This window comes from Nomascus leucogenys, chromosome 9 (genome assembly GCF_006542625.1).
Source record: "Nomascus leucogenys isolate Asia chromosome 9, Asia_NLE_v1, whole genome shotgun sequence".
Taxonomy (NCBI): Eukaryota; Metazoa; Chordata; class Mammalia; order Primates; family Hylobatidae; genus Nomascus; species Nomascus leucogenys.
The window spans coordinates 99,828,011-100,058,034 of NC_044389.1; the positions used below are offsets into that span (position 1 = coordinate 99,828,011).

At 44.9% G+C, this 230,024-nt stretch overlaps 1 protein-coding gene across 1 annotated transcript; it reads left to right on the forward strand.

Moving 5' to 3' along the window:
* Positions 1–42,959: 42,959 nt before the first annotated feature.
* Positions 42,960–203,184, forward strand: FAM171A1 (family with sequence similarity 171 member A1). The gene is made up of 8 exons (XM_003257677.2): positions 42,960–43,275; positions 130,058–130,285; positions 137,654–137,746; positions 159,477–159,635; positions 165,521–165,697; positions 193,646–193,762; positions 198,707–198,821; positions 200,226–203,184. The coding sequence occupies exons 1-8, from the start codon at positions 43,179–43,181 to the stop codon at positions 201,910–201,912; spliced, it is 2,673 nt and encodes an 890-aa protein (XP_003257725.2). The 5' UTR covers positions 42,960–43,178; the 3' UTR covers positions 201,913–203,184.
* Positions 203,185–230,024: the final 26,840 nt, after the last annotated feature.

The following is a 230,024-nucleotide window of genomic DNA, read 5'->3' on the forward strand; positions in this document are numbered from 1 at the left end:
CCCTACTCCATGGAAATAAATAGCATGAGATAAGCATTCTCCCTAAATAAGTAATATAGACACCAAGGAGCATTTTTTTCTATCTGATCCCCAAGTGGAAAGCTCAGTGAAGTTTTTTAGTGCATGCCTTAGGTTGTCTAGAAATTCCTGAAGACTTTATCCAAAATTCTTCTGGTTGTGAAAAACCTACACAAAAGCAAATATATTCAGATTTTTATTTTAGAAAAAAACATGTTTGGAGAGAGAGCACAAAGAAAAACTAAGCAAATTGATCAGAAAAGGAATTATAGAAAGTAATAATGACTGAGTTGAATTATGAAGAATAAAATAAGTATTCAAAATCCCATCGTGGGAAACAGAAGGGTAGCCGGTAAACTTGGGCAATTCATGACTTTTTACTGCTTTATGCTTCTTAGCGACACAGTGAGAGTGGATTAGATGTTCTCCAAGATTTCTTCTAACTCTAGTAGTCCCTGTTCCTGAATTGGTTAGTAAATCCCCTAGATTTCTATGAACTGTGTGTTTCTTTCTTTCTTTCTTTCTTTCTTTCTTTTTTTTTTTGGTGGAGGACGGAGTCTTGCTCTGTTGCCCAGGCTGGAGTGTAACAGTGCCATCTCAGCTCACTGCAACCTCCACCTCCTGGGTTCAAGTGATTCTTCTGCCTCAGCCTCCCAAGTAGCTGGGATTACAGGCATTTGCCACCATGCCCGGCTAATTTTTGTATTGTTAGTAGAGATGGGGTTTCACCATGTTGGCCAGGCTGGTCTCGAACTCCTGACCTCAGGTGATCTGCCTGCCTCGGCCTCCCAAAGTGCTGGGATTACAGGCTTGAGCCACCGCACCCAGCCTGAGGACCATGTTATGGACTGAATTATGTTCCCCCACAATTCATATGTTGGAGCCCTAATCCCCAGTACCTCAAAACACGACTATAGTTGGGGATAGGGCCTTGAAACAGATAACTGAGTTGAAATGAGGCTGTTAGGCTGAGCCCTAGACTAATCTAACTGGTGTCCTTATAAGAAAAGGAGATAAGGACTCAGAGACACCAGGGTTGCATGTGTAACCTTGTGAAGAGGCAGAAAGAAGGTTGTCATTTGAAACTCGAGAGAGAGGAGCCTCAAAGGACCCCAACCCTGTAGGCACCTTGATCTTGGACTTCTAACCTCCGGAAACGTGAGAAAATCAATTTCTGTTGTTTAAGTCACCCAGTCTGCCACATTTTGTTTACACAACTCTAGCAAACTAATATGATGAGAAATATGAAATTAAACCTAATTAAACCAGGCCACCTTGATGCTGGTCTTAGCAGAGTGGCACAAAGAAAAGGAACATATACAACTTCAAAGAGATTAGAAAAGTGAGATGAGTGTTTACTAAACATCCCAGTAGGAGGCAGCAAAGGAGAAATTGCATTATACCACACAGTCTTCCTTTAAAAATCTCTTAATTCATTTCTTACCTTAAAGTCCCACTTCTCATGGCACCTGCTTACCATTTGTCGTAGTCTTTTCCTTCTTCCCTCAAAATACAAAATGAAAAGCCCCTTGAAACTCCTCTTCTTCTAAGAGATTTTTTTTTTTTTTGATCAAGATGGAGTCTTGCTTTGTCACCCAGGCTGGAGTGCAGTGGCATGATCTTGGCTTGAGTGATTCTCATGCCTCAGCCTCCAGAGTAGGTGGGACTGCAGGCACATGCCACCGTGCCCAACTAATTTTTTTGGATTTTTAGTAGAGATGGGGTTTCGCCATGTTGGCCAGGGTGGTCTGGAACTCCTGACCTCAAGCAATCCTCCCGCCTTGGCTTCCCAAAGTGCTGGGATTTCAGGCGTGAGCCACCACACCTGGGCTCTATGCACTTTCTTATAACATCTAAAGTCAAAATTCTCTAGACATCTTCCAATCCTCTATGCCCATCTTCCGTCAGTACTACAAAAACCCACTAGTAAACCCAAGTAGCCCTTAGGTCCTTTCTCCTTAAAAGCCAAGAAAGAGTGGAGAATTTCCAATACATTTTGACAAAATCAAAGCTATTATCTTAGCTTTAATTGTCTCATTTAGAACAACTCAATATTGTTGGGAAAGTGAAAAATTTAAGAAACCAGGTTTGGAGGGATGGTTGTGTAAATTGCCAAAACAATAATTTTGTATTTTTGCTGTGTTATTTAATCTGCTTTTTTTTAAATTCACAAATTACCATTTGTTTGAGTGAATCAAAATAGCTTTTTTTATTTCACATAGAAAGAGTTTAAAGTAAATATTGAATCACTCCGCAGCAAAACTGAGGCAACATTATGTTTTGTAATTAAATGATTCAATGAAATAAATAAGTTTATTGGTTTAAGAAGAAAACCCATAACTCATTGGTTTAAGAAGAAAACCAATTTAGGGAATAACAGGAGATTCCTATAATGAAAATGGTGTTTTGAGGAGCATGAAGCATTCTCATGAGTCACTAGAGATGTTAAATGCTTTACAGTTTTCCAGACACAAAGTCTAGGTCAGACCGTATACACTTTCTTAGCACTTAGATGCCAAAAACAAGATAATCAGCAGTTAGTTCTCTGCCAGCTGGAATGAGAAATTAATCTAATATTAACAGGTAATTGTACTTATAATAGGCTCGCCAATGAAAATAAAGACGGTTTACATAAGGAGAGCCGAGAAAACAAAAGGATCTATTCAAGAGTAATCAGCAAGAGTTTGAGCATCTATGGAAACTACTAGCCAAGTATAAATGATACTTTCCATTTCAGGGAAATATATATATATCTCAATGATTATTCATGAAAACATGAAGCCAGGCAGCTGTTAAATATTCTATTTTATAGAGGATCACATGAGGGGAATTCCAGTTAGAACCTAGCCAAGAGACAAGTAATACCTGGTCTTAGCTGTTCAAGTGTTTTACGTCATCACAAGAATAATAGGGGATAAAAGAAAGAGGAAGATTTTGTACCTATAAAAGACAAAGTAAAACCTGGAGAGCTTAGTGATCCTGTGTATAGCATTCTAAACTCTTTAAACTTTGTTTAAGCAAGAATCCTGCCAATTACCAGTGAAGTAGGGGCTTGGGTGGGCATAGAGGGAAATCTAAATCCACATCACCAGTCCTCCAGACTACTTAAGAACAGCGATGTCATGTTATTTGTCCTCACAGATTTACCCTAGTAGGCCTTTAAAATGTATTTGTTTAATTAAATTACATTAAATCCAATGGTATGTACCAAGGCTAATATTTCGTATAGAAAAAGACAGAAGTTTGTTGTTGTTGTTGTTGTTGTTGAGATGAAGTCTCCCTCTGTCACCCAGGCTGGAGTGCAGTGGCGTGATCTCGGCTTACTGCAACTGCAACCTCCACCTCCCAGGTTCAAGCAGTTCTCCTGCCTCAGCCTCCCGAGTAGCTGGGATTACAGGCACTCGCCACCATGCCCAGCTAATTTTTTTATTTTTCGTAGAGATAGAGTTTCACCATGTTGGCCAGGCTGGTCTCAAACTCCTGACCTCAGGTGATCCGCCCACCTCAGCCTCCCAAAGTGCTGGGATTACAGGCACGAGCCACTGCACCTGACAGAACTTAAATAAATAAATAAATAAATAAATAAATAAATAAATAAATAACAGACACTGGGGACTCCAAAATGGCAGAAGTCAGGAAGAAGGTGAGGGTTACAAAAATTACTGGTTGAGTACAAGATTCACTTTTTGGGTGATGGGTACACTAGAAGCCCAAACCTCAGCATTATGCAATATACCTATATGACAAACATACACATGTACACCCTGAATCTAAAATACATAAATAAATAAAACCCAATACCAGCGATGGAATAACAATGAGCACACAAAGTAGGCTAAGTATATGCGCCATGTCTCTGCCCAATAGAAACTTTAAAACAGATATTCTGGGATCAACAAAAATGTAAAGGACAAATAGAAGAATATCAAGAACCATGCTGATTTGTTTGAGTTCTGTTGTAGATTCTAAATATCAGTCCTTTGTCAGATGTATAGATTGTGAACATTTTCTCCCACTCCGTGGGTTGTCTGTTTACTCTGCTGACTGTTCCTTTTGCCATGCAAAAGCTCTTTAGTTTAATTAGGCCCCAGCGATTTATCTTTGTTTTTATTACATTTGTTTCTGGGTTTTTGGTTATGAAATCCTTGCGTAAGCCAATGTCTAGAAGGGTTTTTCCAATGTTATCTTCTAGAGTTTTTATAGTTTCAGGTCTTAGGTTTACGCCTTTAATCCATCTTGAGGTGAGAGTTTCATTCTCCTACATGTGGCTTGCCAATTATCCCAGCATCATTTGTTGAAAAGAACTTCCTTTCCCCACTTCATGTTTTTGTTCACTTTGTCAAAGATCAGTTGGCTGTAAGTATTTGGGTTTATTTCTGGGTTATCTATTCCGTTCCATTGGTCTATGTGCCTAGTATATACATCAACATAGGATCCAAGTATTGCGCATAATCAAACCTCTGTACATATTTATTGAGTAAATAATAATAATGAAGACCAGATGTAGAGGCTCACTTTGAGAGGCCAAGGTAGGAGGATGTCTGAGGCCAGGAGTTTGAGACCAGCCTGGGTATCATAGTAATACTATGATACCCAGTGAGATTCTATCTCTACCAAAAAAAAAAAAAATTAGCCAGACATGGTGGTGCACCCCTGTAGTCCCAGCTACTCAGGAGACTGAGGCAGGAGAATCACCTGAGCCCAGGAGGTCGAGGCTATGGTGAGCCGTGATCCCACCACTGCACTCCCACCTGGGCAACAGAGCAAGACCCTGTCTCAATAATAATCGTAATCACAAATTAGTCAATTCAGACTTGAGTTAATGGACTTCGGGAGCACAATACTATTAAAAATTGATTTTTGGGTGGGCGCGGTGGCTCACGCCTATAATCCCAGCACTTTGGGAGGCCGAGGTGGGTGGATCACAAGGTCAGGAGTTCAAGACCAGCCTGGCCAAGATGGTGAAACCCCATCTCTACTAAAAATACAGAACAGTTAGCCAGGCATGGTGGCAGCTGCCTGTAGCCCTAGCTACTTGGGAGGCTGAGGCAGGGGAATCGCTTGAACCTGGGACACGGAGGTTGCAGTGAGCCAAGGTCATGCCACTGCGCTCCAGCCTGGCAATACAGCAAGACTCCATCTCAAAAAAAAAATGATTTTTTAACCTAAAAGATTTTTTTGTCATATTCTATGTCGTTTCCCACATATACCCCTAAAGCCTGCAGTATAAATAGTATAAGATGGAAATGGCATCATCTCATGCACTGAAAAAACAACTACCGCCACCTCTTCTTTGTCCTTTTCATATCTAATCACAGATTGGTAAAATTGAAGCTGGAAGGGAACCCATAGATATTTGGTTAAACCTTCATTGGACAGACGTGGAAGTTGTCATCCCAAGAGATCAAGCAGCTTCCCAGAGAGCTCACTGGCCCCAGATCCCAGACTTGGAGCCATGCGTTCTAATGTCCATGTCAGGATGTTTCCTTGGCCTCTTGTTCCTAGCCTGCTGCCTTTTTCCTTCCCAAGCACTCTCCTACATCTCCTTCTAAGGTGGCTTCATCTGGGCCCTTGTCATCATCCGAGGTCATAGCAGATCCTACCTTTCTGGCTCATAAGCACTGATGCCATTTCACTCAGGCAATTTCAACAAGCCTCGTTGCTGTTTGTATAGAACAGCAGCAATTGCCAGGCTCTCTAGCCCAGTCTGCCATCCAGCATCCACTCTACCTATATCGCACACGTGCAGACACACACATGCACACAGCCACTCTGTCCATGGCTTCCACCCTGCCATCCCCACCACCTGGGGACTCTGGGTGAATCCACTGGCTCTTCTTCACTTCCTCATCTGCTTTACACTTTCTAACCCAGCTTCCTCCCTCGTTTATTTCCCCACTTCTTAGGGCAGTATGCTAAAAAGTCCATGGTGCCCATAATCATGCAAACATCAGAACTTTAAAAAAAATCCAAGAAATAGGACTTCAGTTTCTGGAACTATAGTGTAGATAAGATAGCCCGAAACCTTCACACTAAATGTACTAGATAAAATATAAAAATCACCCTTTTTTACATGCATGCATATATGAACTTACACAATAGTGAGGTTGTAAGTTTTCTGAGGCCAGAATACAAGTTCATTTAGGGTAACTGGAACACAGAAGCCAACTGTTACCTTGGGGCACCCACTGATGCCAGGTGACCCAGAGCAGAGAAGATGAGCAGCAAAGCCAGGAGCTTCAGAGGGCAGAAGTCGGATCACAGGGCACAGATGCTACAGCTTCAGAGAAAGCATCAAGGAGAGAAAAGTCCTTGTCCTATGGAAGTGTGACTATGACTACAAGTAGTGAGAGTGGCACCCATCATCACTGCGTCCCCAGGAAGCCCTGGGACATAGATTCACTCTGGAAAACCACAAGCCAGGAATTTTCTCCTGAAAAGACATCAGCAGAAGCAGGCATAATTGCTCCCTGGAGGACTGAACCCTCAACCCGTTTTGACACTCAGGAAACCACAATCTGAGATTTTATTTTAAAAACAGGTTACCTCACTAGAATGGATTGGGTCTTCCATGTGGCCTGAACCATGGTAGGCCTCCTTTGGCCATAACTAACCACCCCAGATACCCTGGGAAAACACAGAAACCAGAGACAACTAGACTCCGAACTGGAGTGAATTTTCTTAATTCCTTGATTTCTAGACTTGCCAGTGGCAACTCATTTTACATTAAGTGGCTATCTATTGGAGACCCCACAATTCTGACATCCACACATGGATCCACTTACAATCAGCATTTTAAAAATCACATGACATCTTTAGTATGTCTCTCTTTTTTTTAAATTTTTGTGGGTACATAGTAGGTGTATGTATCTATGGGGTACATAAAATATCTTGGTACAAGCAGGTAAGTGTAATAATCACACCATGAAAAATGGGTTATCTAACCCCTCAAGCATTTATGCTTTGTGTTGCAAACAACCCAGTACTCTTAGTTATTTTTAAATGTACAATTATCATTGACTGTAGTTCCCTCATTGTGCTATCAAATGCTAGGTCTTATTCATTCTTTCTAACTATATATTTTTTGTACCCATTCACCATCCCCACTTCATTCCCAGCCTCTGGTAACCATCCCTCTATTCTCTATCTCCATGAGTTCAACTGTTTTGCTTTTAGATCCCACAAATAAGTGGGAACATGTGATGTTTGTCTTTCTGTACCTGGTTTATTTGACTTAACATGATCACCTCCAGTTCCACCCATGTTGTTGCAGATGACAGAAACTCAGTCTTTTTTATGGCTGAATAGTACTCCGTTGTGTATATGTACCACGTTTTCTTTATCCATTCATCTGTTGATGGACACTTAGATTGCTTCCAGATCTTGGCTATTGTGAGCAGTGCTGCAACAAATATGGGAGGGCAGCTATCTCTCTAATACACTGATTTACTTTTTTTTTTCAGTATATACCCAGCAGGCAGTGGGATGGCTACATTGTATGGTATCTCTGTTTTCAGTTTTTTGAGGAACCTCCAAACTGTTCTCTGTAATGGTTGTACTAATTTATACTCCCAGCAATAGTGTATGAGAGTTCCTTTTTCTCCACATCTTCACCAGCGTTTGTTATTGCCTGACTTGGATAAAAGCCACTTTAACTGGGTTGAGATGATACCTCATTGTAGTTTTGATTTGCATTTCTCTGATAATCAGTGATGTTGAGCACTTTTACATATGCCTGTTTGCCATTTGTATGTCTTCCTTTATCTATTAAGACCTTTTGCCCATTTTTAATGGGATTATTAGATTTTTTTCTATACCATTGTTTGAGCTCTCCATATGTTCTGGTTATTAATCCTTTGTCAGAGAGGTAGTCTGCAAATATTTTCTCCCATTCTGTGGGTTGTATCTTCATTTTGTTGACTGTTTTCTTCACTGTGCAGAATATTTTTAACTTGATGTGATCCCATTTGTCCATTTTTTACTTTGGTTGCCTGTACTTGTCAGGTATTACTCAAGACATTTTTGCCCAAGCCAGTCGCCTAGAGGGTTTCTCCAATGTTTTGTTGTAGGTGTTTCACAGACTGAAGTCTTAGAGTTACGTCTTTAATCCTTTTTTTTTATTTTTGTGTACAGTGAGAGATAGGGGTCTAGTTTCATTCTTCTGCATGTGGATATTCAGTTTTCCCAGCACCATTTATTGAAGAGACTGTCTTTTCCCCAGTGTATGTTCTTGGCACCTTTGTCAAAAATGAATTCACTGTAGGTGTATGGATTTGTTTCTGGGTTCTCTAATCTGTTCCGTTGGTCTGTGTGTCTGTTTTTATGTTAATACCATGCTGTTTTGGTTACTGTAGCTCTGTAGCATAATTCAAAGTCAGGTAATGTGATTCTTTCAGTTTTGTTCTTTTTGCTCAGGTTAGCTTTGGCTATTCTGGGTCTTTTGTAGTTCCAAATAAATTTGAGGATTGTTTTTCCTATTTCTATGAAGAATGTCATAGGTATTTTGAGACGAATCACAGTGAATCTGTAGATTGCTTTGGGTAGTATGCACATTTTAACAATATTCATTCTTCCAATTCATCTACATGGAATATCTTTCCATTTTTTGTGTCCTTTTCAATTTTTTTCATCAGTATGTTAGATCTTTCACTTCATTTGTTAATTCCTAGATATTTAATTGTTTTGTGGCTATTGTAAATGGGATAACTTTTAAAATTTTTCACATTGTTCACTGTTGGCATATAGAAATGCTACTGGTTTTTTGATGTTGATTTTGTATACTGCAACTTTACTGTGTGTGTTTTTCAGTTCTAATAGTTTGTTGGTGGAGTCTTTAGTTTTTTCCAAGTATATAATCATATCATCTACAAACAAGGATAATTTGACTTATTCTTTTCCAGTTTGGATGCCCTTTATTTCTTTTTCTTGTCTGATTGCTATAGCTAGGACTTCCAGAGCTCTGTTGAGTAACAGTGGTGAATGTTGGCATCCTTATCTTGTTCCAGATATTAGAGGAAAGGCTTTCAGTTTTCCCCCGTTCATTATGATACTAGCTAAGGGTCTGTTGTATATGGCTTTTATTATGTTGAGGCATGTTCCTTCTCTTCCCAGTGTTTTGAGGGGTTTTATCATCAAGAGATGTTGAGCTTTATCAAATGTTTTTTTGACATCAATTGAAATGATCATATGGTTTTGGCCTTCATTCCACTGATACGATGTATCACATTGATTGATTTGCGTATGTTGAAGCATTCTTGCATCCCAGGGATAAATCCCACTTGGTTTCCAAGAATGATCTTTTCAATGTATCATTGAATTCAGTTTGCTAGTATTTTGTGAAGAATTTTTGCATTAATATTCATCAGAGATATTTACCTGTGGGTTTTTTTTTGATGTGTCTTTGTATGGTTTTGGTATTAGGGTAATACAGGCCTTGTAGAATGAGTTTGGAAATATTCCCTCTTCCTGTATTTTTTGTAACTGTTTGAATAGGATTGGTATTAGTTCTTTAAATGTTTGGTAAAATTCAGCAGTGAGGCCAGGCGCAGTGGCTCACACCTGTAATCCCAGCACTTTGGGAGGCCAAGGCAGGCAGATCACAAGGTCAGGAGATCGAGACCATCCTGGCTAACACAGTGAAACCCATCTCTACTAAAAATACAAAAAATTAGCCGGGCTTGGTGGCGGGTGCCTGTAGTCCTAGCTACTCGGGAGGCTGAAGCAGGAGAATGGCGTGAACCAGGGAGGCGGAGCTTACAGTGAGCCGAGATCATGCCACCGCACTCCAGCCTGGACAAGAGAGCAAGAGTCCGTCTCAAAAAAAAAAAAAAAAAAAATTCAGCAGTGAAGCCATCAGGTTCTGGCCTTTTCTTTACTGGTATACTTTTTATTATGGCTTCAATCTTGTTACTTATTATTGGTCTGTTCAGGGTTTGGATTTCTTTATGGTTCAATCTTAATAGGTTGTATGTGCCTAGGAATTTATCCATTTCTTCTAGATTTTTGAATTTATTGGCATATAGCTGTTCATATTAACCATTAATGATCCTTTGAATTTCTGTGGTGTTAGTTGTAGCATATCCTTTTTCATTTTTGATTTTATCTATTTGAGTCTTTTCTCTTTTTTCTTAGTCTGGCTAAAGATTTGTCAATTTTATTTATCTTTTCAAAAAACCAACTCATTTCATTGATGTTTTGTATTGTTTTCTTCATTTCAAATTCATTTGTTTCTGCTCTGATCTTTGCTATTTCTTATCTTCTATTAGTTTTGAGTTTGGTTTCCTCTTGCTTTTCTAGTTCTTTAAGAGGCAGCATGAGGTTATTTATTTAAAGTTTTTCTTCTTTTTTGATGTAGGCACTTCTAGCTACAAATTTCCCTCTTAGTACTGCTTTTGCCCTGTCCCATAGGTTTTGGTATGTTGTGTTTCCATTATCATTTGTTTCAAGAAATTTTTCAGTTTTCTTTTTAACCTCTTCATTGGCCCACTAGTCATTCATGGGCATATTGTTTAATTTCTATGCATTTTTATAGTTTCCAAAAACTCCTCTTGTTATTGATTTCTAGTTTTATCTCATTGTGGTCAGAGTAGATGCTTGATATTATTTCAATTTTTTTGAATGTTTTAAGACTTGTTTTGTAACCTAACGTATGGTCTATCCTTGAGAATGATCTATTTGCTAAGGAGAACAATGCGTAATCTGCTGCCATTGGATAAAACGTTCTGTAAATATCTATTAGGTCCATTTGTTCTATAGTGCAGATTAAGCCCAATGTTTCTTTGTTGATTTTCTGTCTGGGACATCTGTCGAATGCTGAAAGTGGGGTGTTGAAGTCTCCAGTTATTATTGTATGAGGGCCTATCTCTCTTTTTAGCTCTAATATATGCTTTATACACCTGGGTGCTCCAGTGTTGTGTATATACGTGTTTACATTTGTTATATCCTCTTGCTGAATTGACTCCTTTGTCATTGCATAATGACTTTCTTTGCCTCTTCTTACAGTTTTTGTCTTGAAATCTATTTTGTCTATCTAAGTATAGCCACTACTGCTCTTTTTTGGTTTCCATTGGCATGGAATATCTTTTTCCATCCCTTTATTTTCAGTCTACATGTATCTTTAAAGGTGAAGTGTATTTCTCATAGGCAACAGATCATTGGATCTTTTTTTTGTCCATTCAGCTACTCTGTGTCTTTTGATTGGAGAGGTTAGTCCATTTACATTAACTGTTATTATTGATAAACAGGAACGTATTCCTGCCTTTTTTGTTGTTGTTTTCTGGTTGTTTTGCAATCTTCTTTTCCTTCTTTCCTTTCTTCATGTCTTCCTTTTAGTGAAGGTGATTTTCTCTGGTGGTATGCTTTAATGTCTTCCTTTTTATTTTGTGTGTATCCATTGTACATTTTTCAATTTGAGGTTATCATGAGGCTTGCTAGTAGTATCTTATGACCCATTATTTTGAATTGATAACAACACTGATTGCATAAACAAACGTGCAAAAAGAAATCTAAAAAAACTCTATACTTTGTCTCTTCACTTTTTAACTTTCTGTTGTTTCTCATCATGTCTTATTGTACTGTCTGTGTCTTGAAAAGTTGTTGCAGTATTTTTTTTTTATTGGTTCATCATTTAGTCTTTCTACTTCAGTCATAAGTAGTTTACACACCACAATTACAGTGTTATACTATTCTGTGTTTTTCTGTGTGCTTACTATTACCAGTGAGTTTTGCAGCTTCAGGTGATTTCTTTTTGCTCATTAACTTCATTTTCTTTTTTTTTTTCTTTTTTAAGTTGTATTTTAGGTTCACAGTTACATGTGCAGGTTTGTTGTATAGGTAGACTGGTGTCATAGGAATTTCTTGTACAGATTATTTCATCACCCAGGTACGAAGTGTAGTACCCAATAGTTACTTTTTCTGATCCTCTCTCTCCTCCCATCCTTTATCCTCAAGTGGGCCCCAGTGTCTGTTGTTCCCCTCTTTGTGTCCATGTGTTCTCATCATTTAGCTCCTGCTTATAAGTGAGAACGTGCAGTGTTTGGTTTTCTATTCTTATATTAGCTTGCTAAGGATGAGGGCCTCCAGCTCCATCCGTGTTCCTGCAAAAGACATGATCTTGTTCTCTTTTATGGCTGCATAGTATTCCATGCTGTCTACGTACTTTTTCTTTATCTAGTCTAACTCATTTTCTTTCAGACTGACGAAATCCCTTTAGCACTTCTGGTAGGACAGGTCTGATGTTGATGAAATCCTTCAGCTTTTGTTTGTCTGGGAAGGTCTTTATTTCTCCTTCAGGCTTAAAGGATATTTTCACCAGACATACTATTCTAGGGTAAAGATTTATTCTAGGGTAAATATTTATTCCTTCAGTGCTTTAAATATGTCATGCCAGTGTCTCCTGACCTGTAAGGTTTTCACTTAAAAGCCTGCTGCCAGACATATTGGAGCTCCATTGTATGCTATCTGTTTCTTTTCTTGTGCTGCTTTTTAGGATCCTTTCTTTATCCTTGACCTTTGGGAGTTTGATTATTAAATGCCTTAAAGTAGTCTTCTTTGGGTTAAATCTGCTTGGTGTTCTATAACCTTCTTGTACTTGAATGTTGATATCTTCTTCTAGGTTTGAGAAGTTCTCTGTTATTGTCCCTTTAAATGAAGTTTCTACCACTATCTCTTTCTCTACCTCCTCTTTACAGCCAATAACTCTTAGATTTGCCCTTTTGAGGCTATTTTCTAGATCCTGTAGGTGTGCCTCATAAGTTTTTATTCTTTTTGCTTTTGTCTCCCCTGACTGTGTATTTTCAAATAGCCTGTCTTCAAGCTTACCAATTCTTTTGTCTGCTTGCTCAGTTCTGCTATTAAGAGACTCTGATGCATTTTTGAACTCTAGAATGGCTACTTGATTCTTTATTTCAATCTCTCAAGTTTATCTGATAGAATTCTGAATTCCTTCTCTTCGTTATTTTGTTTTTCTTTGAGTTTTCTCAAAACAGCTATTTTGAATTCTCTGTCTGAAAGGTCATATATCTCTGCTTCTCCAGGTTTGGTCCCTGGTGCCTTGTTTAGTTCATTTGGTGAGGTCATGTTTTCTTGGATGGTGTTGATGTTTTTAGATGTTCATCAGTGTCTGGGCATTGAAGACTTAGGTATTTATTGTAGTCTTCACAGTCTGAGCCTGTTTGTGCCTGTCCTTCTTGGGAAGGCTTTCCAGGTATTTGAAGGGACACTGTGGGTTTTGCAGACTTGTAGAGGTACTGCCTCGGTGGTCTTGGATAAGATCTCGAAGAGTCCTCTGGATTGCCACGCAGGGACTCTTATTCTTTTCTTTTTTTTGTTTATTATTATTATTTTTTGAGACAGAGTCTCGCTCTGTTGCCCAAGCTGGAGTGCATTGGCGTGATCTCGGCTCACTGCAAGCCCCGCCTCCAGGGTTCACCCCATTCTCCTGCCTCAGCTTCCCGAGTAGCTGGGACTATAGGTGCCTGCCACTATGCCCAGCTAATTTTATTTGTAATTTTAGTAGCGACAGGGTTTCACCATGTTAGCCGGGATGGTATCGATCTCCTGACCTCATGATCCACCTGCCTCGGCCTCCCAAAGTGCTGAGATTGCAGGCATGAGCCACCGCGACCAGCCTATTCTTTTCTCTTATTTTCACCCAAACTAATGGAGTCTCTCTGTGCTGAGCTACTTGGAAATGGGAGGGTGGCGATGCAAACACCCCTGTAGCCACCACCACTGGGACTGTCCTGGGTCACACCTGAAGCCACCACAGCATCGAGCCTTGCCCCACGGCCCTTCCCTTCAGGGTGGCAAGTTTCCCCAGGCCTCAGGCATGTCCAGAGATTCTGTCTGGGAGCCAGGGATTGCAGTCAGAAACCTTAGCAATTTACCTGATGTTCTATTCTACTGTGGCAAAGCTGGCACTCAAGCCACAGTACAAAGTCCTTCCTGCACTTTCCTCTCCTTTCCACAGGTAGAGGAGCCTCTCCTACAGCCACCACCACTGCCAGTCCACAGGGGGTTCTTCCAGGCCACTGTTAATGCTCACTTAAAGCCCGAGGGCTCTTCTGTCAGCTTGTGGTGAATGCTGCCAGGCCTGGGACTCACTCTTCAGGGAAGGGGGCTCCCTTCTGGCCCAGGGGATGTGCAGAAATGCTGTCCAAGAGTCTAGGCCTGGTCTGGGGGAACTTCAAGAGCCTGCTTGTTGCTCTACTCCACTGTGTCTGAGGGGGTACCTAGCATGCAAGACAAAGTCCCCTTTACTTTTGCCTCTGCTTTTCTCAAACAGAAGTAGTTTTTCAACATAGCCGTCATGGCTAGTGATATACTGGGTCTCACCTGAAGCCAGCAAGTCTCAGAGGCTCACCAAGGCCCTCGATGCAGTGCCTGGGTATCATTGCTGGCTATTAAGGGCCCAAGGTCTCATTCATCAGCAGATAATGAATGCTGCCAGGACTGAGTCCTTCCCTTCAAGGCAACTCGTTCCCTTTTGGCCTAGGGTGTGTCTGGAAATGTTGTCTGGGAGCTAGGGCCCGGAATGGGGGCCTCACAACTCTGACCAGTGCCCTATCCTACTGTGGCTGAGCTGGTATCCAAAATGCAAGACAAAGTCCTCTTCACTCTTCACTCTCCTCTCCTTAAGCAGAAGAAAGGAGTCACTTTAGTTGCTGTGAGCTGTACTGCCTGGGGATGGGGGAGGGATAGCACAAGCACTCCCTTAAGCTATGCCAGCTGATGTCTCCCTAGGACATGTACCACCGTAGTTCACTGGCTCTAGGCCAGGCTAGCACTAGGGGTTGCCTTAAGAATTGCAGGCCTTGCATCATAGACTGCCATTCAAGTTTACCTACGACCCCAGAGCACTTCAGCCCAGGGCAGCAAAGCTTGCAGAGAAACTCAAGTTCCAACCACTGGGATGGGCAATTCCCTTCTGGCTCGGGCTGGTCCAAATGCTCCTTCTGTGCGCAGGTGCTGGCTGAGCCTAACATGACTTTATTCTCCTCTGTGTCAGGACAGCACTGGGTTCAATGTAAAGTCCTCCAGTTGCTTCACTCTCCCTACCCAAAGTACACAGATTCTCTGTGCAGTGTGGCCACTGCCAGGGGATGAGGGAGCAGGGGCATTGGTGATTGAAGACTGTGTCTCCTGCCCTCCTCAATGCCCCTTTTAGCAATATGAAGTTAAAACCAGGTACTGTGATTGCTCACCTGATTTTTTGTTCTTGAGATGGTGCTTTCCTGTGTGCAGATAATTGTCAAAATTTGGTGTTCCAGCGTGGTTGGGCTGCAGGGATGGACAGTATAAGCTTCTGTTCCTCCATCTTGATCCTCCCCTCAGTATGTCTCTCATTTTAAATGTGTACTCCTCTGTGTGTGTGTGTGTGTGTGTGTGTGTGTTTGTGTGTGTGTATGAGAGAGAGAGACTCCCTTTTGCTAAAAAGAGAGAAGCCAAGGAAAGCAGGTGGCATACTCTGTCCCTATTTCTTTTATATTTTCCTGGAAACCCGAAGTGGGAAAAAAAAAATTTATTTTTTTGCTATATGGTTATGATTTTGTTATTTTAGACTAGTGATTTTGAACTTTTCTTTCTTTTTTTTTTTTTTTTTTTTGAGTTTGAGTCTTCCTCTGTCACCCAGGCTAGAGTGCAGTGGCAGGATCTTGGCTCACTGCAACCTCCGCCTCCCAGGTTCTCCTGCCTCAGCCTCCTGAGTAGCTGGGACTACAGGTGCACACTACTACGCCAAACTAATTTTTTGTATTTTTAGTAGAGATGGGGTTTCACCGTGTTAGCCAGAATGGTCTCAATCTCCTGACCCTGTGATCCGCCCACCTCGACTTCCCAACGTGCTGGGATTACAGGTGTGAGCCACCATGCCCGGCCTCTTTCTATCTTTTTCTCCTTTCACTCTGTAAACTGTTATAAGCAGATCTAGGATAGTGATTTGGAATTCAGTGGCATTTCCCCACAAAAGGCCTTGACAGGGACACTTATGATGAGTTTATTGGGCTCCATATGAGTTGATGACAATGATGGGTACTTGGTGACAGCCCATTTGTTGATGCTTGTGGGTTGGGGAGGGTCATTATCTTAGTGAAATGGAACAAGAGGACAAGAGAGACCGAGCTCAACTGCTCGCTCCACATTTCGTCAAGTTTCAACTGATCCAGTATTAAGTGTCAACTGTACTTTCATGAACAAGAAAACAAAGTGCATAATCTTGAATAGCAAATTATAGATAATTAGCTGATAAACATTCCCTATATAGCATAGGATTTTTAAAAGAACAACATATTACTGTGTCTTCTGACTACAAGAGATACATGCTCACTGTAGAAATTTTAGGAAATATAGAAAAAAATATAAAGGAAAAAATCAGTGACTTCAGTTGCATAGAATGGGCTTGATTAATCCTTGCCTCCTGACAGACATGCTCATCATTGGTCTAGCATGGCCTATTTATATTTATTTTATTATTATTATTATTATTTCGAGATAGTCTCATTCTGTCACCCAGGCTAGAGTGCAGTGGCACGATCTTGGCTCACTACAACCTCCGCTTCCCAGGTTCAAGCGACTCTCCTGCCTCAGCCACCCAAGTAGCTGGGGTTACAGGCCACTGCCACCATGCCTGGCTAATGTTTTAGTAGAGACGGGGTTTCACCATGTTAGCTGGGATGGTTTCTATCTCCTGACCTCGTGATCTGCCCGCCTCGGCCTCCCAAAGTGCTGGGATTACAGGCATGAGCCACCGTGCCTGGCTTTATTTTATAATTTTTAATAATGTCATAATCACTTGGGAACACACCACCCAAAGCAAGAGCCAGGACCCCAACCATAGCCTATGTGGTCCTCTCCCGTCTCATTTTTCTGCCTCCTCTCAGCTGAGATGACTATCATCCTTAATTCAGGAACTATCATTACTTTGCTTTTCTTTGTATTTTTTGCCTTTACATATATATATATTTGGCTACCCACACACACACACACGTGTGTATATATACATCTGTACATATATATGTATTTATACACACACATTGTGATGGTTAATTTTATGTGTCAACTTGATTGGGCCACAGGGCGCCCAGATACTTGATGAAATGTTTTTCCATGTGCTTTTGTGAAGGCGTTTTTCGATGAGATTAACATTTAAATTGATGGACTCTGAGTAAAGCGGATTGCCTCCATAATGTGGGTGGACCTCATCCAGTTGGCTGAAGGCCTGAATAGAACAAAAAGATGGGCCTCCTCTGAGCTAGAGGGAATTCTCCAGCATTCGGCCTTTGGACTTCCTCTACAGCATGCGCTCTTCCTGGCTCTACAGCCGCCTGCCATTGAACTTGATCCACAGCATTGGCTGTCCTGGGTCTCCAACCCTGCAGATTTGGGACTTGCCAGCCTTCATGATCATGTGAGCTAATTCCTTGTAATAAATATCTTTTTATAGTTATATAAAATATGTTATTTTATATTATTATATTTATACGCACATTTTATTCTATTTCTCTAGAGAACTCTAGCACAAATATCTACTTGTGTTTTTTAATGTTCAATGTGAAAAGCGAATTCATACTAAACCCAATCTTTTTAAACTTAGTTTTTCACTTAATATATTACTAAAATGTAGCCGTAGTGTTACACGTCATTTTAGTAGTTCATTTTGACTACTTTGTGATATTACACTGTGTGGATATTCATCCATTCTCCTGTCATTGGGCACTTGGGTTGATTCCAGCTTTTTTGCTATGAAAATAATTTTTTAATTAAAAAGAATATTAAAATATCTTAACTCCTACCTCTCAGAGATGGTTTCTACTAGCATTTTGGAAGGTATTTTTTTAAGACCTTTGCTATATTAATTTTTTATACAGTTAGGATTCTATTTTGTAAATATTGATATGTAATGTCAAATTGCTTACCCAAAAAGTTGACCCAACTTTTATGCCTGAGGTCATGGGATAAAAGGGTATATTTGCTGAGGCCCCACCCATAAAGGGCTACCTTTATTTTAAATCTATGACAAGTTGATAAGCAAACAAAGGCAATCATTGTTTTTTAATCTGCATTACGTTGATTACCTGTTAAGTAAACATTGTTCCCATGCTACTTTAATTTCTCCTAAACAATAGGAACTATAAAGAAAAAGCTGTCAGTTTTTTTATACCATTATCAGTGTTTGTGAGGTGTTTATATACCCTACAATTACGTTTAAAACTGGGTTGGTTTGTTTGAATCAATTTCATGAACGTCGTAGGTCAGCTCAGCATTTTAATGTCAATGATCAGAAATAATTGGCCTAATTATGGAATCCCAAATCACCATCAAGTCTGTGAAAAGAATTAGCTGTAGAAACGCTTTGGTTTTATTTATTTATTTATTTATTTATTTATTTATTTATTTATTTATTTTTAATAGGTTTTTTCCAACAGGCTCTATCTTCCAGGCTGGAGTACAGTGGCACGATCACAACTCACTGCAGCCTCAACCTCCTGGGTTCAAGTGATACTCCTGCCTCAGCCACCCAAGTTGCTGGGACCACAGGCATGTGCCACCATACCTGGCTAATTTTTTTTATGTTTTGTAGAGATGGGGTCTCACCATGTTGCCCAGGCTGGTCTTGAACTCCTGGCCTTAAGCAGTCCTCTCGCCTCAGCCTCCCAAAGTGCTGGGATCATAAGCGTGGGCCACCATGTCTGGCCCCCTTTGTTTTTAAACATGTGTCAACCAAACTCATCTAGAAACTGGAAATTTTATTTCGCCATTAATGCAAACATTTCAGAAATTTTGCTAAATAAAGGGTAAATATAAACTAACCAAAAATTACTTATCCTCACCATCAAGAGGTAGCCACGTGAACTTATTTTCATATTTCCTTCTATTCTCTTCTAAGCATTTTTACATAGTCAAAATGTTAGCTAGTCAAAATGTCTGGGACTTGGAGGCGACAAAGGCACAGAAACCAGCTCTCACAGTAGGAGATTGTAAAGCGGCCCTATTTTCATCACATTAAAATTGTAACACGAGCATTTTCTCAAGTTATTAAAAGTTCCTAAGAAAGATTGTTTTAATAGGCACAAAATAATCCATGGTATGGATGTGCATGATTCTCTTGGTCATTTCCATTTTGTTGACATTCATTTTATTTCAAGTTGGTTGATTTGTTTGGACCATTAAACATGACGATTGCTTAAGCTCACGAGTTTGAGACCAGCCTGGCGTGGTGGCACATGCCTGTAGTCCCAGCTCCCTGGGAGGCTGAGGTAGGAGGATCGTTTGAGCCCAGGAGGTAGAACTTGCAGTGAACCAAGATCGTGCTACTGCACTCCAGCCTGGGTGATAGAGCAAGACTGTCTCAAAAAAATTTTTTTTAAAAAGAGAAATTCTACCCACTAGCTCTTCTCTAAGTTTGATGCTATTTGCAAACATGCAAACATGTTTGGTGAGGTAGTGACAGTCTAAAGCATTGCTCCATGTTTCTCTTCAGGACTGGTAAATTCAGTAAAAGTTATGCTCATCAGCAGCACATCTCTTTGGCTCTGTCTTAGGCGCTGCTGCCCTTCAAGCTGCATGAAATAACTCACAGTTATAAGAGCCAGAAAGCAATAGACTGTACTATGAACAGAAGAAAAGGCAGAGCATGGGGGAGGAGAGCCAGGCATGAATCCACCTTCTTCCCCTGCATTGTCCACGCAGAATGCACATCCGAGTAGACCTGCCCTGTGGGAGCAGCCTGCAGTCATCCCAAACCCTGCCTGGGATCCAGCGAGTTTGCTCAATGTATGAAGTAAACAGTAAGAAGCCCACTCAGACCACAGGCCCAAACACAGAAGAAAAGCTTACAAATTTATCCCATTTGATTCCTGTGTGTATTCTTAATTTCAGAACCCAGAGGAGAGAATGAAGAGAATTGTATGATTAGTTGAGTTTTTCATCCTCATTCTTGGAAATAACTCAGAACTGTAAGCACCAGAGAGCAATAGACTGTACTGTGAACAGAAGAAAAGGCAGAGCGTTGGGGAGGAGAGCCAGTGAGTGAGTTAGTCCTTCAGGAAGGTTGTCTTTTGGCACATTCTTCTGGCTTTCCTGGACACAGCAAAAAGAAATTCCTTCATGGCAATTCTGTCCCTTTCCCCTTCTCTCCTCCTCCCCCACATGCACGGAGAACTTCTCAAAATTCTGCCTTGATGATTTCTCCCTGGGAGAACAAATGTCAGTTTTCCTAATGTATTTATATATTATGATTTTTTTAAATGAATAAAATTTAACCAAACTGTTCTGGCCATTGCTGACCTGCTGCAAAAGTGTTTTAGTTCTTGAAATCATTACAGTTTATCTCATAATCAAGATAAAGCAGTTTGTTTTATTTTTATTATCAATATTGCTATTAGAAGAAGAGGATGTATATGGCACGGAATACTATGCAGCCGTAAAAAAGAACGAGTTCATGTCCTTTGCAGGGACATGGATGAAGCTGGAAGCCATTATTCTCAGCAAACTGGAACAAAATTCTATGCTTTGGGTCTGTTAATAGAAAAGTTAAGAACCACACACACACAAAAAAAGAAGCAGAAGAAGAGGATGAAGAAAAAGAAGAAAGAAATTAAGTGCACCCTTGCTTCTAATACTGGAGACTAACTGGTGGCAAACAGACCCCTACGTCGTATGTCAGGGGTAGAATGCGCTTAGGAGTTTGAGCCTGTTCACAGGCAGGAGCCATAGTGGAGGACACAAGGCAAATTCTGGGACCTTGGTTTTTCACTGCAGGACAAGCATGGCACTAGGCCACCCTGGCTGCTACTCTGTTCTTACCACTCATTAAGATGAGGTGCTGGCCAGGCACAGTGGCTCATGCCTGTAATCCCAACACTTTGGGAGGCCAAGGCAGGCAGATTGCTTGAGGTCAGGAGTTCAAGACCAGCCTGTCCAACATGGAGAAACCCCGTCTCTACTAAAAATACAAAAATTAGCAGGGCATGGTGGCGTGTGCCCATGATCCCAGCTACTCAGGAGGCTGAAGCGGGAGAATCACTTGAACCTAGGAGGTGAGGTTGCAGTGAGCCAAGATCGTGCCGCTGAACTCCAGCCTGGGCAACAGAGCGAGACTCCATCTCAAAAAGGAAAAAAAAAAAACAAAAAACGATGAGGTGCTTACCTGCATCCCAATGGCTACCTGCTGCCACTTGACCCCTATAATCTCTACTGGAGAATCCCATTCTTCACCAGCGTCTCCTGTCAGCACGATCTTTAAGAAGACAGCCGACCACTGAGCTTCACAGAAATGCCAAGACCACCCTCAGCACTGCGTTCCTTGCTGTTTTGTTGAATAGGGTGTCCTTCAGGCTCTCCCATGCAACATAGTTCTCTGGTGCAGTTTCCATGAAGAAACACCAGCCTTTACTAGAGAGGAACAGGCCACTTCTGCAAAGTCGGAGGGTTCAGGGACATATGGGGACCCAAGATTTTCAGGGACATCAATCCAGATGCTCATATCCTATACTTCAGGGTTCCATTCTTCCACTAGGTGACACAACAATGATTCCACTCAACTAGAATTTGAGACTGCCACCAGGTCACTTTGGGTTTCTCATGTCTCTGAATCATCCAGAAAAGAAGGGGGTTACTGTTCTGGCTGGGGTGATCCATTCTCATTTCCAAGGATAATTGAGTTGCTGTTACACAATAGAGGGAAGGAAGGGACTGTCTGGAACACAGGCGATCCCTTAGGGTGTTTCTGAGTGCCAACACATCCTGTGATCAAAGTCTATTGAAAATTGTAACGACTCAGTTCAGGTAGGACTGCTAATGGGTCAGACCTTTTAGAAATGAAGGCTTGGGTCATTTATTCTACCAGGCAAAGAACCATGACCGGCTGAGGTGTTTGCTGAGGGTAAAGGAAATATGGAATGGGTAGTGGAAGAAGGTAGCTATCAATACCAGCTATGACCAGTTGCAGAAATGATGTCTATAATTGTTATGAGTATTTCTTCCTTATTTTGGCATGCATTTTTTTGTTTTGTTTTGTTTGTTTTGGTTTTGGTTTTGTTTTTTGAGACAGTTTCACTCTTGTCGCCCGGGCTGCAGTAAAATGGCGTGGCCTCAGCTCGATGCAACTTCCGCCTTCTGGGTTCAAGCGATTCTCCTGCCTCAACCTCCCGAGTAGCTGGGATTACAGGCATGCGCCACCATGCCCGACTAATTTTGTAGTTTTAGTAGAGACAGGGTTTCACCACGTTGGCCAGGCTGGTCTCAAACTCCTGACCTCAGATGATCCGCCTGCATCAGCCTCACAATGTGCTGGGATTATAGGCGTGAGTCACCGTGCCCAGCCGCATATGTTTATATTCAAATATTTCATGTTCTTCCTTCTCTCTTACCATCTAATATAAGGTGTATTAATAATAGGTAACTTTATATCATAGTGTTTAAGATGCAAGATATCAAAGCAGAAGAGTGAACATCACTCAACAACTTGGCATCGTCTTCTGGGGAAAGGGTTCGTATGTTTTTGGTTCTATGCAGGATGATTGTATCATGTGAGGCAGAAGTATGAGCTTGTCATTGTTTTTGTTTAGAGATTAAGTATGGCTTGAGGAAATGTTTATGGGTGTCAAGCTGACAAAGGGTGGATAGTGAGTTTCAGGGGTCCGTTTGGCCAGGTTATAGTCCCGTTAGTCAATCACTGAGCTAGGTATTGCTGTGAAGGTATTTTGCAGATGGGATTATAAGTCCATATCAGTTAACTCTAACTTAGGGAGATTATCCTTGATAATTTGGGGAGCCTGATTCACTCGGTTAAAAGGCTATAAGAGCAGAACTGAGGTTTCCCTAAAGATAAAGAAAGTCTGGGCCGGGCACGGTGGCTCACGCCGGTAATCCCGGCACTTTGGGAGGCCGAGGCGGGCGGATGACGAGGTCAGGATCGAGACCATCTGGCTAACACGGTGAAACCCCGTCTCTAATAAAAATACAAAAAATTAGCCAGGCGTGGTAGCTGCGCCTGTAGTCCCAGCTACTCGGGAGGCTGAGGCAGGAGAATGGTGTGAACTCGGGAGGCAGAGCTTGCAGTGAGCCGAGATAGCGCCACTGCACTCCAGCCTGGGCAACAGAGTGAGACTCAGTCTCAAAAAAAAAAAAAAAAAAATTAAGTCTGCCTCTGGACAGGCTGCTCCACATGGTGGCCTGCATTGTGGATTCAGCACTCCCTGGATGGCAGACTGAGGTGGAAATAAGAAGACAGACAATGCACTGGGGAGTGTTGTAGGGCTTAACAGCTACTCAGAAGGGCAAGACTGGGCAGGAAGTGTGAATCTACCAGACTCATGTTATACTCCTCAGCCTCTCAAACGAAGTGAGTTGTTGAAGAGAATTTATCTATCTATCTATCTATCTATCTATCTATCTATCTATCTATCTATCTGTCGAGACAGGGTCTTGCTGTGTCACCCAGGCTGGAGTGCAGTGGCACAATTGATCTTGGCTCACTACAGCCTCGACCTCCCAGGCTCAAGCAATCCTCCCACTCCAGCCTCCCAAGTAGCTGGAACTACAGGCATGCATCACCACACCTGGCTAATTTTTGTTTGTTTGTTTAGTTTTGTTGTTGTTGTTGTTGTTTTTTGTTTTTTTTTTTTTTTTTTTTTTGAGACGGAGTCTCGCTCTGTCGCCCAGGCTGGAGTGCAGTGGCGCCATCTCAGCTCACTGCAAGCTCCGCCTCCCAGGTTCACGCCATTCTCCTGCCTCAGCCTCTCCGAGTAGCTGGGACTACAGGCACCCGCCACCACACCCGGCTAATATTTGTATTTTTAGTAGAGACGGGGTTTCACCGTGGTCTCGATCTCCTGACCTCGTGATCCGCCCGCCTTGGCCTCCCAAAGTGCTTGATGTTGTTGTTGTGTTGTAGAAACAAGATCTAACCATGTTTCCCAGGCTTGTCTTGAACTCCTGAGCTCAAGCAATCCTCCCACCTAGGCCTCCCAAAGTGCTGGGATTACAGGCATGAGCCACCACACTTGGCGCTGTTGCAGAGAATTTACTTTGAGGTTGTGGCAAGTAGGTGCTTGCAAAGAATCAAATAAATCAGGCAAAAGAAGAAATGAAATAGGATACCTAAATAAGTTTGAGATGATTTAGGATGACTACATTTCTGTACACAGACTCCTATTCTCCCTTTAGAATATAATTCTCGGGGACAGTATTACCTCCAAGAGGGGTAAAGTGGTTCCTGAGGAGCAAAAAAATCATACTGTTTTTATGCATAAAGCAGATGTACACATAGTACATAAGCAGATCTACAGTACATCTGTGAGGCCAGGCACGGTGGCTTATGCCTAAAATCCCAGCACTTTGGGAGACAGAGGTGGGTAGATCACCTGAGGTCAGGAGTTCAAGACCAGCCTGACCAACATGGTGAAACCCCATCTCTACTAAAAATACAAAAAAATTAGCCAGGCGTAGTGGCGCATGCCTGTAATCCCAGCTACTCCAGAGGCTGAGGCATGAGAATCACTTGAACCCGGGAGGCAGAGGTTGCAGTGAGCTGAGGTGGCACCACTGCACTCCAGCCTGAACAACAGAGCAAGACTCTGTCTCAAAAAATAAATAAATAAATTTTTAAAGAAATGGGGTCTTGCTCTGTTGCCCAGGCTGGAATGCAGTGGCTATTCACAGGTGCAGTCATGGTGCACAGCAGACCTAAACTGCTAGGCTCAAACGATCCTCCTGTCTCAGCCTCCTGGGTAGCTGGGACTATAGCCGTGTGCTATGGCACCTGGCTTCCCATTTTCCAGAAATGAGGAAACTGAGTCGGAAAGAGAAAGGAAGCTTGCAAAAGTCATACAAAGGAGGCAGGGCCTCTGGCTCCAGTTCTCCCATAGAAGCTGAGAAGAGAGAACCTCTTGTAGTAGAACAACCCAATTTGGTGTTGTCATCACCTCCTCGAAAAATAATTCTCCAGGTGCGGTGGCTCACGCCTGTAATCCTAGCACTTTGGGAGGCCAAGGCAGGTGGATCACTTGAGGTTAGGAGTTTGAGACCAGCCTGGCCAACATGGTGAAACACTGTCTCTACTAAAAATACAAAAAAAAATTAGCCAGGCATGATGATGGGCACCTGTAATCGCAGCTACTCAGAAGGCTGAGGCAGGAGAATTGCTTGAACCTGGGAGGCGGAGGTTGCAGTGAGCTGAGATCACACCACTGCACTCCGGCCTGGGCGACAAGAGAGAAACTCTATCTCAAAATAAATAAATAAATAATAAGTAATTCACGTACAACCAGTTCCACTTTGGCTACTATGCTGCTTTGGCTGGGGAATGTTTAAACTTAAATTTCTCATTTCAATTTTACTTACGTGGTTATTTGAATTACTGCAACCCTAAAACTTGCGTAAATATTCTTATTTTTTCTTTTATTGTTTTCATTCGCTCTCTCTCTCTGATACTGGGTAGCCCAGGCTCAAGTGCAGTGGTGCCATCTCAACTCGCTGCAGCGTCAACTTCCTGGACTCAAGTGATCCTCTGGCCTCAGCCTCCCGAGTAGCTGAGACTACAGGCACATGCCACCATGCCCAGCCAATGTTGTTTATTTTTTGTAGAGATGAGGTCTCATTATGTTTCTTAGGCTGCCCTCAAACCCCTGGGTTCAAGTGATCCTCCCGCCTCAGCCTCCCAAAATGCTGGGATTACAGGAATGAGCCACTGTGCCTGGCCATTCTCTTATCATAACTCAATATCTATCTGCATGTTTACTTTTATGAATAAATGTAGCTGCTTCTTGGTCAACCATAGAACACTAGATTTCTTTTTCCTCCTAAATGGCTGCAGTTCCTGTCAGATTCTTACCAGCTAACCCGCATCTTTCTACTTTTTTTTTTTTTTTAGAGACAGGATCTCATTCTGTTGCCCAGGCTGGAGTACAGTGGTGCAATCATAGCTTGCTGCAGCCTCAAACTCTTGGGCTCAAGGGATTCTCCCCCTGAGCCTCCCAAAGTGCTGGGATTACAGGCATGAGCCACTGTGCCTTGTCTCTTTCTAAATTTCTGATGCAGCAATAGATAAATGCACCATGTGTTACGGTGGTAAAATCTCATTCTGCCCTTCTCTCTCTTCAGATTTTCCTTAAGCCTCCTTGTCTTTATAATTACCTGCCTTCCAGCTCTCAGGACTTCAGCACAAGGGGTTACTTTAGAGACAAGTTTGAAAATTACAGGAAAGATTTTGTTTTTATCCCTTTCCCTCGCTTAACATTGACCAACTTAGCATGAGGCATTTTCCCACGGTTTATTCCTCAGAAGCGGGACCCCGCAGTCCCTTGTGGGGCTCTGTCTGTGGCTGTTCCTCTCTGCCTTCCTCTCTGGCTTCTCTTCTCCTGTCAAAGGGACAGATGGTGCACTCAATGGGGGAGGAATGGAGCAGATGTGAGCAGCTATCTTCAGGTTGTGGGGGAGAGGCACAAGGCCTGTCCCCAGGGAAGGCAGGGTGTACCCTGCTCCTGCCTCCCGGCAGCTTCACTTTTAGCACAGGGGAGTCTTGGTCTTCCTACAAATGCCATTCCATGTGTGGAATTTTCCAGACTTGTGGAAAGACGATTCCCTTCTCGTTTCACGCTCGTCTTGCCTGCAGTGACCTTCGTGAGATTCTGTATTTTGGAGAAGGGCATTGGATCTCTGTAAAATCATGTCGAAATCATCTGTCCACTTTTTCTTTGTGGAGACAGTCTTGCTCTGGTCACCCAGGCTGGAGTGAAGTGGCACAATTACAGCTCACCTTGCTGCAGCCTCATCCTCCCAGGCTCAAGAGATCCTCCCACCTCACCCTCCCAAGTAGCTGGGACCACAGGCATGTGCCACCACTCCCAGCTAATGTTAGTATTTTTTGTAGAGATGGGGTCTCACTATGTTGCCCAGGTTGGTTTTGAACTCCTGGGCTCAAGCTATCCACCTGCCTCAGCCTCTCAAACTGCTGGGATTACAGGCCTGAGCCACTGCAGCTTCTGTCCACTCTTATACTGAGTCTTTTTAAGCAAATCCAAATCCCAGGACTATTTAAATCATTGGAATGGAGTGCATTTTCTTTTTGGTTTCTTAATGAGTTGTCTTTAACTTCAACACTAAGACGACTTCACTTTCTAATCCTTCATCCATATTCCCCTCTCCTCCCTCCACCCATCTTCTTTCTCCATATAATATCCTTCACTGCATTTATTTTTTTCAGTCTTCAAAGCTCTTTGAAATGTGTTATCTAGTCACCAAAAGCTATTTGGGGAAACCTACCCACAAATCTCGGTGTCACATTGTAACCATAAACTTTGCCGTTTCACATCATAAACTCTGTAGCTAACTGATCTGCACAAACACGATTTTCTATTCCCTTCCCTTCCCACCAGGTGGGGGCCTGAAACCACCCTCCACCCACCACCCGCCACTGGGGATTAAGTCTGTGACTTTGCTTTTTCTTCTCTGCCAAACACTCAGTCCTTGCTATCGAGCCTCCTATTCTTCTCGAGTTCCTGGTTCTTTACAGATTAGCCCTTCCTTCCTCAGTAATAGAAGCTTTGGAGACAGGAAAAATAGCAGCTTCCTGTTCTGCCTGTTTATTATGTTTAATTAACTCCTCTATGGTGATCTCTATTTTTATTGGCCAGGATTAACGTTCATAGTTGAAAACTTAGTTTTCAGTGAAGGTTGGATTCTAGAATATTTACCATATTAGGTCTGGCTTTTGTGATTTACCCCACAAAATAAAGACTCATTTCTGCGACTCACAAGGCAGCTCACAAGTGGCAGTGTATTGTGAAGTCGGGTGCAAAAAACATTAAGGTTCCCACTATGGGAGTGAAAGGGCAGATCGGTCACTGACGGGGTCTGGGACGGATGTGTGTAAGTGTGAGAAGCAAAAAGGGAAAACTACGCTAGGCAGGTTAAGTTTCACACCATGTTAAAATGTAGACTCTAGGCTGGGCATGCTGGTTTACGCCTGTAATTCTAGCGCTTTGGGAAGCCAAGGCCAGAGGATTGCTTAAGCCCAGGAGTTCGAGACCAGCCTGGGCAACATGGTGAAAGCCTGGCTCTATTTTTTAAAAAATGCAAAGATTAGTTGGATGTGGTGGTGCACACCTGTAGTCCCAGCTATTTGGGAGGCTGATGCTGGAGGATCACTTGTCGGTGAGCAGTGATCACGGCACTGCACTCCAGCCTGGGTGACAGACTGAGACCCTGACTCAAAAAAAAAAAAAAATGTAGAGTCTAATGCATAAGAATCTTTAGGCTTTTGGGACTGTCTTCACCTGGTGGGGGGTAAGAGTGAAAGAAGTGAGCGGCCACCACATTCTGAGTTGCTGGTTTTCCTGCTGTGTGTTTCATGTGCTTATTTACATGGGAAATATGCTCAAAGTGCCTCACAGAAAGTCTAGTCTTCTGGAAAGTTCTTCTTTACCACATGATCTCAGCTAACTACAGCCTCAACTTCCTGGACTCAAGGGATCCTCCCACCTCAGCCTCCTGAGTCGCTGAGCCTATGGGCATGTGCCATCATGCCCAGCTAATTTTGTTTATTTTCTGTAGAGACGAGGTCTCACTATGTTGCCCAGGCTGGTCTCAAACCCCTGGGTTCAAGCGATCCTCCCGCCTCAGACTCCCAGAGTGCTGGGAGTACAGGAATGAGCCACAGCACCTGGCTGTTCTCTTATCATAACTCAGTATCTATTTGCATCTTCACTTTTATGCATGAATGCAGATTCTCCTTGCCTGTGGCAATGGTAACAGCCACAGTCCGTGGGCAGTGGGAAGTTCAGTAGATGCCACCTCATCCTGCAAGCCTCGCCGAGAACTAGCAAGCTGTGGGCGCCCCCACCTCTGTTCTCCAACTGCATGACCACATTCTTTCTGTTGTAAATAGGAAAAGCCCAATGCCAAATTGCTTAAGGAAAAACAAAGTTGTTTATTGGCTCACGACATGAAAATCCAAGGGAGAACTAGCTTCAGATCCTGGCTGGGTTCAGGGGTTCACCTCTCTTTCACCATCTTCTTCTGCTTTCCTCTATTTGCAGTCCATTGCTTATATTCTTACCTCATGGTGGCAAGAGGGCTGCCAGCACCTGGCCAGCTTTTATCCTCTCCTCTCATCAATTCCAGTTGGAAAAGCCTGCCACCCTCTTAAGAGTTTCCAAAAAAAAAAAAGACTCTGGAATTGAGTCTGACTTTGACTGAATCATACTCCCATGCCTGAAATGTGCCTGGAGACAGAGGTGTGCATGCTAATTGGCCAGACCTGGATCACATGCCCACCCTTAGAGCCAGCCCTAAGCCACCTGGGCTGGGAGGAAAGCAAAGGTGGATGCTTTAGGGAAATATGGGTTCCATTACCAAATCAAAAGGAATTGGATGCTGTGCAAGCAAAACAATAAATGTACACCATACCCAAACCACAACTGCAGCTGCCCTATAGAGTAGAAGTTGAACAGTTTGTTCTGACATACGCAGATTTGTTTCAGAACTTCCAAGACAGATTTGAAATTCAATTCACCCAGTTAAAGTTTCTCCCATCCTCCCTCCTGAGTGGCTAGCCCCATTTCTGCCTGTTTGTGACTCATGTATAACTTCTCCTCTCCAAGTACTATTTCCATCTCTCCCAGATTTTAAAATATTTTGTACTTATGCAAACTTTAGGGGAAAAAAGCTAGGCCATAAATGTATTTGTGGCATGGGTGTGAATGTTTCGGGAGCAAAGGTTAATGGTAATGATTTGGAAGTTCATAGTTAAGACACACTGTAGTTGGGTAAGGTGCGGTGGCTCACGCCCGTAATCCCAGCATTTTGGGAGGCCAGTGCAAGTGGATCACGAGGTCAGGAGATCGAGGCCATCCTGGCAAACACGGTGAAACCCTGTCTCTACTAAAAATACAAAAAATTAGCGAGATGTGGTGGCAGGTGCCTGTAGTCCCAGCTACTTGGGAGGCTGAGGCAGGAGAATGGCGTGAACCCAGGAGGCGGAGCTTGCAGTGAGCCGAGACTGCGCCACTGCACTCCAGCCTGGGTGACAGAGTGAGACACCATCTCAAAAAAAAACGACACACTGTAGCAATCACATTCAAGATTCTGTCATTCCCAAGTACCTGCTCTAGACTTCAGGTCTTAGTCAAGGCTTCACATAAAGTTTCAAGGACAGCAAGAAAATTAAATGCTTTATTTTTCCCCCTATATTCCAGCTTTAATTTGTAACACATTTTGGGTAATGATATTTATAAAAGAACCAATTCCAGATTACATTTCACTCTTTGTGGCCTTGCTAAGGGGGCAATCATTCTCATGTATTAACAACTTAGCTATTTTGGAAGATCGTGGATTTGTACATACATTAACATTGAAGACTCTCAACTGTAGTGCTAATGTCTTTGTCCCTCCTGACTTTTGTGCTAGCCCTCAGCCTGCACTTTGCCAAAAAATAAAAAACAGGCCAGGCACGGTGGCTCACGCCTGTAATCCCAACACTTTTGGAGGCTGAAGTGGGCCGATAGCCTGAGGTCAGGAGTTCGAGACCAGCCTGGCCAACTTGGTGAAACCCCGTCACTACTAAAAATACAAAAATTAGCTGGACGTGGTGGCGGGAGCCTGTAATCCCAGCTACTCGCGAGCCTTAGGCAGGAGAATCGCTTGAACCCAGGAGGTGGAGGTTGAAGTGAGCCGAGATTGCACCACTGCACTCCAGCCTGGGCAATAGACTGCGAGACTCTGTCTCAAAAAAATAAAAAGCCTGGCTATTCTTTCAGCCCTGCTCTTACCTGGGGCTCCCCCTTCACAGGCCCAGGAGAGGAGCTCGGAGACTACTGATTTCCACCCTCCTGATTTCCACCCTCCTGCAGTCAAGGAGGCATCAATTTCCTTCACTCCTGGCACCCAGGAGTTTCAGGAATAATAGCTTAGAAATCATACTTTTTTTTTTTTTTAGAGAGAGAGTCTCACTCTGTCGCCCCGGCTGGAGTGCAGTGGCGCAGTCTCGGCTCACTGCAAGCTCCGCCTCCTGGGTTCAAGCAATTCTCCTGCCTCAGCCTCTAGAGTAGCTGGGACTACAGGCACAGGCCACCACATCTGGCTAAATTTTTTGTACTTTTAGTAGAGACAGGGTTTCATCATTTTGATCAGGCTGGTCTCAAACTCCTGACCTCAACTGATCTGCCTGCCTTAGCCTCCCGAAGTGTTGGGCTTACAGGCGTGAGCCACCATGCCCGGCCAGGAATGATACATTTTTATGCTCCTGTTTGATGCTCTCCTATCGAGTTCCTGGGAGTCAGCTGTTGGTTGGTAGAAAGTGAGAACCCGAGCTTTTCCATCTGACTTATACCCCATTCCCTTCTTTTTCAGGGACCTCTGCGTTCAGACTACATTCCCCTAGGTCCTTCTCTTCTGTCATCCTTGCCAGGACAAACCATTGTCTTCAGGGAAATATACCCTGGACCACTTCCCATAGATCTGCCAACACCCTCACCCCAGGGAAGGTCAGACTCTTGGGAAGAGGGGCTGGGTAGATGGAGTGAAGGAGGCATTGCCTATGTCTTACAGAGTGGTGAATCAAAAATATTTATTCAAAAGAAAATACCTTTAATTGCACAAAATGTTGCTGTTATATAATACTTTTCTTTAAATATAGTAGAAAGAATTATCCCTGAATAAGATCATATGTGCACCAACATCTACTTTTTCCACGTGACAATTAACATTTGGTCTGAATTGTTTCTTATCAACGAAGTCTATTTATGCCAGCCAATACGTATGTCAGTGGCATTACTGAAAGTCAACTTTGGACCAGGCACAGTGGCTCACGCCTGTAATCCCAGTACTTTGGGAGGCCGAGCCTGGGTGGATGACTTGAGTTCAGGAGTTTGAGATCAGCCTGGCCAATAGGGTGAAACCCCATCTCTACTAAAAATACAAAAAATTAGCCAGGCCCCTGGTGGCACGTGCCTGTAATCCCAGCTACTTGGGAGGCCGAGGAGGGAGAATCGCTGGAACCCCCGAGGCGGAGGTTGCAGTGAGCCAAGATCGCACCAGTGCAATCCAGCCTGGGAGACAGAGCAAAACTCCATCAAAAAGAAAAAAAAAGAAAAAGACAGTAAACTTTGGGCAGGGCATTGTTGAGATCTTGAGGAAGCCATAGAGATGGAGTAAAAGATGGTCCCTTTATGAGGTTGGCAGTAGGGAAGAAAGGACCCTGTTGTGTAAGAGATACCAAAGTCATATTTTCAGATACACTGTTTTGAGTTTATTATTATTTAAAATTGGGGTTTCACTCTGTCACCCAGGCTGGAGTGCAGTGGTACGATCATAGCTTACTGCAGCCTTGAACTCCTGGACTCCAGTGATCCTCCTGCCTCAGCCTCCTGGGTAGCTGGGAATACAGGCACACACCACCACATCTGGCTAAGTTTTTAAATTTTTCATAGAGACACGTCTCGCTATGTTGCCTAGGCTGGTCTCAAACTCTGACCTCAAGGGATCCTCCTGCCTTGGACTCTCAAAGTGCTGGGATTATAGGAATGAGCACCTGGTTCTTTTGAGTTTATTTTAAATGACTGAGGGATGCCCGCTGTTAAGGAGAAGGTTGTAGAGAGTTATTGCATACGCAAACCTTTACGCTAAATACTGATGTCAGAACCCAAGAACAGTGTACTTTTAGAGGTCAAATTTCATACAAACATTCCTAGATAGCAGTGCTGGATGTTATGGTTTTTGAGCATTACAGACAGACTGCCTGCATTTTAGGCAATGTGGACCCCGCCTCAGTTTAGAATCTGGCTAGATATCTTTTCTATACGTGGTCTAACCTATATGTATAAAGCAGTTATTTCCAACAAGTGGCAACCCGTAATGACACTAACTGTACAAAGCAGTTAATGCACGGAATGGGCCTTACCTGTCAGAGATCACAGAGAGCTATGGAGGTCACAGCACAGGTGTGACTTGAAGGATGAGAAGGAATGGGGAAGGCAGACCAGGAAGAAGGGGGACATCGGCAAAGACCCCAAAGTGGGAAAACTCAAGGTCAATTCGGGGCTCAAGATGTGCTGCCTGCTTATCTGAAGTGGCGTCTCTGGGATGAGCTCAGACTAAAGAGGGTCTTGGGTTACCTTCTTAAACTTTGGGCCCATAATGAGGACTCAAATACTTGCTGGGTTGTTAATTAATCCAGTGTAGCAGAGATATATATTTTTTTAGAAGAGTCTCACTCTCTCACCCAGGCTGGAGTGCAGTGGCACAATCTCCACTCAGTGAAACCTCAATCTCCCAGGCTCAAGTGATCCTCCCGCCTCAGCCTCCTGAGTGGCTGGGACCACAGACATGCACCACCATGCCCAGGTAATTTTTGCAATTTTTGTAGAGATGGGGTCTGTCCGTGTTGCCCAGGCTTGTCTTGAGCTCAGAGGCATGTGTAGATTACCTGGAAGGAAATATTCCTTCGAGGTCAGACATGATTTTCCACTTTGGCTGAAGCTACTGAGCATCTACTCTGTGCCAAATGTTTTTTCTGGGTGCTGGGAATATGGCAGAGAGTGAGACAAAAGCCCTGCCCTCATGGAGCTGATGTTTTAGTACAGGTCGGGGAAGCAGACTGGAAGAAGCTGAATAAACAAGTGAACAATGAAGAGCATCTTAGACAGTGAGATTGTTAGGAAGACCACAGAGTGATATCATATAACCGGGAGGAGGGTTACTTTAGATACGGTGGCCAGGAGGATTTTTTTTTTTTTTTTTTTTTTGAGACAGAATCACACTCTGTCATCCATGCTGGAGTTCAGTGGTGCGATCATAGCTTACTGCAGCGTCAAACTCCTGGGCTCAAGGGATCCTCCCACCTTAGCCTCCCAAGTAACTGGGACCACAGGCGCAAGATACTGTGTCTGGCTAGTTAAAACAATTTTTTTTTTTTTTTTTTTTTTTTGTAGAGAGGAGGTCTCACTTTGTTTCCCAGGCTATTCTTGAACTCCTGGGGTCAAGTGATCCTCCTTCCCGTCTCCCAAATTTTACAAAAGTGACATGATCAAACTAAAGGTCTGAAGGACTATTGGACTCATAAGTACCCCTACCACTACACACAAGGGCCCAAGAGGACCTTTAGTGCCAGAGCACACCTTTGTTGTCGGGTCTGGAGGTACGTCCTTTAGGGCAAATGCTAAAAGAGCCTGTTCCTCCCTTCTGCAAAGGTAGCCAGTATCACCCAGACTAGCTGAGCGATCTTTGGCGCTCCATCATCCTGCTCTAATTTTCCACTATCTTACCTGAGAAATGGTGGGAATGGGCCAGTTCCTTCAAATTCTTTTGAGTTCTAGCATTCTGGGATTCCATGATTCCTATCATTGCCTTTCATGTTCAGAAATGCAGGAAAGTCCAGGCTCAGTGGCTCACACCTGTAATCCCAGCACTTCGGGAGGCCGAGGTGGGCGGATCACCTGAGGTCAGGAGTTTGGGACAAGCCTGGCCAGCATTGTGAAACGCTGTCTCTACTAAAAATACAAAAATTAGCTGGGCATGGTGGCGCATGCCTGTAATCCCACATGCTCGGGAGGCTGGGGCAGGGAAATCGCTTAAACCCAGGAAGTGGAGGTTTCAGTGAGCCGAGATCGTGCCATTGCACTCCAGCCTGGGTGACAAGCATAAGACTCTGTTTCAAAAAAACAAAAACAAGAAAGAAAAGAAAAGCAAGAAAGATACTAGAGCCATCGTAAAGGGACCACGGGGTATCTGTAGTTGTCTTGGTACCTAGAACTGGGGTGATAGACAAGATGGAATATGCAGCCACTAGACTCGGAGGCTCTGGGGAGATATGAGCTGGCATTCAGAATCGGTGCCTGCTTCTTCCCTGTGCCATGCTGTGCTCCAGACGTTGGATTTTTTTCCCCCTTAATGACATTTCCAGACTTCCTCACAGCTAGGCTTCTGGGTGGGAGTCAGGTTCTGCCAAGTGGATGCTCTTGGTAGAGACTTGGAAAGCAAGGAGAGACAAGACTGTCTCCCTGCTGCAGGATGTGCTGGGCTTTTCTGCAGGGGTAGCTTCCCTGTGTCTAGTCACTGGCAGGGAGGGTGTCAGGAGCCTGGCTTCCTGATCCCTGGCCTCAGCAAGAGTGCAGGCTCCTAAATGAAACCTCTGCAGGCCAGGCGCCCTGGCTCACGCCTGTAATCCCAGCACTTTGGGAGGCCAAGGTGGGCGGATCACTTGCAGCCAGGAGTTCGAGACCAGCTTGGGAAACATAGTGAAACCCCATCTCTACTAAAAATGCCAAAAAATTAGCCAGCCATGGTGGCATGCACCTGTAGTCCCAGCTACTCAGGAAGCTGAAGCAAGAGAATCACTTGAATCGGGGAGGCAGAGGCTGCAGTGAGCCAAGATCACACCACTGGACTCCAGCTTGGGTAACAGAGTGAGACTTCGTCTCGGAAAAAAAAAAAGAAAAAAAAACCTCTGAAGCACAACCCAGCTTCCCAGCCTTCCTGACTGGGGCACAGGAGCAGCACCCCAGGATCCCAGGAGAGGGGGCTGTTCTGGAAGATTTTCCTAGAGCCCCTCCTCTGTCCCCTTCACAGATTTTTGTAAGGACCTAATTCCCTGTAGAATGTGTAAGAAGCTAGAGAGGTTTCTCTTTCCGTCACACGAGCCCTTACTGATGGAGGTGCTAACCTATGTTCAGAAAAAGCAAAATCTCTTTCAGACTGTGGTGATTAAGTTTTAAATGTACTAGCCAGGCATGGTGGCTCACATCTGTAATCCAAGAACATTTGAAGGCTGAGGCAGGAGGATCACTTGAGCCCAGAAGTTTGAGACCAGCCCGGGCAACATAGTAAGACCCCACTCTACAAAAAATTTAAAAAATTTAGCCAGGCATGGTGGAGTAGTCCCAGCAACTGCAGAGGCTAAGGTGGGAGGATTGCTTGAGCCCAGGAGTTCAAGGCTGCGGTGAGCTATGATTGCACCACTGCACCCCAACCTGGGCAACAAAGCAAGACCCCATCTCAAAAAAAAAAAAAAAAAAAAGGTACTACTTACATCTTTATTTCCAAATCAGTAGAAGACTCACAGTTCCCAGGAATTGCAGCTCCGTACATGAAGGACCTCTGCTTACCCCAAGACTCTCAGGAATACAATTGTCCTTCAGCAAAAGTATAAATAGGCTTCAGATATATTTAGATTGGTACTATTTGCCCTACATTCAAACACATTACTGGGCAGAGGAGTTAACAACCAGTATTTATAACATTAAACGAGAAATGCCACTGACTTACAAATAAACATTCGAGACAGAAAATCCATTTGTAAAACCGAGGACTCAAATTTGTACATAAAGCCAGAACTTTCAAGGATTATAAGGGACTGATTATTTTTCTCTCCTCTTTCTTTTTTGAAGAAAACCATTGGTTTTCACCTTGTGCTTCCCAACAGGAAAGTAGGAAGTCTGGGCCGATTTTTATTATTATTTTGTTGTTGTTTTGTCTCCTTTTTGGCTTACTTTCTGAAGATTTTATTAACAGAAGAATACAATTATAAAATATTAACTGACATTTTTATGAAACTTTAAAATATGTACCAATGAAGTTCCTCTTGTCCACTAAAGTCTCAGTCTAAAGAAAAGATTGTAGGCCAGGTCTGGCAGTTCACACCTCTAATCCCAGCATTTTGGGAGGCCAAGGAAGGAGGATTGCTTGAGGCCACTAGTTCAAGTCCAGCCTAGGCAAAATAGCAAGACTCTCATGTCTACAGATTTTTTTTTTAATTAGCTGGGTGTGGTGGTATACACCTATAGTCCCAGTTACTTGGGAGGCTGAAGTGGGAGGATCGCTTGAGCCCAGGAGTTTGAGGTTCTAGTGAGCTATGATTATACCACTGCACTCCAGCCTAGGTGACAGAGTAAGACCCTGTCTCAAAAAACAGGCGAGGGGGAAGCTAGTAGAAAATGACACCAGCAGCGAAAGCACTCCTGGTTAAGACTCATTTTATACACAAATGGCTCTCCTAGGGCCATATGTATTCAAAGTAAATGCATCTAAACCTATTGTATAATTTGCCCAGAAAAATCATCTCTTCACCCCCATTTCCATTTTTATGGGGACTCCAATGGAGGATTCTCTTTGTTTAGTATTAAACAGGACTAGGATATTAAGAGAAAGGTTCTGACAGTAGGCAGCTTTGAGTCAAAAGCATTATAATTAAACAGAAGAAATGAAAAGAAAGGAAAAGAAAAAAAGAAAGTACCATGCAAAGATCGAACTTGAAAATTGATCAGAGATCAGCGGAATTTCTGAAACCTTCCCCCTGGTTCAGGTATGGTCAGCCACACAACAAAAGTTCAACTGATGCTAATTACCTTCTCCATTTTCTCCATTATCTTCCTCTCTTTTCCCTAACTCTTTTTTCTATGGAAAAAAAAAAAAACGGAAAGAAAAACAAAAAAAACCCTTTCTATTCTCTGCCTTGCTTCATGTCCCTTTGTGCATTTCTGAAGGTAGATGCAGTAGTCACAGATAGACATTTTCCAGCAAGAACATGGACGCTTACTGTCTTGCCTTGCACTTTTTGTCTATATGACAGTAAATTCAGTGGGTTAACTGGCTGGGCATGGTGGCTCACACCTGTAATCCCAGCACTTTGGGAGGCCGCAATGGGTGGATCACTTGAGGTCAGGAGTTCGAGACCAGCCTGACCAACATGGTGAAACCCTAGCTCTACTAAAATTACAAAAAATTAGCCAGGCGTGGTGGCACGTGCCTGTAATCCCAGTTACTTAGGAGACTGAGCAGGAAAACCGCTTGAGCCCAGGAAACAGAGATTGCGATGAGCCGAGATTGTGCCACTGCACTCCAGCCTGGGTGACAGAACAAGACGCCGTCTCAAAAAATAAAATAAAAAATAAATTTAAAAAATTCAATGGGTCAGCAAAGAATAGGGCTGGAAACTTCTACTTGCTCTAATGGAATGGGCTTGCCAAAAGAGCATATTGGTTTAAAATGAATTGCTGAGCAACTGAATTCTCCATTAGCCACTAGCCTCTGAATACTCTTTCCAAAAGCCAAACCTATTGATCAACTGCCTGGGATGTGTCCCAGACTCCTTGAGTTATTAGAGGATGCACAAAGTAGAACTCTAAGACAGGGGATCTGAAATCACAGGACCAAATGGCATAATCTGAAATTCAATCCTGCAGGCTGATGTACACTCTCAGCATCTCCCAAATAATTCAGAATTATTTCCTGAATAAGATGCCTCTCCTGGGACGGGCACTGTGGCTTACGCCTGTAATCCTAGCACTTTGGGAGGCTGAGGTGGGTGGATCACTTGAAGTCAGGAGTTCGAGACCAGCTTGGCCAACATGGGGAAACCCCATCTCTACTAAAAATACGTAAAAATTAGCTGGGTGTGGTGCTGCACGCCTGTAATCCCAGCTACTAGGAAGGCTGAGGCAGGAGAATCTCTTGAACCTGGGAGGTGGAGGTTGCAGTGAGCCGAGATCACGGCACTGCACTTCAGCCTGGGTGACAGAGCGAGACTCAGCCTCAAAAAAAAAAAAAAAAAAGCCTCTCCTGGCTGAAAACCTGTACGCGAGAAGGGAGGTTGTAGGAAAAAAAACGAAAGATGGTTTTGAAAGAAAGAGCTTGTTGGAAAGTCACAGAGATTGAAATATGAGGGCTGAACCACACAGAGGAAAAAGAGGAGGGTTCCGGATCACTTATACACATCAGTCCCTTGACAGTAATTTTGTTACCTTATTTTTTGGTTTGTTTTTTCTTTTTTATATAGATGCGGATAGCTTCAAAAAAAAAATGCTGGGCTGTTAACAATTTGTGTCTGTGGCTACATTCTATCTAACTTAAAAAGTGCCAGCAAACAGAAGTAGCAATGACCATGACATACTTCCTGACCTGTCCAATCTCATAAAATTCTGTTGTTTACTGGAAGCTTCTCACTCAGGGGCAGACTAGGGGGCAGGGGCTGGGGGAAGAAAGGGAAGAAGGAAGAACAATACCTCTCCAAGAAAACCCAGACAATTAAAATTCCACCACGGGGCTGGACGCAGTGGCTCATGTCTGTAATCCCAGCACTTTGGGAGGCCAAGGCGGGCAGATCACCTGAGGTTGGGAGTTCAAGACCAGCCTGACTAACATGAAGAAACCTCATCTCTACTAAAAATACAAAATTAGCTGGGCGTGGTGGGGCATGCTTGTAATCCCAGCTACTCAGGAGGCTGACGCAGGAGAATCGTTTGAACCCGGGATGCGGAGGTTGCAGTGAGCTGAGATTGCGCCATTGTGCTCCAGCCTGGGCAAAAAGAGTGAAACTCTGTCTCAAAAAAAAAAAAAAAAAAAAAAAATCCACTACATGGGACCAACATCAGGAAAGATTCCAATAGAATAAGTAATCTTGGGCTAAGAAACCTTGACACAGAGCCCCTGAAATGAAGGTCTCTGGAAAATTCAGACAGGAAAAGTTCTGTATATGGCATGACTTTTTTTCTTTTTCTTTTTCTTTTTTTGGCACAGGCCTGGAAAATTGAAATCAAATGCTGCACAGTCAAGCAACTTCTAAGCAATTTCAAGTAAGTACAGTCATAATTCATCTCTAGTCAAACAATGTGAGATTTTAGTAAGAGCAACAGGAAAAGTTCTAGAGGGAAAGAACACTTCTAACTTCCATTGTTCTGCAAATACTCCTCCACAAGTAATTTTTTCCCCTGAGTTACTGAGTGGGTGTCTGATGATCACGATCGGAACATGAGAAAAGGTAAAACATATTTTTTATTCCTGTAAAGGATGTATGATTATTTAATTCTTACATAATTCTGGCTACATGATATGCAAGTATGTTAGTTTGAGTGATGTAGCAGAATCTGTGTTCCTTACAGCCTCCCACCCAGGTAACTGGAAAATACCCGGGTGATAATACTTTCTGGGGCCCCGGCCCTGTTTTTGGCTTTGAGACTGGCCTGCAGAATGTACTGTGCAAATTGTTTAACCTCTTTCTGTTTCACAAGCACATCTGCAAAATGGGATGGCAGCGGTGTTTCTGAAACTGTTTAGATAAGACTCAGTGTTGCTATGAGGGTACATAAACTTCTCCTAAAGTTCCAATTCGTCCTGGAAAGTATTGTTATACACGATAACAACCACCTCCATCAGACCTGAGCATCTCGCAGGGGTGTGCAAGGGAGGGAATACAGTCATGGGTTCTTCGTTTCTATTTTTGGTTGAGCCAGTAAAGCCCCTTCCTCATCCCTCTTTTCCACTTATCACTAGAGATGGAAACTAAAAATGATGGCTTTAGGCTGCTAAAAGTCTAAAACAAAACAGAACAACAACAACAAAATAAGGCAGGTTGGACAAGCTTGATACAGTTAAGATTGTGAACCCAACTTGATTCAGTTTAAGATTTCTTCCACCCTGAAACGTTCTGGACTCTATACTAAGATCACAAACACCAGTGTTTTGAGTGAGCAATAAGACTTAGAAAAATGGCATAGAATGGGATTTTTTTTCTATTTTAAATATTTCTATCTGAAATAATTATAGACTCATAAAAAGTTACAAAAATAGTACAGAGAGGTCACATATACCCTTCCCCCAGCTTCCCCCAATTGTAACATCTTATATAACTGTAGTACACTGTCAACACCAGGAAATGAACACTGGCACCATAGTATTCACTAGATTTGCACCTCACTGGGATTAGAGCAGGTTGTTCAAACAATTTGGACACTCCTAGAGGTAATTTGAATCATTTGCATAAAATTTATTCTCAGAAGTAAAATGGTATAGGGGATTTACACTTATCAGATCTTTGTATTTTGGGCAAGTTGTTTAATGGCACCAAGCCTCGGTTTGTTCATCTGTGAAATGGAAACAATGATACCTACCAAATAAGTCGTTATGAGGAAATAGCTCCAGTTCAGTGAGTGCCATATATTAGGAACTTTGATGCCATATATTAGGCTTTGATGCAGGAGTCAGAAGAAGGAGGGAATCCAGCAGTCCCTATTTCTTTCTGCCTTCCTGACTACCTGCCACCCCGTGCAGTTGCGTGATTTGCGCAAATTGCAGCATTGGTCCTAAGGGTGACTATAAAACCCATATGGGCTTCTGTACGTCCTAGTTTTTCTCATGTCTCACAGTCATTTGTCTTTTATAAGCCAACTGGGCAAGTGCCATCCTTCATTCTTTTTTTGGTATGGTGCCTGCCATGTCTAAATGTTCAATTAATGAAATTACAGTAATAACCCTCCTTCTGGCCTGGTGTTCTGGAAGCAGTGTGGAGTGGATTTTCCTAGGTCTGGAGTGGATTTTCCTAAGTCTCCAGTGGAAGTTGGAAGGTCACCACAGTGCTAGTTGGAAGAGAAGGTGGAGAGGGACAGGTGGACATGAAGGTAGTGTGGAAGGCATACAGACAGGAGTGGGTTGAGAGAAAGAAAAGTTGAGGTTGGAATGGAGGGGGTCCCTAGGCTCAAGGAAAGTCTAGAGGTTTGGTTTGGTTTTGTGTGTGGTTTTTTTGGTGGTTTGATTTTTTGATTTTTTTTTTTTTTTTTTTGAGACGGGGTCTCAGTCGGTCATCTAGGCTAGAGTGCAGTGGCACGATCTTGGCTCACTGCAACCTCCCTACTCCCAGGTTCAAGTGATCCTCCCACCTCAGCCTCCTGAGTAGTTGGGACCACAGGCATGGGCCACCATGCCTGGTTAATTTTCTGTATTTTTGGTAGAGAGAGGGTTTCACCATGTTGCCCCAGCTGGTCTCTTAACTCCTGAACTTAGGCCATCCACCTGCCTCAGCCTCCCAAAGTGTTGGGATTATAGGCATGAACCATCACATCCAGCCAAGTCTGGAGGTTTTTGTGAAGAGTTTAAATTTTGGGGTCAGACTGACTGTTTTATTAGAATTTTGGCTCTGCCACTGACCAGGTATGCACTTTTGGACAAATTCCTTAACCCTCCTTAGCCCCTTTTCTCATCTGTGAATGGGCATAATGCTAACTACCTCTTAGATCATGTATTGTAAAGATGGACAAAGAGTCTCTGCTTGACCGAACTACAGTCAGGCTCCGGAACCTTCTTCTAGGCCCAGTTGTGCCCTTCCTTGTAAAATCTGCTTTCAGGAAGAACCCTGGTAAGTCAGTTTACCAAGAACCTTCCACCCTGGATATCTGATCAGCTTCCCCATCCACCCTGTCCTGCCCAGCCCTGCCAGGGGATGTCTGACTTTCAAGAATCCTGTTAGAACCCTCCTTCCCCCTGATGTTTCCTCTTATAATTTTTCATTCCCTGCCTCCCACCCTGGTCCTCGGTTATAAATCCCCACTTGTTGCTGCTGTATTCAGAGTTGAACCCAACCTTTCTCCCCCACTGCAGAATTCCACGGTAGGGCCTGTACCTATTGCGATGGTTCCAAAGAGGGTCTTCTTTGCTGTGCTTTCACACGTGTCATGGAATAATCTTTTTTCTTTAATAGGACAGAAATTTTTAAAGCACCTAGGGCCTCAAAAGATGTGCATTTCCTCCCCACCCTAACCCCTAGAACCATCCAAGTACCATTCCACCTGAAGCTGTCCACCCGCCAACACGTAGGTACTGCAGGCCTACTGCAGTCTAGACTGGCTTAGGGAGTGTTCTTGCGGATCTTTAACACTGGGTGTGAAATCTACGTTGGGGGGACACAACTAGATTAGGATGGCAGCCGGTAGGAGGGGGGGTCACACCCGGATACAATGTCTCCTGCGGCCCGTCGGGTGACTTGGTGTGATGAAAAGGGCTCCGCCCTGAAAGGCAGGTCTGGCTCTTCTGCGGGGCTGCGGGGATGGGGCGCGCCGGGGCCGTGCCGCCGGGCGGGGGCTCCCTCAGCGCGGCAGCCGCCAGGTGGCACCACGGGCCCGGGGCCTGGGCGCGGGCAGCGGCGGCGGCGGCGGCGGGCGGGGCAGGAAGGGGTTAAGGAGCTGGCGGAGCAGCAGCCGCCGCCGCCGCGGCTCTTCGGGGAAACCCGGCGCGGGGCGCGGGAGGGAGCGGCCGGGGCGGCGGGGCCGGGCCAATCGGGCGGCGGGCCCGGCGCGCGGAGCCAGCGACATGGAGGGGGGCGCGGCGCCCGGCCGCCCGTGACGCGCCGCCGCCCGGCCCGCTCTCGGCGAGCCCGAGCCGCCGCCGGCCCCGCGGCGGAGATGAGCAGGTCCGCGGCGCTGCTGCTGTGCCTGCTGGGCTGCCACGTCTGGAAGGCGGTGACCAAGACGCTGCGGGAGCCCGGCGCCGGAGCCCAAGGTCGGTGGGCGGCGGCGGGGCTGGGGGCTTTGTGTCGCGCCGGGCCTGGCGCGGAGGCGGCGGCGGCGGCGGGAGGGTCCCGGGCCGCGTGGTGGCGACGCAGCCCGAGCCGCATCGGGAGCCTCCGGGCCTGCAGCACCCGCAACGCGCTCCCGAGGGGGCGGCGCGGGCCGGGGACGTGGGGGTGACCCGGGCGGAGGCTTCGGGGGCCGGGGATCGGGGGCTGGGTCGGGCAGGGGCGCGGGCAGCTCCAGCTGCTGTGGCCGCTGCGGCGGGGGCTCCTTTTATGCCGCGCCTCGGACACGCGGCTCTGTCTCCCATGCCGCCGCGGACAGAGGGGCCGCCCAGGGCGCGCCGCCCGGTCGCGCTCCCGGCTCCCCACGCCGGGCTCCGGTCTGGGAAGCCCCAGCTCCTGGGCTGCGCTGGGGCCTTTTGTTGTGGCGGGAGGGGGCGGCTGACGCCCCGGGGTGCCCCCTGTGTCCCGGGACCCCGAGGTCCGCGGCCACTGCCCGCCACCAGCCACTAGCCTGCCGCAGTTTGGGAAAGTTTGGGGGGTTCTCTCCCCCTGCCTATCTGACGTCTCTTCCAGACCATAAGGGATTTATTTGCTCAGCGGCCCAGGAATCTTCTCTGGAAGGGGTGAAAGAATTGAACTGGGAGGCCCTCATCGCTCACCAAAAAAAAAAAAAAAAAAAAAAAAAATCCTTTCCAGGTCTGTTTGTCGCCAGCTCGTGCCTTTTGTCTCGTCTTTGGCCTCCACAAATCTGCTTTCCAGCCCTGGGAGTAACGTGGTCGCCTCTGAGAATGGCCACGAGCCTGTCTTTTGTTTTTAAAATCAGCGTTTTTTGAGGGGAGTCCCCCACACCCACCCTGAAGCTTGCTTGGCACATTTTTGTGGGGACAGCGTCGAGGGCTCCTCTGTTGCTGGCGTTTTCAAAAGGGCCACTGAGGCCCGCAGATGAGCCTCTGCATTCACCCAGGGCACCGCTGCCTGGACTCTTGCTGGGGGCTCAGGTCTCTGCGAGGGAGCTCCCTGCAGCCCTGCAGAACCCCGGGATTCCGAGCCCGAGGCCTGTCCCCTCAGAAGGGTGTGTGTCCTGCAAAGTCGGCTCTGCAGGCCAAAGAAACGAGGAGTGCTGCATCCGAGGGTCTCCTTGCTGGAACCCCCTTTCCTCGGCTAACCCGCTCAGGGTGCCTGGGAGCAGAGACGCCCGGGCTTCCACCACGATGTTGCTACGGGGAGGAAGGGCTCTGCCAACAGTCTGTTGGGTTGAGTTTGTTGCCTACATGTTGAGTTGAAGGTTTTCATATTCTGGTACTTGCAGTATCATTTCCTGGTATATCTCAAATGCATTGCTGCTTCTATGGCCATGGTAGAATATGACCGTTATGAATTGTGTATAATTTTAGTAATGCCTATCATGGAAGAGCGGACAGCTACAAAATACAAAAAGACCTATATATCTCTTCGTGTAGGAAACGAATGTTTAGGACATTAGATCATCAGTGTTGCATTGTAGCTTCTTTTATTAATACCCTACTGCTTTTTTGAATCGGCTATTTTAGAGAATGATATTTGCACTTCAGCAAGGCCGTTAATTTTAAAGAGCAAGTTGAATTTTTCGTTTTGCACTTGAAATACCAATATATGGAAATATTAAATTCATGCATTTCTGAAATAGAGAAAGGAAGACATGTCTTCTATATATATAGATATTCAATATCTATATATATAACAGGTTTAGGTCTAAGACCACGTTTTTAGCAGCTCTTGCTGCTAAAAGTCCGCCTCTCAGGAATGGAATATTAGGCGAAATGGGAGGGAAATGGTCAACATGAGAAGAGGTTTCTGCCATGGCTAGCAGTGGCTTAGTTTAGGGTATGGTTGGAGTGGGAGATCAAGTATCTTGGCATAGTTTACCCCTTGGATTACTTCCTTTGTTGTTATCTACTGTAAGGATGGCTTTTTAAAGCCTTGAGCCCAGGAGCTCTTTTAGAAATCAGGTCTCACTACCTGGCATCTGGATTTTGAGCTAGCAGCATTTTTAAGGGGATGGACAACTTCTCCTTTGACATTAGAAGGTCAGTCCCAACTCACTGAGTTCTTCAAAGCACCTTAACGTTCACTTGCTATAGTATGACGTAGTTTTAAAATTCATGTGTTCTCTGCTCTCCTGGATCATGTACACGATGAAGACAAATGCCACATGTGATTTCACTTTGCATATCCCACAGTGGGTTGTAGGTTGTTATGCATACAGTTGGTGCTCAGATGGTGCTGAATAGGTAAGCATCAGCCATAGCTAATACCTACACCATAACGCCACCTTTAATCATCATCATTGGCTTGCATTTTAAGAAGAAAAGTTCAATGTTTACCTTCCCCAAAAGCTAATTTGTAAGAATTTTGCTTTTGTGTAGAATCGGTTGTTTGAATCATTCTTTGAACAAGCATTGCACATACATATTACGCACCAACAGGATTTGGGAATTACTTTAGTAAAACTGCTTAGAGACCTCAAACAGACGGAAATCATATACTGTAGTAGTCCAGCTAGATTGCTAGAACTAAATGACACCTTTTTGATTAAATGAGTCTTTATGTCATCTAATGAAACTAGCATCTGCAAAATTTCTTGGCATTACTTTGCTTTGTATATATTCAAGATAAAATTGGAGGTTTGGCTTCAGACTCTCTTCCCGTAGCTGCTTCGAATCGACAAAGTGATTTCCAATGCCACAGTCAGTTGTCACAGTGAGGGTTGGCTTTGTTCATCATGAATTTGAACTAGCTCTAGACTATGACTATTTTTATTAAGTGTTTCCTCTCAGTTGCTCTGGAGCATTTATAGTATCGAATCTATTTTCTGGAAATTTTTCAAAAACCATTGTTCAAAAGCATTGAACCATTTTGATTTTCTTCACCTCTTTTACAAAACTGTAATGAGGCTGGGTTCAGTAGAGAGGGCTGTCGTAGAAGAGCAGTAAGCTGTGCAGATGTAGTCTTTAGGGATGTGGTTTTGAAGCCCAGCACTCTTACTTATGCGCCAAATGCGCCAAAAGGAAGGTCAGAGCTAGGTTAAGAACTTCATGCTCAGACATCTTATTGGATGATGTTTATTTTGTCGCTGGATATCTAGCAGGTGTTTGAGGCAAACCCAGTGCTGACAGTGCGAGGTGTTTTGTGACGATGCGCTAGCTTTTTGCTCATCTCAGAAAAGCTGCAATCTGTTATAATATTTGAGGCGAATGATTGGCTCTCTCTCTTCTCTAAGAGATCTATTCTTTGCCAAACTCAAACTTCAGTTATTAGAACACTGGGGTCTGTTGAAAGACCACGAAGCCATGTAAGGTATCAGGAGGATCATCCAACAAGCCTAACTTATGCTGACATTGTATTGAGAGCATGACTTCTAAATAAAATTCATGGGCTCACATCCTGGGAAACCGCAGGAGCTGGACTCACAGAGGCCGCTGGGCTTCCTTGCAAGCCAGGTGTGAGGGCTTTATGCAGGAGCAACAGTAACGTCTAGGGAATTTCTGAAAAAGTCTTTGAAATGACTTCATGAATTATTTTTGTATCTTATTTGTACTTGTCTATAATACTTTGTAACTTACAGGTTGTTACCTTAACATCCAAACCAAAAGAAGGAAAATAGTGCATGCATTTCTAAACAAATAGCTTTCAAGTATTAATACTTTCTCAGTTTTTTTGTTTGTTTAATTTTTTTTTTTTTTTTTTTTTTTTTTTTTTTTTTTTGAGACAGAGTCTTGTTCTGTTGCCCAGGCTGGGGTGCAGTGGTGCGATCTCAGCTCACTGCAAGCTCCGCCTCCTGGGTTCATACCATTCTCCTGCCTCAGCCTCCCGAGTAGCTGGGACTACAGGTGCCCACCACCACGCCCGGCTATTTTTTTTTTTATTTTTAGTTTCACTGTGTTAGCCAGAATGGTCTCGATCTCCTGACCTTGTGATCCACCCGCCTTGGCCTCCGAAAGTGCTGGGATTACAGGCATGAGCCACTGTGCCCGGCCACTTTCTCAGTTTTAATCAATTCTTTATTTTAACCAAATTACAGACATCTCAGTAAATCTAACTGTGCATCTTTATTATTGCTGGCAAATACTAATTTGGAATTTTTAGTAAATATTAATTTCCTACTTTTAATAAACACTACTTACCAAGAAAACATATGGAAATAAGCTGAATAGACAGCAGGTATGTATAATGCTGTATCATGAATAAAAAGGTGAATAAAGCGTATTTCAGAGATTTAGAGAGAGGAGTTTGTCCTGTGATGACAAATACCTTGTGTACTTTTTGTGAAACATGTTTAGTGGAAATTATACATATCAGTAATGCTGTTATAGTTTGATCAAGTTGTAGAGAAGATTTTGCACAAATCGTTTTCACTTAATATCACCAAATATGACTTTAGGACTCATAAAGACAACAGTTCTAGCTAAATTATTATACTCCAGGAAACACAGAACTGAATATATTTTAAATGTATTTTAGAAATCAAGTTTCAGGCCAGGCACAGTAGCTTGTGCCTGTAATCCCAGCACTTTGGGAAGCTGAGGTGGGTGGATCACTTGAGGTCAGGAGTTCAAGACCAGCCTGGCCAACATGGTGAACCCTCATCTCTACTAAAGATACAAAGCGTAGCCAAGCGTGGTAGCGGGCGGCTGTAATCCCAGCTACTCGGGAGGCTGAGGCAGGACAATTGCGTGAACTCGGGAGGCAGAGGTTGTAGTGAGTGGAGATCGCACCACTGCACTCCAGCCTGGGCAACAGAATGAAACTCTATCTCAAATAAATAAATAAGTGAAATTACATTTCAGTACTCGACCAATGAATTGTATGAAATAACTGTTCTTTAAAAAGAAATTCTACAGCGTAACCCAATAGCATACCCTGAATTAAGAAAACCATTATTTAAAAAATAAATCTAACTTGTAAATAGGCAAAATTTGAGGCAACTAACCACTTTAGAAAGGGCTTCAGGATAAGTTCCCCTAAACAGCTGAGTTAGCATGTGTAAGATGACTCCACCTTCTCTGATCAAGCCTCTTGTTTCATCCGCCAGCTCCTCTTACTTTTAGATTCAAGTCCGTCTGCAAACATTTGCTCATCTTTCTTTCTGTCTGTCTGTCTGCATTTCTCTCTCTCTCTCTTTTTTTTTTTTTTTTTTTTTTTTTGACAGAGTCTCACTGTGTCCCCCAGCCTGGAGTGCAGTGGTGCAATCTCGGCTCACTGCAACCTCTGCCTCCCAGGTTGAAACGATTCTCCTGCCTCGGCCTCCCTAGTAGCTGGGGTTACAGGTGCATGCTACCACACCTGGCTAATTTTTGCATTTTAGTAGAGTTGGGGTTTCACCATGTTGGCCAGGCTGGTCTTGAACTCCTGACCTCAGACAGTCCGCCCACCTAGGCCTCCCACAGTACTGGGATTACAGGTGGGAGCCACCATGCCTAGTCCTTTTCTTTCTTTCATTTACCCTTTTCAGAACTTATTAATCTTTGCAAATTCTGGGAATTAAGCCCCTCTGGATGGATGACTCAGGCTTTCGCATCTTTAGTTGATGTCATAGCTCCATCTCTTTATGTCCAGCAAACTGGTAGACACCTCCACTTCAGCACTCCAGGTTTACCTCAAACTCTTTTTCCTTCCTTCTGCAGCCCAGCATTCCTGCTTCTCTGTTAACCAGACTCGAAATCTAAGTGTCTGCTTACGTCCCTTCCCTCCCTTAAAATCCGTGCAGTAGGAATCTCATAGACAAACTTATATAGCAAATGTTAGTGCCAGAAGGATCTTGGGGATCAAGTTGATCTTCCTTGTTCTGGAGATGAGGAAACCCAGGCCAGGTGACCTAAGGTAATTTGGCCCACTGGCCATGCAGACATCGTGGTAGTAGAATAATGGCCCCCAGAATGTTCATATTCTGATCCCTGGAACCTGTATGTGACTTTACGTGGCTAAAGACTTTGGCCAAGTGATTCTGTTAAGGATCTTGAGATGGGAAGATTAGCCTGAATTATCATCCAGCTGGGCCCATTGTAATCAATCACAAGAGGGAAGCAGGAAGGTCAAAGTCAGAGGAGATGTGCTAATAGAAGCAACAGGTCCAAGTCAGGGAGAGACTGAAGATGCTACACAGATAGCTTTGCAGATAGAGAAAGGGGCCAGGAGCCAAGGAATGCAGGTGGCTTCTAGAAGCCAGAAAGGGCAAGGAAGCCAATTTTACCCTAGAGCCTCCAGAAGGAATGCAGGCTTGCTGACATCTTGGCTTTAGCCCAGTGAAACTGATTTTGGACTTCCGACCTCCAGAACTGTAAGATTTTAAGTGTGTGTTGCTTCCAACCACTGAGTTGTTTGATAATTTGTTATGGCAGCAATAGGAAACTAACACAGACCCTAACCCCTAAGAACTGTGAATCGAGATTTGCACACACAAGACGGTGGTGCAGCATGGACTGCTTTTTGGAACCGAGCTACTGAAGTTACATTTGGAAAAACGCATGGAGTTCTTGCATCAATTTACCAAAATTCCACCAAACTGGAGCCATGACAAGGATCCTTGGGGACAACCTCAAGGACACCCACCATCACCAGAATAACTGTTTTCCTTCCAGATGAGGAAGGAATCGTGGGCTATGGCTTTTCTGATGTTCAGGTCCATTGAGTGTGCTGTGTTCCTTCCAGAGCTGGGATTCACACCTGTAGGGGGAACATGTAGCCTCTGAAACCCCTGCCAAAAGCCACTTTCAGAAGTCTTGCTGGCTTTTCGGCTGTGCTCTAATTTTTGTTGGAACATATCTATTAGTAACCAAATGAAGTAAAAGAAAGCTGGGATGGGATGTCACCTTAGTCCCTTCTGCGTTTATGTAATGAAATGTTAGTTAGGGACCGCCCCCCCCCCACCCTCCACCCACCCGACTTGAATGGCCTCCCAGTTGTCCTCCCCAGGGCTCAGCATGGCCCCTCTGAGATTTCTCCGCCTCTCTCAGGCAAATGCACCCCACCAGCTCTAGGGCCCAGGGCCATTTGAACAATCCGGGAAGCCCCCATGCTGATGAGGGAGGAGCACTGTGGAAACACCTGACAAGCCTTGCCACTGCATCTGTTGGGGAATAGAGGAAGGGAGGAGTTGCTTGCTCTCCTGCAATTTCCATCTCATTTGGGAGCAAAAGAATCCAGTTCAGTGGGCCCCAGAGAGGGGAGACAGGTGACATTTGGGCAGGGTCTCGAACAGAAGCTGAAGGGGTCACTGATGGCTTGGTGGAGTCATACGGGACTCCATCCAACCTCATGTCTAAGGGAAGGAGAAGTGTGATGAAGTGTCCTGCCATCAGTCTCCTGCCAAGGAACTGAACTGAAAGCTGCAGAGAAGCTTGAACCTTCTCGATTTCTGGGCTTTGGCCAAAAAGTAGATAAATAATGGAGGAAGGGAGTGAATCACTCAGTTATTTTAAGGCCAATAACCTTGCCACAGGTTAAGGTAGCATCCTTGTTTCTCTCTCATAGCTTAGACATAGTATTCATTCATTTCTTCTGATTTCCACTCCATGTCTACCTTAGCCCTCTTGGGTCCTTGCTAAAGACAGCATTGTCTTCATCTCAGTTTTAATTTGTTCTTTCAACTCAAAACTCTCTTCCATGTTGTCTGTCTTCAAGCACCATTTAATTCACGTTCCTGTCCTGCAGAATAATGCGAAGTATGTCCCTTTTGCCCAAAGCGTGAAGCCTGGATGACTAAGCCCGGCCTTTACGACCTCCACACCTGTCTTTGAATGCCTTTCCCACTGTCTCCTGCTCTTCCCAGTTCAAATCGTCTCCTCTAGAACATTTCCTTTATCCTCCTTTCCATGGTTGCTATACACCCTCACTTCCTTCATCTGTAGCTGACCTCTTTTCTGCTCTTGAAATCAAGTTCCTAAATCTTAGCGTCTGCTGTATGAAGACAGTGTGCTAAATACTTGTTGGACAAAAAGAGGTGGTCTGTCGGGGAGGGGGCATTATATTTTTTGCATAAGCTTGATTATTTTGCAATTCTCACCTCGGAAGGTTTACAATCCTTTTGGAAAATAAGTGGAAAAATAAATGCCTAAAGTGAGAAGGACATCTAGATGGTAGTTTTTATGTAATTAGGCATGAGTCTCTTGATTCAGATGAAACCCACTATTGTATGACTAAAAACAAGTTCAGCTACTGGTTGTTGGTAATGTTTTTGTTTTTATTTTTGTTTTTGAGACAGAGTCTCGCTCTGTCGCCCAGGCTGGAGTGCAGTGGCGACCTTTCAGCTCACTGCAACCTCTGCCTCCTGGGTTCAAGAGATTCTCCTGCCTCAGCCTCCCTAGTAGCTGGGATTATAGGCATATGCCACGACGCCTGGCTAATTTTTGTGTTTTTAGTAGAGATGGGGTTTCACCCCATCTCGGATTTAGTAGAGACGGGCCAGCCTGGTCTCAAACTCCTGACCTCAGGTGACCCACCCACCTCAGCCTCCCAAAGTGCTGGGATTATAGGTGTGAGCCACCACAGTGGCCAGTAATGTTGACTTCTAGATATTTCAAGGAGTTACGCACAGTGGGACACAGAAGTCTTGTTTCAAGGAGCATAAGTGTGCATTCAATCACTCAGGGTTCCTAAAAGTTGCAAATTAAGTAGAAGAGGCCCTAGTTGATCAGATATTTAAAGTAGCTACAGCACAGACTGGACAATACTGGTGCTTTAGTGATTTTCATCGTCACTGGGAATTTCTGAATAATAACGATGGAAGAATTAGGTCAAGCTGTTTTATATTCCTTAAACTGGATGGGAAGATAAGATGATCAAATGTGGATTTCATCTGTTCATCCATATTTTGAACTCCTACTTTTATATGAAATATATAAGGACACTCAAATGTGAGAACTAGCAAGATCTTTTGGAATTTGGGGAAGTAGCAGTTAGCTTAGGGAAAGATACCTTGGAAGTGAGAATTGAGTTTACCAGAGATTGTTTTATCATTTTGTTTGTCTTGTTTTAATCTGTACTCCCACAAGGATAGAGAGGCATACATTTAATGAGAAAAGTCTCAGCTAGTTCCAAGTCAGATAAACACTTTTATTTTCTTAGATGTACTATCTTGAGCTCAGAATTTGAATAGGAAAATGATTGAATTTGTATTGGGGGAAAGAGTTTTAACGTCATTTTGGCAGAGCTGAATGAAGAGCGCTGAACACTTTTATTAAAGTTGTCCCGAATCCATAAAGTAAGTCCTATCCGTAAGATTTATGATTTTTTTTTTTTTTTTGAGACAGAGTCTTGCTCTGTCACCCAGGCTGGAGTGCAGTGGCATGATCTCGGCTCACTGCAACCTCTGCCTCCTGAGTTCAAGCGATTCTCTTGCCTCACCCTCCCGAGTAGCTGGGACTACAGGTGCACACCACCTCACCTGGCTAGTTTTTGTATTTTTTGTAGAGACAGGGTTTTACCATGTTCGCCAGGCTGGTCTCGAACTTCTGACCTCAGGTGATCCACCCACCTCAGCCTCCCAAAGTACCGGGATTACAGGCATGAGTTGCTACGCATGGCAAGACTTCTGATTTCAAGAACAGCCATTAGTAGCCCAGTCTCAATGAATGACGTTCACTCTCTTCCTTTTTATTCTGACATTATTTGAGTGTGGTTGTGGTGTGGTTTCCTTGCACCACAATTATGGCTTAAATCTCTTCCCTCACAGAGGAGTCAATAAGAAGTGTATTCCAAGGGAGATGTATATTAACAGAGAGAATTAAAGCATGTGTACTTTGTATCTTAACATTTTAAGTAACATTTGCTATTATCTTAGTTGTTTAATTATTAATAATTTATTCTTTATAATTAATCATATTTTATTAATGATTAGGTGAGGACATTGATTATAATTTCTTATAAAAGAAAAGTAAGGTGAGGGCTTGCAAAAGTTAGATTCAAATTTAGATCAAAAAAATAATAACCCTCTGTAGGCAGTAACTATGGCAGTAACAAAGTTGCAGCATAGAATGGGTTAATTTTATTTTAATCCATGGGAAAAAGACTTAGCTCTTTTAGGTGACTGTAACATTAATCCAGTAAAAAGTTGAAAGTGTGGCTTGGCTACCAGAACCGCCAGAGTGATGTTGGACTGCCTTGATGAAGGCGTGATTTCTAGAAAGCAGATTGGGGCATAATCTTACTGTATCATGAGCTGATCTGACCATACTCAGATGATTGTGGTTGACCCTAGATGCCAGACACATTCAAAGGAGAGCTTGAAATCAGGTCTCCTGGTGTTGTATGCTTTGCTTATCCATGTGATACTGTTACCCATTCATGATGTTTGCTGGTGTTGGGCTGGACTGGCACTCCTCTGTGCCCACCTATCCCTGTGACAGAAACCACATTGTCCCTGGTCATGACAAGCTCAGCCCTAGAATAGCTAAACTGAGCTAATCAGAAGGAGGAAATCCTAAAGGGGTAGCCTCAAAGTCTTGTTTGTGAAAGATGGTTCAATTCCAGAGAGTATTTGATCGAGAGGGAAAAAAGGGAAACATGTTAGGGAACTTCTGATATTTTCATTGCATTAGTTTTCCATTGCTACCTTAACAAACTGCCACAAATGGAGCAATTTAGCCACCGATTATTGTCTCATTATTTACATGGGTCAGAAGCTTGGGTATAGACAGCATGGTTCAGCCAAGTCTCTGGTTGGGGTCTCACAAGGTCAAAAGCAAAGCATCAGGGCCGGGTGTGGTGGCTCACACCTGCAATCTCAAAACTTTGGGAAGCCAAGGTGGGGACATTGCTTGAGCCCAGGCATTTAAGACTACCCTGTGCAATATAGCAGGACTTCATCTCAACAAATAATAAAAAAAATTAGCCAGGCATGATGGTACACTGTGGTCCCAGCTACTCAAGAGACTGAGGTGGGAGGATCGCTTGAGCCTGGGAGGTTGAAGCTGCAGTGAGCCATGATCACATAACTGCACTCCAACCTGAGCAACAGAACAAGACCTTGTCTCAAAACAAACAAACAAACAAACAAACAATCAGCTGGGCCATGTTCCTTTTTGGAGGCTCTGGAGAAGAATTCATTACCAAACTCAACCAAGTTGTTAGAATTCAGTTCCTTGCCAATTCAGGACCGAGTCCCTCTTGCTTTGTTGTCTTGGCCAGAAGCCTTTCTGACCTCCGTGAGGCCACCTGCATTCCTTGTCACCTTGCCCCTTCCATTGCCAAGCCAGCAAGAGTGCATCCAGGGCTCCTGCATGTCCAGTTGCTCTGACTTACCCATCTGTGATGTCTCTCTGGCTACGGCTGGAGAAAGTTCCCTGCTTTTAGGGCCTCATTCAGGATAATCTCTTTATCTTGAAATCCATAGCCCTAATGACCTCTGCAGTCCCTTTTTAACACAACGTATTGGCAGGTTCCAGGGATGAGGGCGTGGATGTCTTTGGAGGGCTCGTTCTGCCTGCCTAGCTAAAATGTCGAGGATGGATCATGACCCTCTGTCCAATGGCCCATTTCTCTGCCCTTGAGGATGTTGAGAAGGAGCAAAAAGACTGCTGAGGGTGTCCTCTCAGGTTCTGGACAAGTGACTTCCCTGTCCCTTCCCTCCCTGAGACTTTAGAACCCACCATGGACACACATTGCAAGGAAAACAGGCAGCTTCTGCAATCCTGAAAGCTGTATTTAAAGTGGTGCTGTTTTTGTATGTTGACTTTAAGACCCCGGGAGTGAAGTTTGTTTAGATAACTGTGATTTATTAAATTCTTGGAATTGTCAATATTGATTTGTCTGCTGTACTTAATGTTAAATTGATACAATAGAGATAGGCAGTCTCAGCCTCATTCACCTGGACACGTAAAACTAACAATGACGATTAGCAAAATGTGCTGGGTGCTTCTTACATGCCAGACAGTATGCAAAGGAGCTTGACAGATCATCTTATTTAATCTTCATATCAATCGCATGCAGCATAAATATGATCCTCCCTTTATAGAAGAGGACTGTGAGGTGCAAAGAAGTTAAACGACTTTCCCAAAGTTGCACATTAATTGGAAGAGTCTACTGTTATGTAGGAGACAGCCTGGACTTGACCCCTCAACTGTGCTGCTTTATGACTTAGAGGATTACATTATAATTTCACACAACGTTGGTCCTCATAGCATTTTACCAATGTAAATAAGGGGCTTTTCATGGGCCTGGTAATTTTCATGAACAAAGACAAAAACACCCCATGTGTGGTTCCTGTTTGCCCTTGAACCATGAAAAGCAACCTTGAGCATCTTTGTTGAGGGAAGCTTGGTACTTGATACTGCATGGGATCCAGATGTGTGGAAGAGATAAGAAGCTCCCACAAATAACTCTCATGAGCTCTTAGGGAGGTCAAATAGAACAGAGTGGGATTTGGGTTTACACCCAGGTAGGATTGAGGGAATCTTCTGGCTTGTGTGTTCAGAGCGCATTAATATTTGGCAAACTGTTTATATAAAAAGAGAAACATGTTTGAACCCAGCAACTGGTGAGTTGGGGAAGGGAAGGATGAGGTTACATGTAAAACATTCAGGTATGATTGGATTCATAAAGCATAATGAGATGGCTTTTTTCTCCTTTTGGCATAGAGTGAGGGCTTTCTTTGCTCTAAGTGTGAAATATCAGTATTTATTTGGTATTTGAACTTGTAAAAGTTTAATATTTTTCTTTCTTTTAAAAAAAGCTTCTAGACAGGCACAGTGGCTCACGGCTGTAATCCTAACACTTTGGGAAGCCAAGGCAGGAGGATTGCTTGAGCCCAGGAGTTCAAGACCAGCCTGGAAAACATAGGGAGACCTCGTCTCTACACAAAATTTAAAAATTATCTGGGCATGGTGGCAGGCACCCGTGGTCCCAGCTTCTTGGGAGGCTGAGGTGACAATACCGCTCAAGCCCAGGCATTGGAGACTGCAGTGAGCCACGATCGTGTCAGTGTACTCCAGCCTGGGTGACAGAGCAAGACCTTGTCTCAAAAAATAAAAAGCTTTCTACTTCCTCTTTGCTTATACAAAGACTCAGAAAACTAATTTTAAACCGACAGATAGTATTATGGGACTGTAATAGGTTTTTATTTTTCAGTTTATCTCACAAAAATGTTAGTCATACAAAGAAATGGAAAAAATTTTGCAGTGGATACCCATACACATCCCTTAGGCTCTATAATTAACATTTTATTATACTTGCCTTATTACCTACTCATTTATTCATCCTTCTATCCATCCATTAATCATACTCTGCATTTTAAAGTATGTCTCAGGTATCAGTGCCCTTGCCCCTAAATAAATACTTCAGCATGTATCTCATTAATTAATGTTCCATATTTACTTAATGCTTATTTTTCCTCTTAGGGAAATTTACATACCAGGAAATTCACAAATATTAAGTGCTAACCTAGGCATACACATGCGCAGCTCAAAAGCCTATCAAGGTGCCGAATATTTCCATCATTCCAGAAGGGTCCCTCATTCCCTTCCTAGTAAATCCCTGCCTCTACTCTTCAGGGCAACCACTGTTCTGATTATTTTCTACTGCAGATTAGTCTTCTGTCATTTTTAGAACTTCATATAAATTGACAGTATGTACTCTGGTACTCTGGTTTATTTTATTTACCGTGGGTTTTTTGAGATCCATCCATTTGTTCTTGCTTTGTTTGTTTGTTTGTTTATTTATTTGTTTATTTTGAGACAGAGTCTCGCTCTGTCACCCAGGCTGGAGTGCAATGGTGTGATCTCGGCTCACTGCAAGCTCCACCTCCCGGGTTCACGCCATTCTCCTGCTTCAGCCTCCCAAGTATCTGGGATTACAGGGATTACAGGCGCCCGCCACCATGCCTGGCTAATATTTTTTGTGTTTTTTAGTAGAGACAGGGTTTCCCCACGCTGGCCAGGCTGGTCTCGAACTCCTGACCTCAGGTGATCCACCCGCCTCAGCTTCCCAAAGTGCTGGGATTACAGGCATGAGCCACCGTGCCCGGCCTTTTTGTGTTTGTTTGTTTTTGTTTTTTGAGACAGCCTCACTCTGTTGCCCAGGCTGGAGGGCAGTGGCGTGATCTCTGCTCACTGCAACCTCTGCCTTCTAGGTTCAAGCGATTCTCCTGCCTCAGCCTCCCGAGTAGTTGGGATTACAGGTAGCCACCACCACACCTGGCCAATTTTTGTATTTTCAGTAGAGACAGGGTTTCACCATGTTTGCCAGGCTGGTCTCCAGCTCCTGACCTCAGGGGATCCACCCTCCTCGGCCCCCCAGAGTGCTGGGATTACATACGTGAGCTACCACGCCAGGCCCAGATTCATCCATTTATCCCGTATCATTCAGTACTGATACCACTGTATCAGTAGTAGTTTGTTTCTTTTTATTGCTGAATAACGTTCTTCTGTATTAATATTCCACAGTTTACCCTTTCTTCCATTGCTGGGCGCTCAAGTTATTTCTAGTGTTTGGCTGTTCTATCTGTAGTTGCTGTAAACAGTTGTGACAATTCTTCCATGGACATATTTTTCATTTCTCTCCAGAACATACCTAGGAGTGCCATTGCTAGATCATAGGGTAGGTGACTGTTTCCTTTCATAAGAAACTGCTAGACTTTTTCCCAAATTGGTTGTATCTTTCTATACTCCCCTTGAAAATATATGAGAAATTTTCTCTTGCTTCTCTTTCTCATAAACATAAGGTATTGTTAGTTCTTTAAATTTTAGCCATTTTGAGGGCAGATTTATATATATATATATATGTATGTATTTATATATGAATTGATTTTTTAAATATAGCACATTTCCAGCTATAAATGACTTGACTTTTTTAATGTGGAAGCATTGTTAGAAACCAAAGTTGAGGTTTCACTGTGATGTTTATGTTTATTTCAATAATGTCTTAATCCAAACTTGTGTTTTTCTTTATTAGCCCATCAGATGATCAAATTATCTCAATGAATATCCTATCTGATTATGTAGAACTGCTTTATCACACACCTACCAGCTAAGCTATGGTGTGGGTAGGTCTGTGTGCATGTGTATTTATATAGGGAGGCATGTGTATACATGCGTGTGTGTGTGTGTGTGTGTGTGTGTGTGTGTGTCTGGGTAAAGAAGGAATAGGAGAGAGAGGAAGTAAAAACGCTTCTGGAGTTTAATATTTGCATGCCACAGGTATAGAGCTGGAGGTGATATGGGACTGTTTTGATGCCTGTTCCCTCTTGATTTATTTATTTTTTGAGACCGAGTCTCACTCTGTCACCCAGGCTGAAGTGCAGTGGCACGATCTTGGCTCACTGCAACCTCCACCTCCTGAATTCAAGCGATTCTCCTGCCTCAGTCTCTTGAGTAGCTGGGACTACAGGTGCACACCACCATGCCCGGCTAATTTTTGTGTTTTTAGTAGAGAGAGGGTTTCACCAAGTTGGCCAGGCTGGTTTCAAACTCTTGACCTCAGGTGATCCACCTGCCTCAGCCTCCCAAAGTGCTGGGATTATAGGCGTGAGCCACCACGCCTGGAAGGAAACCCACATACATTTGCCGTTTGGAAGGTGCAACTGTTGATATACAAACAAGAGCCAGGGCTGGCCTTGGTGGCTGATGCCTGTAGTCCCAACACCTTGGGAGGCTGAAGTGGGCGAATCACTTGAGCCCAGGAGTTCCAGACCAGCCTGGGCAACATAGTGAGACCCCGTCTTTACAAAAAATACAAAAATTAGCTGGGCGTGGTGGCACACACCTGTACTCAGGAGGCTGAGGCAGGAGAATTGCTTGAGCCTGGAAGGTCTAGGCTGCAGTGAGCCATGATTCTGCCACTGCACTCCAGCCTGGGTGTCAGAGCAAGACCCTGTTGCAAACAAACAAACAAAACTAGCATATCTTAATCCCTAAGCAGCTTCTAGATGTTACTTGAGACACTTCATTAACTCTTTTGAGTCATTAATGTATTGAGTCATTTCTTCAAAGTATTCTCATAACTTTTAAAGGTTAAGTTCTAAGCATATCTATCTATTCCAGAAGTCAGAAAATTTGAATCAGCATTGAGCATATCAGGAGATGGTCTACTGGGAAAATTGAAATGCCTCCAGATTGAAGAAGCTGCCCTACAGGTCTCTCATTTATAAAGTTAGACAGTATAGGATTATTTCCTTATTTCCTCTGCTTGTACCATTCACCTATTGTCTGTTGACAAGTCTTAGTGAACGTATCATTATTCCATGAGCAGTACCTGTTGTACAACGAAAGTTCATGATGTCAAAGCAATTCTGAGGCCCATGGTGCTGGGTCAGCGGGAGCTGCAGCCCAGCCTATTTCTTCTCTTTGTGTGAAGTGCTGTTGGAGAAAGGACTTACAGATCAGACTTGGTGCTTCCCCGGGCCTGGCTCCCCAGGCCTCTTCCTGAGACTTGAAGGGAGACATTGCCAAGTTCATTGCCTTGAAAGCTCCACTGTCCACCACTTTTTTTTTGAGACAGCGTCTCGCTCTGTCACCCAGGCTGGAGTGTAGTGGCGTGATCTCGGTGCACTGCAACCTCTGCTTCCCGGGTTCAAGCAATTCTCCTGGCTCAGCCTGCTGAGTAGCTGAGACTACAGGCACGTGCCACCACGCTTGGCTAATTTTTATATTTTTAGTGGAGGCGGGGTTTCACCATGTTGGCCAGGCTGGTCTCAAACTCCCGACCTCAGGTGGTCCGCCCATCTCAGCCTCCTTAAGTGCTGGGATTACAGGTGTGAGCCACCATGCCTGGCCTGCCCACCTCTTTTTATGCAGAGCTCCAGGAGCCGCTTCAGAGGTGGGGAGGGACCTGGAGTGCAAGCATGGCGAGAGTTTTGGGCCACCAGATGTGACTTGGTTGCACTCTAATCACTGGCTCAGCAGGCACACGCCTAGGCTGTCCATGTCCCAGAAGGGACTTTGGAAGGACAATGCCTGGTGTTGATGACATTCATTTTGAGTTGCCGTGTGATCGTGTTAAAGTAAGCTTACTTTGCATTTGGCATTTCAGATGAGCGTGCATGCCCATGGGCTGATTCAATGGAGCTGAGCTGTTTTCAGGGTCCATGTTTGGGATTAGGGCAGAACGGAGTGTAAGAGTCAGGTCCCTCCCTTTGCTTCAGGTTCCTCCCTTTCTTCCCTCTTGTTTTTTCTCTCCTGTAGCCTTTCCTGAGTTTTATTGTGTTTCTGAGCCACCTGCATTGTAGGAGCTGTACCATGCAGAGAACAGTGGCACCTGGTACTCTTCCCTTGCTGTCTACACTGCTGCCTTTTTCCTGGAGGTATTTTCCCATGCCCTTTGTCCAGCTTCTTTGGACTCTGCATGGAGACAGAATTAGTAGTGTAAATAGCCCTTCTGTTGTTTATCTTCAAATAGAGATTTTATAAAAAGAGACGATGTTTTCTGAACTTAGAACATTTTCTTGCTTCAGTGCTTATGAGATAATGTTGATGAGTGCTCATGAGATAAGTTCATTGGTCTGATTCCTCAGTGTAGAGCCATACGTCTCTTTAGGGTTTCATGTGACAGGAAGTCATATTCTGGGGATTGCCAATCTATCATTATGTCAATATTTATGGTATTATGAAAATCTGTGATTATTCTGAGTTAGGAAAACACAACAGTATTAGAAAAATGTATGTGTGTTATTCCAAGTATTGTGATACAAAAAAGTCAATATCTGCTTCCAAAGGATGGCGTCAAACTATTGGTGTTTAATGGCATTTAATGATTCACAGTATTCCCTTCTCATCAGAGGTTGGAGGTGATTGGTTTTTAGATGCCTCCTTTAGAACAGGGTTTTTCACTTCTCACCCTCTTCTCTTTGTTACCTACCATCTGCTGGACATGTTTTTGAATGTGCGATAAGGCATATGGTTAAGGAATAGAAAAGTTAATGCAAGTGGAAGACACAGTGGCTGCAGTCTGGTCAAGTTTGTAGTCCATCTGCCGGAGCACAGAGCGCCCTTTTAAAATGTGACTTTGGTATCCAGGCCCTGCATCTACCAATTGTCCAAATATTGCTGGTAGCAAAATTAAGTCTCTCCTCCCCCAGTGACTTCATTTGCACACAGCACATATGCTCAGTGCATAGTTTTATGGATACATTTGCTTCCCTTTACTCTAAACCTAAAGATTACATGGTGAAATTAAACTCCGAGAATGAGCCTTTTAGCCCATTCACCTCTTGGCAAAGCGAACCATTCAAGTGGCTTTTAACACACAATTTGTATTCTCTTTAGAACTGATTCTTGTGCTGTAACTTGCGTTTTTAGTTGGATTTGAAATAGACAAAAGACTTCCATTGTGTGCTTTCCCCACAACTTTTTGAAACAATTTTCTTCACCTACTTGAACCTCATTTGCCTTTATTTAAAACTTAAAATCACTGCCTGTACTGTTAGAATGTTTCTTTCTGTGTCTTGATGGAAATCTGTTAGATACCACATTAAATATTAAATTTAGGCATTCTAAATCAATACATGTTAAAGTGCTTCATAAATGCCAAGTAAACATGAGGGAGGAGCTACTAGCTTTTGGACCCTGGGTATTATTTATGTGCACTCATTAGACAACATTTTATTAATGGGGTGAGGCCCATTCCTGTTTCACATTCTTATTTCTGAACTTGGACTTCTTAGAGTCCATGAGAGAATGGACTAATAATACCCGAAGTTAGATACTTGTCAACCCTTTCCTTCTGTTTTTTAATTTTTATTTTAATTTAATTAGTTTATTTATTTTGAGTCAGGGTCCTATTCTCTTGCCCAGGCTGGAGTGCAGTGGCGTGATTTCGGCTCATTGCAACCTCCACCTCCCAGGTTCAAACAATTCTCCTGCCTCAGCCTCCCGAGTAGATGGGACTACAGGTGTGCACCACCACACCCAGCTGATTTTTTTTTTTTGTATTTTTAATAGTGATGGAGTTTCACCATGTTGCCCGGTATGGTCTTGAACTCCTAAGCTCAGGCGATCCACCCACCTTGGCCTCCCAAAGTGCTGGGATTACAGGCATGAGCCACCGCACCTGGCCAATTTTTGTATTTTTTGTGGAGACGAAGTTTTGCCATGTTGTTCAGGCTGGTCTTGAACTCCCAGGCTCAAGGGATCCACCTGCCTTGGCCCTCAAAGTGTTGAGATTACAAGCATCAGCCACCACACCTGGCCTTAAATTTATTTTTAGTTTTTGTGGGAACATAGCTGTTTTGTGGCTGATGAGCCAGTCTGCATCCATCCACCCATCCATCCATCCATCCATCCATGCATCCATGCATCCATGCGTGCATCCATCCATCCATCCATCCATCCATTCATGCATCCATCCCTCCATGCATCCATCCATCCTGTCTGTCCATCCATCCATCCATCCATCCATCCATCCATCCATCCATGCATCCATCCATCCATGCATCCATCCATCCTGTCTGTCCATCCATCCATCCATCCATCCATCCATCCATCATCCCTACTTTCCTTACCTTTCACCACCAAAATGCTGTCATTATTATAGATTTGCATGGTCGTTTATAGATTTTCAAGTGCTTTCAGATCCATTCTCTATTTTGCTCATCATCATCCTGAGAGGTATTCAGGAGAGATATGATTCTTTTTTTAGACCAAGAAAAGGTGTTCAAAGTCATTTGGCTGATGCAGCGTGGAGGTGTTCATCCCACACGCGACCTCTTCCTCTCTCCTCTCAGCTCATCTCTCTTGGGGGCTTACTCACCCACACTCGGGTTCAGTAATGATTCCTGCGCAGGGACTCTTCAGTCCAGGGCCACCCAGTTCCTGGGCTCACAAAGCATAGTTCACATATTCATAATGAAGTGAGCACAGACAGTCATTCTTCTGATCTGAGCAAAGATACAAAGAATTAAGACCCAGTCCTTGCTTTTCAGGGGCTCGAGTTCCTATGGAGGAAGCAAAGATAATAAAGAAAAAGAGAAAGAGTGAAGCAGTCTAGGTGTGAGAAAAGCATGTCAGGGGACAGAGGAGGCAATGAGAAAGGGGCATTCAAGGGGGGCTTCCCAGGGAAGTGACTTTTGAGCTGGAGTCTGAGGGCTAAGAATTAATCATGTAGAGAAGGGTGGCCAGGCATGGTGGCTCACACCTGTAATCTCAGCACTTTAGGAGGCCGAAGCAGGCAGATCACTCGAGGTCAGAAGTTTGAGACCAGCCTGCTTAACACAGTGAAACAGTGTCTCTATTAAAAATACAAAAATCAGCTGGGCATGGTGGTACACACCTGTAATTCCAGCCACTGGGGAGGCTGAGGCGGGAGTGTCGCTCGAACCTGGGAGGCAGATGTTGCAGTGAGCCGAGGTGGCACCACTGCACTCCAGCCTGGGTGACAGAGGATGTCTCAAAAAAAAAAAAAAAAAAAAAAGAGAATTGGCTGGGCCCAGTGGCTCATGCCTGTAATCCCAGCACTTGGGGAAGCTGAGGCAGGCAGATCATGAGGTCAAGAGATCGAGACCATCCTGGCTAACACAGTGAAACCCCGTCTCTACTAAAAATACAAAAAATTAGCTTGGCGTGGTGGCACGCACCTGTAGTCCCAGCTACTGGGGAGGCTGAGGCAGGAGAATCGTATGAACCCAGGAGGCAGGCGGAGGTTGCAGTGAGCTGAGATCACACTACTGCACTCCAGCCTGGGTGACAGAGTGAGATTCCGTCTCAAAAAAAATAAATAAATAAAAATAAATATAAAATTAATCATGTAGAGAAGGAGATGAAGTGCTTTCAAGACCACGTGCCATCCATGTGGATTGTAGCTTTTGGATGGGACAAGGGAGTAAAGACATCAGCCACAACCAAGATGCCTAAGTTTATGAATTATTTGAAAAAGAGCATCCTCTTTTTTTATTTGTTTGTTTGTTGGCAAAATTATCAGTGGGTTGCTGAGCTTTTGCTAGTAAACTCAGGTCTCATACAACGGGGGCATCATGTGTAGGGGTGTTACTCTAATTCTGTGAACCGGGTGCCATGTCTGATCTATCTCCCTCTCACAGATTATTATCATTCTTCTTCACCCATTTATTCTGCTTGGTTGGTTCATCTTCAACCAGATATTCCAACATCAAAGTGCCTGGCTTTTCCAGCATGAATTTTCCTCCAGCCCACCTATTCTGCTAATCTCATGTGATTTGTTTAGAACACCCTTAGTTGTCTTTGTGGCTGATCTCTTTTACTTTCTTTCCTCGTTCTTGTTGTTGCCTTTTCAGTTTACTAAAGAGTGTCCACATCACAGCAACCAAAAGGGCACAGAAAGTTCCACCGCTTTCAAGAGAATTTCAGCAGGGGCAGAAAGAGATTATAAACATTGTTGAGTGAAGCCATTTATACCCAGATCGGTGCCACATTTACCTTTCCAAGTCCTAAAAGTGTTCAGGATAGGGAAGCTGATGCCGAACATCTTTATGGTGGCATAGGAGTGATTTACTTCCTGGTTGGAAAAGCCCTTTAGTGGTCCTCATGAGGGCTACCCTGGAGGAGCCATCTCAGTGTGGCTAGTGGCCTCTTAGCAATCAAGAATGACTTGGAGCTTCCTTTAATATTCTGGCCTTTACAGGAATTGAAAGGGAAGGAGCAGAGTGTTGTGGGAGAGCCTGTGTTTAAGTGATATTCATCGATTCACTGATTCATGGATATTTATTGAACCCCTCCTACTCGAGTTACATGCATGGCCCTCGCCCTTCCTGAGTTCACAGTTTATTGCATGCAGTTAACTACTCAGTAAGCAAAATTGCTGTTCCAGGTAGACAGATGTGCACTTAGCCTTGTTGTAGAACACCTGTCTGCAGGTGTGTACCTCTAGCCGTGTTCTGTATTTTCTAGGGCGCCTTTCTGTGTAGTTCTAATTACATGCCGTTTTTCTGGATAATGATCTAAGGGACTTCCTAGCTTGCTGTGAAAACACAGGTTTGCTAACAAGTTAACGACTGTTGTGAAAAAAGAAAAAACTCTATAATTGGATATAAATCGAATGTGAAAAATGTTTTCCATTTCCTTTCTCCCGATTCATGTAAATAGTTTAAAGTTGATACAATTTGAGATGATAGCATGAAGCCAGACTACTTTTAAAAATTAAGAGTTATGAATAAAACAAAGGAAAACAGCTCTGTTGCTTTAGAGAAAAGGTCAATAAAATGAAAGTGTGATAAAATGAAATGGAGTACAGTGAAAGTCACTTCCTGCAGCTGCTGCCCGTTCTCCTGATGGGTTTTTGGAATGGGGCAGCAATTCACTCAGCCAGCTTCTCTCCCTGCTCTACTGCGTCACGAAGCATGGAGGGGAATCAGCTGGGGATCTTGTTAAATGCGTATTCAAATTCAGAGTCCCGTGTGGCCCCTGAGAGGCTGTACTGTTAACAAGCTCTTCCTTGAGGCTGCTGCTGCTGGTTGGTGGGCCACACTCTAAGTAGCAGGGCTGCACATCCGGGCTTGATGGTTAGGAACAGAGAGGGGCAGAGCCAGGATGCCGTCGTAGACCCTGGTGACTGCAAGGGGTCCCAGTTACACTGCAGTCAGTTCTGCCCACAGGTAAACAAGCCACTCCTCTTCCCTTAGACTTTTAACGTCTCAATTTAAGAAAGCTACCTCAAGGCCGGGCATGGGGGCTCACACCTGTAATCCCAGCACTTTGGGAGGCTGAGGTGGGAGGATCACTTGAGCCCAGGAGTTCAAGACCAGCCTGGGCAGGATGGTGACACCCTGTCTACACATTAAACCAAAAAAAAAGGCCACCTAGAAAATGTCATTCTCGGCCAGGCACAGTGGCTCATGCCTGTAATCCCAGCACTTTGGGAGGCTGAGGCAGGTGGATCACCTCAGGTCAGGAGTTCGAGATGAGCCTGGCCAACATGGTGAAACCCCATCTCTACTAAAAATACAAAAAATTAGCCGGGCATGGTGGCAGGCGCTTGTAATCCCAGCTACTCGGGAGGCTGAGCCAGGAGACTCACTTGAACCCAGAAAGTAGTGATTGCAGTGAGCTGAGTTCGTGCCATTGCACTCCAGCCTGGGTGACAGAGCGAGACCCTGTCTCAAAAAAAAAAAAAAAAAAAAAAGAAAGAAAGAAAGAAAATGTCGTTCTTATTTTATTGAAAACCTAGCTTCAAGAGAGGTGGTGGATTTAGTACGTCAAGCATTGGGGTAGAACGCAAATCACGTGGAAGGAATTCTGCAGCTTTTTTTTGAGATGGAGTCTCGCTCTGTTGCCCAGGCTGGAGTGCAGTGGTGCGATGTCGGCTCACTGCAACATCTGCCTCCTGGATTCAAGTGATTCTCCTGCCTCAGCCTCCAAGTAGCTGGGACTAGAGGTGTACACCACCACGCCCAGCTAATTTTTGTATTTTTAGTAGAGACAGGATTTCACCATGTTGGCCAGGATGGTCTCCATCTCTTGACCTTGTCATCCACTCGCCTCGGCCTCCCAAAGTGCTGGCATTACAGGCATGAGCCACTGCGCCTGGCCAAATTCTGCCGCTTTTTCTAGGTAAATACTTGGTGACTCCATTCATAACAATAAAAATACTTTATTGCATACTTATTGTATGCATAAGAAACTCTCAGTAGGTCTTACCGATGCTGTTTGTGGACTTTAGGCTTGGCTATCTTTCGTCTGCTTTTAGGTCACCTCCAGTCAGACTGCATCGATTTCCCACCCAGTGAAAACTGCTTCAGGGAGCAACAGAAATACTGCTGTTGTCCTAGGTCCAGTTTGCGCTTCATGTTGAACCACCCTTTTATGCTTTTTCTTTTTAAGTGGAGTTCCACTGTTATCAGCTATAAAGCTTGCACATTTTTATGAGTTTCTGTTCGTGTGATCTTTTAGTATTGTGCAAATGGCATCTTGAATAAGTCTTTTATGAGTGCTCTTTGGGGCATTTAAAGAAATAATAGTTGACTATTGTTGCTCAGAGCTGCAGAATGCCTGATTTTCCCATTCTTTTAAAAAATTGTTTAACGAATGGCTAGGTCTTCCTGAGATCTCTTTTACTACAGTTGACATAGCAAAAAGCCGTGTTTTTTGCACCACGCCCAGATAGCACCAGCGGCCGGCTCTGCCAGCTACCCCTCTCTCTGTGTCTTTTGTCCCTCTGTAGAAAGTGGCTCAGGCACTGCCGAAGCGATGGAATTCTCCAGTGGCTTTTTAGTAATTTATCTCCCTGGAGATTCTCGGCTGCTTGCAGAATCTCAGAAGACTCTGGAGGATCACTTAAATGGCTATCCTTGTGAGCACTTGTCTTCCTAGTTCACAGGGCTTTGATTTTTGTTCTGTGTCTTTAAATGAATTAAGTGGAGTTGGGTGTCCTGGACCCATACGTCTTGAAACACTCATTTCCACGCCTTCTGTATTAGAAGAGTCACTCAGCCAGATAAGAGGCTGGACATCAGGAGTGGGCTGTAGTCCAGATGGACCTCGGCTTGTTTCTGCTACAGGGCATCTGGATCTCCTGGATGGAATACCAGGGAAAGGAAGTTGAGAAAAAGGATCTGTGAGTTCTTGCTCAGAGCATTTGAGCTTTCATTCGGGAGCTGTATAATCATTTTCCTGCCTGTGGCTCCATCTTTTCATTTTATACAGATCCTGAGGCCTCTCCCACCATAAGAACATACCTGTGGGCTGGGCATAGTGACTCACACCTGTAATCCCAATACTTTTAGGAGTCCAGGTGGGAGGATTGCTTAAAGCCAGGAGTTCAAGACCAGCCTGGGCAACATAGGGAAACTCAGTGTCTACAAAAATTAAAAATAAATTAACCAGGCATGGTGATGCACACCAGTAGTCCCAGCTCCTTGGGAAGCTGAGGCAGGAGAATCACTTGAGCCTAGGAGATGGAGGCTGCAGTAAGCTGAGATCATTGCACTGCAGCCTAGGTGACAAGACAACCCTGTCTCTAAACAAACAAATAAAAAATACCTGTGAAACAGCCCCACTTTGATGTGAGAGCCCCTCCACCTGTCCCTTCATTCCATTGCCAGAAAAGCTGCTGTCTCTACAATCTTTCCCCTTGCTTAAGGGGAACTCATGCCTTAGCCCTCTGCTGTCTGTCCCTTCCCTATCACATCACAGTAACCCGTTTCTCCAGATCCAGTGGACGTTTCTGGGTCTGCTCTCCTCATACACTGGAGCCTCCATCACCCCAGGAGTCGGCCCTGCTGTCCGAGGCAGGGGCCTCTCTAGGCTTTCCTCATGCAGCTGGTCTGTCATTTCTTAGTCTCTTTTGCACCCCTGCTCTCCTCAGCTTTCTAGAGCCCAGAAACCCATATATTTTCTCATGGGCACCCTGCCCTTTGTTTGAGGAAGACGTGGCCTAGGATCCCAGGCCTGACCTCTCTGGAGCATCCTTTCTGCACCAGGGCTTCAGTTCCCAGCCCCCTCCTGGATGGATGCCCAAGGCTATCCCCCGTCCAGACCTCTCCCCTGACCGCCGGCCTGTGCAGTGGCTGTTGTCTGGATGTCCTCACTGATGACATACATCCTCACTCCCCCGCCACCCTGCCTTTATACAGGTCGCTCCTCTAGGGTGCTTTTGCTTAATGGAGTCATTTTCGTTCTTCCTAAAGCATCAGGTGTTGTCCCCTTTGGGTGTCATCCCCTCTGGTTCTCCCATCCCAGGTCTGTGTGCTTAGCTTTGCTATTTAATCAGAAAATATTTATGGAACGGCACAGTGATCCAAGCCCTGTTCTAGGCGCTGAGGGTCCGGACACTTCCCGCCCCGGATTGCAATTTCTGGTGCACATCTTCATGTCTGTCTCTCCTTAGGGCCAGAACTGCCACTCACTCATCTGGTCCTGCGCAGTGTTTTCTGAAAAAGTCAATGTGATTGTACCAATTTGCTTCCTTCTCTTCTCTCCCTAAGTTCTACTGTGCGTCTTCCCCTCACCTCCCACAGGAGCAAAAAATAGGAAGTGGAACTTCATAGTTACAAGATTAAACAGATCAAATTTCATCATCATTTCTGGCTTCTACAGATAGCTGAAGTTTTGTGCGTGTATGACGCAAGGTGTGAGTTGAATGCTTCCTTTGTTCCATCGATTTGCCCAGCTGCATTTCCTTTCTGCTGTGTCCTTTGTTCAGGGCTGAAGAACTCCACTCTGAAAAGTAACTGTGAGACGAATATTCTGCTTATTCTTAGGTGGCCCCTGTGCCTATGAATATCAAAGCATTTTGTTGGGAAACAAACATGAGATTTGCAAATGTTTTTATCCTGTAATACTGTCATCCTTTTCCACTGAGACAAAGTAACAAAGTCTGAAACACAGGACAACATAGCTAGACAATTTATTTTGGGGCTGTTATCCCTAGGGTTGCCAGTTATAATACAGGACACCAATTGTATTTGCATTTCAGATAAGCAACAAATAAAATTTTAATATAAAGATATTCCAAATTTGGTATGAGACATATTTACACAAAATTATTTGTTCATCATCTGAAATTTGAATGTACCTGGGCATCCTTTTTTTGTTGTTGGAAGCAGTGTTGCTCTGTCACCTAGGCTGGAGTGCAACGGCGCAGTTTTGGTCACTGCAGCCTTGACCTGGGCTCAAGCGATCCTCCCACCTTGTCCTCCCAAGTAGCTGGGACTGGAACTACAGGAGTGCACCAGCACGCCTGAATAATTTTGTTTATTTTTTGTAGAGACTAGGTCTGGCTATGTTGCCCAGGCTGGTCTCAAACTCCTGGGCTCAAATATAGCCACCCTTATAACCGGCAGAAGACAGTTGCTGGGATTAACAGTTTTTCCCTCTCAATTTTCAATCCTGGTGATGTTTCAGACAGAAAGCCTACTCTTTGGTGGAAGCTCCTGTTTTTGCCAATTTAAATCTCAGCACTTTTAGCAAACTTCTCAACCCTAAACTTTTTAGTAGGATCAGTGAGAAGGCAGTGCTTTTTCATTGCACCTCTTTAAAGATGAAGGTCTGACACTAATTGTCACAAAGTCATACAGTTGCAGAGATGAGATCACAAATGACAACCCAGTCCTCCATCCCTGAGGTTTCTTGCCTGTTATAGAAATGGAAGTTGTCTGATCTTTAAATGTGTTCAGTGTAGTTCAGCAATAATTTATTGAACATTCCATTTGTTAGGCAGAGCAGGGGAAACAGTGCCCACTTTTGAGACTGTCTTAGGAACAAAAACATTCCTTTTGGGGCCCAAGCCTGGGACATTATCATTACCTGAGGAGCATTTTATTTTGTTTTTAGAGATGGATCTCGCTCTCTCGCCCAGGCTGGAGGGCCCAGGTTCAGTTCCCAGCCCCCTCCTGGATGGATGCCCAAGGCTGTCCCCCGTCCAGACCTCTCTCCTGACCGCCGGCCTGTGCAGTGGCTGTTGTCTGGATGTCCTCACTGATGACATATATCCTCACTCCCCCGCCACCCTGCTTTTATACAGGTCACTCCTCTAGGGTGCTTTTGCTTAATGGAGTCATTTTCATTCTTCCTAAACTATCAGGTGTTGTCCCCTTCAGGTGTTGTCCCCTCTGGTTCTTCCATCCCAGGTCTGTGTGCTTAGCTTTGCTATTTAATCAGAAAATATTTATGGAACAGCACAGTGATCCAAGCCCTGTTCTAGGCACTGAGGGTCCAGACACTTCCCGCCCTGGATTGCAATAGCCAGTGCATGTCTTCATATCTGTCTCTCCTTAGGACCAGAACTGCCACTCACTCATCTGATCCTGCAGTGGTGCAATCATAGCTCACTATAGCCTCGAACTCCTGGGCTCAAGCGATCCTCCCACCTCAGCCTCCTCTGTAACTGAAACTACAGGCACATGCTACTGCACTCAGCTAGTTTTTAAATTTTTATTTTTTTTAAGTGATGGGGTCTTGCTGTGTTGTCCAGGCTCTGGGGAGCATTTTAAAGCAACATGATGCCCATGACTCACCCAAGATTCTGAGCAGTTGGTCTGGTGGGGCCTGCCCACAGGTAATTATTTCAGGTCTCCTCCAGTGATTGTAGTATTCAGCCAGGGTGGGGACCCACTCGGCTGCAGCCTCTTGCGCTGTCTTGAAATGTTCTCCCAGTGCCAATGTGGGGTGTGCATGGTGAGGACAGAACCTTTGCTCACGGGTTAAACACATAGCAGGTTTCACCCTGGGCCATGACTCCAAGGTTGGTCTTCTAGGTACTTTCAGCAGGGTCCCAAATGATCAAAAATCCATGTAGGCACTGACTGCATTGTAAAATCATTGATAAATGTGCCTGGGGAGGGTCTGGCTTGTCATCTAGAGTGCCTCGAATCTGAATTAAAATTCATGTCTATTTTCTGTTTGTCACTAATCTTTTGTGCTGTGCAGTTTGTTGATGTAACTTTGGTGGTGGTAACCTGGGCTAGTGAAAATGATGCATGTGAAACTGAATCAACTTAGATTTAAGCACTGGCTGACAGAAGCCTGTTGCAGCAACACCCATTTTGTGTTTTTTTGAGACGGAGCCTCTGTTTGTTTGAGACAGAGGCTCACTCTGTCACCCAGGCTGGAGTGCAGTGGTGCAATCTTGGCTCATTTCAACCTCTGCCTCCCAGGTTCAAGCAATCCTTCCTCCTCAGCCTCCCAAGTAGCTGAGACTACAGGCGCGCTACCACACCCAGCTAATTTTTGTATTTTTAGTATAGACAGGGTTTCACCATATTGGCCAGGCTGGTCTCGAGCTCCCGACTGCAAGCGATCTGCCTGCCTTGGCTTCCCAAAGTGCTGGGTTTACAGGCGTGAGCCACCACACCCGGCCAGCAACACCTGTTAACAGTTACATAACAACTGGTAGCACTAGGCTGCTAATGAGACCCTCTCCCAGTCAGGGTGTGCCACCCAATTAGGTTAACAAATCCTTCCTGTTGATAAAAGTTGAGAAACACTCTCAGGATGGCTTGGCCCATAGATTGCTTAGGGTTTGTAGCCCCGATTTCATGATGTCAGTCAAAGTAGCATAAAGACCTTCTGCATCCAGGTCCTGGGTTGCTAGTTAAAGACGTGGATTCCTGGGTCCTGCTGCAGAGCTAGTGGATCAGGAGCTCTGGAATCCAGTAATAAACTCTGGGATTCTGATGCTGGGATCAAGGGTTATCTGAGCAACATTCGGGCCATGAGAGACTGCCATCGTAGCCCTGTGTTTGCCCGGGGTCAGATAGGGAAGGAAGCCAACCTTCATGAGCAAATGAACATGCAACCTGCGAGTCTCCCTCTGTCTGGGCAGTGGTGTCCCACCTCTTTGTCTTTTCAGAAGGGTCCCTTTTCCCTCGTGATGTGCCAGGGTATATTAAGAGCGTCCTCAGAAGTCCCAGGTTTCCCTGCAGGCTTATCTCCAGCTCTGCGTACTCGCTGATAACTTTGGCACAGCTGGTCTTGTTCCTGTGCTGGGATGGTATCACTTTTCCCTCTCTGATACTTTCTTCCTGTTGCTTTGAAGGCAGATTGAATTAATTAATTTGTTTTTACCATCAGCAAAGTCTTCCACGTTAAACTCTTAAATAATTCCATGGATCTGATCAGAAATCTTCATTAATGCGTAGTAGAGCTAAACATACAACAGTGGCTATTGCCAGCAATTGCGAGGAGGAAAAAAACTCTCGAATAAAGTTTTAAAGATCTATATTATGAAACCTCTATTTTATACTTTGCTCATTTGGATTTTGTAGTGATTTAGACAGAGTGGCTTCTAAAGTGTACCCTTCAGTCCAGTGAAAATAAGATTTGTTGTACAAATTAGTATAAACCAGCAGTTCTCAAATATGAATTTTTATAAGCTAAGCAGAGGTGTTTTGATAGTAAAAATGGAATTTAGAGGGAGCTGTCCCAATTTGTCCTGGGAAACATTACAGTTTAAAGCTTTTGTCTCCTATTCAGGTTTCTAGTCCACGGTGCATGTCACTGCTAGACCGTCCACATAAATTCTATCCAACCCCGAATTGTAAACGTCTTTATGTTTGATGTTAGTGCATGTCTCACTATCACTTGTAGGTGTTCTGCCACTTAAAAAGCTTGAGATGTACTGGCATAGACAAGATTGCAAATTTGAAAGCATTAGACTTTATGCTGGGAGGGCCTTTTTGACCATGGAATGTTGATGTCATCATGCATTAAAGCCCATGCCCTCCCCACCCTCCATCTCACACCCTTGTTGGTGTAGCTCATCATCTAAATTGTCAACTCCTGAGTGACATTCTTTCCTCTGGGCTCACAGAGCACCCTGGATAGCTTCTGCATGTCACCTCTCTCATGTTATTGGGAGGTGCCCTTTGCTGCTCTGCTGTCAGTATCCAAATACACTCACTATCAAGACCTGCAGAATTGTTTACTCCAAACCACTCCTCAGACTGAAAACCCATTTATTGCATGCGTCCAAGTATGCACAACTCCAGGAGGGAAGTTGTGGAGTGGACTGTGAATCGCCACCATCCTCCTAACAGGATGCCAGCTCACAGTGCATGAAGGTGTCACGCATGGGATCCATGGCTGCGTGGAGGTGGGGATTTAGGATGAAGGAGAGGCACTAATACAGACAGTTGGGCCTTTCGCATAGTGGGTTTAGCGTTTGCAGTTTGAACCCAAATTTCTACAATGCACAGTACTTTATAAGTTTATTGAGACAGAAATTTCAACATAGTGGGACATGAGACCAGTGTGTGGGCAAAGCCTTGTAGGCAGAGGGAGGCCTGTTACTCTCCTGCATCCCATCAACAGGTCCTTGTCATCCCCAGCCTTGGCGTATCTGCTACGCACATGTACAAGCAACAACAAAATCCCTTCATCCCTCTTCCTAAAAATTAACTGTGGGTATCCATGAGTCCATACACATAGAAATAAATGACTCATCTCCCCGTTTACTGATGGGGAGCAGAGACAGTCTCCTACACAGAAGAATTCCAAGTAATGTATGTCTCTACTCTGCCCTCAAGAAGGGGAGTGTTATGGTTTGGCTGTGTCCCCACCTACCCAATTCTCATCTTGAATTGTAGCTTCCATAATTCCCACATGTTGTGGGAGGGACCCTGTGGGAGATAATTGAATCATGGGGGCTTTTCCCCCACGCTGTTCTCGTGATAGTGCATAAGTCTCACAAGATCTGATGCTTTTATAAGGGGAAACCCCTTTTGCTCAGCTCTCGTTCTCTCTTGCCTGCCACCATGTAAGACATGCCTTTTACCTTCTGCTATGATTGTGAGGCCTCCCCAGCCATGTGGAACTGTGAGTCCGTTAAGCCCCTTTTTCTTTATAAATCACCCAGTCTCGGGTATGTCTTTGTCAGCAGTGTGAAGGTGAACTAATACAGGGAGCGTAAGTCTTCCCCCATTAAGTGTAGCCTTCCCAACAAAGGTGGGAAGGGAAAGGGGTTGGGTGTAGGAGGAGTAACTAAGCCTGATGAACACTGCCCCAGCCAGATGATCAAGGTCAGGAGCAGCAGCAGTGAATACTGTGGATAGTAGGACCCTAGACGATGTCATGAGAGTGGCACTTCACTGCCATGGTCTTCCATTCTGTTGTGATGTCAAATCATAAATAAAACGTTAGAAAAATGCCCACATTGAGGGACATCCTACAAACCACCTGATCAGCGCTCTTCAGGACTGTCCGAGAAACTGTCATAGCCAAGAGGAGCTAAGGCGCTGTGACGACTAAATGTGATGCGGTACTCAGAAAGGACCCTGGAACAGAAAAGTAAAATTGGGGGAAAAAAGCTAAGGAAATCTGAATGAAGTATAGCTCTAGTTAATAATAATACATCCATATTGGTTCACTAATTGCAACACATTCTAATGTAAAATATTAATAACCAGAAACTGGGTGAGAGGTATATAGAAATTCTCAGTATTGTCTCTGCAGTTTTTTTGTAAATCAAAAACTATTCTAAATTTGAAAGTTTATTAAAAAATAAAATATCCGCCAGGTGTGGATATTTTAAAATTGAGTCATTTACGGGCTTAAAAAACTTAACCTTAGCAGCTGCCCTCAAAACTGTAATCCAGGGCTGGGTGCGGTGGCTCATGCCTGTAATCCCAACACTTTGGGAGGCCAAGGCAGGTGGATCACTTGAGGTCAGAAGTTCAAGACCAGCCTGGCCAACATGGTGAAACCCCATCTCTACTAAAAACAAAAAATTAGCTAGGCGTGGTGGCACATGCCTGTGATCCCAGCTACTTGGGAGGCTGAGGCAGGAGAATCACTTGAACCTGGGAGGTGGAGGTTGCAGGGTGCCAAGTTCACGCTACTGCATTCCAGCCTGGGTGAACAAAAAAAATCCCGAGAAGAAAGCTAATTGTTGGTGCTGGGGTGGAAATGAAGAGGTTTTAGATGTGTTGCTTGTTAGCTAAAAATACAAGTTTAATAGGATTGAATTTTGGGTTTCTTAATACTATGAGACTATATTCCTCACAAATGTCCTGGGTCTCCTTTTATTTCAGGTAAAATTGATATAAAATACTAGGTCTGTATCATGAATTTATCAGCATTAAGTATAATACAGGTAAAAGTTGTCAAAACAGATCATTAGCCACAACTGCAGAAGCAAAAAAAGGAATGTAAACTAATGACTTTGCTAATTGCTGTTTCCTTTATTAATTGGTATTTATTTTTTAGTTTGATAGGCACATAATGTATATTGTTTATTTTTATACTGTTGGGAAACAGCATACAAATAAGTGACTTTTCTCAACTCTTCCTGGTTTGAATTAGAACAAGATTAAATTCTGCTAGTGTTTTGAGAGACACCAGTGTTAAAATTATAGAACTATTAAATTTCCTCTGTACTAAATTTATGTTTGAATATGTAAAATCCTGGTGAAGACTTTGTTTCTGTAGCTCTAAAACTTTGATCAGATCATCCTTGTCTGGATCAGACCTCAGGTTTCCGAAGTGAAAGGCGTTTAGTTGGGCCATTTGTAGTATGCTTGCTAAGAAGAATGCTTGGTTTTTTAAATAGGAATTTATTTATTTGGCACTGTGATTATTGAGCCATAACAGTCTTGATAAAGGATTTTTTTTTTTTTTTTTTAAGATGGAGTCTCTCTCTGTCACCCAGGGTGGAGTACAGTGGCACGATCTTGGCTCACTGCAGCCTCTGCCTCCCAGATTCAAGTGATTCTCGTGCCTCAGCCTCCCTAGTAGCTGGGACTACAGGCATGCACCACCACGCCCAGCTAACTTTTGTATTTTTTTAGTAGAGTCGGAGTTTTACCGCATTGGTCAGGCTGTTCTCAAATTTCTGATCTCAAGTGATTCGCTCGCCTCTGCCTCCTAAAGTTCTGGGATTGCAGGCGTGAGCCACCGTGCCCCGCCCCTACTGCTTATTAAAGCTCTGGGATTACAGGCGTGAGCCACCGCGCCCGGCCCCTACTGCTTATTAAAGCGCCGGGATTACAGGCGTGAACCACCGCGCCCGGCCCCTACTGCTTATTAAAGCGCCGGGATTGCAGGAGTGAGCCACCGCGCCCGGCCCCTACTGCTTATTAAAGTGCTGGTCTTGCCTCCTATTTCCAACGGCCTTTGATATATTGAAACTAAAGATACTCTATCTTTTCAGTTTAAGCCACCAAAAAGATGAAATGAACTATAATTTAGGAATACCAGAACAATTTAAGTTTCTAATATTAAAGTATAGATCAAATACCATTTGCTTATATTTCTTTTTTAGGGATTTATCCTCTAATTGTTCCAACTCTGGCTCTTTGAAACACAGACCTGAATTATTTTGTATAAAGGTGATAGCAACCAGGTTCGGTGGCTCACACATGTAATCCTGACACTTTGGGAGGCCACGGCAGGAGGATTGCTTGTGTCCAGGAGTTCAAGGCCATTCTGGGCAACATAGTGAGACACCACCTCTACCAAAAAAAAAAAAAAATAGCCACCTGTAGTCCCAGCTACTTGGGAGGCTGAGGTGGGAGGATCACTTGAGCCCAAGAGATCGAGGCTGCAGTAAGTTGTGATCACACCACTGTACTCAGCCGGGCAGCAGAGCAAGAGCCTGTCTCAAAAAAAAAGAAAAAAAGAAAAAAAAGAAAAAGAAAAGTCATGGTAGACAGTGATCCTGAGTCCTTCAGTTTAAGAACCTATTATGAAAACAATTGTAGGTGGCCCCATATTCATTTAGTCACTGCACTCATGGTATCCTTGGGGAGGGAAGTCTCTTATGTTAGTTCTGTGAGAAAACATGTTAGTTCTGTTAGCATACTAATACTTTACATTTAATTGACATTTTATTACCTAAAACCATATTTCCATGGAGCTGAAAATAATAGGTGGCATGTACAGTATTTCCTTGGTACTAAGGAAGCATTTCTGGCCAGACACAACCACATCATAAGTCCACGTGGATTATAAAACATATCCCCATTTCAGAAATATTAATATGAAATAGAAAAACTACATCTTAAAATTCAAAACGTACATGGGACACAGATTTTTGCAGCCCCGAGAAAATGTTACTGTGTGTGGTTTTGTGCTCTTACAAACACCACAGCCCGGTATGTTGAGAACCACTGATTTTAGAGTATGACCTCAGAGCTTTTTCCATTTCACATGTAGAGGGCAAATATATTGTATATGATAAAACTGCCCTATTTGGTCGTTTTTTTAAAAAAAAAAATCTGGGTCTTTTTCAGCCCAGCTATGCCTCAGGAGGAACGTGTGCATAATACCACAAGCCCCGTCAACCTGGGGGTGGCAGATGCCACACAGATGGTGGCTTTTCATCCTGGCATGGCTCTAGGTTTCTCTGTCCCTTAACTCTATTTCTGAGGGTACCATACTCTGAGGAACATCTTTTTCATTATTATTCTCTTCTCTCTCAGAATACAACATTGTTGACTTGTATATAAATCAAACATTTCACAGTTGTCACTCATAAGGACCTCTGACACCAGATGCTGTATTAAGTTCCTGATTATTGGGTTAAAAAAAAAATCTGAGGGCAGTTGCAGGGATTAAAAGAATTCTTCGCAAGGTGAATAATGAAAGCTTAGACAAGTCAGAAACTTGACTCTAGGTAGAAGATAAAATTGAGCCTCATCTTTATTATCAATCTTAAGGATATATTCCTACTTCCTCTTTCCCTTTTTAATCTGTATTAGAAAAAAAGCAGGGCATCAGTATACACACATTTTTACTCCATTTTCATGGAAACAAAGATAAAGCGTGGTTGTACACACTGTTTGCCTCTGCTGAAAAGTGAACCTAACGCACAAAGAATGTGTTCTGGAGTCTAGCCTGAAATTGAAGAAGGCTGAAAGTCCCCTGTCACTTTTAGGCTGTGAATCAAACAAGTTCAGCATTTTTATTTGTCAGATCTTGACATTATTGCTAAATAGAAGCACACTATTTGTAAAATGTTTCATTGCTGTTTAAAATTTAATAATCTCCCTTGGCCCATGTTTTGTTTTCCTTCTATTTGAAAATCCTGATAAGGCAGTTTTGGATTGTGGTTATTTAATACCAGAAAACCTTTTCTTTTGTGCACACTTATTGAACAGATTTTTGAAAGCAGCATTTGTTCATGTAAGTTTATTCAATTATATTTCTTCTTACAAAGTAATGAGAATACTGTTAAAATTAGGTAACTTGTTTGAATGTGCTTGTTGATTTCTTATCACAGTGTTTAAATCTGTTTTTGTGAATTTTTTTGTTTTTTTGTTTGTTTGTTTGTTGTTTGTTTTGTTTTGCTTGAGACAGGGTCTCACTCTGTCACCCAGGCTGGATTGCAGTGGCGTGATCTCTGCTCACTGCAAATTCCACCTCCTGGGCTCAAGCAATCCTCCTGCCTCAGCCTCCCAAGTAGCTGAGACTACATAGGTAAGCACCACCATGCATGGCTGATTTTTGTATATTTTGTAGAGATGGGGTTTCACCCTGTTGCCCAGGCTGGACCCAAGTGATCTGCCCACTTCGGCCTCCCAAAGTGCTAGGATTGCAGGCGTGAGCCACTGCACTGGGCCTTTATGTGTATCTTGAATCGGGATCTTGTAGAATTTCTGTTGCAACTTGGAAGGCACTTTGGGAAGCCACGCTCATGAACTGCACTTTCTGAACTCATACACCCTTCAAGAAACATTTCTGTAGCATAAAGTGTATTCAGCTACTCTCTCCAGTAGCAGGCAGTACATTCCAAACCATTTCGAAGACTCAAGATAGTATAGTAGAAACAGCTTTGAACCTGCCTTAGAAGATCAGGGGTTTCACAGCTCTCATCGGTGTATTGAAATCTCTGAGAGGTGCTGCCTCCAGGAAAAGGATCTTTGTTTAACTCAGGGTCTCTCAGATGTGTTTGTACACCCTTTCCCCCTGCTCTAGGAGCTATTGATGTCCTATGAAGGCAGTTTGGGAAACCCATGTTGAGGACTGGAAATCTTTCTTTTGTTTGGCTTCTTTCAATATAGTGTGAATGTTCTGCAAGCACATGTTGAGTTGGGTTAATTTTAGTTAACCATTCCTGCAGATTATAAGCAAAAGTAAGGTTAATAACTTTAGCGGTTAACCACCAAATGTTTCATTCATTGAAGTTTTTGTAAATCAGTTACCCTCAGATCTCCTGATTCCCAGAGCAGCGCTGATGCTGGAGTATTTCCCAGCCAGTAAATGGCATGCAAGGAGATGATGGTATCTCCTCTTTCATCTCAGAGCCAAGGTCAAAAACCCAAGGTTAGAGGATGTTTTCTATTTTTCTATTTTGCATTTAAAAGGGGAATGGGGGCTAGAGAAAAGGGTTATGGCAGTTAAATCACTCCTCAAGGGGATATGTAAAGAGAAGTCCTAGTCTTAGGCCAGAATAACAGAGCCATGACATCTGGGCGAGTTCATTTGCATGTCCATGTTTAGGGCTGGGAATACGCTGGAGAGTCAGGCGCTGTGGATCTGGGAGGAGGCACTCCCCAAGGGAAGGGGTTTTGGAGATTTAGGAGGCAACAGTGAAAGCCTGGGCTAGTGATTCTGGAAGGAAGGCTGGTATCGAGACCTTGAGCTCTGAGATGACCCCACAAGGAGCGGGTAAACGATGGCCAATATAGGTGGAGGAGCCATTGGAAATAGTTTTTTTTTTTTTTAGTTTTCTTTTTTTCTTTTTTGAGACACGGTCTCACTCTGTCACCCAGGCTAGAGTACAGTGGCACAATCACTCCACTGCAACCTCTGCCTCCCAGGCTCAAGCAATCTTCCCATCACAGTCCCCTGAGTAGCTGGGACTGATGACAGGCCTATGCCACCACACCCAGCTATATTTTTTAGATTTTTTTGTAAAGGTGGGGGTCTCATTATGTTGGCCAGGCTAGGCTTGAACTCCTGGCCTCAAGCAATCCTCCTGACTCAGTCTCCCAAAGTACTGGGATTACAGGTATGAGCCACCATGTCCAGCCAGAAAGAGTTGTTTTGTCTGTGTGTTTGTTTTTTGAGATGGAGTCTCACTCTGTCACCCAGGCTGGAGTGCAGCGGCATGATCTCAGCTCACTGTAACCTCTGCCTCCTGGGTTCAGGCAATTCTCCTGTCCTAGCCCCCCAGGTAGCTGGGATTACAGGCGCACGCCACCACGCCCAGCTAATTTTTGTATTTTTAGTAGAGACAGGGTTTCACCATCGCCATATTGGTCAAGCTGGTCTCGAACTCCTGACCTCAGGTGATCACCTGCCTCGGCCTCCCAAAGTGCTGGGATTACGGGTGTGAGCCACCGCACCCAGCCCAGAAAGAGTTTTTAAAGCATGAGCAGCCCCAGTTCCCAGGACCCAAGCGCTAAAAGCCCAGGAAGGAAAATGTTGAGTGGACTCTGAAGGGAGCTGAGAATGGGATCTCAGGACTGTAAGGAGAGTAGCTGTGGACTTCCAGGAGGAGGTTTAAAGGGCAAGCCATTCTTCCTGTCTCATGGGGTGGATGGGGTTGGTGATGGTAAAGGTAAGAGTTGCACCATAGGAGATATTTGGTGTGCAGGCTCTCTGGTGGGCTCTGTGTTGAGGATGTCAGAGGGAACGATGTCGCTTTGCTTGGACACCATTTAATAGATTATGTTCACTCTTCATTATCATAAATACCATTAGATTGCTCGGGGATTCCAAGCTATTCCTTCTTCCCCATTCCCAGACAGATTCAATGAAATCCTTTCTCATAGAATACTGATTTCTCAGTTCAATTCTGGAAGAGGATCTGGATGAGAGAAAAAAGGGAGATCACTGCAGATAATGGGACAGAGCAGTTGCATTGCCTGACACCCACTGTCGTCAGTGCAGTGAGTCTCTGCAACCTGCTTTCTACGAGAAATGCTACATGTATGCATTAATTCATGGCACTCATCATTATAGGTTGGCAAACTCTATTTATGAAGACCTTTTGTTTCTATCATTGCTTCCATGTGTTGATTCGAAAACCAGTGATGGATTTGACAAGAGAAAGCATTGCCAAGCAGCCCCCCAGAACCTGTCCCTTTATGGAAGAATGTAGCCCCCTTACTGTTGGTGCCCATGCAGCATTGAGAAGTATAGAAAGTCACTGACTTAAAAAAATAAAAGAGAACCATTGGGCATTTCCCAAACAAAGTCCAAGTAAACCAAATGTTCCGTCTTATGTCCTAGAAAGGAAAATACTGGATTGCTGCTTGGTTAATGTTTCTTAAAAGGTGAGCATAAAATACAACTGCTTCAAAATGCAAGTCCTGGCCTGGCGTGGTGGCTCACTCCTGTAATCCTAGCACTCTGGGAGGCAGAAGCAGGCAGATTGCCTGAGTTCAGGAGTTTGAGACCAACCTGGGCAACATGTTGCAAAACCCCATCTCTACTAAAAATAGAAAAAAATTAGCTGGGCATGGTGGTGCACACCTGTAATCCCAGCTACTACCTGGGAGGCTGAGGCACGAGAATTGCCTGACCCTGGGAGGCAGAGGTTGCAGTAAGCCAAGATCGCGCCATTGCACTCCAGCCTAGGTAACAGAGCAAGACTCTGTCTCAAAAACAAAAAACAAAATGCAAGGCCTAAATTTTAAGTGCTCTAGATAATACCTGAGGTCTTGAATCTTAATTGTTTTATATATATATGTGTATATATATATATACACACACACACATACACATATATATACCCCATATATATATACATATATACTCACATATATATACATAATGTATACACACACATATATATACATATATATACCGACATATATATATATATACATACACACACACACACACACACATATATATATAAAAAACATCGGTCCTGTAATTGGCCTGTGTTTGTCTTTTGGGTGTGGAGTATTCCAGGCACTCCCTAAAACTTTGGGCCCTCAGGGATAAGGAGTGGCTGCTGGAACCAGGAGTATGATGAAAGAGTATTTCTAGAGCTAAGTTTTAATGTTCTGATATTGGTGGTTGCATTTTTTAGATTGTCCAGAATGCCTGTTTCTCAATCTTTTGCCCTTGTATAAGGTCTCAGAAACACGCCTTTGGTGTCCAGCACGGGCCTGCTGTGCCCATCTATTTTCGTAGGTGGGAGATACTTCCAGAACTGTCCAGGAGAGGCCAGGTAGTATGGTAAAAGGTCCTTTGAACTTCAGTTAGAAGACCGGGGTCTTCCAGCTTCTGGCTTCTCTAACTTTTGAGTCCTGTGACTTTGAGGAAAGTATTCAGCTTTTGTAGGCCTCAGTTTCTTTGTTTGCAGTTGCCTGGTGATGCCTCCCCTCTACAGGGATGTTGTTAGGTTTCAGGGGAATCATACATGCATGCATGTGTGTGAAAACATGCTGCAGGCCAGGTGCGGTGGCTCACGCCTGTAATCCCAGCACTTTGGGAGGCCGAGGCGGGTGGATCACTTGAGGTGAGGAGTTTGAGACCAGCCTGGCCAACATAGTGAAACCCTGTTTCTACTAAAAATACAAAAATTAGCCGAGCGTGGTGGCATGCGCCTATAATCCCAGCTACTCGGGAGACTGAGGCAGGAGAATTGCTTGAACCCAGGAGGGAGAGGTTGCAGTGAGCTGAGATCACGCCACTACACTCCAGCCTGGGCAATGCAGTGAGGACTCCATCTCAAAAATAAATAAATAAATAAAAAATTAGCCAGGTGTGGTGGCACATGCCTTTAATCCCAGCTACTCTGGAGGCTGAGGCAGGAGAATTGCTCAAACCTGGGAGGTGGAGGTTATAGTGAGCCAAGATTGCACCACTGCACTCCAGCCTGGGTGACAGAGTGAGGCTCCTTCTCAAAAAAAAAAAAAAAAAGAAAGAAGAAGAAGAAAATATGCTTCAGAGGCTTTAAAACTGCCCGGGTGTTCAGGAGTGCTTTTTAGGCCATAGTAGAAAAGGTGAATAAGAGGCTGCCTGTGGGTAACATTTACGTTTGTGTCAGAAATAAACTGAACAGCTTTCAATTGGTTGCACAACACTTATTATTAGGGCAATCTTATTAATAAGGACCGAAAGAAGTTCTGTGCTAATCTATGAAATCTGAGTGTCTGTCGTCTCTCTGCCCTTGACTGTCACATCTGCTTTTTCTCCTTTACTTGCATTTACCTATTCCATGACTCCCAAAGAAATGCATTTGTTTACCTTTAAAAATATGAGAGGATCATGATTTTGACACTGTGGTAAAATAATTCAGACAAAGTCTTGGTCTGTTGCCCAGGCTGGAGTGCAGTGGTGAGATCTTAGCTCACTGCAACCTCTACCTCCCGGGTTCAGGTGATTCTCCTGCTTCATCCCTAGTAGCTGGGATTACAGGCGTGTGCCACCATGCCAGGCTAATTTTTGTATTTTTAGTAGAGACGGGGTTTCCCTATGTTGGCCAGGCTGATCTCGAACTCCTGACTTCAAGTGATCCACCTGCCTCAGCCTCCCAAAGTGCTGGGATTACAGGTGTGAGCCACCACGCCCGGCCGTATACCAGGAAAATTAAACTTACAATGTTCAGTGATTTGCAGTGCCATACTATGCAAGAAAGTGCTTATCTTAAATGTGTTCCACAAAACTCGTCTTTAAGTTTATCAGAAACAACTTAAAAGTGGCTTAAACAGTAAAGGGAGCATTGATTTATGAGACCAAAAAGCCAAAGGTAGTGTGCGGCCCTGAGACGAAGCTTGGCAGGGCTTAGCAGTGTCAATGAAGGTTCCAGTTTCTTTCTGTCTACTTAGTTCTCAAATGGTATCAATTTTATTCTTAGGTGGACTCTCCTTGTGATCTGAAAATGGCTTCCTGTAGGTTCCTAGGGCCATATGTATCCCTGTCCCCAGCATTCCCTGTGTTATTTGTTCTTATTGAGAGAGCTCATCCTTTTTTTTTTTTTTCAATGAAACGTGCTGCCCTGCTGCCCAGGCTGGAGTGCAGTGGCATGATCATGTTTCACTGCAGCGTCAGCTTCCTGGGCTCGTGGGATCCTCCCACCTCATTCTCCTGAGTAGCTGGGACTCCAGATGTGCACAGGTGTGCCTGGCTAATTTTCACCATGTTACCCAGGCTGGTCTCAAACTCCTAGGTGCTCAAGCAATCCTCCCGCCTTGGCCTCACAAAGTGCTGGGATTACAAGTGTGTGCCACCAAGCCTGGTGTGGCCCAGCTCATTCTGAATTGAATTTCACCTCTGGAGCCAAATAGAACCGCAAGTGGAAATTGGTGACTAGGCCAACAGAGGTTTCCCTGCAGTCTTCATCTGTTGCGTCCGGCTGGTTGGTCAGCACTCTTTATTTATAAGCTTTCAGTTTGTAGTTCAAGTTAGTATACCTCCTTTAAATATACACATGAATATCTACTAAAAATATGCAGTACTTGGCTGTTCACGTAGTTCTTTAACATTTTGATTCTCAACCTTCTTCCCAACATCACCACATCTGAGGGCGTCCTCCCACCTGTCACCGTGTCAGCAGCAGTGACCCACTGCCCGGTGGCTTCAGCAGTGCTGTTTATGTGCAGCATGACTGAGAGTGGATTACTTAACCACTGAGCCACAGGTTCTTGGTGTAACTTACCCTCTTTATAGAGTTGTTTTGCATGTTTGCCAGGATGACGTATCTGTCAAAAGAAGCCCAATGAGGGACCTGAGGTTTCTGATGTCCATCCTGATAGTCAGAGGCAGGATGAAGGCTGGCCAAGTCTGGTGGTGCCCTGGGGATACCTGTATTTGCTGGGGCCTAAAACTTGAGGTGAAGATGGTTGCCAGGGCCTGGGCTGTGTGAACATGAGGTTGCCAGATCCCCGAGGCTAGACAATTGGACCCAAAAATAGGTGAGGAAATCAAGGAAGCTGATGAAAGAAGAGTAGTGACGTCAACCAAGTAGAAGCAGCCAGATGCCTGCACTACTGCAGCTCAAGAAAACCCGAGCTTAAGCTAATGCTGTTGTGTGAACAGAGCAAGTTACAGAAACAGCATGTTGCCCCCGCAGTTCTCCAGGTATCCGCATCGCTCTGTTATCAAGGGTTAAACTACAAGGCATCTTGTTCAGAATAGCTCAGTTGCTGATTTAAAACAACAATAGGCCGGGTGCTGTGGCTCACACCTGTAATCCCAGCACTTTGGGAGGCCGAGGTGGGTGGATCACCTGACGTCAGGAGTTCAAGACCAGCCTGCCCAACATGGTGAAACCCTGTCTCTACTAAAAATACAAAAAGTTAGCTGGGCGTGGTGGCGGGCGCCTCTGATCCCAGCCACTGGAGAGGCTGAGGCAGGAGAATCTCCTGAACCCAGGAGGTGGAGGTTGCAGTGAGCTGAGATTGCACCATTGCACTCCAGCCTGGGCAACAAGAGTGGAACTCCATCTCGGAAAAAATTTTAAAAAACGGTCATATAATATTTATTTTTAGAAAGGTTTTTTTGGTTTGTTTTTTGGGGTTTTTTGAAGGCTGCAAAAGTACCTGGTGGATTTATACAATGGCAACGTCATTATTTCTGTCTACAGTGTTCTGAGGCAAGTTTTCGGACTGCGAGTTTTAGACTGAGATTACCAGTTAGGTAATGTCTGATTTTTTTTTTTCTTAACTTTTATTTTAGGTGCAGGGGATACGTGTACAGGTTTGTGACATGGGTAAATTGTGTGTCACGGGGGTGGGAGGGTTTAGTGTGCAGTTTTGTCACCCAGGCAATAGGCATAGTACCAAATACATAGTTTTTCCATTCTCTCCTTCCTGCCAACCTGCACCCTCAAGTAGGCCCGTGTGTCTGTTGTTTCCTTCTTTACGTCCGTGTGTTCTCAATGTTTAGCTTACATTTATGAGTGAGAACATGTGGCATTTGTCATATTCCTTACTGATTTATTTATTTAGAGACAGAGTCTCGTTTTGTCTCCCAGGCTAGACTGCAGTGGTGCAATCATGGCTCACTGCAGCCTTGACCTCCTGGTGTCAGGCGATCCTCCTGCCTCAGCCTCCTGAGTAGCTGGGATCATAGGCACGTGCTAGCACACCCAGCTAATTTCTCTGTTTTTTTGTAGAGATGGGGTTTCACCCTGTTGCCCACACTGGTCTTGAACTACTGGGCTCAAGCGATCTGCCTCCCTTGGCTTCCCAAAGTGCTGAGATAACAGACATGAGCCACCATGCCCAGTCATATTTGTGACATTCTTATAGAAATAATAATAGTCACTAGCATCTAGTGAGCACTTTGCACATGCCAGGCACAGTTTTCAGCATTGACTGGTTTATTCCCCTAATAATCTATGAGGTGAGTGGCCTGGAGGGGTAGGCAACTTGCTCTTGCTCAAGCTTACACAGCTGATAACGGGTAGAGCTGGGATTGGATTTGAACCCAGGTAGTCTGACTCCAGAGCTGTGTTGGCCACCATACTATCCTGCCTCCTAGGGATTTGATCTTGGTTAATATTTTTAAGGGAATGCTTGATCTAAAACTTATAGCTCACATTAATTTTTGATCAGTACTTGAGGGAGGAGAGAGATGGTTGGCCATTTGTGTACATTCATTGCCACATTTTGGTGATGAAAAACCACAACATGTGGCTGTGTCCTCCTGACCAACAAAAACAAGAATTGTAGCCCGGGTGTGGTGGCCCACGCCTGTAATCCCAGCCCTTTAGGAGGCCAGGGTGGGTGGATCACTTGAGGTCAGGAGTTCAAAACCAGCCTGGCAAACATGCCAAAACCCCATCTCTACTAAAAATACAAAAATTAGCTGCGTATGATGGCAGGCACCTGTAATCCCAGCTACCTGGGAGGCTGAGGCAGCAGAATTGCTTGAACCTGGGGGACAGAGGCTGCAGTGAGCCAAGATCATGCCACTGCACTCCAGCCTGGGTAACAGAGTGAGACTCTGTCTTAAAAAACAAACAACAAGAATTGTAAGAAACCTAGCTGGGTGTGGTGGGTCACACCTGTAATCCCAGCACTTTGGGAGGCTGAGGCAGGTGGATCACCTGAGGTCAAGAGTTCGAGACCGCCTGACCAACATGGCAAAACCCCATCTCTACTAAAAATACAGAAATTAGCCAGGAGTAATGGCGCACACCTGTATTCCCAGCTACCTGGGAGGCTGAGACAGGAGAATCGCTTGAACCCAGGAGGTGGAGGTTGCCGTAAGTCAGGAGCATGACACTGCACTCCAGCCTAGATGACAGAGTGAGACGCCGTCTCAAAACAAACAAAAAGAATTGTGGGAAACTCTTCCTCTCACCAAAGGCAGCCTTTTGAGACTAATTTTTAATTACTTCCTGAGCCTACTTCACCAAACGATCTATGAGTGAAATGACTGAGTGAAATGATGGGTTACAGGGGAGGCAGAGAACATAAGTCGGACTTCTCTGGTGACTCTTGAGTTATTAATGGAACATAAAATAGAAGAATCTAAACTTTCCCAACAGATAAATTAGGGAGTAATTAGCTGCAGAGGAAAATGATTATATTTCTTTTGCTGAACAGTTCATGATGGATTTCCTAATCTTGAACCTCCTTGGGGTATTTACAATGCGATTTGATGTAGCGATGTTTAATCTGTACTGGGTTGAAGTCAGAGTCAGAAATTTTCAGTGGTGGCTTCACCGCTGAAAGAGTAAGAGTCTGAATTGTTTAAAATGAATGCGAGAGGACAGGATGATGGACTTGGCAGAGCCCTTTCTTTTTACTTCATATGACTCCTCTTCACCCAGGTCGGAGTGAAACAGCACTTCCCTACCGCATTCACACTCAGCGTGGCCCGTCATTCACTTCCTGGTCCGATTGGACGTGGAAGCCAAGCACGGCCGTGGGCGAAGATGAGCGTGTAACATGGAGATAAGACAAATGGGATGTCCATGCCAGGATTTAGCCAATATTAAAGCTTGATTCTACTCCATGGGGCCCATGGAACGCCGTAAGCTTTCAGGAAGTGAGTTCCAGCATAATGGGAAGCCCCTGACATAAGCTAGAAGTATTTGGGGTCCACAGAAAGGCCTGGAAAAGAAGCAAAGAAAAGATGGAGTTTTTTTGTTTTGTTTTTTTAGAGACGGAGTATCGCTCTGTCACTCAAGCTGGAGTACGGTGGCTGCATTGTAGCTCACCGCAGACTCAGCTGCCTGGGCTCAAGTGATCCTCCCACCTTAGCCTCCCAAGCAGCTGGGACTACAGACTAGGGCTACCGCACCTGGCTAATCTTTGTATTTTTCGTAGAGACTAGGTTTTGCCTTGTTGCCTAGGCTGATCTCGAGCTTGGTCTTGAACTCCTGGGCTCAAGTGGTCTGCCCACCTCGGCCTGCCAAAGTGCTGGAATTACAGGTGTGAGCCCCGGGCCTGGCCTTCAACTGTCCTTAAAAGTTCTCTGCTTCAGAAAGAACAGCTGGAAATTGTAGAGTGTTTTTTGCGTACATTCTGCACCAAAGAGGACGTAGAACTCCCCCAGCTGTCAGGGAAGGAGGAAAGGTGTGGGGAGCTCATCTCATTATTAGCCAGTTTATTCGCGTTAGATATTTATCATTAGACACACGTGATGTGCCTCTAGCTTTTCGCAAGTCTTGTCACTCACTTTGCCTTTTCCATTTTGTTGGGAATCCTCAGCTGCGGAGTGCAAGTGCTGGCTGTAACTAGTCACTGCACATGTTTCTACTCAGTGACTGGAAGTGTAAAAGCCCTTATTTAGTACAAGTTGGTCTGCCTGCGATTTGTTACTGAATCCGTGACTAAGTTGTGGTTCCTATCATGACAACAAAGATATTGATGGTGGAGCTGGTTTGGTTTTTTTGTCCTTTTTTTGTGGCCTCTTTTTTTTTCCCCTCACTCTTGAAACTAAGGCTGTTTAATCCACCCTGGTGGTTAAGATGATTTTAAGATTGTCAGTAGGAAACCTCTAAACATTCATTGGTTAGACGTGTGTAGTGTGAGTGAAGCCACCACTTAAAACCAACAGTAAATCTCAGCCGACTGTGCAGGATGGCCAGCTAGCACACGGGGCTGCAGGTTGGCTGGAGCTGATGCCACAAAAAATACTTTAGTGTAGTCTAGAGGTAGCTGATTGCCTGGAGAAGATGATAAAAATATGGAATATTCACAATACGTTATGGGGATAGAATATATTTGGTTACAGTACATAAAGAATGTTTCCTCCAAAGAAAGAATGGGAGGGAGCTCCTCAAGCGTGTGTCATTTGAGGATGGGGGAAGGAGCTGCATTGCCTGGAGGATCTACCCCAAGCAAGCCCTGCTGAGCGTGGACTTCTCTGCTTGAATCACCCCATCTGCCTTTAGGAAAAGATGGAGAAAGGAAGGAAGTTGGGTCTCAGTTGCACATGCAGCAAGTAGATGTCTTGGTGTTAAATTCTCCATTAATCAGAACCAGGCATTATGAATGTTAATTTCCATCCTAAATTTTACACGTGCTGGGGTGGAGGTTAAGGCTCAGATTTATCTTGCTAAGAGCCACTTTGCTTGCCATCTATTTATGCATTTCAGGAATTAGAGCTAAAAGTTGCGTGATTGTAGGGCTGGCAAATGGGCTAACCAGCATCGTTTCCATTTTTGATGCTCCATTTTGGAATGGTTTATGCTCTATGTGGACTTTTTCACTGTTATATTTTTAGTGACACAAAGTGGAAGTCTTTCCTGGCAAGTAGGTGCTATGGCTTTTAAACTGCACTGTGTTTAAGGATTTTTTTTTAATTGTTGAAAGTAGACTAGGCACTGTATGGCACTGCAGTCCTAATACCATGTTCCTTCTTTCCAACTCTTCTTGCTTCTCACTTACTTTAAGTAAAATCCTAACACAGAGGGTATAAAATACCACGTCCTTTTCACAAAACTGTTCTGATTGTGGAAGTGTATGCATTGGGCTATTTTAGCCTGATGCCATTAAAATGTTTTGAATCCTATAATTAGCTCTCTTTTTTCTAATTCTATATGCCCACCAAGTCCATTTCTGATTATAAGTTGGCTTGTTGAATAGATCTGCCTATGGGGGAGAGAATGTACTGATCGTATGATGATACCATTGCCATCTTAAAAAGAGGTGTACTTTATTTTGTTTTTTTATTTTGTTTATGTATTTGTTTATTTTTGAGACAAGAGTCTTGCTCTTGTCGCCCAGGCTGGAGTGCAATGGCGTGATCTCTGCTCACTACAACCTCTGCCTCCTGGGTTCAAGCAATTCTGTCTCAGCCTCCCAAGTAACTGGGATTACAGATGCGTGCCACCACACCAAGCTAATTTTTGTATTTTTAGTAGAGGTGGGGGTTTCACCATGTTGGCCAGGCTGGTCTCGAACTCCTGACCTAGTGATCCACCTGCCTCAACCTCCCAAAGTGCTGGGATTACAGGCATGAGCCACCACACCCGGCCCTGTAATTTAAGTTTTAATTTTTTTTTTTTTTGAGACAGAGTCTTGCTCTGTTGCCCAGGCTGGAGTGCAGTGGCATGATCTCAGCCCACCACAACCTCCCCTTCCCAAATTCAAGCAATTCTCATGCCTCAGCCTCCCTAGTAGCTGGGATTACAGGCGTGCACCACCACGCCCGTCTAATTTTTGTATATTTAGTAGAGACAGGGTTTTGCCATGTTGGCCAGGCTCTTCTCAAACTCGTGGCCTCAAGGGATCCACCCACCTGGGCCTCCCAAAGTGCTGGGATTACAGGCATGAGTCACTGCCCCCAGCCAAAAAAAAGGTGTATTTTTTATTGCAAATGAAGACTTCGGTCATTTGTTTGCATCGATCAGTCTCTGATGCCTGATGAAGATAAGTCCATTCTGGGGGCAAGATCTCCATCAGGGCTAAGGACCAGACCCCAAACACTGAGGTGAATTTACCAAAATGACCCCACTCTGGAGGGCTACTTGGTGGACAGCTTCTTTACTATGTCTGGAAGAACCCTGTCTTCCTTCAGGCTGTCGGCTTGAAACATGAATAGTTACTATTAAATGGGTTTGGGAACAATGACTGATAGTACCAGCTGGAGATCAGTGCAGCTGAATGCGTGCAGTGTCCTTTTGGGGGTACCTTAGAGATAATGGGCCCTAACTCCACCTAGCTCCAGCTACAGTTCAGGTGAGGGAAATGCAAACCCTTAAGACAACTCCTTTAAATCTGCAGACTATTTTATGTAACATGGATGGAGCAGGATGGAAAATAATTAAAATAAATTCCTCTTGTAAAAATACGCTTAACATAAATAAGACTAGTTCGAGTGTTGGAAAGCATTCTGGAAAAGAAAACCTGGTCGTGAACCAAGGAGAAATCCCTTGGCAGCCGACGGCCCCTCCAGCTGTATTCAGTTATTGAACAGCTGTCAAAGAAAGCAGCGCATTATTTGTCCATTTAGAACAATTTCAGAAAGCTGTTTTCAACCCCCAGTGGTATTTTTCTGTAGCCTTCTAATCTCTGCAAAGGGTTTAAAAGATATAATAACCCATGCTTGTATCAGGCCTGAGGTTACCACCAGAGCATGGAGATACAGTGAGCAAGTTCATGTGAAAGGAATTAGAACCATTAGAATTTTATTTCCTGCAGAATTTAGCACCATGGCACATAATCATATGTGGCTGTCTTGGCTCAAAGTCAGCAACAGTATCTACTATTTGTTTCTCAACTACATGACAAATAACATAAGATAAAAACCAGTGCCGTGTGTGTTCCTTGCGTAACTAAAGAGTTGGAAACCACTATCAGGTGAATTTCTATCTTAAGCATTTTATCTTACAGAGCGGCTGAGACTGGCTAGTTTTATGAGCTTGTAATGATATGAAATACAGGCAACACAGTCTTTCCTTTTGACTTAATGCTCAAACCATTTTGGTTTGGAAGCCTCAGCTTTCTTTTCTGTTTTCATTAAAGCGTTCAGGCTTCTGACCAGGAATGCCAGTATTTGCATATATCAAAATTCTAGGCTTAGAAAAACTCAAAATGTTTGTCTTTTGGTTTTTCTTTGTGGTTGGTGTTTGCCAAAAAAGTTTTTATTTTATTGAAAGTGTTACAAAATTGGAAACCCACTATTTGACTGTGAAACCAGGGCATAGTTTTAGTTGTAAAAAAAAGCTTTTAAAAAATCTGTTTGGTGGCTTCTGAGATATGAAGTGTTTTGACACTGTGGGCTTCTCATTGTTAAGTGTAAGTATTTCAGAGAGGTATCCTTCTAGGAATGGGAGAGGGCCGACAGCCCACATGAGAACACAGCTTGTTTCTCAAGACCCCTGAACACAAATGGGGGTTCACTTTCAGGAAATCACGGCCCAGGGTCTACTGGACTTTCCAGTTAACTTGCGCTTCCCTAAGCAGAAATTCTCCTGCAGGGAATTCATGTGCACCATCTTCTCTCTTATTTAAAGCATCTAATATTTGTGCTTTGAATATTCCAAAAAACATATGCCGTATTATCTCGACTATCTTTCCCAAGTAGCAAACTTGAACATACAAGGATATTCTTCTAAGTGGCTCTCTTCAATCAGGCCCCAAATAACCAGATGTCAAATAAGCCAACGTACACGTGATCCTGGTTTTGAATGCCAAGGTCAACACAGAATTCACCCATGTTACATCCCCGTTAAACTCCCTTCAGTTACAGTACCCAGGCAGAATTTGTGTTAGACAGAGTGAAAGTTGTCTGGATTGCTTAAAACCTTTCATACTTTTCACTGATAATTTTTCAGTCTTTCTACTGCATAATGTTAGTACAATTGTTAAGTTAGAATTAGATGAAAGTTATTATGTGCAAACTTACTGTGTGGTCTAAAATGGCCAATCTCACTTCTCAAAAGAAGACATGCACATGGCTAACAAACATGAAAAAAATGCTTGTCATTAGAGAAATGCAGATCGAAACCACAATGAGATACCATCTCATATCAGTCAGAATGGCTATTATTAAAAAGTCAGAAAATAACATGCTAGTGAGGTTGTGGAGAAAAAGGAACACTTATACACTGCTGGTGGGAATGTAAATTAGTTCAGCCACTATTGGAAAGCAATTTGGAAATTTCAGTTTGGAGATTTCTCAAAGAACTTAAAACAGAACTGCCATTCGACCTGGCAATCCCATTACATTTATACCTAAAGGAATATAAATCATTCTGCCATAAAGACACGTGTAGGCATATGTTCATCGCAGCACTATTCACAATAGCAAAAATGTGAAATCAACCTAGATGCCCATCAAACGGTGGACTGGAAGAAGACAGTGTGGTACATATATGCCATGGAATACTATGCACCCGTTAAAAAGAATGAAATCATGTGCTTTGCAGCAACATGGATCAACTGGAGGCCATTATCCTAAGTGAATTAATGCAGGAACAGGAAACTGAATACCACATGTTCTCACTTGTAAGTGGGAGCTAAACCCTGAGTATACATGGACACAAAGAAGGGAACAGACACCGGGGCCTACTTGAGAGTGGAGGGTGGGAGGAGGGTGAGGATAGAAATACTACCTCTCGGGGACTGTGCTTATTGCCTGGGTGACAAAATAACGTGTACATTGAATTCCCAGGACATGCAATTTACTCATGTTACATGCAATGTATTCATGTCACAAGCCCCTGAAGCTGAAATAACAATTGGCAAGAAATAAAAATTTAAAAAGTCAATCTAATTTTTGAATATTTTATATTATAGATAAGTTTTTTACCTGATGTTCTCATTAAAAGAGTTACAGATGGAGAGGAGTTTTACAAAACCTTTTATATGTGTTCTGTCCCTTCCTTGAGTTCTTGGATGAAGGGATTCTGTCTGTTTTTGTTGGTTCCTTCACCTCCACCCAACTTTTGAGAAGGTCTGGGTTCAAAATCCCTGGACAGACCAGGCACGGTGGCTCATGCCTGTAATCCCAGCACTTTGGGAGGCCAAGGTGGGCAGACCCCCTGAGGTCAGGAGTTCGAGACCAGCCTGGCCAACATGGTGAAACCCCATCTCTACAAAATAGGCAAAAATTAGCTGTCTGTGGTTGTGCATGCCTGTAATTCTAGCTACTCAGGAGGCTGAGACGTGAGAATCACTTGAACCTGGGATGTGAAGGTTGCAGTGAGCCAAGATTGCGCTGCTGCACTCCAGCCTGGACAATAGGGCGAGACTCCATGTCAAAAAATAAAAATAAAAAAAATCCCTGGACTCTTTTTCTTTTATCCCTCACCCCCATCCCATCCTTCCCTCTGAGTCCCCAAAGTCCATTGTATCTTTCTTATGCCTTTGTGTCCTCATGGCTTAGCTCCCACCTGGACTCTTAGTAATTGGGGGAGGGGAAGGAGACGTATCATTTTTCTTCTCTGGTGAATGTGGAGTTTTCTGCTGGAATGAACCACTGATGGAAAAAGAGGTAGACATCCCATGACTCAGTTGAAAGACCGTCACCTCCACAGGCATGCTGTAGAAATGGACATATGTGCCGTGTTTCCTTTCCACCCTGTGGGGTCAGCCTGTATCCCTCCAGACATGTCACCTGCAACTCAACATTCCTGGCCATTCCTGGTCATTCTCATTGATGGCCTCCTGTAGACCGAAGTATGGAAGGCAGTGGATGTCACACTGGTGACTTTGTGGTCTTCTTGATGTTCTTCTCCTCCTTTGGTCCCCTCTATAGTGTTTATAAACCCTCTTGGAACTATGAGCAGGCCTGAGTTTCCCTCTTGTGACTCTAAGGATCAGGATGTCACACCTTTGCCAGTAACAGCATGGAAATGCCTCATCTTCTGCTGTAGTGAGAGGCACAGGTGTGATCCCAAAATAGTGAGGGTCTCCCCATCTCCAGTGTCCAGGCTAGGGTGCTGTGCTCCGTTGACAGCCCCACGTCTAGACTCCTATAAGGTCTTAAAGGGAGGGAATGAGAATTAAAATATTACACACACTTGAAAGGGAGGAAATAGAATTAAACACACTCTAACAGAGGAAGCATGAGATTACACACACCTCCGACTGTTAAAAACAACTGACCTACGTACTGATGGGAACCAGCTCCGGCATTTGGTAGGGGATTTGGCCCAAGATTCCTGTCACCCGGGATCCAAAAGGGAGCATCTTAGAGGACACAGACTACTTGGAGGAAGGCAAATGCATTTCTCTGCAAGAAGCCGAAGTTGATTGCCTTTTTCTGTTTAGACTTACTGCACGCAGATAAGTAACCAGCTTCATGACCCCTTCCCAGTGCAGCAGTGGGGCTGATCACTGAGCTCATTAGCTGTTCCCTTCTGGGAAGGACCAAGCAGAACTTCAGCTCCACCCGGGAGGATTCCTGAATCTCTTTCTCTGGATTCACTGGCTCTAGGAATTGAGGAAGAATCTCTGGCTCCTGAAGAATTTCTGGCTCCTGCTATTCTTCCTAACACCGTATCTCATCACGCCCCTCTCCTGCTGGTCGCATTTGAGCTCTCTTTATTGCCAAGACCGCATGGCTCCAGAATTTTGTGATTGCATACCTCTAGTGATAAAATTGAGCGTGAGGCCAGGTGCTGTGGCTCACCCCTGTAATCCTAGCACTTTGGGAAGTCAGGCGGGAGGATCACTTGAGCCCAAGAGTTCAAGACCAACCTGGGCAACATAGTGAGACCCTATCTCTGCAAAAGAATGTTTTAAAAATTAGCCAGGTGTGGTAGCACATGCCTGTAGTCCCAGCTACTCAGGAGGCTGAGGCAGGAGAATTGGTTGAGCCCAGGAGATGGAGGCTGCAGTAAGCCATGGTCGTGCCACTGCACTCCAGCCTGGGTGACAGAGCAAGACCCTGTCTCAAAAAGTAAATGAATGCCTGAATAAATAACAATAAATAAAATTGAGCATGGACCCTAGTGGGTATATATTTATGAATTACATGATGCCAGATGTGTCAGTGCAGGCTGGGCACCGTGGCTCACGCCTATAATCCCAGCATTTTGGGAGGCTGAGGCGGGTGGATCACAAGGTCAGGAGTTTGAGACCAGCCTGGTCAATATGGTGAAACCTTGTCTCTACTAAAAATATAAAAATTAGCCGGGCGTGGTGGCGCATGCCTGTAATCCCAGCTAGTAGGGAGGCTGAGGCAGGAGAATCGCTTGAACCTGGGAGGTGGAGGTCGCAGAAGCTGAGATCGTACCAGTGCACTCCAGTCTGGGTGACAGAGCAAGTCTTCATCTTGAATAAATAAAATAAAATATCAGCACAACCAGACTTCATTTTTAGATAGCAGCGTTTATAAGTAGTTTTATGCTTCATGTTAGTGACCCCTGGCCTGCAGGATAAACCCAGCCCTTATCTGTGGCCTTCAAGTTTCTAAAGGTGAATGCAACCCCTGCCTCTCTCCGGTCATGACTTCCTGGCCCTGCCTTTCCTTGGTGTCTGCACATCCCGCTCCCAACATACGCCTTTCTTTCTGCATCTCTTTTCTTTGTCTGGCGGCCCCTCCCCGCGTCCTGTTTCCATGACTAGGAAAGGCCTATTTTTTTTCCTACACAACTGTTGCCACCTTGCGATTTTTTTTTTCTCCCAGAGGAGATCTATCTGGGAAGCTGTCCTACTAGACAGAGCAGGGGCAGCTCCAGCGCTGGTGAACTCTTCAATCCTTGCATCACCCGGACCCACTGTGGGGCTGCAGATGGGCAGAACTGTCTTCTCTTTTACATTGTGCTGGAGAACACGTGAGTCTGTCTGTGGAATAAATCTTTTAAAGTAAAACTGCTTGTCAAAGCGCATGTGCGTTGGAGACTTTGGTGATGGTTGTTGCCAGATATCCCCGCGGAGGGGCCATTCACACTTGTATTCCTACCGGGAGTGAACGCTGAATGCCTGTTTTGCCATAGTTATGCCAACATGGTATATTATCCAATGTTTGGATTTCTGCCAGTCAGGTAAGAACCTGGCATCTCACCTTTGAGATCAGAAACAGCTGCTTTCTGGGATTCCAACTGGGCTTTCCTGCTTATTGAAAGGCAGGCACAAAAGTTATTGGATGGAGGTGTCCTGTCCATTCTGTCATCACTGAGTCAGCATCTCGGAAGGTCTGGAGCCTGCAGACTGGAATGGTTTCTTAGAACCAGGGTAGCCAGACACATGGACTCACCCCGAGGAATGCTCTGCTCCTACGAACAGGGTCCCATGAAGCCCGTCACCTGACAGTTGTTGACTTTACCATGCGGGACGCCCCAGAACAAACACACACAGCGTGAATGGCCCGGTGAGGGAAGGAGGCTACGCGCTCCCCTCCTGGGGCACCACCCCTGGTGCATCTTAAGCATTCCAGAGGCAGCCTGACCCTCTAAACAGAAAATACAGCTGCTCAGCAAACCCAGAAATCCCAGTCGTTCAAATAAGATAAACCATCGTGCACAAGGGTGCTTGTTGTAAACTTAGAGTAATGAAAACCTGGAAACAACCTGTGAGTTCAAAGTAGGGAATAATAATATGACCTATCTGTAAGATGAAAGGGTAAGTTATCTGTAAGGTGAGGTTTAGTGACAAGGGAAAATAATTACGTGCTAAAGTAAAGTTAAAACTGTAAAAATGTACATGTAACATAACCTTCCTGCTATGTAAAGAAAAATTGCAAAAAAAAAACACACCTGGGGGAAATATACTAAGATGTTAGGTTTAGTGGCTTCTGGGAGCTGGGGTTGTGTATGTGGGATTATATTTTTCTTTCTGTTTCTTTATATTTTTTCTATATTTTCTATCTTATATTGATAGCCAGGGGGCGAGGGCAAAGGGAAAGAGGTAAAAATCATACACCTCTCCAGCCCCTCCTTGTCTCCGATAAAAAGGACATCAGAGCTTCTTAAGGCCTGAGCTTGGGACTAGGGAGTTGGGGGGACACCAAGTGAGTCCCAGGGAGGTAAGGCCATGGCTTGCCAGCATGATCAAGGTCTCTGTGATCTTGATTAGTGAGAATATAGTAAATTCTTTGGGTTGAAGAGATTTGCTGAGACCTTTGTGAACAAATATTTGCCCAGATGCAAGTGCTAAGTCTGTTCGAGTAAGGGGATAATGTGGTATTAAAAGGTGATTTCTCCAGGGTGCTGTCACAGGCACCCTCTGCAGCAGAGACATTGTCATTGAGAAGGAAGCTCAGCCATTTCTCATAATAATAATGGTGATAACAAAGCCTACACCGTGAAAGGCTAGCCACGGGCCTGCACAGATGTGAATGTTCCAGACATATCAAACCACGCAACTAACACTCAAAGTACAGTGTTTTCGATATTAATACTTGACCCATTTTGCAGTTGGGAGAAACCAAGACAAAGGAAGATGAGATAACTTGCGCCCATCACAGCCGGGACATGACAGAGCAGCTTGGCTCCAGAGTGGAACCACTCTGCCTTTCCATATTAGATGGATCCAAGGACAGGCGGAAATGTCGTCTGTCTGTCTTCATTGTGGTAGGGATCACACAGGTGTATACGTGTGTCCAACTTCATTAAACTGTACACTTCATTAAAATGGATGGACTTTATTATATCTAAATTATACCTCAATGAGGTTGGTTTTAAAAAATAATAAAAAGGCCTGAGGGTGACCTCTTCCCGAATTTCAAACTAGAGTCTGAGATTGTAGCATTCTGATATGAGGAAAGGCTAGGCTCAGCTGAAACTGAGCCACCCATCCCGGAGGAACCAGAGAGACAGGGCCCAGACAGCGCCGACCAGCTTCCTCCCTGCGGCCACAGGCCAGGCTGGGGTAGCAGGGGTGCTGGCTTGGGAGTTGCTCCTGGGCTCATGAGAGGTGACAGGAATGTGGCAGCAGATACTCCGTGACCTCCTACCTGGGCATGCCAGGAACGTGTGCCATTTCGGGGTTGGCATCTTTGGAGTTGGGATGAAATGCCTTGATCTGCCCCAGCAAAGAAGAAGAGTGCTGGGGCCCTTGAACTCTTTCCCTGGAAATAATGGGATGCAGAAAACTGCAGCATCCCATTATTTGTTCCTGTCATGCAGGGAAATGCAGAGCCCAGGCCAAAATGGAAATCAGGTCTGCTTGCTTCAATGAGAACACCTCGGTCCCAATTTTAGGTCAAGCCAGGGGTATTGGACAGTTGGCCAGATGGACCCAATAACCCATGTTCCTTATACAATGGGCTTGATTCACACCCTATGCAAATGACAGTCTTCTCTGTATGGCCAGCCTCAGAAAGACATAGAAATAGATAAAACAGCCAAGTTAAAATCTGCAAGTGCCTGGGGTCTACTGTGTTTGAGAATTGGATATTTGGTCAGTCTGCTTAAATAAGAGCTCTAAAACATGCCACATGGAGATTTCTTTTTTTTTTTTCTTTTTTGCTAGGAATGTTAAGATCTCAGTGGCAATGGTGACGTGCATTCAGCCCTTTATTATAATAACACACGACGTGCCTCCTGTTTTGAAATCCTTTCCCAGTTGTAGGGTGACGGCTTATCCTACCAGATACCGCATGACCAGACGCTTGGCGTGTCACGCTTCACATTATGGGGTTCTGGCAGTGGAAACTGATGGGGGAGGCACAGTGTCAACAGGAAATATCTGCCAGCGACACAGAAAAGGCTTCAGGAAAGATAACAGGAGGAGAGGCCAGATCCCGTCGTTGCCTTGCACTATGCAGATCGAGGAAGTGGGGAGTGATTCCGCCTTGTACAGAGCGTGTGGATTCACACGAAGTTCTCTTCTGTCCTGGCAGGAAACAGATCAGCCCTCTCTTGGGGAAGGTGGAGGCTTGCTTTTCTCTGATCACACACTCTTGCAACTCTTAAAGCAGTTTCCATTAAACATATTTTATTTCTTCCAAATTAAGGATGACAATGTGAACCGCGAATGGCATTATTCACCGTGGGGAGCTGTTTTCCTTCACCCTCGGGATGTTTATGTATGCACCTTCATTTTCCTTGGCGTTTGGGTGTGATTTCTTATGAAAGACTTGGAAATCTGCAAAAACTCACGAGTTACAAACCTACCAGCGCTCAGAACTCTCCTGCATTTTCTAAGTGGTCAGTTCCTTTATTGTAAGAAAGTTGACTTGTTACAGTATCTCTTTAAAGGCAGTCCATGGTTTATGTATTTTCATCTTTAATTTCTTTCTCGGCTGGTTCTTTAGGAGGAAGATTAAGTGTTAATCTTGGACCCTTGGTGCCAGAGTTAAGACAACGAGGACAGAGAAGTTCCAAGAGGGAAAATTTTAGGTCAAGGAAAGAAAGGATTTTCTAATATCCAGAGCCATACAGGCATGGAATGGGCTGGCTGCCCAGGGCTGGGAAGTGAGTGGCAAACCCTGAAAGCATTTCAGCCACCAGTGCTGGAGTTTTTCCTCCTGAGGCTGCTGGATCCTGGAACAGGAGGTTTACTGCTACAAAGCAGTGGGTCAGAGTAGGAATTCCCGGTGTGTTTCCACGGAGGAGGAACCGTGCTCCCATCCATTGCCATGGGACTCTACGTGTCTCTGGAGCTGGTTTCTGGGCCAATGCTTTGTTCCTGGCACACAGGGAGATGCAGAGCCCAGGCCAGAATGGAAATTAGGGGTCTGCTTGCTTCATCAAGAACATCTTGCTCAAAAGTAGAGAATAAAAAAGTGCAAGGCCGGGTGTGGTGGCTCACCCCTGTAATTCCAGCACTTTGGGAGGCCGAGGCAGGTGGATCAGCTGAGGTCAGGAGTTCGAGGCCATCCTGGCCAACATGGTGAAACCCATCTCTACTAAAAATACAAAAATTAACCGAGCGTGGTGGTGGGCGCCTGTAATCCCAGCTACTCGGGAGGCTGAGGCAGGAGAATCGCTTAAACCTGGGAGGCGGAGTTTGCAGTGAGCCAAGATTGCACCACTGCACTCCAGCCTGAGCAACAAGAGCCAAATATCGTCTCAAAAAAAAAAAAAACAGTGCTGAACTCAGTCCAGTAGTTGATTTACATTCCAGTGACAAGTTTTTGAAAAGAGTAACAAACACTTCAGTTTGCAGCCGGGCACCTCTGTGAGCCACAATCTGAGCTGCACAGCCCTGGGGGTGTGGAGGGACAGGAGAGGGTCCCTGACAAGGTGGAGCCCCCCGAGACCCGTGCATACCCCCGGTGTTGCCCCACTGGCTCTAACCAGAGCAAGCTCTAATTTTACTTAGTGTCAGCATAGCATTTTATCTTTAAAGGGTTCAGAGGCTTAAAAAATATTCGAAAGCTCCCCACCATAGCAGCAGACTCCTTTTGGAGTTCAGCAGCGAGTAAGCAAGAGGGCTTTAGACTTAGAGTGACAGTCGGAGTGAGCATCTCTCCATTCCTAACCTTGCTGCTTTGTTTAGAACTTGAAGCATATTTTCTTTCCTATTCTTCCTTCAAGCTCACTTTGATAAGCAGGGAGCTTTTGATCCTCTCTTGCGACGACCCGATCTGGTCAGATTCAAAAGGCCGTGCCTGGAACTTGAATGGGAGGCAGCTTTGGCATAATAGGGAGTGCACGAGATTTAGAAGATGCACGCTTGAATCTCAGCTCTGCTGGGTGGCAGCTGTGTGCCCTGGGCAGGTCACTCACCTTCTCCGAGTCTGTTTCCTTGTCTTTAAAAATGGGGCTAATCTCACATACCTCACTCTAACAGTAAATAATCACATAATGTACGTGAGCAACATTTGCATGTATGATGAGGCCTTCGGTTTCACGGGCACCTTGGACTAGCACTGTCTAGGCATCATTTTTCTTGGAGCTGTTATCAAAGCCATATTGACTGTGAATGAGAGAAAATACCCTGTCACATGCACAGAAAAGGCTAGGCAGAGGAGAATTCTCCTTTCTCTCCTGGACCTTGGATGCTTCCGTTCTTCCAGGGGGAAAACATGATGCCGCCTTCTTTATCTGGAGAGCAACCACCTCCTACTCTATGCCTCCCAGGTGGGGTGGGGCGGCTTAGTAGGGGGCTGTGGGGCAGGAAGAAACCAGGGACTGCATTTCATACTAAGCCACCCAGAAGAATGCTTTAGAGCTTATTTAAGGGGAATCCCAGGATATATGGAGATGAAGCTAAATTTGTTTCTCGTTTATAATGCCAGGAGAGCGATCCGATCTGTTTGAAGGAGGAAACAAAAGCATTTACCCAGGGAAGGCGAAGGTTACTTCCTGCAGAGTGGAGCCTTCCAATGCCATTCCCTACTTTTGCAGCAAGTGGGTCAAAAATAACTGCAAGGGAATATAGGCTTAATTTTTTTCTCCTATCTTCTTCCTCCCCTCTAATTCATTGAAATGTCAAATGCAAAAATAGACAATCCTGCAACAAATACATGGAGAATATACCCATGCTGCAGAAAGCATGTGCTTATAAAGATACAGAAGCCTGCCCAGTCTCTGCAAACAGAAATGCTTAGACCCTGAGTGTAAAATAAGTGGCCTGTTTTTTCTTTTTAAAGGCAACAACTGTAAATGTGTATTGTTTGAGGAATAGGGGGCAGCAGCCTGTGGGTGGGCCTATAACTGCATGAAGAGCAGGGATAAGGCTCAGAACAGAGGTATGCCCCAGCATCCTATCCTTCCAGCAGCCCTAGGTCCCCTGTATCTCATGCTGGCCTGGACTCAGCCCCTCCTGGAGGGCTTTCTCTTCCCAGTCCTGCTCCAAGACGCACGTGCTTGGGGTCCATCCTGCCACAGAGCTGCCTTCCAGGTACAGAGAGATGGAAAGGGAAGGAGGAGACCCTCTGGAGGCTTCAGGCTTAAACCCAATGGGTCTTTTTTTTAATTTAAGACAGAGTCTCGCTCTGTCGTGCACTGCAACTTCCGCCTTCCTGGTTCAAGTGGTTCTCCTGCCTCAGCCCCCGAGTAGCTGAGACTACAGGCATGCGCCACCACGCCTGGCTAATTTTTTTGTATTTGTAGTAGAGATGGGGTTTCACCATGTTGGCCAGGCTGGTCTAACTGACTCGTGATCTCTGCCGGCTGCAAGTGCTGATTCAGGTGAGCCCCCCCCCCCACGGTCTATACTAGGATTTTCTTTTAAGATGGTCAGTTGGAGACTTTGGTTGGTTGTGACAGGTGGGGGGGGGCAGGTGGTCAGTACTCTGCATTCAAGGCAGTGGGTCACAAGACCAGACCAGTTTGCATCTCAGCTCTGCCATTTGTAGGGCATGTTTAACCTTCTTAGGTCACCCTTTCCTTTCCAACAACCCAAGGGTATTACCCGCTCTAACCTGTGTCACAACATTACTGTTAAGATCAAATAAGGAAACCGTGTGATGATTTATTGGAAACTAGATTATCCCATACATATATAAGATGTTGTTTGGGGATTTTAAAAAATTTTTCGTTCCTCTTACCCACCAAATTCCTGCTCACCAAACACATTCCCCCAGTCTGCACCCGCCCCCGCCCCGACACAGGCATCGCAACAGAAACTGGAAACTGGACATTCTTTTATATATTTGGTTTTTGAAGGCCAGAAAGAAAATTTGACTATCATGTGTCATTGGATACTTAAGCCCAACTTTTTTAGTTTTAGGCTAGTGCGTCCTACACCAAAAGACAACTTGTATTTGTTGCTCAACAACAAATACCAGAGACCTGCAAACGTTAGAGATTAGAGATTAGAAATTAAATGTACCTTTTGTGTTCTTTCCTCCTAACTGAACATTTACCCAATCACTAAGCAAAAATAATTTAATGATCACTGAAAGTTTGCTGTGTTTAAATATTAGCAGCACAGATAAATATTACCTGTGATTTTAATTCATTTGTTTTTCACATTGGAGAAAAGAAGGCATAAAAAATGCAGATTTCCTGCAAGTCCTGAGGAAAGTCTTTAGAAGTTAGGTGGGATTAGCTTCTTCCCCTCCAAATACTTTGTTTTCTTTGTAGATTCAAGTTCACATGCTATTGAGTATTTCATTTTAGATGTGGGCAATTGTCAGCCAAGACTTTGAATGCTGTAGTTTGCTTTACATAGCTTTTAAATCATGAGTTGTGAGCCAATGTTCAGCTCATTGGTTATTTCAGTAAATATGTGCGTTAGAAAAATAAGATCAACTTGCCCAGGCACAGTGGCTTATGCTTGTAATCCCAACACTGGGACGCCAAGGCAGGAGGATTGCATGAGACCAAGGGTTCAAGACCAGCCTGGGCAACATAGTGAGACCCCCATCTCTATAAAAAATAAAAATAACAACCAGACATGGTGGTGTGTGCCTATAGTCCCAGCTACTCGGGAGGCTGAGGTGGGAGAATCACTTGAGCCTGGGAGGCCGAGGCTGCGTGAGCCACGATCGTGCCCCTGCACTCCAGCCTGGGCAACAGAACAAGGCCCTGTCTCAAAAATAGTAGTAAGTTAAATTTGGTTTCTGCTTGTTCCTAATTTGTATTACGTTTAAGTTCGTATTTATGTTATGTACATCCATTAATTTATTGCTTACAGATTACATAGTAAGAAATGAGCAAGAAAGCTGAATATTCAAAATACGAAGTAGGACCAGGTTTGCAATAAGGAATAGTTGTTCATGCTAAGATTATATTTGTTTTTTTTAAGTTGTAAAAATAACAATTTATGGAAGTACTGATTAAAATAGGCTTTGTCAGCCGGGTGCAGTGGCTCACGTCTGTAATCCCAGCACACTGGGAGGCTGAGGTGGGCGGATCACTTGAGGTCAGGAGTTCGAGACCAGCCTGGCCAACATGGTGAAACCCCATCTCTACTAAAAATGCAAAAATTAGTTGGGTGTGATGTCTGCTCCTTGATTACTGCTTGTGATGACCTTAATGTGGCTTTGCAACCCTTCAGGTTTAAAAAGGAACTAAAATGATCAGTGCTGTAAAAACAAACAAAATACCCACTAATGCTTGGAGTGGAAAACCCTCAGATTCTGCTTCTTGGAAGGCTGGACCCATGTGGCACATTCTAGAATGACATGGATTTTTTTTTGTTTTTTGGGTTTTTGTTTTGTTTTGTTTTGTTTTGTTTGAGACAGAGTTTTGCCCTTGTTGCCCAGGCTGGAGTGCAGTGGCACAATCTGCACTCGGGAGGCTGAGGCAGGAGAATTGTTTGAACCCGGGAGGCGGGGGTTTCAGTGAGCCAAAATCGTGCCACTGCACTCCAGCCTGGGCAACAGAGCAAGACTCCGTCTCAAAAAATAATAGAAATAAAATAGAGTTTGTCAAGATAAGATGTCCGAGCTGTTTGGTACCTTTAAAAACTTACTGCTTTTGAAAACTCAATGTTAGCAGGTGTTTGTCTATTTACAAGATTTCCTTTTATAACCTCCCCCTAGCCTTTATTAATTTTCACAATGAGGTAGCAATTTTGCTTTTGCTTTCTGTCATGAGAGTATATGCCCTTCCTAAGTAAATCCTATGTACTCTGATTGTATACTTGCAAGTAGAGTATAATGTGTTGCAGTTGGATTGTGTGCCTGACAACCACTGATTTTGAAAGACAAATGTTAATCTGGACAGCATGAGAATGACAACATTGTTTAACATTTCCTAGTGAAAGTAAAATTTTTCTGGGCCTGGTGGCTCATGCCTGTAATCCCAACACTTTGGGAGGCCAAGGTGGATTACTTGAGGTCAGGGGTTTAAGACCAGCATGGGCAACATAGCTAGACCTCATCTCTACAAAAAAATTAAAAAATAAAAAATGAGCCCAGTATGGTGGCATGTGCCTTTGGTCCCAGTTACTTGGGAGGCTGAGGTAGGAGGATCGCTTGAGCCCAAGGATTCGAGTCTGCAGTGAGCTGTATAGCCACTGCACTGCAGCCTGGGCAACAGAACAAAACCCTGTCTCAAAAAAATAAAAAAGGTTTTAATTCCCCCACATTGCCTCTGTGCTCTAAATAAGACTTATTGGTTGGTTGATTAGAAAGGGAACATCACAGTATTGGAAGACTATACCCAAGGTTTTGTGGTGGTGGAATTGTTTTGAGATCTTCTTCAAGTCGCTTTTTTTTTTGGAAATGGAGTTTCACTCTTGTTGCCCAGGCTGGAGTGCAGTGGTGCGATCTCAGCTCGCTGCAGCCTCTGCCTCCCGAGTACAAGCGATTCTCCTGCCTCAGCCTCCTGAGTAGTTGGGATTACAGGAGACTGCCACCACACCTGGCTAATTTTTTGTATTTTTAGTAGAGACGGTGTTTCACCATGTTGGCCAGGCTGGTCTCGAACTCCTGACCTCAGGTGATCCACCTGCCTCAACCTTCCAAAATGCAGGGATTACAGGCGTGAGCCACCGCGCCTGGCCTCAAGTCGCTTTCTACTTTAAGATGAAATCTTCACTATTTGATCCTGTGTATGGCCTGTTAGCTGAGCCTGTTAGAATCCCATTTGTGTCGTGTCAGGGTTGCAGGTTCAGCCCCCATATGGCCTGTGTATATGACATGCATTTGCACCCTGCAAAGCAAATGGGAATTTGCAGGGTTTGTGCAGATTCCACCTTTCTGAAAAACAAGTCAAGGTGCGTGCCCTCTTGCGGGTGGGCTGATGGTGTCATCCTCATGCTCCTGGGTCAGCACACGGAAGCAGGAAATAAGGTCGCCCAACAGAGAGCCTTTCAACAGTACCCTGGGTCTAAGTGGATATCCGCACCTGTGAACTGCAGTGACCAAAAGCCCTGGAGAGGGTTCCGTTCTCTGGAATCACTGAGTGTTTTTGAAGGGCATGTGGCATGATGGAAAGCCGTGCTCTAGGAAGCTTGGTCTGGCAGGAGTGTTAGTCATGATGGGTGCCAGTTGGACTTAGTTCCGGTGAGAAGGTGGATAAGACCTAACTGAGCAGAAGAAAAAGAATCCGGATGGAACTGCTGTTTCTCCGGGTGCAGATAGATGTGGCTTTCAGCCACTGCCCTCATTTATATTTTTCGGGGGTCATCCTTGAGATTCTTCACCTTAAATCTGATGATCTTGACAGTCTATTGAAAAAGAATGGCTATGCCGGGCGCAGTGGCTCACGCCTGTAACCCCAGCACTTTGGGAGGCCAAGGCAGGTAGATGGCTTGAGCTCAGGAGTTCAAGACCAGCCTGGCCAACATAGTGAAACCCCCTCTCTACTAAAAATACAAAAAATTAGCCAGGCGTGGTGGGGCACGCCTGTAGTCCCAGCCACTTGGGAGACTGAGGCAGGAGAATCGCTTGTACCCAGAAGGCAGAAGTGGCAGTGAGCCAAGATCGTGCCACTGCACTACAGCCTGGGCAACAGGGCAAGACTGTGTCTCAAAAAAAAAAAAAAAAGAATGTCTAATCCTAAAAGGGTTAAATAAATTACATTGATATTGATGACAATGATGCAAGCATTTTTCCTCTGCACAATTTAAATATTTTAATGTGACTTTTTCAAAGAAGAACCCCAAACACTACCTGTCATAGCCTCAGTGAAACACTGGAATTGAAATCTGTAACTTAAAATCTTCTCAATCACATTATTCAGATAAATGCACGTTTGAATGTGAAGATAGGGGCTTGCCCCAGTAAGAAACATACAGTCAAGTTGCACACGAGACCCATGCCCGTGATACATTTATCACATTATCCATGGATCATGCTCTATTTGTGCGATTCCTTTGCATGATCCTGTCCATGCCGTCAGACCCCGTTCTGATGATATTTTGAGAGCACTTCCACTAAGAGCTCTGTCCAGGCCACTCTCCTCGCCTGTGTTGAGAGAGGATCTGAAGTTTGACGTTAGTCTTCATCCTGTGTCTGTCCCCATGTTAATGCACAGGCACATAGGCATCAGCAAGGCTTTCTCTGATTTTAGGGCTGGACTCCACCATGGGTTCACCCCACAGTGTCCTTCTGTGGCAGTCCAATTTGCATATTGGATGTACAATTAATCACTTCCCTGCTCAAAAATCTTCAGTGATTTTTTGCTGTCCGAAGTCTGAAATTTTTCATTCACTCTCCTGATCTTTTTTTTTTTTTTTTTTAGCCAGATCTCACTCTGTCACCCAGGCTGGAGTACAGTGGTGTGATCACTTCTCACTACAGCCTCAAACTCCTGGCCTCAAGCCATTTTCCCACCTCAGCCTCCTAAGTAACTGGGACTGCAGGCATGCACACCACACCAGGCTAAGCTTTTAATTTTATGTAAAGATGGGTCTCACCCAGGCCGGTCTTGAGCTCCTGGCCTCAAGCAATCCTCCCACCTCAGCCTCCTGAGTTACTGGGATTATAGACATGAGCCACGGCACCCAGCCCTCCATTCAGTTCTTTTATAGACATTATAGAGTCGGGAAGGTGACGTGAGAGGTTCATCAGGTCTAATACTGAGTCTTTTATTGTGCTTACCTAACCAGACATTTCCTCTCTCTAGATAAATATTTTCTGTGATCTAGAATTTACTGTTTATTTATGCAGCCTAAACTTCTACAAAGATCTTCCTTGCAGCAAGTATAAATAAAACTAGTTCTGCACCAGTACTCTGTTCATGGCATATCTTCACTGGGAAAACCTCGAGTCATCTACTATTTTAAATTATAAGTTTTATTATTATTCAGGTGTGGTGAGGCCAACAGACCAGTAGAGAATGGGCAGCTATGGAGAAGTTAGTTACTTGGCCAGGTGCTGTGGCTCACTCCTGTAATCCCAGCACTTCGGGAGGCTGAGGCAGGCGGATTACTTGAGGTCAGGAGTTTGAGACCAGCATGACCAACATGGGAAACCCCATCTCTGCTAAATACAAAAATTAGCCGGGCATGGTGGCGAATGCCTGTAATCCCAGCTACTTGGGAGGCTGAGGCAGGAGAATTGCTTGAACCTGGAAGGCAGAGGTTGCAGTGAGCCAAGATTGCGCTACTGCACTCTAGCCTGGGCAACAGAGCGAGACTCTGAAGAGAGAAAAAGACAGAGAGAGAAAAAGAGAGAGAGCGAGAGGAAGGGAGGGAGGGAGGGAGGGAAGCTAAAGAAAAGAAAAAAGAAAAGAAAAGTTGCTCACAGTTCCCAAGAGGAGGGCTACACCATACCAGGCAGGGCCACACGGAGAAACACCAGGGCCAACCAAGAGGCCGAGGGAGCAGGAGATAAATGTGGGCAGGACCCTTTATTGAGGTTTTCTCACGAAGGAATGGACAAGGCAGGGTATGCGGCCACAGCAGGTTTAGGGTTGGCTAATTTGACTAATTTTGATGGGTTCTGGGGCAGAGGAGCTCACCCCAGTTGACTGGTATCTGGCCTTGGTGTCATCAGGGAAGGGAAAGGTGGCCTGGAATGTAAGAGCCCCTAGGGGATGTGGCTGGGGAGTGGGCTCTGGATTGACAGGCTGCAGGTGAAAGTCATGTTCACGGAGCAGTAGTTTACCATCTCCAAGAATTAGTGCTGGGAGGGGCAGTCCCTACATGCCCAGCAAAGCTCCAAGATGCCAAAGCATCAAAATTAGTGAACACAAAGACACAGTTAATACACCTACTCACCGTGACGGTCCCATCTCAGTTATGAGTAGCTATATAACCTTGAATGAAAACCTCAAGTTCCTCATCTGCAGAATGAAGGGTTGAGGATTATAGCACATCCAAAAGCCCGTTGTTTCATCCTGTGGGGAGGAAGCCTCTGACACTTTCTGCAACTTTTTCTCCATTGCCAGTCTCTTTGGGTTTGTTCCATTGGGAAGATGCACCATCAGCCCTGGGGAATCGTCCTGTCCCTGCATGCCTGTGGCACGAACGACACCTTCTCCGTGTGGCTCCCGCACAAGGAGGGCAGGTCAGCAATGGGCCATCCTAGGACGTGACTTAATCTCTTTCATACGTGGACTTTTCTGCCCACACTTGTATTCCTAACTCCTTTAACTGATGGGTGTTCTTGGGCATGTCATCATTCATCCTGAAACTCTCCTATCTTGAGTTCTTGGTCTGAGCCAAGTGATTATTTGGTACAGTATATACTTCTGTGACCCATTTGGCAGGTGACATTTAAGAACACCAATGTGAAGGATAATTTAAAATAGCATCAACTTGCAAGCGTAAGACAAAATATGGTAGAGCCTCTGTGCTGCCACTTGGAAAAACCACTTTCCATTGTTTGTTGTAGCATTATGAATTGAGATGGCAGTGAAGGGGTGGCTGGAACTCTTATTTCTCCCGGCGAGAGAGGGAAATCAAGCCCCCTGTATTGACATTGCTGCCAGGACATGAGCTATAAAGGTTAAAAGATGAAAGTTTGCTCCATTTGACACGAACTAAGAACCATTCTAGAAACTTAAACTGTGTGGAAAATACTGTATGCTGATGTTCACTGTGGAAAAAAATCACCAGGAACAGTGCTGCACTGTTCAAAATAGTTCGATTTTATCCCCCCATAGATGAAGCAGGAAATTTCCATCGTGTGTGGTTTTAAAGTTCTTAGAAAACTCCTATAAATTATAAAAATAATTATAAAAACTACTGTAAATTATAAAAATATTTCATAAATTTCATAAATATTGAAGTAAATCAGGACTTTTTTTTTTTGAGATGGAGCTTTGCTTTTGTTGCCCAGGCTGGAGTGCAGTAGCACGATCTTGGCTCACTGCAACCTCCGCCTCCTGGATTCAAGCAATTCTCTTGCCCTAGCCTCCGAAGTAGCTGGGATTACAGGTACCCGCCACCAAGCCTGGCTAATTTTTGTATTTTTAGTAGAGACAGAGTTTCACCATATTGGTCAGGCTGGTCTCAAACTCCTAACCTCAGGTAATCCACCTGTCTCGGCCTCCCAAAGTGCTGGGATTATAGGTGTGAGCCACCGCGCCCGGCCTTAATCAAGACATTTTAAGGTTTCATGACTTGTAGGCGTCAGCGTAGTTTACCATGCTGTCCCATTAATACAGAATTTATTCAGTCAAATGTAGAAAGCAGAAATAGTATTTCACTAAACACATGCACATTTTTGAATGTTAAATGAGTGGCAACTGGCAACCTAATTAGCATATCACTGTAATTCTGCTCCTCGGGTTACTGCTTGTGATGACCTAAATGTGGCTTTGCAACCCTTCAGGTTTAAAAGGGAACTAAGATGATCAGTGCTATAAAAATAAACAAAACACTCACTAATGCTTGGAGTGGAAAACCCTCAGATTCTGCTTCTTGGAAGGCTGGACCCATGTGGCACATTCTAGAATGACATGGTTTGTTTTTGTTTTTTTGTTTTGGTTTTGGGTTTTTTTGTTTTGTTTTGTTTTTTTGAGATGGAGTTTCGCTCTTGTTGCCCAGGCTGCAGTGCAGTGGCGCAGTTTCGACGCACTGAGACCTCCGCCTTCTGTGTTCAAGGAATTCTGCTGCCTCAGCATCCCAAGTAGATGGGTTTACAGGTGCCTGCCACCACACCCGGCTAATTGTTTTGTATTTTTAGTAGAGACGGTTTCACCATGTTGACCAGGCTGGTCTCAAACCCCTGACCCTAGGTGATCCACCCATGTTGGCCTCCCAAAGTACAGGGATTATAGGCATGAGCCACCACACCTGGCCAAGAACAACATGTTAAACTAATGGAGCAGAGTGACTGGCAGGTGGGGGTCTAAGTGTGGTGTAAAGAGCAGGAATAGTTAGAATTTACTAAGGGAAAAGGGCAATCTTGGCCATCCCCAGCAGAGGATGATTTAAGAATTTGAAAACCCACTTCATTAAACCAAAAGACATTACCCAAAAATTGGGACTGTCTTATCTCTTTTTTTCTCTGACTCCCCTATTTCTTCTCTAGGACCCTTGTCCACTCCTTTCCTGCCTAAATGTCTTCATAATGCCTATAGTTCTTGGGTCCTTTAGTGACCCAAGAACTATGAAAAAGGTCTAAGATTCTGCCGAGCTTGGAAGCTAATGAGCCAGCCTGGCACGGTTTGATAGAAGTTGGTGGAGACACGATACTTCCTGGTCAGAGATAAGGGATGTTTATTACTCAGAGCAGCAGTAGTAGCCAGAGTGTCAGCATTCTTGCTCCAGTTCCCTGAACACCATTTCCCATAGGGGCAATGCAAAGAGGGCCATAGGATACCTGCAAATGCAACGGCTTACTTTATAGGAGAGAAACCCTGAGCCTCAGGGACCCATATCTTTTCCGAGAGGCACCGAGCATGCCTGCTCTTTGCCCTAGACGGAGACACCTCTCTGTCTTGCATAGCTATTCACTAAAGAAACATCCTTGAAGGGGGACGGGCGAGGTGGCTCACGCCTGTAATCCCAGCACTTTGGGAGTCCGAGGCGGGTGGATTACCTGAGGTCAGGAGTTCAAGACCAGGCTGGCCAACATGGTGAAACCCTGTCTCTACTAAAAATACAGAAAAAAAAAAAAAAAAAGCTGGGTGTGTGGGCATGTTGGTGTGTGCCTGTAATCCCAGCTTCTCAAGAGGCTGAGACAGGAAAATTGCTTTAACCCAGAAAACAGAGGTCGTAGCGAGCCGAGATTGCATCATTGCCCTCCAGTCTGGGTGACAGAGCTAGACTCCATCTCAAAAACAGAAACATCCTTGAAGAGATAGCTCAGAACAGAGAGCACAGTCAGTATCTTGCCCACAATATGTGCAGAAGTACTTAAGAGACCGATGAAGAATTGTCTTGCCAATGGCTTCTGCTGTTCCTGCAGCTCTCTGTGTCCTTGGGAATTTTCCACAGTGGGTATGAGAGAGAGAAAAAGGAATCTTCCAAGAACCATAGCCAGGCATGGTCAGCTCCTTCCATGAACTTTCCCAGGAGATCTTTTGTAAACTTTCTGTAGACCCTTCGTGATCCTCATTCAAGAGTCAAATGTTGGGAAACAGTCAGCTAATTATAAAAATGGCTAGCAGTGATTAAGCTCTCACTGTGCACAGCTGCAGTGTGTGGGAAGCACTGTACCCTTGTGATCTCACTAGAGCTCCATGAGATTAATGGGCAGGGCCATTACCGCATTTCTTACAGATGAGAAGGCTCTGCTTAAGAGCAGTAAGCCAGAAGGGGCAGAGATGACCATCAACTCTAGATTGTCAGTCCAAAGCCCAGCACGCTGAATAGCATACTATCTTTTTCTGTTCTTTTTTTGGGGGCGGGGGGTGGTTCTTAATGAGAAGCTTTTAGGGGGAAAGGGTGCTTTGGAGATTTTGTTTCACCAAATAAAGTTAGTGGAATGCTTGCGAGTGGGGAAAGATCAGGAATACTTTTGTTGCTAGCAGACGCCTTACAAAGTCACCACCAGGCAGTCCACCTACCAATCTTACAGTGTTTTCAAGACAGTTGGTATCCATATTTTCTGGACACAGAAATGACAGGTCAAGGAGGCTGTGAACTTGGTCAAGACCACGTGACTGGTTAAGTGAGGAGCCTGGAAACCAGCCCCAGACCGTGCGGTCGTGAAATGTGCATTCTGTGCCCATTCCCCAGGAGGAATATTTGTAACGTAAATGCTAAAGTGCCCTAAAATATTTCAGCTTCATCTGAAACAGAAGAGAAAACTTTAATAATAGCTTCACTGTAGCTTGTTTAATATCTTTCTTGGAAAAGATAACCCCATATGTATATGATTTAAGCACCGCACTGACTAAACTTCAGCTGCTCCAGGGACCTTTATCTTGTTTTGTAATACTTCAAGTGTCAGAGAGCTTCACACACTTAGGCCATTCATAGTTTTCCAGCAAGCCCCTTCAGCTTGCTTTTTTGCCCTTTTTTGTTTGTTTGTTTGAGATGGAGTCTCACTCTATCACCCAGGCTAGCTCGGTTCACTGCAAGCTCCGCCTCCCGGGTTCACAGCATTCTCCTGCCTCAGCCTCCCAAGTAGCTGGGCCTACAGGCACCCACCACCATGCCCGGCTAACTTTTTGTATTTTTAATAGAGACAGGGTTTCATCGTGTTAGCCAGGATGGTCTAAATCTCCTGACCTCCTGATCCGCCCACCTCGGCCTCCCAGAGTGCTGGGATTAGAGGCATGAGCCACCGCACCTGGCCCATTTTTTTTTTTAATTCTAAAATAATTAATGAGTCAGTTTCTTCACTACTGGCTCACACGTAGCACTTTCTAACTGGTCTCTTCCCAGAGAAAGTAATGACTTGCTAAAAATCATCATCATCATCATCATCTTAAAGCTGCTTTTTCAAAACAAGTATGTAAATTTGCTCTTGTCCCAGCCCTAAGCCCTAGACAAAAAAAAAAAAAAAAAAAAAAAAAACTGTAAATGCATATCTATAGATAAAGACAGATCTGGAAACACCCAAGACACACCGAATCTTTCCCCTACCAGGTTAGGTTGCCTTGGCAACCGTTCCACTGGTGCCTTCCAACAGATCTTTGAAGCTTGGCTAAGGTGTGTACATTAATTTCATAGACATGCTTAATACTGCTCATTAACTTAGCAGTTCCCAGATTCTTCCAGATTCTCATAAGGGGACTTTGTGCCTTCATGAAAAATTTAAAACACCAACAAAACTGGCCTGGCACGGTGGTTCACACCCGTAATCCCAGCACTTTGGAAGGCTGAAGCAGGCGGATCACCTGAAGTCAGGAGTTTGAGACAAGCCTGGCCAACGTGGCAAAACCCCGTCTACTAAAAATACAAAAATTCACCAGGCGTGGTGGTGCGTGCCTGTAATCCCAGCTACCCAGGAGGCTGAGGCAGGAGCATCACTTGAACCTGGGAGGTGGAGGTTGCAGAGAGCTAAGATCATCCCACTGCATTCCAGCCTGGGTGATAGAGTGAGACTCTGTCCCAAAACAAATAAGTAAATAAAATACCAACAAAACAGAAGCATGTTGGGGTGGCTTGTTGTGGGGATTTCTTTAGAAACCCTTGTGGGTCCTCTGGTCACCACAGTGTTGCACGACCATCATTTTCTTGTTCAGTAGAGCAGGGTATTGTATGAAGCTCAGTAAACGCATTTTCCACATTTCCATTTCCATGGTATAGTCACTAGATACTTAACCGTATCTGAGAAAAGTGAAGATGTTAGCTTTATGGATATACATTGCTTTTTATGGAAAAGTTCTTAAAAGGTGGAACTACGGCTTTTGCTTTTGTTTTTTGGAGCCATATGTAGCATTGTTTTGATGCTTCAATTCTTACTTCTTTTGAACAGTTATTCTTTTATTTTAAATTGGTTTGAATATTTTGGAGAAGTTTCCCGAGATAAGTACAGTAATCCTGTTTTCATATAGACCTTTAAAGCTGCATCTAAGTATTTCTGATACTACATCAAGAAGATTGGGTAATTCATGGCCAGGCGTGGTGACTTACGCCTGTAATCCCAGCACTCTGGGAGACCGAGGGAGGCAGATCACCTGAGGTCAGGTGTTTGAGACCAGCCTGGCCAACACGGTGAAACCCCATCTCTACTAAAAATACAAAATTAGCCGGGCGTGGTGGCGGGCACCTGGAATACCTGCTACTGGGGAGGCTGAGACAGGAGAATTGCTTGAACCTGGGAGGCAAAGGTTGCAGGTTGCAGAGGGCCAAGATTGTGCCATTGAACTCTAGCCTGGGTGACAAGAGTGAAACTCCGTCTCAAAAAAGAAAAAGAAAAAAAAAAGAAGAAGAAGATTGGGAGTTTTGCTGTCAAATGTATATCTCATGAGATAACTTTTTTAGATGAGATTGTAGGAACATTCTGTTAATTTTGCTTGTGAACATTAATTTTGCTTTTGAACACTTGGTTGTATGGGTAAGTTGTACAGTTGGAGCAGATAAGTCCAGCAACAATTTTCAAATTATCCTGGTATATTTACCTAAATAACCCTTGATTAGTTGCAAGAACATAGCTATTTTATAGTTGCTCTTCTAGCATTATATGCATATGAAACCAGCCCTAGAAAACCTTATTTTGTACCAGGTCCAGTAATAGAGAGTGAACTTCTGCTGTTTAACTTATTAGGGTAACAGGATTCTTAGCCACAAAGCTGTGGGAGATTGTTGGTATTTGAGTATTACATTTTCAATTTCCATTACAGAGTGTTTAAATTGAGGGAAAGATGTCCCATCACTTGAATAAAGTAGAAAATCAGTGTATGTCTATATGTATCTAACATGATCTCTTTAGCTGCTGAACTTCTGTGAATGTTTGTTACTGTATATTTCACCATTCTTGGCAACATGGTGCTGTTGGTTGTTAAGTGTTGTTAATGGGATGATCATCAATTTGATCCTCATACAAATTTCTTATGGGAAGCAGCAGAAATCCACTGATTGTTTGCCCAGAGATATCCTGGTAGCACTGCCAAGACAGAAGTTTATGCATTAGAGGGATAGAGAGATGCAGGGATTGGGGTGAGAAAGAGTACGTTATGCGCAAGTTCTGTCAAGACTGTGATGGCGGCCAGGTGCAGTGGTTCATGCCTGTAATTCCAGCATTTTGGGAATCCGAGGTGGGTGAACCACTTGAGGTCAGGAGTTCGAGACCAGCCTGGGAAGCATGGCAAAACCCCATCTCTACTAAAAATACAAAAATTAACCAGGCATGGTGGTGGGCTCCTGTAATCCCAGCTACGCGGGAAGCTGAGGTAGGGAGAATTTCTTGAACCTGGGAGGAGGAGGTTGCAGTGAGCCAAGGTCGTGTCTCTGCACTCCAGCCTGGGTGACACAACAAGACTCCATCTCAAAAAAAAAAGAAAAAAAAAAAACTCTAAATACATGCCCTTCAGAGGATGGGCAGCCGGTAGGAGCCACCAGTGTAAATAGCACTCTACTGTGGTCTCTTCTCATTCTATTTCAAACTGAAGCTGTAGCTGTCAAGTCTACCACATGGCTGCCTTGTCATGAGGTTTAGCATAAGCATCAGTTGCCTGAGATGATAGAACACAGAAAGGCACACAGTGGTACCCTAAATTCCAGCACACTTATCTCTTCCATGCGTCTCCAATGAGGTCATTCAAATGGATGTCTAGAGACTGTAAACGTCCACTGAAATCTAAGGAACATGTTTCAAAAAAAGAACCCCACATAGGTGGGGATTCTGTATCAGACACTGGGGCCCCAGATCCATAGAGAGGTTCAGGGCACCTCTTGGTACAATCAAGAGTGAAAGGTGCCCACGTGGAGAGGGGACCCAGGAAGCTAGGGGGGTTTATAGTGCCCAGCGTATTCGTCTCTCTGAAGTATGCCTGCACAGTCCTTTTTCTTCTGGGTGACAGAAGTCTTGGTCTTTGCGGAAGGACATCAAACTGAATGTTGTTTTCAGAATTAAACACACACAAGGATTGCCAAATGCTTTAGTGCAGCTAGAAATTGCATATAAGGGAGTCCTGGGATGTACAAGTTGTAACAGATTCTTATTGAGATGTATTATAGATTAATAACGTATATTATATATTATGAGATACATATTAAATAATCTGTTATATGTTACATAACATATAGATTATACTTTAAAATATATAAATATAATTTGCTTGGATGACATGATTGGCTAAATTTTGGGCAGAAAATAAAATAGAACAATACAAGGTGCATGTGCACTATTTGAGTCTGGAAAAATTTACACGAAAACTCCAGCGTAACAGAGTGCATCCTAATTTCATCAGATTACACAGTAAAACCTCTTATGTTTCTAAAAGAAATATAAATAGAAAGCACCCCTTCATGCATTAGGCATCCTGGAACATGCTTTATAAAGACATGGAAATTCAATGCACATGCTGATATTGTAAAATTCTAACACCAAGTAACATGGGGCAAAACCTCGTAGAGCAAAGGTCATGTAACATTTTTACAATAACCTCTTATTTGGAAAATATTTTTAAGTGATCAAGCAATTTTCTGGTGTTTTATTTAAGAGATGAAAAGCCGTTGTAACTCCCCTAAATTGGGGTTAAATGTAGCTAATCATGGTGCTAAGAAGAGTGATTCCTTTTCAGCTGGCCTCCCTGGCCCAGGCAGCCACAGACTGCTGGGCTACTTGGGGTGAGAGCATTTGCGTGGCCTGCTTGGTGGGAATGCGCCTTTCTTCTACCCAGACCCAGTGGCCAACCCATAAAATGCTGGGTTCCCCACTACTAGGGTGGGTTGCTGTGGAAACCGACAGCTCTAAAAACCAAAAGGAAAGAAAAAATGAAAATCCCAGAACAAAGGCCAATTTGAGGAAATAGAAAAGGGAATGAAAAGCGGTTAGAGGAAGCCAAAAACTTCACGGAAACAAACAAATGAAACAAATTTAAAAAATGGAGCCCACAAACTTTACTTTCCCTTTTAAGACAGAGCCAGAGTTTGTTAGAATAAATGTGAGAAATGAGAAGGGCGGACTGTGCAGAAAGCAGGTGGAAGTTGTACTCCCAGCTCTGGTGCCAGAAAAACCACAAAAGATTTTATGTTTTGGAATAGTACGTGTTTTGGAGTTTGGAGGCAAAGTTATAAACTAAATGCATCCTATCGTTTATAGAAAAATAACGAAAGGTATGCATTATTTGACAAAGTGGGGATTAAAAACAAGGCATGCTGGCCGGGCATGGTGGCTCACACCTATAATCCTAGCACTTCAGGAGGCAGGTGGATCACCTGAGGTCAGGAGTTCAAGACCAGTCTGGCCAACATGGTGAAACCCCCGTCTCTACTAAAAATAAAAAAAATAAAAATAAATAAAAGATAAATTAGCTGGGCATGGTGGCAGGTGCCTGTAATCCCAGTTACTTAGGAGGCTGAGGCAAAAGAATTGCTTGAACCCTGGAGGTGGAGGCTGCAGTGAGCCAAGATTGCACCACTGCACTCCAGCCTGGGCAACAAGAGCAAAACTCCGTCTCAAAAAACAAAACAAAACAAAAACAAAAAACAGGCTGGGCGCGGTGGCTCACGCCTGTAATCCCAGCACTTTGGGAGGCCGAGGCGGGCAGATCATGAGGTCAGGAGATGGAGACCATCCTGGCTAACACAGTGAAACCCCGACTCTACTAAAAATATAAAAAATTAGCCAGGCGAGGTGGCGGGCGCCTGTAGTCCCAACTACTCAGGAGGCTGAGGCAGGAGAATGGCGTGAACCCCAGGGGGCGGAGCTTGCAGTGAGTCAAGATCGCCACTGCACTCCAGCCTGGGCAACAGAGCGAGACTCCGTCTCAAAAAAAAAAAAAAAACAAAAAAACAAAAACGAGGAGTGCCTTCACATGGTCTCTCAGTGTTTGCCGGCAGTTTTGTCAAACACCGACAGGGAGTTTCTTCTATGTGCCTGTAAATTATGCACCCTAATTCCTTCCTCTTGTTCACTCTTAACTCGCTACTTAGAGGCGCCTCCTCCCAAGCCAATAATTGGAAACAGCCTTGTTGCATTTAGTTCTAAATCTGTGGCAGTTAGAAAGGAAATGACTAAAAGATAATGCTGGACTAAAAGATGATGTTTAGTTTTCTACCCACAAAGCAGATGCTCTTTGTACTACTTAAAATGGACCAGTTTGTGCCCACAGAGCCACACTCTTCTTGTTTGCCAAGAGCAGAGGAGCTCCGAATCGTGGTAGGGGAAGAATTCCTGAGGGCTCGTTTCTTCCTCCTTGGCTCTGCAATTGGCTGATAAAAATTGGAGAATATGCTAGAGGCGATGGCTGAATTCCTGATGGTGAAATAAATTCATGGATGAGAGTGTGTAGCGAGAAGAGGTGTGAGCACACACTCCCGGGGTCCACCACCTTGGGCAGGCAGGCAGAACTGGAGCCCATGGTGGGTACTGAGAAGGAAGGTGCATGATGGAAGGAGAGCCATGAGGTGCAGTTTCAAAGAGATGGTCCCCAGCTAGATAGAATCATGCCAGGATAGCACAGAACCCGAGCAGGGCAAGCAGCACTGCCCATCTAGCTGGTTGAATGAGAAAAGACATTTATTACAGCTTTTGGGTAGCACACAGAACTTGTGGGAGGAGGAGGCTCACAGCCAGAACAGTGTCTGAGCTGTGTGGTGTGACTCTTCCGGGAGCACCCCTGCTGCCCCCAACCAGATGCCTCCTCTGTGGTCCGTTTGGCCAGAAAAAGGCCCTGCTTCTTCATGCTGCTGACCTCCACATCGAATTCTGCCAACCAGAATGAGCAGAGCCACAGCTTAGCAGAACCACAGCCCATTTTTCCTCCTTCTTAGCTACAGGGGAGGCTGGGAAAATGAGCATCTGGAATTCCTCAAAGGGAGGAAGACTATTTCAGAAGATGCCACAAAGACTTATCTGCCCATGGTACCCACCCTTCCAGCACCAGCTTCAATTTCATCTCTTCCAAGAAGCATTCCTCCCTGACCTCCGTAAACCACAGTCAGGGCCAGGTTGCATGCAGTGAGTACCCAGATAGCCAAGACCCTTTCATAGTGTCGGTGTTCACGCCATACCCTTCCTTAAATCTTTTGATGATCCCCCCACCTCTATGAATGCATTCAGATCTTGTTTGTGTCTTTGATTCTGTTTTTGCATGGAAACTCCAGATCAGATTAACCTCATCTTTGCTATATATATATTTTTTTTTTACAGATTCCTAGCCAGTTTCATTCTTCTTGCTTTCTGGCACACATGTTGGTCTTTCCTCCCCACAAAACTGTAAACTCCTTACAAACAGGAGCCATGTCTTTTTTTCTCCTTCTTCTTTAATCTCCCTGCAGTACCTTGTATCTTGCTAAGCATATAGTAGCTGGTCAATAAATATTTTCTGATTATTTACAGTTAGTTATCTGGATTGAGTAATACTTTTCAAATGGATCTCTATAGTATCTATTTTTAAAGTAGTTATAAGAAATAAATGGAACAACAACAAAACACCAGGAATACTTAAGCCATGGATCGGAAGATACCCAGAAATGCCTACTCGTTTTAGAGATTAATTCAGCATCTACATTAGGTAACTACTGTGTGCCAGACACTATTCTATATGCTTAGGATGCGTGAATGAAGAAGAAAACAGAAACACAAAATAACTGTCTCAAAGCTTCCATCTGGTAGAGTTTAATCTTTAATAAACATATGAGTTATGAGCATGTTATAATCGATCAACGTCACGCATAAAAAGCAAAAACAGAGCAGGAGAATATCAGAAATTTGGGGTGGGGTTGGGATCAACATTTTAGACAGAATAGTAAGAATTATTTTAAATGTTTTTAAGCAATCAAAAAAATTGAATATGTGCTGGGTATTAGATGATATAAGGAGATTATTACTTTAGTTAGGCATGATCATTGTGTTTTGGTGGTAGTTTAAAAAAAATCCTTATCTGTTTTAAGTGGGAATATTTATGGTGGTTGGTGCAGTGGCTCACCCCTGTAATCCCAGCACGTTGGGAGGACGAGACGGGCGGATTGCTCAAGTCCAGGAGTTCAAGACCATCCTGGGCAATGTGGCAAAACCCACATCTCTACTAAAAATACAAAAAATTAGCCTGGCGTGGTGGTGGTACGTCCCTGTAATCCCACCTACTTGGGAGGCTGAGGTGGGAGGATCACTTGAGCCCGGGTTGGGGAAGTTACAGTGAGCCAAGATCGTGCCACTGCACTCCAGCCTGGGCAACAGAGCCAGATCCTGTCTCAAAAAACAACAAAAAATTTACAGGGAAATAATATAACCTAATGTGATATCTGGAATTTGCTTCAAAATGTTCCAGCAAAAAAGTGGGAATGGAGGGAGAAATGCATGAAGGAAAGACTTGTAGAAAGATGACACTATTTGAAACTTCCTATCAGGACAGGTTTGGGAGGAGGGTCCTTGTACTGTTCTTTCTACTTTTGTGTTTCTGTGTTCTGAATGTTTGTTTTCCCCTCAAGTTCACATATGGAAATCTTAACCCCCAAGGTGGAAGGTATTAGGAGGTGGGGTCTTTTGGGAGGACATCAGGTCATGAGGGGGGAGCCCTTGTGGATGGGATTAGCGTGCTTGAGAGACCCCAGAGAGCCCCCTCATCCTTTCCACCACGTGAGGATGCAGTGAAAAGGTGAGCCCTCACCAGATACCTAATCTGCCCTAACCTTGGACTAACCAGCTACCTGAACTTGAGAAATACATTCCTGTTGTTTATCAGCTTCCCAGTTTATGGGATTTTGTTATAGCAGGCTAAACAGACTAAAATATATGCGTTCTAGAATTTCCATGTTGAAAATTTTTAAAAAAGAGTAATCATTGATAGGATAGCCTTATCGAGGAGGTGGTACTGAAGCAAAGACAGGGAAGTGTGGGTCTCAGCTGCATGGATGGGCGTCTAGGGGAGACTGTGCCAGGCCAGGGCACAATCGGAGCAGAACATGTTCATCGTACCTGGCCTCCCTGAAAGTCCCTGAATGGGGAAAGTTTAGCAAGTGAGGGCGGGAGGTGATATAGCTGGGGAGGAGGGGTGGGAAGAGATCACACAGGGCCTTTTAAGCCACTGAAGGACTTGAGTGAAGGCCTGATCCACAAGGGCTGCGAAGACACCACTTCAGAGTCACACTCAGATAGATTTTCCTTGGGAGTTCATTGAGCCATTTGGATGCCATGGATTTCTTGGCTCAGATTCGGAGATCAGAATTGTCCAAAGGAACTTTCTGCAATGACAGAAATATCCAGTCTGCACTCTCCGACGCAGGAACCGCTAGCCAGTTGTGGCTGTTGAGCACTCACAATGAGCCTAGTGTTACCAAGGAGCTCGATTTTTAAATTAATTTAATTTTAATTAATTTAAACAAATGTATATGCTCACATGTGGCTGATGACCCCTATATCAGGTAGTGTTGTGTTAAGAGATGGTTAGTTTCACCCCAGCATTCATTTTGCAAACTTTTATTGACCACCTGCTGGCTCTAGGTACCAGCTAGGCCTTACGGTTATAAATTGAATTTTCTAAAAATGAGCCCCTATTCTTGAGGGGCTCATGGGCCACCCCAGACACTAAAATGGTGGTATGGCCGGACGCGGTGGCTCACACCTATAATCTCATCACTTTGGGAGGTTGAGGCAGGAGGGTAGCCTGAGCCCAGGAGTCTGAGACCAGCCTGGGCAACAGGGCAAAACCCCGTCTCTACAAAAATACAAAAATTAGCTGGATGTGGTGGTGCATGCCTGTGGTCCCAGCTACTTGGGATGCTGAGGTGAGAGGATTGCTTGAGGCTGGGAGGTCAAGCCTGTAGTAAGCTATGACTCTAAACAAAACAAAACAGCGGTACATGGGTGGCCCAGACCCGTCATCTTCAGGCACGAGGGCCCCTGCACCAAGCTCTCTCCATGGGGGTTTTAATTCAGTTGTAAACAACCTGGTCGTTCTCATCTCAGGACACCTCTTTGCCTGGCTGGTCCCTGTGTCTCCTCTAGGCCTAAGCTAAAATGACGCCTCCTCAAGAAGGCCTCCCCTGACCACCTAGTTGAAAATAGGTTCCCTGTTCTGCCTCGTGTCACCCAGTTTTCCTTGGGGCACTTCTTCCAGTTCAGAATGACACTTCCGTACGTATTTAATCTCTAAAGCTAAAGCTCCTGAAGGTCAGGGGTCTGGTCTCCGTTGTACACCCCCACAGTTGGCCCAAGGTGAAACAGACAGAAATGGAAATGGACAAGAAACAGAGACCATGTGTCTGGAGAGCTTCAGGGAAATGCAGGGTTGCTGAGTCTGGCTGGAGCACTTTCTTGAATCTACCTTACTACGGCCTTTTAAAGGAAAAAGGAATTAGCAACATGGAAGGGAAGTGTAGAAAAACATTGCCTTCAAAGGCAAGGAGCTGTGGCAGGAAGGCCCAGGAAGGAGGAGCCGAGGGCAGGGCGTGAGGTCAGGTGGGGTGGCTGGTGCAGGACGGGAAGCTGCTGGGATGGATCCTGTCCCTTGAGTGTGGCAGCTTTTTTTTTTTTTCACTCTGTCACCCAGGCTGGAGTGCAATGGCACAGTCTCAGTTCACTGCAACCTCTGCCTCCTGGGTTCAAGCAATTCTCCCGCCTCAGCCTCCCGAGTAGCTGGGACTACAGGCGTGTGCCACCACACCCAGCTAATTTTTGTATTTTTAGTAGAGACGGGGTTTCACTATGTTGGCCACACTGGTCTCAAACTCCTGACCTCGTGACCCACCTGCCTCGGCCTCCCAAAGTGCTGGGATTACAGGCGTGAGCCACATGGCCTTCCTTTTTCTCTAAAGGGCCAAAAGTACTGAGTTTAGGCTTTGCTGCCCTTATGGTCTCCGTGGCAACTTCTAAAGTCTGCTGTTGTAATGCAAAACCAGCCCATGCAAATGATGGGGCGTGGCTGTGTTCCAATAAAACTTTATAGACACTGAAATTTAAATTCCAAATAATTTTCATGGACTATATACAAAAGCAGGCAGCAGGCCACATTTGGCCTGAGGGCGGGCCGAAGTTGCTGCACCTGGTACAGGTGACAGTGGGGGTGCATCAAAGGGTTTGAAGGAGACAGGGAGAGGTCAGCTGAGTGTATTGGGTAGCTCCCTCTGGCCTCAGTGGGACCTCAGGGCTCAGGTTTGAAGAGAGTGACTGTTTTTGTAAAGTGGCTGAGCAGCAGTGTGGATGATGGATGGTGAAGGCCTGGAAATAGGGCAGTGTTCACAAGGATAGGAAAGAAAGGCCTGCTTTGAGATGCAGAGTTTGCAGTCAAAATGAGCAGACCTTGGTGATGGATGTGCGGGGTACGGAGTGAGAAAAGGATGTCCCAGTCTGGGTTTAGTGCAGTCTTCAGGTGACCAACTCAGCGGGGTCCTCAGCACTCACTGATCAGCAAAGAGTGCATCTTAGGGCATATTTAGGTCTGGGACCGTTTATGGGGTCTTCCTATAAATGAGAGTCATGTAGTAAGTAATGCCTCGCCTAGTCAGATGACAGCTGCCCTGGTTGTCATTTAGTTAGGGATAGTTTCGTTTGCTGTTGAATAGAGAGTCCCATTCTCAGTGTTATTATATAACAATGATGCCCCTGTGGGCTGTAAGAATTACCGAATCAGGCCGGGCGTGATGGCTCACACCTGTAATCCCAGCACTTTGGGAGGCCGAGGCAGGCAGATCACCTGAGGTCAGGAGTTTGAGACCAGCCTGACCAACATGGAGAAACCCTGTCTCTACTAAAAATACAAAAATAGCCGGGCGTGGTGGCGCAAGCCTGTAATCCCAGCTACTTGGGAGGCTGAGGCAGGAGAATTGCTTGAACCCGGGAAGTGGAGGTTGCAGTGAGCCAAGACTGTGCCATTGCACTCCAGCCTGGGCAACAAGAGTGAGACTCTGTCTCAAAAAAAAAAAAAAAGAATTACCGAATCATACTGACATTTTGTTCTCTCTGATCATACCAAGTGAAGAACTAAACAATCTCTTTTAATGTATATAATTGTAGAACTTAAACTATGCTTCCCATGTTAGAAGAAATTTAAGTGGTAGAATCTAGGGCGTTGATTAGAGTGGAACTCCCCCTTTCTCTATTTATTCATAAAACCTGTTTTTCCCTCAAATCTCAGCAGTTTCGCCTTCTCAGCAAACAGTGAAGACCTTGTGATCCCAATTGTTAGTAAATGTTGCATTTCCATAAAATTGCATAAATCATCATTGCAGGATTTCTGCTATGTGGTTATTAATGCAGCATGAGTTAATTTATGTTATAATTTAGTATACTACTTAGGTAAAGACTACACACTGGGTTCAGTGTATACTGCTCGGGTGATGGGTACACCAAAATCTCACAAATCACCACTAAAGAACTTAACTCATGTAACCAAATACCACTTGCTCCCCAAAAACCTATGAAAAAAAAAGGACTACCATTTTATCCAGCAATCCCACTACTGGTATCTACCGAGAACAAAAAAAGTTATTATGTGAAAAAGATGCTTGCACATGCATGTTTATAGCAGCACAATTTGCAATTGCAAAAAATATGGAACCAGCCCAAATGCCCGTCAGTCAACGAGTGGATAAAGAAAATGTGGTATATATATACTATGGCATACTAATCAGCCATGAAAGGAGTGAAATAACTACATTTGCAGCAACCTGGATGGAATTGGAGACCATTATTCTAAGTGAAGTAACTCAGGAATGAAAAACCAAACATCATATGTTCTCACTCGTGAGTGGGAGCTAAGCTATGAGGATGCAAAGGACTAAGAATGATACAGTGGATTTGGGGACTCAGGGAAAAGGGTGGGAGAGGATGAGGGATAAAAGACTACACATTGGGTACAGTGTACACTACTTGGGTGATGGGCGCACCAGAATCTCAGAAATCACCACTAAAGAACTTACTCATGTAACCAAACACCACCTGTTCCCCTAAAACCTATGGAAATAAATAAAAATTTAAAATTTAAAAAAGGAATAGTATACTACTTGAGGACACAGAGGACCAAGTTAAATAAGAAAATCTGTGTGTGGGGACTGGGTACGGTGGCTCATGCCTGTAATCCCAGCACTTTGGGAGGCTGAGGCGTGCAGATCACGAGGTCAGGAGATCGAGACCATCCTGGCTAACACGGTGAAACTCCGTCTCTACTAAAAAATACAAAAAATTAGCCGGGTGTGGTGGTGGGCACCTGTAGTCCCAGCTACTCAGGAGGCTGAGACAGGAGAATGGCGTGAGACAGGGAGGCAGAGCTTGTGGTGAGCTGAGATTGCGCCACTGCACTCTAGCCTGGGCAACAGAGTGAGACTCCATCTCAAAAAATAAAAATAAAAAAAATAAATAAAAGAAAATGTGTGTGTGTGTGTGTGTCATGCACATCCTGACTGGATTGAAGTGAATTGACTAAATGTATTCCGTGATATCATATCCTTGATTTTCATGATGCTGATTTATCCCTTTTTGGATGTTAGTTTTCTCCTATAGTATGAAGTAGCCAAGGTTGGTTTCTGTAGCATTTATTTGTTCTTCGTAAAACGTTTTAAGAAATTTTTTTGGTACACACCCATAGCTCAAAGGTCCTCAAAGGCAGGTGGATGATTTAGCTAGGTCTAGGATTCTTTAAGTCTTGTCTGTGGTTATCTACTCAAGAAATGTATTAAATCAACATGTGGAAAAAAATGGGTGAAAAATGATTGACTAACTGAAATTTGCAGTATTGAAAAGACTGCTTTAGTATCATGAGACAGCTAGTTGGCAAGTTACCAAGGTGGAGATTCTCCAACAAAAAGAAGTTCTTCTCAATATGGTTGCCCCAGTGTAGGATAGAACTCTTTATGTAAAGGTATTAATACTCAGGCCAGGCGTGATGGCTCATGCCTGTAATCCCAGCACTTTGGGAGCCCGAGGCAGGTGGATCACCTGACATCAGGAGTTCAGGAGCAGCCTGGCCAACATGGTGAAACCCGGTCTCTACTAAAAGTACAAAAAACTAGTGGGGCATGGTGGTGGGCACCTGTAATCCCAGCTACTCGGGAGGCTGAGGCAGGAGAATTGCATGAACCCAGGAGGCAGAGGTTACAGTGAGCCGAGATCACGCCATTGCACTCCAGCGTGGGTGACAAGAATGAAACTCCATCTAAACAAACAAACAAACAAAGGCATTAATATTCTCTGAGAGGGTTGTCTCACCTGTCCCTTTAGTTTTATATATTTCTTCTTTCTAACTCCCCTCTCTGAGCCCCAAATCTGGTATCCCCAAGCATCATGTTGGAATGTTTACAAGCAGCATGATTGGAATGACACAATTGCAGTAGCTTACTCCGCCAGGCATTACACTACGTGTTTCTACCTATATGTTGAGCTATGCGTGTTTATCATTCCCAGTTAGCAAATGGGGAAACTGAGCCCTAGAGAAGATAAATAAACTGCCCAAGGCTACATGGCTAGCACATGGTGGAGCTGAGATTCAAACCTCCATTGAGAATTGCAGAAGTCCAGGGTGTGTGCCACTGGGCAATACCTGCAAGGCTGACCCAGCACTCCTTCCTCATCCTCGCTCTCAGGCTGCTCTGTACCCAGCCAGCCTGCAGCCGGCTCATTGATGGGCACTCCACTGAGCTCCACTCTGGAAGGTGCTGAACACGAGCCTCCTTGGCCACCTCCTCATTTTTTGCTAGTCCTTTCCCCACCTTCCTATCCCAAGTCTTTCAGATCAGAGGCAGCTCAAAAAGCATGGCATGTGGTGCTTGCAAGTGACCAGGTGGACATACATCACACCAGCTGCTCGCTTCCTACCTAAGTAAATAGGGTTTATGGGAGCAGGATGCACTTCTGAGTTGCTCCCCCACATAGTTCTGGAATCAGCACCCTTGACATGATCATTCTGCCGGAGTCTGGTCTACCACCATCTCAGTCCTGGGTTATCACAGAGTCGTCTTAATCGGATGCTTGTTCTCCAGCCTTGCCTCTTCCTCAGCCCATTCTTCATGCAGAGCCACATGTTTCTATAACATAAGTTTGATCTCCACTCCCCTCTTAAAACCTTTGTGACTTCCCATTGCCTTTAGAATAAAGAATAATCCTTTTAGGGAGCTCATAAAGCCGTGTGTGATCTGGCCTTACTTCCCTCTCCAGCCTCCTACGCCTCTCACGCTCTCTATCCAGCTTTCAGAACCTGCCATTGTTTCTCCAGGAAACATGGCGTCTTCCTGCCTCTGAGCCTCCACACATGCTGTTCCCCCTCAGCCGTGGTGCTTTCCTGTTTACTCACGCATCCTCTCCTTCGCTGTAGCTGTGTAGTTACAATTCTAGGCACAGAGTAAAAGTTCAATAACTATCCCTTGCCTGAGTAAATGTAAATTAGCCTTTCTATTTTAATTTTTTAGCAATTTATAACATTCTATTTGTTTCCCAGATTCAGGATCTGTTTTTGCCAATATTCCTAACTTGATTTCATCTACCTATATGTCTCAACATATAGACAGAAACATTTAGTGTAATGCTGGCGGAGTAAGCACCTACACAAGCTACTGCAATTGTGTCATTCCAATCATGATGCTTTTTTATTATTATTATTATTCTTTTTCTAACCTTCTCTTGTTCTGCTCTTTGGGTCCTCCCTTTTAACAGTAGTTTTCACTTCTTTTCAGTCTAGTGTTTGTGATTACCAGTGCACGATCCTGGGTTACTTCTGCCGCATTTCCCAGGACTAGAGAAGGATACAGCTGCAAATACCACAGCCCACTGTGCCCTTACTGTGGTAGCCCAAACACCATTGAAAGAGTATTGTTGTCCGGGCACGGTGGGGCACACCTGTAACCTCAGCACTCTGGGAGCCTGAGGTGGGCAGATCGCTTGAGCCTCAGGAGTTTGAAACCAGTCTGTGCAACATGGCAAAACCCCATCTCTGCAAAAATTAGCCCAGTGTGGTGGCACACACCTATAGTCCCAGCTACTCAGGAGGCTGAGGCGGGAGGATCAGTTGAGTCCAGGAGGTCGAGGCTGCAGTAAGCCGTCATCATGCTTCTGTACTCCAGCCTGTGCAACAGAGTGAGACTGTTTCAAAACACACACAGACACACACAAAGTATTGCATTGGTTGCCCAATGTTTTAAGGTATAGAATTTTTCTCGTGATCATTTGTTGATGTGAGCAGGAAGGAGTAAAGAGGAAAGCAGTTTGGGACAGGCTGTGGTTTTGAAGAAAATGGGAAATCGTGTGAAGTAAAAAGTAGAACTCTAAGGAGAAAATGTCCCTGATAAAAACTGCATATTTTGAGTGTCGACCTTGATGTCCTTACAGAGCCCTCCTTCCACTTCCCGTCACAGTCATACCAGAGTTGCTGTGGATGTTTCCCATTGACAGTAGCTGTTCTTTGTGCTTTCTCTACCTCCAGAGGTGACGCTAAAGGTGCACATCAGCGACGCCAGCACCCACCAGCCCGTAGCGGATGCGTTGATCGAGATCTTCACCAACCAGGCCTCCATCGCCTCTGGCACCTCGGGGACCGATGGCGTTGCCTTTATCAAGTTCCAATATAAGCTGGGCAGTCAGTTGATCGTCACCGCCTCGAAGCATGCCTATGTGCCAAACTCTGCCCCATGGAAGCCAATCCGGTTACCTGGTAAGGCATTCCTCATCTTTCTCTAACACAGAGGGCATTGGCTGGTGGGAGGATCGCGTAAGGCCAGGAGTCTGAAACCAGCCTGGGCAACATAGTGAGACTGCATCCCTACAAAAAATTTTAAAATTAGTCAGGCATCTTAGTGTGCACCTGTTGTCCCAGCTACTCAAGAGGCTGAGGTGGGAGGATTGCTTGATTCTGGGAGTTCAAGACTGCAGTGAGCCATGATCACACCACTACACTCCAGCCTGGGCAACAGAAAAAGACTCTGCCTCAAGAATAAAATGAAATAAAATAAATAAAAACATACAGATTCCAGAACTCCACCATTCCATATGGGGAGGGGAAGAATTTGCATTTTAACGAGCAAACGCCTCTCCCCCTCCACCAGATACTGTGAATAAAAGTATTTAGCAAAGCTTGGCCGGGCGCGGTGGCTCATGCCTGTAATCCCAGCACTTTGGGAGGCTAAGGCGGGCGGATCACGAGGTCAGGAGATCGAGACCATCCTGGCTAACGTGGTGAAACCCCGTCTCTACTAAAAATACAAAAAATCAGCCGGGCGTGGTGGCGGGCGCCTGTAGTCCCAGCTACTCGGGAGGCTGAGGCAGGAGAACGGCGTGAACCCGGCAGGTGGAGCTTGCAGTGAGCCGAGATCATGCCACTGCACTCCAGCCTGGGCGACAGAGCAAGACTCCGTCTCAAAAAAAAAAAAAAAAAAAAAAGTATTTAGCAAAGCTTGAGGCCACTGCTTTTTGATCTATGGAAAGTGGATTTGATACAGATACAATGGAGATCATCTAGGACAGTTCATAAGAAAAGGGGGTAAACCTGAGAGATATTAAGCAGGCCTTGGAGAATGGACAAGAGAGAGGGAAGGAAAAGGATGAAATAGAAGGAATGTGGGTTGGACCTCGGGTTTTCAGCTGGTGACAGAGCAGGTGGTCCCAGCAGGGGCAAGCTATGGAGTTGGGGAACTGGCCACACCACGTTTTCCTAAAGTTGATTGCAATGATGGCGTGAATTAAAGAAGTCTCCTCCCTCACTCCCTCCCTCCCTCCCTCCTTCCTTCCCTCCCTCTCTGACTCCATCTCCCCAAGCTGCAGGCTTAGACAAAGATAGATGGAGCTTGGGGAAATGGGAGGAGAGGAACGGGTGTCAGGGTCATTGATTATAAGCTAAGTTTAGGGTATATTTAGTTGAAATTGCCACTGGGACACCAAGTGAGCATATTCGGCCTTTAGTTTGAAATGAACTTGGGGTTCAAGAGAGAGATCTGGGCGAGAGGTTTAGTTTGGCTTATCAGCAGTGTTAACTATGATCTCCAGCAGAGAGTGGAGGACAGTGGGCCTGAGACAGGACCCCAGGAGGGCCCGCACAACAGGACAGGTGGCCTTTACTAGGTTATATCCAAGGGAACATTGGAGTCGAGTCTGCAGTGAGCTGAGATGGCGCCACTGCACTCCAGCCTGGGTGACAGAGGAAGACCCTGTCTCAAAAAATAATAAAGTAAATTAAAATAAACATTTGACACTCCCATCGTCCATGCTGAGAAGTCACTGGAAATCACCAAGGGACGTTTAGGCTGTCTCTGCCTGTTTCGGGAGAACAGCTACACAAAGCCCATCAGTCCATTCTCGTTGTTTGCAGTAGTTATGGTCCACAGCCACCTCAAACATGGAGTGAGCAAATACTGAACCGCTGCTACAAGGGAAATGCAGGGCTGAGTTCCTGCAAGCCTCTGGTCACAACATTTTTATGAACCAATCAATAGTACATGCCTTTGTTTTATGTTGTCTTTGCTTAAAGAAATCTTATTTGATATACAGATTGTTGATTCGTTAATATTGAACTCACAGCCCATAGCTCCATAACTCATGCCCGAACAAAGCTGATCGAACACACGTGTTTTCTCCATAAGGCACAGTCATAACCTCCTCCTGCTTAGGAACATTAGACAGCACTACACTAGGGGTCATTTGGAATGGTGGAATCACGCCTGTAATCCCAGTGACTCTGGAGGCTGAGGCAAGAGGAGCTGGAACCCAGGATGTGGAGACTGCAGTGAGCTGGGATGGAGCCACTGCACTCCAGCCAGGATGACACAGCAAGACTCCATCTCTAAAAATAAATAAGTAAATAGCAAAATCACCAAGAGAATGCTTAAAAACATGAAAAGCTTGGCCCTGAATACATCTGGGGGTTACAAATAAGCTTTAGCAAGTAGGGAGGTTTACAAATACAGAGTTGGTGAATAATGAGCAGCTACTGCACTTTGATCACATTCATTTTGACTCTGTTAACGTGGTCATTTGAGAAAAACCATTCCCATCATATCTGTTTTTTTTATTTTTTTATTTTTCGAAACAGAGTTTCATTCTGTCGCCGAGACTAGAGTGCAGTCGCGTGATCTTGGCTCACTGCAATCTCCACCTCCCAGGTTGAAGCAATTCTCCTGCCTCAGCCTCCCGAGTAGCTGGGATTACAGGAGCACACTACCACGCCTGGTTAATTTTGTATTTTTAGTGGAGATGGGGTTTTGCCATGTTGGCCAGGCTGGTCTTGAACTCCTGACCCCAGGTGATCCACTTGCCTCGGCCTCCCAAAGTGCTGGGATTACAGGTATGAGCCACTGTGCCCGGCTGGTATCTGTACTATTACAAATGAGTCAAGTCATAGGAATAATGAAGTTTAATTGAGTTTAGGACACCTGGGTCCCAGGCCTGCCCACCCCTGGCTGGCCCCACACATATTGGCCCATCAACACTTTCTGAGCTTGTGTTTGTTTCTGAAATCAAGTTAATTAGTCTAAATAATTTCTAAGAATCTTCCCCTGTCTTTGATTATTTTTCTGTGCTTGCTTTTTCAATATAATAAAGATACTCTGTATTAGTCCACTATAAAGAAATAGCTGAGACTGGGAAATTTATAAAGAAAAGAGGTGTAACTGGCCCGCAGTTCTGGAGGAGACACAGGAGGCATGACATCTTCTGCTTCTGGGGAGGCCTCAGGAAGCTTCCAATCATGGCAGAAGGCAAAGGGGGAGTGAGACATTTCACATGGCCAGAGCAGGAGGAAGAGAGAGAGGGTAGAGGTGCTACACACCTTTAAGCAACCAGATCTCGTGAGAACTCACTCACAATCACAAGAATAGCACCAGGAGATGGTGCTAAACCATTCATGAGAAACTGCCCTCATGATCCAATCGCCTCCCATCAGGCCCTACCTCCAACACTGGGGGTTACAATTCGACATGAGATTTGGGCAGGGACGCAGATCCAAACCATGTTATACTCTTAACTAGAACTTAACAGGAAACATCTCCAAAATTTAGACAAAAAAGTTTGGCCTATTGTGAAAAGCAGAGTCAATTTGCTTTTGTGCATATTTTTGGAGGTGAAGACTAACACTTCTGGTATTTCAGATAACTGGGCAAGGAAGTGAGAAGAGCTGGGAGCCTCTTCTAAAATATGTTGAAAATTTGAAACTAAAAAATGCTTTCTTTCCCACACGTGTGCAGCACACTGCTTGTGTGTGCATGAGCATTCTTACGAAACCCGGAAATGGATTTCATTTTTCATCCTTAACAATAGTTCCTGGAGATGTGTTGAGGATTTTTTCACTTTCAAGGAAGGGAGGAGAGGGAGGAACCCAGCATAAGGAAAACACCTCCACCTATGGCAGGCAGGTAAGAATAAACTTAGCCATAGGAGATGCAATCCATCCACTAAAGGCTGTCGTTCTACATCTTAATTATTGCTGTCTCTGCAGCCATCGCCCTGGCCCAGGTCCTTAGCGATGGTCCAGGACTATGGCAATAGCCTCCAGTCCGGTTGTTCTACCCCACAGACCACCCCCAATATGACTGAGCATTTGAGTATGAAAATATATATGTGCAGTTCATGTATTAAAATATGTACCTGCCAAAAATTCTTCAGTGGCCTCAAGATGAAGTAAACGTGACACAGAGCCTCCTGCCCTGGCCACCGCTCCCTTCCATATCTCGTGGTCGGCCGCCTTGGGCAACGTGTCATTCTGTGAAGGAGTCTGGCATTTCTACCCTGTCTGTGTTTGTCTGCATTGTTCTCTTGGCAAATTTGTTGGTTTTTTCCTTCTTTTTGAGATGAAGTCTCACTCTGTCGCCCAGGCTGGAGTGCAGTGGTGCGATCTCAGCTCACTACACCCTCCACCTCCCAGGTTCGAGCAATTCTCCTGCCTCAGCATCCCTAGTAGCTGGGATTACAGGTGCATGCCACCACACCCAGCTAATTTGTGGTTTTGTTTTTGTTTTGTTTTGTTTTGTTTTGTTTTGTTTTGTAGCCCGGGTTTTGAGGTGTGCTGCTTCCTACCAGCAGCATCTGCAAGGACAATCCTGCCCTTTCCTCCTCGCCAGGAGGTGCCCTGTGCCTTAGGTGAAAGGATCGCTGATAATAGTTTACCTATGAAGTGGTCATGTGAGATTTACCCAAGTTGGGATTCCTCCCAACAGTGACTAATAGCGGAATATTTCCTCACCCCCAAAACCCCATACCCATTAGCATCGACTTTCCCACACCTCCCAGCCCCTGGCAACCACCTATCTACCCTCTGTCTCTCTGCACATCCCATAGAACTGGAATCTTGGAATACGTGGCCTTTTGTGTCTGGCGTCTTTCACTCAGCCTGATGTTTTCAAGATTCATCCACGTTGTAGCACATGTCAGTACCACCTTCCCTTTCATGAGTGAATAATATTCCCTCATATAGACAATACCACACTTTATCCATTCATCAGCCAATAGACATTTATGTGTGTTGTCTCCGCTTTTTGGCTGTTACGGATAATGCTGCTGCAAACATTGATGTGTGAGTTTCTGTATGAACGTAGGTTTTTGGTTCTCTTGGGTTTATATGTAGGAGTGAAATTGCTGCATCCTGGGGTCACTCTGTGTTTAATATTCGAGGAACTCCCAGGCTGTTTCTGCAGCACCAAGCTGCTATTCTTGTCTTTCTCCCGGTACCCTGGTACCTGGCCCATGCTGCTTGTCATACAGCTACTTGTTTCAAGTCTAGTACCCTTGTAATGCATAACTCTTGAAGGCACAGGCTGCTTCTAACACTGATCTGTTCCACCCAGGATGTAGATCTGAGCCTCGTATATGATGACAGCCAAATAAATTGACTGTGTGGAGGATGAGTGAAAAGAGGTCACATCCACGGCCAACTCACTGGTGCCCTATGGCACTAAGAGCCAGCACTGCTTAACCGGGCACGGTGGCTCACGCCTGTAATCCCAACACTTTGGGAGGCCCAGGAGGGCAGATCACTTGAGGCCAGGAGTTTGAGACCAGCCTGGCCAACATGACGAAACCCCATCACTACTAAAAATACACAATTAGCCAAGCATGGTGATGCACACCTATAATTCCAGCTACCAGGGAGGCTGAGGCAGGAGAGTAGCTTGAACGTGGGAGGCAGAGGCTGCAGTGCTGCAGTGAGCCAAGATTGCGCCACTGAACTCCAGTCTGGGTGGCAAGAGCGAAACTCCATAAAAAAAAAAAAAAAAAGAGCCAGCACTGTGAAGTGACTGATCTTCTTAGCACTTATCTTCTAGATCCTGCTGTTTTCCCAGAACGTCATTTACCTCTCTAGGCCAACTTTTCCATGTCTCATAGTGGTTGAGAACTCCAGAGTTCAAATCCTAGCCCTGGCATTTATTAGCTGTGGGATACTGGGTGAGTTACTTCCTCATCTATAAACCTGTTTCCTTACCTGTGAAATGGGCATGTTAATAATGCCTACTTCAGGTGCCAGGCATGTTGGCTGATGCTTGTAATCCTAGCACTTTGGGAGGCCAAGGCAGATGGATCACTTGAGGTCAGGAGTTTGAAACCAGCCTGGCCAAGATGATGAAACCCTGTCTCTACTAAAAATATTTTTTTTTAAATTAGCTGGGCATAGTGGCAGGTGCCTGTAATCCCAGCTACTCGGGAGGCTGAGGCAGGAGAATCACTTGAACCTGGGAGGCGGAGGTTGCAGTGAGCCAAGACCACGCCACTGCACTCCAGCCTGGGCAACAAGAGTGAAACTCCGTCTCAAAAATAATAATAATAATGCCTAAGTCATAGAGCTGTTTTGAAGCTTAAATAAATTACTAAAATTAAAGCACTTAGAATAATGTTTGGCCTGTTAGTAAAGGTTCAGTAATGTGAGTGATGATTATTATTCTATAATGCACTTATTTGTTTTTCTCTTAAATTCATATGTTTTACCCAGAAATTTGTGGGGTTTCTACAATTTTTTAGAAATCCAGGTACTTAAGCAAGAGTTTTAAAATAGCATAACTTGGCTAGGTGCGGTGGCTCTAGCCTATAATCCCAGGACTTTGGAAGGCAAAGGTGGGAAGGATTGCTTGAGCCCAGGAGTTTGAGACTAACCTGGCAACATAGGGAGACCCCGTCTCTAAAAAAATTTTGAAAATTAGCTGGGTGCAGTGGTGCACGCCCATGGTCCTGGCTATTTGAGAGACCAAGGCAGCAGGGATACTTGAGCCTGGGAGGTCAAGGCTGCAGCGAGCTCTAACCGTGCCACTGCACTCCAGCCTGAGTGACAGAGTGAGACTCTGTCTCAAAAAAATACACATGAAAAGCACAATTTCTATCATGTTATTAGTTCCCAGGATTGGGGGAATATTCTTTTACCATGAGGTACACATTAACCTAGACACATTTTTAAAGCCATTCTTAATGTTAACATATAACATTATATATTCTACATTCATGTAGTGTATACATGATAACTTTCGTAGACTCCTAATGTGAAGAGGCTTAGTTACTTTACTGAAAACTTCTGGCTGGGCGCAGTGACTCACGCCTGTAATCCCAACACTTTGGGAGGCCAAGGCAGGTGGATCATGAGGTCAGGATTTCGAGACCAGCTTCGCCAACACAGTGAAACCCTGTCTCTACTAAAAATACAAAAATTAGCTGGGCATGGTGGCAGGTGCCTGTAATCTCAGCTACTCGGGACACTGAGGCAGGAGAATCGCTTGAACCCGGGAGGCGGAGGTTAGAGTGAGCTGAGATTGCGCCACTGCATTCCAGCCTGGGTGACAGAGCGAGACTCCGTCTCAGAAAAAAGAAAAAAAAAAAAAAAGAAAACTTCTAACAAATGAAAAAAGTTGACCATTGTAGGGCAAGTAATTGTTATATGAGATATTGCAATACACTTGTAGCATTTTGAAGGTCTTTTGCAAATCTAACTAAAAATTAATCGTATTAATTGATTTGAAATCAGAAAATACAAAAACTACAGAGTATCCCAAAAATTAGAGTAGGCACTTAAATGTAAATATCAAAATCCCCTTCTACCCATTTCTTTTTCCTGCAGTATTTTCTTCTCTGAGCCTTGGCCTGCTTCCAGAACGCTCTGCCACTCTAATGGTATATGAAGATGTTGTCCAAATAGTATCAGGATTCCAAGGTATGTTTAATATTTTTTTCAGTTTTTATTGTTATTTTTGATGGATGCAATATTGTATATATTTATGGTGTACAATGTGATGTGATGTATGTATACAAGGCGGATTGATTAAATCAAGCACATTAGCCCATCTATCACCTCACTTACCTAACATTTTTATAGTGAGACATTTGAAATTTACTCTTTTGATTATTTTGGTATGTTTAATAATTAAAAAGAGAAACAACAGTCAGTTTTGGGCCACCTACTAAAATCTTATGGCTCATGCCTGTAATCCCAGCACTTTGGGAAGCCGAGGTGGGTTGATCATTTGAGGTCAGGGATTGGAGACCAGCCTGGCCAACATGATGAAACTGATGAAACCCCATCTCTACTAAAAATACAAAAAAAAAAAAAAAAAAAAAATTAGCCAGACATGGTGGCACATGCCTGTAATCCTAGCTACTTGGGAGGCTGAGGCAGGAGAATCGCTTAAACCTGGGAGGTGGAGGTTACAGTAATCCAAGATTGTGCCACTGCACTCCAGCCTGGGCGACAGAGTGAGACTTCATCTCAAAAAAAAAAAAAAAAGAAGAAGAAGAAGAAAACATCTTGTATGGAATCCACTTATTATTTTTTTAAATTATACTTTAAGTTCTAAGGTACATCTGCACAACGTGCAGGTTTGTTACATCTGTATACATGTGTCATGTTGGTGTGCTGCACCCATTAACTTGTCATTTACATTAGGTATATCTCTTAATGCCATCCCTCCCCGCTCCTCCCACCCCACGACAGGCCCCAGTGTGTAATGTTCCCCACCCTGTGTCCAAGTGTTCTCATTGTTCAATTCCCACCTATGAGTGAGAACATGCGGTGTTTTGTTTTCTGTCCTTCTGATAGTTTGCTTAGAATGATGGTTTCCAGCTTCATCCATGTCCCTACAAAGGACGTGAACTCATCCTTTTTTATGGCTGCATAGTATTCCATGACGTATATGTGCCACATTTTCTTAATCTGGTCTATCATTAATGGACATTTGGGTTGGTTCCAAGTCTTACTGTGAATAGTGTCCAATAAACATATGTGTGCATGTGTCTTTATACCAGTATGATTTATAATTCTTTGGGTATATACCCAGTGAGGGGATGGCTGGATCAAATGGTATTTCTAGTTCCAGATCCTTGAGGAATCACCACACTGTCTTCCACAATGGTTGAACTAGTTTACAGTCCCACCAACAGTGGAGAAGTGTTCCTCTTTCTCCACATCCTCTCCAGCACCTGTTGTTTCCTGACTTTTTTATGATGGCCATTCTAACTGGTGTGAGATGGTATCTCATTGTGGTTTTGATTTGCATTTCTCTGATGGCCAGTGATGATGAGCATTTTTTCACGTGTCTGTTGGCTGCATAAATGTCTTCTTTTGAGAAGTGTCTATTCATATCCTTTGCCCACTTTTTGATGGGTTTATTTGATTTTTTTCTTGTAAATTTAAGTTCTTTGTAGATTCTGGATATTAGCCCTTTGTCAGATGGGTAGATTGTAAAAATTTTGTCCCATTCTGTAGGTTGCCTGTTCACTGTGATGGTAGTTTCTTTTGCTGTGCAGAAGCTCTTTAGTTTAATTAGATCCCATTTGTCTATTTTGGCTTTTGTTGCCATTGCTTTGGGTGTTTTAGTCATTAAGTCCTTGCCCATGCCTATGTCCTGAATGGTATTGCGTAGGTTTTCTTCTAGGGTTTTTACAGTTTTAGGTCTAACATTTAAGTCTTGAATCCACCTTGAATTAATTTTTGTATAAGGTGTAAGGAAGGGTCCCGTTTCAGCTTTCTACATATGGCTAGCCAGTTTTCCCAGCACCATTTATTAAATAGGGAATCCTTTCCCCATTTCTTGTTTTTGCCAGGTTTGTCAAAGATCAGATGGTTGTAGATGTGTGGTATTATTTCTGAGGGCTCTGTTCTGTTCCATTGGTCTATATGTCTGTCTTAGTACCAGTACCATGCTGTTTTGGTTACTGTAGCCTTGTAGTATAGTTTGAAGTCAGGTGGCATGATGCCTCCAGCTTTGTTCTTTTGGCTTAGGATTGTCTTGGCAATGCGGGCTCTTTTTTGGTTCCATATGAACTTTAAAGTAGTTTTTCCAATTCTGTGAAGAAAGTCATTGGTAGCTTGATGGGGATGGCATTGAATCTATAAATTACCTTGGGCAGTATGGCCATTTTCGCGATATTGATTTTTTTCCTATCCATGAGCATGGAATGTTCTTCCATTTGTTTGTGTCCTCTTTTATTTCGTTGAGCAGTAGTTTGTAGTTCTCCTTGAAGAGGTCCTTCACATCCCTTGTAATTTGGATTCCTAAGTATTTTATTCTCTTTGTAGCAATTGTGAATGAGAGTTCACTCATGTTTGGCTCTCTGTCTGTTATTGATGTATAGGAATGCTTGTGATTTTTGCACATTGATTTTGTATCCTGAGACTTACTGAAGTTGCTTATCAGCTTAAGGAGATTTTGGGCTGAGACGATGGGGTTTTCTAAATATACAATCATATCATCTGCAAACAGGGGCAATTTGACTTCCTCTTTTCCTTATCGAATACCCTTTATTTCTTTCTCCTGCCTGATTGCCCTGGCCAGAACTTCCAACACTATGTTGAATAGGAGTGGTGAGAGTGGGCATCCCTGTCTCTTGCCAGTTTTCAAAGGGAATGCCTCCAGTTTTTGCCCATTCAGTATGATATTGGCTGTGGGTATGTCATAGATAGCTCTTATTATTTTGAGATACATCCCATCAATACCTAGTTTATTGAGAGTTTTTAGCATGAAGGGCTGTTGAATTTTGTCAAAGGACTTTTCTGCATCTATTGAGATAATCATGTGGTTTTTGTCTTTGGTTCTGTTTATATGATGGATTACGTTTATTGATTTGCATATGTTGAACCAGCCTTGCATCCCAGGGATGAAGCCCACGTGATCATGGTGGATAAGCTTTTTGATGTGCTGCTGGATTCGGTTTGCCAGTATTTTACTGAGGACTTTTGTGTCGATGTTCATCAGGGATATTGATCTAAAATTCTCTTTTTTTGTTATGTCTCTGCCAGGCTTTGGTATCAGGATGATGCTGGCCTCATAAAATGAGTTAGGGAGGATTCCCTCTTTTTCTATTGATTGGAATAGTTTCAGAAGGAATGGTACCAGCTCCTCTTTGTAGCTCTGGTAGAATTCGGCTGTGAATCCATCTGGTCCTGGACTTTTTTTGGTTGGTAGGCTATTGATTATTGCCTCAATTTCACAGCCTGTTATTTGTCTATTCAGGGATTCAACTTCTTCCTGGTTTAGTCTTGAGAGGGTGTACGGGTCCAGGAATTTATCCATTTCTTCTAGATTTTCTAGTGTATTTGCGTATAGGTGTTTATAGTATTCTCTGATGGTAGTTTGTATTTCTGTGGGATCGGTGGTATCTCCTTTATCATTTTTTATTGCGTCTATTTGATTCTTCTCTCTGTTCTTCTTTATTAATCTTGCTAGCGGTCTATCAATTTTGTTGATCTTTTCAGAAGACCAGCTCCTGGATTCATTGATGTTTTGAAGGGTTTTTTGTGTCTCTATCTCCTTCAGTTCTGCTCTGATCTGAGTTATTTCTTGCCTTCTGCTAGCTTTTGAATGTGTTTGCTCTTGCTTCTCTAGTTCTTTTAATTGTGTTGTTAGGGTGTCCATTTTTAGATCTTTCCTGCTTTCTCTTGTGGGCATTTAGTGCTATAAATTTCCCTCTACACATTGCTTTAAATGTGTCCCAGAGATTCTGATATGTTGTGTCTTTGTTCTCACTGGTTTCAAAGAACATCTTTATTTCTGCCTTCATTTCATTGTGTATCCAGTAGTCATTCAGGAGCAGGTTGTTCAGTTTCCATGTAGTTGAGCAGTTTTGAGTGAGTTTCTTAATCCCGAGTTCTAGTCTGATTGCACTGTGGTCTGAGAGACAGTTTGTTTTAATTTCTGTTCTTTTACATTTGCTGAGGAGTGTTTTACTCCCAACTATGTGGTCAATTTTGGAATAAGTGCAATGTGGTGCTGAGAAGAATGTATATTCTGTTGATTTGGGGTGGAGAGTTCTGTAGATGTCTGTTAGGTCCACTTTGTGCAGAGCTGAGTTCAAGTCCTGGATATCCTTGTTAACTTTCTGTCTCATTGATCTGTCTAATGTTGACAGTGGGGTGTTAAACTCTCCCATTATTATTGTGTGGGGGTCTAAGTCTCTTTGTAGGTCTCTAAGGACTTGCTTTATGAATCTGGGTGCTCTTGTATTGGGTGCATATATATTTAGGACAGTTAGCTCTTCTTGTTGTATCAATCCCTTTACCATTATGTAATGGCCTTCTTTGTGTCTTTTGATCTTTGTTGGTTTAAAGTCTGTTTTATCAGAGACTAGGATCGCAACCCCTGCTTTTTTGTTGTTTTCCATTTGCTTGGTAGATCTTCTTCCATTCCTTTATTTTGAGTCTACGTGTGTCTCTGCGCATGAGATGGGTCTCCTGAATACAGCACACTAATGGGTCTTGACTCTATCCAATTTGCCAGTCTGTATCTTTTAATTGGAGTGTTTAGCCTGTTTACATTTAAGGTTAATATTGTTACGTATGAATTTGATCCTGTCATTATGATGTTAGCTGGTTATTTTGCTCATTAGTTGATGCAGTTTCTTCCTAGTATTGATGGTCTTTACAATTTGTCATGTTTTTGCAGTGGCTGGTACTGACTGTTCCTTTCCCTGTTTAGTGCTTCCTTCAGGAGCTCTTGTAAGGCAGGCCTGGTGGTGACAAAATCTCTCAGCATTTGCTTGTCTGTAAAGAATTTTATTTCTCCTTCACTTATGAAGCTTAGTTTGGCTGGATATGAAATTCTGGGTTGAAAATTATTTTCTTTAAGAATGTTGAATATTGGCCCCTACTCTTTTCTGGCTTGTAGAGTTTCTGCCAAGAGATCTGCTGTTAGTCTGATGGGCTTCCCTTTGTGGGTAACCCGACCTTTCTCTCTGGCTGCCCTTAACATTTGTTCCTTCATTTCAACTTTGGTGAATCTGACAATTATGTGTCTTGGAGTTGCTCTTCTCAAGGAGTATCTTTGTGGCATTCTGTATTTCCTGAATTTGAATGTTGGCCTGCCTTGCTAGATTGGGGAAGTTCTCCTGGATAACATCCTGAAGAGTGTTTTCCAGCTTGGTTCCATTCTCCCCGTCACTTTCAGGTACACCAATCAGACGTAGATTTGATCTTTTCACATAGTCCCATATTTCTTGGAGGCTTTGTTCATTTCTTTTCACTCTTTTTTCTCTAAACTTCTCTTCTCACTTCATTTCATTCATTTGATCTTCAATCACTGATACCCTTTCTTCTACTTGATCAAATTGGCTACTGAAGCTTGTGCATGCATCACATAGTTCTTGTGCCATGGTTTTCAGCTCCATCAGGTCATTTAAGGTCTTCGCTATGCTGTTTATTCTAGTTAGCCATTCATCTAATCTTTTTTCAAGGTTTTTAGCTTCTTATCGATGGGTTTGAACATCCTCCTTTAGCTCGGAGAAGTTTGTTATTACCGATTGTCTGAAGCATTCTTCTGTCAACTCGTCAAAGTCGTTCTCCATCCAGCTTTGTTCCATTGCTGGCGAGGAGCTGCATTCCTTTGGAGGAGAAGAGGGGCTCGATTTTTAGAATTTTCAGCTTTTTTGCTCTGGTTTCTCCCCATCTTTGTGGTTTTATCTACCTTTGGTCTTTGATGATGGTGACGTGCAGATGGGGTTTTGTTGTGGATGTCCTTTCTGTTTGTTAGTTTTCCTTCTAACAGTCAGGACCCTCAGCTGCAGGTCTGTTGGAGTTTGCTGGAGGTCCACTCCAGACCCTGTTTGCCTGGGTATCACCAGCATAGGCTGCAGAACAGCAAATATTGCAGAACGGCAAATGGTGCTGCCCGATCCTACCTCTGGAAGCTTTGTCTCAAAGGGGCACCCAGCTGTATGAGGTGTCAGTCGGCCCCTACTGGGAGGTGCCTCCCAGTTAGGCTACTCAAGGGTCAGGGACCCACTTGAGGAGGCAGTCTGTCCATTCTCAGATCTCAAACTCCGTGCTGGAGAACCACTACTGTCTTCAGAGCTGTCAGACAGAGACGTTTAAGTCTGCAGAAGTTTCTGCTGCCTTTTGTTCAGCTATGCCCTGTCCCCAGAGGTGAAGTCTACAGAGGCAGGCCGGCCTCCTTGAGCTGCAGTGGGCTCCACTCAGTTCGAGCTTTCCGGCCGCTTTTAAGCCTCAGCAAGGGCGAGCGCTCCTCCCCCAGCCTCGCTGCCGCATTGCAGTTTGATCTCAGACTGCTGTGCTAGCAGTGAATGAGGCTCCATGGGTGTGGGACCTTCCGAGCCAGGCACGGGATATAATCTCCTGGTGTGCCATTTGCTAAGACTGTTGGAAAAGTGCAGTATTAGGGTGGGAGTGTGCCAATTTTCCAGGTACCGTCTGTCACAGCTTCCCTTGGCTAGGAAAGGGAATTCCCCAACCCCTTGCGCTTCCCAGGTGAGGCGATGCTCCGCCCTGCTCTGTGGGCTGCACCCACTGTCCAACAAGCCCCAGTGAGATGAACCCAGTACCTCAGTTGGAAATGCGGAAATCACCCGTCTTCTGCGTCGCTCACTCTGGGAGCTGCAGACTGGAGCTGTTCCTATTCAGCCATCTTGGAACCTGATCTGGAATCCACTTATTGTTGGATGGTGATAGCAGTGAATTTACCCACAGCTGGGACATGACGTCTATTTTCCCTGTGAGGCACACCACATTTGAATTTGATTAAACTATCAGTTCACTGTGTGTGAGAGAAAAGGAGGGGCTGTCTCACTCTGTGTACAACCATCCCTTTCCTCTGCAATGGAGAGCATGTTCATCTTGTTTGGGTCAGAGTCCAGGGCACTGCCTGTGCCTCACTTATAAGTGGACAGGGTCACTCCCAAAGACTAATAAGTGGGCCAGTGTGGCTTTATCCTCTCTCTTGCCCTCTTGATTTTTCGATCTGTCTCACAGACTGTGATGTCTGTAGATGTCATCTTGCCCCTTCTGCTCTCACAGAAAAGTTCACAAAGAAGGTTTGAGGGACTGTGCTTTTCTTGATACTGGGTTAGAATTGAGAACACTTGTGTAAAATGCATTTCTGTGCTAAGAGCATACTATTCCATCTAAATGATGGCCTGGCCAGGCACAGTAGCTCACACCTGTAATCCCAGCACTTTGGGAGGCCAAGGCAGGAGGATCACTTGAGACCAGGCATTCAAGACCAGCCAGGGCAGTAAAGCGAGAACCCATCTCTACCAAAAATAAAAGTTAAAAAAATATCTGGGTATGGTAGTGCATGCCTGTAGTCCCAGCTACTCAGGAGACTGAGACAGGAGGATTACTTGAGCCCAGGAGGTCAAGGCTGTAGTGACCTGTGATCATATCACTGCACTCCAGCCTGAGGGACAGAGTAAGACCCTGTCTCAAAAAAGTGAATAAATAAATAAATAAATAATCATGGGCCTGAGAATCATGTTTCCTGGCTTTCTTTTTTTGTTTGTTTGTTTGAGACAGAGCCTTGCTCTGTTGCCCAGGCTGGAGTGCAGTGGCATGATCTTGGCCCACTGCAACATCCACCTCCCAGGTCCAAGTGATTCTCATGCCTCAGCTTCCCCAGTAGCTGGGATTACAGGCATGCGCCACCACACCTGGCTGATTTTTGTATTTTTAGTAGAGACGGGGGTTTCACCATGTTGGCCAGGCTGGTCTCGAACTCCTGACCTCAGGTGATCCATCCGCCTCGGCCTCCCAGAGTGTTGGGATTACAGGCACCATGCCTGGCCTGACTTTCTTTCTTTCTATCTCTTGGTTCCTTCTTCTCAGGAGGCTCCAGTGTCTGTCCTGTGCCCACATTTCTTCTTTCTGGTCCTAAACATCTCATCTAGGCCCCTGGCTTCCAATGCTCTAATTACTCCCGATTCCATCTCTCCAGCCCAGACCTTGCCCACTGAAATGGGGGCTTGGACGACACCTCTGCTTGGAGGCCTGTCAGGCACCTCCAACTCAGTATGGACACATAGAGCTTGATATTTTTGGCCTTCCCGTGATCAATGGAATAAACGTCTACCTAAGTTGATACCACTGTAAACTCAGGCCAAAACTCGAGGAATTGTCCTTGATTCTTCTCTCCTTGAATCTCATTCTTCTGATGAGCCTGGTGTCTCCATCTGCATTGCCACCTCACAAATCCAGGATACCACCATGTCCCCTCAGGCACTGCAGTAGGTTTTTAACGGGTTATCCCATCTCACTCTTGCCAAACCAGTAATCGAGTGTTTACAAAGTGAGGGTGACCAAGTCACCTTGCTTGGGTCTTCAATGGTTTTCCCATTGTACTTGGAGTAAAATCCAACCCCTTCCACTCAGGGCTGGACAATCCCCTGACCCTGGGCCTCTGGTGGCTTCTGCAGTTGTCCAGGTCCTCCCTGGTAAGGAAGGGATGAGGCTACAGCATTTATACACACAGGGCTTCCCACACGGCCGGCTGTGTGCACCCCTTCTTCTGCCAGACGTGGCTTTTAGGCCCATGTGCTCACTGTCGGCCTCTTGTATTCTCCTTCACAGCTACCTTCAACATCCACTGTCCCCACCTTTCCCTTTACTAAGATGCTGAAGGAGGCAATGTGTGGTTTTACTATCCCTCACTGTTGCGGAGCAGCACTGTTCTTAGTGAGGTGTTTGTGATGAAAGCTTGAACTGCAGGGTCTGCAGTGACACCCACACATCTGTCCATCATGGCTGTCCAGCGTCCTCACCGCTGCGTGTTCTGCTCCTCATGGCCACCCTGCTGGCCCTGACAGCTGGACACTTCACTGTCTCCTCTCAAGGCTCTGTAGGGTTCCTCCAGGACCCAGCACCTGAGTGGGGTGCCCTCTGCCAGCAGTCTCCTTCTGCCTACGCAGCAGTCACACACAACCTTCTTCTCTCCTTCTTTTTTTTCTTTTTTTTGAGATGGAGTCTCACTCTGTCGCCAGGCTGGAGTGCAGTGGTGTGATCTGGGCTCACTGCAACCTCTATCTCCTGGGTTCAAGTGATTCTCCTGTCTTAGCCTGCTGAGTAGCTGGGACTACAGACACGTGCCACTCCACCCAGCTAATTTTTGTATTTTTAGTAGAGACGGGGTTTCACCATGTTGGCCAGGATGGCCTCGATCTCCTGACCTCGTGATCCACCCCCTCAGCTTCCCAAAGTGCTGGGATTACAGGTGCGAGCCACTGTGCCTGGTCTCTTCTCCCCTTCTTATATCTCCATGAGTGGAATATGGCTGCAGCGAGCCTGATGTCACAGTCATCGGTTCTGTGCCCATGCATGCTGGCATTCCTTCCCCCTGCCCATGTGTGCCCATAGCATTGCCACGCCCATGCCCTGACACAGGCCCTGGTGATCTCTACCAAGACCACTGCAGTAGCCCCCCTCTGGGGTACACGTCTTTAGCCTTTGATGTAGGATTGGAGCCAGATTTCAGAAGGAGAAGCTAGACTTTCTACCTCAAGTTTCTGCTCTCCAACACACCATGCACCAAACTGCCCGTTGGGTCTTCCTGAGGTGGAGCTCCAGTTCTTTCTGTCCCTTCCTGGCTCACCTTGGCCTATAGAGTAAAATCCATTCTGCCAACTCACACTCCCTGGCCTCCAGGATACAGCCTCAACTTTTCTCTCTCTTTTTTTTTTTTTTTTTTTTTAAACAGTCTCACTCTGTCACCCAGGCTGAACTGCAGTGGCGCAATCACAGCTCACTGCAGCCTTGACCTCCCAGACTCAAGCAATCCTTTCAACTCAGCCTCCTGAGTAGCTGTAACCACAGGCACACAGCACAATGCCCAAATGATTTATTTTTATTTTTAGTAGAGACGGGGTCTCGCTATGTTGCCCAAGCTGGTCTCGAACTCCTGACCTCAACTGATCCGCCCACCTTGGCCTTCCACAGTGCTGGGGTTACAGGTGTGAGCCACCATGCCTGGCCTCACCTTCCTTCTGAGTGTTCTTCTTTTTTGCTGTGTTCTGGTCTACCTCAGTTTCTGTTTTCCACCTGGGGCTTTCCACCTTCTCTGCCAATCTGTCTTCAAACCCTTCCTAAATGGGAAGGGCAGCCTGTATGTGACATGGTTGGGAGGTCTTTCCTGAATGTCCATTGGAGATGTAAGTCACACCGCCTGCCCCTGGCAGCCAAGGGGCTTGTGTCCTGTGGCCCCATCCCTCCAGGCCATGGCTGTTGGATCTGGAGTGGGCACCCAGCTCAGGGGTAACCAGTCTACAGTATGGCCACAGGTGGGACCCAACAGCTCTTGTCCCCTTTCTTTTCCTGGGATTGAACTAAGAACCCAGCAGGGGTTGAGAATCACAGCTGAATGGTCCTGAGATGCAGGCTGAGCTGTGCCAGGCCTTCTGTAAGCCAGGTAGAAGAACAGAAAGGATGCAGAAGCAGAAGAAGACACTCGGAGCAGGTCGGAAAGGAGCAGACTCGGCATCTGTGGGTCCCAGCCATGGCCCAGTGTTACAGGGAAACGCATGCGCTCCTGCCGAGTGGTCTGAGAGCTGCCTGAGCCCAGAGCTGGTCGTTCTACCTCCCGTGCCTTCCACGACCTCTGGCTCCTGTTCTTGGAGCCACAGGTCCTCATCTCACTTATTGTCCCTCACGTCCTTATCAGTAACCAAAAGCAGCAGATTAAACAACCCGCCAGCTGAGGGTTCTGGATCTTTCCATGATACCCCCTTTCCTACCATATCTGGGAGTACACCTTATCTCCCTGACTAAAGGTGAAAACCAGAAGGCCAAGGACTGTGTCTTCATCATCTCAGTCCTGCCACGTCTCTGCCCTATGCCTGCCAGTGGTAGATGCCCAGTGAGTAATTCATTGAATAACTGAGTTAAACAAATAACAAAAAAAAAAAAAATCAAAATCCAGCTGCTTTTTGTACTTCCTACATAGACTACTTACTCCATGGTCTTTTTTTTTTTTTTTTTTGGAGGCACCATCTCAGCTCATTGTAGCCTCAACTTCCCAGGCTTAGGTGATTCTCCCACCTCAGCCTCCTGAGAAGTTGGGACTATAGGCATGCACCACTAAGTCTGGCCAATTTTTGTATTTTTTATAGAGATAGAGTTTCACCATGTCGCCCAGGCTCGTCTCAAAGTCCTGGGCTCAAAGATCCTCCTACCCTGGACTCTGAAAGTGCTGGGATTACAGGCATGGGCAGCCACACCCAACCCACTTATTTTCTTTGTTCTGAAAGCTAAGAAAAGTACAGTACAGTACACACGCAAACACACACACACACACACACACACACACACGAGTACTTGAACAGCTCTTTCTCTCTCTGAGGAGCAAGAAGCATGAGCATATTATAAATCAGCCCCAGGAGGAAGCCATTGAGGTAGTTTTCATTATGGTTAATTTTATCACTGCCTCCTGTACATAACCAGAAACTGGCTACACCTTTTTATAATCTCATTTCCATGCCAGCTTTTTAAAATTACAAACTTTTGTTAACGTTTAAATGTGTCCTGCTTCATGAGCTTCATCATGTTTAATTGTATGATTCCTTGTCTCTGTCGAATTGAGACATAGCAATGATAATAACGTATCATTTTGTTTCCTGTTTTCCCACTAGTTGGAAGGAAAGCCATATGTAGCTAAATAAAGGTGGTCCTTACTACCATGTAGATAAATAAACGGTAGTCTTTACTACCTTGTAGATAAATAAATGGTGGTCTTTACTACTATTTACTTAATGCAGTTCTTTCTTTTCTTTTTTTTAAGAGACAGGGCCCCACTGTCACCCAGGCTGGAATTCAGTGACCGGATCTCAGCTCACTGCACCCTCTGCTTCCCCGGCTCAAGTGATCCTCCCACCTTAGCCTCCCAAGTGGCTGGGACTACAGTGCATACCACCACACCCGACTAATTTTTATTTTTTATTTTTTTTTTAGAAACAGGGTTTCACCATGTGGCCCAGGTTAGTCTCAAGTTCCTAGGCTCAAGCTATCTGCCCACCTTGCCCTCCCAAAGTGCTGAGATGCCCAATGCCGTTATTGTCTATAAAACTAATACAATACTGAATTTATAAATGATATATTAAAATTATGTTCTCAAACTGGTCACATTTAGTTGCATTTTTTTAATTGATTCAGAGGAGAAAAAAAATAAATTATTGCCTGCTCAGACATGCAAGCCACCATGCCTGGCCAGTTTTTTTGTATTTTAAAAGTGAGGAAAGTAATGGTGTAGCATGTTATTTTCGACATTGTTTTATAAAGCCTGGGCCAGGCACAGTGGCTTATACCTATAATCCCAGCACTTTAGGAGGCCAAGGTCAAGGCACTTTGGTAAGATCACTTGAGCCCAGGAGTTCAAGCCCAGCCTGGGCAACATAGCAAGACCCCAAAAATATTTAAAGATTAGCCAGGTGTGGTGTTGTGTGCCTACAGTCCCAGCTACTCTAGAGGTTGAAGTGGGAGAATCTCTTGAGCCAGGAGTTCAAGGTTGCAGTAAGCCATGATTGTGCCAGTGCACCCCAGCCTGGGCAACAGAGCAAGACTCTGTCTCAAATAAATAGGTAGTTTTGTTGGTAGGTAGGTAGGTAGATGGATGGTTAGATGGACAGATGGACAGACGGATGGACGGACGGACAGACGGACAGCCAGACAGATAGATAGATGGATAGATAGATTAAATGGATAGAAGATAGATAGACAGAAGATAGATGAGATAAATGTATAGATAGATGATAGATTAGATAGATGATTGATAGATTAGATGGATAGATGATAGATAGATAGATAGATAGATAGATAGATAGATAGATAGATAGATAGGATAGATGGATAGATGATTGATAGATGCATAGATAGATAGGCAAGCAGACAGCCAGGACTGTCTTAGGATAACAGGATGGTGAGGGACATGGTCAGAAGACTCACGTATTCTCTGCAGTGTTAGATGATGCCTCAGTAATAGGTCAACAAGAGGGATTTTCCCCCACATAGGCTATATCTGGAAATGCGCTCAGCGTCACAAAACACTGGCAAATTGTTTCCAAACTTGTCTGTGAGATGATAAGAGTATGGAAAGAGAGAATACTCATAAATTATAAGAATTATTTTCTTGGAGAGTGTTTTGTCCTTTGCTGAAGATCACATTCCCATCAAAATCTTGTGGGGAGGGGTTTGGTGGTAAATCCATAAATTAAATCTCAGATTATTTCTGGTAAGGGATGAATGGAGAGGCTGGCATTGCTCGAATGCCAGAGACGAGACTGGGGAAGCCAGCCTGCAGCTCTGGCTCCCGGAGCCTCTAGGAGGCCCTCACGCTGTCTCAGAAAGAACGACTCAGAGTGTGATGAGAGTAAATAAGAAGATACAGACAAGATGCCCCCAGCTACCCATGGGCACTGTCATCAGGCCGACTGGCACCACCCAGGTCAGTGGTCTCCATCCTCTGCTGGGCTCCTCATGTTTCCCAGATGGTCCTTTTCCTGTTCCCCTGGCAGCTGCTGCAGGAAGCTTTTCCCAGCACACTCCATATGCCCCTCCCCCGACCTGCATGCCGTCCTCCTAGCAGGGCCCCAGCGGCTGGCTTCACAGGGAAAGCAGGCTGTCAGGGAAGCATGCCTTCCCGAGTGGTCTTCCTCCTGCCCCCTTTCCTAAGAGGACATGGCGGTGTCCTCCTGCAGTTTCTCTGCCCCACCATGAACCCCTTCTCATTCTCACTGGAGCCCATTCCTTATCACCTCCTCTCACACCTCCCTCCATTTATGCTGAGTCTTTCATCTCTTCTAGTTCTTTCTCAGCTCTCAAAATCACTGAAGGCTTTGCCATTCAAAGCAAAACCCTTCTTAAGCCCTATTTCTCCTTCAAGTCACAATCTTCTCCCGAACCTTGGAGATACCTCCCCTTGCCATGCACATGTCTTTAAACTCCCTTTTATGCTGCCTCACATGATTCCTTAGAAATCCCTCTTGCTGAGCTCAGCAGAGCTAGAGTTACATGACCTAGTGACCACTTCTTCCTAACTTCCCCGTGGCTTCACCACCTTACCTGGTCCTGCCTTCCTGGATGTCTTCATCCTTTCTCTGGTCCTCTCTCTATTCATTGCTTCTCAATCTCCTTCAAGGGTTCTTCCTGCTCTGCCTATCTCTTATTTCAAAAATAGCTTTCCACTCCAGCTGCCTTTTCTGTGAGGACCCCCAGAGCTGCTGTCTTTATTTGGAACTTTATCGTTTCTTACTTGAATAATTTCATAGCAGCCTCCTGCCTGATCGCTCTGACATCAGACTCTCTGCAGCCACGGCCATACTCCACCTGCTGTCAGAATTGGGCAGAAACAAATCGGAATCTTTCACTTCCATGCCAGTAACTCCCACTCACTCTCCCCTGCAGGCCCACGCAAGTCCAAAGTCATTGATTCGTTGATTCATTGGCAGGGTCTTACTCTGTTGCATGGTCTGGAGTGCAGTAGTGGAATCATAACTCACCGTAGCCTCAAACTCCCAGGCTCAAATGATTCTCTTGCCTGTGCCTCTGGAGTAGCTCAGACTTCAGGCATGTGCCACCACACCCAGCTGATTTTTCATATTTTTTGTAGAGACGAGGTCTGACTGTGTTGCCCAGGCTACTCTCAGACTCCTGGCCTCAAGCGTTCCTCCTGCCTCAGTCTCCTAAAACACTGGGAGTACAAGGATAAGCCACCACACTCAGCCCCAAACTCTTGATCGGGACTTACCAAGTCCCTCCTAAGTCTCTCCCTCTGTCCCTGGACCCCACGTCGCTCACAGAGAGTTCCTTCACTTCCCCACACATGCTAGATTTTCTTTATCTGTGCCCCTTCATAGATGCTGTCACTTCTCCTCTGCCTCTCAACCTTCAAGACACAGTTCACAAATCCCAGCCCGGGAACTTTTTTTCTCCTGGGCAGCTGGCCACTCTCTCTCTTGAAGTTTATCTTGTACTTTCATCATTACCCTTTTATTCTAGCACTTAAAACACTATGATAATCAAGCCATTTCCATGACTGCCTTCTCGACCCTTTTCTGTTTTAGAGTAATGAATGTTATTGATGTTTTAGGGAGTTAAACATGTAAGAAAAGAAGGATGATGTGATAAACTCATCAAGAGGTGATGAAAGCTCTAGGAAGAGAGTTCCTTGACTCTGATTCAGGGAAGAAGAGAAAGTACCATTATCCCCAAGATTACTGGCTCAAGTCTTCACTGATCCATTTAAGTAGGCTAAATGGTGTCTCAGAAAAGAGCCCCAGGGCAGAAAACAGAAAACCTCTGCAACCCTCCGGCTTTAGTTTTCTTTCCTCTCAGGTGGCAACCCTTGGTTTTCTTTAAAGTTCATCTTCTGAAATTGACTCGGAAATCTTCATCCCACCCTCCAAAAACTTACTATCAGCATTCTTTTTAAGCTTCTTTGTTCATATGATAGGTCGGGAGAGGAATAGAGATTCAGATAGAGAGAGACAGTGTAAGACACAGAAAGAGACAAAGAGAGAAATGCCTTCTCCTCTCTTGAGTTCCGTGAATACAAAGGCTTTCCCCGCTCCTCTTTGCAGTTGTAGACCCATTGCAGGGAGATTCTCCGCACCAGTTGTCTGGATTTTGTGAAGGTGCTCAGGATATATAGTGCAGTGGTTCAGAATTGGGGGTGATTTTGCCCCCCCCACCCCGAGACATTCAGTGAGGTCTGGAGATATTTTGGGGGCTTCTACAGACATCTAGTGGGTAGAGGTCAGGGATGCAATTAAACATGCTGCAATGTATGGGACACCCCCAAACAGAGAACCACCTGGCCCAAAATGTAAATGGTGCTGAAATGGAGGACCCCTGATCTAGTTGGAATGGAGACAGAGCATTACTGGAACATAGTGAGTTGCCAGGTTTAACTCATCTTCACATAAGTACCATTCAGCACCAACTGTATACAGAACATAGTGCCATGCATTTCACGGAATGCCTGGTTTAAGGCACTTCAGTCTATAATGGGAAGAGGAAATGGGAAAGCAGTGTTTATCCGGGAGACACTGTTAGACACCATCCATTAGTGTTCTGAGCCAACATCACAACAGCCATATTATGAGACAGGCATGATTCATACCCATTTTAAAGATACCCTGAAGCCCAAATCACTCAACTATAAGGTGGTAGAGGAAAGATTTAAACCTGGAGCTAAGTGATTCCACCACCCATGTTCTCATGATGCTCTTGATTAGGCAGATGAACAAATATACAAATAATTATGATACAGGACATAGTAAGAGCAGTGCTACAAGAGAGATGCAAATAGAGCTTAGAGCTTAGGGTGGGATTAACAAAGACTACATAGAAGAGGTGGCTTTTGACATGCGTTTTGGATGAGCTGTAGGATGAGGGGAAGAAGTTTCAGACATGGAGATGCTCAAATGTATACACACAGGGAGGCCAGGCGTGGTGGCTCACACCTGTAATCCCAGCAGTGTGGAAGGCTGTGGCGGGCAGATGACTTGAGCCCAGGAGTTTGAGACCAGACTGGGCAACATGGAAACCTCACCTGTACAAAAAAATATAAAAATTAGCCAGGTGTGGTGGCATGTGCCTGTAGTCCCAGCTACCTGGTAGGCTGAGGTAGGAAGATCACTTGAGCCCAGGAGGTCAAGGCTGCAGTGAACTGTGATGGCATCATTGTACTCCAGCCTGGGTGACAGAGCAAGACCCTGTCTCAAAACAAAAAAAAAAAAAAAAAAGAAAGAATCAGACTTAGTCATGCAGTCCTATTTGGCCAGAGGATGAGAATTGGTTGGCAGTCAGTAGAGCATCTGTTTTGAGGTAGGCATGGTGTGATAGGAAGGGTTACAGAGTTAGAATTAAAATAATTCCTTTCTACCTCTTACAAGCAGAATGATTTCGGGCAAGTCACTTACCTCTTTGAGCTGTAGTTCGTTATCCATAAAGAAAGGAAAGGGTTCGTTCTTCACAGGGTTGTTGTAAATATTAAATAACATATTTTTATTTATGCACTTTGTAAATTCTAAAGCACTGATCTATGCCTCTCAGAGAAGAGGTGTAGTTGTAGTCTGGGTCTATATTGGTCTATTCATTTTTGTTGTTGTTTTTGTCATCATTGTTAATTTGGTAAGTGGAAGAGATCCATTGATGGTTTCTGGGCAGGGAAAGGACATGATTAGAGTAGTATCTTTGAACAGTCACAATGTCAGTAGATGAAAAGGGAGTGAGGCTGAAGCAGACAGCCTGGATAGGAGGCTTTCACAATAGTTGAGGTGAGAGGTAGTCTAAGGTAACATATGCTGTTGGATGCAAAAAGGGAGAGAAGTATGATACAAGAAATTTGGTAAGGGAAGATTGGCCAGTCTTGGCACTTGAGTGAACATGCAGGATGATAGATAGGGAGAATGATGATGGTGACCTAAAATCAAAACTGGGTGTTGGGGAGACTGGAATATTGTTAGGTGAGAGAGAAGGTAGATGATGATTTTAGAGTGACAGATGGGCATCTGGGTAGAAGTGTCTGGAAGGCAGGGGAAAATCCAGGCATGGAGCTTAGAAAAGAATCCAAGGCTGGAGTGGATGGTACCAGCCAAGGCAGTGGCAGTGAAAGGGAACCCACAGGGAGCGCGCAGAGCACAGAAATGGCAGAGGCGATGGGTGGTAGCCCTCTGGGAGCTGTTTCATCCAGAGATTGGACAAGAAAGGAAAGACTTGCAAAGGAAACAGCAGGCAGACACTGGAGAGAACCAGACAGGACCGTGAATCCCAAGGAGGAAGGGGATCGTGGGCAAGAGGGGCGAACAGTGTCAACCATTGTGAAGAGGTCGACGAGGATGGAGGCTGAGCTGTGGTCATGGGGTTTATGAATCATACAGTTGATGTCTCTAAGGGCAGCATGCGTTGTGGGTAGAAGCCACATCACTGGAGCTTGGTGGAAGGACAGAAGGCATTCACTTATGGGGATAACAGAGTTAAAGTAATGTTTGCTTGTTATTGTTCTAGACTGGGGAAAAAAATCAGTGTTTTTGTTGGTTGGGGAGGAAAAGCCTATAGAGAAAGAGATTGCTGACGAAGGCAGAAACAGACAGTTGAGTCAAGTCTTGCAATGAATAAGCAAAAGTTAAATTAGAGGCTTGGATTGACCTTGGAGGTGGTTAGGGGCAGAAGAGAAGAGGGAAGAACAGATTTTGAAATGCAGAGTTGGGAGGCTGAGGCAGGTGGATCACCTGAGGTCAGGAGATCGAGACCAGCCTGGCCAACATGGTGAACCCTCGTCTCTACTAAAAATACAAAAATTAGCCAGGTGTGGTGGTGGGCACCTGTAATCCCAGCTACTCAGGAGGCTGAGGCAGGAGAATTGCTTGAACCCAGGAGGCAGAGTTGCAGTAAGTCAAGATCACGCCACTGCACTCCAGCCTGGGCAACAGAGCGGGACTCTCTCTGAGAAAAAAAAAAAGAAAAAGAGAAAAGAAAGAAATGCAGCAAGAGGAAGCAGGGACCCCTGTATTTTCAGGAGAGCAGGGTCTGAGTATTTTGGGGATGGGGATGGAACCCTACAGGCTTATCCACTGCCTACCCTGCCACCCCCTCCCAATCATATTCCTTTCTGAAGTGTGGAACTATTTAGCGGCTTTAGTACACGGAGGCAGGCTTAAGAATATAACCGCTCCCCCAACCCCATGCATACCCTCTTTCGATTTTATTTGTGCTGTGGCTCAGAATAGCTTGCACCCTTAAATTCCTCACATGCTGCTTCAGTCCTTTTCATCACCATAGGTGTTGCCTGTGCTTTGTGGTGGGATGTTTAGCCCCTCATGGATGGTACCCATGTCGTGCCAGTCCCAGGGTGTGTCAGATAAGCTGCACTGGCCATATCCTTTCCGTGAGGATCTGCCCCAGCATAGCCTGCTACATACCCCCAGGCCCCAGCCCCAGCAGATAGACCCTGGATGTCTGGCCAGGGACCAAATTCTCCTGCACAAGTGGGGAGAGAGGTGGAGCAGAGGCAGGGAAGGGAGAGAGATGTGTTGCCCACCCAAATGCATGTAACACTTGATCTGCTCGAGAAGGCATGAGAAGCAGAGAATCAGTGGGAGACACCAGGGCCCTGAGAGCTGGGGAGAGCAGCCTGGGTTTCTTGTTCGCTGGGTCCCAGGCCAGTCCCCGTAAGTCCTGGCTGCGTATCCTGGGCCCATTCCCAGGCTCCCCTTGTCTTTCAGCAACCCTCAGTCCAGTCAGAGGAGGTTTCTGTGCCCCACTGCCCTCACACAGGTCTCTGCCAGCCCATCTCACAGGGGCTCCTCCTAAGGCCTGGAGGGATGCACTTTTCCTTCCCTGTTCTCGGGTCACCAGCCCAGCTTCTGCCTCTGCCCGGACCCTCACGAGGACAGGCTCCCTCTTTGCTCGATCACATGTAGACTCGCCGTTCTTGTTCTCTTCCTATTAGCAGAGTGCTTTACTTTTCCACCATGTGAGACCCAGGCTTCTACACAGGGGCTTGTTCATTGAATACTATCAGCAGCATTATTTAGCTGGAAAACCAGTAGAGAACATATATTTCCTGATCATTGAAAAAAAATACCAGAAGCAATGAATGTTGTTACATCATCCGGAGTGAGGAGATGAGAAAGAATGCTGGCTTTGACCTTCCATCCTGGAGGACAGCGTGGAAAGGGAGAAGAAAAGCAAGCTGTGCGCCATGTGTGTCGGCAAGGGGGAGAAGGGACCAGAAATAGACTGCCCCCGGCAGGACACAGAGCACTTGTGGGACACCCGAGGAATTTGAACTCTCCACAGACCAAGGAGGTGGCAGGAATAAGTCGTCGGTATTCTGTAACATCAAGGGAAAATAAGACCAGACTAAGAAGAATACAATAATGTTAAAATACCCAGATCTCCAGAGGCTGGTGTGTCACTGTGGGTTTGTTTTAGGGATGAAGAAAGGGAATTGGTGGTCTGGAGCTAGACTAATGTCTGTGTCTGTTTAGTTTCAGCAGAGATGACCGGAGTTAGATAGGACTCTCATGATTTTGGACACCTGCTCGCTGGGCTCTAAACCTGGGCCTGGATTTCACAGAGTGGAGAACCAGCCCCCGGAGAAGTCTAGCTGGTAGTTTTTAGAAGGAAGAGGGAGCCTTGTGACTCCCTGCCAGTTAGGCAGTATGTAGCCAAGACAGGCTGCCCCAGACATAAGTCCTTCGGGCCTCAGTGGCTTCACCTTTAAGAAGAGAGACTTGGACTAGTGGATTCTTGGAGGTCTAAAACTCCCTTATTCTAGAACACATCTAGACAGGCTTCTTTACTCCTTACAAGTTCTTTGATCCAGAGTTAAAAGGAACCCTGGAGTGGAGATAAAGCCCACCAGCTCTGGGCGGGGCTGTTGAAGCAGGACAGCAGGGGTTCGGGAGAAGGAACCCTCAGTGGAGCACAGGTGGAATGTGGTCTGCCTCAAGCCTGGGGTTGGATCTACAGTTTTTCTCTTAACAATGCTTTTGCCAGGTTTGCACAAAATTACCTCGCACCTTTACATCTTGTGAATATCACCGCAGCATTAGGTAAAAACAAGTTCAGGTTTTATGATTAAAACAACATCTGGGCCAGGTGCAGTGGCTCACACCTGTAATCCCAACACTTTTGAGAGGCTGAGGCAGGTGGATCACCTGAAGTCAGGAGTTCGAGACCAGCCTGGCCAACATGATGAAACCCTGCCTCTACTAAAAATACAAAAATTAGCTGGGTGTGGTGGTGGGCGCCTGTAATCCTAGCTACTTGGGAGACTGAGGCACGGGAATCACTTGAACGGGAGGCAGAGGTTGCAGGGAGTCAAGATCACACCACTGCACTCCAGCCTGGGTGACAAGAGCAAAACTCCATCTCAAAAAAAAAAAAAGAAAAAAAAAAGAAAAGAAAAGAAAAAGAAAATTTGGAGCAAAGTTAAGCTGCAGGTGACGGCACAACACAACTGTCTAGGGCCTGTCAGCCCAACCCGTCCTCCTACACAAAGGAGTTGAGTTTGGTGAAGAAGCATCATTTTGCATCATTTCAAAAGTCTCATCATAAATTCTGTGACATAATCCATCACAAGTAGGAAGCACGCCTCCAGAATAGACTGGATGATGACGAATGGCAGCTCCCACAGAAAGAGAAGATTCATTGCCACTGGGGTATTGTTTGCAATTCTTTTCAAGGTTGCACAGTCAATTCCCTTGCCCTCCTTCAATTTTGTTCATGGCATTAAACCAGATTTTTCCAGGGAGATTAAAGACGGGTTTGCAGTGGTATCAAAGAGTATCTCTTACACTGTTTGCATAAAGAGATTAATTGTCATCTACTTGTTTCATTTACATGGAGTTTCCCAAAATGCTACCCAGATCCACAGGCAAATGCTGGGCAGTGACAAGACTGCTTGCACATAGAACTTGGAAAAAGCTTTTTGTTAAAAACCTAAATAACATCCTGTGTCAAAACAAATGTGACAATGAGCTATTATTTCTCTCCCCATAATAGCATGTTGTCACATCTCTGCGTCCTGCATGAATGGGGGAAGGGAGGCCTTGTGAGAGGGAGCAGGGTGGGGGAGGCCTGCTGAAACCTTAGAGAGGCACTTCCTGGTTTTGCATTTTCTAAAAACAGAAACTGCTCCTGGGGGAGGTAACTCAGAGGTTAATCTCTGCAGGTGCCCGGCCACAGCCTCGTGTTCATTTCCAGAGAAGGGCTCTGAGGTTGCCTGAGAACACCAGCTACAGTGACCTGACCGCGTTTCTCACGGCCGCCAGCTCCCCTTCGGAGGTGGACAGTTTTCCTTATTTGCGAGGATTAGACGGAAATGGAACAGGTAATTAGAGTCTTTTCTCTTTTCAGTGGGAGTTTCTGTGTTTTAGTCTTTACGCGTGGATTTTAGGTATGATTGGGAGTTTTAGCACTATGTGGGAGAAAGGCACTGAAGTTGCAGAAGGGAATTCTTGGTACAAGTTCAAGTGCATTGAAACTGTGTTACATCGGTACAAGCCCTGCAGAATTACATGTTAGCACATTAGTCTCCTTGAGCTCTTCTGCTGTTACCAATTGCCTTAAACACCTTCTCTGAGCTCTCCTTTGGTGGACTAAATATATTCAATTCAGAGAAATTCTTATTGAAATTGCAATTTTTTTTTAAGTATAAGATCAGACTTAGGGTTTTTGGCCCAGCTGCCCTCTGCCTTGTCCCACGTGCCCCCATCTGAGAGGGTTGCCTGTGGGTGGGTGGGGCTGGTAGACACGTACCACCCCATCAACCTATGCTGCAGCCAGGAGGGGAAGAGGTGGTGCTTGGTCCAACTCAGAGACAGCCATACCTTGGCTCCGTGCCCCACCAGCATGGGGACCACTTAGGATGGGGAGCCTCCGCCCTCTGCCATCTGTGTCCACCCAGCTCTTTCCCACATCGTTTCTTTCTCTGCACTTACTCTCTCTGCCCTCAACTGGGCATAGAGTGGCCAGGCTTTGAATTTGCTTTAGAATCCGCCCTCTCCTTGCGGGTCTCTAAGTCAGCTGGGTCAGTACCACTATTCTGGCATGCTACAGCTAAAAGATCAGAGAAACTAAAAGCCATCCCCCAGAAAATGTGATAATTCCTTATCGGAGAAAGACCCAAGACGGGTACCTTCCACCTCTGTTTGTGTCCAACTGCACCATTTTCTGGACCCCTTCACACTGGAATGGTCCCCAGTCCTCCTGGTGGAAGAGGTGTCAGGATTCTGGAGTCCTGAATTATTTTCTTGTCTACTCCACTTTCCTTTCCCCCACACTTTAGACTAATCACAGCAGTAAAATTTTAAATCAAAGGCTGTTCTGAGTTCCATTCTTCTAGGAGAGTAACTTACTGCATTTCCCAGGGATACTTGGATTGAATTTCACTTAATTTTCCAGTACTTTACATAAACTGATTATTCTGAAAAAGCTTTTAAACCTGAAACATTTGATCCATTTTGTAGCATGTTAATAACTTTTTGGTTATACATAAAAGCAACCTGGTGATTTGTTACTCATTTTTTCTTCTGTTTTCCAAAACATTTCTTCTTTAATTTTTGTGTGTTGATGAAGATGTGATTAACATGTCAGTAAATACGTCAGTACTTTGTCATCAGAAAGATGGCATAGCAGTCATCTTAAGTAAACATCATTAGGAAAAAAATGTTGACTATTACTTGAAATGTGCCGGTCTGGGAGAAAAGTCTTGTTTTGGGGAGCATGAAGAAGTGGTTTAAGGCTGGGTGTGGTGGCTCATGCCTGTAATCCCAGCACTTTGGGAGGCCGAGGTGGATGGATCATTTGAGGTCAGAAGTTTGAGACCAGCCTGGCCAACATGACGAAACGCTGCGTCTACTAAAAATACAAAAATTAGCTGGGCGTGGTGGCAGGTGCCTGTAGTCCCAGCTACTCGGGAAGCTGAGGCAGGAGAATTGCTTGAACCCAGGAGGTGGAGGTTGCAGTGAGCCAAGATTGTGCCACTGCACTCTAGCCTGAGCAACAGATCTAAACTCTGTCTCAAAAGGAAAAAAAAATGTTTTAAAATATCATAACCAGCATCCGGCCTCCCGGACAAAATGGCGCACGACCCACAAAACCCTAACTTGGAGGGACAGCCTCCGTGCTCGGGACTCATTAATTTTTTTCTGTGCTCCACTTCCAGTAGCTCTTGAATAAATTATGCAGTCTGAGAAAATGGGGGAAAAAGAACACAAAGACACAGAACTATTGATTTTAGAGGAGCTTGTTTTATTTTAAAATCATTCCGTGATTTCAAAGGGAAGAGAGGTCTTTGCAAGGTGGCATGAAATTTCTCTTCCACGGAAAGAATGGATGACTTGACCTAGAAATGACTAGGCTTTCTCGGAGACCTAGCAGCGAAGGCATCCACCCATAGTGAACTCACACGCGCCCTCGGGGACTTGGAACCTGGGCTCCCTTGAGCACAGACACCTCAGTAACTCACCAGCTCCATGGCGGCCCCCGGGGTCAGTTTGCACACAGCTTGTCTTTTGCCCACAGTCACTTACCTCCTGTTTTACTAAAGGCATCTAAGAGCTCACAGCCTAAAGAGGGCACACCTGAACCAGACGTGTCTTTGGGAGATGACACAAGTTCATCTCCCGAAGATGAAGGAAATGACTGAGTCATAACCAGAGTTCAGTGAAGGTGGATGGAAACAGAGAGGCTGCAGAAGAGACTGGAAAGGGCTCCGAAAGGCTGTTTTCTGGGGGTACCATGAAGGCTGTGTTGTTTGGTTTAGAGGGTGGATCCAGAGTTGTAAGTGGAGAAGCATCTTCTCTTTCTAGCTCCTGGGGGCCCCCTCCTCTCACCAGAGAGCATGGCACTCTTCCCCCAGCTGCTGAGAAAGCACAGAATGTTCCGTGGTGTTCCCAAGGGTTTTTTACAAAAATTGCTTTCACTAATAACTCCAGGAAGACAGAGAGGAGTCAATAAAATGACAGATGCAGACTTTTCGTGCAATTCCAAAAAGTTGGTAGAATGTAGAGCCCAACAGAACCTTAGATGTCAGCTGAGCAGAACCTGTCACGTGACAAGTGACCAGGTAGATGGCCCAAGGTGTACAGCTCCTCTCCTCGCTTGGGCCAGTGGTGTTCCGCCCCGCAACACGATCCTGCTGCATTTGCCTGACACCTGCTTGTCTTTATGGAGACTTAAAGGGAGCCAGGCAACATCCAGATGGAACGGGAAGGAAAACCACTTTCTATATAAAACTCAGTATTTTGTGTAAAATTGGAGTTTCATAACAAAGAGAAGGAAAATAGTTTAGCCCTTCAAAATGTGAATTGTTGCAGAATAGGCCGGGCGCGATGGCTCACGCCTGTAATCCCAGCACTTTGGGAGGCTGAGGCGGGTGGATCACTGGGAGGTCAGGAGTTCAAGACCAGCCTGACCAACCTCATCTCTACTAAAAATACAAAAAAAAAAGAAAAAAAAATTAGCAAGGCATGGTGGCATGTGCCTGTTGTCCCAGCTACTCAGGAGGCTGAGGCAGGAAAATTGCTTGAACTGAGAAGGCGGAGGCTGCAGTGAGCCAAGATTGCTCCACTGCACTCCACCCTGGGTGACAGAGCAAGACTCTGTCTCAAAAAAAAAAAAAAAAAATTGTTGCAGAATAAACAACATAGGGGCGTAGAGGGAGAGTCATTGGGAAGGTATAGAGAAGCAGGCATTTAATGAAGCCCTGAGGGAGGAAGGAGACCTCAGGAAGGCAGATATAATTCCCCACAATGTCTTAAGACAGCTAGAGGACATTAAAGGGACATGAAATCCCATGAACCTAATGCACATTGCTGTCCATTAAGCTGCTTGTTTCTGCAGTGCTCTACTTACTTCTGAATGTTTCAAGCTGACTGTACTTATTTCCATAGATGCAGGAAGGCATCTAGTCTACCCTCCTTAGTTTTGAAGGTAAGAGAAACAGACCCCAGAGGAATGAAGTCACTTTCGGAGGTGGCATAGGCAGTGAGTGGTAGATCTGGTACTGGGACTCTGTCTTCCTGGGCTAGGAATGTGCAGGAAGGGAGAGTTGAAAGGTGATGAGGGAGGAGAAGGGAGACACCATTTCTAGGGCTTTTCTACTCTATCTACCAACTTCTTGCTACCTACCTACTTGGACATCCTGACTAGAGTTTGATGAAAGAAAACAGCAATCCCTGATGGAAAACATTATCTCTCAGTTGTTTATACAGTCTAGTAAGTTATTTAATGTCTCTATAGTTTCTCTTTTGTTGTTTTGTTTTGACAGGGTCTCACTCTGTCACCCAGGCTGGATTGCAGTGGTGTGATCATAGCTCACTGCAGCCTTCACTTCCCAGGCTCAAGTGATCCTCCCACTTCAGCCTCCTGAGTAGCTGGAACTGTAGGCATGCACCACCATGCCCAGCTAATTTTTTGTATTTTTTTGTGGAAATGGGGTTTCACTATGTTGCCCAAGCTGTTCTTGAACTCCTGGGCTCAAGCAACCCGCCTCAGCCTCCCAAAGTGCCAGGATTACAGGCATGCGCCACCGCGCCTGGCCAGCATTTCTGTAGCTGTAAGTTCCATCTTCTCGAGAGGGCCTAACAGAATCTAGAGCAGTAGACTGTAGACCTGGCTTTGCTTCTCTATCAACTTTGAGCTCCTGGCACATTTATGTTTCAAGACACAAAATCTTTGGACCAGAAACATGATAACTTCTGAGTTTTGTTGGTTGTTTGTTTTTTTTACCATAAAATGACATAACCAGACTAAAAGATTTCGAAACTTGGATCTGTGATTCCACCTTGGATCTTTCATGAACTCTCCATTCCCACACTTTTGACTTCATTAAAAAACAGAGACAGGTATGAATGATAAAAGATAGAGTGGCATTAGCTGTGTAGAAATTGCTCTATGAAGGATTTAGCTGTAATTTGTTGTTGAGACTCTAAAATTCACTAGGTTTGCTTTAAATGTTTAAATGTAGACCAGATTGGAGGTTTACATTAGCTCAGTTTGGTAGGTAGGTAAGTATATAAGTAGCTGAATAAAAAGTCCTATAGATTGTATTCTAATGCAGCTTAAACTTTTTATCGCTGTGTTTTTGTCATTGTGCTCAAAGGAAGATGTAAAATTATGACAGAAAATAGTTTGTGTGATACTGTATTTCACTAGAGGAAAATGTAAAATGGATTGCTTGAGTGCATAAATATATTGGTCTCATAAGCATTCTTTAATTTATCTGTAGGCAGTCATTAAAGCTTTGGCTTGGACCAAAGGCCTTTAATGGAAACTAATTGGTATATTGAGGTCCTTTTAAACAGACCAAAATAACAATGGCAATTAAAATAACTCATAAATATTTCAAGTCCAGTCCTCAATAGCATACTTTTTAGCAGAAGTTAATATTTTTGAAGCAATCCTTGAAGAAATTTGCTATCTTAAAAAAAAGCAGCCTCTACTCTAAAACATTTGGTTTTATTAAGGTTATCTGCCAAGTAATTAACATGTGCATGGGGCTCACTTTGTGTAAAAGTTATTTCCGGTGATTTCCACATACACCTTCGTCTCTTATTATAGAAAAATCCTTCTCTTTTGAGATCGTTTTTGAAAGCAAAACACAATAATGAAAAATAGCAAACCTGGCCGGGCACAGTGGCTCAAGTCTATTATCCCAGCACAGGCCTGGGATTGCCAAGGCAGGCAGATCACCTGAGGTCAGGAGTTTGAAACCAGCCTGGCCAATATGGCAAAACCCCGTCTTCACTAAAAATACAAAAATTATCCATCAGGGTAGCGGACGCCTGTAATCCCAGCTAATTGGGAGGCTGAGGCAGGAGGATCACTTGAACCCAGGAGGTGGAGGTTACAGTGAGCTGAGATTGTGCCATTGCACTCCAGCCTGGGCAACAGAACGAGACTTCATCTCAAAAAAAAAAAAAAAAAAAAAAAAAATAGCAAACCTGAGCCTAGGTTACAGCTCAGCCCCTACTGAGTGTATGCCCTTAGGCCACCTACCATTACTACTCTCTCTGAGCCTGTTTCTTTATGTGTAAAATGACAATTTAACTGCCTTACGGGGTTGTGGTGAGGATTATGTATGTGAAGTGCTTAATGCAGTCCCTGGCATATAGGAGGTAATGGTAGCTGCAACTATCTTTTTGCAAAGGTTTCCACAGCCCCACATGGGTACTTTGCATGCAAATGATGGAAAATGCCTCTTCCTTCTAGGAAACAGCACCAGGCATGACCTGACCCCAGTCACAGCCGTCAGTGTCCACTTGCTGAGCAGTAATGGAACGCCGGTGCTGGTGGATGGTCCCATCTATGTCACTGTGCCCCTGGCCACGCAGAGCAGCCTGAGGCACAATGGCTATGTCGCGGCGTGGCGGTTTGACCAGAAGCTGGGTAAGCAAGAGTTCTGTGCCGACGATCGGCTGCCGGAGGGCTTCGTTACTGTTTGGTTTTCCTTCTAAGAAGCTCATGGAAGTCTCCTTTCCTTGAAGTCAGTGAATGCTGCTGCTCACATTGCATTGTGTGGTTTCTCATGGGGACGGCACCCTTCCCCGTGCCGTTCAGACCCTCTCTTGGGAACTCACTTCTTGTTTGTTTTCGTGTTTGTTTTTGTTTTGCACATTTAACCTAATTTACTTGAATCTGTAAAGGTTATTAGAGCTAAAACTGGCTCTCCTAATCTTCATCCTTTTATTCACCAGAAGGTCATGTGGTTGCTCTTGGTCATGTGTGGTATTTTCTTTTTTTCTGTTTTCTGAAAAAGGACAAACATTTGGCCAAAACTGTACAAAACAAAGAAAATAAAAATTACCCGTAAGTCTTACCACCTAGAGAAAACCACTAATATATCTTGAATTCTGTCCTTCTAGGGCTTTCACAGTGCACATAGGTATTAGTTATCAACTGCTGTGTAACACACCACTCTAAAAGTTAGCTGCTTAAAACAACAGTGAGCTCCAGTATCTCAGAGTTTCTGGGGGTCAGGAATCCAGGTACTGCTGAGCTGGGTGGTAGGGCTCAGAGTCTCCTACACGGCGGCTGTCAAGCTGTGGGTCAAGGCTGTGGTCCTCTCCAGCAAGGTTCAGCTGGGGCTAATGAGTGTGACTCACAGGCCTGAAGGCAGACCTCACTTCCTTGCCGGCTGTTGACCAGAGGCCTTACCTCCTTACCACATGGGCCCCTCCATAGAGCTGCTTACTACACAGCAGTTTGCTTTCCCCTGAGCAAATGATCCAAAAGTAAATAAAAATGATATAGTAGGCCGGATGTGGTGGCTCACACCTGTAATCCCAGCACTTTGGGATGCTGAGGCGGGTGGTTCACTTGAGGCCAGGAGTCTGAGACCAACCTGGCCAACATGGCAAAACCCTATCTCTACTAAAAATACAAAATGCTGTGGAGCCAGGTGTGGCAGCAGGTACCTGTCATCCCAGCTTCTCGGGAGGCTGAGGCAGAAGAATCAATTGAACCCAGGAGGCGGAGGCTGCAGTGAGTCCAGATCACGCCACTGTACTCCAGCCTGGGTTACAGAGCAAGACTCTGTCTCTAAATAAATAAATATAGTAATTTAAAAGCCCAAGTGCCCAGAATGAGGTCATGGTCTTTTGTAACCTAATCTGAAAAGCAGCATACCATCATTTCTTTCCATTAGGCTGTTGGTCACACAGACTCATGCTGGTATAGACCAGCACTGAGAGTAGACTATACAGGGGAGTGAATACCAGAGGTAGGGGTCACTTGGGGCTGGCTATCTGAGAGGTTGCCTTCTACAAAGCATATTTAGCAGAAATGAGATCATGTGCTGAGTACTGTTTGGGTGCAGTGGCTCACACCTGAAATCCCAACACTTTGGGAGACTGAGGCGGGAGGATTGCTTGAGCCCAGGAATTCAAAGTTACAGTGAGTCGTGTCACTATGATCGAGCCACTGCACCTCGTAGGTAACAGAGCAAGACCACTCACTCACTCAATCAACCAATAATATATACGTAAAAATACATTTGTACAGCATGAACATCTTTCCATAGCATCATTATTCTGCCATGCCAATTTTAATAAGTCCATAGTATTCCATCCTGTGGATATATCATACTTCACTTTGGTTCATCTATTCCCTGCAATTAGAAAAAAATGTTACTATTCTAACCAATGCTGTAGAAAATATCTTTGTAGCTAAATCTTTATGCACAGCCTTGGTTATTTCCTTAGGATGACATTTTAGAAGAATTGCTGAGTTACAAAATTTACAAAATTCTAAAACTTTTAAAACATATTTCAGATTTCCCTCCAGACAGTTGTATTGGTTTCCACTCATGATACCAGCCCAGGAGCATGTGCTCGGGCTGAGGGTCTTGGCAGCATGGGGGTTCTTACACCCCTTTGCTTCTTAGTGCCCTGAAAGTCAAGCTTGAAAATATCAATTTGCTGCCGGGCACGGTGGCTCACACCTGTAATCCCAGCACTTTGGGAGGTGAGGCGGGCAGATCACTTGTGGTCAGGAGTTTGAGACCAGCCTGGCCAACATGGTGAAACCCTATCTCTACTAAAAATACAAAAAAATTAGCCAGGTGTGCTGGTGCATGTCCATAGTCCCGGCTACTTGGGAGGCTGAGGTGGGAGGATCCCTTGAACCTGGGAGGCAGAGGTTGCACTGAGCCGAGATCGCATCACTGCACTCCAGCCTGGATGACAGGGCAAGACTGTCGCAAAAAAAGAAAATATCAGTTTTCAAATAACCCAGTTCAGAATTTAAAACTGTTAGACCGTGCATGAAGATAATTGGGAGATTTTTGCTATCAGCATGTTTTCAAAGATACCTAATTCCTTGAATCAGTTAAAACAGAGTTCTAGGAATTATATTTTGAAAGAAACGCCTGTTGGGCTTTTGCAGGGGATTTTTGTTTTGTCTTATTTTTACTTTCCAAATAATTAATAGAGACTCTGTAATTATTTGTGTGGAATGCATTGATTTTACTAGCCCCAGTAAACTTGATATTGTTAAGTGGATTGTGGTGCTGTCTGTTCACATATCCTGCAGTAAGCGAGACGGGCAGTTTATTGATGGTGTGTGTTCTCTGCGAGCCTGATAATTTGGGGGGCATCAAGGTCATGGTGGGGACCCGAGGTACACTGGGCCTCCAGGAGGGAGTAGCCTGAGGGATGTGTGACCAAGAGTCTCTGAAGAATGCCGGAATTCTAAAGGAAGGAAGAAAATGGATAAAGAACAACACAGAGGAAGTGGGCAAGAGAATGGAAAGAGCTTAGAGCTTGTATTTTGTTTCTTGAAAACCTGGGTTCTGCTACTTATAAAACTGTGAGTCCCACCTTGGGCAAACTACTTACCTCTATTTGCATTTGTAAGAGATATGAATATACACCCCCTTGTATATTCTGCCTGTCCCCATTGGCCCTCCCAAGGGGGCTCAAGCACACCCAGGTCAATGCACTGAGAAGCAGCAGAGAGTGTGGTTAAGAGCAGGGAGTCTGGGGGGCACACAGTGGTGTGGAATGCCAGCTCTGCCACCCACTGGCTGTGTGACCCTGGCCAAGTTACTTAACCTTTCTGGTCTAGTTTCTTCCACTGTTAAATGGCAATAATAATAGTACCCACTGTTGTTATAATGAGTATATTAAGATTCTGTAAAGAAACAGAGCCAATAGGAGATATATATATATTTGGAGAGAGAGATTGATTTTAAGGAATTGGCTCACACAGTTGGGAAGGCTGGCAAGTCCAAAATTGCAAGGCAGGCTGATGAGATGAGGCCCTCCCTCACTGTGAGAGTGATCCGCTTCACTCAAAGTCAACTGATTGGACCGGGCACCGTGGCTCATGCCTGTAATACCAGCACTTTGGGAGGCCAATGCAAGCAGATCACCTGAGGTCAAGAGTTTGAGACCAGCCTAGCCAGTATGGTGAAACCCCATCTCTACTAAAAATACGAAAAATTAGCTGGGCGTGGTGGTGCATGCCTATAATCCCAGCTACTCCAGAGGCTGAGGCAGGAGAATCACTTAAACCCAGGATGTGGAGGTTGAGGTGGGCCGAGATTGCGTCCCCACACTCCAGCTTGGACATCAGAGTGAGACACCATCTCAAAAAAAAAAAGAAAAGAAAAGAAAGAAAAAAAAAAAAAAAAAAAGCAAAGTCAACTGGTTGAACAGTTTATCTCTTCTAAACAAAATACCTTCCCTGTAACATCCGGACATATTTGACCACATTTCTGGGGACTGTGGCCTAGCCATGTTGTCAGATAAAATTAGTCATCACAAAAGTAAATGACAGCTTGTCACTTTCACGAGCACAGCCGATCCTTTCTAGACCCCTCCCCGGCCTCATCCTGAGCACATTGTGCACGTTGCAATGGTCCTAGCAGCTTGAACGGCACGGTATGTGGGTGCCAGTTACTCCCTGTGCCCTCCCTGAGTCTGTGGTACCGCCCCTCCCTCACCGAGTCTGTGTGGGTACCAGTTACTCCCTGTGCCCTCGCCAAGTCTATTTATCTTTGATTGCTTGTGATTAATAACAGTTTCTGGCATAATGCTAGGTACCCAACTAAAATGTCTGTTGAATGGTTGAATCACATGAGAATAATTTTAGGGTTTTTTGTTTTTTGTTTTTAAGAGACAGGGTCTCCCTCTGTCATCCAGGCTAGAGTGCAATGGTGTGATCATAGCTCACTACAGTCTCTATCTCAAGAGCTGAAGCAATCCTCCCACCTCAGCCCCTTGAAGAGCTGGGAGTACAAGGGTGGTCACCAGGCCCAGCTAATTTTGGGGGGTTTTTTGAGATGGAGTCTTACTCTGTCGCCCAAGCTGGCATGCTGTGGCAAGATCTCAGCTCACTACAATCTCCACCTCCCAGGTTCAAGCGATTCTAGTGCCTCAGCCTCCCAAGTAGCTGGGATTACAGGTGCCCACCACCACCCCGGGCTAATTTTTGTATTTTTTTAGTAGAGATGGGTTTCACTATGTTGCCTAGGCTGGTCTCAAACTCCTGGGCTCAAGTGATCCACCCGCCTCAGCTTCCCACAGTCCTGGGATGACAGGCATGAGCTACCATGTCTAGCCAATTTAGATATCTTTAAAAGGCAATTTAAGATACTCTGATATGCTTGTAATCCCAGCACTTTGGGAGGCCAAGGCAGGCGGATCACGAGGTCAGGAGATCAAGACCATCCTGGCTAACACGGCAAAACCTCATCTCTACTAAAAATACAAAAAATTAGCCGGGCGTGGTGGCAGGCGCCTGTAGTCCCAGCTACTCAGGAGGCTGAGGCAGGAGAATGGCGTAAGTAAACCTGGGAGGTGGAGCTTGCGGTGAGCAGAGATCATGTTGACTGTATACATAGAATTTACCTTTATGTATATGTATATATGTATATGTACACGTTATAGAAGGATGATGTTTAAGCTCTTGTTTAGAGGGAGGACAGTTCTATTGGATTTTTTTTCTGTCTTGGAGCCTCATTCCCTGCTGTTTATTTTCTCCTTCTCATTTTTGCCTTCTCTTTTTTAATGAGTGTATTTGAATATGGAGGAATAAGGCTGGGGCTCCTAATACAAGGAAGCCGTCCCTAGGGATTCCTATGTGGGTCGTGTGCACTATAGCGACTATATACACTATGGCACAGGTGTATAAAAGCAGCATCCTTGCTTGCCTCAGTGGACTTTACATACGGTTCACAAACAACAAACTTACTTAAAGAAGTTTTTGATGTCCAGGGCAGATGGAAATATCTCTGCATCCTAATGTCTGGGCCCTGTGGATATTACCTTATATAGTCAAGGGACTTGGTGGAAGTGAGGAAGAATCTGGAGATGGGGGGATTCTCATGGACTTTCTGGATGAGCCCACAGCCATCACAAGAGCCCTGATGAGCAGGATGCAAGAGGAGCCAGAATCAGACGAGGAGATGGCAGTGTGAGGATGGGAGCGCAGGCTGGAGCCATGCACTTTGGAAATGCGGGAAGGGGACCCAAGCCAAGGAATACAGGCAGCCACTGGAAGCCAAAATCAGCAAGCAAGGCATTCTCCCTTCTGAGCCTGCGGGAGGAACCGGCGCTGCGGACTGCTTGTCTTGAGACCAGAGAAACTGGTTTTGGACCTCTGACCTCCAGGAGTGTAAGCAAGTAAATCTGTGCTGTTTTAAGACCTTATTATTTGTGGTAATTTTTTATAGCAGCAATAGGAAATGAATACAATACAGAAATTGGTGAAGACAGAGGTGTGTGCATTGTTAGGAAGCCTCTGAAATATAAGTTAGCCCATTCTCTGTTTCCTCTCTGAAAAAATACCCATGACGGTACATTGGGAATCTTCATTGTGTAGTTGACCTATTTCCACTTCCTTTTTTTTTTTTTTTTTTTTTTTTTTTTGAGGCAGAGTCCTACACTGTCAGCCAGACTGGCGTGCAGTGGTGCAGTCACAGATCACTGCAGCCTCGACCTCCCAAGGTCAAGCAATCCTCCCACCTCAGTCCCCTGAGTAGCTGGGACTACAGGCACACACCACCACACCTGGCTAATTTTTTTATTGTTTATTTTCTTTAGACACAAGGTCTCACCATGTTGCCCAGGCTGGTCTCAAATTCCTGGCCTCAAGTGATCCATCTCAGCCTCCCAAAGACCTGGGATTATAGGCGTGGGCCAACGCGCCCGGCCTAAATGGTCTTTTTAACTTCGCATTTACTATGAAAAATGTAACTGCCAAATTCCTGGTTGTAACAGATTGCATGTATGCAGAAAAAAGCCAACGTTTGTGGATAGTCATTCAAAAATAACCAAATGAATTAAAATATGTTTTCTGAAAACTTTAAGATGGACATTTCAAAGAAACCATATGTTTTTTCACTTATTAAACTCAATAGAAGCCTGCATATTTCATAAGACTTTTGTTGCTATTACATTTAATAATAATATTATCTAAGTAGAAATTAAAATATTTTAGTTAAATAAAAAATCTAAAGACGGTGTTAGATCAGGAAAAAAATGGGGAATGGGCCAACACATCTTAAGCACATAAAACATTTAATAATTAGCTGCTATTTATGATTACAGTAATCAATCACCTCAAATAGTTTAATACTTTAAATTATCTATTTTTGAGGTAAATCAAAATAATTGCCAATTCCAAATTGTTTAACGGCTAGAAATAGCACAGATAGCAACTTGTGAATCTATTAATAATTTTTCATCTAAATTGAGTTTGGCCAACTGTGGCCTGAAAGCTAAGAATCATTTTTACATTTTTAAATGATTAAAGAAAAAAATCAAATGGGGGAATATTGATCAAGGGGTGCAAAGTTTTAGTTCTTCAGGATGATTAAGCTCCAGAGACTTAATGCAAAGCCTGATAACTGTTGTTAATAGGACTGTATTGTATTCTTAAAATTTACTAAGAGGGTATATTCAAAGTGTTCTCACCACCAAGAGAAAGAAGATGAAAAAACAATGGTAACTGTAAACTGATGGATGTGTTAATTAGCTTGATGTATATATCAAAACATCAGGTCAGACATCTTAAGTACATAAAATTTTTGTTTTTCAACTGTATGTCAACAAATATGGGGGAAATAAAGAATCCGAAGAAGAATATCTCATGGCACGTGAAAATTACATGAAATTTATACATAAGCATCCCTAAATAAAGTTTCACTGGAACCTTGCCAGGCCCATCTGCTGGCATATTGTCTGTGAGTGCTTTTGCACTACAACACGGGGTTGAATCATTGCAACAGAAACTTATATCCCCACAAACCAAAAATATTTACTATCTGGCCTCTTACAGAAAAAAATTAAAAAAATAAAAAAAAATCGTGACCTCTGGTCTGAATGCCTTCCAGAAGTTCTTTCCATTCCAGTATTACAGTGCCAGTGTATTCCACACTCTACAGGAGCAAACTGGGGTGCCCAGACAGCCCCAACGTCCATATTTCCCGTTAGCTGACAGCCCCCCTGTATTTTGCCAGGGTTGACAATTGATACTCAGAGTGAACAACACCTTCATTGTAGGGCCAGACCTCAAACTCTGTGAAGAAAGATGAAATTGTTTTATGGTTTGATGGGACTTCTGTTCAAATGATACAATCACGTGGTAGTGTTTGTGTTTGTTTGTTTGTTTGTTTGTTTAAAGAAGGGGTCCTGCTCTGTCACCTAGGCTGCAGTGCAATGGTACAATCGGAGCTAGAACTCCTGGGCTCAGGAGATCCTCCTACCTCAGCTTCCTGAGTAGCTGGGATGACAGGTGTGCACCACCATGCCCAGCTAATTTGTAAATTTTTTTTTTTTTAGAGATAGGGTCTTGCTATGTTGCCCAGACTGGTCTCAGACTCCTGCCCTCAAGTGATCCTCCTAACTCAGCCTCCCAAGTCACTGGGATTACAATGACTGTGAGCCACCACCCCGCCTCAAAATCACGTTTTAACACTAGCTCAGTATATCCATGTTTTAACTCTAACTCAACACACTTTAATCCTTGACTGCCAGGAAATTGAAAGTTTACTCTTAGGAGAGAGACCTAAAGATGCTCCCTTTCAGACCCTGTGAGACTGGGATCAATTTTTAATGCTGCCATTTATCACAGTTGTCTTTTAGTTTTTTTCTTTTGGAACAGGCAAAAAATTTCCCATTCTTGAAACTGGCCACTTCATATTTCAACCTATATATTCATTAGAAGGTGATCAACTAGATTAACACCATCTTAGAATACAAATAACATTGAATTTGTTTAGTATGTTACAACAGCATGAGTTGGCTAATTGCTATATGGACCTTCAATAAAAATAACTTTGTGTGTGTGCGTGTGAGATGGAGTCTCACTCTGTCACCCAGGCTGGAGTACAGTAGTACAATCTCAGCTCACCGCAACCTCTGCCTCCTGGGTTCAAGTGATTCTCTTGCCTCAGCCTCCCAACTAGCTGGGACTACAGGTGCATGCCACCGCACCAGGCTAATTTTTGTATTTTTAGTAGAGATGGGGTTTCACCATGTTGACCAGGCTGGTCTCGAACTCCTGACCTCAAGTGATCCGCCTGCCTCGGCCTCCCAAAGTGCTGGGATTACAGGCGTGAGCTACCACATCCAGCCTAACATAAATTTTTTAAGAAGCACGACTTGCATATATAAGTTGAGCATCTCAAATCCGAAAATCCAAGGTTTGAAATGCCCCAAAATCCAAAACTTTTTAAGGACCATCATGATACTCAAAGGTCATGCCCAAAGGCAATGTTCACTGCAGCATTTTGGATTTTGGATTTTCAGATTAAGTATGTTCAGCAGGTAAGTCTAATGCAAATATTCCAAAATCCAAAACACTTCTGGTCCCAAGCATCTTGGATAAAGCATATTCCACCCATACTGGAATCGAGACTTTTGGCACATCGACGTGTTTTGTTAAAGCTATTTTGTTAAAATGCTATGATTCGTAGAGCGAAGGAGCACTCTAGTGGATCTCTTTTCCTTAAAGAATCAGCAGAATATGTAATGATCGAACTGTGCTCTCTCTGTGTCCCGGGTATCAAGATGTAAGTGAGGGAAGGGGTTAAAATGAATTTGTAGCCAGGCACAGTGGCTCACACCTGTAATCCCAGCACTTTGGGAGGCCAAGGTGGGCAGATCACTTGAGGTCAAGAGTTTGAGACCAGCCTGGCCAACATAGTGAAACCCCATCGCTACTAAAAATACAAAAATTAGCTGGAGCCGGGTGTGGTGGTGGGTGCCTGTAATCCCAGCTTCTCGGGAGGCTGAGAATCCCTTGAACCTGGGAGGTGGAAGTTGCAGTGAGCCAGGATTGCACCATTGCACTCCAGCCTGGGTGACAGAGCGAGACTGTCTCAAAAAAAGATAAAAATAAAAATAAATAGGCCGGGCGCGGTGGCTCAAGCCTGTAATCTCAGCACTTTGGGAGGCCGAGGTGGGCGGATCACGAGGTCAGGAGATCAAGACCATCCTGGCTAACACGGTGAAACCCCGTCTCTACTAAAAATACAAAAAATTAGCCGGGTGTGTTGGCGGGCACCTGTAGTCCCAGCTACTCGGGAGGGTGAGGCTGGAGAATGGCGTGAACCCGGGAGGCGGAGCTTGCGGTTAGCCGAGATCGCGCCACTGCACTCCAGCCTGGGCGACAGAAAAAGACTCCGTCTCAAGAAAAAAAATAATAATAAATAAATAAAGTGAATATTTATTGTGCAGTGGCCAATTTGACCTTTGAAAGAAGCAGTTTTCCTTCTCATGTCTGGCAAAGGAAGTTTTGTTAGTCATAGTAAATGCCTCTTAGCTGAGCCTTTCTGGACAGTAAGAGATGATTATGTCAGCTCTATTTTACAGACGTTTACCCTTTCTTTATCCTGTAACTGGGGCAGCAGATGGCTGTCTGATGTACAGGTTGTCAGACTGACATCTGACTTGTTGCCCTGGGGAATGGTCACAGGCAAACCAGGTCAGTGGTTTGAATTTAAAGCGATGGACATCAAGTGGCAAAAATAAATAAAGAAAGATTTATGGATCCTGTATTCGATAAATTTCTTCTGTTTAAAGGCAACCTGGATTATATGATTTGGATACTCTCATTCTAATGAGATGATAGAAATAAAAGCATATTCTAAGAGTGAAGCTACATTGTAGAATCCAGTTTTAACTGCCTCTCCAAAACACAGCATGACAGTGTGTGTGGGTTGCTATAGAAATGGTGGTTACTGAACCAGCCTCTTACCATGTACAATGCATTCGTGTCAGGCTCTCAGGAATACCCACTCATAATTGGCCTGTAGTAGATTTGTCTCCACTTCAGACGGTGAATGTTATGACTATGACGAGCTCATTTAATTAGTCCTTTTACCTAAGTCACGGACAACTTGCCCTTGAAGGTGGAGCTTGATTTAAAATACAGATCTAAGATTGTTTTTCAGTTTCGTTGGATTTTTAATTGGGGGTGGCGGGGAAGGGCAGCAAAGAGTGGGAGTTCTTAAAGCACAAAATTATGTTTACAACGTAAAGAAAATGAAAATATTATTGAACATGTAAAGGATGGGCTCCGGGTGATAATGCCATGTGAATGCAGGCTCGTCAAGTGTAGCGAAGGCACCTCTCTGGTAGGGGTTATTGATCAAGAGGGAGTCTGGGCTGTATGTGGGATATCTGCACCTTCCTTTCAGTTTTGCCGTGAACCTAAATCTGCTCTTTAAAAAATAGCCTTCAATGAAACCATTATTATAATATTAGCTTATCTTTGTCTCTATATATCACAAGCCACGTGTCTAGGTGAAGTAACCCAGATTGGAATACTGAGGTGGGTGATTGGATTATAGGGATAAACGTACTACACTGTGCCCCCAAACGTTAGAATGAAAGAAGGGAGTTCATTTCTTTACCAAGTCTGTGAGTAGATGTGTGACGTGATTTTAGAACCTTAGGCATCATCTTTTATTTTTTGAAAAAGCATAGATGCAGGAGTTCAGGGCATTCGGCAAAGGAGGAATTCAACTTACCTAAGGTAATATCAACATATCCCTAAGAAAGCTGTTATTGGAAATAGGCCTTTTCACAGTGGAAATATTCAGAGTCAAGGCTATTGCTTAGAAATAAAGAAATAACTCTCAGGAAAAGTGTCTGTACTTTCCCAGATGTCAAAATCACTCTTAGGGGTGAATGGGGCTTTAATGAGACCGGTAGGGGGAAAAGAGGGCAATGTACCTGCAAAAAAAAAAAAGCGATTGAAGTGATCACAGATAGCAAAGAACACGGAGAGCGTGGGACTTGTTTGGGTGTGATGACAGTTCAGTGAAAACTTTGTCTCGCCAAAGATCTTGGCAGCCAGGCGGTCAGTTGTGACTTGTCCTTGGAGATGCCAGTTGGTATCTGTTGCCACTGTGGACTCAGCATCGCAGTGGCTCTGTACTGCTCCTGTTCTCCGATGGAGCGCAGGAAGGCTGGGTAGCACTGGTCCTGCCCCTGGGAGAAGAACCAAGCCGTGATCTCAGAACATCGACATTTGTTTTTCAGTGTTGCCTAGCAACTCAAAAAACAATCCCGTATTATCAATCCATTCCTAGGAATCATTAAGCCTTTTGTGTTTGTCTCCCCCAAAAATGAGAACTTTCAGAAAATAATAGCATCACGTTAGTTTTAGTATGATCGGGTTCAGGGGACACTTTTGTTTAAAAACCCTATTCTTAGGGACTTAGGTCTCTTAATGTATCATTTTATGTAGAACTAGAATTTCCCGTGCTGGGTATAGCCTGCTTTTGTGGTCTTGGAGTTGCAGAGGTTTTATTTTACACTTCATACTTAGTTACCACTTATGGAGTATTCACTTTGTGGATTATCTGTGGCAAATTTGTGTCTTCCTGTGGGCTTTCCCCATCACCCAGGAGCCTCAAGGCCCTCTTAGTTTGCTGCTATTTGGCCTGGATTTTGTTTTTCAAGTCAGAGTCTCACTCTGCCTTCCAGGTTCAAGCGGTTCTCCTGCGTCAGCCTCCCAAGTAGCTGAGACTACAGGCATGTGCCACCACACCCAGCGTATTTTTGTATTTTTAGTGGAGATGGGGTATCACCATGTTGGCCGGCGTGGTCTTGAACTTCTGGCCTGAAGTGATCCTCCTGCCTCAGCCTCCTGAAGTGCTGGGATTACAGGCAGTGAGCCACCACGCCCAGCCTGGCCTGGATTTTAAGGACAGTGTCTAACACACTCATTCTAATATTAACCTGGGTGAAAAAGAAGCAGGAAAGCAAAGCCACTATACTTTATTTCAGAATTCAGTACTTTTAAGTATCACCTGGTTTCAGTTGGCTCCACTTGAGTGGGTTATTAGAAGGTAGAATATTTTTGATAGATGTGAATATTGCACTGGATGAGACACAGCTGATAGCATTCATGAACAGAATAGAGGCAGCGTGCAGCCCAGCCACCGAGACCGCTTGGTATTGAATGCCGGCTCCTCCTCCGGTGACTCGTTGTGTGGTCTTGAGCAAGTCCTTTTTCCTCTCTGGGCTTCAGTTTTCTCCTCTATAAAATGGGGATCATAATAGCCCCAGCCCCTCCCTCATAGAATTGTTGTGAATGGAGAGGGCCTACCACAGAGCCTGGCGCTTGGAAAAGGCTCCATATGTGTTTGCTGCTCTTATCATCATCATCGCTGCTATTATTTAGCCCATATGCAGTGTGTGATCTTTTTTTTTGGAAGCATGGTATAAGAGGACAGGTACAGGAAAGCCTTACTGTTTTTAAATTTAACATCCCAGTCTCACCCAAGGCTGCTATTTAGCTGGAATGGCCCTTCCATCCAGTCTGATTGGTCGGGGCCCATACCTGACAAGCTGTTCCATATTTGGAAATATCATTGTTTGGGATTGAACTTCCAAATAACTTTAAAGTTTACAATAAGTGGTGCCTTTTAATTTGGGTACAGCAGGAACGTAAGTCTCTGATGTCCAAAGCGAGTGTTCGTCTAGTGTGTGAGCCTAGTGTGCTCCCTGGCTCTGCTCACTGCTTTCTCCTGGCTGAACACCATGGGTCTTTCCAGCAACCTGTGTTATCCTCACCTTGCAGGTGAGGACCCCGAGGATGGGTACTGGGGAAAGATGAAGGTTCCAGGTATCCGAGGTTTCCCCAGTGAGATTCAGTGTTTCCCACTAGAAGCCTGTAGATCCAGACTGCTTCTTTGAGGCCTGGGAATCATCTGCAAGGATTTTCAATTTTGGAGTTTGGGGTTTGATCATGATCTTTTACAACTCAACATGAAAATATTCTGCATCATCTGAATTCAATACAGAATTTAAAATGATCAGATAATGTTATCGCCTGAATCTGAATTTATGAACACACTATTGGATAGGACAAATGAGAATGAACCATGGTAAATGTAATATACAAATGATACAACACCAGCATAATAAGAACAAGTGGAATTAAAGTATGTTGAGAGACGGGAAGGTTTACAGTTCAGTTTGAGAAAGGTGGTGGAAGAATTGAATCATAGTCATGCCAAGCTCGAAAAAAGCCCCACCTAGCCATGGATGTCATGTGTATGTTGCAAGTGACAAGTTCAGTTCAGTAATATTGAGGCGGGAGAATCGGGTCTGAAGGTAGAGAACCTAAGGCCAACTCAGCTGAGTGGATATCAGAGGCTTTTTTTTTTTTTTGAGACGGAGTCTTGCGCTGTCTCCCAGGCTGGAGTGCAGTGGTGCAATCTTGGCTCACTGCAACCTCTGCCTCCCAGGTTCAAGCGATTCTCCTGTCTCAGCCTCCCAAGTAGCTGGTATTATAGGCGCCTGCCCAGCTAATTTTTGTATTTTTAGTAGAGACGGGGTTTGGCCATGTTGGCCAGGCCAATCTCAGACTCTTGTCCTCAGGTAATCGGCCCTCCTGGGCCTCCCCAAGTGCTGAGATTACAGGCCTGAGCCACCACACCCGGCCCAGGGGCTACTTTTTAACCCTTCCTTTTTCTTCCTGGCAGTTGGAAAAAGAAAAGTACCTCTAATCGGCCCGGTGTGGTGGCTCACGCCTGTAATCCCAGCACTGTGGGAGGCCGAGGCAGGCGGATCACGAGGTCAGGAGATCGGGACCATCCTGGCTAACACAGTGAAACCCCGTCTCTACTAAATATACAAAAAAAAAAAAAAAATTAGCTGGGCGTGTGGTGGGCGCCTGTAGTCCCAGCTACTCGGGAGGCTGAAGCAAGAGAATGGCGTGAAGTGAACCCGGAGGCGGAGCTTGCAGTGAGCCAAGATCGTGCCACGGCACTCCAGCCTGGGCGACAGAGCAAGAATCCGTCTCAAAAAAAAAAAAAAAAAAAAAAAAAAAGTACCTCTGATCGGTCCCCTCCCGCAGCCAATCAGACTGGTCGCTAGTCTACTTTTCCCCTCCCGTAACCAAATAGACTGCTCATGGGCTACTAGGGTGAACCACTACAAAACTGCTATAGGGTATTTAAACTTCAGAACATTCTGTAACCAATGTTCCCGAGCCTCTTGCTGTAGCCTCTCCCAGTCTGTGGAGCGTACTCTCGTTTAAAACAAATTTCTGCTTTTGTTGCCTTACTTGTGCGTTTTGTCCAATTCTTTGTTCAAAACGCCAAGAACCTGGGCAGCTACCCTCAACGGGTAACAATATGTCATCAGGTACACCATTAAGTTGATGTTTTTAATTCGAAATTTATTTTGAAACTGTAGCTTTGTTTCTTGTTTCTTTTGTAAGTTTGTTTTGGTTTTATACTTTTGTATGAGCTATAATCTCTTTTATATTAGCCTTCACTTAACACATGATTTTTTAAAAGAAGATCAACACTTTGTATGTTTGTTTTTTTTCCTTTCGAATGTAGTTTTGTGCATTCATCATGCCTGAAACTTCTCAAATTCTGTAAATGTTAGGAGAGGGCCTGTCCTTGGGCAAATTACTAATGTCTCTGGACCTAATGCTTCTGGCCTCAAATATGAGATCTGTAAAATCTCCCTTCCAAGGTTGCATAAGACCTAAGTGTAATCATTTACATAAAGCACCTAGTACACTGCCAGCCATGTATCACATTTTTGATGTCGTGGTTCTTTTTTTTTTTTTTTTGAAATGGAGTCTTGTTCTGTCACCTGGCTGGAGTGCAGTGGCACGATGTCAGCTCACTGCAACCTCTGACTCCCTGGTTCAAGTGATTCTCCTGCCTCAGCCTCCTGAGTAGCTGGGATTATAGGCATGTGCCACCATGCCCAGCTACTTTTTGTATTTTTAGTAGAGATGGGGTTTCACCACATTGGCCACGATGGTCTTGATCTCCTGACCTCGTGATCCACCCACCTTGGCCTCCCAAAGTGCTGGGATTACAGGCGTCAGCCACGACGCCAGGCCATCGTGGTTCTTTTTGCCCCTTCCTTTAATCACCCCTTTAAAATTATTTTTACTCACACACACACACACACACACACACACACCCTGAATACACCCAGCCTGTGCAGAATGTGCTTCACTAGAAGCTTCCACAGAAGCATCTGGCTTATCCCTGCAGTATGCCGTGTATACGTATTTGTATCTGGCAGCCCAGCCATTTCCAGTATGCAGTTTGAAGTTTTCCTAAATTGAAGGGGAAGAAAAATAGGATCACAACTTAGATCCTTTCGAAAAAAAAAAATGGTTTTTTGTTTTGTTTTGTTTTTTTGAGACGGAGTCTTGCTCTGTCACCCAGGCTGGAGTGCAGTGGCATGATCTCGGTTCACTGCAAGCTCCACTTCCCAGGTTCATGCCATTCTCCTGCCTCAGCCTCCCGAGTAGCTGGCACTACAGGCACCCGCCACCACACCCAGCTAATTTTTTGTATTTTTTAGTAGATACGGGGTTTCACTGTGTTAGCCGGGATGGTCTCGATCTCCTGACCTCGTGATCCACCTGCCTCGGCCTCCCAAAGTGCTGGGATTACAGGCGTGAGCCACCGCTCCCAGCCCCCACCCCCCAAAAAGTTTTCATCTATTCATTCTTAGCTGAGCTTATCCATTAGAAAAACAGGTATTCCTATAAACCAACATTTTACACCATTATTCCCAAAGCAACCCTGGAGGTGGGGGACTCCCGTCTTTATCAGAAAGGAACTTTAGCTCAGTAGAGTTGAGTGTTTCCCACACTCGTGGGACATCCTAGGGAAGGGGGAGACACAAAACATGATTTCTTCAGACTCCAAATCCCCTTCCTTTCCCAGTTTATCAGATTTTTGTGGATTCCCGCTTCAATGCCAAGACTTAATGTTGCTGAATAGAATAATGGGCTGATCTGGGAATGCAGAACAACCACCCGTTCCCAGATGTGTTTTGTTTGGTCCGTACAGTTCGTTTGGGGATATTTGTTTGTTGTGTTTGAATTTACTGCCAACATTAAAAAATGGGAAGATTTCCCATGGAATTCTATTTGTGGCTTCACTTAGGGAAAAAAAAAAAATCAAACAGTTCCTTCAGTCAGCAAATATTTATTGAACATCTTCTTTGTGCCAGACGTTACTCTGCTGTAGGCTCTTGGGATAAAATAATGGCAAAACAAGCTGGGGAAGGGCCCTATAATTGCAAAGCTGTTGTTCTAGAAGAAGGAGACCGACAATGAGCTAGTTTATTTCAGATGGCAGAGAAACAATTAAGCAGAGTGATGGTGGAGAGAGTCATTAGCTGGTCAGAGCCTTTGGAGAAGTGACATTTGAGCTGAGATCCTAACAACACCCAGAATCCTAATGTGGGCTTATCTCGGAGACAGGACATCCCTGGCAGGACCAATGGTCAGTGCAGAGGTCTCAAGCTTGGAACCAGCTAGGTCACTAAGCAACACATCCGTCTAGGCAAGGACACAATGGCGTCTGTAGGCATTTGAAATTTTTGTTGCTGTTGTTATTTTGACATGATCTCACTTTGTCACCCAGGCTAGAGTGTAGTGGCATGACCATGGCTCACTGCAGCCTCAAGCTTCTGGGCTCAAGCGAACCTCCTGCCTCAGCCTCCTAAGTAGCTGAGACTACAGGCACCTGCCACCATGGCCTGGCTAATTTTTTTATTTTTTATTTTTTGTAGAGATGTGGTCTTGCTGTGTTGCCAGGGCTGATCTTAAACTCCTAGGCACAAGAGACCCTGCCACCTAGGCTTCCCAAAGTGCTGAGATTGCCGGCATGAGCCACCACACCCAGCCATCTGTGGGCATTTGAGTGCGCTGACCCCTGGCCTATAGTCTGACAAGTGACCAGATTCCTTCTTGAATACATCAGAAATATTTCTGAAGTTGCTTCAAGCACTGGCCACCTAGTGAATGCGCTACAGCCACATGGTGAGAAATGGCATTAGGGCATTTTGCAGGTGGGGCAATTCTGCCTGACAGAGTTGCCACACCCACAGAAGGGCAAATAATTTAGAGAGGCGTTGCTACTCGGAGTGAGATCTGCTGATGAACAGCACCTGCATCACCCAGAGCTCGTTAGAACTGCGTTCTCAGGGCTGTGCACGGTGGCTTTACACCTGTAGTCCCAGCATTTTGAGAAGGCAAGGCGAGAAGATCGCTAGAACTCAAGAGTTTGAGATCTGCTCAGGTAACGTAGCAAGACCCCATCTCTATAAAAAATAAAAATGTAGCCAGATATGGTGGCGGGTGTCTGTGGTCCTAGCTACTCGGAAGGCTGAGGTGGGAAGATCACTTGAGCCAGGAGGTCGAAGCTGCAGTGAGCTGTGATTGCACCACTGCGCTCCAGCCTGGGTGATAGAGAGGGAACCTGCCTCAAACAAAATAAAATAAAATAAAATAAGAATTGCCTTCTCAGGCTTTCCTCCAGACCTCTGGATCAGAACCTGCACTTAGCAAGATCTCTGTGTCAACAAGCTCTTTAGCAAGCATCCTACCACATGTCTCCAGATTTGTAATTTCTCTGTTATGAGAACGCCCAGTTATTCTCTGCAAATTATCTGTTATGCTGTCTTTCATTTTGAGGATTTTTCCAATGCAGGGGACTAATGGCTGTGCCACCCACAATCCTTGTGTGCTCCCCACCCAGTCCCTTCTGACATGTAATTGCAAGATGGGTATTGGCCTCGGTGGGTAATGAACAAAATTTCTCTCCAGATGGGGCTAATTAGCTTGTATTCTGACCTACTTTCAGGAAATGTATATATATCTATTGTAAATTCAGAAGTCTCTCATTAAATTTTATTAATGCTATTATGTATCCTAATACCTCTAGCTATCTATTTAAGGAATAAGCTTCCTATAAGTCTGTCAGCATTTTGTGGTTTCCCATAACTGCTTCTTTCCTAAAAGTTGTTTCAGTAAGTCTTATGATAGCTCAGCTAAAGCTTAAAGAAAAAAAAAATCAGTTGCTTAAATTTAAGAATCTTTCTCGAAAACTACCCTAAAAATACCCAGGGAATGTGTTGCAGCTGAATACAGTCATGGTGTTAATTTCTAATATTCAACACATTCATGATTTCATGCTTCAAACAGAAGGTCATTGGTTACAATGAGTTGCCCTTAATTTTATTCTTGTTTAAACCAGTCCTGAAATGTACTTGCCCACAGCTATGAGAATCCAACCATCTGCACATAACTTTTGCTCTTCAGTTTGATTGCTTTCAACAAGAATGATTAGATAATTGACCACCGGGCAAATACTTTGCTTTACAATTAACAAGGAATGTTTACTCCTGACATATTTCATGGAAAAACAATTCCAAAGAAGGAAACCTAGCTACTCAAAGCCATAGATTTAATATGGAAAAAAAGAGGACTACCCCACAGTGTCATAAATGTAGAAATTGTCACTGTTTCTGCCCTACTGAAGAATGTGGTTTAAGGGCTGATGGCTTTTTATTTGATTTTAATGTGATTCTATGCTGATTTTGTTAAAGCACACAATAACATAGACTTAAGTATTGATAATTCTATATATACAGTTGGTAGAAACTATGGAGATTATTGCTTAATGCAGATGAAAGCCCTAGGAAGCAAGTCATCTGTTTTCTAGAGAAATCTAGCATGTGCAGGGATCTGGAAAGGCCTGATGGTGATGATGATGACGATGGTGATGATGATGACGATGGTGATGGTGATGATGGTGATGATAGTGATGGTGATGGTGATGATGGTGATGGTGATGGTGATGATGGTGATGGTGATGATGGTGATGGTGATGATGGTGATGATGGTGATAGGGGTGACAATGGTGATGATGGTGATGGTGATGATGGTGATGATGGTGATGGTGATGATGGTGATGGTGATGATAGTGATGGTGATGATGATGGTGATGATGGTGATGGTGGTGATGGTGATGATGGTGATGGGGGTGACGATGGTGATGATGGTGATGGTGATGATGGTGATGGGGGTGACAATGGTGATGGTGGTGATGGTGATGATGGTGATGGTGGTGATGGTGATGATGGTGATGGGGGTGACATTGGTGATGATGGTGATGGTGATGATGGTGATGGGGTGACAATGGTGATGATGGTGATGGTGACAATGATGGTGGTGACGATGGTGATGATGGTGGTGATGATGATGATGATGATGATGATGATGAGTGTTTGCCATGGATCTGAGAGGTGCATACCTCTTAAGAAGATTATTCCTCAAACAAGCTAGTGCTCACTCCATGCTAATTTTTCATCCAGAGCCATGACAGCCCAAGAAAGCTAGTGATTAGGCAGAGCCCACAGATGAAAAGTGAAACAACAGCAGGTTCCCCAATCCGAGACTGTGCCTGCTCCAGCACAAGTGACCTTGCCCCCGATCCTTAATGTTCCCAAATCTTTCACAGTGCAAATGTAGCTGTAGGAGTAGAAATGGCTATGTTTCACAGTGTGGACGATCACGTCTTCATTGATAGAGCTTTTGGCAATGGGATTTCTGAGTGGCTGTGGAATTTCTTTCTGAGTCCCCGCTTATAGACCTAGTAGAATTCACTGCAGCCTCTTTCTGGAAAAATACATCCATTAGAATACATTAGCTGCAAGAAGTAAAGTACCCAGCTGCAGGCGCTTAAATGACGAGGCCATTTAGTGTTTACATGACAAAGAAACATGAGGCAGGTGGCTCTAGGATTGCACCAGTGGTTGGTTCAGCGATGTCACAGGGACGTTCAGCACCTCTTCTATGTCATCCTCAGCATGTCCTCAGAGGACATGACTAGGAAGTGGCAGACTTGGATATCACATTTAGGATCATGTCAATCCAGGGAAGTCATCTGTATGGTCCATTGACCTTTTATACTGCTGGGTGTTTATCTGCCCAGTGTTGTGAGGTCTGACATGCTAACAAATCTCAGCATAAGAACAGTCACTTGGGCTGGCGCGGGGCACACGCCTGCAACCCCAGCACCTTGGGAGGAAGAGGCAGGAGGATCACTTGAGCCCAGGAGTTTGCGACCAGCCTGAGAAGCATGGTGAAACCCCATCTCTACTAAAAAATACAAAAATCAGCCAGATGTAGTGGTGCATGCCTGTAGTCCCAGCTACTCGGGAGGCTGAAGTGGGAGGATCACTTGAGCCCAGGAACCAGAGGTTGCAGTGAGCCAAGATAGCAACACTGCACTCCAGCCTGAATGACAGAGCAAGACCCAGTCTCTTAAAAAAAAAAAAAAAAAAAACTCCCACTTTGTTCTTGTACTTTGGCTAATCTCTTTCTCAAAAAGAGATTTTAAGAATCTCTTCACATGTGAGTTTCAGGTACGATCTTTTCAAAATCAATAGTGCTTGTAATATCCGGTCTGTCTGCTTCTTACCCAATGGTGAGAAGGTAATTAGCTGCTACGGGGGAGTTTCCAGGCAGAATAAATGTGCCAGACAGGAAAAGCCAGGTAACTGTGATCTCCTTAGGCCATATTCAAATTAGACATTGTTTTGGGCCATTTTTCATATCTTAGAGTTCTCTTTTGATGGCCATTTGTTAAATTTTTGAACTCACTTTTCTTTATACTTTGCAAATAAAAGTAGATTTCATTACTGGTTGGTAACCAAGCAGGAAAGCAGCACACTTGGTGATTGCTGGGAGACAGCATCAGATCTTGCAGGACACATCTTTTCCTGCCTGTCAGTTATGTGTAATAATCATTGTAGTTAAATGTAGCTTCCAAATTAAGAATGCATGATGCTTTATACCCAATGAACCTTGCCAGCTGGATGCATTACTCATTTTCAAAAAATTAGTAAGATAGTTCAACAAATTGTTTATACTTGAAAATACCTCTGAGTCTTTCCGTTGTATAAGGTCTAACTCTAAAGAAGGATACTTCAAGGTGGACATGGTGACTGATGCCTATAATCCCAATGCTTTGGGAGGCCAAGGCAGGAGGATCATTTGGGTACAGAAGTTCAAGGCCATCCTGGGCAATATATTGAGACTGTCTCTACAAAAAATACCAAAGTTAGTTGGGCATGGTAGCACGTGCCTGTAGTCTCAGCTACTTGGGAGGCTGAGATGGGAGGATCCCTTGAGCACAGGAGGTTGAGGCTACAGTGAGCCATGATTGCACCACTGCCCTCCAGCTGGGTGACAGAACAAGACCCTGTCTCAAAAGAACAACAACAACAACAAAAAATGGCAATTCAGACAAAAACTGACCTGAGAGTGTGGTGTGGAAGAAAACAATACTGAACTTGGATTTCAAATATCACTATTCCGGCCGGGTGCAGTGGCCCATGCCTATAATCCCTACACTTTGGGAGGCTGAGGAGGGGCGGATCACTTGAGGTAAGGAGTTCGAGACCAGCCTGGCCAACATGGTGAAACTCCATTTCTATTAAAAATACAAAAAATTAGCTGGTTGTGGTGGCAGGTGCCTGTAATCCCAGTTACTCAGGAGGCTGAGGCAGGTGAATCACTTGAACCCAGGAGGCAGAGGTTGCAGTGAGCTGAGATTACACCACTGCACTCCAGCCTGGGCAACAGAGTGAGACTCTAAAAAAATATATATATATATATCTATATAATCACTGTTCCATATCTGATTTTGTCCTCCTGTCCCTCACACTGCCTGTGTATCTTATTTCAGACAGAATTGTAACAAGGTTGTGTGTTTCCCAATAGCATACAGCTCCAGGTGGGAAGCTGGGGGGTGGTTGGTCGTGGAGGAGCAGAGTTGATAACAGAACACTGATAATAAGTTATAAGGAAGAAAGAAAAGGGAAATAAACATGAGGGCTGGCGGGAGTATTCAGCACAGGAGCAAACAACTTATAATCCCCACCTCTGTATTCTTAAGGACATTCATATGTCAGAACCTAGCATTGTAGTTGATCATAATTATGACCCTGAGGGATCATGCAAAGTCAAAATTGTATTCACATTCACAGAGCAGGAGGAAATGATGCTTTTTAGAATTTTTATAAATGGCCTTTTCAAGTTTTGGCATAGAGTCAGGTTATATAGAAGAGTACCTCCCAGATGGTTCAGGAGGTGTCCTGGGGATGGCTGTGGTGGGGGTTGGGGGGACATCTCTTTGCCGTCATGCAGGGAAGCTTACCTTTTATCTGTTTCATGTATTAGTTTCTGCCTAAGAATCCATTAAAGAGGGGGTTCAAATGCTTTAAAAACTATTTGACAATCAATGATCTAGAAATTTCAGTAACGCAGAATTTCATCCCTTGATGATGCCGGAGAGATCACCCTGTAACCTTCACACACATGCAGTCCTGGTAACAGGCCCAGCCATAGGCATTGATTGGAACAGAGAAGCACATGTCATTGTCCAGCCACCTCCTAAAATGCCTGCTGCACGACCAGGTTGGCACAGTTACAGTGGTGCGGTCTCTGCAGGAAGAAGCCCGGGTTTCTGGGGCGAGGCAGGAGGAGGCTGTAGAGTCCTGCTTGCCTTCACCACATGACCTTGCCTTGAGTCTGCAAGTCCCAGCAGTCACCTCAGCTGCTTGCTTGTGCAGAGGACACTAAGAGGCAGTGGAAGAGGCTGGAAGCCCCTGGAAGAGGCTGGGAAGGGCAGAAAGAGAAGCTCAGGGTGATGGGGGCTTGAGCAGGTAGCCCAGCTGGCCTGCTGTCACATCAGACCCCAAGGAGACAGGCTTAAGCAGGAGAGCCCTCTGGGCAGATGTCCTCACCCGGGAGCATCCCAAGGCCTCCATGCTCAGGGGCAGGTGGGCTGACTTGAGAGGCCTTGCCGTGGAGCTTTCTTTGGTCCGTGCAGCAGGAACAACCTGGTTCCTCCCTTGCTCTGTCTCAGCAGTGCCCAAGGCTCTCACCGCGTGATGAAAGGACACCCTTCCTGGTTGTAACACCCAGCGATCCCATATTCAGCAGAAGAGACTTTGCAGAGGCCTGTGTGCTCTGCCATCCGGTACCACCAGTAAAGAATCCTGGCCCTGGTGCCTGCTGCTCCAGTGGTGAAACTGTCTGCATCCCACAGTGGCATCAGGATTCTGCCGTGAGAAACATGTGTTTCTAGTACATAATTTGCTAATTCTCATACTCTCTGGAGCTTATTTCCTCCCACAAAACACGGAAAGCATGAAATGCTTTTGCCAGTGACAGCATGATTGTTGAATCCCCAAAGAGTGTCACACTTTAGCCATGGGAGGCTCTTCCCCAGCTGGTTCTGTTCCCTTTAGTTTGAAAGGGCAGCATCTCAGGCGTGGTCACACTGCCATGGGGATATCCTTCCCTGCCTACCGCACCCAGCCTTTCACAGGTTACCAGATATTATTTTTTGATTGCACCTGTAGCTTCCACTCATCCTGAAGTTCTCTGGAGTTCCTACTCTATGCATATCTCTAGGTGCTGAGAAGAAAACAAAAGGAACGCAAGACACAGGCCACACCCATGGAGTTTACAATCTGAGAAAGGAGATAAGACTGAGGGCCACAGGCTAGCCACGGAAGGCAACGTGTGTTTTTGGCAAATGGATGATGCAGTAACACTTGCCCAGGATGTGCCGAGACACGGAAGACCCATGTGTCCTAGAAAGTCCTCTGGAAAAACACTGGGCTTGATTTGAATCTTGAAAGACTGGGTAGATTTTTGGAAGAGAGAAAAACTATATGAGGTTGGAGCTACATTTGCAGGCAAAGTCGCAGAATGGGTGAGGTGTGCATTGTGAAGACTGCCTGGCAGGAACTAAAGAGGACATTGGGGACTGTATTAGTCTGTTTTCACACTGCTGATAAAGACATACCTGAGACTGGGAAATTTATAAAGAAAAAGAGGTTTAATCGACTCACAGTTCCACATGGCTGGGGAGGCCTCACAATCATGGCGGAAGGCAAAAGGCACATCTTACATGGTGGCAGGCAAGAGAGAAAACTTGCAAAGGGAAACTCCCCCTTATAAAACCATTAGATCTCCTGAGACTTATTCACTATCACAAGAATAGCATAGGAAAGACCTGCCTCCATGATGCAGTTTTCTCCCACCAGGTGCCTCCCACAACATGCAGGAATTGTGGGAGCTACAATTCAAGATGAGATCTGGGTGGGGACACAGCCAAACCCTATGGGGGTAGAAGAGGGGAAGGAGGTGGGAGAAGCTCCAACCATGTGTGCCTCCATTTCCAGGTCCCCCCATGGCCTCCTGCAGCAATTGGGGTGTGAAGCTCGTCCCAGATGGATGCCAAACTCCTTTCCAGCCCGGGCACAGCTGCTCCATCCTGTTCACCCGGGGCCTCCATGCTCCCATCCGCACTTCCATCCTCACATGTCATCCATGCCCACCACGCCAGGCCTTTGTGCACACTGATCCCTGGGCAGAATGTCCTCCTCCTCTTTCTCCTGGCTCCCGCCCTGCTCCATCTCTCCCCATCACTGACAACCCCTGCCTGTTCATCAAAACTAAACTCATCTCAAGCCTTCTACACCCACCCCAGGTGACCCTCCAAGCAGCTATGTCTTCTTCAGCCAGTGGACTTTCTGGCCTCCACCAGCACCACTGCTGGACTGCAGGCCCTCCAGAGTGAACTTGGGGACTCATTAGTCTGGTGGGGTCTGTATATGTGGTCACCCACTAGGCTTGTCCCAAATGTAATGTGGAGGTTTTTTTCCTTTTTTCTTTCTTTTTTTTTTTTTTGAGATAGAGTCTTGCTCTGTCGCCCAGGCTGGAGTGCAGTGGTGCAATCTCGGCTCACCGCAACCTCCGCCTCGCAGGTTCGAGTGATTCTCCTGCCTCAGCCTCCCCAGTTGCTGGAACTACAGGTGTGAGCCACCACACCCAGCTAATTTTTGTAGTTTTAGTAGAGATGGGGTTTTGCTGTGGTGCTCAGACTGGTCTCAAACTCCTGACCTCAAGTGATCCACCAGCCTCAGCCTCCCAAAGTGCTGGGATTACAGGCATGAGCCACCACCCCCAGCCAATGTGGAGCTATTTTTTAAAGTCTGTTTCAATTGATTATTGTGTGTTATAGAAGGGAAAGGCAACTTAGGGAGAAAGGCAGGAGAAAGGCAGGTGTGCACTCATGAATGAGCAGGACTTACTCTGCTTCCAGCTCTCACCCTCTGGGTCACGTTTAGCCTAACCCAGAATCTGCTCTGTTTGATGAGCAGTGACTCAACAATCTAATGTGGGGAAAACAGCAAACCAAAGAATGCACAGCCATTTCCTGGCTGATGCAGAGAGGCTGAGAGCATCACTATAGTGGGCCAGCTCTGGGGAGGGGATACGATGTGTAAGTCATGAGCTGAACGGGCACCAAGCCTGGAGCGGGAGTAGGAGCAGTCGTAAACATTCTCTACCTTCGAGGAAGCTTTCTTACCATCAGAGAAAACCGTTTTCTTACTTTTTAAAATTATTTTTTGTAGAGATGGGGTCTCACTCTGTTGCCCAGGCTGGTCTCGAACTCCTGTCTTCAAGTGATCCTCCCACCTTGACCTCCCAAAGTGCTGGGATTATAGGCGTGAGCCACCATGCCCAGTCCCTTTTCCTCAATGTGTCAAACATCTTACGTTGTCGCTCCTCTAGTACAGTAGCCCTGTAGAACAGAGTGATCTCTAGGAGGGTGTGCTTCGGGAAATGGACCAGGACCGGGCATCCCTGCCCTCATACCTGTTTGCAAAACCTTGCTTACATTCTGCTCTTTCTGGAGCCCAAACCCGCTGGTGCAGTAATCCAGCCTGTGGCATGGGAAGGGGGAGATGTCGAGCCCTCGCTGGTGCCTGACCTGTCCCACCTGCCCACTGTGTGCCACTGCCGTGTGAGCAGAGGAGCGGCTGCCAGGGGAGGCATCACCAAGGGCATCTTTCCACCCACTGCATTTGAATGTTGCTATGGCAACTGATAAGGCCTCGAAGCAGCCCAAGTATTGTTTCTTTCTTCAGGGGGAATAAAAATCCATTACTGCCACCTCTGCATGAGGCGTGTATGCAAGGCAAGCATTTGGGTAGAATAGAGGCATGAGTCACAGGATGATGATTGGGTCAAAGATGAACTACATATACAATGGTGATCCCATAAGACTATAATTCTGTATTTTTACTGTACCTTTTCTATGTTTAGATACACAGATACTTCCCATTGTGTGATGGCCTATGGTATTCAGTGCAGTCGCATGATGTATGGGTTTGTAGCCTAGGAGCAGTGGGTTAGACCGTGTGGCCCAGGTGTGTAGGAGGCGGTACCATCTAGGTTTGCATAAGGACACCCTATGATGTTTGCACAGCTATGAACAATGCATTTTCAGAATGTATCCCTGTTAAATGACGCATGCCTGCATTTGGTGCACAGCTGGTCTATTTAGGCCTTAGAGCCACAGGGTCGCCCACGTGGCCATTTCAGGTGAGGGTGATTATAGGAGAGAGGTGAGCTGCACAGGAGCCCTGTGGATGCCGGGACATCTCCATGCTGATAGGTCGGAGTGGGTGCGGGGGCCGTCTAGAGGTTCGCCCAGCCTCTCCCTGGCCTTCTGCCCACAGCTACCATCGCAGGCCTCAGAGCAAGGCTCTCTGCAGGTGAGCCCAGGAAAAGGCATCCATTTTTGGCTGGGAAATAGCCCAACAACCTCGGGCAAGTTCATCCTCTTCAATGAGTTTGCTCCTAGAAACTTCACAAAGTAAAAATGCAATCAAATGCTGGGAAGGTTTCTAGGAAGTGCAGCCTGGTAGAGCAGAAGAAATAGCACAGCCTTGAGGTCAGGCAGCCCCAGGTTCTATCCCACTCTGCTCCCGGCCACCAAGAGGCCTTGGAAAAGTTTTATAACTCACCAGTCTTCAGTGTTGTGGTGAGAATTATAGATGGTGTATTGTAAGACATGTGTGCTGCGAATAGCTACTGCATAGCAGGTGCTCGTTACTTTCAAATGCTAGCTAAAGTAATAACTGGAAGATGCAGCAGGGACCTTGATGTATTTGGTGTTTCCCAGCATTGGAACAAACTGGAAGCTTTTAAAAATGCTCACCAAAGCCAGGGTTACTGGGTGAGAATTTGCAAAGATTGGATGAAGGGATCTATTTTTTCAAAACACCCCTAGGTAATTCTGATATAGCCAGTCTGCAGTTCTGGATAGAAAATTTGCTTAAGGACAAAGAGCTTGAATGGAGCCAGATTTCCCCCTCTCTTTTCACTCCGACCAGCCCCCATCATGCTGCCTTTATTCTGCTTCTGAGTTCCAAAGGCTTCTGCTAAAATCATCTGTGTTTGGAAGCAGGGGCGTTTGATAAAGTGGCTGAAAGTAATTTAATTGAGAAGGCAAAAGAACGCTAAAGTTGCTTATCTTTCCCTGAAAGGAAATTGAAAAGAATTTCTCCAGAAAGCTGCTTGGGGTCCCTAGATGACACTTTGGCCATCTTGGTTATCTTATAGGTCATAAACATGACATTTAAGATATTTAAGATGACTTTTACAATATGCTCAAGCCTTACAAAGGAGCTTGGTGTGCTTGTAGCTAACATCTCTTTCTCAATTCCACAGGAACGTGGCTGAAGAGCGGTCTGGGTCTTGTGCACCAGGAAGGCAGCCAGCTGACGTGGACATACATTGCCCCCCAGTTGGGGTACTGGGTGGCTGCCATGTCCCCTCCCATCCCAGGTAACACGGAGCCAACACTTGCGATGATGCGGATCAGTTGCTTTGGTCTTTGAGGGTTCAGGCTAAGTATGCTTTTGAAAATAACTTCAGCAGGGTGATCACATCTTGTTCAAAAATGGTTAAAAGTCTGAAAATGAAATGATGTAAAGAAGGTATTTCGCGGGGGTGGGGGACTTCTGGTTGGAAATCTTCCATCTAGGGTAAGAATAATGCATAGAAAATAGTCTTGAGTGGCTGTTTTGTTCAGACAGCTGCCATAGGGAATTCTTCATCAAAAGCCCACAGAGACCAGCAAGACCTCCTCCCTCATTCCTGAAACAGCTGTGGCCTGGTATAGGCACACATGTAGGGAAAAGCACTCCACAGAGATGCTAGCGGGAAGTCACCATTGGGGGCAAAAAGCCTGGTGAGGCATTTCCAAAATGGCTTAAACGCAAACTAGTTGCTTTGTGTCTGCGAGAGTCTTCCCCTCCATTTAGGATATGTGCATTAATGCATATCTTTCAGAATGTGACTAATAGTTTATTTTTTTAACCTATGTTACCCCCATAAATATTCTAGAATTGTTGTGGGTTTTTTTGTTTTGTTTTGTTTTGTTTTCAAAATGGTCATCTCAGGGGAATTATTTCCAGCAATAGCTTCTGTTGCTGAAGCTGCCTTTAGAGTCTATATTACTTGGACTGCCTTCTGCCTTCATTAGTAAATCTCTTCCTTGGTGGCAAATCTTTATGCTCAAATGGCAAACCTTTATGATTTTTCTTTTTAAAGACATCTGAAAGTCATGCACATTCAAGACTGGTGAATAAAGTAGGTGACTTAGCTAGGTCGAAATGTGCTGTGATTAAAAGGTGTCTCTTGTAAATGAACCATGAAGGCAGTTCTAAAATGAAAGTTCAAATATTTTAGCAATGGAATTATCACTGGAATTAGCACTTAGACTCACAAAGTAACTGATTTGATGGAGGTCTTTCCTAAACAGGTGTGGAAAAATGTGTTACAATGGAAAATGTGGAAAAATGTGTTAAAATGAAAAATGTGTTATAATGGAAAAATGTGTTACAATGACTTTATATATACTAAGACTTTATATACTTTATATATACTATGACTTTATATACTAAGAAAATCTACACTTCACATCTGTTTTAAGAGTAATGTGTTTCCCTTAGCCGGGCGTGGTGGCTCATGCCTGTAATCCCAGCACTTTGGGAGGCCAAGGAGGGTGGATCAGGAGGTCAGGAGATTGAGACCATCCTGGCCAACGTGGTGAAACCCCATCTCTACTCAAAATACAAAAATTAGCTGGGCGTGGTGGCACACGCCTGTAGTCCCAGCTACTTGGGAGGCTGAGGCAGGAGAATCACTTGAACCCGGGAGGCAGAGGTCGCAGTGAGCCGAGATCGTGCCACTGCACTCCAGCCTGGGCGACAGAGCAAGACACCATCTCAAAAAAAAAAAAAAAGAGTAATGCATTTCCCTTGATGCTATTGTTTTTGTAGTGATATAAGCATGAACCACACACAGAAATGCCCCATTCTCTGAATCTGAAATACGTAGATTATGACTGAAGAGGAACAAAGGAAGGAAAAGAAACGTCTTAAGTACCAAAATAAATGCCATAAAGCCCACGCGTTAGAATGAACTTTAATTTGAGATGTATTTCAAACAGTCTCAGCTATCAGTTTTCCCATCATGCAGTAGATCAGTGTATGTCAGTATATGCTTTTGTTTTTTTGTGTGTTTTGGTTTTGTTGTTGTTGTTTGTTTGTTTTTTTGAGACAGAGTTTTGTTCTTGTTGCCCAGGCTGGAGTGCAATGGCATGATCTCAGCTCATTGCCACCTCCGCCTCCTGGGTTCAAGCGATTATCCTGCCTCAGACTCCGGAGTAGCTGAGATTACAGGTGTCTGCCACCACACCTGGCTAATTTTGTATTTTAGTAGAGACGGGGTTTCACCATGTTGGTCAGGGTGGTCTTGAACTTCTGACCTCAGGTGATCCACCCACCTCAGCCTCCCAAAGTGCTGAAATTACAGGCATGAGCCACTGCGCCCGGCTAGTGTATGCTTTTGTAAGGCAGCATGAAGGAACTGCCAGACATAGCTCCCCTGAGAGCTTCCTAGCAGTGAAGGAAGAGACTCAAGGCTATAAAAAGCATACACAGGCCAGGGCATGGTAGCTCACGCCTGTAATCCCAGCACTTTGGGAGGCAAGGCAGGATGATCTCTTGAGCCCAGGAGTTCAAGACCAGCCTGGGCAACACAGCAAGACCCCATCTCTAAAAAAAATTTTTTTAAATTAGCCAGTGATGGTAGCATTCACCTGTAATCCCAGTTTCTTGAGAGGCTGAGGCAGGAGGATCCCATGAGCTCAGGAGTTCAAGGCTGCAGTGAGCTATGATCGTGTCACTGCACTCCAGCCTAGGTGACAGAGTGAGACCCCATCTCAAAAATAACACAAAGCATACCCACTACAGCCTCTGATGGTATTTAATGTGGGGATACATATGTCAGTTATCTCACAACCCGCCTTTATTACAACAAATTATACTAATATTAGGCTTTCATGAACTCAAAAGCAACATCAAAATAATTTGGGATATGTTCCTTAACTCCTTGAAGTGAAGTATAGCTGTGAATTTTATAAAGAATTGTACTGGCAGAGATTAAAACAATAATGCTGGCCAGGCGCGGTGGCTCACACCTGTAATCCCAGGACTTTGGGAGGCCAAGGTGGGCGAATCATGAGGTCAGGAGATCAAGACCATCCTGGCTAACACGTTGAAACCCTGTCTCTACTAAAAATACAAAAAATTTGCCAGGCACGGTGGCATACGCCTGCAGTCCCAGCTACTCGGGAGGCTGAGGCAGGAGAATTGCTCGAACCTGGGAGGCAGAGGTTGCAGTGAGCCCAGATCGTGCCACTGCACTCCAGCCTGAATAATAGAGTGAGACTCCATCTCAAAACAAAACAAAACAAAAAAATAATGTTTTGAGTACTTAAAGGACGAAGCATCAGTATTTGGAAATACTTTTATGTGTACCCTAAGTTTCTTGGTGACTCCTGACAAAGCTTTGCTACATCCGTGGAAATTGTCTTTGCATGAAAAAATTGTTTCTCTGGGCTGGGTGCGATGGCTCACGCCTGTAATCCCAGCACTTTGGGAGGACGAGGCAGGTGGATGACGAGGTCAGGAGTTCGAGACCAGCCTGGCCAATATGGTGAAACCCCATCTCTACTTACAAAAATTAGCCAGGCGTGGTGGCGGGCGCCTATAATCCCAGCTACTCAGGAGGCTGAGGCAGGAGAATCGCTTAAACCCGGGAGGCAGAGGTTACAATGAGCTGAGATCGCACCACTGCACTCTAGCCTGGGTGACAGAGCAAAGACTCCGTCTCAAAAAAAAAAAAAAAAAAATTGTTTCTCTGAACAAGTAAGCCAGTATCTAATTGTCAGTTATTTTTCCAATTTTTGTAAACTTTAACCCCCTCCTCGCACTCCACTGAAGTAATTACATCTGAAAGAGAATGGTGTTTCTTGTGAATTTAAGTAACATCACTATTTTCAAAAACTGGTAAGTCTTGGGTTTATCTAGGTCTTAAATTAGGAGATTTGTCCCCTTAAGAATATTTTTAAAGAAATCTATGTCTTAGAATATCAAAAATCAAAAATAAGCAAATGGGTGTCTGTGGTGTTTAATAATCATAACCATGCTACCCTGAAATAATATGAGGCCAGTTCATTTCGACCCATGTATTCATACACTGCCAGGAAACTCGGACACCAATAAATACCTAAATATTGGAATGTGGGGAGGTTTTTGTTGTCGTTGATCTGTTGTTAGTAACATTAAGATAGATTTGTACTACTGTGGAACATAAAATGTGAGTTAAGCTACCTCTTAGGATTTTTTACAACATAAACTTAAAATATTTTTATCTTTGGTAACCTTACGTGTAAGTTCTAAAGAGATCTGTGGCCATGTAAGGTTAGCTATTTTGAAAAGGCATTGTAGAGAAAGATCTTGTTTTTAAAGATGGATATCATTTTAGTCATATTTGATACCTGTATTAAGTTTTAAAAGTTGCTGACTTTTTTAAGTCACAGGAAATTTATGTCATACATTTAAACTGATTCATTTGGGCTAAGGGCTCTCCAGACCGTAATGATTGACTGCCCGGGAAAGGCAAGTATAAAACTTTGTAGGTTTTTTTTTCCCTGCAGTATAAAATTCCCAGATAGTCAGGCCATCTTTCTGAAGGTGAGAGTCCCAGTCATTATACCGTCATGCATTCATTTTCTTGTATGAAAAGATCACATGGTTGGGCACCGTGGCTCATGCCTATAATCCCAGCACTTTAGTAGGCCAAGGCGGGTGGATTGCTTGAACTCAGGAGTTCAAGACCCACCTGGGCAACATAGTGAGAGCACTGCCTCTAAAAAAATATACAAAAATTAGCCAGGTTTGGTGGTGTGTGCCTGTAGTCCCAGCTATTCTGTAGGCTGAGGCAGGAGGATTGATGGAGCCCAGGAGGTCAAGACTACAGTAAGCCATGATTGCATCACTGCGCTCCAGCCTGGGTGACAGAATGAGACCCTGTCTCAAAAAAAAAAAAATTAAAATTAAAAGGTCATGTATTTCAAATGCAGCACACGCTACCAAGTGTGGCTCACTTCTCCGCTTAGGAGGGGCCCTTGACGTAACCACATCTCGTCTTTGAGTATTCCAAGTTCTCCTGGCCATGGGAGCTTCCATAATAGTCAGGCTAATCACTAATGCAATGCTGGTGGTACCCCAAGTGCGTGATCCAAGGGTGTTTTCCTCTGACCACTGCTCCATGCCCCAGCCAAGAAGAGTAAGCACCAGACACTGCGTTCTCAATGAATGATCCCTCTTTTGAGTTAAAGGTGTTCAAAACTCTAAATGCCATTTTCTGACCTTCTAGGTCCCGTTGTAACACAGGACATTACCACGTATCACACGGTGTTTCTTTTGGCCATTTTAGGAGGAATGGCTTTCATACTTTTGGTTTTGCTGTGTCTCCTTTTATATTATTGCAGGTAAAGTGTTACCATTTTGGCAATATCTTTTTTAATTCACAATTTCTTGGGCAATTGATACTTAGAAGCATTGATATGGAGGTGGGTTTTTTTTTTAATTTTTCTAAATTGAAGTACTTTTTCTTCCCATGAAAAAGTAAGAACTCACATTTGTGATCTAAGTTGCAACTTAACAAATAGTATGTGTAAAGCATGCTGCGTGGATAACATTGCTTAGAAGGGGAGTTATGAAAAAGAGTTTAACAGTGGTCATATGATTTATTCAGAGTATTCCTGAACACTGGTTAAGAGATGATACTCTCAAGGGCAAAGCAGAACTCTTCTTCTTTGGGCCAGGGACGTTGGCTCACACCTGTAATCCCAGCACTTTAGGAGGCCAAGGTGGGCGGATCACTTGAGGTCAGAAGTTCGAGACCAGCCTGGCCAACATGGTGAAACTCCGTTTCTACCAAAAATACAAAAATTAGCTGGGCATGGTGGCACACGCCTATAATCCCAGCTACTTGGGAGGCTGAGGCAGGAGAATTGCTTGGACCCAGAAGGCAGAGGTTGCAGTGAGCCAAGATTGCACCACTGTACTCCAGCCTGGGCAACAGAGCAAGACTCCATCTCAAAAAAGAAATTATTCTTATTTAGATGCCGTGTCTGTTCAGTTTGCAAGAATATTTGTTGTCAACTCTTGAGTAACCCCTTTGAAATAAGTAACTTGGCTTATAAAAGCCTCTAAGTTTAGCTATTTTAAAAAAGGCATTATAGAGGAAAAATTTTATTTTTAAAAATACAAAGCATTTTAGTCACGTTTGACACTCTTTAATAAGTTGTTGACTTTTTTAAGTCATAGAAAAATGTATGTCATACATTTAATTCATTTAGGCAAAGGGCTCTGCAGACATTGAAGATGAAATCTCTGGATTATCCTACTCTAATGAGGGTAAAATAAGGATAAGAGCCAGGCATGGTGGCCTAGCATTTTGGGAGGCTGAAGGGGGAGGATTGCTTGAGGCCAGGAGTTTAAGACCAGCCTGGGCAACACAGGGAGACCCCATCTCTACAAAAAACTAAAAGTCAAAAAGTAGCTGGGCATGGTGGCATGTGCCTGCGGTCCCAGCTGCTCGGGAGGCTGAGGTGGGAGGATCACTTGAGCCCACGAGGTCAAGGCTGCAGTGAGCTATGATCATACCACTGTACTCCAACCTGGGCGACAGAGCAAGACGCTGTCTCAAAAAAAAAAAAAAAAAAAAAAAAAGGACAGGGTGTGGGGTGAGAAGGCTTTTGGCTGCTGCTGACTTGTTTTGTCTTGTCTCTCCCCATGGAAATTGAGAATTAGGGTTTTACCTGAAACTTGAAACTTTTCCATTGTGAGAATCACTAATCTTTGGCTTTGGATTGTGTCTTCGGGCACAGGAGGAAGTGCTTGAAACCTCGTCAGCACCACAGAAAACTGCAGCTCCCTGCAGGACTGGAGAGTTCCAAAAGAGACCAGTCCACGTCCATGTCACACATCAACTTGCTGTTTTCACGCCGAGCGTCAGAATTCCCTGGCCCGCTGTCCGTCACCAGCCACGGCCGCCCCGAGGCCCCCGGCACGAAGGAGCTGATGAGTGGAGTCCATTTGGAAATGATGTCTCCGGGTGGCGAAGGGGACCTGCACACCCCCATGCTCAAGCTCTCCTACAGCACCTCCCAGGAATTTAGCTCCCGGGAGGAGCTCCTCTCTTGCAAGGAAGAGGATAAAAGCCAGATCTCCTTTGATAACCTCACGCCAAGTGGGACGCTGGGAAAAGACTACCATAAGTCAGTGGAGGTTTTTCCCTTAAAGGCAAGAAAATCTATGGAAAGAGAAGGCTACGAGTCCTCCGGCAATGATGACTACAGGGGTAGCTACAACACCGTGCTCCCACAGCCTTTATTTGAAAAGCAGGACAGAGAAGGTCCAGCCTCCACGGGAAGCAAACTCACCATTCAGGAACATCTGTACCCCGCGCCTTCATCGCCTGAGAAAGAACAGCTGCTGGACCGCAGACCCACTGAATGTATGATGTCGCGATCAGTAGATCACCTCGAGAGACCTACGTCCTTCCCACGGCCCGGCCAGTTAATCTGCTGCAGTTCTGTCGACCAGGTCAATGACAGCGTTTACAGGAAAGTACTGCCCGCCTTGGTCATCCCAGCTCATTATATGAAGCTCCCCGGGGACCACTCCTATGTCAGCCAGCCCCTGGTCGTCCCAGCTGATCAGCAGCTTGAGATAGAAAGACTACAGGCTGAGCTGTCCAATCCCCATGCCGGGATCTTCCCACACCCGTCCTCACAGATCCAGCCCCAGCCCCTGTCTTCCCAGGCCATCTCTCAGCAGCACCTGCAGGACGCGGGCACCCGGGAGTGGAGCCCTCAGAACGCATCCATGTCGGAGTCTCTCTCCATCCCAGCTTCCCTGAACGATGCGGCTTTGGCTCAGATGAACAGTGAGGTGCAGCTCCTGACTGAAAAGGCGCTGATGGAGCTTGGGGGTGGGAAGCCGCTTCCACACCCCCGGGCGTGGTTTGTCTCCTTGGATGGCAGGTCCAACGCTCACGTTAGACATTCATACATTGATCTCCAAAGAGCTGGAAGGAACGGAAGTAATGATGCCAGTTTGGACTCTGGCGTAGATATGAATGAACCAAAATCAGCCCGGAAGGGAAGGGGAGATGCTTTGTCTCTGCAGCAGAGCTACCCGCCCGTCCAAGAGCACCAGCACAAAGAGCCTCGAGCCCCAGACAGCACGGCCTACACGCAGCTCGTGTACCTGGATGACGTGGAACAGAGTGGCAGCGAGTGTGGGACCACAGTCTGTACCCCCGAGGACAGTGCCCTGCGATGCTTGCTGGAGGGGTCGAGTCGGAGAAGTGGTGGCCAGCTGCCCAGCCTGCAGGAGGAGACGACCAGACGGACTGCAGGTGCCCCCCCGGAGCCAGCAGCCAGCCCCCACCAGAGAAGATCTGCCCACGAGGAAGAGGAAGACGATGATGATGATGACCAAGGAGAAGATAAGAAAAGCCCCTGGCAGAAACGGGAGGAGAGGCCCCTGATGGCGTTTAACATTAAATGAGCTATCGCAGACCCACCTGACTGTGGAATATAAAATTGCCAAATATCCTTTCTCATGGAAGCGCGTACCCGTTCGTGGAGGAAACGGAACGGCAGCCCCGCCGTGGGACGGACGTGGATGTTTACTGCATTCCTGTTTGCCGTGTAAATGTTAGAAAGGAATTAAAGTTATTACTCGGAATAAAGGATGACTTTGGCGGATGTCGCCCCTGCAAGGAGGTGGCTGAAAGTGGTGTCCAGATGTCCTTCCAGGGACTTGGCGTATCCGCCACCAGGGACATTAAGAAACCACACGTGATGTCGCTATGCTCTAACGATCACCTCAGTTCTCCCTCCGATTCTGGGAACAGATGAAACTTTTTGCATCGCTTGAGTCATTTTTATCACAATAATCCTACTGTGAAGCTGTCGTTGAGAACTTAGGTTGGCACGTAGCGTCTCAAGGTATGCGTTCTCTCAAAGGAAAGCTATGCATCGCTGCTTCGTTGTCTGATTTTGCTTAGAGTTTGCTTTGGTTAGGTTGCGTTTTGGGGTTTGCCTTCTTTTGTTGTCGCTTAAATGCAATTTGGTTGTAAAGATTTGATTCCTTTGTGTTCATCTGTTCTGCTTCTCAGCGGTCCATCTCAGCATCTCCCTTCAGGAACCGCTGAGTGTCCTCTCTTAACATCCAAGCCTTTTAATGAAATCGTACTGAAATCTGTATCAGCTAAGAGTCCTCCAATCCTGGTCCCATTAACTCCAAGTGCCTTTTTTACAGTGACAACAGACAGTCCCTCGCTTTTTGTTGTTGTTGGTTTTCTTAACCCCTTTAATGGAACTGCCTGGATTTTATACAGTTATTAAAGGATGTCCCTTTTGCTTTAAACTGCATGCTGCCAAGTGCCATTTGGGGTCAGCATCCTCATTTCAACACAGTGTGCTCTCTAGTTATCATGTGTAACGTGGGTTCTGTTTAGCGAAGATAGACTAGAGGACACATTAGAGATGCCCTTCCCTGCTCCATCCCTGTGGCACCATTATGGTTTTTTGGCTGTTTGTATATACGGTTATGTATTAACTCTGGAATCCTATGGGCTCATCTTGCTCACCCAACGTGGGAGTCTGGTTTGAGCAAGTGAGCTGAATGTGACTATTAAAAAAAATTTAAAAAAAAAAAAGAAAATCTTATGTACTATCCAAAAGTGCCAGAATGACTCTTCTGTGCATTCTTCTTAAAGAGCTGCTTGGTTATCCAAAAATGAAAATTCAAAATAAACTCTGAAGAAAAGGAAAACTGTCCTTGTGGTCATTTGAATTCATTCTGAGTCATTATCTGTTTCAAAGTTGTTATTAAGACTTTGTCGGGCCAAGCATGGTGACTCACACCTGTAATCCCAGCACTTTGGGAGGCCGAAGCGGGAGGATCACTTGAGCTCAGGATCACATGAGCCCATCTCTACAAAAAAAATTTTTTTTAATTACCTGGTTGTAGTGGCTCATGCCTGTAGTCCCCACTACTTGAGAGGCTGAGGTGGGAGGATGGTACTACTGCACTCCAACCTGGGTAAGAGAGCGGATCCTGTCTTTAAAAAAAAAAAAAATGTCTTTGCCATTGTTTCCTTGGCGGCAGTCTGCAATGCAGTTGTCAGACTTGTATTTGGAGACCCACCACCTAGACACCTAGGAATTTCCTCTAGGGTTAAAATCTATAAAAATCCACCTTTGTCTGTAGTTTCGTTCAAGAACACCAAATAACATTTTGCTGTGTTTCAGGTAATGAGAGATGTCTGCACTTAACAAGAATCTGATGTTTTATGGTCAGTATTGCTCCATCTTGGAAGAGCTTCAAGAAGATATCATTAGAATGACCAGAATCCTCCCAGATGTGTAAAACTATTCATCAAAATAAAATCATTAATGGAGGTATCAGGATATAACTGGCAAAAATAAATTAAGCCAGCTATGTTTACAGTCAACAAAATCAGTATTTGTGAATTCCATGCAGGCAGAGAACGAATCATGGTGGTTTTAATGACTTTCATTCTCAAGTGGTGATGTTGCCTGTTTGGCTTTTAAGGGGGAAAATAGTTGAGAAAGTCCTTGACAGTGGGACAGCTAGCCAGATGGGAGCCTGGGGGCCTAAGGAGTGAGACGCCCTTTTCGCGGGAGTGGACATCTCACCAGTAGGTGGCAGGGGCATCCTTGCAGACGTGGCTGAGACTCCAGGGAGAAGGCGTTGGTCAGCTCCCCTGAAAAGAATAAGGAAGTTGCTCCTCCAGGAAAATCCAGGGCCAGACCTAGGTGAGGAGAGGCAAGGGAGGAAGTGCCGGAAGACCTCTCTGCTGTCATTGACCCCAGTCCTTTGCGGCTCTAAGGTTGCCGCCAATGGAATCACCTCCTTAAAACGTCAGTTTCTAGAAGAGCCTTGTTTAATGCATGTTACCTGGGAAAATCAGGTAGCACATTAACTGTAAGCGCTGATCCTGAGAGATCTGGCAGGAAGATGGGGGTGGAGAAGGCTGCTTTGCTGACTCCTCATTAGGTGAGACTCACCTGGATGGGCCCCGATGTATTCAGCAGCCAGCAGCAGTCACAGCATGCCGTGTGCCGAGGACAACAAGCAGGTGGGTTTGCAGAAGGGCAACTGGGTCGGCTGAAAATTTTTATCACATTTTAATAGTTGTCCAAACTGGGGTTCAGGGCTTCTCATTTTCTCAGGGTGCCAATGCTGATCACTACAGTGGGATTCTCTGAATGCAGCACCGTGGCCGCAGACTTTACACATTTATCCTCTCTCTCTCCACAGAGGGTGGGGGGGTCAATATGTCACAGTATTCCAAATCAGTTACATGCTCTGAAGGACCACAGCCATGAAAGGCATCTTGCTCCCGCCCCCTAGTGGTGAGTTTTCCCCACCTGTGACGGTTTAGTCCAGACACACAGGGCCACTCTGGGAAAGTAGGGGTGGGCATGCACAGGGGTGAATCTGCCACTGGATCTGTCCCCCAGGTGAGGTGGGTGGAGAGAAGGGGACTGAGGTTCCCGGAGTCTCTACCTAGAAACAATATATTGGAAACAATCATTGCATTCAATCCTCATAATCTTTCAAGGAAGGAATGTTTATTCTTTGTTTTGCACTTAAATTGAGGCTTAGTGGTTAAGTAATTGAGGTCACTCAGCTAGAAACAGTGGTGCAGGGCTTAAACAGCCAGCTCTCTGGAAATGAACGCACTTAAATTATAAATGTCCCTGATAAAGGATGTACAGGACACAACTTACAAATGGAATACATAATAATCTGTATAATGAAATACATAAGGCTGGGTGCAGCAGCTCAGGCCTGTAATCCCAGCACTTTGGGAGGCTGAGGTGAGTGGATCTCTTAAGGTCAGGAGTTCAAGACCAGCCTGGGCAACATGGTGAATCCCTGTCTCCACTAAAAATACAAAAATTAGCTGGGTGTGGTGGCGGGTGCCTGTAATCCCAGCTACTCGGGAGGCTGAGGCAGGAGAATCAACTGAACCTGGGAGGCAGAGGTTGCAGTGAGCCGAGATCACGCCATTGCACTCCAGCCTGGGCGACAGAGCGAGACTCTGTCTCAAAAAAATAAATAAATACATACATAATATTCCATTGTAAATTCCCTTTGATGATTGGTTCTCGCAATGCTTTCATAGATTTTGTCATTGCCAGTCTTGTTACGATTGACAAGAGTGTAGCTCTGACATGATTTTGTCGCTTTTTTTTTTGAGACGGAATCTCACTCTGCCACCCAAGTTGGAGTGCAGTGGCACGATCTCGGCTCACTGCAACCTCCACCTCTCAGGTTCAAGCGATTCTCCTGCTCAGCCTCCTGAGTAGCTGGTATACCACCATGCCCAGATAATTTTTGTATTTTTTTAGTAGAGTTGGGGCTTCACCATGTTGGCCAAGCTGGTCTCGACCTCCTGACCTCAAGTGATCCACCCGCCTTGGCCTCCCAAAGTGCTGGGATTACAGGCGTGAGCCACCACACCTGGCCTCATTTTGTCATTTTATTGTATTAATGATTAAGGTGACATTGAAACCCCCTCAGAATGTCATTTGTTCATCAGTCATGGAGTGACTACTTTGCTGAATCAGTATTCAGCAGTTTTTGAATACTGGAAGATTTCCTCAACTTTTTGTATTATTTGCAATATAATGGCTCCAGGTATGATACAGTTTTAAGGTGAATCTGCGTCATTAACATTGTCTCGGTTTAAGAAAGTGATGGAGAAAATCAACAAATCAAGCCCCAATGTGTAGCATTTGCCCATTTCCATAGTGTAAATCCTCCCACTGTGGTCAATTACAAGTAACTAGGGTGACCTGAGTCACTGCACACAAGAGTTGGGAAGAGATCCGTGGTAGCATAGTTCTATTTCCACTAAACAGATACAAGGCAGGGAAATAACCTCAGATAATAAAATACACAGTTGATCCTCGGTATGCATGGATTCCGTCTCTGCGAATTTCTACTTGCTAGTTTTAGCAAGTAAAACCTAAACTACAACTAGCAAGTAGAAATTCGCAGAGACGGAATCCATGCATACTGAGGATGAACTGTGTATTTCACAGCACCAAAATCAATATTCACTGTGTTTTCACGGTCCTTTAAGGGGATGTGTAGAGGAATGAAGGATGCGTTGCCCCACACGCACGTTTTCAGCTGTGGTCAAACATAGCAACGCTTCGCCTTCTTGTTCAGCCGTCATGCTGTAAATAGGTGTCCCTCTCACAGTCTGTGCTGTGCTTCATTTTCTACATTTCTGTGCTTTTGCTTGGTGACCTCACTGTTTAAAACGGCCTCCAAGTACAGTGCTTAAGTGCTGGCTAGCGTTCTTAAGCGTGGGAAAGCCGGGATTTGCCTTACGGAGGAATCGTGTGTTACTGAGCATGAGTTGTAGTGCTGTTGGCTGTGAGCGCAATGTTCATGAACCAACTAGATATATTAAATGAGACGTCTTTAAACGGAAAGGTATAAAACAAGGTTATATGTTGAGCAGTTGATGGAAATATTGTGTCCAGAGGATTTCAGGAGGCCCCCACCTTTCCAGCGTAGCCCTGGAGAGCTGCAGGCCTGGACTAAACCTTCACAGGAAATACCTTTTTCTCTAGTTCCCCCAGAAGCAAGGGTTCTAGTATTGCGCCCCCTAGTTCAGTGTTCACGGCAACTTTATACAACATAACTACTGCGGATAATCATTAATAGGCTCAGGTAAATAGGAAATGAGTTTTAAGTAATTACCTTTGTTTTGGTATATTTAATTGTAAACTTGTAATATTTAATTTTTTAAAATGACTATGTCTAGTAACTGACCTGCAAAATCCCTGAAATTGCAAATCATCCCTCCTAAGTCCACTCCAGCATGCCGCCCACTAGAAGGGAACAAATCACGCACAAACCAAGGCCTACCTGACTCCAAAACCTAGTCTCTTGCTTTTTATTTTTTATTTTTATATTTTAAGCCTTTTGAGACAGAGTCTCACTCTGTTGCCCAGGCTGTAGTGCAAGGGCATGATCTCAGCTCACTGCAACTTCCACCTCCCGGGTTCAAGCGATTCTCCTGCCTCAGCCTCCCGAGTAGCTGGGACTACAGGCACGCACCACCATGCCCAGCTAGTTTTTTATATTTTTAGTAGAGACGGGGTTTCACCATGTTGGCCAAGCTAATCTTGAACTCCTGACCTCAGATGATCCACCCGCCTTGGTCTCCCAAAGTGCTGGGATTATAGGCGTGAGCCACCGCGCCTGGCCTTTTTAAGCCTTTTTATTCTGAAATTATTTTAAGTTACAAAAATAGTACAGAGAGTTCCTTTATCCTTCATCCAGCTTCCCTGGGGTTACCTTCTTACAGAACCATGAGACATTTGTCAAAAGTAAGAAATCAACATTGGCACGATACTATGAACTAAACAACAAACTATATTCCACTTCACCAATTTTTCCACTAATGTCCAAAAAAGTGCATATTTTATACATTACACTCATCATTCTTTGCAAAATTAGAAAATACAAATATAAAAAGAATTTAAAAATCACGGTCACCAAAAACTACCATCCAGACACAACTATAGCTGGCATTTTGTGCTTTACCCAAATAAATACTTCTACACAAGGATGCCCTCTCCATGCTCAGTCTCCTTCTCTCGCTAGATACTGTATTCTAAATGGCCTTCTGTGTTAGCAATGAGAGCTCCAAATCATAACGTTTATTTCATTAAGATTTTTTTAACTTTTTAGGCTTCAGTTGGAAACCCCAAATTAGCACAGAAAAGTCCAGGTGAAATTGTTCACCAGGCCTTGGTGGTAACTCAGGGTGCAAGACGGGCAATGTTCGTGGGGGGAAAAAATCAGAGAGCTTCTCTTGGTGCAGATTTGGCTGCAGGACTTGCGAGGAATTTTTTTTTTTTTTTTTTTGAGACTGAGTCTCGCTCTGTCACCCAGGCTGGAGTGCAGTGGCGCGATCTCGGCTCGCTGCAAGCTCCACCTGCCAGGTTCACCCCATTCTCCTGCCTCAGCCTCCCGAGTATCTGGGACTACAGGTGCCCGCCACCACGCCCGGCTAATTTTTTGTATTTTTAGTAGAGATGGGGTTTCACTGTGTTCGCCAGGATGGTCTCCATCTCCAGACCTAGTGATCCGCCCGCCTCAGCCTCCCAAAGTGCTGAGATTACAGGCGTGAGCCACCGGGCTCGGCCAGGACTTGGGAGGAATTTATGAAAGTGTATGGGCCGGGCGCGGTGGCTCACGCCTGTAATCCCAGCACTTTGGGAGGCCGAGGTGGGCGGACCACAAGGTCAGGAGATCGAGACCATCCTGGCTAACACGGTGAAATGCAGTCTCTAATAAAAATGCAAAAAAAAAATTAGCCGGGCGTGGTGGCGGGCGCCTGTAGTCCCAGCTAGTCGGGAGGCTGAGGCAGGAGAATGGGGTGAACCCGGAGGCGGAGCTTGCAGTGAGCCGAGAGGGTGCCGCTGCACTCCGGCCTGGGCGACAGAGCAAGACTCCGTCTCAAAAAAAAAAACAAAGCCGGGCGCGGTGGCTCACGCCTGTAATCCCAGCACTTTGGGAGGCCGAGGCGGGTGGATCACAAGGTCAGGAGATCGAGACCACGGTGAAACCCCGTCTCTACTAAAAATACAAAAAAAATTAGCCGGGCGCGGTGGCGGGCGCCTGTAGTCCCATTTACTCCGGAGGCTGAGGCAGGAGAATGGCATGAACCTGGGAGCCGGAGCTTGCAGTGAGCCAAAATCGCCCCGCTGCACTCCAGCATGGGCGACAGAGCGAGACTCCGTCTCAAAAAAAAAAAAACAAAAAAAACAAAAACGAAAGTGTTTGGCTGGGCGCGGTGCCTCACACCTGTAATCCCAGCACTTTGAGAGGCCAAGGCGGGTGGATCACCTGAGGTCAGGAGTTCAAGACCAGCCTGACCAACACGGAGAAACCCCCTCTCTATTAAAAATACAAAATTAGCTGGGGCGGTGGCGCATGCCTGTAATCCTAGCTACTCGGGAGGCTGAGGCAGGAGAATCGCTTGAGCACGGGAGGCGGAGGTTGCGGTGAGCCAAGATCACGCCATTGCACTCCAGCCTGGGCAACAAGAGCGAAGCTCCGTCTCAAAAAAAAAAAGAAAAGAAAAGAAAGTGTGCCCTAAGCTCTGCCAGGGGATACACAATATCATTTAAGCAATAGTGACCCTGTGCATTTGGAACTTTATTTAGGATAAACTAGCTCAGACAAATGCAAAAACAAAGAGGCATCGCACCCAAGAAAATCAAACCAGAACCAAAAAGGAAGGAAACCAGAAAGCCACAGAATGGTACGTAGGCCACAAGCATGACAAACTCAGTGTGATTTCTTGTGTTCACCGTCTCATAGACATCGTTTTTGCAGCTGTTTAGACTTAGAGGACCTCATAAAAATGAGTAAAGTTAGAAGTGGGGGGTGATTTTTCAACCATATTTAAATTCCATGATTTCTTGTTTGCTGCATTGACACCATAGTTAAAGCAAGTTGCAATTATGTCTTGGGGACTTTTATGACATCACAGAGAACTTGAAGAGGGCATGATGGTTGTCATGGTCCTTAAAACAGGAGAAGGCAGTGACAAGGAGAAAGGCACTTGCTCTCATAGATCAGGGAGAAAGCCAGCTAAACTACAGGCGAAATAGAAATTGCAAGTCTTCTCCTCCCCGCCAAGAAAAAAAAAATTTCAAAGCTGTAATTGTAAATACACACTAAAATACCTGGCAAATGTTTTTTCCATTCTTCGCAGCCATTGTGAGTTGTTTCATATTGGTATTCTGGTACCTTCAAAGTGGCTAATAATTCTCGCATTGCTAGGTTTTTGCACCTTAACAGGATGGGCAGGAATAGAAGAACCTGAAAGAGGCTTGGTGGTCTCACAGCAGAGGAAATTGAAGGCTGAAGCCGCAAGCGTTGGGATGACCTTTCCACATATGCAGTGGGTGACCACACGGAGGTGGGCCTCATCTCCTGACACCCGGCCCAGTGTGCAGCCACCTCTGCAGGCTGCTGCCCCATCTCACCTCACTGGCACCCTCTGCCATCTGTCTACAGTATGCCTTCAGCACTCTATAATGAGGGTCTAAGGCATGGTAAGCCATGCTAATTATTAAAATCTAGGACTTGGAGAAGAAGCTGTGGGTGTCGGGCCTTGCTTTGAGCAACAGACAGGTGACTCACTTCTGATGCTTTAGGAAGTGGTTGGGGATATTTGCTCTCCTCACCTCTGGGTGAGTTGAATTCAAGTGAGATAATGCATATCAAAGTTTTTGTAAGTTGTAAATTACAAATAGAGTTTATTTCTCTGAACTATTACTAGTGTCTTACAGTTCCCTAATCCTGTTGCTCTAGTGTGCCAATGGTCATTTTGGGGCTATATCAGCTGCTTCTCAGCTACTTTTTAAGGAAAATGGTAGACAAAACAGTGGCATCTTTTTCCCCATTCTACTACTTTTTTTGTTTGTTTTTTTTTGAGACAGAGTCTTACTCTTTCGCCCAGGCTGGAGTGCAGTGGTGCTACCTTGGCTCACTGAAAACTCTGCCTCCTGGGTTCAAGTAATTCTCCTGCCTCTGCCTCCCTAGTAACTGGGACTACAGGCATGTACTACCATGGCTAACTTTTGTGTTTTTAATAGAGATAGGGTTTCACCATTGCGATAGTTACTAACGAGTGTCAACTTGATTGGGTTGAAGGATACAAAGTAGTGTTCCCGGGTGTGTCTGTGAGGGTGCTGCCAAAGGAGATTAACATTTGAGTCAGTGGACTGGGAGAGACAGACCCACTCTTAATCTGGGTGGTCACCACCTAATCAGCTGCCAGCACAGCTAGAATACAAAGCAGGCAGAAAAATGTGAAAAGAGAGACTGGCCTAGCCTCCCAGCCTCCATCTTTCTCCCGTGCTGGATGCTTCCTGCCCTCGAACATCAGCCTCCGAGTTCTTCAGTTTTGGAACTCAGACCAGCTCTCCTTGCTCCTCAGCCTGCAGACAGCCTGTTGTGGGACCTTATGATCATGTGAGTTAATAATAAACTCCCCTTTATATATATATATACACACACATATATATAAAAAATATATATATACGTGTGTGTGTGTATATATGTATATATGTGTGTATGTGTGTGTATATATGTATATGTATATATATATATATATTCCATTAGTTATATCCCTCTAGAGAACCCCAATACAACCATGTTGGCCAGGCTGGTCTCGAACTCCTGGCCTCAAGTGATCCGCCTGCCTCGGCCTCCCAAAGTGCTGGGATTACAGGTGTGAGCCATGGTGCCTGGCCCCATTGTACTGCTTTCTGCAAGCTTCAGCTGAGTAATCTCTCCTTTGCTCAAAGGGGATGTTTTGCCAGGTGTTTGAAAATAACCAGTGAGTTCTGTGAAGGTGCAGCCTTCTTAAAGATTTGTCTAGAAACATGTATTAGGACACTGTCTACGAGGCAATAATGTTAGGGTAAGTCCCCAATCACCATAATTTGCTACTCAAAGAAATACCTTTGTAAAACATGGCAGCTGTTCTTGAATTATTGAATTGAGTTGCTCTATGGTAATAAGATAATGTGCACGTAACCATAGAACAGTGTTGCTCCAACCTGGGGTGTTAGACCATTCTTGTGTTGCTGTAAAGGAATACCTGATGCTGGGTGATTCATAAAGACAACGGGTTTCACTCGCTTATGGTTCTGCAGGTTGTACAGGAAGCATGGCACCAGCATCTACTTGGAGAGGCCTCAGGGAGTTTACAATCATGGCAGAAGGCAGAGCAGGAGCAGGCATCACACATGGCCAGAGTGGGAGCAAGAGAGAGAATGTGAGGCGCCATAGTTTTAAACCAGATCTCACGTGGACTCACTCATCAGCAAGGGAACAGCACCAAGCCATTCATGAGAGGTACCCCCGTGATCCAAGCCCCTCCCACCAGGCCCACCTCCAACACTGGGGATCCTATTTCAACATGAGATTTGGTGGGGACACGGATCCAAACCATGGATACATGTTAGCATCCCCTGGGAGCTGGAAAAAAAATACTAAAGCATTTGGGCCCCACCACAGACCGATTGAATTAGGATCTCTGTAGGTGAAACTGGTTTAAAAACAAAACAAGCAAACAAACAAAAACACTCCCAAGCTGATTCTCATCCACAGGCTCGTAGACCACTGCTTTGGAAATGCTGAAGCTATTTTACAGCCTGGTAGCACCTTCCACTGGGTACCTCAGGGAATGGTTCACTTTTCTCTTTGTTTCTGGGGACGATTAGCAGCTATGCCCCAGATTTGCAGTTGGGGAGGCATTTATGTGAAATAGCATGTCAAGTTGGGCAGCAGTGCCTGACAGATTTCTCCCTTTTTTTTTTTTTTTTTTTTTTTTGAGACGGAGTCTCGCTCTGTCGCCCAGGCTGGAGTGCAGTGGCACAGTCTTGGCTCACTGCAAGCTCCGCCTCTCGGGTTCATGCCATTCTCCTGCCTCAGCCTCTCCGAGTAGCTGGGACTACAGGTGCCCGCCACCACACCCGGCTAATTTTTTTGTATTTTTAGTAGAGACGGGGTTTCACCGTGGTCTCGATCTCCTGACCTCATGATCTGCCCGCCTCGGCCTCCCAAAGTGCTAGGATTACAAGCGTGAGCCACCGCGCCCGGCAAGATTTCTCTCTTTTGTCCTGTTCACAATGGCCTGTTGAAAAAATGAAGGTGGACACGGTCTGTGTCAACATGTCTTGGCTCTACCCTCCATCCTCTTCCCAAGGTCCAGGTTATTCCTGCCATCTCGCCCGAGCAATTTCACATCACTGCCTGTTAGGGACTCCCACGTCTGTATCTGCATCCCAGGCCTGCCGCTGAATTCAAACGGCAGACTGAGCATCCTCAAGCACCTAAAACTCCATTTATTGTCTTCATGTTGTCCTGTGAATTCCCTACCCCGCCCCCAAAAATCAGGAAAACCAGTTCTCCTAGTTTTTGCCTGTGTATTATCCCCGTAAATGGCCTCACCATACAGTTTCCTTGGCCAGAAACTTCAGGGTCACCCTACAAACATCTGTCAACCTCACCCCCAAATCCAAGCAAGTTCTATTGACTCCACTTGCTGTCAGGAAACAATGTGAATGTATTCTTTTTTTTTTTTTTTTTTTTTGAGACAGAGTCTTGCTCTGTTGCCAGGCTGGAGTGCAGTGGCGCAGTCTTGGCTCACTGCAATCTCTGCCTCCTGGGTTCAAGAGATTCTCCTGTCTCAGCCTCCCAAGTAGCTGGGATTATAGGCACGCACCACCATGCCCATCTAATTTTTGTATTTTTAGTAGAGATGGGGTTGCACCATGTTAGCCAGGCTGGTCTTGAACTCCTGACCTCGTGATCCACCCGCCTTGGCCTCCCAAAGTGCTGGGATTACAGGTGTGAGCCACCGTGCCTGGTCAACAACATGAATGTTTTCATGTTTCTGCATAGCTCAGTTTCCTAAGCAAAAGTTACTGGCAACCTACTATTAAAAACTCGACAAATTTAACAGTTTAATTGAGCAAAGAACAATTCTAGAATCGGGCAGCCCCCTTGTCATGCCAGACTCTATTAATCTCAATAGGGATGGCACCAGGTACAAGAGGCCAAAGGCGAGATCCCGCACCAGCGAAGGAGACGTGGGTTTTATTGGGGGCTTATATACAGGGGAGAGAGTCCAGTGGTGGTGGGCCAAGCAGGAAAACTGCAAATCCTTGCAAAATGCATGCAGTTTAGATAGCATTTTCATTTTACACCCTCCCTCTAACAAATTCCACCTGGCAACCTTCATTTAACCCAAAACAAAGGGTCTCCATCCCCTGTACGACCTGTGTTCCATGGGCCAGGGTGGGGGATCAAATGTTTTTCATAGAAAAGGAAGGGATCTCTGGGTGGGCTACTTCCAGATTCCCTAGCATGGAACTCTGAACATACATTCAGGTGTGCCCGCCCTACAGGGTCATAATCAGAGTACGCTCAAGTTATCAGTGCCAGGTGTGCCTACCCTATGCCCTGAACCAGAATAGGTTGAGAGAGACTCTGGCACTGCCACCGTGTCAGAGGCAAAGGAAAGTGACGTGAGGTCCAGAGATAGCCAGATTGGCTACTGCTTGCCATGTCTTTCATTTGAAGGCAGTTTAAACAGTCGGCCCCTTTGATTGGCTGGAACTCGGTGATTGGTAAGAGTAATTTCCAGGCTGTTTATACATCCTGTTATAGTTATAGTTCCCTATGCGGGAGAAACCTTTAAGCCAAATTTACAAGGAGGCCACTTTAGGCTAAACTTAATTTAACACTGGATTAAAGGATGAGGGAATAGTAATCATTTTGGAAAACAGAGATCGTGAATTACTCTGGAGAGATTTGCAGGTTTATCTCCCCTGGAGCTGTGCCTTTGCATTCATTGATCTGCACTGGCATTCGCTGTAACACATAGGGCATTCCCATTCTCTTCCCAGTGACAATTTGTTTCCATTACAAAGTTAGGATTTCTGGCTGGGAGCAGTGGCTCAAGCCTGTAATCCCAGCACTTTCGGAGGCCAAGGCAGGTGGATCGCCTGAGGTCAGGAGTTTGAGACCAGCCTGGCCAACATGGTGAAACCCCGTCTCTACTGAAAATACAAAAAAGATTAGCCAGATGTTGTGGCACGTGCATGTAATCCCATCTACTTGGGAGACTGAGGCAGGAGAATCACTTGAACCTGGGGGGCAGAGGTTGCAGTGAGCCAAGATCGCGCCATTGCACTCCAGCCTGGGCGACAGAGCAAGACTCCATCTCAAAAAAAAAAAAGAAAGAAAAATTTAGGGTGTAGGGTTTCTCTCCAAGTCTCTAGAAGGGATGGGGGCAGCTAGGATATAGTTCCTATATAATCTCTGAAATTCATAATTTGGGGGTTTCTGTCTTGTAAATCCTATCCATTGAGGGCCCAAATGGAACAAAAAACAGAGACAGGAGGAGTTCCCCTCCTTTTGTTTTTCTGCCTCGCTTTTGAGCTGAGTGATCTCATCTCATCTTTTTTTGCCCTTGGACTGGGACTTAGCCCCATTGGCCCCCTGGTTCTCAGATCTTCAGCCTGAGTTACGCCACCAGCTTTCTTAGGTCTCAGTTTGCAGATGGCAGATCGTGGTACTTCCCAAACATCATCATCTTGTGAGCCCATTATTTCATGCGCGTCCGTGTGAAGAGACCACCAAACAGGATTTGTGTGAGCAGCATGACTGTTTATTTCACCTGGGTGCAGGTGGGCGGAGTCTGAAAAGAGAGTCAGCAAAGGGTGGTGGATTATCATTAGTTCTTACAGGTTTGGGGATAGGCGGTGGAGTTAGGAGCGATGTTTTGGGGGCAAGGGGTGGATCTCGCAAAGTACATTCTCAGGGGTAGGGAGAATTACAAAGAACCTTCTTAAGGGTGGGGGAGATTACAAAGTACATTGATCAGTTAGGGTGGGGCAGAAACAAATCACAGTGGTGGAATGTCATCAGTTAAGGCTATTTTTACTTCTTTTGTGGATCTTCAGTTACTTCAGGCCATCTGGATGTATACGTGCAAGTCACAGGGGATGCAATGGCTTGGCTTGGGCTCAGAGGCCTGACACATTCCGACTAATCTTCTTTTATATACACACCGATTGGTTCTGTTTCTCTGGAAAACCTGATTAATACACCTGAGGAATGAAACTAACCTCTTGGTGGGTTCTTCTTGCCCGCTGCCCAGATGCAGCCGATTTATCAAGGCAGGGGAATTGCAATGGAGGAAGAGGTTTACCCACATAGAGCCGGCTGAATGGGAAACCAGGATTTTATCATTATTCAAATCAGCCTCCCTGAAAATTCGGAGGCTAGGGTTTTTCAAGGATAGTTTGGCAATCAAGGGAATGGGTGCTGCTGATTGGTTGGGGGTGCAATCATAGGGGTGTGGGGAATGGTCATTGTGAGCACTGAGTCTGCTTCTGGGTGTGGCCCCAGGACTGGTTGGTGGGTCCAGGTGAAGCCATTGGTCAGTCATCAGAAACGCAAACACCTGAAAAAGGCATGTCAAAAGGGCAATCTTCAATTCTATGATATGAGGCTATTTGCAGGAGTGATTGGGGAAGTTGTACATCTTGTGGCCTCCAGAACAATGGCTGGTAACCTCTGTCTACACCCCAGCAGAACTCAGCTTCCTATCAGTCTCCTAACCTGATTGTCTTTCATTAGCTTTACAAAGGTGCTTTAGTTTGGGGAAAGGGCTATTATCATTGAAGCTGTAATCTAAGTTTCTCCCAAAGTTAGCTTGGCCCAAGCCCAGGAATAACTATGGGCAGCTTGGAAGCTAAAGGCAAAATGGGGGTTGGTTGGATCAGATCTCTTTCACTGTCATCATTTCCTGTTATAGTTTTTGCCAAGGCAGTTTCAAAACCAGGAAATCAACTGTAAAAGACAAAGTATAATAATAACTGCCTAAAGAGTTTCATATTTACACACCACTTTCATAATACATTCCTTTTTTGTTGAGACACAGTCTTGCTCTGTCACCCAGGCTGGCGGGCAGTGGCACGATCTCGGCTCACTGCAACCTCCCACGTTCAAGTGATTCTCCTGCCTCAGCCTCCCAAGTAGCTGGGACCACAGGCATGTGCCACCATGCCTGGCTAATTTTTGTATTTTTAGTAGAGACAGAGTTTCACCATGTTGGCTGGGCTGGTCTCGATCTCCTGGCCTCAGGTGACCTGCCAGCCTCGGCCTCCCAAAGTGCTGGGATTACAGGCGTGAGCCACCACTCCCGGCCTCATATTACATTATTGTGTTATGATTCTCACAGCTACCCTGCTGTATAGCTAAGGCAGGTGATGTTAATCCACACTTGCATTCAGAGACACTGAAATGAACTCTTACCAAAACAGTGGTGAAGATGCAGGATTTGCACAGAAACTCACATGCTGTGTTCAGAAGTGCAGTAATCTCTCTACCCTACACAGCTGCCTCAGAGAGACGAATTCCAGGGCTGGGAACCGTGGCTAACACGTAGTACCTCCCACATTTCCAGAAGGGCTCTAAGCGTGTCCTGTGGTCCTTACAGTCAACTGGTGAGGTTATTTCTTCTGTCATTTCACAGACAAAGAAGCAGAGTAACTTCATTTATGAACGGTGCTCTCTGCCACTTTGCAATGCTTATTCAATAGAGCTGCTTTCATTATGGAAAGCTAAAAGTTTTGTTTCCCAGAATGCTAACCATTTTATAAATAGTATAACATAATTATAAATGTCTTCCAGAAACACAGTAATAGTGATGTTAAATGATCCTGCGAGCCTCAGAAAAATAACTTGATAGCTACTCTCTGAGGTCGGTTATTTTGGAGTCCTAGGATATTAGTCACTCTTCAAAGGCCAGAGAAGGTAAGAGAGAAGGTTAAAATGAGATCAGATGCCCAGTAGTGGGAAATTTCACATTTGAGATGAGACCCATAAATGGGGCATAATGATGGCAAATATAAAATACTTGGAAACAGAGAAAAGCTCAAATTGCATTGAAGATCAGTTACATTTTTCCTGGACAGAGGACAGAAAAGTTTTCGTCTTTTTCTTGAGTAAGTGAAAAGGAATATAAGGTCTTTCTCAAGGATGAGGTTTGCCTTTTCTGGGTTAAAGGGTAAAAGCTGAAGAGGCACATCTTCAGACAAGTAGCAATAGAGAACAGAGACAATTCTTGGCCATAGAGCATTTTGAGGGTCTCATATGAAAGATAGTCATCTTTTAAAGATGTCATTTTTCTACAGTACTGCAGCTAGCTCCCCTCAGATCATCACTGGGATGAGATAGCATCAATGGATACGTTGTCCAGGCTGGTCTCAAAATCCTGGCCTCAAGCAACCCTCCCACCTCAGTGTCCCAAATTGCTGGAATGACAGGTGTGAGCCACCACACCTGGCTGCAAGTTGGATTTCTTTGGATGTCTATTCTTTGTGCCTAAAACTCCAGATTGACGTACCTAGAAAATATAGGGCTGAACTGACCCCCATATAACATCTTGACTTTTTCAACCAAACTTTAATTATTTCAACTGAATAATTAAAAAAAAAATTTTATCCTTGGTGACAGCTGTCAAATGATGGAATATCTTGTGCGAATTAGAATCTCTTTTTTTTTTTTTTTTTTTTTTTTTTTTGAGACGGAGTCTCACTCTTTCACCCAGGCTGGAATGCAGTGGTGCGATCTCGGCTCACTGCAGGCTCCGCCCCCCCGGGGTTCACGCCATTCTCCTGCCTCAGCCTCCCTTGTAGCTGGGACTACAGGCACCTGCCACCTCGCCCGGCTAATTTTTTGTATTTTTAGTAGAGACGGGGTTTCACCGTGTTAGCCAGGATGGTCTCGATCTCCTGATCTCGTGATCCACCCGCCTCGGCCTTCCAAAGTGCTGAGATTACAGGCGTGAGCCACCACGCCCAGCCTAGAATCTCTTGATTTTCAGGAATACCATCATAATAACAACGATGTTGTGGTTTTTTTCACTTGAGAATAACCCTTGGAATAATTAAAAAATGCCTTGGTATGACTCAATCCTTTTCCTCCCTCTGTCCTCTGAGGCTTTACCATTGACCTGGAAGTCAGGATTCCAGAAATCCTTGGTGAATGAAGTCACCGCATTCTTTGTGAAATTATTCACAAGTGTGATTATCGGTTATCTGTTTCCTTTGATAAGGTGACTCCCAATTGTTTCAATATGTGACTCCATAGATAAAATCATATTATACTTTTGTTATGATTCATATCGCTAGTATGCTGATAGTCTAGATAAAAAAAGTTTGGTTTTTCTTTTCTGAGACAGGGTCAGGCTCTGTCACCCAAGCTGGAGGGCAGGGGAGTGATCACAGCTCACTGCACCCTCAAACTCCTGGGCTCAGGTAATCCTCCTGCCTCAACCCCCCAAGTATCTGATACCACAGGTGCATGCCACCCCAGTCGGCTAATTTTTATTTTATTTTTATTTTTTGTAGAGATGGAGCTTCACATGGTTGTCCAGGCTGCTGTAGAACTTCTGGCCTCAAACGATCCTCCTGACTCAGCCTCCCAAAGTGCTGGGATTACAGGTGTGAGCCACTGCACTTGACCAATAAAAGTTTTGAAGATGTGAATAGGAAATTCTAACACCAGGAGCTTCCTATTCACCTCCTTGTTTCAAGTTATGGAAGTCTTGACTTATCCTTGTCCTTGTCACCAACAAGCCCTGCAGCCGCAGCCTCTGCTCAGCGGGAAAGTGTTTCCACCCTCTTCACCAGTGAAGCTGCTGAGATCCCGGGGCAGCTGGCTCCTTCCCATGGAAAGACGAACTATGATTCCTCATTTCCCCAATAAACGTACAATTTTGCTGAGAAAACAAATACACATATTTGAGAAATTTAACAGTGCAAGCAGATAGAGTATCAGACATCGAAATCTATATGAAATTTCTCCACCTCAGAGAATGACTGAGTTTTGGCTTCACTCACACTAAATAATGAAAAAAGGGAACAAGCTGTGTAGGTTTCACTCAGGGTGAAAGCCCTGGAACCCTAGAAGATTGTGGGGATAGGTAGTGGATGGATTCAACATGCCTTTCTCTTAGGACTTTCTCAGATCTTACAGCTGAGATTAGCATAAACATCTTTGAAACACAAATTCTGGTTATTAGAGAAAAGTATGTCATTATACAGAGAAGACTGTCAGGCACCTCTTTGCTGAAGAGGCCACACAACACGGGGGGGGATGCCTCTTGCTAAATAATGTTGCAGCCACATATGGCAAAGAGTTCAGAGGCCTGAGGGAGGTCAAGTGCAGACTGAACTACAAACTTCAGCCTTCACTGTCTTAAGAATAAGTTAGCCTGGGCTGGGCGCAGTGGCTTACACCTGTAGTCCCAGCATTTAGGGAGACCAAGGTGGACGGATCACCTGAGGTCGGGAGTTCGAGACCAGCCTGGGCAACATGGTGAAACCGTGTCTCTACTAAAAATACAAAAATTAGCCGAATGTGGTGGCACACCCATGTAATCCCAGCTTCTTGGGAGGCTGAGGCAGGAGAATCACTTGAACCTGGGAGATGGAGGTTGCAGTGAGCCGAGATCCCGCCACAGCACTCCAGCCTGTGCCATGGAGCAAGACTTCGTCTCAGAAAAAAAAAAAGAATAAGTTAGTTAGCCTTGGCCGGGCACGATGACTCTTGCCTGTAATCCCAACACTTTGGGAGGCCAAGACGGGTGGATTGCTTGAGCTCAGGAGCTTGAGACCAGCCTGAGCAATATGGGGAAACTCTGACTCCACCAAAAAAAAAAAAAAAATTAGCTGGACATGGTGGCACATGCCTGTAGTCCCAGTTATTCAGGAGGCTGAGGCAGGAGGATCACTTGAGCCCAGGAGGTTAAGCCTGCAGTGAGTTGTGTTCATGCCACTGCGCTCCCGCCTAAGTGACAGACTGAGACTGTGTCTCAAAAACAAAACCAAAAAGAAGGTGGGGGACACTTGCATGGCGGCTCATGCCTGTAATCCCAGTACTTTGGGAGGCCAAGGTGGGCAGATCACTTGAGCTCACGAGTTTAAGACCAGCCTGGGCAATACAGGGAAACCCTATCTCCAAAAAAAAAAAAATGCAAAAATGACTTGGGTGTGGTGACCCGCACCTGTAGTCCCAGCAACTTAGGAGGCTAAGATGGGAGGATCGCTTCAGCCTGGGAGGTGGCGGCTGCAGTGAGCCAAGATCGCACCACTGCACTCCAGCCTGGATGACAGAGTGAGATCCTGTCTCAGAATGTTAGTCTTAAGAATCTTTTAATGGATCAGAAAGGGAGAGGCCTTCTCCGGAATTGGATAGCGGTGTAACAGGGGGTCAGTGTGCGGAATTTACAAAGAAAATGCCTGGGAACTGGCCCCACAACGCTCAGTCCACTTTAAAAAGGGTCATGAGAGACAGTGAGAGCATTTTGGAGGATTTCTTTGGACAAAGCAGTGCTGAGAACTCCAGCCACCCTCCCACCCTCTGACCCTATCCCTGCTTTACTCCCGAGCCCAGGGTTAGGGGAGGCAGCAGAAACTTCTGCGAGCAAAGAGGCTAAAGCTACAGGAGGGAGAGAGAAGTGCTGACCACAACTCTCCCTCTGACCACATGTTCTCCATGACTGCCATCCCCTCCCACCCCAGCAAAGAAAAGATTGAATGCCAAAGCAAGTTAATTCAATACATTAATTCAAATGTTCAGTCCTCTGCACCACAACTGCAGCTCAGGAGCATGGCTCCCCAACGCGCCTACCAAGTTGCAGCAGGGATTCTGCAGGATCCTGACTCAAGGTACACATGAAAGCCAGGTGCGGAGGCTCATGTCTCTAATCCCAGGACTTTGGAAGGCTGAGGGGGGTGGATGGCTCCAGCCCAGGAGTTTGAAACAAGCCTGGGCGTTATGGCGAAACCCCGTCTCTACCAAAAATACAAAAATTAGCCAGGTGTGGTGGTGCATGCCCGTAATCCTAACTACTCAGGAGGCTGAGGTAAGAGGATGGCGTGAACCTGGGAGGTGGAGCTTGCCGTGAGCTGAGATCACACCACTGCACTCCAGCCTGGGGGACAGAGCAAGACTCTGTCTCAAAAAAAAAAAAACCTGGAGTCTAATGTGGTTGAAAAAGCCACACTCTCCTTCACTCTTTCCTTTTCCGTTCTGCAGAGGGAAAAGAGTTCAAGCGAGGCGTCATCCTCCCTGCTAAACATAGAGACAGTGGCTCCGGCTGCACAGATGGTGGGCTGCAGCCCAGGACAGTGTGCCTGTGCCTCCCCATTCTAAGTCACCTTTTTTTTTTTTTTAAATGCAGTCTCGCTCTGTGTCCAGGCTGGAGTGCGGTGGCAAGATCTCGGCTCACTGCAACCTCCGACTCCTGGGTTCAAGAGATTCTCCTGCCTCAGCCTCCCGAGTAGCTGGAATTACAGGCACGTGCCACCACGCCCAGCTAATTTTTTGTATTTTTAGTAGAGATGGGGTTTCACCATGTTGGCCAGGGTGGTCTCGATCTCCTGACCTCATGATCCACCTGCATCGACCTCCCAAAGTGCTGGGATTACAGGCATGAGCCACTGCGCCCGGCCCCCTAAATCACCATTTTTAATCTCCCTGAGACAGAAGCTGAGATGGAAGCCTGGCCATTAAATGAAGGGCTGGAATGGATAAAACCCAGCTAGCTAGCCGGGCGCGGTGGCTCATGCCTGTAATCCCAGCACTTTGGGAGGCAGAGGTGGGCAGATCACAAGGTCAGGAGATCGAGACCATCCTGGCTAACACAGTGAAACCCCGTCTCTACTAAAAATACAAAAAATTAGCAGGGCGTGGTGGTGGGCACCTGTAGTCCCAGCTACTTGGGAGGCTGAGGCAGGAGAATGGCATGAACCCGGGAGGCGGAGCTTGCAGTGAGCCGAGATCCGGCCACTGCACTCCAGCCTGGGCAACAGAGTGAGATTCCATCTCAAAAAAAAAAAAAAAAAAAAACCCAGCTAGCAAAAAGATAGTTCCAGATTAAAAGACTATGCTAAGCATGTTTTCTGGCTTTGGTTACAGCCGAGATGAAGATGACGCTCTTCTTGGTACCCTTAAATAGAGTTTGTTTCTTTAATTTCAGCCTCATACTATGATGTTTGACACATCCTGTTCATCATTCTTTTAGGTGGATCTAGTTCTGGTAAAGATATAATTCTGTGTGACTCAATCTTTGGCTTCCTGCTCCACTTTTCTCTCTTTTGGTTGACCCAGGTCATAATGCATCCAGAAATATAAAAGGGAAAATGGAAGAACCAGAGAGCGCTCTCTTCAAAGCAGGTCCAAGTTGGTCTTATTTTTTTTTCACCACACATTTGTGATATCTACGGGTGCAGACAGATGGTTTCCACTGATGCTTATTTTTCTTATACTCTTCATTTCTTCAGTATCCAGAGCAATTGATTTTAAAATTATTCTCAAGTGCATCAGGGTTCTGGGGGTGGGAAGATAACCTGGGCAGGTGACATCTTCTGATCTTTCTTGAGTCATGTATTCGGGTCTTAGGCAACTACTGTTTCAAAAATGATTCCACCTTTTTATTTTTTAGAAAAAAATAATGTTGGCTGGGCATGGTGGCTCACGACTATAACCCCAGCACTTTGGGAAGCTGAGGCAAGAGGATCACCTGAGCCCAGGAGTTGGAGACTAGCCTGGGCAACGTAGTGAGACCGCTCCACTAAAAAAAAAAAAATAGTTGGCTGGGCGCGGTGGCTCACTCCTGTAATCCCAGCACTTTGGGAGGCCGAGGCGGGCGGATGACGAGGTCAGGATCGAGACCATCCTGGCTAACATGGTGAAACCCCGTCTCCACTAAAAATACAAAAAATTAGCCGGGCGAGGTGGCGGGCGCCTGTAGTCCCAGCTACACGGGAGGCTGAGGCAGGAGAATGGCGTGAACCCCGGGGGGCAGAGCCTGCAGTGAGCCGAGATCGCGCCACTGCACTCCAGCCTGGGTGAAAGAGTGAGACTCCATCTCAAAAAAAAAAAAAAAAAAATAGTCACATGTGGTAGCGTGCACCTGTAGTCCCAGCTACTCAGGAGACTGAGGCAGGAGCATCACTTGAGCCTGGGAGGTAAAGCCATGATCACACCAGTGCACTCCAGCCTGGGTGACATAGTGAGATGGGGGGGCAGGGGGGAGGGAGGAAGGAAGGAAGGAAAAGAGGGAGGGAGGGAGATGGGGGAAGGGAAAAGGAAGAGAGGAAAGAAGGAAGGAGGAAAAGAAAGAAAAGAAGAAAGAAAGAAGAAAAGAAGGAAAGAGAAAGAGTGTTAAAAGAAAATCATAATGTTTGAAAACCATTTTCCTAGGCAGTGGCAAGAGGGATTTATTTGTAGCTAGTTGTGTGATTGTGTTTTAGAAAAAAAAAGAAAAGATGTATCAGAGAGCACTGGGCAGAGGAAGAGGATGACAGCCGCACTCCTAGAACAGAGCCATTTCCCAGCGCCCGGAGTGTGGGCTCAGACCAGAGGGAGAAAACGGATAGGAACCTGAATCCACTCAGCATCTTCTGGGGTGGCAGCAAAATCCTACACTGTTTTCAAGGTAAGGCTTAGGGAGAGCGAATGTTCCTAAAATTGAGTTATTCAAGGGATTAAAAAGATTAGCAGCTGCCCTCAAAACTGTAACTCAGAGGAAAAAAAGAAACTCATGCAAAGAGAGAGGGTCACCGCTTCCAGATCTACGTCTGACGGTTTGATGTCATCACAGAAGGTGGAGCCAGAAGGCCCTCAGAGGTCACCTGGTCCAATGTCCTCCTTTGCAGATTTAATGCAAGGTTAAAACTGAGGTTGGCTTCATTGTCCACACAGAGGTGACCTACATTGGTGATATGCAGTAGCGTCCAGCCCAGCCCAAGTGGAGCCCTTTCAAAATGGATTTTCTACTCTCAGAAAAGAATTATTTTGAGGACCTTCAGAGATAATGCATCAGGAGCATGATCTAACTGGGGAATCTTTTCCCATGCTTTTTGCCCTACATATGGATTTCCTGGCACCATCTATCCAAAGCATTCCACACCGAAGATATGTGGGGGCGTGATGGCTGAAAAATATCTATGCATAAATTACATGTTGCTATTTTTAATCTGAATCTGCCTTAACTATTTCCCCTTCCCTTCTTTATTGGAGAACATGGGCAAATTCTGTTAAGCAATAATTTCCTGTTGAGTAAGAGTTAGGTTTAGTCCATTGTTCTCTTTTTTTTTTTTTTTGAGACGGAGTCTCAGTCTGTCGCCCAGGCTGGAGTGCAGTGGTGCGATCTCGGCTTACTGCAAGCTCCACCTCCTTGGTTCGTGACATTCTCTTGCCTCAGTCTCCTGAGCAGCTGGGACTACAGGTTCCCACCACCACGCCCGGCTAATTCTTTTGTATTTTTTAGTAGAGACGGGCTTTCACCGTGTTAGCCAGGATGGTCTCGATCTCCCGACCTCGTGATCCGCCCGTCTCGGCCTCCCAAAGTGCTGGGATTACAGGCGTGAGCCACCGTGCCCGGCCGTCCATTGTTCTCTTGCCCGTGTTTCCATTGACTCCCGTTGCTCATATCCAGGTCTTTAAAGGCTGATGTCAGAGAGGATCAAGTCTCTAATGATAGTGTGTGCTGTTTTAGTTTATTCAATGTCATGCCCTATTTAGCAATTATGTCTCAAATACTATGCAATAAGCACTGATATAGTCTGGATATTTGTCCCACTCAGTTCTCGTTGCAATGTAATCCCAATGTTAGAGGTGAGGCCCGGTGGGAGGTGTTTGGGTCATGGGGGCAGATCCCTTGTGACTTGGTGCCATCCTTCCAATAGTGAGTTCTTTCATGTGAAATCTGGTTGTCTGAAGGTGCATGGACCAGGTACAGCGGCTGGCGCCTATAATCCCAACACTTTGAGAGGCCAAGGCAGGTGGATCACTTGAGCTCAGAAGTTTGAGACCAGCCTGGGCAATATAGCAAGACCTCATCTCTACTAAAAATTTGAAAAAATCGGCCAGGTGCCGTGGCTCACGCTTGTAATCCCAGCATTTTGGGAGGCCGAGGTGGGAGGATCACGAGGTCAGGAGTTTGAGACCAGCATGGCCATCATAGTGAAACCCCACCTGCACTAAAAATACAAAAATTAGCTGGGGGTGGAGGCGGGTGCCTGTAATCCCAGCTATTTGGGAGGCTGAGGCAGGAGAATTGCTTGAACCTGGGAGGTGGAGGTTGCACTGAGTTGACATCGCGCCACTACACTCCAGCCTGGGCGACAGAGCTAGACTCCGTCTCAAAAATAAATAAATAAATAAATAATAGCTGGGCATAGTGACATGTGCCCATAGTCCCAGTTACTAAGGAGGCTGAGGCAGGAGGATTGCTTCAGCCTGGAAGATCAAGACTGCAATGAGCCATGATTGCACCACTGCACTCCAGCCCAGGTGACAGAGCAAGACTCTGTCTCAATCAATCAATAAGTGTGGCACATGGCCGTCCTGTCTCTCTTGCTTGCACTCTCACTATGTGATGTGACTGCTCCCACGTCACCTTCCACTGAGAAATAAAAGCTCCCTGAGGCCTCTCCAGAAGCCAAGCAGATGCCAGTGCCATGCCTATACAGCCTGCAGAACTGTGAGCCAATTAAGCCTCTTTTCTGTATAAATCACCCAGTCTTAGGTATGTCCTTATAGCAACATAAGAACAGCCTAACACAAGCACAAAACAAACTCCTGGAGATACAGAGATAAGTACAACAGGGTTCTGTCCTCACAGCTCACTCGTGCAAGGAGTCCTAGCAATAAGTGTGGTGGCTAATTTTCAAATTTAGTTTGGGATTATCTCACCTTGTTCGAACCACGAAAGGTGAAACAATTTCAGATTGTAAGTTGTTACGGTCATGCTGATGGTCAGGGTGCAAATAGAAAAGTTCAAGCCGTTCCAAGGACTGTGCTGGTCAGCACAAGATATACAGAGATACACTGAGGGCTGGCATGGATAAATAAAGATTGTATGCCTATGTAAAAATGTATGGGGCCATAAGAGACAAGCCATCTTTCCCCATCTGCTGTAACAGCCTTAGGGAAAAAAGTCCAGTGGGATCCTGTACTGGTCCGTTTTCACACTGCTGATAAAGACATACCCAAGACTGGGTAATTTACACAGAAAAAGAGGCTTAATGGACTCACAGTTCCACGTGGCTGGGGAGGCCTCACAATCATGGCGGAAGGCAAAAGCCACGTCTTACATGGTGGCAGATAAGAGAGAATCAGAATCAAGCAAAAGGGGAAACCCCTTATAAAATCATCAGATCTGGTCCAGCATGGTGGCTCATGCCTGTAATCCCAGCACTTTGAGATGCTGAGGCGGGTGGATCACCTGAGGTCAGGAGTTCGAGACCAGCCTGGGCAACATGATGAAACCCCATCTCTACTAAAAATACAAAAAATTAGCCAGGCATGCTGGCAGGTACCTGTAATCCCAGCTATTGAGAGACTGAGGTGGAAGAATTGCTTGAACCTGGGAGATGGAGGTTGCAGTGAGCCGAGATAGTGTCACTGCAGTCCAGCCTGAGTGACAGAGTGAGACTGTCTCAAAAAAAAAAAAAATTCATCGGATTTCTTGAGACTTATTCACTACCATGAGAACAGTATGGAGGAAACTGCCTTCATGATTTAATTATCTCCCACCTGAGGAATTAAGGGAGCTACTATTCAAGATGAAATTTGGGTGGGGACACAGCCAAGCCATATCAGATTCTTAAGGACTTGGGCAGGGGAGAGGAGGTCTATGAGAGAGCTGAGCACCAACTCAGCTGCCACAGCTGACACCTTATTCAGATATCTTGAAGTTGACCTTGACCCTTCTGGGTCTTTTCATAAGAACAAAAGAGCTCCTGAGAGTGCAGCCACCAGGCCAGCCAAGTCCTGGCTTGAGAAAGTTATCAGCATTATTGCATCCTTCTCCCTCCAAATCTTTCCTATAGAGAAATGCCTGGCCTTTGAGAATCTTCTACGGGAGGACCAGGGGTATGAAGTTAGTATTGATCAATGTTCTAATCTGCAGTTTTTCTCTTTTCTTTTTGTTCATGTACGCCATCAGTAGATGTTTTCTTTCTTTCTTTCTTTCTTTCTTTTTTAAGCCTGGGATTAAAGAGTGCTTCATTTGATTCAGCCACTTGGGTATATGAGGGAGAACTGAAACTGAATGGAAATTATTCACATGAGCCCCCAGGAGCCGCCTGAATGTGTGGCAACTCAGTAATGCCGTCATGGAGGTGTGCAGAAAGTGCTCTGTTACAGCTCACCCTGCCCTGGTTATTTAAAAAGAAAGTGAGGTGTGATTTGAGCTATCAGTACAACAGGTAATTGACAAAGTGTTGATGAAATAAACCTTCTCTCCTCATCTCTAATTATCCCTGTTCGAACAGCTCACAGGAATTATTCTTTTCACAGCCAGACACAAAGAGCACTTGCTTCCTTGTAAAAGAGAGACGGGCTGGGCACAGTGGCTCACACCTGTAATCCCAGCTCTATGACCAAGGCAGGGGAATCACTTGAGCCCAGGAGTTCAAGACCAGCCTGGGCAACCTAGTGAGTCCCCCATCTCTACAAAAAAGTTTTTAAATTAACTGGACATGGTGGCATGCCTCTGTGGTCCCAGTTACTGGGAGACTGAGGTGGGAGGATGGCTTGAACCCAGGAGGTTGAGGCTGCAGTGAGCCATGATTGCACCACTGTATTCCAGCATGGGCAACAGAGTGAAAGGCTATCTCAAAAAAGAAAAGGAGAGAGAGAGAGAGATTGAGGATTTGAAAATAAGACTTACGAATATAGAGCTCACAAATGCTGGGGATGAGACTCAGATCTCTCTCTCTCTGGTAATCAGTCGAGGGAAACGCATTCTGTGGATGTATAGATGTGATTGATGGAGCAGAACCCAAACTTATGTACATTTCCTACTTACTGTAATGACTACAGGTAGAGGTCTAATTTAGACCTAGAGCTTTTTAATTCTTGGAAGAACCATTTAAGTTGCAAAAATGTAAGGCATGTAGCATCTACTGTCCTAAGAGAAAGGTCTACTATGACCTAGTATCTTTGGCTTGGCAAAATTGTCTTCCCAGGGAATGGTGTAATCTACTTAAGGTTCTGGCCCATTGAAAGAATGGAGACCCACACCCCAGTCTTTCTCTGCAGTATTTAAAGTTAGGGAAACGGGCTGGGTGCAGTGGCATGTAATCCTAGCACACTAGGAGGCTTAGGCAGAAGGATGGCTTCAGCCCAGGAGTTTGAGACCAGTCTGGGGAAAATGGTATACTTTTTTTTTTTTAATTAGCTGGGCATGGTGGCATGTGCCTGTAGTGCTAGCTACTCAGGAGGCTGAAGCAGGAGGATCACTTAAGCTCAGGAGTTCAAGGCTGCAGTGAACTTTGATGGCACCACTGCACTCCAGCCTGAGTTACAAATCAAGACCTTGTCTCAGAATAAATAAATAAAAATAAAGTGAGTGAAACTTATGGATGGGGCCTGTTAGCTACTAAAAAAAAAAAAACCCACAAAACAAAACAACCACATAGCAATAAAGGGCTACAAGATCCATGAAGCAAAGTGACCATGAGCATTGAGAGAAAGGAGACCAGCGAGGAGGCCACTGCTATGAGTCAGAAGGGGAGACGTAGGCAGGAGTGGTCCTGTCCATGAAGTGGCAGAACCTCATTTTGGGGGCAGGAGCTGTCTGCCTACGAGCATCCTAAGTGCAGCCACTGCCAGTCAACAACGGTAGCGAAGAACAGAAGTCCGCATGGCAGCTGCAATGCTAGGTCCCTGCCCTGGGAGTACAGAGGCCTGTTCTGAAGTAACCAACTTTACTTTAGTATCTGGGGAGATACTAAAATATTCTCCAGCCCCCACGTCCAAACCACCCATGAAGCATGGTGGGCTGGGAGCAGGAAATTCCAGGCCAAAGACTCCTGGCCAGAGCGGGCACCATGGGACTGAGAGAGAGGAGAAGGTTAGAATCGCTCCAGCTTTTTTTTTTGAGATGGAGTTTTGCTTTTCTTGCCCAGGCTGGAGTGCAATGGCACTATCTTGGCTCA

What these genes read in the sequence shown, in the direction of transcription:
- FAM171A1 (XM_003257677.2), top strand. Translation starts at nt 43,179, where the DNA reads ATGAGCAGGTCCGCGGCGCTGCTGCTGTGCCTGCTGGGCTGCCACGTC. An exon ending in AATAGTATCAGGATTCCAAG is followed by an intron (nt 137,747 to 159,476) that starts GTATGTTTAATA and finishes TAATCTCTGCAG; the next exon opens with GTGCCCGGCCACAGCCTCGT. An exon ending in GCGGTTTGACCAGAAGCTGG is followed by an intron (nt 165,698 to 193,645) that starts GTAAGCAAGAGT and finishes TCAATTCCACAG; the next exon opens with GAACGTGGCTGAAGAGCGGT.